At 39.4% G+C, this 288,358-nt stretch overlaps 12 protein-coding genes and 3 long non-coding RNA genes across 17 annotated transcripts; 9 read left to right on the top strand and 6 right to left on the bottom strand.

The window, feature by feature from the left end:
* Window positions 1–38,314: 38,314 nt before the first annotated feature.
* LOC129767484 (conserved oligomeric Golgi complex subunit 5) lies at window positions 38,315–40,901 on the bottom strand. The gene is made up of 3 exons (XM_055768451.1): window positions 40,766–40,901; window positions 40,045–40,698; window positions 38,315–39,982 (listed from the first exon to the last, which is right to left on the bottom strand). Exons 1-3 carry the CDS (start codon window positions 40,806–40,808, stop codon window positions 38,385–38,387), a joined length of 2,295 nt encoding a protein of 764 aa, XP_055624426.1. The 5' UTR covers window positions 40,809–40,901; the 3' UTR covers window positions 38,315–38,384.
* Window positions 40,902–48,694: 7,793 nt separating this feature from the next.
* On the top strand, window positions 48,695–53,116 carry LOC129768656 (uncharacterized). The gene is made up of 3 exons (XR_008741708.1): window positions 48,695–48,947; window positions 49,022–49,114; window positions 52,246–53,116. It is a non-coding gene; the product is annotated as an uncharacterized LOC129768656 (long non-coding RNA).
* Window positions 53,117–57,109: 3,993 nt separating this feature from the next.
* Window positions 57,110–58,625, bottom strand: LOC129768655 (cyclin-dependent kinase 10). Its single transcript, XM_055770433.1, has 4 exons — window positions 58,545–58,625; window positions 58,336–58,487; window positions 58,201–58,273; window positions 57,110–58,131 (listed from the first exon to the last, which is right to left on the bottom strand). Exons 1-4 carry the CDS (start codon window positions 58,552–58,554, stop codon window positions 57,125–57,127), a joined length of 1,242 nt encoding a protein of 413 aa, XP_055626408.1. The 5' UTR covers window positions 58,555–58,625; the 3' UTR covers window positions 57,110–57,124.
* An 8,681-nt stretch (window positions 58,626–67,306) lies between these two features.
* On the top strand, window positions 67,307–69,147 carry LOC129768654 (unconventional prefoldin RPB5 interactor-like protein). Its single transcript, XM_055770432.1, has 3 exons — window positions 67,307–67,469; window positions 67,532–68,911; window positions 68,967–69,147. The coding sequence occupies exons 1-3, from the start codon at window positions 67,431–67,433 to the stop codon at window positions 69,084–69,086; spliced, it is 1,539 nt and encodes a 512-aa protein (XP_055626407.1). The 5' UTR covers window positions 67,307–67,430; the 3' UTR covers window positions 69,087–69,147.
* A 9,275-nt stretch (window positions 69,148–78,422) lies between these two features.
* On the bottom strand, window positions 78,423–115,603 carry LOC129764901 (phosphatidate phosphatase LPIN2). Of its 3 annotated transcripts, XR_008741285.1 has the most exons (7): window positions 115,418–115,603; window positions 87,460–89,904; window positions 87,257–87,395; window positions 86,981–87,193; window positions 86,814–86,917; window positions 79,505–79,996; window positions 79,077–79,217 (listed from the first exon to the last, which is right to left on the bottom strand). XR_008741285.1 is itself a non-coding variant. In XM_055764534.1 (6 exons), the coding sequence occupies exons 2-6, from the start codon at window positions 89,820–89,822 to the stop codon at window positions 78,932–78,934; spliced, it is 3,105 nt and encodes a 1,034-aa protein (XP_055620509.1). In that variant the 5' UTR covers window positions 89,823–89,904; window positions 115,418–115,603; the 3' UTR covers window positions 78,423–78,931. The 3 variants fall into 3 exon arrangements, 2 of the variants coding, with proteins under 2 accessions (XP_055620509.1, XP_055620510.1); XM_055764534.1 differs by lacking the exon at window positions 79,505–79,996 and having other exon boundaries at window positions 78,423–79,217; XM_055764535.1 differs by lacking the exons at window positions 79,505–79,996; window positions 115,418–115,603 and adding an exon at window positions 95,822–95,991 and having other exon boundaries at window positions 78,423–79,217.
* LOC129764902 (uncharacterized) lies at window positions 114,672–115,909 on the top strand. Its single transcript, XR_008741286.1, has 3 exons — window positions 114,672–115,226; window positions 115,283–115,489; window positions 115,547–115,909. It is a non-coding gene; the product is annotated as an uncharacterized LOC129764902 (long non-coding RNA).
* A 17,902-nt stretch (window positions 115,910–133,811) lies between these two features.
* On the top strand, window positions 133,812–134,580 carry LOC129770572 (uncharacterized). Its single transcript, XR_008742142.1, has 2 exons — window positions 133,812–133,947; window positions 134,370–134,580. It is a non-coding gene; the product is annotated as an uncharacterized LOC129770572 (long non-coding RNA).
* Window positions 134,581–139,049: 4,469 nt separating this feature from the next.
* Window positions 139,050–153,899, top strand: LOC129768876 (vacuolar protein sorting-associated protein 8 homolog). The gene is made up of 4 exons (XM_055770814.1): window positions 139,050–139,130; window positions 139,195–139,362; window positions 139,430–140,964; window positions 151,291–153,899. Exons 2-4 carry the CDS (start codon window positions 139,261–139,263, stop codon window positions 153,449–153,451), a joined length of 3,798 nt encoding a protein of 1,265 aa, XP_055626789.1. The 5' UTR covers window positions 139,050–139,130; window positions 139,195–139,260; the 3' UTR covers window positions 153,452–153,899.
* A 31-nt stretch (window positions 153,900–153,930) lies between these two features.
* On the bottom strand, window positions 153,931–154,927 carry LOC129768878 (adenosine 5'-monophosphoramidase HINT3-like). The gene is made up of 3 exons (XM_055770815.1): window positions 154,408–154,927; window positions 154,145–154,341; window positions 153,931–154,087 (listed from the first exon to the last, which is right to left on the bottom strand). The coding sequence occupies exons 1-3, from the start codon at window positions 154,607–154,609 to the stop codon at window positions 154,028–154,030; spliced, it is 459 nt and encodes a 152-aa protein (XP_055626790.1). The 5' UTR covers window positions 154,610–154,927; the 3' UTR covers window positions 153,931–154,027.
* Window positions 154,928–163,646: 8,719 nt separating this feature from the next.
* Window positions 163,647–165,583, top strand: LOC129768481 (transcription factor grauzone-like). The gene is made up of 2 exons (XM_055770166.1): window positions 163,647–163,886; window positions 163,953–165,583. The coding sequence occupies exons 1-2, from the start codon at window positions 163,758–163,760 to the stop codon at window positions 165,417–165,419; spliced, it is 1,596 nt and encodes a 531-aa protein (XP_055626141.1). The 5' UTR covers window positions 163,647–163,757; the 3' UTR covers window positions 165,420–165,583.
* Window positions 165,584–167,406: 1,823 nt separating this feature from the next.
* Window positions 167,407–169,307, bottom strand: LOC129768485 (transcription factor grauzone-like). Its single transcript, XM_055770173.1, has 3 exons — window positions 169,051–169,307; window positions 167,797–168,987; window positions 167,407–167,736 (listed from the first exon to the last, which is right to left on the bottom strand). Exons 1-3 carry the CDS (start codon window positions 169,165–169,167, stop codon window positions 167,566–167,568), a joined length of 1,479 nt encoding a protein of 492 aa, XP_055626148.1. The 5' UTR covers window positions 169,168–169,307; the 3' UTR covers window positions 167,407–167,565.
* An 11,419-nt stretch (window positions 169,308–180,726) lies between these two features.
* Window positions 180,727–190,559, top strand: LOC129767881 (protein disulfide-isomerase A3). Its single transcript, XM_055769130.1, has 3 exons — window positions 180,727–181,093; window positions 188,704–189,549; window positions 189,768–190,559. The coding sequence occupies exons 1-3, from the start codon at window positions 180,936–180,938 to the stop codon at window positions 190,240–190,242; spliced, it is 1,479 nt and encodes a 492-aa protein (XP_055625105.1). The 5' UTR covers window positions 180,727–180,935; the 3' UTR covers window positions 190,243–190,559.
* Window positions 190,560–208,846: 18,287 nt separating this feature from the next.
* Window positions 208,847–218,155, bottom strand: LOC129767638 (DIS3-like exonuclease 2). Its single transcript, XM_055768716.1, has 4 exons — window positions 217,974–218,155; window positions 216,873–217,910; window positions 209,374–211,479; window positions 208,847–209,308 (listed from the first exon to the last, which is right to left on the bottom strand). Exons 2-4 carry the CDS (start codon window positions 217,905–217,907, stop codon window positions 209,126–209,128), a joined length of 3,324 nt encoding a protein of 1,107 aa, XP_055624691.1. The 5' UTR covers window positions 217,908–217,910; window positions 217,974–218,155; the 3' UTR covers window positions 208,847–209,125.
* Window positions 218,156–230,975: 12,820 nt separating this feature from the next.
* LOC129771048 (cyclin-dependent kinase 4) lies at window positions 230,976–253,575 on the top strand. The gene is made up of 5 exons (XM_055774324.1): window positions 230,976–231,226; window positions 231,404–231,572; window positions 231,710–231,851; window positions 252,734–253,062; window positions 253,122–253,575. Exons 1-5 carry the CDS (start codon window positions 231,133–231,135, stop codon window positions 253,339–253,341), a joined length of 954 nt encoding a protein of 317 aa, XP_055630299.1. The 5' UTR covers window positions 230,976–231,132; the 3' UTR covers window positions 253,342–253,575.
* A 19,857-nt stretch (window positions 253,576–273,432) lies between these two features.
* LOC129768091 (AP-3 complex subunit sigma-2) lies at window positions 273,433–274,864 on the top strand. Its single transcript, XM_055769509.1, has 4 exons — window positions 273,433–273,622; window positions 273,708–273,799; window positions 273,863–274,262; window positions 274,325–274,864. Exons 1-4 carry the CDS (start codon window positions 273,554–273,556, stop codon window positions 274,337–274,339), a joined length of 576 nt encoding a protein of 191 aa, XP_055625484.1. The 5' UTR covers window positions 273,433–273,553; the 3' UTR covers window positions 274,340–274,864.
* The last annotated feature ends 13,494 nt before the right edge of the window (window positions 274,865–288,358 follow it).

The following is a 288,358-nucleotide window of genomic DNA, read 5'->3' as shown; positions in this document are numbered from 1 at the left end:
CGGTTACATATTACTAACATAGATAATAAGAAAAACTGTCAAAATATTGAACTCCGGCCCCGTCAGGCTAACGCCATATGAGCCTTGTTAAAAATATATATTTTGGAAAAAAAAAGATATAGATATACAGCGCGGACTCGATTATATACAGTCTCTGGTTTCTTTTCACTGTATATAATCAAATCCTGTATATAATGAAGTGAAAAGAAAAATATTTTTTATTCGTTTTTTATGCATATATTTTTCATTTTTTGAATATAAAAGAATTTAATTTTTGATTCATTTCCTTAAAGCTAGAAAACACCTTTCTCACATGAAAAAAAAATATCCAGATTCTCTCAAGAGGTTATAGACGATCATTTTTGATGAAAAAAACCCTTCTACGCATATCTTCGAGCCGCTCAATTTTCACCTTAACCTTGAAAGGTTACTTTTTTTCTTGAAATAAGTCATATTTGGAACATGAAATTTTTTTTTCAAACTGTATATAATCGAGTCCAAAATTGTACATTGTATATTGTCCGACCTCAAACAAATCTGATCTTCCTTCATCTTGCGCTCGCACATATCTAGAACTTTGGTGATTATAGGCCAAAGAGGAGTGCTCTCGTTGAGGTTGACGAAGTAGGTGGGTGAATTTAAGTTTCTCTTCGCCGCACAGAAGATATGGACATCTCTGCCTGTGGGTAGGGTTTCATAACATTTTCTGTTAACCCGGAGGCATCACAGGGACTGTTTGCACAATATGGATGTACATCTGTGCTCGCGATTGTGCAACATTTTGTACAACCTCCAATATCAGTTCCATACAATACAATCTTTTGAACGAACCAAAATAGTGTACAATAACATTGACCTTCTATAAGCCGTCATCAAAATATTGTACAATCCACATTGCTCAATGATATTCAACGTCTATGGGCCGCTTAAATTAAACACGTTTTACGACTTTTTAATTGTGAAGAAACGATCTCGAAAGTAATAATTATTACCGGGTTTTAATTGAAAAGTTTCGCGTCTTTTCGGCCTTCGTGATTGGATTTCGATAAAAATACGATAAAGAGTAAAATATATAGCCGGTCTGATCAATTTTAAAAATTTTCTTCTCAGGATACCTGAAGGTAAACTGCGCCGCGTGCTGTGACACATGAGATTTTCTGATTTTTGTTTCGTCGAGTGGTCGGTAGTTCGCGTTTACATTGTCGCATCACTTACCTCAGTTAATCCTGATTCTTACCTCTCCCTACTAACAACTACTTCTTCCTTGATAATCGCTAGGGAACCACAATGTAGAGGCGATCCTTCTGGCCTTCGGGCGGTGAATATCATACCAATATTTCTTCTCTTCCCCTGATGACTGTAAGGACGTTACCGTCGTTATTGACTATTAAAAGCTCGAATCACCGAAACTAGCACAGTGATAATAGTTTGCTACTCCCAAGCGTTATTTAGTATGTTGTTTGTGCAATTTCGCTGGTTCAGGTCAATCACGGAGAGCAACAACGCATTGTGCGGTCTACCTTAGCTCAAGCTCAATCTTTTGCTGATGATTGAACTTTTAATAGTAGCTAGAGAATTTATGGCTTTTTGTGCTTTTTGGATTACTGGTTGAATATGTATTGTTGATCTGAATATAAGGATTAAACAAGTAAATTTAACCAAACTACACGCATATCTCTCCGACTAAATTTGGTCGTTCCACTCTCTATATAAGCTGAGCAACGCTACAATTCTTAGTATTTCTAACAAAAAAAATCATTATGATATCAAATTATTTTCAGACATAATTCTCGTTCAAGATTTTTCAATCACTTGCAAATAACATGTTTCTCCGTTACATGGAATAACTGTTTTATACAGGAAATATGATAGAATAAAGACAGCCCTAAATCGGACAATTCCTTCCTCGAATTCCGCTCTTATCAATACATCCGGTGATCCTTTTTTTGGTATAGATAGAAGAAGATATAGGAGTGCGTTTCATAACATTAAATTCCATTTCCAGTTTCGATCAAAGATCAATTTCGCAAACATCAGCGCAAACATCAAATGGACTAACAGCACTTGTCACTATGTAATTGTAGAACATATGGGAATTTAAGTTTCTGAATTTTCCCTTTTTCCTTCAAAGTTTTCCGAAAATTTTCAATTGTCGTGTTTGGTTGGAATATTTTTGGTTGAAATATGTGTAATATTTTTATGGGACCCCCTCTCCATTCCAGAGGAGGGAGGGGTGTCATACCATTATCGAAACATTTCTCATACCCAAATAAACCCTAAAACCTCCTCATGCCTAATTTGGTTTCGTTTGCTTGATTAATTCTCGAGTAATGCAGAACTTTGTGTTTCATTTGTATGACAGCCCCCCCTTCAAGAGGGTGTGGAGAGTCTAACCACCATAGAAACATTTATTGCGCTCTAAAACCTCAATATGCCCAATTTAGTTTCATTTGCTTGATTAATTATCGAGTAATGCAGAAATTTGTGTTTCATTTGCAGCCTCCCATTAAAGAATGTATCTACAGCAGGGCTATCCGTTTGTTAAAAAAGTAAATGATTAGCATGATGAACTTCTGAAAACAACAACAGTTACCTCAACTATTTCAAGATAGCGAGAATATATCAGTTTAACTTAACCCTTTCACGCCCAAGGGAAATATTATTCTAAAAAAATCGTTATCGATTGTTCAATTATTATTGAATCGATATTTTTTTACTGAATGTCAAAATAAAATGATGTCCATTGCAGCAAATGTGTTTCTGAACGAAATAAAAAAAGAACTGTCGAACATGGTCCGGTCTGACTTAACACCGACCATATAATGAATGTGTTATGTGCAATGTACAGTTGTGCTTCACAACTAAACGAAATTGTTTCGTAGAATACCATAATTTTACTTTTCTGATAATTTTTATTATGTTTTTTGTATTACAAAGCAATAAATAAAACACCGATATAATGAACCTAACTCGTTTATTTACTTTTATGGTCCATAGGAAAAACAAAATTTCCCATGAAATTATAGGAACCTATACTGCCGTTCTACGCATAGTTGTCCCATGCTCCAAAATCAGCAACCGAGAAAAAATTAAATAAGTAAAAAAAAACTTTTTAAGTTAAACGGTTTTTTTTGTGATTAAACATAATAATAACACAGAAAATAGACTAAAAGCTAGAAAATAATTAGGCAAATAGCAGTTATCATACCCCTTCCTCCATCAATCAAGGACATTGATGAGAATAAAAAAAAATCGCGGAGCATATGATGAAACCATTAGATTCGGATAATGGAGATCGTTGTAGGGAAAGTGGGGGCATTGTGGTCACCCTAAGGAATATACCCATTTCCAGCGCCCACATACATTCAATTCCCGTTTCTCGAAGAATATTATAGTTCAAATCATTGATCTTCAAGATAGCAAACGGCTTTTATTATAAAAATTCAAAATAGTACACTTTTCATCGTTAGAAAAGAAGGTGAAAAATCGAACTTTTTTTTTGCTTGGAGGTAAAGTGGTCTCCTAGTTGGGGGCAAAGTGGTCACCCGTACATATCAAGCTAAATGGGATAGATTTATGCGTTTTTTTCGAACAAATTTGTTCAATTCATATATTCAACATGTATGAAATTAGCTTGGCCTATTCACCTAGAGTCTCAATTTAAATTTTCACTCTCATACAAAAACGTAGTAAGAAACACATATCTTTCTGCATAATGAGGCTTTGTTTAGTTGGAGTAGCATATTTATTCAGGGTCAAAACCTCTTCTTCAAAAGCAGAATGTGATGAGGTATATTAGCTTTAGTAAACAGAACATTGTAAGTTGTTATTCACCTATGACCACTTTGACACCAAACATCAAAATAATTTCTATGCTTATTAATCGCTGAGATTAAACAAAATATCTATTCACCTCTCCTAGAATATGTGAACAGTCGTCCAGTATATCAGATTCTTCAGACATAAGGTGACTATCAATACGGCATCTATAGTCTATAGTTATACTACCAAACAAGCAGGTGACCACTTTGCCTCCCATGACCAATTTGCCCCCATTACCCCTATGATAACTGCTAACTGCTATTTTCCTAATTATTTCCTAGCTTTTAGTATATTATCTGTTTTATTATTTTGTTTATTCACAAAGAAATCGTTTAACTTAAAAAGTTTTTTTTTACTTATTTTATTTTCTAGTTTTTAGTACATTATTTGTATCATTTTTCTAAATTTTGTTTCTTTCTTACCTAATTTCCTCGGAATATTTTTATGATGTACTGTATTCTATTAGTCAGATCATTTAATACCGACATTGAGGCAAAAATACATGGTAGCTACCTCACAGACATTCAAATATACACAAAACAGGTCAAGCAGAATTAAACCATTTGAAAAAGTAATTGGTGTGTTCCAAATTTCAGATCAATCGGTGAACAGGGAGGGGGTTAAATTTCTATTAATGTGGGACAGCGCTACAGACATGTTACAAACATACAAACAAGGCAAGCTAAATAAAACCGTTTAAAAACGCAATCAAAGTTTTCTAGCATATTTGTCTACCAGAAGCTTTAAGCATTTCAATTTAGCAATACACCGGCTTTTTTATGAGCAGTAAACTGTTGTCTAATGAAATGTGAAAAGTTCCCCTCACTTGAATCAATCAAGCTTGATTATAAGTTTAAAAATTCATGGTGCGACAGCTATGGCTAGAATATCAACATGGGACAATTGAGCTTGATGTTGTTTTTTGAAATACTGGTAACCAACAATAAGTTTTTTAGTGTTTTCCGAAAGTTTATGCATAAAAAATCGTTTTATGAAGAAGCAATGTACTGGAAAAAAGGTAATGAAGATGGTAGAGTTTCGAACGGCATAGCATGCGCTGCCATAACTATTTCTCAAATAGTGACGTCAGTCGTTGTGTTTATCATTGATTGCCCTGCGCATCCATGTGAAAATGCTATTTCCAGGAAGTAATTTATCAATTAAAAACGTACATTTTTTCAGATTTCCCGCTGAATATAAGGCTAATGTGATAGCATGCAATGGATATTTGTAAAATCACGTCGGAAAAGCCGGATAAAAGTGATATTTCCATGTGCCTTTTTCACTCCCCCACGTTCATAGAAACAAATGAAGTTTCATTATTTTAACGTTATGAAATGGATGTTTCGAAGGCTCTCAGTGTCGGTGTGTATGATGTGAGTAATCGCAAATTATTCAAAAATTCACCGAAAATGTTACTGCTTCCAAGAACTAAGCATACGACTGCTCTCTTTTTACCACATAAATAATCGAAGTAAGTCACGATACAATTGTCATCTGTTAAAAAAACAAACAGTTGAATAATTTCATGAGAATTCTGGCTCAAGCAGCCACGTGAGCAATCGTGAGCACCTTCAACATTGTTTTGTTTCTTCCATATAAATTCCATATTGAATGCAAATAATTACGAGACGATATATAATGCAAATAATGCAAAAAATTACTACTTATCTTATCTTCTTTGTTTTTAAGAGGCTTTAAACTTTGCAGTTCATTCGCCTCTAGCCCAGTGAAGAGCCACAATAAGACCAGCCCAGAGGGGACTGGCGAAAGGGAAACCAAAAACAAAATAACATCCATCGGATCTGTCCGCTCGATTTTCGAATCAAGAAGAAGGTAGGAAGGGATCCTATGCTTCATAAGATATTTAATATAAGCTGTAAAGGGAAGTAAATATTTAATGATCCGAGGACCAAAGCGGTAACGAAGCACAAGTGACCCAGCGAAAGGCGTGTTCCAAAAACAAAAAAACAAAAAGGCCCTTCTCAGGAGGATAGGAAGGAAAGGAGTGGAAAGGATTTGGGTGGGATTAGTGGAGTGGAAGGGGGTGGGAGTGGTATGAGAAGGAAAGAGGGTAGGAGAGGGGACGAAATTACTACAGATATACTTCGCCTACTGCTCTAACTCGGTATGTATCTCATTGATGAAGAAGGGAGTGATCTGCAACACCTTTGCAGAATATAAATCTCATTTGTTATTAGGCATTCACTAATTAACGCGTGTTCTGTAAAACTTTTTTTTTATTTTTTTGAGAATTAGTTCGTTCTTCCAAACCAGAAATAAGAGCTTTAGCCCTGCTGAAAGCGTGGCATTAAATTCTTGTACTTGAGCCTATGAAATTATTATGGATCTCCAAAAAATGCATGGCGGGACAGAATATCCACATGGGACAACTAAGCTTGCTGTTGTTTTTTTCAAAAGCTGGGAACAAAAATTAACCTTTTCTGTGCTTTTCCAATAGATTAGACATAAAAACATCGTTTAATGAAGAAAAGTGAAAATTGTCAAAAAGTAACATGGGACAACTATGCGTAGAACGGCAGTATACACCCTGCTGTGTTTTTCTGGTGATATTATCTTACTTTACACCCACAATAGCTTAAATATTGTGTTGTATTGGCATATTTAGTCTTGGATATCTTGTCGTCCGGAAAGGTTTAATAAGTTTCAACTCACACATAAAAGATGAATTGAACATCCCTAACTGATTTCCTAGAAAGGAAACCCGACTGGATTCATGATTAAACACTCCAATCGCTTTCCAGAACAGGGGAGATAAAATGAATTGCTCTCAGCAATTTCGCAATGCATCCAGATGGAAATGTTACCTTGCCCTGCATTTGAGCTTCACCAACAGCAGAGCAGCTTGCCGCGATAACATAGGTTACAATTTATTACCACCCTTTTCGATCAAAGCGAAGACACGATTCAGATATAAACGGTTGTCATGACTCATGGCTGGTGCGCTTCTCTGGGATTGACCATTGCTTATCCTCAGTTTTCAGTAGTGATTTAATTTAGAGTGGTTCTAATGAAAATAAATATCTGCAAACGAACGGATGATCCTAAAAACGACATAGTTTTGATAAAATTCTGTTGAATAATTGCAGAGGCGAATGGATTTAACCCCATACAATTGGAGAACCAAAAAGGACGCCAAAAATGCCTCAATTGCACCGGAAATGGGGCTCACGGCAGAGGATTATGGGTATTGAATTGGTTTCAATTTAATCTTGTTCCGTGCGCATGAATGGTGTGTCGGAAGTATCTCCCTTCAGCACGACAGAGCATGTAATGTGTCTTACTACAACATAAACGATATATAAGGTATATTTTAAATGACCTGCTGAATATTCTATTCTGATTTACCGATCGGCACGGTTCGTCGTCGTTGGCAATGAAATCGAGGAGCGGGCAATCTCCTGACAGGTATTAATGAGCCTCTTGCTTCCTGACAGGGGAACCTCCGGAATGTACGCATGAAAATGGTAATTGGAGCGCTGGTGGTTACCATATGGCTTGTGATGAGCCTCATTATGTCGAGCGTTGAAATTAGATGCTTATTTTTCCTCTTATTAGGTACGCTTTAACAGGTTTTATGCTGAAATTTTTCTAAGCGGGTGATTTTTCCTCTGGAGAATGCCACATTTTTTTCGACATACGACTCAGAAAATTGCGAATAAAAGGAATCATCAAACATTAACGGCGGTATGCCAGCAGCACTCGAATGAAAATTATGTTGTTGTTCTTAGCTGGTATCAAAACACATAAAAAAGGATCCTGTTTGAGACAGACCAGGCATCAACCTCAAGGCGGTTAGGCGAGAAGGAAGTGACATGAGTTTTGCCATATTTCATTCTCATGAACGTAATACGAGAGATGCTCAAAGTTTCATGAAAAATGAAATAATGTTTGTATTCTTTCCTCATCTCTGTAATAATCATTGTTCGAATGTTCGAAATGATACCATCTATTCCGAGTTCTGCAAAAAAAAAATTCGAACAGCACTAACATTCATTAACACATTCAATCAGCTAGCACTGCTATCACCTTTCACCTCACTTGAAACTCCGGAAGACAGCAAGCTTCCCCTACACGGGACTTGGGCACGGTTACGAACCAGCATCTTCCACTCAATTTCCTTGAATGTGAAATACTCTGTACGGAACGATACGGGAAATAAAATTAGTTTACAACAGACGGAGCAGTTTCCGCCCCACGCGTTCTTTTCTTAAGGGATTTTTTTCTCTGCCGTCTGGCACTCTCTCTCCCTTTTCCTTTTCTGTGTAGATGCTTATAAAAGTAATCAAATTATGCTTCTGGATTTTATGGAAGATACAATTTGTTAGTTTAACTACGGCGTGTACCAAATTGGATCACATATTTTGAGCGCATTACACTGGATTTGATAAGGAACTTTCAAGCGGAAATTGGCTGTGTAATATCGGGTGAGGAAAATTCGCACAATGAAAAGTGAATTGATCCATCTAAGCCTGGTCCATTTTAGGATGAGCGTACGGACGAAACTGCGGTTATCAGGTACAAAAACAGTTCTGATTTGGTTCCCCAGCATATTTGTTGGAATAATTGGACTTAAATCAAATTGGTCAATCGCGAACCATGAAAACTTTCGTGGAATTTATCTGTAAGCGACGGTAGTAAATAGAGCTCAGAGACCCTTATTTCGAATCACTCAAAATCTGGACGCTCTATAGTACTATAGTGCGGTGGAATCTGGAATTGTTTTGGCCGCAGTTTATTTGGAAAGTCATCCTCAGTGGTAACATTTTTTGTTGCGCCTCATCTGAACAGTAATTGAAAGCCTACTTCGGAAATTTGACATGATCAAGGTTCACAAATTATTATCGTTAAATTTGTCTAAAACTATCGTCTGCATGATCTCCAAACGTTTCTGTGAAGGTTATATGTGAACGACCGGATAAATTACAGTAGGGGAAAGGGGGGCACTTTTTGACGGGTACAGTTTAGGACAACGCTTGTGTAAATTAGATGGTACAATTTTCAACCAAATTAAAAATATAAGTTAGTTCCACCAATAGCTGTCATATGGTTTGACAGCCCTTCCACCAATAGCTGTCATATGGTTTGACATCTCCTGGTCGTTTATTACTTACGAAAACAACACAGTGCCCTTTTTCATACACGTTTCGAAACTTTTAAGCTTGAAGTTGTAAGTATTTCCCTAATTCCTTTGTGAACGATTTAGAAATATAGGTACACCACATCAGTTAGTCACTAATATTAAATGAATAAAACGTTCATACAACGGGGAAATAAAGGTCTATTTATTAGATAAAATTATGATTTGTCTTCGGATGGTGGTGGGGCAAATTCGGACATCGTTAACGGGGCACATTCGGACAGTGTTAAATACCTCATAAAATTTGCGTCTGATTGTTGTTTTCTAACAAGCATCAATTTAGTCTGATTCTCAGACCTAATGATGGTTCGAAGCTACAAAAAGAAAACCGATAGAACCAGCATCAACGAAGATAAGATGGAAAGAGCTATCAAACTAGATTCGAATAGAACGTTTTCATGATTCTAGCTCACAGGTGGTCCAAATGGGTCCATTGTCTTTGCTAATTTCCCAACTAACGGTTGCATAACGGGAAAACTGTTTCTCAATTTTCTGGAACATTTAATAAAGGTAGCAAAAAGCAACGTAAATAAATCAATTTAAAAAAATCAAAAATCAATCAAAAGCAAAGTTTGGAAACAATTAAATAATGCCGAGAAAATTGTACAATTCATGTATCTTTTCCACCTTATGTCACAAATCGCTTACAACCGCTGGATGTTTCAGTTATGAGCCTTTTCAAGCAAAAGCTCTCAATTTCCCAGAACGATCCTCCAACAACCATCCTGGAAAAAACTATTTCTATACACGACTTTTCAGGTATAGTCGCATTGGCTTATAATGCTTCTTTCAATCTGAGTAATATCCTAGCTGGATTCAAAATGACAGGTTGCCATCCGTTCTCAAGAAAGGTTTTTTCGGACAAGGATTTTGAATGCTCAAATAATTTCACCTACTGGAGCAACTGACTCATCGGGTAATACAACAATGCTGCGAAACATCGCGTCTACAGCACAGATAGATTTTACTTTGGCAACTTTGTCCCCGGAAAAGATTGGACCTTTTCCAAAAACTTCACCGCGGAAAACCACCACTCGGAAACGGAAGAAAGCAAAATCATGAATTTTTACTGACTCTCATAGCAAGCCAGATCCTTTGAGACAAATACTGAGAAACAGAAAAATGCAGAATATTCTGAAAATGAGAGGAAACGGAAGTAATTGTTGATAAAAATTAAATTATTATTTTTGTTGTTGTCCGAAAGTGCCCCAGGACTGTTCGAAACTGCCCCATACATGAGGCACGTTCGGACAAAAAGGAAATTTTCAAAAATTCGTAATCGCATAAACGCACACCTCTAACACACTCATATGGTACATTGATGTCCAAATGACAACCAGGATGAATTCAGGTTTTTTTTTAAGTTTACAAAAAATATTAAAAACCAAGGAAAAAAAGTGTCCGAAGGTGCTCCTCTCTCCCCTACTCATCGCAGTCGCACTCGTCAAATTGACGATCGAATTATCGTATTGTTAACAGTTGAGAGGAGAATTGAATAAACTAATTTTATTTCTAAGTTTATAAACGTAGCCTAGCAAGATCTCCCGGGTTTTTAAGTGCCGAAGAGGGACTTTGCTCTAGGGGACTTGGCGTGCTTTGTTACCCACGTCTCCAGAAAACAGTTCACACTTCTCAAGAACTTATCTCTCAGCTCTGCCTTGAAGTCGGAAGGGCGAATCCCAGCGAGCTACCGGAATCCAAAATATGTATAGGATTCACACCGAACAATGTCGCATAAAAATACACCATTGTAAATCATTTAGGAGAAATGGTGGGAATTTGGACCCCCTAAGCAAATCGCCTAATATTTCCAAACCAATACGGCCTAGATAAAAAATGTCACATTGTACACTGAGCAACACTTGTTTTCTCTCAATCAACAATGGTTAATCATTATATTAAGCTTCAAATTACTAAATATATCATAAAATAAAAGAGATGATTTTTGGATATTAAACTTGATGCGGGTGATTTGGACCGTCTGTGGGATGATTTGGTCCAGTGTGTGTTTCATCGAAAAAAAAACATACTTATGTTTATGTAAAGTAATACAATTTGATACAGCGAAACTGTAAGTTTGATAACTATAAATGGAATAAATCAGGTGTTCAATGTGAATAGAAAAAATTGTTTTCTTCATGTGGTATTATAATCTCATACAAAAATTTTATCTGAAAATAATTTGATATTATAATGTAGTGGGAAACTAATTTCATATCTAATTTCATATATATATATATATATATATATATATATATATATATATATATATATATATATATATATATATATATATATATATATATATATATATATATATATATATATATATATATATATATATATATATATATATATATATATATATATATATATATATATATATATATATATATATATATATATATATATATATATAGTTATAGTATAAACATCGTATAGTATGATTATCGCACCGGAATCCAGCCTGTAACATAAACACATCGAATCCAGCCAGCAACGAGCGCGATCAGCATATTTACAATCGGCATAAACAACCGTTGAACGTGAACGTTCATGATCACGCCACAAGGACGATATCAGCCGAGTAAGCAGTTCTACATATTAAATAGGCCCCGGACACCATTCTGGAGGAGAGTTGTGTTCTAATCTTGTAAGGAAAAGTCGGGTTTTTGTATTCGTTAGAGTTAAGTTGGCCAGAATAAAGTGTTTTTTTAAGAACTATTAGTGAATGATCCTTTAATTATATATATATATATATATATATATATATATATATATATATATATATATATATATATATATATATACATCTCTTTTTTTTTCAACATCGTTTATAGAATCGGCTCTTGCAAGCATTAACTGGCCCATCGAGTATTCGATACTGATCGACGACTGACCACCGGTGAAGGTGATGACGTTGTATTTGACTGTGCCGTTTAACGCTTTTACGGGTCGTGGCAACTATATTTCCACCAATTGTTTCAACTGTTTCAATAGTTTAAAAATTTTCAAAGATAAATATGTGTTATTTCTCATGTAAGAATGATGTTCCTTGAAGTTGGAGTCGACTCGCTGCCTAGTTTCAACGCCCCGTTAGAGGGTTAAGCGACACCACGTTATTAGCCGAGCAATATCAGTTTGAAGCGCACAACAATCTAACCTCGAGTTAATCGTGCAATATAACTTAAGGTCATCAGCGTATAGCAACTTACAGGAGTCACAAACGTCGTTGATGAATAAAACGAAGATCAGAGGTCCCAAGAGGACTACCTTGCGGTACACCTGATGCTACTTTGAAGATCTCAGATTTGGCATCATGAACATTAGCGAAGGCTTTCCTACATAACAAGTAAGAGTTCAGCCAGCGAACAATCCACGTATGCAGACCAAGGCGGTTCGGTTTTGAAACGGCAAGATTGTGAGGTACTTTATCGAAATCCTTCGAGAAGAGTATGTATATGGCGTCTACTTGCTGCCGCTTCTCGATACTGCGAATAACTGTGCTGGTAAAGGTCATCAAGATAGAGGTTGTCGAGGGCTTTTTCATGATTTCTTGTTGAGAATCCGAGATAATTGGCCGAACAGCTGAATATAACTTGTCATACAAAAGTCTTCCGAGCACAGCTCAAGATCGAAATGGGTCGATAATTTTCAACATTGTGCATATTATCTTGAAGATCGGAGTGATTGATGCAAGCTTCCAAACATCCGGAAAACTGCCATTTATAACGGAGCAGTTAAATATAAGCATGTCGGGAGCGGCTAACGATGCTGCACAGTTCTTGACGAAGGATGGTGGAATACAATCCGGATCTGGACCTTTCGATGCGTCAACCGAACGAAGACCTTCAAAAATATCGGCGCGTCTGAAGCGAGGCTGCTCTGCCCATGATTGCATAGGAGACGTAATCGACAACACCATTCGTGTTGGGAAAACGCATTTTTGTTGTTTTTTGGCCTACAAGCATAACCATGAAAATTTCCGATGAAATGATCTGTCCAGTTGGAGCATATTATCGGCAAAAAGAGGGCCTAGGTGACTTTGCGGATTATAACTTTTTTTTTCCAATTGGAAAACATTTGCGTCTATTTATGCGGACAATCAATCGTCAATGAACAACGTCCCCATCGGTAGTTTCAGTTGTTATCGGATAAAATCAAAAAGGTTTGGAAAAAAATTAGTGAAATGTCTGGAAAAGGTGCTCTTGATTTGTTGCGAGTCTATGATAGTACTTTTTTCCTGAAGAATACTCTGGTATATGATAAGTGCAGCAGGTTCGTGTTTTTTTTCAATTAATCGAATTTGTAAAGGCAATCTGTAATATCACGATCAATCGCATAAAGATGGTGGAGTGACTTACTCCAACAATTCGAATAAATGCTGAGTATGTGGAATAATTCAATGTTGAATCCGAGGAGTTATAATGCCAAGAACTAATATTATTTTAATTTTCTATTGATCTAATTGTTTCATTATCTACTTGAAGATTCAAATGCGAAAATTTAGGTAATTGTAACATTGAAAAACACAATTGCTTCTCTTTGTTCATCGTGTACAGAATATAGTAATTATATGAGCAGCGTTTCAATGGTTTCTTATATTCATCTATTAGGAAACACTAAGTAATAAGACACTATCGTGACCGACATGTTTGGACTCTACAAAGAATGTGACTCAAATGTAGATTTAGCTTATAGCACATAATACTGACAATGGTTCATTTTCGAACGATGTATGAAAGCTGTATGGAACTACGTCTGTTATGCGGACAAACAGTGATTTTTCGGAAACGTTTTTTCAAAATTGCTGAAATGTTTTGGAACAAAAAATGTTTGTTTGCATGTTGAGCAAGCGTATTACATTATGTAGAATGCGAAAAAGCCGATTTTGTTCATTTTGTCGTTTACGTCTTCTATACAAACATGGGCAGTGCTGCATGTGAATATTATAGCTTGGTAGTTGATCAACATACAGCTACGATGGAGGAATCTCAGCATGCTCGATAACGCTATGGAAAAAATCAGCTAAGAAATTCGCAGAATTGTCACTAGAGATGGAGTTTTAGCTACTATAAGTTACGTCTAATGAAATACCAGGTAATTTTTTGCGAGTATTCACAAACGACATGAATTTTCTACAAGGCCAGTCTGAAACCGATCAATTAACTCCCTAAAGCGAAATTCATGCAGACTGCTGTACTCGGCTTCTGCGAGCTGTACATCATATTAGGCTGTCAAAAAAGTCCTGCGGTATTTTTTTTTTTTTAATTTTCATTTGTTCATAAAATTAGTTACAATCATCTGTTTTAAGTCAAATATGCGCCGTTTTGTTCGATGACTTGTTCCCAACGAGATGCCAACTTCATAATAAAGGGTGTGTCACATCAAATTGCATCACGGAAAAAACGCTGTAGAAATTTAATTTTTAGGAATTATATCTTCAGCTTTCGCTTATAATCAGATAAGAGTTTATAAGCGAAAGATCACGTTGGCCATGCTTCACTGTCAATTTTTCGTAAATTTGGAAAAATGTCGTCGAACGAAAAAGAGCGTCGTGAATTAATCCTGCGCACTCATTTCGAGAATCCGGAGTTGTCACATCGGGACATCGGTAAGATGCTGGGAATCGTCCAATCCACGGTCAGCAGAGTACTAAAACGATACTTCGAGAACCTAACCATCGACCGGAAGGTGAAGAACGGCAAAAATGGATGCTCCGTAAGTGAAAAAGATCACAAGCGCGTAGTTAAGCAGTTTAGACGTGATCCGAGAAGTTCGGTCCGGGATGTCGCCAATAAGCTGAATTTGTCAAGTTCATTCGTCCAGCGGACCAAGCAGCGGGAGGGCCTGCGTACATACAAGGTTCAGAAGGCTCCTAACCGCGACGAAAGGCAAAACATGGTGGGGAAGACGCGAGCCCGGAAGCTGTACACCGAAATGCTGACGAAGCCGCATTGCCTGGTAATGGACGACGAAACCTACGTCAAAGCGGACTTTCGTCAGCTGCCAGGCCTGTTGTTCTTCTCCGCAGAGGACAAATTCAGCGTTCCGGAGGAGATTCGCAAGCAGAAACTATCCAAGTTTGCCAAAAAGTACATGGTGTGGCAAGCGATCTGCTCTTGCGGAAAGCGGAGCGCCCCATTCGTGATGACCGGCACGGTAAACGGGCAGGTTTACCTTAAGGAGTGCCTACAGAAGCGCTTACTACCACTATTGAAGCAGCACGAGGGCCCGACCATCTTCTGGCCGGATCTCGCTTCGTGCCACTATTCAAAGGACGTGTTGGAGTGGTACGAAGCCAACGGGGTCACCTTCGTGCCAAAGGAAATGAACCCGCCCAACGCACCGGAGCTTCGCCCAATAGAGAAATATTGGGCGATTATGAAGCAAGCCCTCCGGAAGAACCCAAAAGTTCGGAGACGTACTTCAAGAGAAAATTGATTTCTGTTCAAAAAAAACCTACAACCTGACGTTGTACAGAACCTTATGGACGGGGTAAAGAGGAAGGTGCGAGCATACGGGCTTGGGCTCGAAGTATGAATAAAAAGAAAATGCCAAAAGTTGTTTAATAGTTTTTATTTTACTGACTAAAATTTTCAAAAGGATCGATCTACTGGGCGAATTTCTACAGCGTTTTTTCCGTGATGCAATTTGATGTGACACACCCTTTATCCCTGTTATAGAAGCTCGCTTCCTTATTGGCAAAAAAACTCGGATAGCCAATTTTCACAGGCCTCTTTTGTGGCTAACTTCTGGCTACCTAGCTCGTTCGCCATGGACAAAAACAGGTGGTAGTCACTTGATGCAAGGTCCGGACTATACGGCGGATGCAAAAGAACCTCCCATCCGAGCTCCCGGAGCTTCTGGCGCGTCACCAAAGAAGTGTGTGGCCTGGCGTTGTCCTGATGGAAGACAATGCGGCCTCTGTTTATCAAAGATGGCCTCTTCTTCATGAGTGCTACCTTCAAGCGGTCCAGTTGTTGGCAGTACAGGTCCGAATTGAGCGTTTGGCCATAGGGAAGCACCTCATAATAGATTATTCCTTGACAATCCCACCAAACACACAGCAGAACCTTCCTGGCCGTTAATGAGGGCTTGGCCACCGTCTGAGCCACTTCAGCGGGCTTCGACCACGACCGTTTGCACTTCACGTTGTCGTAAGTGACCCACTTTTCATCGCCAGTCACCATCCGCTTCAGAAACGGGTCGATGATGTTGCGATTCAGCAGCGATTCACATGCGTCGATACGGTCAAAGATGTTTTTTTGCGTCAACGTGTGTGGCACCCATACATCGAGCTTCTTTGTGAATCCAAGCTTCTTCAAATGGTTAATAACGGTTTGATGACTTATCCCCAGCTCTTGGCCGATGCTACGGCTGCTACTATGCCGGTCTTTCTCGGCTAATTCAGCGATTTTGTCGCAATTTTCGACGACAGGCCTTCCGGAGCGTGGCGCATCTTCGACGACCTCTACACCAGAACGAAAACGTTGAAACCATCGTTGTGCGGTGAAAATGGAAACTGTAACGGGTCCATAAACTGCACAAATTTTATTGGCAGCTTGAGATGCATTTTTGCCTTTGTGATAGTAGTACTGTAAAATATGTCGGATTTTCTCTTTATTTTTCTCCATATTTGCGACACTATAACTCACGAACGACTTAACCAAACAAACACTGTCAAGAACTATATTATAGCGCGCAAAAATACCTTTCCAACAAGCTATATATATATATATAGAAATTATTCAGAATTGGCGAAAGTCCACGATTATGAAGTTTCTCTGAGAGAATTTCCATGGAAACTGAATCAAATGCCCCTTTGATATCGAGAAAAACGGAAGCCATTTGTTCTTTACGAGCAAATGCGATTTGGATTTCAGAAGATAGCAGCGCGAGACAATCGTTCGTCCCTTTACCTCGGCGGAAGCCAAACTGCGTATTTGACAGCAAATTGTTCGCTTCAACCCACTTGTCCAAACGAAGTAGAATCATTTTCTCTAACAATTTACGAATACAGGATAACATTGCAATCGGCCTATACGAGTTGTGATCGCAAGCCGGCTTGTTGGGTTTTCGTATGGCTATCACTCTCACTTGTCTCCAGTCATGCGGGACAATATTCAGCTCCAGAAACTTGTTGAACAAGTTCAGCAAACGCTGTTTCGCCAAGTCGGGAAGATTCTTCAACAAGTTGAATTTAATCTTGTCCGACCCAGGAGCTGAATTGTTACATGAGAGGAGGGCAATTGAGAATTCTACCATCGAAAAATTCTCATAATCGCATTGGAGCGGAATGTCGCGTACGACGTTTTGTGCAGGAACGGAATCGGGACAAACCTTTCTTGCAAATTCGAAAATCCAACGGTCAGAGTATTCCTCACTTTCATTTGTATGGTTCCAGCCACGCATTCTCCTAGCCGTATTCCAAAGAGTGCTCATAGCTGTCTCCCTTGACAAACCATTGACGAATTTCCGCCAATATCCACGTTTTTTTGCTTTAATCAGACCTTTCTGTTTGGCTTCTAGAGCTTGGTACTTTCGAAACCATTCCACTAATCCAGTTTTCCTGAATTTTTTGAAAGCGGATGATTTTTCAAGGTAGACCTTTGAACACTCCTTGTCCCACCAAAGTGATGGAGGACGACGTCGGAAATTGGTAGCAGGAACACGTTTCTTTTGAGCTTGAAGTGCGCTATCGTAAATCAAACTCGATATAAAGTTATACTCTTCGAGTGGAGGAAGTTCATGCATTGAAACAAGTGCTTCAGATATTGTTTCTGCAAATTTTCTCCAGTCAATATTTTTCGTGAGGTCATACGCAATATCGACTGACTCACGAGAACCTGATTCATTGGCGATCGATAAAATTATTGGCAGGTGATCACTACCGTGGGGATCTTGGATTACCTTCCACGTGCAATCCAGGGATAACGAAGAAGAGCAAAGTGATATGTCTAGCATACTTGCCCGTGCAGGAGGGTTGGCTATCCTAGTTGCTTCCCCTGTATTTAAAACTGTCATGTTGAAGTTGTCGCACAGATCATAAATCAACGTGGCACGGCTGTCATCGTAGTGTGACCCCCATGCTGTTCCATGGGAGTTGAGGTCACCTAAGATTAACCGCGGCTCCGGCAATGCCTCGATGATATCAAAAAACTGATGGCGGCCGACCATGGTTCTTGGAGGAATATATATCGAGGCAATGCAGAAGTCTTTGCCTTTGATTTGTGTCTGGCAAGCGACAACTTCAATGCCTGTCATCGATGGGAGAGTGACTCTATAGAAGGAGTGACATTTTTTGATCCCCAATAGTACGCCACCAAACGAGTCATTTCGATCGAGGCGAATAATGTTGAAATCGTGGAAATTCAGCTCGTCGGCTGAAGAAAGCCATGTTTCACAGAGGGAAAATACATCACAGTTAGAACTATGAACTAAAAATTTAAATTGATCTAGTTTAGGGATGATGCTTCTGCAATTCCACTGTATTACAGTGGTCAAATCCTTGACCTCTTGCACTGAATCAGGCATCGAGGGAAATGAACGCTGCCAAAAAACCACATTTTTCTTTCAAAAATGTTCTCACAATCGGAAGCAAACATAATACTATGCTTTTAAGAGGGTCATTTATATTTAAAGCATTTAAAATGTTGTCCACCAGGTCAGAAAGCGCAAGCAAACCAGATTGTGGCTGTTGCCTCGAACGCGAAAATGGAACAGACGGGGTGGGTGCTGTTCCGGGAAGTGCTGAGGACCCCTGGTGCGTAGAAGAACCGCTTAAACCAGGAGGTACTTGCTTCGGTCTATTCTCAGCACGTTCAATTCGAGTTTTCATTCCAACTTGGGAAGTTTCGGTCGTCTTTCTGGGGAGTGATGGAAAAGAAGTAATTTTTCTTTTCCTGACGGCACCCTGCGATGTACCGGAACTTCCTGCATTGGGAGCGTCAGCAACAGGCTCGTCGTTCTGCAGAATGGAGTAGGGATTGTCCTGTGTCGTTGGCACGGAACTCTTAAGCATTTCTGCATAAGTCCGCTTGGAACGTTCCTTTAAGGAACGCTTGATTTTCTCCCCTCGTTGTTTGTACACCGGGCATTGGATAAGATCATGAGGGGTCCCGCCGCAATGAAGACACTTGTGCTCTTTCGCGCAAGGATTCTCATCATGGCTGTCTCCACAATCTGCGCAACGTTTTTTATTGCAACAATAGGCGGCCGTGTGACCGAGTTGCATACATTTGTTGCATTTCATTACCCGGGGTACAAACAACCGAACAGGTAAACGAAGTGAACCTATTGCAACGTAGTTTGGAAGGGCGGAACCCTCAAAAGTCACACGAAAAGAGTTTGTCCGATTGAGAACCCTTTTGTCATTTTTGTCATTTTGTGACACAGATTTCAGTCGATCGCATGCAAGAATCTTCACAGTTTTTAGTGAAGAGTTCTTGAAGCGACCGACACCATCGATAATCTCTTTTCGAGTCAAACCCTTTTCGGTTATTACGCCGTCTATTTCGACGTTGCAACAGGGCACGTATACGCGATACTCAATCGCAAAGAGGTCGCAGCGATTCAAGAAGTTGTCTTCCAACAATTGGAGCGAGCAGCACTTACGAGTGTGTCGATGTGCGTGCTTATGTCTTCGACAACCCGGCATAGCAGCTGTCGTTAATCAGCATAGATCATGAAATCATTCACGTAAAAGGCGCCTTCGCCATACCTTATCTCATAGCCATGACAGTTTCGTTTGAGCGTTCCTTTAAAAGAGTTCAGCGCCATGTTTATCAAGACTGCAGCAAATTTTCCTCATCACCAAGGTACAGAGGCGTGCAGGGTGCAGGGTCTGTACTTTGATGGGTTCAATGTGTAGCTGTCGTCCGAGAATAGAAGGTAACGTGATGGGTGGAAAACTCAGAAAGATTGTGCGAGTCACACAGCATCTTGTTGTAGCACTCAGCTATCTTCGGATGTATGACAGACAGCTTCATGTATCAGAAGTTTTGTACACTTACTGTTTTAAAAGAATGCAAAGATCGAAACAGATAGTCATCTGATGGAGCAAGGTAAGGGTTTGCATTGGCAGAAAAGACTGACAGTCTGATGATTAGTTTAAATAAAAGAGTTTTAATAAAACTACGAGATCAACGAGATCGAGATCTGCAAAGAAGCACTCGACTGGAATCCCCAAGGACAACGGAGAAGAGGCAGACCCAGAGGCTCATGGCGGAGAGGCTTAACGTTGGACATCCAGACTGTCGATGAGAGCCTCACCTGGCGTCAAGTCAAGTGCAAAGCAGACAATCGTCAGCAGTGGAGATCTTTTTGCTCGGCCCTATGCGCCGACCAACCGGCGCAGGATTCATAAGTAAGTAAGTAAGTAATAAAACTAATGGTCTCAGTGGTTCGAGGCTCCTACAGAAGAAGATCTGGGGATATTCTTATGGATGATGAATATCGAGCTCATTTATAAAACTATTCCGTAACCGGAGCTTTATGCCTCTTCAAGGAGAAGGATGTTTCTGAATCGGAGGAACGATCAAAACTTGACGTCTTGCTTTCGAGTATACATTTGAAAAATGTGAAAACCTAAGAAATGTTCATTAATTTCACACAGAATCTGCACATAAGAATGAAGAAAGAACTTTTATTGTGAACAATGCTGCATGTATTCAATGTTCACGGTTCTTCAAATCCGATCAACTAGCTATCAATAAAATCAGAAGGCTGCGAACAATCCTACCAAACGAGAAAAAAAGGGACAACCAGCCCAATAGATTTGCTGAAAAACCTGGAGGATTTTGTTTCAACAAAATAGGATGTGTACGAACTTTTTCCAATTCCAACTCAACAAATCGGGGTTAGCACTGATCTAATGCCACGCCGAAATACAAGACTAACGATATTTTCACTCCTATTGGAAGAGGAAAAGGCAGAGTTTGGTGAATATGTTTTGTTAGCAATCCCAAAAACATGAATCTAAGCTGTGTAGCACAAGGAGGAAAGTTAGATATCGCTCGCGTACAATCGTAAAGGGTCCGTAAAAAAAAGAAATCATTCCAGAGTTTAGAATTGGTACACAGGCAACGAACGTGTAATTATAGCATCCGAAAAGTTATTCAATTCCAGCAACAATAGAACTGATAGAGATTTTACATCGGAAACAGATAACAGATCCGGCTTTGGAGTGAATAAATACTTTCTGAACTTCCAATAGATTTCGACACACGCGTACTCGGAAATGAAAAATCCAACCATTTCCGATGGAACGTGATGATGGCAATTACTGTGCCGATTCAAATTGTTTTCCCGTATAAACAGTCAATGGAGTACATGCGAAAAGAATTTTTTGTCCTTTATTCAGACTTAAGAGGTAATAATCAAAATTGAAAACGTACATCGTACGTGATAGCACGACAGTTACGTGCTCCAAATTGGCGATGGTTCATTCGATATCAATTCCTAATTAAACACATCGTAACTACTAACATCACAAAAGTGTGTCATATATTCTCATTCAGAGACCAACGATAAATTGTAATTTATTAAACATTCATTGCCTGCTCTCAGCTTCGAGCCAAAGCTATTGAAAGAGTACTTCATTAGAGCGAAATAGGTTTTATCGTTCCGTTTTAGGAGAAATGATTATCAGCTGAAATAATTACATGTCGTGCTTATAACAATATCTACGCCAGGCAATTTCCCACTGCAATCTAAATGGATATTCTTTGGGTGCCAGTTTAGTTTCAACCGACGGAACGGACTGTAATGTTGGCCATGAACATTGTGTGGCCACAAAATCTAATGTTTCTTCTAGCTGCGACGAAATAAAGTTTAAACCAATCACAAATCACTCGTTTCAACTCACTAGGCCAACAAATGGGGCGCTTGATAATAGAGTGCCAAAAACTTTCCGTGAATGGCTTTGCACCATAATTACCGCAGAATTTTAAACGAAACGTACTTTGCTAGATACTTTGAAGGTTATTATTAAGGTTCATCTTGGGTAGACTTTCTTCTATAGTTACTATGTACCAAATCCAAAAACACTCGAAATTAATTTTGCGAACTTTCAAGAATTGTTAGGCCAAGTTCATTATAGTAAAAAAAATAATCATGCTGAAAATCAATACTTATATGTCGCAGCAATAAGCCATGTACGGGAGGCGATCTGACGTAGTGGTAACATCCATGCCTCTCACGCTAAAGGTCACGAGTTCAATTCTCACTCCCGACATTCTTCCAAAAATGGAAGTAAAAGTGACGAACCAGCCTAATGAGTTGAAAATCACTATAATACAGATAAAAAAAAAAAAAAAAAAATAAGCCATGTACATAATTTTTCCTGAGCAATCCATAATTCAGAAATTCATGAAATAGCCTCTACATATATCGATCCCAGACTGAAACTCGTTGGCTTGGATGCGGAAGGAAAGTAATCAATTGCAACAATCTATTCATTTATTTGTGCTCGGAACGAATTACGCTATTTTCAATTACCGAATACACACAGGTGTATTCAAGCAGAATCTGAATAGATAACGAGATAACAGTGCAGAATGGTTGGGTTGTAACAAGTCAGAATAGAACTTATTTAATCACACTGATGGTGAAAATAATAAATACCCTATTTGTATGTCGTTTTTGACTTATTTCTGTGTTATTTTCATATGCTGGATGTTGGGGTAAAGCTTGAGTCGTATAATATCTGCGCGCAAAAAAAAAGGATCTATCTCAGGACCATGATAATGAAATAAAAATGTTGAATATTCAAAAAGAATATTGTACTTTATACTTTGCACTTTAAAACAAAAATAACGTTGTCTCGATACTATTGTAGTAGCTCTTCGCTGTTGTGGCTGCTTGCCAAACAAACCAAAACTTTACAGGTCCATTGTGAGCTTTAATATACGGAAGAATACGTTTTTTCAGTCACATCCAGTGGCTGGACGATGCTGTGGGTGAGGACGACACCCGGGTACACTATTTTTGGGATGCAGAAAGGTTGAAAGGTCACCAATCGACGTCTCTGATTGGAAGCAACCATAGTTTTAAGCATCGGGTCTCAGTTAAATCCCGTAGCACAAAATAAGAGCGCGATCTTTCAAAAATACTAAAAATGTTCTCGATAGAAGGTCCAATAGAAAGGAATCGTGTGTTACCCTGCTCAAGTAATTTAGCATCATGTTCACCGACGAAATCACAAAACTCTTCAATTTTTCTACACGAATTTTGTAAATATGAAGATATTTATAAGTCTTCAATATCGATTGCATGTTGAAGAGAGTTGTGAAATCTCTGCGAATACAACAATGTAAATTCTAATTCATTCATCAGATGTTCATTCAAATAAAATTATTGATATAATTATAGTGAAATATGAGGGAATATAAGAATGTTCTGTATTCTCAAAATACGGTACAAATTGATAAAAAGGCGGGATAATCAAAATCGGTCGAAAAAACGGTACTCTCCCGTTAACCCTTCCATACTCGCGCATAGGTCTGTGAGACCGAGAATTCAATATTTGGTTCATTTCTCAGAAAACATCAACACTAATACTTTGCGAGAGATAGCTTCGTCATTCGTCGTTCATCATCGTTTAGCGTATCGCATGTGCTAGTACGTGCACCCATGGCCGAGTGGTTAGCGTCTCACATTATCATGCCGGGTTTTCGGGTTCGATTCCCGTTCAGGCAGGGGGATTTTTCGTCAAAGAATTTTCCTTCGACTTGCACTGTGGTCACGCCTATTCTAGAGATTGGCCCTCGGGAGACATTCAAGGCGTGTTATTTGGCTTAAGAAATCTCAACTAAGTATTGATAAAATGACGCTAGTTAATGCATACGTTGAGACGGCAAAAGTTCCACAGGGAACGTTAACGCCATTCAAGAAGATGTGTAGGTACGAATGGGACGTGTGTCACTTTTTTACAACTTTCGGTCTGAGACACCTACGCGAGTATAGGAGTAACTTTTTTGGACAAGTGATTTTTTTCCTAATTTAGAATATAGTACAATGAAATGTATAGATTGAGGGGCTCAAAATGAGAGGGGTATAAGTAACATCATCGATTTATCTACATCGACCCTCTCTTTTGGTCAAAACGTAGCTGCAAACTCATTCCCAGCTGTATTTGACAATGTGGAAGATAAATCAGAACCTCATCTATCGGATTCTATAGCAAACTCAAATTGGAACGTTTTTGCTGTTGAGTTATTAACTATAGAAAAAGACGGGTGGGTAATGTCGGGGACATAACCGGAGTGACGTAGGACTATACAAAGGGGACAGCTTTTGTTAAATATATATTTTAAATATATTGTTTTATTTTCTTCTCCTACGTGAATACCTACCTATCTACCTGAAAAATGGATTAGTTTACTGTTTACTCTTTATGAATATGTTGATGGTTCTGAAAAGATCCTTTGGTGTTGTGTTTTTGTTATCACTCGATATTCCCATCTTGTTCTGTTAAACCTTCCTGTTTAGCTATTGCGTTTGCCACTCGCCACAGCTTTCACAGTTGGAAAATTTCTTCCCATCCAGCTTGTGACATATTGTTCAGTAAATTACATTTGATGCGACGTGCCGGAGAAACACTTTGCCACTCACTGAAACTAATTGTTGCCTTGATGAGCGCCGAACCGAAGCTGCTCTGTTCTTGATGCGGATTTTCTGATTGTCGTGAGCAGCTTTGCAAGCCAACTCGAGCACTCCGACGGCCGAAACTCTATAATCGCTGTTAGGTATACTGGTGCTCCGGCACCAATCCGTTCGGCCTAGTTACCCTTGCGGAGCAATCAGTGAATGCGACCAACAGGGAACTGGAGACCTGCACGGTTCGAGTGAGACTTTGCCTTTCCCTTAACTTGTCCTCCTTTGTTACGTCCACGATGCCGATGCCGTACAACCACACGGGTTTACGGTTTGAAAGAAAATAAGATATTTTTTTGGGGTCCGCGTGTTTTATACTCTAGCGGTACACACTCACAGGATAGAGACAAATCGGCAGACTCAGCCAGAGGGGCGAGTCCAACGAGACGAACGAATGAGCGTTAAAAGGGAGCGATGGCAAAAAAATACATTCATTACGATTTGTTTGCTCGTTGGATTCACATGCAGGCTAAAAAGGGTCCTTTTCAGGATCACAAATTATCTTCATTATCTTCAATCTAAAGATTTTATTGTTTTGTTATCACTCAATATCCCCATCTTGTTCGGCTAAACCTTTCTGTTTAGCGATTGCATTTGCCACTCGCCACAGCTTTCACAGTTGGAAAATTTCTTCCCATCCAGCTTGTGACATGTTTTACAGTAAATTACATTCAATGGCACGTCGCATTACCACCACTCAGTATCGGATTGGAGGTAATTTTAACCTGTAATTGAACATTTGCGATGACAGTGGTACAGTGTCGACTTTCAATGTGGGGTCATAATTTGGACCCCGAACTCTATGTTTACAAAAATGTCCAACTAAATATGTCGCATTACAGGTCCGTCCAATTGGCTAAATGTCGAGATAAGTGTAAATTACTGTACTTTCAATCTAGAAGCAATTTAAGAATTGGTGAAAATCAATAAGCTCAGAACAACTGCCAAATTCACATACTCATCATATCCTGGAAAACAAATTATGAAAAAATCAATTTGGGTTTTATTATTATTTTGGATATTGTTTTAGAAAGCATTGAACTGTATTTCCTAAACTCTTTTTTGGAAGGTTTAATGGCCCTGAAAAGCGCCTTGTTTTATGGAATGGTTCCAATTTAGAAAACTTAGTAATCTTGGTTTTGAAAAAAACCATTTCGAACGCCCTCGATGCCGCCTTGTTCTGGATTTGTCACCAAAGCAGTTTGTATAAAGAACAAACTTTTTTCTTCTGCTACCTGATGCCGTTTTGCCACTCGCTGCAACTGCCTGTTGTTGTCTTGATGTGTTCTGTTCTGAATGCGGTTTTTCTTATCGTCGCGAGCTGCTTTACCAGTCAACTCGATCACTTCGGCGGCCGAAACTATATAACGCCGGCTAGGTGGACTGTTGCACTGGTACTAACGCGCTCGGCCTAGCTACCCTTGCGGGGAACTCCAGATCAACACGATTCGAGCGGGATTTTGCCTTTCCCTTCACTTTTCCTCCTTTACCATGTCCAGACATGGCTGCTTGGGTTGGTTTGTTGATGTGTTGTGATGCGAACCGATGTGGTGTACGGTTTGAATGAGAATGATCGTTACGGCAGCGGAGCGGGGATTTTTAAGCTGACTGGCTGGCTCGAGAATTACGCATGTGTGAGACTGCGACCAATGTTTCGTTCATTTTTTTCTTTTTCCTTTCCAATCGTGCTTCATTCTATTTCGCTGCTGCTCTGGTTGCCCGTTTTGGTCGGTACGATTTGAGGAGCACAAAAAGGACCAATCAAAAATGGGCACATAGTGCATTTTGACAATGCTTGATATTTCACAATTATTTAATTATTTATCTCAAGAAAAATTAAATGTTATTCGTTATGATAGATGCGTAGATATATTTCCTATCAATTGATGCAAAAACCTTTGCGATCTATTGAGAAATGCTCGAGTTATAAGCGTTCCAAATCTTGCATTTTTCCTACTTGTTCAGTGCCTAGATTTCCATTTCACCCCCTATATCTTCCGGTTAGACGTAGTCCTACGTCAAAAGGTAATCAAGAGAAAGCGATCAAGTCACCCCTTTCCTTTCCTGAATGATCCATTCCATTCAATTGCACAATATTTGGACAATGAATGGAATGGACCGGCTGAAAACTTTTTGAAGAAGTTTACATAGCCGGCTCCCGGAAACTCTTTAAGTTAACCTAAAAATGAAACAAAATGAAAGATTTAGTTTCGTTTCATTCGAGGGAATCATAAGTACGTTCAAAATTTACCTAGTTTAAGTCATATGCCAATGGTTTCTCCATCGATGGGCGTAGGAATGTATTTTTTTTGAGTTTGAGGTTCAGTTGAATAAGTGCCAGTACAAACTACGGTACACATCTACTCCGTTTTGAACCACCGCTGCTCGGCGACATAACTCGCGTTGACGGCGGAATGGTGTCGACATCTGGATACGACATTAGTTTGTATGAGGCCAACTATTCTCTATCAGATTAGTCGGCCCTGAGGCTGTTTTAAATTGCTAAAATTTGTATGAATTTTTTTTCTTGGCGTTATTTACCTACTAGAAGAACCTTGTTCTGACCGTAATTTGAACTATTTTCTGTGAATTTTCAGATATTCTCTCCAAAACTTACCATTATAATATAAAATTATCTTTAGACACAATTTTTGTATGATATTTTTTCACTACTTGCAAGCAAAATGGAGTGCTAATTTGGTTTGGAAAAAATAATTTTCATTCATAATTTTAATTTTAAAAGTGTGTTCATTTCTTCTGCAAACCCATATTGTCATGCCTACTCCCCCATTTCGTAATACGAAGCTCAATGCCGTCAACGCGGATAGTGTTCTTTTTGAGTAAAGTAGGGGAAATTCAGTTAAAATGAACAGGGTTGGTAAGATAAACCAGTGCCCAAACTTCGATAATTCAACTATAAACCAATTGATACTCATCCATTTTTCTATTCTTAGAACATTTGAAGCTATTTGAGACACCCTGTTATGCATGAAACTGTCAAATATAAAAAACAATAAATTAAACGGAAATTTTCAGAAAACCAATTGATACTCATCCATTTTTCTATTCTTAGAACATTTGAAGCTATTTGAGACACCCTGTTATGCATGAAACTGTCAAATGTAAAAAACAATAAATTAAACGGAAATTTTCAGAAATTTCAGGAATCAAGGACATTGATTGGATTAAAATAAAATCTTGGGGCATGTGATGAAACCTTTAAATGCGGATAATGTCGGATAAAAACGTGCCCCACGATTTCATTTTAGTCTCATCAATGTCCTTGATTAATGAAGGAAGGGGTATGATAACTGCTAACTGTTACATGCCTAATTATTTTCTAGCTTGTAGTACATTATCTGTATTATTATTATGTTTAATCACACAAAAACCGTTTAACTTAAAAAGTTTTTTTTACTTATTTTATTTTCTAGTTTTTAGTACATTATTTGTATCATTAGCACATTTTTCATGATCTACTACGTTCTGATAGCACTTTCATTTGATACACATATTGCAGGGGTATTGAAAAAAAATTCACCGTTTTGTAGCGGCCGCTATTTTGGATTAGCATTTTCCACAAATAACTGTATTCTACTAGTCAAGCCCTTCCATTTGATACCCATATTGATATGATTTAAAAAAATGTTTGGCGCCATTTTGTGGTGGTAGCCCTTTTGGATTTGTATTTTTCATAAATAGCTGTGTTCTACTATCAATGCCCTTTCAGTTGAAACTCATATTAATGAGTTTTGAAAAAAAATTATATTGCGCCATTTTGTGGTGGCAGCCATTGTGGATTTGCATTTTTCATAAATAACTATGCTCTACTAATCAAACCCTTTTATTTGATACCCATATTGATGGGATTTTGAAAAAAAAAATTATATATATATGGCGCCATTTTGTGGTGGCGGCCATTTTGGATTTGCATTATCCATGAATAAATGTGTTCTACTAATCAAGCCCTTTTATTTGATACCCATATTGATGGAGTTCTGAGAAAATTTGTGATCCACCATTTGGAGGCGGGTGCCATCTTGGATTTTCAAGATTACAAAATACGCAGTGACTGTATAGATAAAGGTTTGTTCCAAATTTCAGATCAACCGGTCAATAGGAAGGGGGTCAAATTTCTATTAATGTGGGACAGCGCTACAGACATGTTACAAACATACAAACATACAAACAGGGCAAGCTAAATAAAACCGTTTAAAAATCCTCGATTTTATTTTTTTTTCTTTTAATGAAAAATGTACTATTTTTTTTTATAATAAAAACCGTTTGATATCTTGAACAACAATTTGTTAGGATATGATATTCTTCGAAGAACGAAAATTGTAGTGGTATGTGGACGCAGTAAATGCGCATATTCCTTAAGGTGTTAATTTTAACCGTTTTTCCGTATTCGGTGTGGCCCTGAATTCTTTCCAGCAAAAATAGCTTCGCGACCGAAAAGAAATACACAAGTATAATTATGATTAAAATTTAAAAAAAACTTCCTATCTCCGAATTGCATCACTTTCACAAGAGAAATGGCGACTACGAGCTGTTCACTTCACAGTTAGTCAGATAAGACAACACTCTAACTAACGTTATCAAGTAAAATGTACCGATCTCTCGTGAAAATATATACTTAATATGACATTTGCTTTACCAGATTTTGGAAAATGTACTAAAAATGTGTGCATTCTACTAATGTTTCGACCACTAAAGATTTGGTAGCTCCAGTTACGAATGATTTCTTCTAGTGTAGTCATGAAACGCAGTGTATAGGGTGACCCGGAAAGTATGTAACAGTTGGCACACCTGTTATCGTCATGTAATGTTCTGAGATTATTTATTTACTTATATATAATTTGTGTGCATATTTATTTAGATGTGTTTATTTATTTATTTATTTATTTATTTATTTATTTATTTATTTATTTATATATTTATACATTTATTTATTGGGTAGTATAATTAGCTGCGACGAAATAAAGTTTAAACCAATCACAAATCACTCGTTTCAACTCACTAGGCCAACAAATGGGGCGCTTGATAGTAGAGTGCCGAAAACTTTCCGTGAATGACTTTGCACCATAATTACCGCAGAATTTTAAACGAAACATACTTTGCTAGATACTTTGAAGGTTATTATTAAGGTTCATCTTGGGTAGACTTTCTTCTATAGTTAGTATGTACCAAATCCAAAAACACTCGAAATTAATTTTGCGAACTTTCAAGAATTGTTAGGCCATTATAGTAAAAAAAAAAAATCATGCTGAAAATCAATACTTATATGTCGCAGCAATAAGCCATGTACGGGAGGCGATCTGGCGTAGTGGTAACATCCATGCCTCTCACGCTAAAGGTCACGAGTTCAATTCTCACTCCCGACATTCTTCCAAAAATGGAAGTAAAAGTGACGAACCAGCCTAATGAGTTCAAAATCACTATAATACAGATAAAAAAAAAAAAAAAAATAAGCCATGTACATAACTTTTCCTGAGCAATCCATAATTCAGAAATTCATGAAATAGCCTCTACATATATCGATCCCAGACTGAAACTCGTTGGCTTGGATGCGGAAGGAAAGTAATCAATTGCAACAATCTATTCATTTATTTGTGCTCGGAACGAATTACGCTATTTTCAATTACCGAATACACACAGGTGTATTCAAGCAGAATCTGAATAGATAACGAGATAACAGTGCAGAATGGTTGGGTTGTAACAAGTCAGAATAGAACTTATTTAATCACACTGATGGTGAAAATAATAAATACCCTACTTGTATGTCGTTTTTGACTTATTTCTGTGTTATTTTCATATGCTGGATGTTGGGGTAAAGCTTGAGTCGTATAATATCTGCGCGCAAAAAAAAGGATCTATCTTAGGACCATGATAATGAAATAAAAATGTTGAATATTCAAAAAGAATATTGTACTTTATACTTTGCACTTTAAAACAAAAATAACGGAAAAATTATTTCGAGCTGTTCACTTCACAGTTAGTCAGATATGACAACACTCTAACTAACGTTATCAAGTAAAATGTACCGATCTCTCGTGAAAATATATACTTAATATGACATTTGCTTTACCAGATTTTGGAAAATGTACTAAAAATGTGTGCATTCTACTAATGTTTCGACCACTAAAGATTTGGTAGCTCCAGTTACGAATGATTTCTTCTAGTGTAGTTATGAAACCCGGTGACCCGGAAAGTATGTAACAGTTGGCACACCTGTTATCGTCATGTAATGTTCTGAGATTATTTATTTACTTATATATAATTTGTGTGCATATTTATTTAGATGTGTTTATTTATTTATTTATTTATATATTTATACATTTATTTATTGTGTAGTATAATTAGTAGTCATCCTTAATATCACATTTAAATATTCAAGTTCAAATATTCACACGAAAACATTTACAGTAACTACTAAGTAACTACTCAATGTTATCTAAAAGATACTCCTAAGAGCATAGATTTCCCACCTTCCTGGAGCAGGGCGTAAGCTCAATCGCCAGAGTTGTTCGGCCAATGAGTGTCTGTTCGCGCAGCGCTTACTTTCGTGGCCTTGAGTTTGGGAGGGAAATGAGAAGGCTGTATTTGAGGATAGTTAATCGAAACAAGATGCACACAAGGGGATGCTATTGGGGAAATTGTCTTCGGCTGAGCTTGAGCTCTGAATCGCGAGATACCATGCGGTTTATCTGAGGACTACAAGCTTATTCGACCATTTTGCCAAGAACTGTCCGACATCGCGGAACCATTGTGTTTTTTGTTCGCGCGTTTGGATTTGTAAGTTCATTTATATAACGTGGAGTTTTTGTGATCGTAACTTGAATTGTTTTTCAGTGTGAGCATTGTTCCGACTTCTCAAACAAACGCTCAATAGTTATAAACGAGCAATAAAGCGTCTACAGGTAAATACAATGCATAATTTAGGGACTTAAATGCTAAATAATATTGAATTATTAGGGTATTACTTGTTATCAAAATTCGGCGAGTCAATCACGCCAGGGAAAGGCAGTGCCGTCAACATCGCGCCTTCAACAGACTCGCTGTATGCTACCACCCGGCGGAGAATCCGTCGCAAAGAAGCAGAAGGAGTGGGTGAGGACATTTGTGTCCTCACCGCACTCCCTAAGTACCCTGTTTTGTCCATGTGCATATGTGATATTCCCTTAGTTTAAGCAAAATCGATGTACAAATAAATGTAAAATATGTAAACCGTAGTTAGCACCAAAAGCAGAAAGTTTGTCGTCTTTTTTATGTACGTTAGGAATAAAAGTCAATACATGTGATCCTGTAAACGTTCAATTATTTTTTTATTAAGGTTTCACGTTATCCGGTTTTCGAGTAAATGTTCATAGTTTTTTTTGGAGTGCGTTTTTGTTTCCCAGATTCCCAGATGCCAGTCTGGTGGGTTGTTGTTGATAATTGCCTGTGGTGAGAAAACCCTGTAGAGGTCTTCCGCCATTTGATTGTCATCAGAATCGAATCACTCTCGTTATACGACATATATATAGATTTACTATAGATATGAAAAACCACCATCCCTGAGCATTTGGTGAAGCTAAGTCAAATAAATCGCTAATCTTCTCTGAGCGCAAACAAATAACGTTTTTGTTGCGATCCATGAAGAGTGATGAAAGCCAAATAATTTACAACAATTGGAAAGGTATTCTGTGTTATGAACTTCTATCAAGCAACCAGTCTATAAATTCCAACAAATACAGCTCGCAACTGGACGAATTAGGGACAGAGTCCCGTTCAGATTTAGGTAATATGATGGAAGTCGTGTTACACCAGAGTAACATGAGACCTCATGTCTCTTTGACAATCCTGCAAACAATTTTGAAGTTCGGCTAGGTTGTGCTATTCCACACACCATGCTCACCAGATATAGCACCTTCAGATTATCACTTATTCAGACCCCAGTCTAATCTTCTTAAGCGCAAGAACTGCGAATCTTTGGATAGTATTAAAAATATGACAGTTATGACGAAAGATTCTGGAATAAACCGGTATAAATTATGCTTATAAATTTTTCCTTAAAATCGGCTCGAGCTTCCCGGCTAGCTCAATGTTTTCCAAGTAATTGTATAGAAAGATCAACGGTTGATGAACCTATTACAATCACTAGACTACTACCAGGTTCATATTTTGACAAGGTTCCTTGTAGCCACCAGATACTAAAGGGTGTGTCACATCAAATTGCATCACGGAAAAAACGCTGTAGAAATTTAATTTTTAGGAATTATATCTTCAACTTTCGCTTATAATCAGATAAGAGTGTATAGATCACGTTGGCCATGCTTCACTGTCAATTTTTCGTAAATTTGGAAAAATGTCGTCGAACGAAAAAGAGCGTCGTGAATTAATCCTGCGCACTCATTTCGAGAATCCGGAGTTGTCACATCGGGACATCGGTAAGATGCTGGGAATCGTCCAATCCACGGTCAGCAGAGTACTAAAACGATACTTCGAGAACATAACCATCGACCGGAAGGTGAAGAACGGCAAGAATGGATGCTCCGTCAGTGAAAAAGATCACAAGCGCGTAGTTAAGCAGTTTAGACGTGATCCGAGAAGTTCGGTCCGGGATGTCGCCAATAAGCTGAATTTGTCAAGTTCATTCGTCCAGCGGACCAAGCAGCGGGAGGGCCTGCGTACATACAAGGTTCAGAAGGCTCCTAACCGCGACGAAAGGCAAAACATGTTGGGGAAGACGCGAGCCCGGAAGTTTTACACCGAAATGCTGACGAAGCCGCATTGCCTGGTAATGGACGACGAAACCTACGTCAAAGCGGACTTTCGTCAGCTGCCGGGCCTGTTGTTCTTCTCCGCTGAGGACAAATTCAGCGTTCCGGAGGAGATTCGCAAGCAGAAACTATCCAAGTTTGCCAAAAAGTACATGGTGTGGCAAGCGATCTGCTCTTGCGGAAAGCGGAGCGCCCCCTTCGTGATGACCGGCACGGTAAACGGGCAGGTTTACCTTAAGGAGTGCCTACAGAAGCGCTTACTACCACTATTGAAACAGCACGAGGGCGCGACCATCTTCTGGCCGGATCTCGTTTCGTGCCGCTATTCAAATGACGTGTTGGAGTGGTACGAAGCCAACGGGGTCACCTTCGTGCCAAAGAAAATGAACCCGCCCAACGCGCCGGAGCTTCGCCCAATAGAGAAATATTGGGCGATTATGAAGCAGGCCCTCCGGAAGAACCCAAAAGTTGTCAAATCGGAGGCGGACTTCAAGAGAAAATGGATTTCTGTTCAAAAAAAACTACAACCTGACGTTGTACAGAACCTTATGGACGGGGTAAAGAGGAAGGTGCGAGCATACGGGCTTGGGCACGAAGTATGAATAAAAAGAAAATGCCAAAAGTTGTTTAATAGTTTTTATTTTACTGTCTAATATTTTCACAAGGATCGGTCTACTGGGTGAATTTCTACAGCGTTTTTTCCGTGATGCAATTTGATGTGACACACCCTTTAGTTTTGTGTTTTGTAAAAGCAGGGGTGTATCATTGTTTCTTAGACGATCTGTGTCCGAGTCGAGTCATTCGGAAAAAATTTCACAATACTAAACTAATTTTGATGGGATGATGAATCTGCGGATCAGTTCAGTAAATGACATCCAATATTGGCCACTGAGTTTGAGTGGCAATTTGAACAGCGTAATGAAAATATTACTATTTCAACCATATAATCGTGACTTTTCGATCCAGCAATGTTATTTGGAAATTGAGTTCCTTACAAAGATTGTAAGGATGTAGTTTGTTTGAGAGTTACAACTTTTCTGATCTTGGGATAACGGGGACTCCGCCCAAACGAGTGTAGAGCAATCAATTCGTGAATTCATAACAAAATGACTGAACAATTTTGAGATGCTGTATGTGTACACATTGTCAGAAACAGTTCTAGTTCTAGCAGAAGCTAGCCGAAGACAGCGTAAACGGAATTCGAAAGAAAGTGAAAAGCGACAAATATCGTAACGTAATCCTACGTCAACTATGCAGTCATGGTTCGTATACAACTCTTGTTACCTTTCTTGTTTAAACAAAACATAAAACAGAAAATAGAAACTTGCTTCAATTGAAAACTAAATTTTTCCCAAAAAAATTAAAAATGTCCTCGTGGACAAAAGGGGAGGAGTCATTAGCAGCAACATTAGGTGCGGCAGACGATAGAGTTTGCGTCAAGACGGGTCTATGGTACTAGGTGAGGCCGTTTCGTCACTAAGTTGGTTAGGGGAGCGGTATATGAAAACAGTACGGAACAAAGCAGTAAGGGGATTATTTGCTTGAAGCGTGAAAGAGACAGACTGATCTGGAACGAGCTCCGGCACTAGCGTATTGTGTTTTGTTTACAAACAAAACACAGTAGACTTCCAAGATGGCTGAAGAGTGGTTTTAGCAAGTTGGCCCACCTTAGGATATACTTCTACGCGCCTTGGTTTTAGCAAGTTGGCCCACCAAGGCGCCTCTATATAGACCAGGCGAAACAATCATATGAAATGCACTTTCAGCCATATTGTAATTGCTGTCGGTATTGTTTACAAACAGCATCAGAACGCTCCCGGCGACTCTCTTCAAACTGCTGCGACGCTTATTCGAACGATGCCTACTTTTTCGGCTTTCGCGAATTTATGTGAAAAAGACGGGATGATTTTGTAGAATTTCATTCTCATACAGTTCATCCACTACTCTCGCATGTGAAAATGCAAAAATGGCGTATCCTAGCAATAACCAAGGCGCCTAGAAGTATATCCTAAGGTGGGCCAACTTGCTAAAACCACTCTTCAGCCATCTTAGAAGTCTACTGTGTTTTGTTTGTAAACAAAACACAATACGCTAGTACCGAAGCTCGCTCGTGATCAGTCTGTCTCTTTCGCGCTACAAGCAAATAATTCCCCTTCTGCTTTCTTCCGTACTGTTTTCATATACCGCTCCCCTAACCAACTTAGTGACGAAACGGCCTCACCTAGTACCATAGACCCGTCTTGGCAATAACAAAACAAACAACCCCTGCTCCACAAACCGTAATCCCCTTCTCATTGAAGTGATGATGTTGCTTCACCTGTTATACATATATACAAGCGCCTTGGCCATAACTACTTTTTACATCGTGACGTCAATATTTGTGTTTACATTCGATTGCCTTCCACATCCACGTGAGTACGTAATTTTCAGCAAGTTTTTTATCAATTAAAAACAGATCATTTTTGGAGTTCTCACTGAATGTGAGTATAATGTGACAGTGTGCAGTAGATATTTGTGAAATTATGTCGGAAAAGATGAATAAAAGTGATATTTTTGTGTGCCATTTTCACTCTCTCACCTTCATAGGGGCAAACAAATTTTCGTTATTTTCGCGGTTATAATGTATTTTCAAGGTTCACAGTATCGGTGTATGTGATTTGAGAAAAATAGTTCACAATTAAGCTACATTTCATTGAGAATGCTGCTATTCCCGAAGACTAAGAACACGACTGGTCTCTGGACCTTTTTGCTTCTTGAATGATGTAAGTAAATCACAATACAATTGTCATCTAATAAAAATCAATCAGTTACAAGATTTCATGAGCAATTTGGCTCATAAAATCACGAAACCGTGAGTTGTTTTAACATTGTTTTGTTTCTTCCATATATATTCAATGCAAATAATGACGACAACATATTTTGTTTACCAATCCAAATATACTCTGCCTACTGCTCCACCTCATATGTATCTTATTAAGCTGTTCAAGAAAGTGTTTCCTGATTCAGAGATTGCCGGCAAATTTGCATGTGCAAGAACTAAGACTGAGGCTATAATCAATGACGTTCTGGGACCACAATCAATCAAACTACGTTTGGAGGAGATGCGAAGGCTGGCCGTTCCTTTCATCGGAGTAAGTACGGATGGAAGCAATCATGGGGCGATCAAAATGTTCCCCGTTCTGGTTCAGTATTTTCATCGTGAAAAGGGGATCCAACATGTGCTGTTGTCGTTTGAGTCATTGGAAAACGAAACCTCGATCCGTATCTCCGAGCTATTAATAGAAAATCTGGTGAAACATGAAATGCTTCGAAAGTGTGTTGCATTTGGTGGTGATAGCTGTAATACTAATTTCGGTGGGGTTGGTCGCCGAGGAGAACATAATGTGTTTCACCATATGAAACAAGCCACTCAACGTGAACTTGTGGGGGTAGGTTGCCCTGCACATTTGCTGCATAACACCGCTCGTCATGGATTCGATCGTTTGGATGTGGATATTGAGGCTCTGGTTTTGAAAATTTATGGATATTTTTCCGTATATACAATTTATACGGAAGAGCTGAAGAAGTCCTGTTCATTTGTGGGCACCGAGTATAAAAAGGTGTTGAAGCATTCGAAAACACGATGGCTTTGCCCACCGTTGAGCGTATAATTCATTTGTACGCAGCTCTAAAAAGTTATTTCAAATCAATTGACAGTCCTCCGAAGCTCCTGGAGATTTTTTTTGAAGATGACATAAATGAAGCGTATCTATGGTTTGTCCATTCATTAATGTCAATGTTTTATAATAACATAAAGAATATTGAAGCGGCAGACAACAGCTTAATCGAAACGGTTTGTACAGTCGACAGCGTGCGCAAACAACTTTCGGATAGGTACACTCAGCAGTTCATTCCTCTTCAAGTAAAGAAAATTTTTCGAGACAGTCTTGATTCGAAGCATTCAGATAGAATCAAAAAGTCGTTTATTGAGGTGTATAAAAACTGTCTAGATTATTTAGACAAATGGACTTGTCATTTCGATGAAGTAAAAGTCTTTCGCTGGATGCTGTTAGATAAAGTACCTAAATGGGACATTGTTGAAGAAAGCTTGGAATACCTATATGAAAAAGGGATCGAAATTGATGAAAGTGCCTTGTTCGATCAGGTGTCGAATCTTTCTTCATTTTCTGAATCCAATGCTGAGGATGAGAAATTCAAAGATTTACATGTCGTTCATAAATAAAGGACCACTTATTTTCAAACCATCGTTCCAAGTTCGAGCACAGTACTGTTAAAAATCGCTCAGTTCTTGTTTGCCATTCCCAGTCATAATGCCACAGTCGAGCGCTTATTCAGTTTTATGAATAGCTTCTGGTCTGATGATAGAAATCGTTTGCTCCCCAAATGTGTCGAAGCATTATTAATGGTGAAATTCAATTACCAAATTGACTGTGTCCATTTCTATGAAATGATTGAAACTGACTCCTTGTTAGGTTGTGTGAGGAGTTCAAATAAGTATAAGCAGTAATGCTTTGTTTTTTTTCTTTAAGAAAAGAAAAAGGTGTTTAACTTGACAGAATAAAGATATATGTTGTATCCAAAAACACGTGTTTTTTTGTTGAGAAAAAAATGTACTCTTTTGTACTCTATTTCAGAAATATAAGTATGTACTCTTTTGTGGTATGTAGCATATGGTAACCCTAGGGGAGGGGTATGAGAAATGTCAACGCTTGTCTACGGAGGGGGAGGGGGGTGTCTAAAATCTGGCATCACTGGTGAACACGTTCATACGAAAACGAGGATAGGACAATTCGTTCGAACGAGCGATGTTCAAAGGTTCGAATGGATAGGTTTGCTTCGTACGAAACCAAGAATACGAATGAGGCATACTTTCGAACGTTTAGTATTCGTACGAAAACAAGAATAAGGGTGATTGCTTACATATACAAATTTTATTGGGAGTCTACAAACATTTTAAACAGAAATATAACATATACAAATATTCAATCGCTTTTCTCAATGAGAGTTCCTTCCACATTTTCCTGTAGATAGTTCACTATCAACGGATAAACCACATCATACTGTGAAATATTTTTCTGCCGTACGACTGTCCGATACTTCTGCAGGGCACCAGTCACCAGCTCCAGCCGATCCCGCTCCGCCGTGTGCGACTCCAGCCATTGGATCAGCTTCTCGTTAGACCATCCAGCCGTTGTGTGCGGACTGGCCAAATCCGGTCCAGCGAAACCGAACAACATAAACAGCACTATATACGGTGGCACGGCACCACCTTTCTCCGAAGTTTGCCGAACCAGTTCCTCGGCGGACAACACAAGCAGCGAGGAGACAGCTCGAAGCAGCCGAAAACTTTTCCCCAGGACCGCCAAATCCACGACAATGGGTTTGAGTGCCAGCTCGAGGTGGTGACAGTCGGATTTGATCCGCAAGCGACCGGTGTTGGAAATTGGACGAATTATGGCCACATTTTGTACGAACAGTTCGATACAGTGAGCGGCCAAATTTTGGCCGCTCTCTTCGATGATCGTTTTGTCCGCGAATGGTACGATGTGTGCGTTCCATGCACGCAGGAGGAAGTCTTGCAATTCCTTCATATAGAAAGAAGGACCGGCCGTTGATATATTGGCCGTATTCAAACCCGGTTCACGATGCATACTTAGTAAGATGATATTGACTGCGGAATGGATTGAAACGATTAGCTGCTGCATCACCGTTAGAGTGATAGTGCGACCCTCTTGTAGACTTTGTCTTAGCTGACTCGCTGATTTGGAACCGGAGAATTTGGCCCCCAAATTGTGAATCAATCGATTGATAGCTTCATGATGGTAAAACACTATATTTGCCAGTGTTATGTTCTGGGATTGAGAAGGGTTCGGGTTGTCCAGAACCTGCTGCGTATCAGCGCCAAGTTTTACGTTGCGTTCAATCCTGTTCCATAAATCCTTATTTGTAGCGCATATCACACCCGTAACCTGGCGCGTAAGCCTCTCATCCACGATAGCGGCATTCAGCTCTGCGGATGCCACGCGTACAATCACGTCAATAGTATCCTGATTCGGGAAATCCACATCCGTTATGACTGCCTTCAAACTATTTGCGCATTTTTCCAAATAACCAGCCTCTAGCGATACAAAGGCATTTTCGCTAAAGGCAAATCTGTTCTCCATTTTGCTTTCCAAAGCTCGGGCAATCGAGAGTAATTTGGGAAGGCCCTGCTTCAGCGCTTGTTGAATATGAGGCTGAGCATTGGCGAAAAAATCAACCAATTGCTTCTCCAATGAGCTCCAAAACCGTTTATCGATTGTTTTTGCCAAATCCAGGCAATCCTCAGTCAGAGGTAAACTCAACAAGCATCGCTGAAGGAATGATAACTGCAGGCAAAAACCGTGGAACTCATCCAAAAATAACCATTCAACTGCTTGCCACAACTTAGTTCGAAAGTTTGTCGAATTTGTCAGGGTAGGAGCTTTTCCGGGTCCTTTGAGTTGTCCTCTCTCTTGTTTCTCTCTGCCGGAACTGCCCGGATGTTCTTGTTTCCGCAATTTGCTAACGTCCGATGCGGAGAAACAATGCCTTATAGAATCTATGAGAAAAACAAACATTATAAAATATATTCCTAAGTGTATTTAACATCACTGCTGCTACCTTTTGAATACTGCTGATAAGTTTCAAGAATATTATCCAAACATTTCGCCAACGATCCCAAATTCAGCGATATATTCAAACACGTTCTAGTCTCATCAAACTTCTCGTTTTGGATGTCATCGAACAAATCACGACTGGCGAAATGTGTCAACCGCACCTTCAAGGCCCCCACTGCCGCGATCTCATTTCGTAAAAAGTTCAGCCCACTCAAATCTACATCCTGCATCAGACACTCCAACTCGTACACGATACTCGCTTGCCCTGGAAGATCGTTCGTCTGCTCAAGACATTTGTAAATCTGCAAAAACCGTCCGCTCTGACGCAACAAATGCGACGCCTCATGCAGCCGCCCGAGAATCTTCGTCTGCGTTTCCATCTGCTCGTACGGTACATTTATTTGTTTCTTCAGCCGTTCGGCTCCCACCTGCAGGGAATCGATGTGGCCGGAAATGGAACCGATAGCGGCATTAAGCCGGCCAGCATGATTTGCTTGCGAGAGCAGAGCGCCATACTGGCTGCGAACTTGGTTCTGCAGCTGGGACGAGACCTGCTCCAGACCCTCGGAAAGTTTCGAAATCTGATCCGTGGCGGTCATCACCGATGACAGATGTGCCTTAGCTTCCTGTTCATCATTGAGGAAAATGCGGAAAAAATCTAGGGACGAGAAAAAAAAAATTTACAACACGTACTTTCATGAAATGTGTATATTCAAATATTATACCGTCATTTTCTATGGTATCGCAAATATTTGCAGTTTCTTCCATTCTTCAATTCACAATCAATTTGAAACAAAATACGATGTGTAAATTACGTGCGCAAAACGGAACGATGTTGACGTTTGCTTTTATTATGGTGCAGTGCCACATATAAGGGTAGAGTGGTAAACAAAGTATATTTGGTTTGGTAAACAAAAAATGGTGTCGTCATCATGTACATTGAACATGAAGTGTACATATTAGGCTGTCAAAAAAGTCCTGCGGTATTTCCGCGAGGTGTCGTTGTAAGCGCGTAGTTCTAGTTGTATTCATTGCATCGAGTCATACTATAGCTTGTTGGAAAGGTATTTTTGCGCTATAATATAGTGCTTGACAGTGTTTTGTTTGGTGAGGTCGTTCGTGAGTTATAGTGTCGCAAATATGGAGCAAAATAAAGAGAAAATCCGACATATTTTACAGTACTACTATGACAAAGGCAAAAATGCATCTCAAGCTGCCAATAAAATTTGTGCAGTTTATGAACCCGATACAGTTTCCATTTCCACCGCACAACAATGGTTTCAACGTTTTCGTTCTGGTGTAGAGGTCGTCGAAGATGCGCCACGCTCCGGAAGGCCTGTCGTCGAAAATTGCGACAAAATCGCTGAATTTGCCGAGAAAGACCGGCATAGTAGCAGCCAAGGCGCGTAGAAGTATATCCTAAGGTGGGCCAACTTGCTAAAACCACTCTTCAGCCATCTTGGAAGTCTACTGTGTTTTGTTTGTAAACAAAACACAATACGCTTGTGCCCAAGCTCGCTCGTGATCAGTCTGTCTCTTTCACACTTCAAGGAAAAAATTCCCCTTCTGCTTTCTTCCGTACTGTTTTCATATACCGCTCCCCTAACCAACTTAGTGACGAAACGGCCTCACCTAGTACCATAGACCCGTCTTGGTAGCAGCCGTAGCATCGGCCAAGAGCTGGGGATAAGTCTTCAAACCGTTATTAACCATTTGAAGAAGCTTGGATTCACAAAGAAGCTCGATGTATGGGTGCCACACACGTTGACGCAAAAAAACATCTTTGACCGTATCGACGCATGTGAATCGCTGCTGAATCGCAACAAAATCGACCCGTTTCTGAAGCGGATGGTGACTGGCGATGAAAAGTGGGTCACTTACGACAACGTGAAACGCAAACGGTCGTGGTCGAAGCCCGCTGAAGTGGCTCAGACGGTGGCCAAGCCCTCATTAACGGCCAGGAAGGTTCTGCTGTGTGTTTGGTGGGATTGTCAAGGAATAATCTATTATGAGCTGCTTCCCCATGGCCAAACGCTCGATTCGGACCTGTACTGCCAACAACTGGACCGCTTGAAGGTAGCACTCATGAAGAAGAGGCCATCTTTGATAAACAGAGGCCGCATTGTCTTCCATCAGGACAACGCCAGGCCACACACTTCTTTGGTGACGCGCCAGAAGCTCCGGGAGCTCGGATGGGAGGTTCTTTTGCATCCGCCGTATAGTCCGGACCTTGCACCAAGTGACTACCACCTGTTTTTGTCCATGGCGAACGAGCTAGGTAGTCAGAAGTTAGCCACAAAAGAGGCCTGTGAAAATTGGCTATCCGAGTTTTTTGCCAATAAGGAAGCGAGCTTCTATAACAGGGGTATTATGAAGTTGGCATCTCGTTGGGAACAAGTCATCGAACAAAACGGCGCATATTTGACTTAAAACAGATGACTGTAAATAATTTTATGAACAAATGAAAATTCAAAAAAAATACGGCAGGACTTTTTTGACAGCCTAATATTTGGTTGTCAAAAAGAATCCAATAAAAATGACAAAAGAGATCCAATAGTCAGGAGGGGAAAAGTGTGGCTTTTCTTATAATAATCCACTACCTAGAGAAAGTATTGTTATAAAACTCACAGAAGTTTTGTGTCCCAGACACGACCGCATAGTTGACGTAGGATTCCGTTAGACTATCTGTTGCATGTTGATTTTGAATATGTTTGAAGAATTACGTTGTTAAACTCTTTGATAGTGATTTGGTGGCCCTGAAAAGGGCCGTTTTGTTTGGTTGTTAGCAGTTGTTTTCTCACCCCACCAGTGTTTACAACCGAGTGATGATGACAGAAGGATGCATCGCACCCAAACTCAATCCTCTGTTCTTTTCCTTCTAACTCGAATTTTGACATTTCTCTAGTGTTTCTTTTGACCATCTTCGTTGCTATCTTTTTCGCACTCATGTGGAATAAAAAAAACTCCACCTTCGAATGACGGATCTCTATTGTAGCATGTCCGAAAAAGAACATGAAATTATTGAGAACCAGGTCCAAAGCCCCTAAGGGGAATGGTTGTAATAGCTGTTGCCCAAGGCTATTACGTAAAGAAAGATAACTATCCGCCGTCGCGTTAAATTTCTATGAAGCGTGCGCGCGATGGATAATGGACCATATCACCGAAGCGATTGTTTTCTCGGCTTCTTAGGTTTCCTAAAAATAACTCTCGAGATTGAAGTTCGTTATAAATGAATAACGGAATATATCGCCGGTCCGATAGGGTTTAGAGTTCTCCTAGTTATCTTTTCAGGTTTCCCAACGGCGCTTATTTTATAGCAATGTCCTATCTGTCTGCGACATGAGTCATGCGTATAGATTAAAATTGGTTGTCAAGCAGAATCCAATAGAAATGTCAAAAGAGGTTAAATAGGGCGCTTGCAGCGTGCATATATATTAGTAATCTATTGGGCAGGCAAAAGTGATCAATGCATAGGATTTATATGGATCTACAAGATTGAGCTTTGTTAAAATAATTATTCTAGTGAAATAGTTACACAAATTACGCGCAACTCTATATTAATAACATGCAGACATATGTTATTTTACATAAAAATATTTACTTTTCGCTCCATAATAGAAATTTCTATTATGACTATGATCCATATCAATGGAAGCAGGTTATTTATTCAAAAAAAATCCACAGGAACAGTGTAAACTGCAACTTGCGATTGTTTAACAGGATAAGGTGAATATGTTCCCTCATATGCTCTGTGCTTTTTACCCTGGAATGCTGGTCTCGTGAAAAAGTTATAGTCTGCTTTCGGTAGTTACAACATTCGTGTGCAGTTCGGTAGTTAGTTCCGCTAAAAAACAGTGGATTATGTTGAAATTAAGGCTATATTCAGCCAGTAAGATCAACCAACCCTCAATTATGATTTCCTGTATGCTCTGCGGAGAAATTAAATATGTTCATGAGCAAATCGATCGGAGACGGATAAAATCCATCAGTCGGCCAATTCAAGAAAAACTATAAGGAAGCATTCGAGCGTGAGTTCGACCCATCTAAGAAGAAGAAGAAGAAGAGCTAATCCATTTCTGCCATTTTTTCGATCCAAATCTAGTGGGAAAGTCGCTCAATGAACATTGCGAAATGAGTGCTAGTAAAATAAGTAGTATGCCCCCACAAAAACTCTTGTTTAGGAAATAACTTGCCTAACTATTTCACAAAGTTAATGTTAGTTCTATTAAAAATATCGCGTTAGTGAAAATAACGCATCTATACTTGAAACAAGAACATTAACACCGATTAATAACAACTCCGCTCCTTAGTTCTATTAAAAATAGTTGTTAGTTCTATTAAAAATATCGCGTTAGTGAAAATAACGCATCTATACTTGAAACAAGAACATTAACACCGATTAATAACAACTCCGCTCCTGCTGCAAAAAAAACAACGAATGTAAACAAGCGATGTTTGCCGAACAGATGCTCTGCATTTATGTGTAACAAGAGCCCTATAATCAGGAGACGAAAACAGTGTTACGTTTCTTATAACAACCCACTACGTAAATAAAGTATTGTTATTGAAGGCAAAAATAATAGAATTAATAAAAATGAACGAACTACATTTTTCCATCAATTAATGCTAACGTTCAAAATCATAAGGCCCAACTGACATTTTGGCACTAAAATTTTTCGACATTAGTGAGGAGGATCGCGAATATCGCGAGCTATAAAACGCTGAGTTGTAAAATAGCCACTATCTTCACTGAAACAACAATGAAGCAAAAAGAAAAAGAAAATTTCATAGCCATTATCTTATTTGAAAATAAACTATTGTGCTTTTTCAATGAAACGTTCAGTGGCTTATAAACAATAGCAGCCCTCACCAATGTTAAATCATCGAATTAGTGTATCCTATCATCAGTTGTTGAAGAAGTTAGTGGTACACATGTGGTGCTCATATGAAAATTAGTGATTATGTACCTTGAGTGCTGTGAGGTTACGATGCTAAACAATGGTTAATCTCCCGTCAATGTCGGGCCATTTCTCATTGAATTGTTTGTGTGCTTCGTGTTTGCTTCAGTCTGGGAAGAGAAGTCTAAAGTCGACGAACAAAGTTGAACAATTCGTGTGTTGTGAACATAATCGCCGACCTGCGAAACATTGAATATGTTCATACGTTGACAAAAAATCGTATCTTCAAGAGAACCAGTTTTTCCGATACAGCAATTATGTTGCCACTGAAATAAATAAATTGTCAATGTAATTTCTGTCCCGTAGAAATAGGAGACTCGTTCAACAAGCTTCGATGTTAATGATGTACAACAATGACTTTCTGCGATGAGACAATGCAATGTGGTTGGATTATTCCACTAGGATCAAATTTCCTGCGTAGTTGTATTCCCGTCAATTATGAGGAAGTTTGGTTCTCTTGGTACATCAATCTCAACACGAGATTATGCTCCGCCAGTTTTGTTTTTACAAAAGAATCGTAAAATTGTTTTGAGAGTGACTCGACCATCTTATTTGCATTTCTCATTCGCGGGTAGCAATAGAAGCGAGGCATATAATAGCACAAAAGCGTTAGGTAAGATTTCGAATTTCGTATCTGAGATTAATATTTCGATCCGGAATTCAATGAAGTTCTTTTGGTTTGAGGTGTTTATCTGATTGAACGGGTAAGATTGTATACTGATAATTTCAACCCATACAAGCACCCTTATTCTCCTATTTTGTTAATACATATATATAATGATCTCATTCCGACAGACCGTTCAAGAAAAATTGGTGTAAATTTAGTGAAATGGCTCCAATCGATTTTTTCGGCCCATTTGGATCGTCTAAACATTTTGAATCTCGAATAGGCATGGTGAGTCTTCGACAAATATCTAATCCGTTCATGCTTACCCTTAGAAAAATCCTCGGTCGAAAACTACTAAATACATTTGGTAATGCAAAATTAGTAGAATGTACAAATTTTTTGTACATATTGTCAACAAACCCGCATCCCTACCAGAGATTAGTATATTTTACTCGATAACATTAGTAAGCTTGGATATTGTCATATCTGAAAATTGGTGAGAAAGGCGCGTATTAACCATTTTCATTGTTCCCATAAGGCAATACGGAGGTATAATAAGGATATAATTCTGATACGTGCATTTTCGGCGAGAAAATGTAGCCGATATTGGGCTTCCGAATCATGGTTCTGCTTGACATATGTGTTTATTAGTACGGTCGAAAATGACTATAGATTGGTAGTATTTACCAAAAAATTCGTTATATTTACTAATTATTTCTCTCAGTGTATACACTGTTTGACCGAAGCGAAATATTCGACCCTTTTTAACAGATAAAATTTGATCAACGTGTACTGGTGTCACTGATCAAATATATTCGATCCAAAATACGACAAGCAAATATTTAAGGCTGATTTAGACGATGCCAGTCAGCGCTCTAGTTGAAGTATCCAGTGAACAGAGAACAGACACTCTGTTCAAGTTACTTGTACCAGTATCGAACAAGTAATTGGCCTCTAACTTGAACAGAGTGTCTGTTCTCTATTCACTGGATACTTCAACTAGCGCGCTGACTGGCATCGTCTAAATCAGCCTTTAGTTCAGCTGTATGTCTGTCCCTGGTATAACAATGATCGTGTAATACCAGGGACAGACATACAGCTGTACTAGCGTTGTACGTGTACAGCGTTGTACAGGTACCATGGTAGCATGGCACATACTTTGGTTGTACCAAGGCGGTATAATAAGGTGGAACGTTATGTCAGAACTGCTGTTCAGCCATTACTTGAGTTCAAATTGACAGCGGCCAAACGAACGGCTAGAGTTTTCCGAGAAAGAGAATAACAAATGGCATGCAATGAGGAGTGCATCCCGCTATGTGTTTGCTGTAGAGATGGGCAAACCGTTCATGAACTGATCAAAAGAACGAGTTCACCCAAAAGAGTGAATGAACTGCCGTTCTTTTTTGCTGGGCAACAGTTCATATGAACTGTATACCCAGTTCAGAACGAACTGTGTACGGTGAATGATGAACTGATAATACAGTTCAGAACGAACTGACCGCCGACTGAACTGTGTATACAGTTCAGAACGAACTGACCGCTGGCAGAACTGTGCATGCAGTTCAGAACGAACTGTGTACGGTAAGCGGTGCATAAGAGGAAAGAAAACGAACGAGTGATAGATGAATGGTGCTGCAAGGTAAAAAGTTCTTAAATTAACGAATGGAAACAAACGATAGCCCCATGAAACAACAAAAATAATATGTCGGTATTGTCGCATCATAAAATCGCTTGTTGCGTTTTTTTATGTTGGGTTCAGGATACGATGGTTTTAAATTGGATTGTTAAATTATTTATCAAATTTCATATTTTGAAGTTCAGGGTAAATATTTCAGTAAGTTGTTATGCCAATCTACCTCACTTATAAAATATAGTTGAAAGCTGAAAGTTGATTTAAACAGTCTTGTTAAACAGTAAAATTCGCGTCGCTAATATGAAATATGTTTTATATTATATCATATTGTGCTCGATAATTTTGAGATGGACGTTCGCGGTTTGGGTACAGTTTTGCTATAGCATTTATTGCAATACATCGTAAGCAGCACAATGCTAGTTTATGCTGAAAATAATGAAAAACGACTCAAACAAAATTAAAATTTCAAAATCAAAGTTTGATTTCCTATAGTGCTAAGTTATTTCTAACAAACATCGGACATATACCGCCACTGTACAAAAGAGTGAGTGAACTGCTCAAAAGAACTAGTTCACTTAAGTGAACGGTTGGTCACTGAACGGTTCATTAAAGTGAACTGTTTTGCCCACCTCTAGTTTGCTGCGCATAAATGTTGGTTTTGTTTACGCTGTTGGCATCATTGTAGTGTTTCGGTGACTGCTGCAAGTTACTGTCTGCATTGCTGTTCTACGGGACGTGATGGTTGTTGCCGTTGCTGCTGGGATTGGAAACTCAGCGATTGTGGGAGCTTTGCTAGTGGGTATATAAAAGAGGTGGCTCTTAATAACCGGTGGGCTTGTGCCGTACTGCTTTAGCTGAAGACTCGCCTGATCGTTCGGGTTGTGAGACACAACAGCTAGTTCGATTGAAACCAGCCCAGCGTAGGTATATGTTGGTGGGGACCGCTATGTAGCATAAAGATTTGATCTACTTTGTTTATAAACAAAAAAAGCCGCTGTCATTTTTCATCCCCTCTCGCATCATCCATGCCTTATGGCGGGTTTACATTAGGGAGATCTATAGCTATAGATGGATTTATTCACGTGAAAATAGGTGTAAACGGAAGAGAATAAATATGATACACTTATTCGAGGTATATATAACTTGAATAAATTCAGCATATATAAACGCTTGTGAATTTCTCTCTGGTGAGAAATCACTAAAGTTGGATGCAGTTCTACTTCAGGTGAATAAATTCACCGAAAATATGAAGATATTCATTATAGAAGTTCACAATATATATCACTAGTCTAAACCCACCCTTTCATCATACTGTCAAAAACGAACCACCTGTCAATTTCAGCTCCTTGGGTTGTACATTGTACTGCATGTCAAACTGACAATCAGAAATTCGAAATTCACCACATGTTTCAATAAAAAAGTTTTTTATTCAGTGTCTGAACTATCAAACACAACAAACAAGTTTCCAATCTGAGCTATTAACTCAAGAGAAAGTCAATTAAAAGAACGTTTACCAAGTGTTTTGATTGGGTTTGTTCATGCTACTCACCACCAACCGTTTATGGCGCTGCGCACAGTACAACTGTAGCTATGTACAGCGGTAAAAGAAGTCGATACAGGTACAGCGATTGTACCGAGTTGCTTGCATGGTTCTAGCGCTGTACATGGTGACAGACATACAATTTTCGAAGTACAACGGTAGTACAGCTGTATGTCTGTCATAAGTATAAGGTTAACAAAATTGATATGATTTTCTGATCTCACTCCATCATTTCTGTAATAGGGCAGAGCACTATCAGTATCATTCGTGGTGTCTAGGATACTGTGCGACATCTTGTGTTAAAATCCATGTTTGTGAGGAAATTTACTCTATCAGGTTAGTGGGCCCAAGAGAATTTTAAATCCATAAAAATTAAATGAAAGTTATTACTTGTTACTTGAATGCATGAAACCATAGCACTGTGCCTTACCTAATCAATTTTCTATATTTTTTTTCTGAAATTCCTACTAAAATTCATTATTATAAAATAAAATGATATCCAGATATTATTTTAGTTTAAGGTTTTTTCACCATTTGCGGAAAACTTGTTCCTCTAATACATAGAGCAACATATTTGGTGCGAAGAAAATGATTTTCATTTATATTATTTGATATTGAAAGTTTGCCCATTCCACCTGAAAATCCGTCATCATTTTCGCTTCACAACGATGAACCACGAAGCATAAAATGTTAATTCGCGATGGTTACTATAGAGTGTCGACATTTATTGCCAAATGAATGAAGCAGACGGGTAAGATACGGTGTCGACATCTACGAAGGTATTAAATGGTAATGAATCAAGCATAAACTATTAAGATTATTATAATAAAAATCGGATGTGAATTGTTAATAGATCAATGAAAAGCATTTCAAAACGTTTTATTGAATTCTCATAACATATTATTCTGAAGCTTCTTCATCCATTATTGAAAAACATTATAAGAACAGATTAAATTGTTGAAATTATAATCAGAAATCATTATTAGAAACATTTTTCGTTTAGGGTTTTTTTCATTGTTTGCAGAAAACCTTTCAAATCATTGATGGGGATTTTTATTTGACACAATAAATTTAATTTTCATTTCAAAAATGTGTTGCTTTCTCTTACGACTATGAAGGCTAGAGTTGCTGCATTCCAGCAAGCGATAAGAATGATCGTGTAAGGTTGGAGAATAGGGCTAAGGTGACATTGGCTCGGAGTACGCATGGAAATCTGATTGTACGATAACTGACGAAGAAAAACAAACAATTTTGTTCGATAGAAGCCGACGAATTCGAACGTAGCAAGGAGAAGCAATGTAACCACACCAATACAACTAAATTGTGTGGTTTACCTTACTATCGCATACAATTCGTACGACCATATTTCTGCATCCAGTGTCACCGCCGCCTAAGGATAATGCGGAATGGAGTGATTCTTGTCATTATTCTATTGTCATTACGTGTAAAGCGGCCCTTACACGATCAGTAGCATTGACATTATCAGTAATGACAATAGTGGCAAGAATCACTCCATTCCGCAATAAGCTTATTCTTCAACCTTACACGATCATTCTTATCGCTTGCAGGAATTCAGAAACTCTGGCCTTCACAGTCGTAAGAGAAATCAACACATTTTCGAAATGAAAATTATCAATGAAAATCAATTTATTGTGTCAAATAAACATCCCCGTTAATTTTTTTTTATCCCATTTATTTATTGGGCTCATTAGCATTTAGCTGTAACAGAGCCGGGTTTAATCGTGTACATGTACATATGTTTATGTTTCTATGAATTGTGAATTACACAGTAGTTAGTAGTAGCCATTTAGGTGTTAAGTTTTTCTGTTCCATTACATTATGGTAAATTACACAGTAGTAGCCATTTAGGCGTAAGGGTATTCTTTCTGTTCATCCATTTGTTCAGCAGACCGGACAGCGGAGACAGTTGATATTGATCATTGTTGAGTTATTTATAGATCCCCGTTAATAATTTGAAAGGTTTTCTGCAAACAATGAAAAAATCTTAAACGAAACAGGTTTCTAATAATGACTTCTAATTATAATTTCAACAATTTGATCTGTTCTTATAATGTTTTTCAGTAATGGATGAAGAATGTTCAGAATAATATGTTATGAACATTCAATAAAACATTTTGAAATGCTTTTCATTGATCTATTAACAATTCAAAACTGTATTTCATCATAGTAATCTTAAAGGGTCCCTTACACGATAAATAATAATGACATTACTTCGTCAGAATGACAATAAAAATAATCGTGTAAGGTTGTCAAAATTGAAATGACGGGCATTGATTATGCATATCCGGATTTTCTGATCTCGCTCCATCATTTCTGTAATAGGGCAGGGACAATTTCATTCGTGGTGTCTAGGATACTGTGCGACATCTTATGTTAAAATCTATGTTTGTGAGAAAATTTACTCTATTGGCTCACAAACATAGATTTTGACACAAGATGTCGCACAGAATCCTAGACACCTCGAATGATAGTTGTGTGGCTCCTAAAACCGAGGAATCACCCACCGCGCTCTGTGACACTATTTCGCTGCGAGCCCGGAGATGGTAACGCACCAAGTATGTGCCTGCAAGGTGGGATGCTTCAATAAAGCATAACGGGTGTTATCGACAAGGTTATCGATATAATCGAGAAGCGCCACACATTCTCCTGCTTCCCAAAAAATAGACGTAAGACGTCATACGTGAAACACGGTTACAATAACGTTTGACGATCATTCACCGATTTCACATAAGATATTCCCAGACAATATGCACTATTTTTCCATTTGATTGCAAGAGTACTTAAGTTATCAACTAACAAAATTACGAGTCATGTTCTGTTCTCCATAGGTCTTCCCAAGCCCGTACTTGTTCTGCGCACCGCACTCTTTTCATTATATTTTTGTCATACGGTCGTCCCGATCCGCAAATAATTTTACCTCTATTTTTACACAGCACGGTCGTCCCGAATCGCACTCTTTTCATTATAATTTTATTCAAACGGTCGTCCCGATCCGCAAATATTTTGACTTCTATCTTTACACAGCACGGTCGTTCCGATCCGCACTCTTATCATTATTTTTTTGTCATACGGTCGTCCCGATCCGCAAATGATTTTACTTCTATTTTTACACAGCACGGTCGTTCCGATCCGTACTCTCATCATTATAATTTTTTTTATACTGTCGTCCTGAGCCGCTACCGGGACAATCCTACGCGGGCATCATAGTGCCAATTCTGAACAACAAAAATGTTATATTCTAGTTGACCCGGCGAACTTCGTCCCGTCCAAAATTGTTTTTTGATATGAATCAAAAGTATTCATATCAAATATTCTCGTTTTGTTACTAAGTGAACGTTCGTGGGTCTAATCGCAGAACTCTCAATTGATTAATTACCCTTTTACCCTTTTCAGTTTTTTTTGCTATAGATTTCCTAGTACCTAGTGAATTAATGAATAATTTCTAGACTAAATTCCTCTGACCACCAAACGATGACAATCGAGGGAACCATCACTTGGTAATGTGGAGAAGCATCCAACTCACTTTCTTCTTCGAGGAAGACATTCGAAGAAAAACAAATCATTTGCAATATGGAACCACAATGGCTCGAGATAAGGCGAACAAAGCAGAAACAAACCGGAAAACGAAAACTGTCCGAAAAAAAACATGACAAATTCGATGCAGCACACCGCTCACACATCGCTCCGAAGGCACTTAAAACTCATACCTCTCACAGAGGCCGCCTCTACCGCTGCAGAGAACTGTCAACTTCCCCGGCCTGATTGCAAACAAATGCATTACGGTTGGTTTAGACCAGCAATTCATTCATGTGAAGAAACATGATGAGATCCACAGAAATCGCATCATCCGTCCACACCAGCGCGAATCTATACAATGAATTAGAGATGGGCAAACCGTTCACGAACGGTACGAAAGAACTAGTTCGCTGAAAAGAGTGAACGAGCGGTCGTTCTTTTTCAAAGAACGGTAGGTCTCCCCACGAACTGATTGCGAGAGAACGGTTTGTGAACGAACGGAACGAACTGATTCCGTAAGAATGGTTTGCGAGTGAACTGATTCCGTAAGATCGGTTTGCGAGTGAACTGTTGGAGAATGAACTGTTTGTGAACGAACTGTTTGCGAGTGAACTGTATGGCAAAGAACTGATTGAGAGTGAACTGTTTGGGAACGAACTGTTTGAGAACGAAGTGTTTGCGGCCGAACTGTTTGCGAACAAACTAGTGCAGCTGAACTGATTTGCGCTGGACGGAATGGATAAATATAACGAGAACGCTTGTAAGGAAAATAAAACGATTTGTCATTTATGAGCAAAATGCATGTAACTCATGGTTTATTTTGTTAATGTATACTCAATTTTGGGTTAAATTAAATTAGATTTTCGTAGTTTTAAAAGCAAAACTATATATTTTCAATTTCATGTATTTTTTCAATTCCGCGTAACAATCATATACTTTATGATTATCAGAAAAAATCTGGGGGAAGCTGGGGCGATTCATGGATTAGGTAAACATAAAATATTATAGTGAGGGCATGTTGAGGAAAAAGTTTTTTCGTTGCTTTCAATTCATTGTTTGGCCTATTGCGTGTACGTGTTATCGTGTTTGTTTGTATGATTGATTGTTAGTGAAAATCGCTGCTGATTTTTTTGCCTGAATGAACATTATGAAATATGATCTTACATGGAACCTGTTTGTTGTCCAAAAAGAGAATATGAAAAATTGCACATATGTTGTGCGCATCAAATTATTACATAAACTTTTGTCGATCGATAAACATATTTTCACATACAGTTTGCGACTTTCAAAGAAGAAGCTTATCTTTCCCCACTAAATTTCAAAAATATAAATCCCATACGTACACTATCCAATCCAACGATATCAATTAATAGCTGTCTATTGATGTTGGGTTCCTGCTAACATTCTATGTTGTTCTTAATAACGCTGAACGAAAGAGCGCAAGAACGGTTTCAAAAGAACTGATTCACTTAGATGAACGGTTAGTGAGTGAACCGTTCATCAAAGTGAACTGTTTTGCCCATCTCTACAATGAATACATTCATGACCCCCTCACGCAACCTAAAGCCATGCAGCCTTATTCTGTATTCCGACGGATTTCCATTTCGTTCGAAACCGTTATTTCGTTCGAGTTATAAGTTCGCATTCCTTATTCCGAACATTTTGCCCATTTAATGTTCGAAGAGAAACAGATCGAACGAAATGCAAAAACAACTCGAACGGAATACAGAATGGAATTTTATGAAGCCGTTCGAAATATTTCGAATCGATCGAAATACAGAATAGGGGTGATGATAAATGTATGACCCGTGTACATATGCGCACATCCATCTCGAATCGCGCATCACTCTGCTACTCGAACAAAACAGCAGTGAAAGGCCACTATAAATCAGTTAATTGATTTCTGGACAGTGAGAAATTCACCGGCGTTATTCTAGTTATATATTCCTCGAATAAGTGTATCATATTTATTCTCACCCGTTCACATCACCGTTCACGTGAATAAATCCATCTATAGCTATATATCTCCCTAATGTAAACGCACCATTAGGATTGGTCGGCAGCCAAATTTTTCGTTTCGAATATTGTTTATAAATCCGATCTAACACTTCACATTTATAACACACTCCTAATCACTTGCGCTGTGGGTGATTTCTTAGTGAAAAAAAAAAGAAAATCCAAATTTCCTGCTATTGAATCAGCAGTCTGGCAGGATCGGCAAAATGTGTAGCTCCTAAAACCGAGGAATCACCCACCGCGCTTTTAAAGGGCGCTTTTTCTGTCTGCGTGATATCAATGAAGTACATATGAGGTGGAGCAGTAGACATAGTATATTTGAATTGGTAAACAAAATATGGTGTTGTCATTATTTGCATTCAATATGGAATTAATATGGAAGAGACGAAACAATACTTAATTAACTCACAATTTGATGATGTCATGAGCCAAAATACTCATGAAATCTTCTAACCGATTGTTTTTAATAGATGACAATTGCATTGTGATTTGCTTCCATCATTTAAAGAGCAAAAAGGTCCAGAGAACAGTCTTATTCTTAGTTCTCGGAAATAGCAGAACTTTCCATGAAATGTTGCTTAATTGTAAACATTTTTTCTCAAATCACATACGCCTGTACTGGGAGCCTTCAAAATATCATCATATCGCCGCGAAAATAACGGAAATTTGTTTGTTTCTATGAAGGTGAGAGAGTGAAAATGATACACAAAAATACCACTTTTGTACATCTTTTCCGACATAATCATTTTTCAAATATCCACTGCACACTGTCACATTATATGCATATTCAGTGGAAACTCCAAGACAAGATCTGTTTTTAATTAATAAAAAACTTACCAAAAAAAGCGTTTCCACATGGATGTGGAAGGCAATTGAATATAAACACAAATATCGACGTCACAATGGAAAAGTAGCTATGGCAGCGCATGCTATCACGCACACTGCGCTCTCAAATTCTGCCATCTGCTCCACCTAATAATCCTTCTCATGTATGTAGACGGCCTTTACCTGACTGTAGGTAAACTCCTACCTCTTATCAATGGCCATTGCGCTATCTTCAAATCCCCTAACCCAAGATGCTGAACTATAGGGGTTTCGTTCTTGACACTTTCAGGACATAACGTGAGACGAGTAGCGAGACGTAACTTTCAGAATTATTTACTTTTTGTTTGGGTGTGTGGTTATGATTTCAATGTCAACTCGCTAAGGAAAATAATTGAAGGAAAAAATAAGCAAATATATATTCGTGGAATGTAGTGCACAACCTCCTTTTGCTCTAGCCAATTACCATTACAAGCCCTTTCCGGATCTCCTTCCCGGTATATGCACAGCATTCTCCTCCTCCCTGAGCGAAATCAGTGGAGCCACAATCAGCGTTATTGTTTGTCACCATCGCCGTAAGCTGATAGTACTCTTTTCCCCGCCGATGGGAGCCAAACAGAAGTACATTTTGCTTGGAAAGAAAGGCGAAAAGATATACTAAAACATCCTTCTGCACTGTTATGATTCGGCAATAAAGCGCGAACAGCAATTTTGACATTGCGGTCCACCTATAATACAACGCCTTGCCCTAACCGTTGTTTATTTACAGCGGCTCGTTTCATGTGTTCTGTCCAAGCCCCGGGCAAGGGGATATGATCCGCGAGTCAAGATGTGCTACAAATTTAGCTGTCATTGCCAAACCTATCAAATTACTCGGCGAACTCAAGGCAAATCTATGGAACAAGGTGCGCCCATTCGCTAACTAAAAATTTTTCGAGGAAACGTATCACTCTATTACATAGAATACATATTGAATACAGAAAAGTAAATTTTCATTCATTATTTTTTGTTCTAGAAGTGTGTTAATTTCGTCCTTAATTTCGTTTTCCAAATGGCGCAAATCATTATGGTGCCTTCAACGCAAAGACAATAAATGAAACGCTTGCAGCGTAAAACGTAATGAATATAATGAATATAGTAATGAGTATTTCATAAAGTATCAGTATATTCCACAAATTGTGCTCAATCGTCTTAATTTACTTTTGTGTATTTTTTAAATGGCTGCAGAAAACCACTTCACGTTTTGACCCACCTGGTAGTATGTTAAGTGCCTTGTTTTACACCAGCTTGAGAGTTTGGCAGTTCTCGCGAGTGACAGTGGTCGCAAATTGCATTTGCGACCCGGACATGTTTGACGCTGTCAAATCCTATGTGCTAGTATACGGATGCCCTCAGGCTGGTTCTGTCAAATTTGCCCGAGATCATGTTTATTTTCATTGCATAATGGCTCTGTGTACCCGCATCTTCCGACGCTGGAATCATTTTAGAACCTTAAAGCAGTTCGAAAACATCCAAGCCGCCCGTGGAAACACTCAAGATCTCGTGCAAGGCATCACTCCCGCCTTAGGAGGAAAATGTTTCATAGCGTGGCACCCGAAACCATATTTCCCGTACGAGCATTCCAAACCCATTGAACTCACCGCAACAAAATCGGGACAGTCACTCGTGCGAGATGAACTTGTTGCGGCAGGCGCCGGCAGTCTTAAATCAAGGCATCCTGAATTTGTACGCCAGGAACTGTCCAGAGTAACGTTCACTACCAAACATCGCTGGTTTCCTCGTGCTCGCGACAAAAAGGCTAAGACAACACCAATGGATCGGGAATATATTTAGATGGATAGTGTATATATGTTATGTCACAACCTGAATAAATAAGATTATTGAATTATATTTGCTTTTTTGTTTCAAAGCCAGACATCCAGGATCGTGATACATCTTACTCTACTAACATTCAACTGGTTTTACAATAATTTATTCAATTCGCCTTTTCTTGACTAGTGACCCAAGCAAATCGGATATGGTTGGCAATGCATTTTGCTCGAACGTTGTTTTTGAGCTGGATGATGGCTGCGTATCGGAAGTTTCCTTCACAGAATTTTTCAAATCCCGATGATGCGGAAAAGTTGGCATCAGTTTAGGAGCAGCGGGTAGCGGGGCTTCCTTAAAGTAACTGCTCTGTAGACACTCTTCCGCAGTGGCTCGCTTGTTCGGATCGTACATAAACAGAAAGTTGAGCAATCGCAAGCCGGCCGAAGAAAGCCAAGGGAATTTTGGCTTCAAGTTATTATACGGCTGTGCCTTCAGGGTGAAATTTTGGATAGCTGGCAAGGACGGAAAATCGGGCCATATCAATTCCGACGGAGTTCCCAACAAATCTATGATGAGTTCGATTTGAGAAATTTCGCTCACCCCAGGCATCAAAGGTTTGTGGGCCAACAGTTCGCCAAGGATACAACCGGTGGCCCACATGTCGACAGCGGTTGTTTGCACTTTGGACCCGAACAATAATTCCGGAGAGCGATACCACAGAGTAACCAATCCGGGAGTCATTGGTTTGTCAGAATCTGTTATGTAGCGCGCCAACCCGAAATCTGCTATTTTCAGACATCCTTTGTCTGTTAGAAGCAAATTTGATACTTTGAGGTCGCGATGAATGATGAAATTGGCGTGAAGATACTTCAATCCTTTGAGCAGTTGAATTACAATGCATTTCACTTGCGACTCCGAAAATGGTTTTTCCATGTTGTCCAACAGAGAAGCAAGATCTTGTTCACAAAACTCCATGACTAGGAAAATGCTTTCCATACTGTTTCCGACGACTACCTCCTTTAGCTTCACGATATTGTCGTGATCGCAGTTTTTCAAAATTTGTATCTCCCTCAAGCCGCTGATAGGAAATCCATCCTTGAAGATTTCCTGGTCAATCCTGACCTTCTTAAGGGCAACTATTTCATTGGTTTGTGTATCTTTAGCGCGAACTATGCAGATTGAGGAAGGCAATTTCAATTCATATCCTAAAATATTTGATCAGATTCCTTGTTACTTACACACTATCCCGTATGTTCCTTCACCAACTCGGTTGCATTTTTGGAACACTGAAACATATCGACAACGACCAAACTGTGAACAAATGTGACATGTTAACGATGTGACCACCAAATGATGCTAACTCCGATACTCACTGCATCCTTGTTGGGAATTTCGATAAACTTCCTATTGATAAACGACATCAATGTTCCTTTACGGATGATTGGTCCGCTCGGATCGTTGCTTCCAGCAGCAAATTTCCTTCCCATTGCTTGTCTGCCCACTTCATCGTCGATTTTACGCTTCTCTACATTTGTAAAATGTTGTGTATTTAAGTAGAAATCAGAACTTGATAAAAATTTACCTTTAGTCATTATTGAGATGGATTGCAATTAAAAACAAACCTAAGTAAACAATCAATTCTAGAGCAACATGTCAAAAGGGCCTATCTTCTTTGATCGATTCTCTTCATCTACATTCCCACATTCCGTTTTGCCTGCCAAGATCGGGTCGATGAAATGTCAACAATCGACCTCAAATGCTGCCACCTTGCAATCGAGTTATCGACCTTTCATATGCATTCATCGAACAACTTGACGCCACTTTTTCGCCAACATGTGCAAGGCGTCGACCTGCTTGCAGTGCTGCTTCCAGCACTGCTTGCTGCTTGTTTGTATTGGTTTGTTATTGAAAATGAAAAGGAAATACATTGATCGATTTTAATCGTTTTATTGAAAAAAAATAATAAAAAATCATGTATAATAAAAATAAGGTATATAATGGAATCGGTGCATCCGGGTTGTCTGGATTGACGATTCAAATCCGACTGAGTAAATTGATGAATACCTCCTTGCCCTTGATGACACAGATATGTGGCTGAGGAGGATTCTTCAATGTGCGTGAAGCACGGAATCTCCGATGGGGAAAATTGCTCGAAATACTATCGATGGCCAGGTCCTGCTGCTGTTGATGCTGTTCCCCGGAATAGCACCCTGGACTTAAAGGATACTGCTGCGGGAAAGCTGATGCTGTTGGCTGGTGTTACAGAAGAGGAAATAAGCAATGTGGTGATGAGGGAGATCATCTTTCTCACTCGCCGATTGATTGAGTCGGATGTATTCATAGCTGAAACAAAATAAAATGATTAGTAAGTGAAAAGCAGAAATGAATTCCCTACTCACCAGCTGTATGATCCGGATAAAAATGCGAACATTAAAATTTCATGCGATTACGTTCGCTTACCTCGCCTATTTTCATTCTACTATACTACGGAATCAGTGCATTCGGGTTCCTCCGGGGTGGTAATTCAGCTGAGCAAGTTGATAAATACCTCCTTGTCGTTGGGTTTTCGTGTCTGAAGAGGATTTTTGAATGTGCGCGAAGCACGGAACCTCTAATGGGGAGTTCTTCGCAATACCATGGTCAAATTCTGCTGCTGCTGCTGTTGATGCTGTCCCCCGGCATTGCCAACAGGGGTTGGAGGTTACTGCTGCAGGAAAACGGATGTTGTTGGCTGCTGTGATAGAAGTGGAAATCCGCACTGTGGTGATGGGAGAAATCATCTTTCTCACTTACCGATTGATGGAAGCAAACGAGTCGAATGTATTCATAGCTGATAAGACAAGATAAAATAATTGATAATTAAAAAGCCGAAATATATTTCATACTCACCAGTTGTATGATCCATTTGTTTTTGTTTGAGATGACAGTTTAGCGGAGTGGAAAAAACAGGGGTACGACTAAAACGTCAAATCCCTCATATTGCCAGTGTACCCAAAATTGCTGCGGTTCACTGACATTTTGGTTCTTTCAATTACTGTTGTTTACAACTCGGTCCGGTTATATAGTCGAATAGTGGCTAACTTTAAACTCCATGTTAAATGTGAACACCTCCATGTGAAACCGAAATATGAAAATCGCTCATGCAGTTTGAATAAAGCAGCGCATTTTTCGATTTCAATCCTCGTAAATGATACGTTGATAAACAAATGACGCCATATTGATTTTGATTTTGGGTAGCCTATATTCAATTGATGTCTAGCCCCTGGGAAAAAAGAACCACCAGTGATGCCATTTGGTTTGTTTAATTATTCAGTATTTTTGACTAACGAACTATCCGCGTTGACGATATTGGGGAATAGGCATGACAGTATGGATTTGCAGAAGGAATGAATACACTTTTAAAATGAAAATTATGAATGAACATGATTTTTCCTTAATCAAATTAGTACTCTATGTAAGTGAAAATCATCATTGCCTGCAAGTGGTGAAAAAACGTCATAAAAAATATGTTTTGAGATAATTTTATATTATAATGACAAGTTTTTTTGAGAATATCTGAACGTCTATAGAAAATAATTCAAATTAGGGTCATGACAACGTACTTTAAGTAGAAAAAATTATGCCAAGAAAAAAATTTCATACAAATTTTAGCAAATATAAACTGATTCGGGCCGACTAATATGATAGAGAATAGTTTGCCTCATACAAACTAATGCCGTATCTAGATCAAACTATATCAAACTATATGGTAAAACTAGAGCAAAATCAGTCTGAAAGGCCGTGGATATCGAAAGAGAAAGTCGATGAAGAGAAACGATCAAAGAAGATAGAGCCTTTTGACATGTTGCTCTAGAATTCTAGAGCAACATGTCAAAAGGGCCTATCTTCTTTGATCGATTCTCTTCATCTACATTCTCTTTCATTAATAACTCAGCGGTAAAAGCATTTCCTGATGTGTTCCAAGGCGCGTAGAAGTATATCCTAAGGTGGGCCAACTTGCTAAAACCACTCTTCAGCCATCTTGGAAATCTACTGTGTTTTGTTTGTAAACAAAACACAATACGCTTGTGCCCATGCTCGCTCGTAATCAGTCTGTCTCTTTCACGCTTCAAGTAAATAATTCCCCTTCTGCCTTCTTCTGTACTGTTTTCATATACCGCTCCCCTAACCAACTTAGTGACGAAACGGCCTCACGTAGTACCATAGACCCGTCTTGATGTGTTTTACGATAAGGAGTGTGAAAGGGAACCTCGTTTATCAAACTATATGGTAAAACTAGAGCAAAATCAGTCTGAAAGGCCGTGGATATCGAAAGAGAAAATCGATGAAGAGAAACGATCAAAGAAGATAGACCCTTTTGACATGTTGCTCTAGAATTCTTTTCGGCAGTACGGAGTAGTAGCGCGGACCTGGTAGGTAGGCCGAGTTTGCTTGACAACAGCCTTACCAAGATTTCCATAGCAGATGGGAATTACACTGAAACTTAATAAATACTTATGTCAGACATACAGCTGTACTATCGTTGTACTTCGAAAATTGTATGTCTGTCACCATGTACAGCGCTAGAACCATGTAAGCAACTTGGTACAATCGGTGTACCTGTACCGACCTATTTTACCGCTGTACATGGTTACAGTTGTGCTGTGCGCAGCGCCATAGACGGTTAGTGGCGGGTAGCACGAACAAATCGAATCAAAACACTTGACAAACATTCTTTTCACTGACTTTCTCTTGAGTTAATAACTCAGAGTGGAAATTTGCTTGTTGTGTTTGATAGTTTAGACGCTAAATAAAAACCTTTTTCTTTGAAATATGTGGTGAAAATTGGAATAATTCTGATTGTCAGTTTGACATACGGTACAATGTACAACCAAAGTATGTCTGTCATGGTACGATAGTACTTGTACAACGCTGTACTCTTACAACGCAAGTACAGCTGTATGTCTGTCTCTGGTAAAACGTCCAGATGCAAGATGAAACATTTCTGTTCTATACTAACACTGACGTTTCATATACAGAAAACAAGGTTTAAATAGCTGTTGGTTAATGTGGGATGGCTGGTAGAGTATTGTAATAGAAAACTTGTATTTTCAGCAAAGGAGACTAAGGCCGAGGACATAGTGAATGCGATGCGATGCGGACGCAGGCGCGGGCTCGTTTTTGGGGGAGCTCCTTCGTTCACGAATGCGAAATACGAAAGCAAACCGCCCGGACCTAACATAGTAAACGCAAAACGATGCGGCGAAACTGTTCGTGGAGTGTTTTGCCGCGAGTGAATACAAGTGGTTGCCAAGAGATTTTCTTAAATCTTCGCAATATCTTCACAACTCATCGAACGAAAATAAAAATTGAGTTGTTAAATTATTATTTTCGTTTTGTTCGATGAATCATATAACTTTAATGTAATTTACATAATGCATATAATGAAAACCACTTTTGATGTTTTTAACTATTGCAATGAGTTCGAAAAAAATACGATATTTCGCTAAAAGCTTTCATTTACCATACTTACAGAAAAAAAGATCTTCAATACCGTTGAACGTGGCTTATCAAGCATTCAGGAAAATACATGCACATGAGAATGAAAATGGCCGTTGATTAAGTGAATAAAAAATTAATACAAAAAACTTGAGAAAAAGTAACCAAACGCCACTGAGAAAAATGTTTCATTTGCTGTACTTTCAATTCATATGTTCGGCTGAAGCTTTTTTGAGAAAATTACATACAATTTATTACTAAATTAAATATCTCACAACAATTGAACTGTTTACAAAATGAAAACATGTTCTCAAACCTGCATCCTTGTGCTGGGTTGTTTACATGTAGATTGGAGTGGAATAAAACATCAAAAAACGCCCGATCTAAAGCAATCAGTATGACATAGCACTCGATGAGCTCCAATTGATCGCGGCCTTAGTCCGAGTACATAGTAAACGCACCTTACGATGCGAAAAGATCAGTTGGAACTCATCGCGTGCTATGACGCTTTAGATCACGCGTTTTTAGATTAGGAACACACTAGACGGCTCTCCCGCGTGGATTTTGGAAAGAGCCGCAGCGAGAATTTCATGTAAAACACATTTAGCGGCTTTCGACGGCTTCACTATCTGTTATTATTATATTATTATAGACGGATGCAAGACGACTATGGTACAAGAAGGTGCAACTGTTTGAACAGTAAGTGGATAAGAGGGGCGATATATAAAAACAGAATGATGGGAAACGGGAGAGGGAATGTTTGCCTGAGTGACAGAGAGAGCGAAGTTGATCACAAACGTCTGAAATTCTACATTCTCTCAAAAAAAAATTCTCAGATGTTTGACAAAGTTAAGAACTATGATTCGAACATGCGTTAAAATGAAATAAGTAAAGTAAAATTTTTATCATACGGATTCAAATAAATACTAGGAAAGTTTATTTTACTTGGAAACGGGCAGAATAAGTAAATACTTTTATTTATTCATACGACCTATTGTTTTTTGACATTTTGCGGGAGTAAACAAAAAGGGATCACTAGGATGTTGAGGAAAGATCACATAAAATATTACCTGCAATGAAAACCCGATGCACTATCTTATATATCGTTAGATCAGCTTCAGGTGTGTCACTTTTCCTTAATTTTCAAACAAGTTATAAAGCACAATATTTGAGAAACTTTACGACGTCGAACAGTTTTTTTTAAATTAACTTTTTTTTCTTTGACACAGCTGGTGTAACATACCTGGTATTCTATTTACTTTGTGAACCATGTGAACATTTCTAGAGCAACATGTCAAAAGGGCCTATCTTCTTTGATCGATTCTCTTCATCTACATTCTCTTTCATTAATAACTCAGCGGTAAAAGCATTTCCTGATGTGTTCCAAGGCGCGTAGAAGTATATCCTAAGGTGGGCCAACTTGCTAAAACCACTCTTCAGCCATCTTGGAAATCTACTGTGTTTTGTTTGTAAACAAAACACAATACGCTTGTGCCCATGCTCGCTCGTAATCAGTCTGTCTCTTTCACGCTTCAAGTAAATAATTCCCCTTCTGCCTTCTTCTGTACTGTTTTCATATACCGCTCCCCTAACCAACTTAGTGACGAAACGGCCTCACGTAGTACCATAGACCCGTCTTGATGTGTTTTACGATAAGGAGTGTGAAAGGGAACCTCGTTTATCAAACTATATGGTAAAACTAGAGCAAAATCAGTCTGAAAGGCCGTGGATATCGAAAGAGAAAATCGATGAAGAGAAACGATCAAAGAAGATAGACCCTTTTGACATGTTGCTCTAGAATTCTTTTCGGCAGTACGGAGTAGTAGCGCGGACCTGGTAGGTAGGCCGAGTTTGCTTGACAACAGCCTTACCAAGATTTCCATAGCAGATGGGAATTACACTGAAACTTAATAAATACTTATGTCAGACATACAGCTGTACTATCGTTGTACTTCGAAAATTGTATGTCTGTCACCATGTACAGCGCTAGAACCATGTAAGCAACTTGGTACAATCGGTGTACCTGTACCGACCTATTTTACCGCTGTACATGGTTACAGTTGTGCTGTGCGCAGCGCCATAGACGGTTAGTGGCGGGTAGCACGAACAAATCGAATCAAAACACTTGACAAACATTCTTTTCACTGACTTTCTCTTGAGTTAATAACTCAGAGTGGAAATTTGCTTGTTGTGTTTGATAGTTTAGACGCTAAATAAAAACCTTTTTCTTTGAAATATGTGGTGAAAATTGGAATAATTCTGATTGTCAGTTTGACATACGGTACAATGTACAACCAAAGTATGTCTGTCATGGTACGATAGTACTTGTACAACGCTGTACTCTTACAACGCAAGTACAGCTGTATGTCTGTCTCTGGTAAAACGTCCAGATGCAAGATGAAACATTTCTGTTCTATACTAACACTGACGTTTCATATACAGAAAACAAGGTTTAAATAGCTGTTGGTTAATGTGGGATGGCTGGTAGAGTATTGTAATAGAAAACTTGTATTTTCAGCAAAGGAGACTAAGGCCGAGGACATAGTGAATGCGATGCGATGCGGACGCAGGCGCGGGCTCGTTTTTGGGGGAGCTCCTTCGTTCACGAATGCGAAATACGAAAGCAAACCGCCCGGACCTAACATAGTAAACGCAAAACGATGCGGCGAAACTGTTCGTGGAGTGTTTTGCCGCGAGTGAATACAAGTGGTTGCCAAGAGATTTTCTTAAATCTTCGCAATATCTTCACAACTCATCGAACGAAAATAAAAATTGAGTTGTTAAATTATTATTTTCGTTTTGTTCGATGAATCATATAACTTTAATGTAATTTACATAATGCATATAATGAAAACCACTTTTGATGTTTTTAACTATTGCAATGAGTTCGAAAAAAATACGATATTTCGCTAAAAGCTTTCATTTACCATACTTACAGAAAAAAAGATCTTCAATACCGTTGAACGTGGCTTATCAAGCATTCAGGAAAATACATGCACATGAGAATGAAAATGGCCGTTGATTAAGTGAATAAAAAATTAATACAAAAAACTTGAGAAAAAGTAACCAAACGCCACTGAGAAAAATGTTTCATTTGCTGTACTTTCAATTCATATGTTCGGCTGAAGCTTTTTTGAGAAAATTACATACAATTTATTACTAAATTAAATATCTCACAACAATTGAACTGTTTACAAAATGAAAACATGTTCTCAAACCTGCATCCTTGTGCTGGGTTGTTTACATGTAGATTGGAGTGGAATAAAACATCAAAAAACGCCCGATCTAAAGCAATCAGTATGACATAGCACTCGATGAGCTCCAATTGATCGCGGCCTTAGTCCGAGTACATAGTAAACGCACCTTACGATGCGAAAAGATCAGTTGGAACTCATCGCGTGCTATGACGCTTTAGATCACGCGTTTTTAGATTAGGAACACACTAGACGGCTCTCCCGCGTGGATTTTGGAAAGAGCCGCAGCGAGAATTTCATGTAAAACACATTTAGCGGCTTTCGACGGCTTCACTATCTGTTATTATTATATTATTATAGACGGATGCAAGACGACTATGGTACAAGAAGGTGCAACTGTTTGAACAGTAAGTGGATAAGAGGGGCGATATATAAAAACAGAATGATGGGAAACGGGAGAGGGAATGTTTGCCTGAGTGACAGAGAGAGCGAAGTTGATCACAAACGTCTGAAATTCTACATTCTCTCAAAAAAAAATTCTCAGATGTTTGACAAAGTTAAGAACTATGATTCGAACATGCGTTAAAATGAAATAAGTAAAGTAAAATTTTTATCATACGGATTCAAATAAATACTAGGAAAGTTTATTTTACTTGGAAACGGGCAGAATAAGTAAATACTTTTATTTATTCATACGACCTATTGTTTTTTGACATTTTGCGGGAGTAAACAAAAAGGGATCACTAGGATGTTGAGGAAAGATCACATAAAATATTACCTGCAATGAAAACCCGATGCACTATCTTATATATCGTTAGATCAGCTTCAGGTGTGTCACTTTTCCTTAATTTTCAAACAAGTTATAAAGCACAATATTTGAGAAACTTTACGACGTCGAACAGTTTTTTTTAAATTAACTTTTTTTTCTTTGACACAGCTGGTGTAACATACCTGGTATTCTATTTACTTTGTGAACCATGTGAACATTTCTAGAGCAACATGTCAAAAGGGTCTATCTTCTTTGATCGTTTCTCTTCATCGACATTCTCTTTCGATATCCACGGCCTTTCAGACTGATTTTGCTCTAGTTTTGCCATGTAGTTTGATAAACGAGGTTCCCTTTCACACTTATCGTAGAACACATAAGGAAATGCTTTTACCGCTGAGTTACACTGAGAGAAATAATTAGTAAATATAACGAATTTTTTGGTAAATACTACCAATCTATAGTCATTTTCGACCGTACTAATAAACACATATGTCAAGCAGAACCATGATTCGGAAGCCCAATATCGGCTACATTTTCTCGCCGAAAATGCACGTATCAGAATTATATCCTTATTATACCTCCGTATTGCCTTATGGGAACAATGAAAATGGTTAATACGCGCTTTTCTCACCAATTTTCAGATATGACAATATCCAAGCTTACTAATGTTATCGAGTAAAATATACTAATCTCTGGTAGGGATGCGGGTTTGTTGACAATATGTACAAAAAATTTGTACATTCTACTAAATTTGCATTACCAAATGTATTTAGTAGTTTTCGACCGAGGATTTTTCTAAGGGTTATTAATGAAAGAGAATGTAGATGAAGAGAATCGATCAAAGAAGATAGGCCCTTTTGACATGTTGCTCTAGATTTCAAAGATTCACCTGACATCCCTGCTGTCATCTTGCCGGAAAATATTTACATTAAAAAAGTCAAGTGTACAAAATGTTTCGAATCTCTCAACCAAGTCGTTAGGTTATTTACGAATTCGTGATTTGTAGTGAAATATAAGTTCGGGAGCCATGGAGGCAATGAATCTTTATCAAAAGGCTTATTGCGATGTAATTAAACACATTCTAGGTACCGCCAATGATTGTCATATCGGATATATACTCATTCACAGGCTTTAACCGTAAACAGTCAAGAAACCGAACGGTGGAATGCTTACCGCAAGGAACATCAGAACGTTAAAGAACACCTTAGTATGTACCAAAAACAGTTGAAAGTCCAAATCCTCATTCCGATTGGGTCAAAAGCATTCCTCCCTGGTCATCTATATCACACGGGGGAAGTGATGGCATCTCATGGTTGTGGCTATTTTTCCGATTGTTCCACAGAGGAAGCCAACCTGTTGATTGACCATCGTATTGCCGTGGCGGAAAAAATGTTACAGAGATACGATAACGAACGGGAACTGTTCACTAGTAAGATGGAGGTTCCATATGCAGAGGAAGCATTTGGCGGACAAGAAATTATAGAGAAATATGACGAAGAACGGGAAAAGTTGTGGCGAGAAGAGCATCGAATACGAACTCGAAAGCACAAGCAACAGGAGGCAGAAAAGCGGTTAGAAAATCAAAATGAGAATGCGTCTGATGCGGATATTTTTGACCGTCTCGAGGAATTGGAACTGATGGAGGAACTCGAACAAGAAATTCGCTCCTTAGAAGTTCCAATAGACAATGACGATCAGTTGCGTAGACTGATGGATGGCGAGATTAAAGTGAATGAAAGGAAAATATTAGCTCATGATGCAACGGCGAAGGCTGATAGCACATATCGTACGGTTAGCGAAATTAAAACTGAGACTGAAGAAGATAAACCGGAACATTATGATATAGAAGTATCAACAACAGATGACGGGACAAGTTCTTCCGAAGAATCAGATGATGATATTTCTTCGAGTTTTTCGAAGCTCCTACAGGAAACAAAAGCTATGAATAAAAAAGACAAAGCCCAAGCGTTCAGAAAAAAGTTGCACGAAATCAAAACCCGCTTGCAAGAAGATGATACTATTGTAGCCGAAAAGGTGGATCTATGCGATCTACGTTACGAAATAGAAGAAGCCTTAGATTTCATGGAACCTTCTTGGGAAACCCTCGATGATTCGTCAAGCATTGAGAACGAAACCAGCAAAAAGAAGACTATCACATTTGCGAAGACCAAAAGTGTGAAAATAATCGACAAATGGGAGGCCGCTTCAAAAGCTAGTGACCACCTAGAAGACAGTGGCCGAAGAAATACATTAGAGTTAAGGGTGGTCCATTCATTGGCAGCACAAACCCAGCTGGATGCCAACAAAACCGGGGAAATTCGGAGTCCGGCCGATATCTATCGCGTATTCCAGCATTGCCTACGGAAGGATGACACGGAAACGCCGCTGATGGAAACAAAATCCATTCTTAAGAATCGTGATATGGTACTGGCAGAAACTCACCACACAGTTGCCGAACCGATTGCTCATAAAAATAAACGGCCACAGAAAGCAGCACCAGTTTGTTATGTATGTAAAATATTATTCTGTATTATTCTACAATTCAATTCTATTCTTTTTTCAGACAATTGGCGATGTTATCGAGCATAAATTCGACGATTTCGCCAAGCCGGTATGCAATACCCAAGCGATACCATCCGTTGGACAGAAGAAAGTTAGCAAATTCAAACAACAAAGACATTGATTGTAAGTGGTTTGAAAGTTGGAAATAAATTGTTCAAAATGTTCAATGTTTGCTAATCTAAGTCTGGTGTCGATATCAATTTTTTTTTTTTTTTTTTTTTTTTTTTATATAAATACGTTTATTTGTCTTTTTTGTTTGGTAAAAATTTATTTACATGGTTGATTCATTCTCGACTTCAAAACTAAATTTCAACTCATCTATATCAATCCTACCATTACTACTATCAATGAAGGTGATATATGTCAATAACAGTTTCATTATCAAAATTCGTTCATTTGTTTCAAACCCCTCCAACGACGGTCGAAGGAGATCCTCTAAATGGAGTGCGCGTTGTCTACCAGATACCACTAGCAGCTTTTGTTGTAGCACATTGAAAGCATCTCGTACTCTCCGGCAGCCAAAAAATTTGTGCTGTATTGTTTCCACACTCGAAGAACAGTGTAAGCAAGTTTCATCGTCCGTTCTCCTCATAACGAACATCAGACGCCGGTGCGAGAATTTTTCGTTTACCCACATGTAAAGAAGACTACGTTGTGAAGGCAATAACTTCCGAACAGCAATATTCTTCCACACACGGGGCCAGTTATTTGCAGGATTTGCTATTTCCACTTTCGGTTTTGCTGTACGTTCTATGAAGAAACGATGGATGAGATTGGCGGAAGGCTGCTCTCGGATTTGGAAGGGGAAATTTGGATGATGATTTAGGATAAGCTTTAGGCAAGGAAGGTCTGAGGGGGGGACGGTTGTTTGGGAGAGGAAGGAATTGTAATAGGGAAGGGAGCTCATTTCGTGTAGGTGCCGATTGATTAACAGCGCCTTACACTTCATCGCTGGCAATTGAAGGTTGAGACCGCCATCCTCCTGTCTTCGCGCTAGCTGCTCCATTGGGATGGTTGCACACGCACCACGGAAAAGAAAGCGTCGCATAATGGTTGTCAGTTTTGCCACGTGTGCTGCCATTGGAGACAGATTTGCTGCCATGTACCATGTCCGTGATGAGATAAAAACGTTCAACAGTGTTACCTTCTGGTGTAGTGATAAGCTTCTTGAAGAGTGCAACCATACTAGACGCGAAAAATTGGTCACGAGTATGTCCCAATTTGTTTTCACCATACCTCGGACCGAGTTGGTGAAGATTATCCCAAGAATTTTGATGGAACCTCCCGTGCGAAGCCACGGTGCAGTGATTGGATCATTCACACATCCGACGTCAATTGCGGTGGTTTTATCTTCATTCAAGCGTGCCCCTGCTATTCTCTCAAAACGCTGGAACAAGCCTCGCATCGCATCAAGCTTTTCGGCACTCGATACAATGGCACTGATGTCATCTGCGTAAGCGATAATTAAATCTGCCCCACACACTTGCTCTAATCGCAGAAGAAGTGGGTGAAGATAGAGCACGAAGAGATGCATCGAGAGAGGGTCCCCTTGTCGGACAGAACGTTGGATTTGGATTGGAGCGGAGAGGTGCCCGTTGATGAGCAAGCGAGAGGAAGAGGCTGCTGCTACACGGGAAAGCAAATTCACCAGTTCTGGGTTGAAACCCAAATCTCGCATCGTAGTAAATAAAAAGCGATGATCCACACGATCGAAAGCATGATCGAGATCAAACGAGATCAGCTTGCCTTTTTGTCTGCCCGCCTTCAGCTGTGCAATTCTGTCCTTCAATGCTAACGTTGCTTGGAAAATGTTGTGCTCGCCGTTCGAGCATTTTTGTGAGCGAGTCAAAACACTATGAGCTCGAAGCACATTTTCAAGTCGCTGCTTCAAAACACGCGACAAAATTTTGTAGTCATAGTTGACTAGACTAATTGGGCGGTAGGAACGTGCGCTGTCCCCCGAATCTCGTTTCTTCACCAGCACGATCACCCCATCGACGAAATGGGATGGAAAATTTGACCTGATAGCGTCATTCATAACCAGGTTAAGCTCACGATGTATCACATCGAAAGTTCGCAGAAAAAACTCTTGGCAGTCCGTCGGGTCCTGGAGACTTTTTCGATGCGCTTGTGCGGATAGCAAAAAGTATTTCTGCCGTAGTGATTTCATACATACAAGCTTCGTTTGCATCATCCTGCTCGGGAATGATTCTCTCACACTGGAAAGGTCCCCATTCTCCCTCTTCTACATTGCCGGGCGCGTATAGATTACTGAAATACTCGACCATATGGTTCTGTATAGCAGCAGAATCATCGATGATTTCATCTCTCTCATTTCGCAGACGCTCGATGGTTGTTTTTCGTCGCACTCGCTCGCCCAGCTGATAAGTCGATAGCGGCTCACCAGCAACGAAGGTTTCGTTGATTCGCACGAACATTTCGGAGAACGCTCGCTGGTGTGTCAGCATCTTTGCTTTTATTCGATTGATGGTGGTGAGCATGGCAGGGTTGTTTTGGTAGCCATCGTACGCATTCCGTAGTAACTGAAAGAGACGATGTTGTTCACGATGGAAGTTATCGAATGCTGTTTTGGACTTCCATCGGAAAAAAGACTTTATTTTAGGCTTTGCGCACGATAGCCACCATTCCATCCACGACCGATAGTTTCGTCGTTGACGAGTCCAAAACTGCCACCGTATTTGGAACTCGTTAATATTTTCAGCGGTCAGTAGATGCGGACGGAGAGACCAAAATCCACGACCATGTGCTCTGTCGGGGAGAGGAAGGCAAATTCTCATGGTGACGGCCTTATGATCCGAAAAACAGCACACATGTACAGCTGTTGATCTCAGCTGTTCTCGGAGACCGTTGCTCACGTAGAAACGATCGAGCCTAGACGAAGAGTTGTGTGTGATGTAAGTATACTCGATCTCTCGTGAACGAAGTCGTTGCCACACATCATGCAGATGTAACTGCTGAACGGTGGCTAGAAGAGCGGGACTCGAGTTTTGCCCCGTCGCATCGCATTGACGAATCACGCAGTTGAAATCGCCACCTAAGACGACGTGGTCGGTCCGATGACGAAGGTAATAGGCAATGCTGTTGTTGAAGAACCGCTCTCTTTCAGCACGGAGAACGGAACCTGATGGGGCATACACATTACAGAGCGTTGTGTTGTGGACACGGAGGGCGAGTAATCTTCCGTCTAGACTCTTCTCTACATGTGAGAATTTGATGTGTTGTTTTAAAGCGATTGCCGTTCCTCTCCTTGAGTGGTCGACATTACAGACAACGTTGTACCCAGGCAAGACTAACTGCTCGTTCTCTACCTCCTGCAAAAACACAATATCCAACTCCATTGTGCGAACAAACGTGCGAAGGGCGTTTAGCTTGGTTTGGTTGGTGATGGTATTTATATTGATCGTCCCGATGTTACTACTGACGTACTCCATTTTATTGGATTTCTTCGTCGGAGATTCTAACTTGTACGTGTTCGGTGAAGATGACGTCTTCTCCGTAGTGACGCATTTTCTTGCCTGGTGATTGTCTACGCGAGCGTCGGCTGCCATTCGAGCCTTGGGAAGCTTGTGAATTGTCTGTTTCGTTGCCATCGGGTCTACGATGCGACGTGGTGGCGTTCGGGAATGAGCAAATTTACCTCTACCGCACCGTCCTCCATCGTAACTCGTAGTTTGTATGATTTCCCTTCAAACACGAACTCGTGCTTGTTGTCGTGCTGCTCCACTATTTGTTCAGCAAGTTGGAGGTTGTTGACCTTGACGAAGGTACATGCAAGCCGTCTGCTTGGCTGAAGTTGCAGAACATTCTCACGTGTAAGTCCGAGTTCTTTTCCAACGAACTTATGGATCTCGTCATGAGAAAGCAATTTCGGAAATTGCGAGTAGTCGACGCGAAACGTATTTTCGCGACGCGGCATCACGGAAAGTGCCGTCGCGGATAGCGTAGATGAAAGAAACCAACAACGTATCAAATAGTCTGTGAACGACTTCCAAAATCTTCTCGTCTGATAAAATCGACTTATCGACTCGGAAGTTGAGCGCTAACTGCCCGGCCGATATCTATCGCGTATTCCAGCATTGCCTACGGAAGGATGACACGGAAACGCCGCTGATGGAAACAAAATCCATTCTTAAGAATCGTGATATGGTACTGGCAGAAACTCACCACACAGTTGCCGAACCGATTGCTCATAAAAATAAACGGCCACAGAAAGCAGCACCAGTTTGTTATGTATGTAAAATATTATTCTGTATTATTCTACAATTCAATTCTATTCTTTTTTCAGACAATTGGCGATGTTATCGAGCATAAATTCGACGATTTCGCCAAGCCGGTATGCAATACCCAAGCGATACCATCCGTTGGACAGAAGAAAGTTAGCAAATTCAAACAACAAAGACATTGATTGTAAGTGGTTTGAAAGTTGGAAATAAATTGTTCAAAATGTTCAATGTTTGCTAATCTAAGTCTGGTGTCGATATCAATCGGATGATAGATCCACACGTCACAATTTCACGCTCTAATATGAAATAGTTCAAATCTTCTATTTAAAAAAAACAATTGGAGGCTGCAATGATTGAGATTTCGTAAGTCAGTCGAGACATATCCTGTGAAACAAGTCTTAGAAAACCCTGATCAACAGCAAAGGAAGAATCGTGCAAGTTGGTTGAAAGAAATAATTGTTGTTCAAGTTGGTAAAGAGAGTTGCACAAAGAACTCGGTCTTCAGTGAAAGAGGAACTTTTGTGAAGATCACGAAGCTCGCCTTCTTCACTCAGCTACGACGAAAGAAGCAAGCTGTAAGTTTTAATGCAATCAAACTCGTCAGTCGATGATAATAAAAAAGAATTTTATCAAAATTAGGAAATCTTAGCTTCACTAACCTTAACAAATAGTAGTATTTTGATGGTTATCATTTACACAATCCGTTATCATCTTTCTGGTCTTTAACTTCTCTGTACCTATAATGAAAGCAAACATATTAGGGGTATGTGGCATGATGATCACTTCATTCGAAAGATAAATTGTTTACGAGTGAAGTTTGTAACTTGTTGGCCACAAAAGATTGTTTCAATATCTCACAAAACTTCTTTGAAATCAGACAAATCTATAAATGTGGATATCCGCTTTAACCCATATTAGGCCAATCGTTCGAAAAATCGAACAGCAACTTTGATAATTTTTGATGGCTTTGGAAAGCGACCATATGGTAAGGTTTTGGCATCAAATGATAGCTAAGTTTATTAACTATCATTTACCATCAATTTCATTTAATTTTGTATAACTTTTTTGGGCAATAAATTCGATTTCAAGCAACTATGTGCGGAAAGTACATAACCTCATATAACCTAACAAAAAAACAAAACTATATGAAATGCAGAAATATATATGTTTTTTACAGTATTACTTTGATAAGAGAAAAAGATTAATGGCTAGATTTCCAGGTTCGATACCATAAAAATCATGAGAGAACACCCATTCTGTCCAGACTGAGGACCGGTCACTGCTCGATCTCACATGGATTCAACAGAGGACCTTTCCATCTACTCTGCGACCACTGCCAAATTCACAACTCCGTCGAACACTTCCTGTGTGGTTGCCCCAAATATGATGATCTGCGAAATCTCCATGGAATTAACGGGAGTATACGAGATGTCTTGAGCAACGATTCAGCTAGAGTAGCAGCGCTTTTCTGCTACTTAACCCATTAGTGCCCAGTGTATGAAATTTAATACGCAAAAATGCCCGTTTTTGAAAAACTGTTTTTGATGAAACTAAAGTGTTAAGCGCATTTTAAATGATACACATGACAATTTAAGAGTGTTTTTTGTGTCAGTGTAATTTTATCTGTTATTTTTGTTGTTTTGTTGTGTATTGAAGCTTGCAAAATTCGAATTTCCTGCAAAAGTCACAAAGTAAACATAACCTACACCTGGGCAGTAATGGGTTAAAAGATGTCGAACTATTTTTCAAGATTTAGTGTCTGAACAATGGATCAGTCAAGAAGATCCTTGTACCTTCCCCTCCACGATGAAGGGGAATAAGAACATTTCGGCATCTTCAACGGCACGGCTTCCTCTCCACTGGCATGGAGCCATTTTATATACAGCCTATCGTAAAAATTAGTGTACAAATGCTACCTGACTTATTTGGTACTCACACATTTAACTAGCTACACGTGCAATAAAATTCCGAGAAAAGTTTTCTGCTAATTGTTTATTCCTAAAAATTGAAAACAATCTCGATTCTAGGCATCGCAAAATGGAGTGTACACCTTAAATTTCTCCGAACAAATTAGTCTTGTAAGTAAGTTTCTTTGCGAATTAGCGTACTTTTTTCATCAGTGATTGGTGTCAACACTTAACCATTCCTTGGGCAGTGTTGGTTTTTGTTTTTTATTGATGTTTGAATTTTTTTTATCAAAATGGCAAGTTAGAGGAAATATATTGTAACACGTACAATGATAATAAGTATGAATTGTCGTGGAAAGACTTTGCCGGAAATAGCAGCTGCTGTCGGAAGAACCCTCTCTACAGTAAAGAAAATCATAAACAAGTGGAAATACGAAAGAACCATGGAGAATCTCCCGGTAGAGAACGCAAATGGATCCTATAATTGTTCGAACATTGCTAAAGAACCCTGAAACAAACATTCCTAAATTGACTACCGAAGTAGCCGGCATCATTGGAAGACCTGTCTGCGCAGACACTGTCCGAAGAACGGCATACAGGAACAATCTGAGAGGTCGTGTTGGCCGTGAAAAGTATTACATCTCAAAGGTGAATATGAAAAAAACGGCTACAGTTTGCTACAGACCTAAGGAGTTCTGGAACAAGGTATTTTATATGGATGAGCCGGAAACCAATATCTTTGAATCGAATGGAAGACAGATGGCATGGAGGAAACCAGGATAGGTGCTTCAGATTCAGCATTTGGTTATCACGGTAAAACACAGCGGCGGTAGTCAGATGATGCATGATACATTGGCGGCTTCTGGAACTGGAACCATGGTGTTTATCGATTCGGCGATGGACAAGATGGCTTAATTGATCTTCCTGAAACGTAACCTGCAGTTTACCTCGTGATTATTACTTTCAACAGAATAACGACCCGAAGCAAACTGACTCCGTGGTACTGGAATGCCTGCTCTATTATGTCCCGATCAACTCAAAACACCTCCGAAATCACCGAACTTGAACACTATTGAGTATCTATGGTGGAAAATCAAGAACCATCCATCCATCAAAATCCAGGGAACGGAGCGGAACTCAAAAAGACGATTACAGAGATCTGGGAGGTACTTCCATGACCAGAAATCTCGCCTCGATGCTTGCAGGAAGTGCTGGACGCCAAGGGGGGCCATACCAAATACTATGGGATTGATTTTTGTTATCTGAACTGATTTCAATTTTAGTTTTAAGAAAAACTTGAACTGTACACTCAATTTTGCAACGTCTTAATTGGAGATTTTTTTAAGACATTTGGTATCATTTTTTTTTAAAAAAAACCCGATTTCCGGTGATTTTTCGGTTTTCAAAAAACTCAAATTTTAACGTCTGCGACAACAGTAAATGGAGTCCGAATGAGCTAATATTTTGCATAGGGTATATTATCGTGCAAATCAACATTTCGTAGCAAGTTCCGAATAAAAATCGAGATAACTATTTTTATTGGCATCCAGCACCATACTTTTCGTTTCGTACTCCTAAAAAAAACCCAGAATGCCGATTTTTGACAAAAAAAATATTTCGAAATGATCCTAGATCTCGACGTTTCATGCAATTTAAAGACATTTGGCATCAACAATTTTTTTCGAAAACCCCGATTTCCTTTACTTAGGTGAATTTTCGATTTTCAAAAAACTCAAACTTTGACCACTTTGCGCCACTCTCCCTTAGGTCCGATTAGGCATAGGGTGTTTTTCGAGGTGATGAACATTTTGTATAGGGTAACTTTCTGAAATTTTAGGGTCGATTTTTCCCATACATTCATTGGCACTCTAATGTCCATATTACCCGCATCGAAAAAAAAAGTTGTACTTTTCGGTCTGTTTTAATTTCAGTAAAAAACATTGGAAAACGCTGTTTTGTAAAATATTTGGCCAACTCGGTAGAAAAACAGTATATTGAATTGCAAGAAACTACATCAAAGTTTTAGGAAACATGAGTTTCTGAAGATATAATTGAAGTTCTTCTTAACATGTCCGTTTTACCCCCACCTCCCCTTCTTTCAACTTTCAATCATCTTAGGCAATAGTCCTCAATAGAATCGTCAAATTCGCTACAGTCTAAACCGCACTCTGAAATAGTACATTTTGTGATCACTCACACTGAAGACCACCATTTTTCACTTATGCGTTCAGCCAGAGTTGGTCCCCTTAGTCTTCACACCCAAGTCGCCGTAAATCCATCTTGAGGAATGTTTAGTCGTTCATGAACAAGCATCCTTTGTACTTCCTCAGACCCTGTTCGTGCGATTGCCTGTCCTGTTTGGTAAGCCTGGTTTCCGTATTCTGAATAAATCAGACTTTCATATCAGATCAAATCAAATCAGATCAGTTAACGTGATCTGATTTGACTGAATAACTGTAGACTCTGTGTAAATAATTGTAGAATAACTGTGCTGTATTCCTTCCGTTGAGGTGCATTTCGAACATCTTGAACTTTGTTTTTTTATGTACATCAATCGAATCCTCATTGTATTTTTTTTTTATTTCTGTATTATAGTGACTTTCAACACATTTGGCTGGTTCGTCACTTTTACCTTCCATTTCGGAAGAATGTCGGGAGTGAGAATTGAACTCGTGACCTTTAGCGTGAGAGGTATGGATGTAATCCTCATTGTAAGCTACAACAGTTATTTAGTTTGTTACATTTGTGAGCAAAGCTTTCCGTATGAAAATCGTCTGGACGTCAGTGTCGTCAATGGGATTCACATAATGTCTTAGGCAACCATCGTAGATTCTATGAAATGCTTGTAAAGTCCTTCCTTCACATCTGCAAGCTTGTCGTTATGGCCGGTGTTCTGATGCTATTCAGATCGATCTTCATTGGTCACAAATAATCGGTGAAGTAACGGCCTTTCACAGCATTAGGTGCTTTTACAGGAATTTCGGATCATGCTCAGCTTCCACGGATTATAAAGCAGAATAATTTAGCGTTTATTCAACGATATCTCAGAGAGAAGACAAATCAACTTACAGTGCTCGGCATTGTCGCATACAATAATCTGTACGATATTTTTATGATCAGCTATATCTATGCTGTAACACATAGATCTTTGGATTAAACTAAACATGCTAAAGTTAGGTATTTTCACAGATGAATTAAAATATGTTTGCATTAATTTAATTTTTTTTTTTTCAAATTTGGCTTATTTCTTTTTTTGTTTAAATAGTAAATCATTACTAAAAAAGAAAACAAGAACAGCATAAATAATTATTATCACACGTCTTCAGCCCAATGTTTGAATTGATAGACCTATATATTTGTTGCTGTTTGTTTGTTTTACGTTTTCAGGCTAATTAATCTCAAATCCGTAAATAAATTCCGAAAATCAACTTGTCCGCCTTCATCCCGTGTCGGGATGCTATGGTAACGAACGGTTAGTACGCTCTTAGGCTGGTGTACGATAGGATGGCGAACCGAAAGCAATAATTGATAATATTTTTTCATATGCTCTATATCGTGTACGAAGCGGTTCAAGCAATCATTCCCAAATACGATAGTATTTCGTTTAATTTAATGTGTGTAATGTTTGACGAGACAATATATGTATGTTTACGATACGGTTATTTTGCATTGAAGTACGGTATACGCGCTATGGTTGCGATAATCGCGGTTCATCCCCCCACGCAAAGCTGATATCTAATCTATGTGTGATATATTGATGATGCACAGAGAGTAGGAAAGCATTCTAAACAGATACAGATCGGATTGGGTGGTCTCTAGTTCTCCGGAATCGTAGGCAGTGCCTGTTGTATCAGAGTGCTGGTTGGAGTTACCTTTCCTGACCCGAGCGCACCACCGATGCTGCTCGAGGTGGCGACCACTGGGCTCGCGTTTCCACTTCCACTTCCACCTTGGTTGGAACAGCTGGGCAGATCAAGATTCAAATCTAGATCGGGTACTGGATCCCGCCAGAAATTGAAACTAGTGAACTCGCTATCTTCCGCTTCTATATGCCTTATGGGAGGAAATAGTTGGTCCACTATGTATGCCATGTTTGCGTAACTGGAAAGAGTGACGATGGAAGAAAATTGTTAATCGAATGTTTGGTATGATATTTTGTGTTACGATATGACATGTAGATGAAAGCATTCGCTGTTGAATGATGACTAGAATCGGTTTGACGACGAGAATTGTATTGATGCCAATTGTTCATCCGTTTGAATGCGAAATCCTTTCCACATAGTTTGTATTATGTGCGAAAAACTGGGTTACATGTGTTTGAAAATATTATAGATTTGATTAGCAAGCGATAGAAGCGGTGATATGTTCGATAACCTAGGATTGCTTACCCGCGACAAATTGAAGAAAGAATGAAAAATAAAAAAGGCTATCACGAAGCTAAGATTATAGGTTTTTTGCAAAGCAAAGGAGAAGTGTTTCGTCACTACACAACATATTTGGGGGACCGACTCAATCCCGAAAACAAAAGAACACTTCACCGATAACCATACGAAGCCTTCATCGATTCAGTCTCTTTGCCATTTTCTTCAATGCCTTTTTAAATGGCTATGGTTCAATATTCGATATCACACCGAAACTGTAGCTCCGCATCATCACATCCCTCGAGGCGATCGCCGAGAAGCGAATGGGATTTTTTCTTCGCACTATCGTACCGTTGTCTGGGACGTGGACAATCAAGATCGCCTTCCTCGAAACAGCTGTCCGCATCATCATCATTATCGTCATCAGCATCGTCACGGTCTAGCACAGCAGACCTTGACGACAATTGTCGGATCATTGGCGGAAATATATCATTGACCACCAACGATTGCCCGGCGTAGCTGCGGCGTGCAGATTCATTTTTCAATGGTGATTTTTGTTCGCGGGGTGACATTTATAAATATAGATGCGAAATAAATAGTGAAAGAGAGAAACAAAGAATAGATCAAATTAAAGCATCCTTCGAAAAAAAAAATAATACAATCACGGTGAAGTGAGTCAAACATCATTTGAATGATAATATACAAAATACAAAAGATACCAAAAATCACACCCCATATACCACAAAGTGCAGAAAATTTAGAGCACATGACATAAAACACAAATATACGTTTCACTGTTCGTCGGACATTTTATGTATGAATATTGTACACGGAAGCATGAATGGTCGGTGTGCGAACAGCACCACTCAATGTACAGACATAACACTTAGATCATTTAAAAACGGGACAGATTCAATTACTTGGATTGGATACACTGTTTGTTTCAAAGAAACATATTGAAAACGTTGTTCATCGTTTTGTGTTTTTGGCATTTTGAACTTTTGAGAAAAGGATTCCGATGTGATTTTGATTATATTGCAATTCCCGTCTAAATAGAGTGGTTAATTTTCCACCATCCCTTCCCTAATGGCTGTAGAGGCACTTTAACAAATTTTACAGGGTCCTCTTGTGCTTTGATGTATGGAAGAATGTTTTTTTTACAAAACCGTAGTCGTATTTGCAACGAAATTCTCGTTTTTTACCACCGCTCCAAATCCTTTGGAGGACTAGGGGTTTTCTAGCAAGTTTATTACTGAAACTTAATAAATTCTCAAGGCAAGACGACAGAAAGATTTCGCCCGAGAAGCTGTCCCAACGTTTAACGTATGTTTCATTGTCTATACGTGTGTAACCTTCATACCTCGCTAGAGCTTCGTTATACAAAGACGCTAATCTCCGATCTCGTATCACTCGGCATATCCCTCCAGCTGAGCAGGACAAGAATGCAAGAATGCCGGACAACTATCCTACAAAAACTGCGTTATCGCGAATTCGACGGGTACGAGACGACGAGGAGAACCATCTGCGAGAAGGTTATCGTTCTTTTTTTGCCAGTAATTCATGGGACGGACTCTGTAGAACGAAGTTCTAGCTAGGTATGAAGGTTGCAAACGTACACCCAAAGTTAATTTTCAGCACATGTTCTGGCATCCCGATTTATTACATTAAATGAGCTGAAAGATAACATAAAATGTTCTACTCCCCAATACATGTATATCATTTGTATAATATATATGCTAGAGCCAATATGAGGGAGCGAAACAGGAGACACATTTAACTGAAAGCATATGAAAGCTTTTCGTATAGTTTGCCAAATGCACGGCCCAGACAGAGAAAGATATCTTCTCGTTCATGTTCTTCTTTATCGGTGTAATATTATCACGCTCCTTTTTAATAGCGCTGGCAGCTATATGGATAGCGTGGTCGTGTGAAGTAACTTTGCATTCCAGCCGGCCTTGATTCGATCCCCATTGACGTCGTATGGACTTTTTTTGGCACAACCCCAAATGAAAAGAGAAAAGAAAACAGAAAGAGATGTCTGCTCGCATACATACAAACAATTTATAAGCTTTTAAAATAGCTCATTATTTGCGCATTTGACTCTCATGCACAGGAAATGGCACCTTTTCTGCCAAAGATGACATGTTTTCTGCCAACGCTAGTTTGGGTGTATAGACAATGAAACGTACGTTAGACGTTTGGACAGCTTCTCTGGCGAAACTTTTCTGACGTCTTACCTTGAGAAGTCGTTTAAGCTTCCGTAACAATTTTGCTAGAAAACTCGAAAACATGTCCTGCTCAGCGTAATCTTCCATATCAGGCCATTTTATGAATACCGGGTTCACCGATGAGTTGCGTGAGCTCATGGTTCATTCTTCGCCTCCATATGCCTTCCTCCTGCACACTGCCGATGATGATTCTTAGCGTACGTCGTTGAAAGAATCCGAGTGTTCGCAGGTCCTCTCCGAGCATTGTCCTCGTTTCGTGCCCGTAGAGGACAACCGGTTTTATGAGCGATTTGTACGGGGAACATTTCGCACGATTACTGTTTGGCCTCGAGTGTTCGTGGAGACCATAGTATGCACGAATCCCATTGATAGTACCTCTTCGGATCATTGTCTATACTAATGAGCCAAATTGGTCCACTACCTCGAACTCATCGCCGTCAATCACTACACTACTGCCCGATCAGGTCATGTTGTGCTCGGATTCGGAAACCAGCATGTATTCAGTTTTAGACGCATTAACTCTTAGCCCAACTACCATACCCTTGACGAAGCCCCCCACGGGACTCATATGAATCAGATAATCCATCCGACATTTGCACAGAACACTGTAATCTATCCATTGTAGGCTCAATCAGTCTTGTCAGCTTCCCGGGGAAGCCGTTTTCGTCTATAATTCTCCATAGCTATTTCCGTGTTATTGAATCATATGCGGTTTTAAAGTCGATGAATAGATGGTGCGTTGGGACTCTGTACTCAAGGCATCTCTGGAGGAACTGCCGCAAGGTGAAGATTTTGTCAGTAGTAGTAGCCACTCTTCGATGGACCCGGCCTAATAACCTCCCACGAATCTGTTCGTAAGTGGCGATAGACGACGATAGATGATTTGGGAAAGCACTTTGTAGGCGGTATTCAGGACGGTGATTGTACGAAAGTTTTCACAGTCTAGTTTGTCGCCTTCCTTGAAGATAACCCCATCTTTACACCCCTCCGGTAGCTGTTCTGTTTACCAAATTTTGAGAATCATACGATGCAGAAAATCAATTAACTTTTCCGGGCCCGTCTTGATAAGTTCCGCTTTGATGCCATCTTTCCCAGTTGACTTATTAGTTCCATACTTTGTCTTTCGTCTAACAATCTCATGCGGGTTCTCTTGACTCCTTGCTCCATGTTTTTTTTTTGCTTATCCGGATGAACCTCGACAGCCGATTTAATCTTGTTCTCCGGTAGAAGCGAATAAATTGCAAAGTTTAGAGCTTCTGAAAAATAAGGAAGCTTCTCCGGACAATTTTCATCTTGTGCACAGTGATCTTCCGAATGCGCACACCATGTCCTGTTTGTGCACTGTTTGGATTCCTCTTCCGATTTGTGTTGACCGACACACAACCTTCATCTACGAGTTCATTGACATTGTTCCTCACGGTGCTGTTAGGATCAATAAGAAACACCGGGAAACACAAATTTTTCCCAAGTATTACTCCACCTGGTCCACCTCGTACGCTGGGCTCCTCTTCTTCTTGTCCCCACCGAATTCTATGCGACACAATCTTTGTGGGACTGCTGTCCGGTTTTCTAATCGCTGTTATTGTTTTTAGTCACAACACAGGGATTCTGTGATTATCAACCCCTCTTGCTAGCATGTTTTTAGTCTTAGACGCATTGATCCTAAGCCTAATCAAGCCTGCTTTTATTATTTCAGTGCTCTTCCAATTATGTCCACGGCATCGGCGGAGCACTGGCACTGGCTGGATTTGTTGAAAATCATGCCCTGCATGTCGGAGCCCGCTTCCAGCGCCACGTTGAAGAGCAAACAGGACAGTCCATCGTCTAGTCGAAGTCTTCTGTGGGTCTCAAACGATTTCGACAGATTGCTTGATATCCGCACACTATTCATCGTCGCCTGAATCAGTCTTGCTATCTTCCTGGAAAAGCTGTGCTCGTCCATGATTCTTCATAGCTGTCGATTGTATTAAACGCGTATTTGAAGTTGATGAAGATGTGGTGCATGTGGTGATTGCACGGTAGTTCTCACAATCTTATCACCTTTTTTATAGATGAGACAGATGACCCCTTCTTTCCATTCCTCTGGAAGAATTTTCCTGTCCCAGATCCTGAACATCAGCCGGTGCATACACTATATACATTTTTTCCATCTTCCCTTGAAAAGCTCCTCTGCGAGGCTGCTTTGTAGTTCTTTAGCTAATTAATTCCCTTCTTAACTTCGCCCACCGTCGAAGGGGGTACGGTGTCATTGTCAACTACGCCGGTATAATCCTCTTTAACGTCGTTTTGCTCGCCTGTCTAACGCTGATAAGTAGTTCATCGTAGTGCTGTCTCCACCTTTCGATCACCTCGCGTTCGTTCATCAAGATGTCTTTTTCCTTGTTCCTGCACATTTCGGCCCTCGGCACGAAGCGTTTAGTTCCCTGAAGAACATTCGCGATACTCGAGAACGATGAAACAGCTCTATCTCTTCACACTCTTTCTCTTTCATTCGACCATTCGTTCCGTTATCCACTCTGTTCAGACTCGATAATGGTCTCTGCTGTGCTGCTAAACACTAAAATGGTAGCTACAACCAAATTCAACGGGCAATTCACAACCTAGTAAAACTCATAACCTTCTTGGAGACGAATTCGCCGCAAAGTACAATAATCAGCATCCAATTATCAATCTGAAATGTTGAAATTGACCTTCCGGATAACGTTCAACTGCAGACCACGATTCCACTTCAAAACATGATTTGTACTTTGCGATCCGTCGTAATGAGATTCCTGAATTTTCAACTGCCGATCTTACGGTGCTTTTAGGCCATTACAGCAACTCTGTTTTCTCTTGCTGAAAATCTCGATACCGCGTTTGTTACGGACCCAGCTCAGACAGCAGGGCCGAAATAGGAAGCGCAATTTGCATGAATAGCAATACGGACTAATGTAAACAAATCTATGCCAGCGGAAAAATACACGTGTCTTTTCCTTCTTCTTCTATTTCATGACTTAACATAAACAAGACCCAAGGGAGAATTGAGTAAATGAAGTAGGATACTAAATGCATGTGTTCAAACGAAAAGTGCAAGGGCATAGTTTATGACGCAAACAAAATTAGGATCGGGGCAATAAGCCATAGTGCAGAGCAAGAGCACATGGTAGAAATAGCGCGTTATCCGCAGGAAAGGAAAAGGGCACATGATGCAAAAGTTAATTGAGGAGCGTAGAATGCAAGGGGTGTAAGTGACTTCATCGATTTCTCTTCATCAACTTTTTCTTTAGTTAATAACTCAATTGCAAAAACGTTCCAATTTAAGTTTGCTATAGAATCTGATAGGTGAGGTTCTGACCTATCTTCCACATTGTCAAATACAGCTGGGAATGTATTTGAGGCTAAACTATGACCAAAAGAGAGAGTCGATGTAGAGAAATCGATCAAATCACTTACACCCCTTTCATTCTAAGCCCCTCAATTAAGGACCCTACGCGGATGGCGTAGGGGAAGGATAATAATGAAGAAAGAACATGGATGAAAAATATTCGTGCTGGCAAATAGGCAAATAATTGGGTTTGTAAATGTTTGTAAATAAGACCCAAGGTGAGAACGCTTAATACGAGCCATCTGGGAAGAGGTGATTTATACGCATACATTCGTTTAGATTTGGTCCTTTACAGCGCGCATGTTATGAGCGCGAAGGACGGAAGAGGCGTAGAACCACACAAAGAGATGGGGAAGATTTTCATGCACCAAATAGGCAAGCAGATAACCGATGTGGTTTGCTAATCTGAGTAGGTTTAGTTTAAAGCCTCTTAACGACAAAGAACGGAATGGAAGAATTATCCGAATAGGAAATAGAGCTCTTTTCTCTCACTTTCAATTCAAGGCTACAGTAAGAATTCGTGTATATATAGTCCAGATTCCTACTCAATAAGTTTTTGATTGATTTTTAATTAATGATTTCTCAATGTTAATCATTTTTTCAATGTTGTTTCAGTCTTCGTTCAATATCCCTATGCGACTAGAATCCATTTTTTTCGCAAGTGTAGTATTTTTTCATAGAATACTAGCCCATTAACTTCAATTCAATATGTGGATTATTAGTTTATAGTTTAAACGTTGATTTTTTGAAAATAGTTATTTTTGGGAAAAAAATATTCCGGACCATCGGTTAACTTTGAAAAATCATATCGCCATTCCATCTTTATAACAACATCTAGAAAGCAATTTCATTATACACTATAAGTTAAAAAATTAAAATATGTAAAATTAAGGTTCATTTGAGATAAACATATCGGATAACGGAGATAGCGCATCGAATTGTCGGTAGTCCTATATATTTTTCATATATTATTGGTGTTTGCATATTTACACAAAATTTTGTCTACAATACGATTGCGTCAAATTGACGTATATCCGTAGAGATAGGTATACCCCATAGAGAATTTCGATATTTCAAACTCTTTGAAGAAAATAGACCCCAATATAGATTTACCTCGATCAAAGAATAAAAGCCATTACAAGATATAAAATGAAAATTCAACCATTTTTTTGTAATTTTCCTTATTAAATTCGAAATGCGCCAACATGACGCGTCCCGTAAACCTAGTGTTAAGCTAGTTACGACAAAAAGATCAATTTATTTAACAATCAGAATAAAAAAAAAATCGAGTTCGAGAACACTTGAAAATAGAACATAAAAAATCCATCCACGAAAGTAGTCCACTTGTTTCGCTAGGCCGGACCATGCTGGAGCTAACGGATTCCGAAGAGTTAGTGGCTCCATTAGCGGGATTTGTTTGCAACGCGAAGTGACATGTCCCATCAACCGAACCTTTCAAGGCAATGTTTTGAGGTGGCTCCATTATTTGGAGAAAAACACCAAATTCAATAAATCCAGGAAAATAAGCTTCCTGGTAACAGCGTTAGTTAAAAAATATAAAGAAAAATGCAGTGGAAGTTGTTGAGAAGGCACAAGAACATACTAAAAAGTACCCAAATTCGATATCTCGCAATCGCCAAAAATGGGGTGTACCATTTCTAAACGATCTAAAATTTATGTGTGTACATCACGCAAAAATTGCACTCAACATCTCCCCAACACAAATCAAGCCGAGTATACTTACGTTGATTGGAATGTTTGTGTCAGTTCGTGCTTCAATTCGCCCTTCGTATTAATAGTAAAAATACGGGAAATTGGTATTCCAACGGCACGGTATGCCCAGACATCCTAAGAATAAAGAAAAATATACCATTTAAATGGAAAGTAACACAACAGAGTTCCACTACTCACGTTTATCCGATTGCCATAGCCCGCGTAGAAAGGGTTCTTATCGGGGAATAGTGCTTGGATATCGCTAAGACATGCTATCTTGAACTGTTCGGGCTTCTTCTCGATCACCTCACGGTGTAAAGCGGACATCAGGGAGGTAGGATTGAGCAGCAGGGGTCCATCGGGCAACTTGATATCTCCCTGTCGTATCGACTGTAGATAGTCTCTCGTTGTCTACAACAAGAAGATCAAGATCAATGATTCAAATACTTTTTTCTTACAAAGAGGTGATATTACCTTGGATTGTCCGATTGCGCGTGCTGAAAGATAGAGCAGCTTGTATCCATTTTCCTCGATTTTAGAAAATAGCTGCGCCACGCCAATTTGCTCCCAAGTTTTGCCCACCATTGGCAGAATGTGACCGAGAACATCGGATCTAAAGAAAACGATGAAGCCCAAACTGTAAAATACCCCGAGCTATAATCCACCAGAATACATACTTTGTGATGGTTCCATCAATATCCGATATGACCACCTTGTCGTTATACTTCCACTTGAACAGGTAGCACTTGCAACGGGTGGTTCCCTGGTAGGCAGTTGTTACGCTGAAGACTATTACATTAATGCCATTGTTTAGGTTGAGCCCTTCTATCTGGTTCGACGAGAGCCGCAGTGTCTTTCGGTACTTCTCCGCGAAACCGATCACCTTGCTGTGATCTTCGTCGTTATGAGAGTTTGGTTCAGCTCGTGACTCCATATCTTCCGAACTCAGAGACCCACTGTAACCATCTTCCTTCACCTTCTCGATGTTTTTCACTACCGGAATATTAACCGATTCATCCGGAGTAGCCGATCGGGAAGTTTGAGTCGCCACAGTAAGTGTTTTGGACTCCTCGATGGGTCGCGGTTCTGATTCCCCGTCACCCTTCATAGTAGATTTGTCGCTGGATCGACTCCAGTACCACCATCGTCCCCTTCTGCCACCCTCGGGAGCGGATTGTTGCGTCGGTTGCTTATCGGATTGCGCTTCCTCAGCTGCAGCAGCCAACGGTTGGTCTTTGCCCAGCGATGATGCACCACCGCCGTTTTCGTTTGGTAGCGATTTTTGGAATGCTAACATAGTCATAACTTGTGGGCAAGCCTCTGCCCACGGGAAATATTTTTCATTAATGCGTACGACTAGATCGGGCGACGAAAATACTGTGGGATTGCTGCAGACGTCCGAATATCGGAGCAAATGTCTCTCGAACTCCTCCCCGGTAGGACCACCATTTTCCAATCCGCCACAGAGCGAAAGAGAGATAAAATCCAGCGACAGTTTGTCTATTTTGTTCTCGTCGAAATCCGAGTCCATGCCTTTGACTCCTTCGAGCGATGTTGGACTATGGGGAATCGATGTTCCATTCCCACTTTCCCTGTCCTCTTCATTTTGAGCTTGCTGTGCTTTGGAAGAAGACGGTGGAAAGTAGAGAGCGGCGACCTCCGGATCTAGCGATTCATCGAATTCCGACAGATAGAGACCTTCGGGAACATTTTTGCGTAGTTTTTTGTTGTTGTACTTCATGAAGCTCATCAAACCACTCAGCATCGAATTGCGCTGGGCTTGTTTGCCCTGGCTGGTGCTGAGGTCCTCACATTCTTCAGGCTTCGTTGGAAGTTCGCCCCATTTCCACGAGGCAGAAATGGTATCGCCCTGTGCAGATTCACGCTGTGATATCTCAAACTCAGTATCACTCTGAATGGGCGTTGAGGGACGAGATTGGCGAGGACTTGTTCCGGACGCAACTTCAGTGTCACTGAAAAAATGGATGTCCAGTTCGTGAACACGGTTGCTGGCTTCTGGAGCTTCCTTTGGTTCATTCTCAGCTATTGGAAGAATACTCTGTTCAGTGTCTTTTGGAGATCCGCTGGTTGATGAAGAGGTCACCTGGGAAGCAGTCATACTATCGGTTTCAGCTCCGTCATTCTGATCGGATTGATTGGATCCCCCAGAACTACTGGATGAGTTTTTACGTTGCGAGTTTTTCTTTTTCATGATTGATTTCTTCCTTCGTTTTTTCTTCGACTTTGAATCGAGGTTGGCTTTATCATCCGAGACAGATGGTGGTATCGGTTGCTCTTCCTGTGCAGTCGATTCCAAATTCGCTTGTTTCGCATCCGTCAGCGACGGCGCGGCTTCAATCGGCTTGAAATGTTTCTCAGGCTCACTTTTTGGTGGAGTATCCTTCTTCCAATTGACACTTACATTGTTTTCTATCTCTTCCATTTGGAATATCTGCTCTTGTTCAGCCTCAGCCCATTCCTGGCGTAGCTTTAGGGTTGTATATTCCTGCTTGGTGAGCGTCAAATCCGGCCTTCCTGTCGTGTTATCCGTGTGCCTCCGGTGACTATATTCCGATTTTTGGTTCTCAAACTTCTCCTTCACTGTTTCCGAATTTTCCTCCGAAAAATCAATCGAATTGCGCCTCGGCCTCGGTAAAGCCATATCCTTCTGCTCTTGACTAACGACGGTCAGCGAATTTTCGTAGCTCACCTCGAACGAGCTGCTTGGGATCGGCGAGGTTGCCATATGCGCTGGCACTTCGGCGTCATCTTCGAGGCACTCTTCGACGAAGAACGCTTCGCCCGATTCTCCCAGCTTCATGTGAATATCGACGGGCTCTCCGTTGACTTCGATGTCGACGATCTTCTCCCGACTGCGCAGCACTCCCAGTTTGCCGAAGCGAACGTGGAACGGTGAACACATATAGGATCCATCCTGTTGCTCTACTATGATCACGTCAATCGCCCCCGTAAGGGTGGCGCCATTGATTTCACTGTAAAATTCCTTGAAATTGCTGAACACTCGTGCAATGCTATTCATTTTCGACGCTGCCGACGATGCTTCCTCCCACGCTCTCTCCGCTAGATCACAATTTGATATTAACGTGTTTAATAGCACTGTTCTGAAATATAGAGGAAAAGAAAACCATCAGCAACTGCATTAGATTCTCAGAGCAGTCATTTTATTTGTTTGAATGAATCAAAATAAGAGCTTTCGGTTTGGTGCGTCCGCATTGTTAACTTAGGAAAATTAACCAGGAAATTATACGACGAAAAACAAACATTAGATAAATTCAAGAATTAAACTTTTTATAACAAACATTTGGTAGCACTCCGAGGGCTGAGAATGAAGCAATAAAACGCCAATGTGAACAAATTTTCAAATTAACTCTCAGACAGTTAAACACGTATCGAAGTATCGAAGTAATTTTTCAGTATATCTTACCAAAATTACATTTTCAAAGCACTCTCAGCCAGTGGCGTCGGCTGGGGGTGCGGACCGCTCCCGGGTTCACGACTTTAGGGGTGCAGAAATGCCCCTACATTAACAAATACCTCACCATTCGGCATACACCATTTAGGGATAGCAAAACGAGAGGAGGTGCAACTAGACACATCCGCACTGGGTGCGAAAGCTCCACTCGACGCAACTGCTATCAGCACTGCAACAGAAAAGCCCGACCCGAATAAGGTGTATGGTTGGATGGCGGCCGCAACCGCAACGGTAAAAATATTAACCTTCAGTTTTCCCACAAAGAACGCAGCTCTCACTGTTGAGGAGTACCTTCTTCACATCCGGCTTGAAATGCGATACACTTTGACAACACCTTCAACCCGGAAACAATGCTCGAATCCACGAAAAATAATTGATCGATTGGAAAAAATCATCAGAAAATTATTTTCAGACACAATCCTCGATCAAGATCCTTCAATTAAAGTCAAAGCTCTCTATAATGGCAATCATTATAACGACAAATCTCTCTATAACGACATGTTTGAAGCTCCCTTCAAAATCGTATAGAAATTCTTTCCTTTATTGCGACATTTCTCTATAACGGCCTTCCCTATAACGACACATTATCGCTTCTATTTACTAAAACATAACATCCTCTATTGCGACAATTTTGAATTTCACTCCACTCATAGTGTATGTGTCAATGTTAGTGCCTAGGAACGTAAATAGTTGTGTATTATAAAATTTAATCAACTGTGAACATTTGTTCACGCCCAACTGATTTAAATTTTCGGATATACACAAAAACAGGAATTCATAAAACATAAAAGTCAGGGAAAGCTTATTGAAACAAATTAATCGAAGCATTGTTGTACAAGAATCCCGTCCTAGAGCAAAAGAATAAATTTCATTTTCAATACATTTAAAAATGAAAGTATTGTTTACGCAATTGTTTTATGGATAAAGCTTTTAATATCGAAATCAGGCAATAACTTGAAATATCGTTTGTTTCACTTCGAAAACATTCACTACCCAAAATGAGTTGAAATACACGAAAATCTTTAACGCTAAAAATAAATTGGACATAATTCAAAGGTTCGAAAAGGGTACTAAAAAGATAACATTGTCTAATGAATTTAATGTGCCGCACATTGCGAATTCATTCATCATCAAAAATATGGACTAGAGTCGTGAAAAGGGTAAGAATAATGGCTTCAATGATGTTCAATTGGTATATTTTGTCTGGCGATGAGATAAAAAAAATCAATTATTTATCAAATCAGGGACTGGTGGAGCATTCAACAATGAAACTATGAGCCCACCGCCTCAAATCTAGCAAGCAGGTGCTTTCCAGATTATCTATGCTGGTTTATTAACAAAAAAAAATCAATTATAAATTACCGGACGAATGAGCTGAATTTCATAGCTTTTATAGCGACAATTCTCTATAACGACAGTCCCTTGCGATGTCGCTATAGAGAGCTTTCATTGTACTCGCAAATAACATGTTTCTCCGTTACATGACATACATGTTTGATACAGAAAATATAATGAAATGAAGATAGTTCGAATCGGACTATTCCTTTCTCTCTACCAACACATTAGGCGATTCATTTTTATTTATATAATTTTTTTTTTTTTATATCTGTATTATAGTGATTTTCAACTCATTTGGCTGGTTCGTCACTTTTACTTCCATTTTTGGAAGAATGTCGGGAGTGAGAATTGAATTCGTGACCTTCAGCGTGAGAGGCATGGATGTTACCACTACGCCAGATCGCCTCCTCTATTTATATAATTAAAAGATATAGGAATGTATTTTTTCACCTGAAAATCCATTTCCTCTTTCGAACAAAGATCAATTTCGTTAGCACAAACATAAACGCTTATTAAGATGTAATTGTAGAATGTTTGGGAATTCAATTTTCCGAATTTCCCTATTTTCCTTCAGAGTTTTCCGAAAATTTTCAATTGACATGTTTAGTTTAGTTGTTTAGTTGTGTGTTGGTTGGTTGAAATATGTGTAATATTTTTATAGGACCTCCTTCTTTATCCAGAGGATTCATATTACCTTTATTGTACTCTTGAAACTTCACATTTCAATGTTGGTTCCATTTGCTCTATTAATGCTCGAGTTATGCAGAAATTTGTGTTTTGTTTGTATGGGAGCCCCCTCGTTTTCAGAGGAGAGTGTTATGTCAAACCATCATAGAAACATTTCTCGTACCCAAAAACCCTCACATGCCAAGTTTGGCTCCATTTGCTTGATTAGTTATCGAGTTATGCAGAAATTTGTGTTTCATTTGTATGGCAGCCACTCCCTTGGAGAGGGGTGAGGAGTGTCGAACCATCATAGAAACATTTACTGTCCCCTAAAACCATCACATGCCAAATTTCGTTCCATTTGCTTGATTATTTCTCTCAACCTTTTTTTCTAAAACTTCTACTTGTCTATAAGAATCAAAAACACGGAAAGAAATCCGTTTTTATACACACAGAGACCTAGATGCGTTTAGTTTTCCAAATGAACTGAGAATATCTGAGGGACACATTTCTAAATTCACAGAAGCTTTCCTCCAGCAAAAGAATAATAAAATCAATTCGCTTTTGATACACAACCAATATCCAACTAACGATATGAAAACAAACGTGGTACTTTCTATTTAAAATTTTTCAAATTTTTATAGATTTTTGTGATTTCAATAGTTTGCTTTCAAAGCAGTTTTTGAGGTATGGAAATGTTGGGTCGATAAGTGACAAATATCACTCATACACCTTTTATCTTTCGAAAGTGATAGACATAACACTTCTCTCAGCTGGCAAATAGTTATTAACGCTCAAATGCTTGCACCTCAAATATAACACTCTCGTTTTCGAAATTTTAAACTTAGACTCCAGTACAGATGCAGAAATTCAGTGGTGCAAAAATACAAAGCACTCTCCACCAGACGGCATGAAAATCGACGCGGTGTCTCCATTCCATTGTTCCTTTGGATCGTGCAAAACAGCTGTGTCTGACATCAGCATTGCGAAAGGCTGCTGTCTGCTAGCTGAAGGGAGGCTGTGATTTGAATAATGATAATCATGAATTGAATTCTGGAGGCTTTCAATTTCTCAGTTCATTCGCCTCTAGCCCTAAAAAAGGCAAAAGTCGTGCTGCGATTTTTCTCATGCCCGAAATATGACGAACGCTCTCGTGAGCGATATTGGATTCACGGGATAGCTCTCTCAAACTTGAATGACGATTTCCAAGCACCATTTGTCGATGTTTTCATCAGTTAAAGAGGTGGAAGATCGTCCTTGACGTGAGAAATCGTTCATCTCTTTTCGGCCGTCTTTGAATGCTTTATATCATTCATGCGCCCGTGTTTTCGACATAGTAGAGTCACCAAATATATTCTGCAACATTTTCAACGTTTCGGGGCAAAACAATTTGTTTGCAATATAAAAATCCACACAATATATTTCACCAATAAAATTATCCATATAAAAATCGCCGGGCAAAAAAAAAGTTAACATGTTCTTAATGACGCTGTAAACAAACTAAATGACAGATCGCGCTCAAAACTGACATTAAGACCATAGTACCAATTAAAAAAAATAAAAAATGTTCAGCGAGGAAATTACAAATTACAAATTCTTGGTATATATTTGACAGAATGTATGTCATTTTAAATTTAAGTTTGTATAGCATTTCACAAAGAAACAACGACAATCATTCAAAGTCCCAATAAATATTTTATTTTCAGAGATGTTTTTACTTCATCTTCTTCTAATATTACGTTTTTCCATATCTGTTGCCGAACCCACTTTGTCGTTCTCTCCGGTTACCAAGTGAGTCCCGGTTACGCCCTTCACAAATGAAAGAGTAATATTTATGTGAGAAATGTCAGATGAAAATGAAGTTTGAAGAGGATGAAAACAAACAATAGATTGATAGAGTGAATTGAAGTAATAGAAAATTGAAAATAAAAAGAAAGTCATAGTTTTGAATAAAGTACAAAGTGTGTGAAAGTTTATTAATTGAAGAATTGAAGCAGATAAGGAAGGAATAAGTAGAGACCGGAAAAATTAGGGAATTAGATAGAAGAAAACCAAATGTAAGTCATGATATCAACTACTATGAATTATAAGTTTATCGAAATTTAATAAATTCTAGCTTAAAGCAGTGTTACGAATAACGTAGCTAAAAAGAGGTTTTAGCCTCGACATCCTCCCGAAATTCGACCGACAACAATATCAATATGGTATCAACATGAGTGAAATGGTACTTTAGACTCGCGAATAACGACATTACTTAGTCCAGATTTTTATCAATGTTTATGCCGATAAATAACTGATACAGACCTATGTTTCAATTGACCCTGGTGGGAAATAGACGATAAGATTAAATTCCGATAACTGATAGCGCTACTTCACAAAAATATGTTATTCCCTGTGCTTTTGTAGATGTCCTCGTCATTGAACTCGAATGATGAGAAATTTTGGGTTCACATTCTACAAAAAATATTTTGGCTGCTACAAAAATATGTTTGTAAAAGTGCCAAAATAACAAAATAAAAAACAGTGGAAGAGAAGAAACATGCTACTAGAATGCGATATCACCGGAGTGATTTACTTTCACGAACATCCATGAAACTGAGTGTTCAACATGTGTACAACAACTTCTAAGTTAATGCTTCAATAGATAGACCCATTTATTTCAAACTTCTCATGAAGATGACTGGATGAGATAAACTTTGTGTTAGAAACTCCGCTGAATGCTCGCGTGATCTTCCCACAGGTGTGAATACCGATGAGTTACTTTATTTATATCTTCGGATAATATTATCCAACCTAATCACAAACCTGTAGTGCTACACATGCTAGTGATGAAATATATGGTGTATTCATTAGCAACGGAAACCATTGCCACCAGAAGAGTAAACAACCTATAATCACGCACTGACTCATCGCGTAGAAATTGAAAAATGTGCCTTACGTATTGAAAGAAAAATAAATAGAAAGCACACGTTCTCTCATGATTCAGATAATTTTTTTTGAATAAATTTCGGCAGTATCGGAAATGCTTAATCTCGGAACCAGAAAGCCAACGCTTCAACCACGCAAACTGTAAGTACTAAATATTACCGGTTGTAGAAATAACAGGTCCTGCATCAAATGGCACACAGAAGTGCGGATATTATTCCACGGTTACCAAATGATTACACGAGCAAATGAATCCTTTGAAGCAGCGTTGTATAAAACGTAAACTGTTCTGTCTCACTTTATTCTACACAACACGCCGAAGCTTAGTTCCGCCGCTATTGAACAGCTTAATCCTGTGTGTACAAAGTGTAGCACTTTTCCCGACATTAAATGAAAATGTGACCTTTGGCAATGTTAGAATATTTTTCACCCCCTTTGTGCAGTTCCTACCGGACACCACAGCGGTCCGCTGCTCGCTCCTATCGGGAATATAATTGTTCTGTCAGCTACAAATCTTCTTGGCACAGTACTTCGAAGTTCGTTTTATTTTTAGATTATTTCCAAGAGCAAAACGTTGGCAATTCTCCCAACACCTGCTAGACGAAACGACGACTCACCACATAATTTTCATTCAGGAATGAAACATACGCAGAAATTGATTGGCGTTATCACTTTACTTTCTTTCACTTGATCTAAAATGCAGCTTCAGTAGCTATTATAAATACCACGCGCTGTTTCCTAATCAGTTGCTTCTCATTAGACGCTTGCCGTTCGACTGACTTGCGCCTCGTGTGGCTGTCTACAGACAACCGTTTTGAATGGCCGAGTGCTATGATGTAGTGTGAGTACATCTAGGTCCACAACACATGTGCAGTCCAATAAAAACAAATAATAGCGGTCGATTCCGAGCAAATGTTTTGATTCGTGCGCCAACCAAACCGCGCGTCAACAAAACGGTAGTCCGCCAACCAACTCATCGTTTCATTCGATATGATTGTTTTGAATTCGGATGGCGTTCACACGTTGATGCGACGCATCATGAGGAAGTAAACTGCGTACCAAATTGCAACAAAAAAAAACTTATCAAAAAGTCAACAAACGATACCCGAACGATGTCCGTAGACCTTGACAGGTGCGTTTTTGAATTTGATTTGAAATGTGGAATCAAAACTTGAAACTAGAAACATTGATAAGAAAGATTAGCACTATTCAATCCAGCCAATTTTTGTTTGTGTCAGATTATAAATACAACAATATACTTCACATTTCACGTCAAATACATAAAATAAAAAAGAGCTTCGATCTCAATAATTCTACGAACTACTTTATGACCATAACTAATATACACCCCAGTAACGGACCCATGTCTCGATTGAAAGCAATGTTTGTCGCTAAATAAAGAAAAATATGATGAAATAAAGAAAAAAAAAATCACCAATGTAATATAAGATAATTATTAATACCGAACACAATTATCAATTTTTCTTATCAGTAAAAACATGTTACTTTAATATAGCGAAAATATATTTGAAATGGGAAAGCTAATTTTCTTTTATAATTTTTACTTTCTGATTGTTTATTCAACCCAATGCGAATTTTAATTAGACTAACAATACCTAATACTATATGTACACCTAATACTATATGTACTATATGTAGTGAGACTCTATGTTGTACGGGAAAGGGTTAACACAACGGCTATCGTATGCAATTTTACACCTACCCTTGTGCTAAATTTTTCACAATACACGATCGGACATTGATATGGAGTTGCACGAAGCAACCAACATTAAAGTTCCAAATTTAAATTCTATGTGCTAGAATTATTCGTATCACTCTTCTTACTTGCAATATAAAAATGCCCCCGACTTTCATGTATTTGCAATGCCGATTTCCATCAGGCAGCTTGGTTTTGATGTCTCTGTTTGGGAACACATCTCGGCGGGAGCAAAAGCTCCCCCTACTTTCATGTATTTGCAATGCTGATTTCCCCTAGGCAGCTTGGTTTTGATGTCTCTGTTAGGGAACCGCCGCATGTGTCGTCAATTTCGACCAATCAGAAGTGAGTATTTCCGTTAGGATAGGGGTTGACATTTTTCAATTGTTTGATAGTTAGTTTAATGATATATATTATTTTATTCAATATAAAAAATTGTTATGGAGTGCCGAAATCGATTGACGCAAAAATTTCATCAACCCATCATGAAATGACTGAGCAATAAGCGTTTGAAATTGGACAATTTTCACGATGTGCTCGATTCTCGATTTTCAATTTGTACCCCAATATGTTCCCGAAAGACGTAATCCTACGTCAAAACTTTTAACCCTTTCGCTACGAGCATCGTCTATAGACGACATCGGGGTGATACTTCACGTCGATTACACTAGCACGATATGCATACTTTTGGGCGCAGTGCTACGTTCAGTGGTAGCACTTCGCCGGAGCACACAGCCGCAGTGAAAGGGTTAATATTGGAATACTTTGATTTCAAATGAGGGTGTATTTTTTTGTGCCTTTCGTAATTTTTCGGGTACTTTCATGATTCCATATGTATAGAACTTTTGTGGTTTATCGCCGAAAAACTTTCTCAAGTGATTTTCGGCAGTTGGCCAATATTTTTCCATCAAGAGAGTTTCACTGAGATCGAAGCAGATGGAAGTTAGACGGTGCGAAAATTGGGTTATACGGTGGACGCATCACAACTTAAGGTGGAAACAGAATGCCGCGTTGTGCGTTGCTTCTCATCAGCTGTCATTGCTTGCGCTTTGTACTAAAACATTCACCCGACGCAGTCTGTTGATTTGCAGTCACAATCTAACATTCGCGTTTTGCTTTTGTCATGTAAACAAAAGCAAAAAAAAATTCGGATGAATTTTTTCTTTGTTCTTGTTGTGTCCATGAATGTTTTTTAAAAACAACACATTGACATATAGTATTCTGTTTAAATGAAAAACTTTCTTGTTCGCAGGTGGTGAAAAAATCTCATACGAAAATTGTTTATGAAGACAATTCTATATTATGATGAAAAAATTCAGCAACAATGTTGTAATTGTTTAGCCATATGGTTGAATGAAAGTCAGAAACACGTGTATCAAGTAATCAAATAACATGATGTAAACATTTTAATACAAATTTTAGAATTTGAAAACCGGCTTCGTGTGTTCTAATCTGATAGAGAATACACTAACGAGTTTGGGACCCAAATTATGGCCCTAATTTGAAGTTGCCACCAGACGTCGACACCATGCCACTGTCATCGCGAATTCGGCGCAAGCAGTTTAGAACAAATCTTATCGTTTAGTACAACGATGCTAATGACGCAACGCATTATTGTGTTCGTGTAAATGGAAATACACATATTTAAAATGAAGTGTCAAAGCACAATTGTCGCAACGCGACGCATAGCGCGGCATTCTGGTTCCACCTTTAGCAACCAAGCTCCATAATTTTTTATCTCCTCATCAATGATAGTCTCGCGTAGAAAACACCTTTTCTGTTGATCAATTCTGGTTGTTTTTTCTTAATCGCTTCGTTTAATATGTCCAGTTGTGAGGCCTCTGCTTTTTTAAAAATTCGACACCAATCTGATCAGTTGAAAATTGAACATCAATGCTATAACTAATCAAGAATCTGAATACCCCGACCAACAAATGACATCCACCGGCTTTTGAAAATTGAAGCGTTATCGTTATCACGATGATTTTGGAGCAGAAACGGTTGCAAATTATTTTCAAATACCTTGATGCACTTCTTCCTGTTTAACTTCATCCTCTAAAATTCAGAGCCCTGAAATGATGTGGCCGAAAAATTCTGAGAAAATAAACTACAGTCAACTCTCCCTAACTCGATGTTCTGTATCTCGATATTTTCCCTAACTCGATGGATTGCATGGCACCTTCGATTTTACAAGCATTCTTCTCTCCATAACACGATACCTCCCTAACTCGATGCCTCTCTTACTCGATGTGTTTTGATTCTTTTTTCCATGGATTTTCACCTCCCTAACTCGATTGATTTTCGCGTACATGTTTTTGTGCGTTATTACCTCAGATTTCAATTGCCCTTGAAAGTGAAGACGGAGTGTTCGTGTCATCAAACAATTTCTTTTCAAGTATGGAAAACCACGAGAAACCTTTCAAGCGAACAATCAAAACGCTAACCATTGCGCAAGGTTTGAGCATCATCGAGCAGGTCGAAAAATATGGACGGAAGGGGCTGAAGCTGCAAATAATTTCAGTATTGCACAAAGTGTGGTATCAACACTACTCAAACTAAAGTAAAAATGGAATCGGAATGGAAAATTGTATCTAGACCAAAAGCATATAAGGTTGGTCAGAATCGAGAAGCTGGAGCGGTCAATGAATTTTTGTCTTGTCAAGCTAGACAAAATAATTTACCCCTCTTCTATTCTTCGGGATATGGCTTGAGAATTTGTCCAGAAACTGGGAAATCCTAACTTTAAAGCACAACCAACATGGACGGGAGTGATATTCCGCTGGCATAATTAATGTGTCGTGAGCGATGTCGACGGTACAATACCGTTCGATTGCTCAATGTCTTTTAATAATTAGTGCAAAAAGGACCAAAACGTGATTTGCTGTGATCTGATGCCAGATACCGATATACTGGAAAGTGTTGAAAAACCTGAGAAAAACGCTGAAGATAGTAGTTCTATTGAGATGTTAATTCGAACGTTTAATCAAACCTGAAGAATATGTCCGGAATATTGAAATCAACTGAAAATGTTCCTGTGAAACTATTCGAACATTTCTTTGTGATTGAACAGTTCCTGCGTGATCGTTACAATTCAGTTTGAGTAACATACTTAATCAATATTTTCTTTGTTAACCTAGTGCCTCATGCAAGTTGGACTCGATTATATACAAACTCGATTATATATGATTCGATTATGTAAAATTTAGGACTCGATTGTATACAGTTTGAAAAAAAAAGTTTTTTTTTAATAATTCAAATATGAATAATTTCAAGAAAAAAAAATAACCTTTCAGCATTAAGGTGAAATTGAATGAAAGCAACAAAATCGGAATACGTAGCATACTTTTCAATGTAGAGTCAGTTTGAGCCAACAGAATCCGAAACAAAGAAAAAGTTCTATAAGTCTGTCATCGTTGAAATTCTAACATATGCGTAGAAGGATTTTTTTCGTGAAATATAACCGTCTATCACCTCCTGAAAGATTCTGGAAAAAATATTTTTTTTATATGAGAAAGGTGTTTTTTCACTTTAAGGGAATGAATCAAAAATTCAAATTCATACCATAATTGGGACACTTACCCTAATATATGACAATTTGAGACATAAAAAAAATTAGGAAAAAATGTTCTGTATCTCGATGGTCCCTTTGGATATCGAGTTAGGGAGAGTTGACTGTATATGTTTAAAAGGTCAAGTAGGCAGTAGGAACTGATATCTAGAGATCTAGTTCTTCTGTCCATGTTTTCCTTGCCAACTGCGGAATTAGATCGATCAATGGAAATGGTACATCTTTACTCTCGATTTTTCATTCACCTTCCGTAACTACTGCGCGTATGCGTTCCACTCTATAATTCAGCTAGAATTTTCCTGCCACGTTATTCGGAACCTCGGGGAACGACTCGGAACCTTGGAGGTTGAAGTATGACAGGAAGAAGTGCATCAAACTACACCCAGGTTTTTTAACGCGTTTTTTTACGCGGATTTTCCAACTAACTCGTTTTTTTATGCGGATTTGTGTATACGGATGATATTTGTTTGACAAAAAATCTCTATGCCAGAACGTTCATCGAACCCGAAGTCCCCGGCATGATATATGTGCAAATAATACTAGAGAAACTAATAGGAGTACTGGTAAGTTTCTTCATTTATTTTCAAAAATTTCTTCATTTATTTTCAAATTTCTGCAAAAATGGTTACAAATTTAATATTCAATTGCCCATCGCTAGTCACAACTTTTGCCCATCTTTCTGGCAATTCTTTTCCTTCCTTTCGCGGAAATAATCGGCAAATTTGTCGGCTAACCACGAATCGATTCAATTTCTGACTTCACCAAAATTGGAGAGGTGCTGGTCAACCAGGCCATGTTGCATCGATCGAAAAAGTTAGTAATCGTACGGAGTAATGTCTGGAGAATACGACGGATGGGATAGGACCTCCCGTTTCAGCGTTTCCAAGTATGTTTTGACCGGTTTCGCGACATGCGGCCGAGCATTGTCGTGCTGCAAAATAACTTTATCGTGTCTTTGATCGTATTGTGGCCGTTTTTCCTTCAGTGCACGGCTCAAACGCATCAATTGTCGTCGGTAGAGGTCCTCCGTAATGGTTTCATTCGGTTTTAGCAGCTCATAGTACACCACACCCAGCTGGTCCCACCAAATATACAGCATAACTATCTGACCGTGAATATTCTGCGCGACCGTCGATGTTGATGCATGGCCGGGGTATCCATACGTTGCCCAACGTTTAAGATTGTCGTAATGGACCCACTTTTCATCGCCAGTAACGATTCGATGTGAAAAACCCTTTCTTTCATGCCGTTGGAGCAGTCGTTCGCACGTGAAAATACTGCGTTCGGCGTCTCGTGCCTCCAATTCATACGACACCCAATGTCCTATCTTTCGGATAGTTCCCATTGTTTTTGAACGATCGGATATGGTTTGCCTAGCTACTCCAAGTGTATCTGCTAATTCTTGTTGCGATTGTGACGGATCTTGATCGAGTAAAGCCTCCAATTTTTCATCTTCAAACTTTTTTGGCGGTCCGGAACGTTATTCGTCTTCCAAGTCAAAATTACCAGTTTTAAACCGTGCAAACCACGTTTGACACGCTCGCTCAGTTGAAGCATGGTCACCATAAACTTCCACCAAAATGCTATGACTTTCCGCAGCTTTTTTCTTCATATTGAAGCAATGAAGTAACATTCTCCGCAAAAACACTCTACACCTAATTATAATAATAACATTGTTGTAACAAAATAACATTCAAGAATCCTGACTTAATAAAATCAAGCATCGATGTTTGAGTATGATTTGTTTTTAATTTAATAATACATAATAGGAAATGCTCACAACAGTTGGGCATTATAACTCTGGTTTCGAAATTGTGTTAAGCGGTCGGTTTATTTGGCGTGGAATGTTTTAGTACCAATAGAAATAACTCGATCGCTCAAAGTTTGAGTAAATTTAGTGGGGAGATTCAATGTCATGATAAAAAAATATAAGCATTTTATATATTTTATTGATTTTTTTTGATTGATAATACGGAGTACTTAGTATGCACAGATAGTTTATGCAAATTCTTCATAATGCAGAATATATTCTATTTATTTTTTTAATATAGAGGTGAATGCATTTTTTTTAACTAGCAATATTTATTTAATGTGTCTACGTGGACATTGTCTATACCCCCTAAACTCTCACCGTGGACTATTCATAACACTTTGAGCCATTTTGTGGAAACGGAACGAATTAAATTACACATTGAATGCTTTGGTCGGTTTACACAAAGGGGGAGAGTATTTGTGTATGATTGAATTACGCATGAGCATTTATGATTTTTTGCATTGTCAATGATAGTGACGGTATAAATATAGAAACGCCTGTGGTTGCAGTTTGTATGTCCAGAAGGAGAGTTGCATTGACAATAAAGACACAAATTGATCAAAAATTGAATTTAACATTGAAAATTTTAAAATTCGAAATTTATTAGAATACTGTTGTGATACTCTTCAAAATATAGATATAAACTTTTAAAAAATGATGATATTTCGATACTTTGTGAAATCGTAACCTTATTTCTCGTCTCTACCGACGTAAAGTTGATTTTTCAATATCGTAAACTTGGATAAGATGCTCGATTCTTTCGAGGCTACTTCCAGTATTCTGCAACAAATGTGGAAGTCTGGGATTACAAAAATCACCGAAAGCGTCTTACCAACTCAATCCCACGAAAACACGGAATTGGTGCGACGGAAATATCGAATACCACGATTGAATTTGTTTGAGATGCGAGAAACCAGCTGAAGATGAAGACGTCCAGAAGAACACAAGGAGGGCGGCGTAAAAAGTCAATCTAGCACTAGTGAGTGCCAATAAATCGAAATCTAGAAAACCTAGGAAAACAGTGAAGAATTGGAGTTACAAGATTCATCATCAGAGCAAGGAAGTAGATGATCGGAAGAAATTACAACATTGTGTGGATGGGGCGAAAATCGAGAAGGTGAATTAATTAACGAAGTCTAAATATGTGGTATCAGATTCATTGGATAAATCATTGGAAACGATACGCGAAGGAGACGGTGCCGGTGGTTTTGATGCGCACTCTGGAGATGAGCGGGATCAGATGAGAGTTGTTTCCGAAGAGGAAAAACATGCAGAAAGTGACAATGATGACGATCAGGACGAACGCTTCGTTCTAATGCGACGGTCCATGCCGAACTCGAATCCATGTTCATATTTTAGTGGACGCAGGGGACAGCAAGGCGACGGTAGTATTTCCGCAATTCTAATAAGGTTTGCGTTAGTCGGAGCGAAGCCTTGGGCAGCTTTTCTAAGGTCGCGTTCAGAACTTGCGAACTCCAGGCAGCGGTTATCGGAACGAGACTAGCTAACACTACAAATAAATCGCTTTTCCTTCTAGTACGACTCCCGAGATTTTTTGTGCTATCTGCGATTCGACCACCGCCGTTGCAGCCAGTACGTTGCCGCAAGAGGGTCTAAGACTTAGACCTCTCTTAGACTCTGAGTGGTCCAAGTGGAACATTGCCAGGACACGGTATTTCTGAAAAGTCCGGAGCAAAGCTGGTCAGAAATGATACGCTCTCACTTTCGGTGCGCTACTGTGTTTCACCGAGAATCAAATAATAACACAACAATTGATTCAAAACAAAAACAAATAGTCAGGTGTGAAAGAAAGTCCTTTACAAAAGCTATTATAAAAAAGTGTTAAGCCTAATTATCCTTAATTTTATGTGAGTAAGCTAATACATCGATTGTGCTGTGTCTAAGGCTAAATCTAAATTTACAGCTAGGAATTATAAAGAGAACGAATATTACTCAATACTATCCCCACCACCTAACGAACTAACCAACGATACACTAAACGTAAGTTCTTTCTTGAATGGCGTTAACGTTCCCTGTGGAACTTTTTCCGTCTCAACGTATTCATTAACTAGCGTCGTTCATTAATACTTGGTTAACACGCCTTGAATGTAATCTAAAGTGGCAAGCTCTAGAATACGCGTGACCACAGTGCAAGCCGGAAGAATTTTCTTTGACGAAAAATCCCCCAACCAGAACGGGAATCGAACCCGAACACCCGGCATGATAGTGTGGGACGCTAACCACTCGGCCACGGGTGCACAAGTAAGCACGTAAGTTCTTTACTAAATCTAAATCTAACTGTGTTACAGAAAACTTAATGATAATCACCCCTATTCCGTATTTCGATCGATTCGAAATATTTCGAACGACTTGATAATATTCCATTCTGTATTCCGTTCGAGCTGTTTTTGCATTTCGTTCAATCTGTTTCTCTTCGAACATTAAATGGGCAAAACGTTCGAAACAGAGGATGCGAAATTATAACTCGAACGAAATGGAAATCCGTCGGAATACAGAATAGGGCTGAATGTATAGAAATCTTAAAACTACTATGTACAATAGAACTATTTTAATGTGCTGATTTATGTCTCTGGTAAGGATTTTCTAACGTCGTCGTCATTGCTATCACTATTGTATTGTGTGTTGAATAAACGTTTAAAAAATCGGAAAATTGTTTCTCTTTCGTTGCGGTTGCAACACGTGCTGTTCCACGGTAAGAACGAACGAACGTGATGAATTATAGAGGTTTTAAACTTTTCAGTTCATTCGCCTCTAAATGCCACGGCAAGAATGCTGAATAGTTTGTTATGGCGAGTAACTATTCGCGAAGAAGGCATCTAGTGGGGGTTACAGCATATGTGCAGCGCTTCGTGGAGAACTTTTCAGTCAAAGCGGGTTGACTACACGTAGCGGACCATAAACGAATAAGAAACTTCGTCGGGCTCAGAAATATCAGCGCAGCGGGACGATGTTTATGAAAAAAAGCAATAATTGTTGGAAAGCGTAAACAACGAAGGCGAATGGACGATACAGGTTTCAAAAGGGCAGTAAAATTCGCAAGCTGAACCCTTTATTGAACCGGGTAAACCTTTTGCAAATGAACAGCTGGGCCGCAAAATGAATGTTTATAACATTTCCAGATGATAGTGCTTTCCGATTTCCATTAAAGGTAACATCACCGGAAATATGCAATGGTCGCTAATGAAATACGTCGAAGATTTTATATTCCATTCTAAAACGAACGCTTTTTGAGATATCAAATTAATCAAATGGTGTCGGAAATGCAAAATCCGGTGACACAAGAAATGGCTGAGCTCCCTCAAGCCAGGTTGGCTGCAATCAGCAGATCATTCTCTCACGTCGGCGTAACTTTTTTCGGTGCAATTGAAGTCATTATGCGCCGTGAAGTAGTTAAGAAAACGTTGGAGTCTTGCTGGCGTGTCTAACGATCTGAGCTCTTCACATTGAGGTCGTCGACTCACTCAGTACGAATTCGTGTATTGTGACGTAGAATAATTTCATTGCTCGTCGAGGAACTCCAATCTGCTTCTTTAGCGATAAAGCGACAAATTCTGTTTGCGCATTCGATGAATTCCATCAGGCTGTATGGGCTTCGGACAAGCACCAGAAGCCCAAACAGTACACTATAGGTAAAACGACCTGGTTTTTCAAACCACCAGCAGCTCCATTTACAGCTGCCTGGCTTGCGTTTTCGTCTTTATCGAAGTGAACATGATATATGGCGTATTCTCAACTGAATCGAGCAATCACGAAACTGTAAGAGAACTGTGTTTAGTACAAAATATTATCATTCTAACGCCGCTTAGCATAATCCGATCGCATTTATACAACGCCAGATATCTATTACAACAATCATCTACAGTGGAAATGAAGTATTTATTTTTATACATCAAAGTTTGATATTTTGTAGGTATAGGTATATACAATTCTAGACTCGAGTATATACAGTTATTTTTTTTATTTTGCAAATATGACTAATCTAAAGCGAAAATGAAATATTTGAACGTTAAAGTGAAAAATAATTGGCTATTATGAGTACAGTGAATTGTTCAGAATGATATTGCAGCGAAATTAAAATACCCAGTCCGAAGGCATCCAATTTCCTGGTTTTTACATGACTCACAATAATTGTTGACGCTTAGAAATTGCGGCTTGAATCGCGTCCCATAGTTTTGCGAGCTCTTTTTGCTATTCAATTTTTTTCTGCCAAGTATTCGAGGTCTGTAATGTTGAACGAACGAGAGTTATGTCCACGAGTGAAAATAAACTAACACCGGAAAAACGTTTCAACAATGATTTTATTTGAACGATCTATATATGTCGGTAGTTTGAATTCAAGTGAAAAAGTCTAGTCAAATATGGCTGTTGCAGTAGCGCGTGTAGACCTTTGTAGACTTATATAGATAGGCACGAAGTATGCTGCGGTTGCAGCTGTCAATAGCAGCAAGTAAAACGAGGGGCTCGCACTGCTGTTCTCAACACTCCTCCTCAGGGTGAGTCCCATGAATAGGCCCAACCTCCATTCCGATCATGCTGGCAAACCTTTGCTGCTTCTGCACTCCTAGGGGCTTGGTAAGAATATCGGCAACCATAGTTTCGGTGGGACAATACTCCAAACGTATTTTCCCTAGACTGCAAAGATTCTTAACAAACTGCTCCCGCGTCTCGATGTGTTTGGATCTCCGTGTTGCTCGTTCAGCCTTGACGAAAGCAATGCAACTTTGGTTGTCTTCGTGTATAACAGTTGCACTAGCCTGACGTTGTCCGAAGTCCTGAAGTAACGATCGAAGCCAAATTGCCTCCTGACAACCCTCGCTCAAGGAAACGTATTCAGCCTCCATCGACGATAATGTCACGGATGACTGCTTCCTGCTCACCCACGAAATTGCTGCTCCGGCGTACAAGAAAGTGAATCCGGATGTCGACTTCCGGCTTTCGGCATCGCCCGCCCAGTCTGCGTCCGTGAATCCAATCAAATCACCAGCTCGTCCGTCGTAGCTCAACTTCCAGTGTTTTGTACCAAGCAAATATCGCACAACTCGTTTCGCTGCAGTCCAATCGATTTGCGTTGGACAACATACTCGACGTCCCAGAATAGAGGCGCTAATGGCTATGTCCGGTCGCGCGTGCACTGCTATATATAACAGAGCTCCAACCCAACTCCTGTACAACGACTCGACTTCTAGTTTTTCTCCGCTCTGCAGTTTCAGGAATCCTTCATCCATGGGCGTTTTAGCTGGCTTCGCTTCAGACATTCCAAAACGTGCGGCAAGTTTCTCGATGTAACCTCTTAGGCTGATGCTGTACTTGCCATCGATTCGTTCAATCTCCATGCCCAGAAAATATTTCAATTCTCCTAGACTGCTGATATCCAATTTACGTTTTAGCTCCTCAAAGATTGCGGCTGCCACTGATTTGTCCATACATCCAAGCACTATAGCATCGACGTACACAAGCAGATAAGCCAGAGTGTCGCCAACTGATTTTGTGTACAAGCAAGGATCAGCGAAGCTTTGCTTGAACCCTATACTCACAAGCACTTCATGCAGACGACGGTTCCTTGCCCGGGATCTCGAAACCTGGTGGCTGAAGCATGAACAGCTCCTCCTCAAGCTCACCATGCAAATACGCCGTCTTTACGTCCAGGTGTATAAGTGGCATATTCAGCTGACTCGCAATCGCTAACAGAGCACGGAAAGTTGTTTGGCTTGTAACTAGCGCAAAAACCTCCTCAAAGTCCACTCCATACGTCTGCGAAAATCCTTACGCCACTAGTCTAGCTTTGAACTTCACCTTGTTCCCATCAGCATCACGTTTGATTTTGTATACCCACTTACTGCCTATAGCTTTCCGGCCAGTAGGTAACTCCGTTAGATCCCACGTGTCATTTTTCGAATGACTAACTAGTTCCTCTCGCATAGCTTCAGCCCATTCGATTGATCTTGATGACTTCCTAGCTTCCCGTAGAGTCCGAGGCTCCTGGTCGATCTCAGCTAAACACGTCGCACTCATCTCATCCAACAATTGCTTCGGTGGTTGCCCTTTATTGGCTCGTTTCGACTGCCGAATTACAGGACTGAATCCTCCACAAACAGGCTTCTCCATTGAATATCCAAAAAACTCGCTCTCCGATGCACTGTCGTAGTTTGAAGTTTTCAACATTTCCGGCTCGACAGACTCCTCTTGGATGTCTTCCCGCTGCACGCTTCCAGCATCTGATGCTTCTTGCTGCACGCTTCCGTCAACTTCCAGAGTATCTTCCTGCTGCACGTTCCGATCGATTTCCAGAGTGATTTCCGATGTAATCGGCTGCTGAATTTCTCGCACCGATTCCTTCGTATCCATCTCCATCTCCAAAAACTTCGCATCTCGACTAATCTGCACCTTGTTAGTCGTTCGATCGAGGAAACGATAGGCCTTCTTGTTTTCAGCATATCCAACAAATGTCAGCTTGACCGCCTTGCTATCGAGCTTTCGTCTCTTCTCATCGGGGACACGAACCCATGCGCTAGAACCGAACACCCGCATGTGACTATAACTTGGCTTCTCCCCAAACCACAGCTCGAAGGGGGTGCACTCAACCGTTGAAGATGGCAATCGGTTGTATATGTAACAAGCAGTCATCACTGCCTCGTCCCAGTACTTCTTCTCTCCAAATTCGCATCCAGAAGCAAACAACGGGTCATTTTAATCAAGGTACGATTTGCTCTCTCGGATTTCCCATTTTTTTGCGGGCTGTATGGTGCAGTCTGCTGCAAAATAATCCCGTTCTCGTCCAAGAACGTCTTCAGCTTCGTACTTGAATATTCCCCGCCTCGATCAGCTCGCAGAATCTTTGACATTTTCCCGAACTGATTTTGCACAAGGCTCACGTAGTGGGGTATCTTCTCATATGCTTCCGATTTATTTTTCAACAAGTAGATGACTGTATTTGCTGAAATCGTCGATCAGGGTCAACACGTATCCGTTCCCGCTGGGAGTACGCACATCCATAGCTCCACACAGGTCGGAATGCACTAGATCTAATACAGCAGTTGATTTCGTCTTGGAAGCAGGAAACGGAGCCCTCCCAGCAGACACCGCACACAGATCGCACTCCACAGTCTCTCAGCTTCAAATCAGTTCCCATTTCCTCTCGTATGATCCGCTTCACAGTATCCGGATGACGATGTCCCAAGCGTCGATGCCATAAGTGCTGACACATATTAGAATGTCCAGCTGTGGAAAAAAGAGCATGCTGAACCGGCTGTTTCAAGCGATAAAGTTTCCCTTTCCGCTCGCCCACAGCGACTACTTTTTCGTTCCGTAGTATTTGGCATCCTCCGGGCTCAAAATACATATGATATCCTTCATCAACGATCCGGCTCACGGAAAGCAAGTTACCGGCCAGTCCAGGTACAAACAGTACATCTTTAATTGTAATCACTTTTGATTCACCATTTCCGCCAATCGCCGCTAGCTTACCGGTACCAATACCTTCCGCTGAAATTCGTTTTCCGTCCGCTAAGCACACGCTCTCGTTGGAGTCAGCCATTTCAGTTAGGTTGTTAGCGTCACCCGTCATATGCTTCGTGCAGCCGGAATCTAGGTACCAGCTCCGATCGGTTGATTCCCTCGTTGCACTCACGAAACACTTTTCTGCGATCGCCGAAAAACACACGTCCAAATATTCGTTCTTCGAATCTTCTGTCACTGACACTTTAGCCTTTTGATGCTAGTATTGTTTCACTGGCATTTCCTTTTCTTTCGTTTGCTTTTCTGCTTTGAGCTTAGGGCAGTCTCTTCGAAAATGTCCTTCCAGTTTACAAAAATGGCACAGCTTCTTCTTCTTACTATTGCTGTTGCCACCACCAGCAAACACTTTCAGCACTTTGTCCATCGGCTTGTTTTTTCTCCAATCATCGAGCAACTTCCCTTTCACATAATCCAGTTTCAGTTCTGCTGCGGTCTTGTTCTCCAGCGTTGTAATCAAAACGTCGTAGCTTGACGGAAGACTGGACAAAACGATGGCCACCAACCAGTGCTCCGGCATGTCTTCGCCCATCGCAATCAGCCGATGTGTCAGCTCAGCCATTTCCATCAAGTGATCAGCCATGTTTCCACTCTCCGCCAAATACAACGAAAAGATTTTCCGCAAAACATAGATTTTGTTGCACATTGAGTCACGCTCGTGATAGTTTCTCAACGCCTTCCACATATCGTTTGCCGTCGCGGCAGCCATCACATGACACAATTGGTCGTTCTCGAGCGCCAGACCAATGGAGGCTCGCGCAAGTCCATCCAGCTTTTTCCAAGCTTCTGTCACCGGCTCCGGCTTTGGCTGATTCACCACATCACTCAAACCTTCCTTCAACAACAGCAATTTCATCCGGAACTTCCAGCTGCTCCAGTTGAAGTTGTTCAGCTTCTCCATGGTAATTTTTGCATCCGCCATTTTGTTTTCAACCGGAACACTCGACACTGTGCAAACGAAACGTAAAAGTCTTGTTCTTTCTCACAACCGCGATTTAATTATTTCCACTCGCGCTGCGCTCACTGGGCCCATAACCTGTTGAACGAACGAGAGTTATATCCACGAGTGAAAATAAACTAACACCGGAAAAACGTTTCAACAATGATTTTATTTGAACGATCTATATATGTCGGTAGTTTGAATTCAAGTGAAAAAGTCTAGTCAAAAATGGCTGTTGCAGTAGCGCGTGTAAACCTTTGTAGACTTATATAGATAAGCACGAAGTATGCTGCGGTTGTAGCTGTCAATAGCAGCAAGTAAAACGAGGGGCTCGCACTGCTGTTCTCAACATGTAATTGCCATATAAGAAACAACACGAAATCAAACACGCTATACACGGCAGTACAAATCAATATTCCTCATTCTCCCGTAAAATACGAATCGATTTTATGCGTTTCCATCAAAATAACCTTTGTAATCTAACTTTCGATTTAGATTTTCTATCTAAATCTTTTAATTTGATCTAACTTTTATTTGATTTAATACTTTGTAATGTAACTAGATTCATTACTTGGTAATTATCTTATAATTAGCGTGTTTAAAGATACACAGATAAGAATTTCTTATTGAAAAATTCCGAGGCCTGAGGGGATTTAACCGATTTAGCCAGTATCCCATCACGTTTTGTATTATAACTGATTTCTTCAATTACTTGACCTCAAAAGATTGAAGATTGAGGGAAACGAGGATGATATTATTCAAACCACATCAATTCAAGGACGAATTTAATTCTAAATATAACTTAAAATTTTCGTCAGAATGTTACAAAATCTCGCAAGACAAGATTCAGAGGCACGGCTCTGCCTCGAAACGACTAGAACAGTCGTTATTCTGTTTCTATTGCGTCTTATAGTTTTAAAAAAGCCAATTTGCATAACATACACATAAAGTTTTGTTGCACTATATCTGCTTGACATTTGTATGGAGAAAAAAAGTTCGAACTGGAGTCTGTATACAAACACAAAAAACGACGTCTGAGGAGCAAAAAAGAAGCAGCATTCAACTTTGTTGTGCAATTATTATTGACTACGCATTTAGGAAGCGTATGCATGGAAATTCTCTTAGATTTGTTTGATATGCTATACATTACAATTCGCTAATCTCTAAACGGTTTCAATTCAGAAAAACTGGAAGAACCTTTTTCTCATACATTTATTCTGCGGATTGGTGTGCTATAATCCTACCCATATTTCGAACGCTTATAACTCTAACATTTCTTAACCGATCGGAAAGATGTTTGCATCAATTGATAGAAAATACGCGTCTATCGCAATTAATAAAATATTATTTTCCATGAGATGAACAATTGAATAACTGTAAAATGTCAAGCGTTATTTTAACGCCTTAACTGTCAAGTTTTGATTGGCCCGATTTACGGTTTCCCCAACACAGACTTCAAAATCGATGTACCTGAGGAAATGCGCTCTGCGAATATACATGCAAGTCGGGGGTATTTTTGTTTCCACCAAGCTGTGTTTCCCTAACACAGACTTCTAAATCAATGTGCCTGGGGGAATCCGCTTTGTAAAAAGATGTAAGTCGGGGGTATTTTTTGCCCACTGAGTTGTGTTTCACTAACACGAACTTCAAAATTAATGTACCTGCAAAAATACATGCAAGTCGGGGGTATTTTTTGGTGTTAAGTAGAGATGTCTAAATTTTTCGTTTATTCGATTATCGATTAATCGTGGGGCCAAATAATCGATTCATTCGAATAATTGTCTTTCAGAATTCGATTAATCGAGCGAATATTTATTTCTTGTAATCGAGATGAACAGACATTTATAATAAAAAAAATTATGCAGAATAGTAGTTTTTGAATGGTAATTCAGTAGATTGATAAATTTACCATTTCGTGATTTTTTTGCGGGCGATTGAAAAAAGAGCACATCATGTAAATGATGCAAAATATTTTAATTGCACCAACATACAATTTTTTGTGTTCAAAACTACCTGTTCTTCGAATGTTGTTGAAATAGCAGATTTATTTGAAAATTTCTACTTGGTCCCTATAACTACTAGTTCAAAAGAAGTATTTTTGTAGAATCATTGACCACTATTATTTTCCTTGGCACTCTGAATTTGAATACTACCACTTTCGTACGGGAGATTAGATCACATCCTTCTATTCCGCTATTTACTCCTGCAGACGCTGATCCTTCTCCCCAGTCTTCTCCACCATCAGGGAATTATTTTTATGCTTCTTACGGTTGAAGGTTTGGTGGTTTAGCATAATCGATGAATTTCGACAAACAAAGTTTAAATTTTGCACTGTATTTTTTGAAAAAAATTGTTTCCTTTTTCATTAATCGCGATTACTGTGATAATTATTCGATGTATTCATATTTTGATTTTTCATTATTCGATACAAAATTACTCGGATAAAATTGCAGATATTCGATTATTTGAATTAATCGAACGATTAACCGACGTCTCTAGTGTTGAGTACTTTTGCACTCGCTTGTCGTTGTGCAGACCGGAATATAGTTCCCTAAAACGTACTTTCAAACTGAGAAACCAGGGAAAATCGTCATTTCAGATACTAGAGGTGAATGAACTTTCGCGGTTTGAGAACCGTTTGATCGTTTGACAATTATTCCGTTCACATATTTTGGTGTCCCGGGCATCATGTCAAACGTAAAAGGAGTTCATCAAATTTATTTGTAACGAAGAACATAATCTATTACAAAAATTTCCATGCATTCTAAAATAATATTCGAAGTGGTAAACAAGTGGATTGCATAATATAATTGCGTAGTTCTTATAATTAGCGTGTTTAAAGATACACAGATAAGAATTTCTTATTGAAAAATTCCGAGGCCTGAGGGGATTTAACCGATTTAGCCAGTATCCCATCACGTTTTGTATTATAACTGATTTCGTTAATTACTTGACCTCAAAAGATTGAAGATTGAGGGAAACGAGGATGATATTATTCAAATCACATCAATTCAAGGACGAATTTAATTCTAAATATAACTTAAAATTTTCGTCAGAATGTTACAAAATCTCGCAAGACAAGATTCAGAGGCACGGCTCTGCCTCGAAACGACTAGAACAGTCGTTATTCTGTTTCTATTGCGTCTTATAGTTTAAAAAAGGCCAATTTGCATAACATACACATAAAGTTTTGTTGCACTATATCTGCTTGACATTTGTATGGAGAAAAAAAATTCGAACTGGAGTCTGTATACAAACACAAAAAACGACGTCTGAGGAGCAAAAAAGAAGCAGCATTCAACTTTGTTGTGCAATTATTATTGACTACGCATTTAGGAAGCGTATGCATGTCCTTGGAAATAATGCCTGGCGTTGCAGTAAACAAGTGTTATTTATTTATCTAAGTCGGCATTTTCAAAATAGCACACTGAATACGCAAGCTCGCCGTAAACATTCTCTAAACGATCTCACGTCGCTGATCTCGCTCCTGATCTAATGCGAGACGCGCCTTCACAAGGCGAACCAATCAGAAGCGAGGTCTAGGAGTGGCGCCATCGTCACAGCCGCATGGTGCGTCGCAGTGGCGACCTGTTACGGCTAGAAAAAATTTCTCACCGCCCCCCGTTCATCTCTACTCTATGTTGACTGCATCGTCGTCATCGTGTGACGTCGTTTAGAGGTGTAAACAAGTTGCTTATCAGGTATTCCGTCGAGCGGACGATTGTAACGGCAACATAGTCGCTATATACAACCAGACGCAAACCGCTGCACAGATAGTAAAGTATATAAAACACATTCATGCATCGGACAAACCGATTGATAGTTTGAACTATTCAAACACTTCTAACTTAGCATTTGAGACAGTGAAATAGTACTCATAACACTCAATACTAAATTCTCACAGCTGAAATAGAAAAGCCGCCAGGGTGGTAGATTTTGTGATCATTTCGTAACATGTGCAACAATGTTCTCCTACTAGCAAGTGTCTTGCTTCAGCTTCAGTAGACTAAGATCATGTGTTTACAATTTTGTACTTGTACACTTTTTGTTCAAAAACTAGATACAAATGAATTAATGAAAAAATGGGCAGACTATCATACGAGCCTGGTGTTTTGCTTAGCACGCGCGTCGGACATTGTACGATTGTATATAAGAATCACCTGTTTCAACTACTCTACCAATACTTTCTCGCTATGTATACACAACACCGATACACTCAGACCAACAGTAGTAAAATAGATGCTATTCAACTGAATTGCCAGAAAAAAGCAGACTGAAAAAACGAAATATTTTTTTTTACCAAACTAATCATTCTGGCTATTTTAGCTCATATATTCAAAATCTAATAAGTTGAATTAAGCCATAGCTGAACGTTGGAGAGGCCTACAGTTATAATAATCCAAAAGATTAGCTGCAAAATTACCATATTCCGGATAGTAGCTTCTCACATTGTAATATAGAAAAAATACAAACATCTTGATTGCTCTACAGTATTATTTCTTATTAGAATTAGCGTAAGACTGAATCCACAAACATTAAACTTCAAGTTGGAAAGCTTGATATTGGGAGGTCCCCCAGACGGGATCAATTTATCGATTTTTCATCGTGACCATCAAATCCGAGCACATTTCAGAATACATACCTATGAAATTGGAAGAACACGTTTCACTGAGCTCGATATCAAATGTAAAACACACTAGATTGCAGCAAATAGGTAGTTTGGATCGTCAGTCTCACTGTATAATTCACTAATTTTTCACTTTTCTTCCAGTTCCATTCAAACTGCAGCAAGAGCAGGACTTTGAACTGAACAAAAGATGACAGCTGACTAATCATCTCCCCGTCTGTAGGCCTGGAGTATTATGAGAGGTGGGCACTCAATTGAACGTATAGTGGTGTGTGTTGGGGACAATGTTAGGTATGTTTTGTCATAGGTTTTGAGCTGAAGAAAATTTATGCGACAAAATAAGAAACTAGGAATTGAGTCTGAAGAATACAGAAGAAGCGGTAGCAGATTCTATTTCAGTGTTTGGATGGCGTCCAAAACACTCACGTAACGAAGCGTTGTCGTGCTGTAATTTTACTCATGTCCCATATATAAAGTGACCATATGACCAGAGGTCTAACGCGGGACACCAACAAAAAAAAAACAACGTTGTGTATATAAGTTATGTAAACATGAGCTGTAAAAATATACAAAAATAATTTAACCAGTCTCGTTTATTCGTGAAGTTTTTGGCATGACAAATAATGTGATAAGCTCCAAAAAACCTTCAGTATAAATATATTTTTCTCCAAGATCCATCAGTTCATTTTGTACATTTAATGGTACAAACTGATTACTTACGCTTTCACGGTGCTTAAACCAGAGATCGTCAATATCAGATGCAACTTACAACTGATTGTAATATTGCCACTCTCAACATCCATCAGTATGGAAAACTGCAGCCTAACAACCACATTTCAGATCACTTATCTTCAAAAAAAGTCTCAAAGAACTCTGGGTCTGTTATCAATAGACAAAACACTGGATTTCAATGGTTAAAACGTTTTGAAAACTCGATTACCCAGAATTTTCATATACTCCACCTCTATTTCCTCATGAAAATCTTTCAGCGTCGACAGTTTAAATATTCAAATGACTGTGAATCTTGATAATTATACGGGAAGTTGATCCGCAGCCGCCTGAATTGTGTTGCTGAAGATATAAGCAACGCGTCCTACAACTATTTTCGGTATTTAAGTTGATCCTTAAGCTTGTCATAGACGTCTTGGCCTTCCCTAAGAAGGCCACCAAAGTTCGTGTTCGTATTATCTGCCGAATATGCAGAGCAATGTGCATATGATATTTGATAAAAAAATTCAAAAATTGATGTCGCGATGATTTCGGACGTATGTTTTTTTTAATGGTTGTAGTCAAAAACAGAGGAAGAAGTTTTGACGTAGAACTACGTTTTTCAGGAAGGGTGCCAAATCAGAATACAGGTCACGTTTTTATGAAATAAAGTTAACGTTAATAACTACTTTCACTGTGAACGAATTCTCATGATTTGCATACCAATCGAATCGGAAATTCTCTTAGATTTGTTTGATATGCTATACATTACAATTCGCTAATCTCTAAACGGTTTCAATTCAGAAAAACTGGAAGAACCTTTTTCCCATACATTTATTCTGCGGATTGGTGTGCTAATCCTACCCATATTTCGAATGCTTATAACTCTAACATTTCTTAACCGATTGGAAAGATGTTTGCATCAATTGATAGGAAATACGCGTCTATCGCAATTAATAAAATATTATTTTCCATAAGATGAACAATTGAATAACTGTAAAATGTCAAGCGTTATTTCAACGCCTTAACTGTCAAGTTCTGATTGGCCCGATTTACGGTTTCCCCAACACAGACTTCAAAATCGATGTACCTGAGGAAATACGCTCTGCGAATATACATGCAAGTCGGGGGTATTTTTGTTTCCACCAAGCTGTGTTTCCCTAACACAGACTTCTAAATCAATGTGCCTGGGGGAATCCGCTTTGTAAAAAGATGTAAGTCGGGGGTATTTTTTGCCCACTGAGTTGTGTTTCCTTAACACGAACTTCAAAATTAATGTGCAACATGCAAGTCGGGGGTATTTTTTGGTGTTAAGTAGAGATGTCTAAATTTTTCGTTTATTCGATTATCGATTAATCGTGGGGCCAAATAATCGATTCATTCGAATAATTGTCTTTCAGAATTCGACTAATCGAGCGAATATTTATTTCTTGTAATCGAGATGAAAAAAGAGCACATCATGCAAATGATGCAAAATATTTTAATTGCACCAACATACAATTTTTTGTGTTCAAAACTACCTGTTCTTCGAATGTTGTTGAAATAGCAGATTTATTTGAAAATTTCTACTTGGTCCCTATAACTACTAGTTCAAAAGAAGTATTTTTGTAGAATCATTGACCACTATTATTTTCCTTGGCACTCTGAATTTGAATACTACCACTTTAGTACGGGAGATTAGATCACATCCTTCTATTCCGCTATTTACTCCTGCAGACGCTGAATTCTTCTCCCCAGTCTTCTCCACCATCAGGGAATTATTTTTATGCTTCTTACGGTTGAAGGTTTGGTGGTTTAGCATAATCGATGAATTTCGACAAACAAAGTTTAAATTTTGCACTGTATTTTTTGAAAAAAAATTGTTTCCTTTTTCATTGATCGCGATTACTGTGATAATTATTCGATGTATTCATATTTTGATTTTTCATTATTCGATACAAAATTACTCGGATAAAATTGCAGATATTCGATTATTTGAATTAATCGAACGATTAACCGACGTCTCTAGTGTTGAGTACTTTTGCACTCGCTTGTCGTTGTGCAGACCGGAATATATTTCCCTAAAACGTACTTTCAAACTGAGAAACCAGGGAAAATCGTCATTTCAGATACTAGTGGTGAATGAACTTTCGCGGTTTGAGAACCGTTTGATCGTTTGACAATTCTTCCGTTCATATATTTTGGTGTCCCGGGCATCATGTCAAACGTAAAAGGAGTTCATCAAATTTATTTGTAACGAAGAACATAATATATTACAAAAATTTCCATGCATTCTAAAATAATATTCGAAGTGGTAAACAAGTGGATTGCACAATATAATTGCGTAGTTGTACGTTGAAAATATGCGGTCGTGTCCTAGATACAACTCCTTACAATTTTTTGTCTTGATGAGTCAAAGCATCGGAAAAAAATACGAGATAGCCCAACAGAACACTGAATCAGAACATTCGTTTCAATCGGTTACGATTCCCACACAGATCACGAAAGAATTTTGGAAAAAAAAACAACGTTGTGTATATAAGTTATGTAAACATGAGCTGTAAAAATATACAGAAATAATTTAACCAGTCTCGTTTATTCGTGAAGTTTTTGGCATGACAAATAATGTGATAAGCTCCAAAAAACCTTCAGTATAAATATATTTTTCTCCAAGATCCATCAGTTCATTTTGTACATTTAATGGTACAAACTGATTACTTACGCTTTCACGGTGCTTAAACCAGAGATCGTCAATATCAGATGCAACTTACAACTGATTGTAATATTGCCACTCTCAACATCCATCAGTATGGAAAACTGCAGCCTAACAACCACATTTCAGATCACTTATCTTCAAAAAAAGTCTCAAAGAACTCTGGGTCTGTTATCAATAGACAAAACACTGGATTTCAATGGTTAAAATGTTTTGAAAACTCGATTACCCAGAATTTTCATATACTCCACCTCTATTTCCTCATGAAAATCTTTCAGCGTCGACAGTTTAAATATTCAAATGACTGTGAATCTTGATAATTATACGGGAAGTTGATCCGCAGCCGCCTGAATTGTGTTGCTGAAGATATAAGCAACGCGTCCTACAACTATTTTCGGTATTTAAGTTGATCCTTAAGCTTGTCATAGACGTCTTGGCCTTCCCTAAGAAAGCCACCAAAGTTCGTGTTCGTATTATCTGCCGAATATGCAGAGCAATGTGCATATGATATTTGATAAAAAAATTCAAAAATTGATGTCGCGATGATTTCGGACGTATGTTTTTTTTAATGGTTGTAGTCAAAAACAGAGGAAGAAGTTTTGACGTAGAACTACGTTTTTCAGGAAGGGTGCCAAATCAGAATACAGGTCACGTTTTTATGAAATAAAGTTAACGTTAATAACTACTTTCACTGTGAACGAATTCTCATGATTTGCATACCAATCGAATCGGAAATTCTCTTAGATTTGTTTGATATGCTATACATTACAATTCGCTAATCTCTAAACGGTTTCAATTCAGAAAAACTGGAAGAACCTTTTTCCCATACATTTATTCTGCGGATTGGTGTGCTAATCCTACCCATATTTCGAATGCTTATAACTCTAACATCTCTTAACCGATTGGAAAGATGTTTGCATCAATTGATAGGAAATACGCGTCTATCGCAATTAATAAAATATTATTTTCCATAAGATGAACAATTGAATAACTGTAAAATGTCAAGCGTTATTTCAACGCCTTAACTGTCAAGTTCTGATTGGCCCGATTTACGGTTTCCCCAACACAGACTTCAAAATCGATGTACCTGAGGAAATACGCTCTGCGAATATACATGCAAGTCGGGGGTATTTTTGTTTCCACCAAGCTGTGTTTCCCTAACACAGACTTCTAAATCAATGTGCCTGGGGGAATCCGCTTTGTAAAAAGATGTAAGTCGGGGGTATTTTTTGCCCACTGAGTTGTGTTTCCTTAACACGAACTTCAAAATTAATGTGCAACATGCAAGTCGGGGGTATTTTTTGGTGTTAAGTAGAGATGTCTAAATTTTTCGTTTATTCGATTATCGATTAATCGTGGGGCCAAATAATCGATTCATTCGAATAATTGTCTTTCAGAATTCGATTAATCGAGCGAATATTTATTTCTTGTAATCGAGATGAACAGACATTTATAATAAAAAAAAAATTATGCAGAATATGCAGAATAGTAGTTTTTGAATGGTAATTCAGTAGATTGATAAATTTACCATTTCGTGATTTTTTTTGCGGGCGATTGAAAAAAGAGCACATCATGCAAATGATGCAAAATATTTTAATTGCACCAACATACAATTTTTTGTGTTCAAAACTACCTGTTCTTCGAATGTTGTTGAAATAGCAGATTTATTTGAAAATTTCTACTTGGTCCCTATAACTACTAGTTCAAAAGAAGTATTTTTGTAGAATCATTGACCACTATTATTTTCCTTGGCACTCTGAATTTGAATACTACCACTTTAGTACGGGAGATTAGATCACATCCTTCTATTCCGCTATTTACTCCTGCAGACGCTGAATTCTTCTCCCCAGTCTTCTCCACCATCAGGGAATTATTTTTATGCTTCTTACGGTTGAAGGTTTGGTGGTTTAGCATAATCGATGAATTTCGACAAAGTTTAAATTTTGCACTGTATTTTTTGAAAAAAAATGTTTCCTTTTTCATTGATCGCGATTACTGTGATAATTATTCGATGTATTCATATTTTGATTTTTCATTATTCGATACAAAATTACTCGGATAAAATTGCAGATATTCGATTATTTGAATTAATCGAACGATTAACCGACGTCTCTAGTGTTGAGTACTTTTGCACTCGCTTGTCATTGTGCAGACCGGAATATATTTCCCTAAAACGTACTTTCAAACTGAGAAACCAGGGAAAATCGTCATTTCAGATACTAGTGGTGAATGAACTTTCGCGGTTTGAGAACCGTTTGATCGTTTGACAATTCTTCCGTTCATATATTTTGGTGTCCCGGGCATCATGTCAAACGTAAAATGAGTTCATCAAATTTATTTGTAACGAAGAACATAATATATTACAAAAATTTCCATGCATTCTAAAATAATATTCGAAGTGGTAAACAAGTGGATTGCACAATATAATTGCGTAGTTGTACGTTGAAAATATGCGGTCGTGTCCTAGATACAACTCCTTACAATTTTTTGTCTTGATGAGTCAAAGCATCGGACAAAAATACGAGATAGCCCAACAGAACACTGAATCAGAACATTCGTTTCAATCGGTTACGATTCCCACACAGATCACGAAAGAATTTTGGCTCATAGAGAAAACGATCTAGAACTAGCGACTAACTAAGTTTTGACAAACGCGGGACGTTTCGCGGGACGTAATCTGACGCGGGACACTTTGCTGAAACGCGGGACTGTCCCACGAAAAGTGGGACGTCTGGTCAGTTTACCCATATATGCCTCTTTCTCTATTTTGACTGTTTTTCAGACAATAGGCCGTATGAATAAAAAACAAGTATTTACTTATTCTGCCCGTTTCCAAGTAAAGTAAACTTTCCTAGTATTTACTTGAATCCGTATGAATAAAAGCTAACTTTACTAATTTCATTTTAAGGCATGTTCGAATTCGAACATAGTTTTCACTTTGTCAGACATCTGTCAACTGATTGTTTAGGTTTTGTTTCAAAACGTTTTTTTTTTTGGTCAAAGCGTGTATTCGCGATGACAAAGGAATAGTGCCGACGTCTGGTGGCGGCCTTCAAATAGGGACTATAATTTGGGTCCCAATCTCGTTAGTGTGATACCTATCAGAAGCCAGTTTTCAAATGTTAAAAATGCTATTTAATTACTTAACACTTATTTCCGACTTTTATTTAACCCTTTGACTATACATTTCCAACATTGTTACTGAAACTTTTCATTATAATATGAAGTTGTCCTTCAAAAAAAATGTTCGTATAAGATTTTTTCACCATCTGCAAAAAATTGTTTTTCATTTAAACAGAATGGTAATTTGGTACGGAAAGGTTAATATTTATTCATAATTTTAATTTTAAAAACGTGTTCATTTCACCTGAAAATCAATCAATTTTTTTACGCTCCCCTAAACTAATAAACGAACTTGTTTAACTTTAAGCGCAAGATAGCAGCATTAAACATAAATTGGATATATCATCAAAACGAATAAAAATGTTTTCAGATCCAAAGTATGGTAATGAGCACACTTGATAATTACGAAGTAAATACTTCATAAATGCTGTTTTATTCATACGAAATCAGCTAAACATACATTTTGGAAAAGTGAATACTTAGTTGTTACTTTTATTCATGCCAAAAAGAAAAAACTCAATCTCACTGCTCGACTGCTCGATTGAAGTAAAGTAAAGCTGAACTTTGTTTTTATTCGTATGGCCTAACGTATGGTTTAGAATAATTAAATGTAATCAGTATATACGTCCTGAGACGAGACTAGTCAATAGAGGGGTCGATTCCGGACCAGTTTTCGAAAACAAGAATGTTTTCATTTTTTATTCTTCTATGAGAGAAAATTACGGCAGAATCTGTTGTGATAGCGGCTATGGAATCGGAGTCGGATTCGGAAGGAATTTCATTATACTAGAAGTCGGAAGCGGAGTCTGTTCCACTGGAATGATTGAGCTTTGACTCTCATTTCATAGCCATAAACCCATGATTCGTCACCAGTTATGGCCCTCTGGAGTGAATTTAGTAATGTTGATGTGATGATGTTTTTGTTCGAAATTGAGTAATTTTGTTACGAAATTAGCGGCGATCCGTCTCATGCCCAAATCCCTGGTGAACATCAATTGGCGATCTAACGTACAAATCTACACCTAGGCGGCGCTGCGGTGAAAGTGATGATGGTTTTAAATTTTGCCATGTGAGCTTATGGAAGGTTTGTAGTTCTTTCCATAAATTACAATGTTATAATCATAAAAGATAATTTGATTGCGATGAGTTTGTAAGAAATTTATATATAACATGTTATTTATTTACCTCTTTCAGTAGTGAAAACTATAAAAATGTTGACAATGGTTGAATTAAAGAAGGAAATTCGAGAGCACAAGTAGAAAAATGCACGATTCCTGCATGTGAGAACTACCTTGGAAAGCCCGGAAGTAAAATATACGTGATTTGTTTTTGAGTTTTAGGTTACATTAGCATCATTTTCTTAGTTCAAAAACAAAATCCAGATGTCTCACCGATCGTTTACATTTTGCGTTAGATCGCCATTAGCATGAGCCAATCGATATGGTTACGTCATCAGCATCTTCTCGTACGGTTATTCTGTTGTTGACACTTATTTTTATTTTTCCCCTAAAATTTGATACAGATTCCAGGACCCATTTTTGGAATATGCAAAAATTGGAGACGAGCCAGAACGCGTGCAAGCAAAGCAGCTGTTAAAAATGAATTGAACTTTCAACCAACATGACGTCAGAAAAAAATCGAAAATCGCATATACGTAATCCGTGGAAACTCAAAAGTCGCGATACTTTTTTAATAAATCTCGTATGCATTACCAGAATTCCTGAACCTCACTGACAATTCAGATGTTAACACTTTTTGAACATAGGTAGCCAGATAAACAGTGCCACAGGAACACTCAAGATGGACAAACATTCAAAATATCGTGAAAATTTATTACAGATTTTATTTATTCATGAATAAATATAAATGTATAAAAAAAATATCGTTAACACCCCCCTCACCGAGGACAGGCATGGACAATTTTGTAACCCGTTTCCCCCATAAAGTTGTCCACGTGGTATGTGGACAGCCCCTAATTATATATGTACCATTTTGTTCCACAATCTTTCACGTAGCTTAAACATTCAATCCTCCCAGAATTTGTTTGGTTTCGGGCCGAGTGTTTTTTTTAATATTATTCAAAGTGTCTATGTTCTTGCTATTAAGAGATTTTTGCACAACTGGGATAGCACATTACAGCCAAACTGTAAAATTTGCTGTCGGGCTGTCAAAGGAACATGAAGTCCGGCATTGCCCTGACTGAACACGACGCTTTTCCTATTGGCTAATTCTAGACGTTGTCGTTACCTTTGATTCGCGAGCAGTACTTGTTCGAATTTATCGGAGGTAACGACCGGTGGTTCATTTCGCTTATTTAAAATCGCTCAACAATGTTGTAAATAATCCTTTCTTCATCACCCGTCACGATTTGTGTTTGCGTTTCTGAAGTGCGTTTATACGTAGTCCATTCAATGTTTTTCGGTTATAACATGTCAGATGCCAATGAACGGTCGTTTTAGAACTTTCCCAACAACTCTATAATTTGTGAATTATCTGAAAAATCTCATTTGTCTAATTTTGTCGAGTACGGCCGTTTTTGATGATGAATTTATGATTTTTGAACAATTTAACAAGTTTTTTGGGTGATCTTTCTAAGATTTTTTTTGAACGGCATTTCTATTTTAAGGCTATATATACAGCCATTCCATGTGAAACCGATATAGTGGTTCTCAGATTCTCGTCAAATGTGGTAATTTTGTTCTTTATCGCAAAACATTAGACCCGCATTTTTTTAATTTTTTTTTTCTATTAGGGTGCCCATTTCCATTTTAGGGTGGTCCGAAAACTCCATTTTGACGTAGGACTACGTCTAACCGGAAGATATAGGGGGTGAAATGGAAATCTAGGCACTGAACAAGTAGGAAAAAATGCAAGATTTGGAACGCTTATAACTCGAGCATTTCTCAATAGATCGCAAAGGTTTTTGCATCAATTGATAGGAAATATATCCACGCATCTATCATAACGAATAATATTTCATTTTTCTTGAGATAAATAATTGAATAATTGTGAAATATCAAGCATTGTCAAAATGCACTATGTGCCCATTTTTGATTGGTCCATTTTGTGCTTCTCAAATCGTACCGACCAGAACGGGCAACCAGAGCAGCAGCGAAATACAATGAAGCACGATTGGAAAGGAAAAAGAAAAAAATAAACGAAACATTGGTCGCAGTCTCACATGCGTAATTCTCGAGCCAGCCAGTCAGCTTAAAAATCCCCGCTCCGCTGCCGTAACGATCATTCTTTGTGTGGACACCGACTGGACAACATCATTGCTGGACGGGCTGGACGGCGAGGGATCGAGTGCCTTTCTCAAGGCAAGAGGGTGGAGGTGGTAGCGCTGGAGTAGAATAGAGTAGAGTTTTCAAAGGACCTTTCTCAAGGTTAGAGACGAATGAACTGCAAAAGTTTAAAGTCTCTATAATACAAGACCTTCCTTCCGTAACGATCATTCTCATTCAAACCGTACACCACATCGGTTCGCATCACAACAAATCAACAAACCAACCCAAGCAGCCATGTCTGGACATGGTAAAAGTGAAGGAAAAGTGAAGGGAAAGGCAAAATCCCGCTCGAACCGTGTTGATCTGGAGTTCCCCGCAAGGGTAGCTAGGCCGAGCGCGTTAGTATCAGTGCACCAGTCCACCTAGCCGGCGTTATATAGTTTCGGCCGCCGAAGTGATCGAGTTAGCTGGCAAAGCTGCTCGCGACGATAAGAAAACCCGCATTCGGAACAGAACACATTCGGGTCGGTGGACATCAAGACAACAGGCAGTTGCAGCGAGTGGCGAGTGGCAAACGCAATCGCAGAACGGCATCAGGTAGCAGAAGAAAAAAGTTTGTTCTTTATACAAACTGCTTTGGTGGCAAATCCAGAACAAGGCGGCATCGAGGGCGTTCGAAATGGTTTTTTTCAAAACCACGAGTACTAAGTTTTCTAAATTGGAACCATTCCATAAAACAAGGCGCTTTTCAGGGCCATTAAACCTTCCAAAAAAGAGTTTGGGAAATACAGTTCAATGCTTTCTAAAACATTATCCAAAATAATAATAAAACACAAATTGATTTTTTCATAAGTTGTTCTGAGCTTATTGATTTTCATCAATTCTTAAATTGCTTCTAGATTGAAAGTACAGTAATTTACTCTTATCTCGACATTTAGCTAATTGGACGGACCTGTAATGTGACATATTTAGTTGGACATTTTTGTAAACATAGAGTTCGGGGTCCAAATTATGACCCCACATTGAAAGTCGACACTGTACCGCTGTCATCGCAAATGTTCAATTACAGGTTAAAATTACCTCCAATCCGATACTGAGTGGTGGTAATGCGACGTGCCATTGAATGTAATTTACTGTAAAATATGTCACAAGCTGGATGGGAAGAAATTTTCCAACTGTGAAAGCTGTGGCGAGTGGCAAATGCAATCGCTAAACAGAAAGGTTTAGGCGAACTTGATGGGGATATCGAGTGATAACAAAACAATAAACTCTTTAGATTGAAGATAATTTTGTGATCCTGAAAAGGACGCTTTTTAGCCTGCATGTGAATCCAACGAGCGAACAAATCGTAATGAATGTATTTTTTTGCCATCGTTCCCTTTTAACGCTCATTCGTTCGTCTCGTTGGACTCGCCCCTCTGGCTGAGTCTGCCGATTTGTCTCTATCCTGTGAGTGTGTACCGCTAGAGTATAAAACACGCGGACCCCAAAAAAATATCTTATTTTCTTTCAAACCGTAAACCCGTGTGGTTGTACGGCATCGGCATCGTGGACGTAACAAAGGAGGACAAGTTAAGGGAAAGGCAAAGTCTCACTCGAACCGTGCAGGTCTCCAGTTCCCTGTTGGTCACATTCACTGATTGCTCCGCAAGGGTAGCTAGGCCGAACGGATTGGTGCCGGAGCACCAGTATACCTAACAGCGATTATAGAGTTTCGGCCGTCGGAGTGCTCGAGTTGGCTTGCAAAGCTGCTCACGACAATCAGAAAACCCGCATCAAGAACAGAGCAGCTTGAGGTTCGGCGCTCATCAAAGCAACAATTAGTTTCAGTGAGTGGCAAAGTGTTTCTCCGGCACGTCGCATTAAATGTAATTTACTGAACAACATGTCACAAGCTGGATGGGAAGAAATTTTCCAACTGTGAAAGCTGTGGCGAGTGGCAAACGCAATAGCTAAACAGAAAGGTTTAACCGAACAAGATGGGAATATCGAGTGATAACAAAAACACAACACCAAAGGTTCTTCTCAGAACCATCAACATATTCATAAAGAGTAAACAGTAAACTAATCCATTTTTCAGGTAGATAGGTAGGTATTCACGTAGGAGAAGAAAATAAAACAATATATTTAAAATATATATTTAACAAAAGCTGTCCCCTTTGTATAGTCCTACGTCACTCCGGTTATGTCCTCGACATTACCCACCCGTCTTTTTTTCACTTTTTCACAAAAATGACTTATTTTTTGAATTCATAACTTTTGAATCACTTAACCGATTCAAATGATCGACATATCAAATTGAAGCCAATGAGCTAGCCTTAATCGGTCATGTAGCTTAAAAGTTATGAATTTTTGTAGTGGCAAAATTGTTTCTATAGGTTAACTTTGAAAATTCATATCTCAAAAAAAATAGCATCGATGAAATCGGGATATGTTATCTGAAAAATCCTCAGCTTTCCAGAAAAAAATATTTAAAAAAACAGCAACTTCCAGTTTAATGACTCAATAAAATCAAAATATTTAGCTCATTAAACAAAATGTTATTTCATGATCTTATTAATTTCCTTTTCACATCCGATCCGTTTGCTTGTGTGTAGGTCAATAAGATAACGGTTAGCATGACTACTGAAATGTTCAAGAAGAGCATTGTGAATATGGTCGTGCAAAACAGCATCCGGCTGATATTTTTGTCACAACCAGCTTTCAAGGCTTCCAACGGGGAAATGGCAAGACTAATAATTGTGGGGAGTTAGAGTCGGCTACCGGTTGTCATGGCCGATCTTTTTTAAAATCACAATCTAGCAAATACGCCGCCACTTTTTTGACGTAGGATTACGTCTTTCGGGAACATATTGGGGTACAAATGGAAAAACGAAAATCGATCACGTCGTGAGAAAATGTCCAATTTCAAACGCTTATTACTCATTCATTTCATGATGGATTGGTGAGATTTTTGCATCAAACGATTCCGGCACTCCATAACAATTTTTCACATTGAATAAAATAGTATTTATCATGTAACTAACTATCGAACAATTGAAAAATCTCAACCCCAATCCAAACAGAGATACCCAGTCCTGTTTGGTCGAAATTGACGTCATTTATTTTCGCGTCCGATTCGTTCGTTCACCGGCAAGCTGCATGGAAATCGAGTAGGAGGCGCCTACTTCACACATACCAAATGATATAAAAGGAAGGAGTATACGTGGATCTCATCCATTCTTACAACGGACGTGGAACGGACAACAACAAGTGGATAGCAGCAGCAGTGGAAGCGGCTTTTCTTAAGGCGAGCATCGAAGTTGAGCGGTCAAAATGTGAGCTGCGCCTCACATAGAGCTTCTATGGCAGCATAAAAAGCGGCAAACAGTAGCAACGATTGCTGAAACCGGTTTAGTACTTGTGGCAACAGCAAGCATCACGAGCGAAGCGTTTCAGGCACGTTCTCTTCGTCAGAAGTACGAGAACGTGTTCTTGGCATCATGAAGGGTATCAAACACGCTACCCGTCGTTCAGCTCGCCGTGGTGGTGTCAACGAAACCCCACGCAAACCGACGCACAGAAGCCGAAGATGCCAAAGCCAAAGAAAGCAGCAACGGCTTTGGAGAAAACTACCGCTGCTAAAAAGTAAACAACTGCCTACATCCGACTAACATGAACATGAACAGAGAAATCAACCAGTCCTTTTCAGGACTATCGATATTGCTTTGAACGAAAGAGTTTAATTTATTGTTTTCCACTAATCATAAAAATGATGTAAAACTATGATCAAAAATATTGTTAAGTTTTGCTTTTTCTTTGACCAGGTGCAATTAACAGGGAACCGTCGTATAACGGCTAGAAATGTCTAAAATTTTCGTTCAATTCATCATGGAACATTCGTTGTTTTTAAGTATTCGATCAATTGAGCGACTATTTGTTGAAAAAGCATCGATGATGAAAAGGGTTATGATATCATACTTTTAAAAGCTATATTAAAACTTCGCTTCGCTTTTTCGCGCCCGATAAGCCAAATATTTGTATCAAGCAAGAGGAATAGGCGCGTAGTTCACACATACCAAATGATATAAAACGAGGAAGCACTCGTAGATATCATTCATTCTCACAATGGATGTGGAACGGACAACAAGTAGCAGCAGCAATAGTGGAAGCAGCTTATATCAAGGCGAGCAACGAAGCTGACTGGTCAATAGGCGAGCTGTGCCTCACATTGAGTTTCTATGGCAGTAGAAGCAGCGGCAAACTACTACTACTACTTACTACTAGTGGCAGCAGCAAGTATCACGAGCGGAGCGTTTCGGGTACGCTCCCTCCGTCAGAAGTGCGAGAACGTGCTTCTTGACATGGTGAAGGTGCAGCAGTGAAATTCAAGACGAGCATCGAATCTGAGCGGTCAACAATTTAGTTGTGTCTCACATCCCGTAAACGGGCATCGGAGCTGAAACAACTTTCTATCACTGATACCGGAAGCTCGATAATAACACTGGTTAAGTGAACAAAAACTATCCAACAACCAAACCAAACGGCCCTTTTCAGGGCCAGCAGATCATTATCAAAGAGTTTAACAATATATTTTTTCAAACATTTCCAAAATCAGCATGCGACAGACAGCCTAACGTAATCCTACGTCAACTATGCGGTCGTGTCGGACACAACCTCCTGTGACTTTTGTGTAAATTAGAACGAAGCAAATCGTCATTCAGCGATTAAAGCAATAATTCATGTGATGCCCTTGATTCATTTTAATCTTAAAAACAAAGTTCAGCTGTCATATATTTACCTTGTGATTTCAACAACCTGTGTATTCTAATTACCTTGACTGTAAACTTCAAAGCATCGTAAATACTTATTGTCATTCGTATCAATATTGTCAGAGAAGAAACACGCGGATTAAATTAAAGGTTATAGAAAAGTATTCAGAGTGGTTTTTGTTTTCCCGAAATAATAAGTTCCCTCGGTCATAACATTTAATCTGGCGACGAGGATGTTAGAAAATAAAAATAGTGCACCAGCGGGAAACGGTGCGAAACAAAATTGTCGGAATCCTGCTGCTTCTGCTGCTGCTTTGGCTGCGCCGCTGGCGATGCAATCAAACTTCACCATCGAACCATTCGATCGCTACCGCATGAAGTGGTCTCGATGGGTGGAGCGTTTGGAAGGTGTTTTTCTGCTGTTTCGTGTTCCGGATGATATGAAACGTCTGATGCTGCTCCACTATATGGGTGGAGAGAGCTACGACATCATTTCCGACAAGCTGGCTCCCATTAAACCACAGACCAGAACGTACGACGAGATCGTGCAGCTGTTGGAAACGCATTTTAACCCGCGCCCACTCGAAATCTTGGAAAATTTCCGCTTCAAATGCTGGAACCAATGCGACGAACGAGCGGACGAGTCGATTGATGATTACCTAATTGCGCTACGTAAATTGGCAATTACTTGCAATTTCGGCGAATACTTAAATACTGCTTTGAGAAATCAATTCGTTTTCGGCCTGAAAGATCGAGGAATTCAGGCGCGGCTGTTGGAAGTGCATGATCTTACACTAGATAAAGCTCGTGAAATGGCTATGGAAATGTCGGCGCGGGGAGGACAGGAGATCCAGTCCCTTATTAAGGCAGAGATGAATTTGGTAGAACACCCAGGAAACAAGAATGCTAAATGAAAGGGTACATCTGCTGCGGCCGCTGCGAACCACTCCAACCAAAATGGAGATTCGAAACATGATTCGAAAAAGACTGCATGCTACCGGTGCGGAAGCACAAATCATTTCGCAAATGAGTGCGCTCATGTGAAGACAGTCTGCAATTTTTGCCGCCTGACAGGTCACATAGAGAAAGTGTGAAGAAGAACAAGAGTAACTCTCACCAAGTAGAAGAAGGTGTGGAAGAATGTGAACAAATGGAAGAGCAAGTTTACGCTGACGAAGTTTGTGGCTTGTACGACACGAAGAGCCGAGTAGATAAATTCTGGGTTGTGCTTTCGATGAATGATTCGAGTGTAAAGTTTGAGGTTGACAGCGGTTCACCTGTTACAATAATGTGTGTTGCGTGTGTAAACCCGAACCTAGTTGTGGATGAACATCCTCTGCCCACAATTGAAGAACTGTTCGCGAATGTGGCAGGAGCCGAGAAATTTACAAAGATAGATTTGTCTCAGGCTTATCTGCAGCTAGAAGTGGATCCGAAGCAACAAGAAATCCTGACGCTGAATACACATTTGGGCCTGTATAAGCCGACACGCCTGATGTACGGCGTCAGCTCGGCGCCTGCCATTTGGCAACGTTTGATGGAAGAAGTATTGAATGGGATAGAAGGTGTGACAGTGTTCTTGGACGATATACGCGTAACGGGTCCGAATGACAAAATATATTTGCAACGACTCGAAGAAGTGCTAAAACGTTTGAGCAAATACGGTATGCGAATGAACTTGAACAAGTGCCAGTTCTTTGCGGACCAAATTGAGTACTGTGGTTACATAATTGATCGTCACGGTATACATAAAGTACAAAAGAAGATCGAAGCGGTGCAAAATATGCCCACACCCGAGAACAAAGAGCAAGTGCGATCATTCGTGGGCTTAGTGAATTACTACGAACGTTTTCTCCCGCATCTCAGCACGCTAATTTACCCACTGAATCGGTTGTTGCGCAATGATGTGGCGTTCCAATGGTCAAGGTCTTGCGAAGATGCGTTTCGGAAAGTGAAAGAAGAAATGCAAGCTGACAGTTTACTGGTGCATTACAATCCTGAGTTGCCATTGGTGTTGGCGACTGATGCATCACAGTATGGAGTCGGAGCTGTCCTCAGTCACATTTTCCCGGATGGGTCAGAGCGACCTATCCAATATGCGTCACAGACTTTGAACGAGACCCAACGTAAGTACAAGCAAATAGATCGTAAGGCGTACGCCATAATATTTGGGATACGAAGATTCCATCAGTATCTGTACGGTCGCAAGTTCGTTCTTTACACGGACAACGAACCTGTCAAGCAGATCTTCTCGGAAACGAAAGGTTTACCAACCATGGCAGCTTTGAGGATGCAGCACTATGCTACATTCTTGCAATCTTTCGATTACAAAATTAAGTTTCGGCCCACTAAACAGCATTACAATGCTGATGCGTTCTCTCGATTGCCGATCAGCGTGAAGACTCCAGAGAACGTTATTGAAGAGGTTGATGTTTTGGAGATCAGCAATATCGAGACTTTGCCTTGCTAAGGACTTGGCCAAAGTAACTGCAGCTGATACATCGGTCAAGGTATTGGTTGAAGGACTGAAAAATGGAAAAATCGTTGATGCAAAGGATAGGTTTGGTATCGATAAAAGTGAATTTGCGTTGCAGCAAGGATGCATAATGCGAGGAATTCGAATGTACGTTCCTCCCGAATTACGGTTAAAGGTACTCAACGAATTGCATTCCACACACTTTGGAAGTACTCGTCTTAAGTCGCTTGCTAGAGGTTATGTGTGGTGGGAGCGAATTGACAGAGATATCGAGGAGTTGGTCAAGAATTGTGCGTCTTGCCAAGTCACGCGTCCGAATCCAGTAAAGGCACCCTTGCATTGCTCTGAACCTCCAACTCACCCTTTCGAAAGAGTACATGTTGACTTTGCGGGGCCGTTCATGGGAAAATATTTTATCAAAAAAAAAATATTTTTAACTCATATAGAGAGTTTTTCGCTGCCTATGGGATACCTTGCGTGTTGGTTAGCGATCATGGCGTGCAGTTCACCTCAGGTGAATTTCAGAAATTTCTTAAGCTGAACGGTATCTTCCATAAAATGGGTGCGCCGTACCATCCTGCGACGAATGGTCAAGTAGAGAGATTCGTCCACACGTTCAAGAACAAAGTGAAAGCTCTACGCTGCGAAAAATCAGGAATGCACTGTGAACTATGCAATATTTTATTGAGTTACCGGAAGACTATCCACCCAACAACAGGCAAGTACCCCTCAATGATGATTTTTAATCGCCAAATTCGTTCTCGTCTCGATCTAATGTTGCCTGATTCTTCGAACGCTGAGAAAGTAGATCACAACGTCAGATCTATTCCCGAGGGAGGAAGAGTCGCTGCCCGTGACTTCTTGGATCAGGAGAAATGGAAATATGGCCGCGTACTGGAGAAGCTGGGAAAGTTACACTATCGTGTACAGTTGGACGATAATCGTATCTGTTAGCGTCACATCGACCAACTGCGTGAAGTGGGACCAAACTTACAAACCGAAGCAGTATATCTGAGGTGCCGATTCTACGAAACGAAACTCCATCGGCTGAAGCTGGTACGAACGCTCCGAGTGGCATTGCTGTACAGAACGCACCGGACATACCCAAATCTATCAGCAGGCCTGCTGCTGTTCCTTCGAGTTCCATAGTTGGACCGGATGCTGTGTCGGCTCCAGAGCCGCAGCAATCTACAATTGATCGAACGAACCCAGTTGGACCAGAATGTGGACCAAGTATGACTTCGAACCAGCAAACGCCGAGAAGATCAACCCGAATGATAAAACCACCGAAGAAATTGAATCTGTAACATTTTGAATAAATAAGGGGGGAAGAAATGTCATATATTTACCTTGTGATTTCAACAACCTGTGTATTCTAATTACCTCGACTGTAAACTTCAAAGCATCGTAAATACTTATTGTCATTCGTATCAATATTGTCAGAGAAGAAACACGCGGATTAAATTAAAGGTTATAGAAAAGTATTCAGAGTGGTTTTTGTTTTCCCGAAATAATAAGTTCCCTCGGTCATAACATCAGCATTTATTGGAACGACGCAACGCATCAATGTGAGTGTCTATATGAAAACGCACATTTTCGAAGTGGACCGTCAACGTGACTTAACGCTCTACGCGGCGTTCCAAGCTCAGCTATACCTAACACCAATAAAATATAAAGTGTGTCACACATACAACGTAACGTCAACCTGAAGAAACATAATTAGAGACTATTTTCGAAGTTATTTTCATAGAAGGCGCGAACATTGAAACCCATTATACTGAATCGGTGCAAACACAGCAATTCACCCTCTCGATTGTTTGAGCAATACAGGAAAAAAATATATTCGTACAAAGCACGTTGCACGTCATAACCAAACGGATCATCTTTCAACGAAAACTAAGAACGTTTCTTTTTTCTCACATTTTACCCCTTATTAAATGACATGTCAATCAATTTTAAGTGTCTAACCGTCCTTTCTCGATTATTTCAGAACAAAAGCCAATATAATAAATTTAATAAAACCTCTCTCAATAACAGAGTTGTGTTAAAATCGCATATCTCCGGGTATCAGCGAACCAACACGAGGATCCGATGGTCCTGGGACAGAAAGTGGAGCTTGCGTACTATTGGCATTCAATGTTCCGAATACCAGAACACCTTGTTGTCTATAAATATAGAAATAAAGTGTGAACAATTAAAAACTACTTTCAATCTGTTGCATACCCAAATAAAAATGAAAAAGCGTTGAATAGGACTAGTATTATTAGCAATCGCGAGACATTTTCACACCACGTCATGATTGCTTCCTAAATATGACTGAACTGCCTATTTCAAATTCCGCATCATTGCTTTTATACATTGTGAGTCGGTTGTTCAGGTCGTGTTCATTGCGCGTTACACCGTGTAATTGCCTGTCAAGAATGTGTTCATATCATGGCTACAAAAACTATAAATGGATCATGCATTGTGTTACTCAATAGTACACTTTTTCGCGTTTTTCAATTATTAGGTTGGGGGAGAAGAACTTTATTATTTTTACGTAAACTTCAAAACTACATTCAACATAGCTAGGATGATTTGATTTAGGTCAATTATAAACCGTCACATTCCGGCGATTTCATCCGCCTGGCTTGCATTTTAGCCATTATCAAGGAAAACTATAAAATGTATTGAATTTTCGAGATTTTTTTGGGATTTCTTTTTTCTCAACCTAATATCCCCATATGAATGAAGATCATGGAGTGACTTAAATTAACAAATAGTTCATCTCTAATAAACGGAGCGCACAGTCCAATGCTGGATTCGTAATTCGTAAAAAATGGTAAAAATATATTTCGCACTAATGGAATGGTAGCAATAAAAACGATGCATATGGATGTTTTGCGATATTTTTTTACATAAAAAAAATTAGAAATTTGTAACATTTTGGCTCTTCTCGTTGTCCCTACCGGTTCCGATGCGAACATCATTTTTATGGGGTTGCTGTCCGGCATTCTAATAACATGTCTTGTCCAACGCAATCGTACGGCTTTGGCGACTTTCTGAATACTGGGTTCACCGTAGAGTTTTGTACCAATTCGTGGTTCATCCTCCTTCTCCATACTCCGTTTTCCTGTACGTGATAATCCATAACTACTTGTACTTATTTCATGTAAATCTCCGAATGTTCCAAACACGTCTATCTCTATTGACAGATTAAAATCCACTCACTTGTTTATCTTTCACCACCAGAGCTACACAAATGTTATAACAAAGCTTTTTTCTAGTTACCAACTTCAACAGTGACAACAGTGAGACGATTATCGTCTGTGATTTTGTTTCATTTGTTCAAGGTACAATTAAACAAAATGCATTCTGAAACAAAGAGTAGTCTCTATCATGAAAATCCTTCATTGTTATTTTAAAATCATGAGTCACAATCTTTTTTCGGAGTTCTCGTTCTGACTTCATTATCCGTTTCATTGCTTCTAGAATCAGCGAAGAATTATCCATCATTTGCGACTATGAGACAGAGTATGTATGAACCCATGATGTTTCCGCTTCAAATGTAGTTGCATGTTCAAATATCCATAGGATTCCAGATATTTAGCAATACATTCCGCCACTTTTCATAGTTTGTTATCCTTGAGTGCAGGGCAGTTCTCATTCCCGCGGCACCAACTAATCAATCCTAGACTAAAAACAAGACTAGACAATACTCCATTCTCTGGTTATTTTTCTTATTATTATTTGTGAAATTATCACCCCTCAATATATACAATTTTCAAATTTCTGTAGCATGATGCAGCATGAGCTCCAACAAGTTCCAACTGAAGTTGTTCTAATATGTTCTCTTGTCATCACATAGAGTTGTTTCCGCAGTCATAACGTACAGGATCAATTTTCAGCCATATAACTGTTCTCAATGCTTTCAAAATTTTCTATTATCCGCTTCGAACTTATCAATATACCGCCACCGATCATTTCTTCCTAATCTCCAGCTGCATTCAATACAAAAAAAAAATGATGGGTCTGGGCCTAGGGGCACGGACGGGATCTTGACTTAGGACTGTGATTGTGTGTAGTAATTGTATCTGAATTCATTGCTCAAAATCTATATTTTTTGATACACTAAATGAAAGCCCTGAAAAATATGCGTGAATATAACTATTCGAACATCTAAATCAGCAGCCAGTTAAATTCTTAATTTGCATTTTTTACATGGCAAACAACATGCTCAATATAATGACGAATTGGTTGGACAACAACCTGAACTTCAGTCTAATAAAATCTCTATCGACATTTAACCTTTTAGGCCAGGATCTCGTCAAATCTTTGGCGAGAATAGAGTGAAACCATCCAATATCATCTTCAAGACCATTCCTAGATCATCCCTCCATTGATTCTGCCAACTGAATAATGCCTACTATCGACAAAACGAGAATAATTCATAATACGCATCTAATCACATTGTGAGCTAACGCCGAATTGTAGGCAAAAAGATTGCTCGTTGCGTTGTGGGGGAAAACGAGTGGCAAGTAAAATCAAAATAACATACCCATGTTAATGGTCAAATTGTTAACTTTTTTACTATATTCACTTTTCATGTCTGAAGCAAAAAATTTACTGTCTAATGGTATACACAACATATGTAGCAATAACGATTTTTAGTAATATGCGTTTGAAAACTCTTAATAAATCGTTACATTTTTCATAGAGTTACCCCCTATATAGAAAACAAAGACTATATCAAAATGCATAATTATTTTTACAAAAACAAACGTGTTGGAAAATCGTGTATTAGGGCTTGTTAGCGTTTATTTCATTCACCACGAACTCTCCCTAGCCAAACAACCTGTTTGCAATCGTCTTTGCTCACTCCGTGTTAGCATTGTGAACACGCCTTCAATCGCACACCATGATATAAGCCTTGGGTATAACTTGATTCGAATAATACAAATGCAATGAATGTGGCTGAACTTACCCGACCCGACTTTACCCGACGCAATACGGTAAGTTAAAAACTACATGTACACAGAAAAACTGGTCTTGGGCTTAGCCCGACTCAACTGCCTCAAATGCTATGATAGAGCCTTGAGCTGAACTCGGTAATCAACTATTCGGTGTTCTTGTCAGTGTGTTCAGCTAATGGGCACGTATACTCTGTCAAAATAACAATAGCCACGAAAGCTGAAAATATGAGAGAGAGAGAGAAAAACGTTTACTTATGTCAGTTAAAATTATCTACCAGCAGAATAAAGACGTGTTCTCACCATCGCTAGTGTATTGCTTTTTCATGTTTCCCACGCGGTTTGTTCCTCGGCGGTTGTTTGTTGTCTGCTTTGGCCGTTATCTTTCCACTCTTCAGTAACATCGAACGGTTGCTTTTCAGGACCTGGGCCCTGTTGCATAATCGAAATTTCATTAATAATATTAGTCTTGTTACTTGTAACTCGTAGATTCCTGTTGCATAATGAATCTAGAAATACAAGTCTACAAGTCTAACATTACAAGTTATTTACACTAATATTATTAGTGTTACATTTTACATATCAAAAGTTAATGTTGCATAAACAAAATACAACAGCAAATTATAAGTTTCGACTTGTACTTTTTTCTGCAACTTCAAATGGACCCGTAATTTAATTTACAAGTTCGTTTTTTTAAATGATGTTTTTTTGTTTGAATTTTTCGAGTACGGGAATATACTGTTTCAACGTTTTAGATGATTCGAGTAACGAAAAAAGTTTTCATAAACAAAACAAAACTCTACAGTGAAATAATATGCACCGAAAATAAATATAACTTTTTATCATAAAGCTATTTTTTTACAGCGTTTCGGATGACTCCCTGCGAAATTTTGCGAGTAATTGGCCATTATACTTATGACAGACATACAACTGTACTAGAGCTGTACTTCGAAAATGTATGTCTGTCACCATGTACAGCGCTAGAACCATGCAAGCAACTCGGTACAATCGCTCATACAATACGGTACAATGTACAACCAAAGTATGTCTGTCATGGTACGATGGTACCTGTACAACGCTGTACACGTACAACGCTAGTACAGCTGTATGTCTGTCCATGATATTACATCGAGCTTTCAAGTCACGGCAACAATTGAGTAAAACCCTACATTGGCTCGGCCAAGGAATTCAATGCAATAATACTGGGCTATTTCAGGGAACTCACATATCAACAGTGGAAAAAACTATAATATCCATAAACAAACTTTGACTTTGACAGATAATTGATGCGCTACTACTACTACTACTACTACTCTGATCTTAAATACTTTCCTGAGACCCGCTCGCGCAACGTACCTGTATTGTTCAGTTTTTATTATATTCTAACGATTTTCAATCGTTTACACTTGGTATTTTGATAACAACTATGAACAATGCTGTTAGCCATTTTGCTAAGTAAAACAATAAATATGGCGAATGACAGGGCGATGAACGATATTCGCTGAAATTCATATAGGTAAGCGTAACTAATAGTACTTGTTTGCCAATTTTTTAAATATTTATAGTTTTGCAAGCATACACAACTATAATTTATCAGAAGAAATAATGTAGCTAGTATGAAATATGTACAGTATTTTATGTCAAGTGGGCGGAATTATGCACTGGATGGTATAAGGGAGCTTCACGGCACTACTAAATTGAAAGTGAACATTTCCATCAGTGTACAAACGGCAGGGCGTTTATGTCAAAACAACGCAAAAGTTAAAAAGAGGACGATAAAATGAAAAATTATCAAAATATGAGTAAGTGACAGAACCATTGCTGTGCTTTTCAGTGCATTTTGGAACTAAATTTAATAAAATAAAGGATGACGATAGCAATTTGGGTGCGCTGAAGTCAGACTTCCGTAGTGGACAATCTCTGTGGAACGCGATGAACAACTTGAAAGCACCGTCCCTTCACTCATTACTCGATTCGGACCACGGTTCGAACGATAGCCTTCTGGCGGAATCGTTACAACTGGATATAGAGGAGGTACTTTGGTGACGAGTGTAATCATCGTTTGGGTTTAAATTTGTTTTCCAACGTGTTATTTTCTCAGCTCGACGATGAAGAGTACTCGATTCCGGCAATTGATCATCTACCTACGCTGGAAAGTGTGCTGAGCGAAATCGATAGTGACCTGGATAGTGCATCGGCTCTTGGGAGATGTGCGGTGGAAAATGGATCTACCGCGTCCGGTATGACGAACGGTCGCGGCACAGAAATGGGTTCAACCCCTACCCCTTCGGTAGCTGGTAGCGATTTCATGCGGCTGGAATCGATTTTACGCCATGTGGTGCTCCAGGGTGTGACAGCACAGGTAACCTCGGCGGTTGATAGGGTGGACGCGGGATTGGCGACTTCGTGTACGGTTTCACAGATGATTGCCGTGGGCACATCGCATGGTCACATCTTGGCGTTCGATTGTACGCAAACTTTGAAATGGTGCTGCCAGGATGGTGTGGCTCAGGGTGCGGTTTCAGCGCTAGCTTTCAACGATGATAACACAAGGCTGCTGGCGGGATTCGCCAGGGGAGGAATATTGATGCTTGATACGTTTACCGGTGATGTGATCCGAACGCTGAACGAAGTTATTACTCCGAACACTGGCGTACTGCACTTGAAGTGGAGCAATCGACCAGCACTGGCCCTATGTTCGGATTCCGGGGGATCGGTGTGGAGTTTGAGTTTTACCAGACGACTGGGAATTCGCGGATGCGATTCCCGTTGTCTTTTCAGTGGAGCACGGGGAGAGGTTTGCACGATAGAACCACTTTTGCTGGGAGACGAAGAACATCCACTGAAGAATTATACACTCGTTGCACTGGCCACATTGAGTAAGTTTTTTGTGGTTATGATTCGTCCTAGACTGAGAGTTATTAAATTCCATCCAATGGCGGGCTACCCAAACTGTTTGCCATTGCTGAGTTGGCAGATGGTGCTGATACAAGCATCTGACTCTTCGCGTAGTATTGATCCGGTTCTCGCTGCGGCTCGTGGCGCCGATTTATTCTTCCATCAGATAAGCTACAGCAGTGGACGGATTTCGTTGATCTTTCTAAGGCACATTCAACTTGAGTATAATTTACTGGCATTGCACTGGTTGGGTCCGAAAACGATTGCCTGTTTGGACACGCTGGAAGTGTTGCATCTGTCAGATGTGCGAACCAACAAAGAGCTGGAGTCAATCGATTTGTCCAACGTTGGATTGATGTACAATTCGGCTCAGTTTAAGGCGCTGGCTACGGGCGGGAATGTATCCCCGGCACTGGCTCTGGCAGGGAGTTCCGCCTGTTATAACACTGTAGTTTCCCACGGTAATCAGCTTTACTTGTTGGCCGGTAAAGGTTTACACGGCGTTAGTGCGAGAGCTTGGAGCGATCGCATATCGTATCTATGTTCGATGCAGCGATGGGATGAAGCGATTGAGCTGGCGGTGGAAGGTTACAGGGCGGCGTCCGGAAGACATCGGAGACTGGCGGTGGCCAAGGAACGGATTTTGAGAATGTTCGATGAGTATTTGAACGCTACCAGGAAGACTCCCGAGGTGTGTCTGGAGCCGATGATAGCGTGTTTGGTTGAGATCAATGAAAAGTAAGTATAATTCGGGGAATTGACGAATTTCATGCCAACAAAACTGGTCATTGGCAGATTACAGTGAAACGCTTTGAGTTTAAGGACATTGGATTTAAGTAATTAAGTAACTTTGCATACTTGAAATTTTCGAGAAAGAACTACTTTTTGAAAAGAGCTATTTTTTTCTTATTTTTTACAAAAAAAGACGGGTGGGTAATGTCGGGGACATAACCGGAGTGACGTAGGAGTATACAAAGGGGACAGCTTTTGTTAAATATATATTTTAAATATATTGTTTTATTTTCTTCTCCTACGTGAATACCTACCTATCTACCTGAAAAATGGATAAGTTTACTTTTTACTCTTTATGAATATGTTGATGGTTCTGAAAAGAACCTTTGGTGTTGTGTTTTTGTTATCACTCGATATTCCCATCTTGTTCGGTTAAACCTTCCTGTTTAGCTATTGCGTTTGCCACTCGCCACAGCTTTCACAGTTGGAAAATTTCTTCCCATCCAGCTTGTGACATGTTGTTCAGTAAATTACATTTAATGCGACGTGCCGGAGAAACACTTTGCCACTCACTGAAACTAATTGTTGCCTTGATGAGCGCCGAACCGAAGCTGCTCTGTTCTTAATGCGGGTTTTCTGATTGTCGTGAGCAGCTTTGCAAGCTAACTCGAGCACTCCGACAGCCGAAACTCTATAATCGCTGTTAGGTATACTGGTGCTCCGGCACCAATCCGTTCGGCCTAGTTACCCTTGCGGAGCAATCAGTGAATGCGACCAACAGGGAACTGGAGACCTGCACGGTTCGAGTGAGACTTTGCCTTTTCCTTAACTTGTCCTCCTTTGTTACGTCCACGATGCCGATGCCGTACAACCACACGGGTATACGGTTTGAAAGAAAATAAGATATTTTGTTGGGGTCCGCGTGTTTTATTCTCTAGCGGTACACACTCACAGGATAGAGACAAATCGGCAGACTCAGCCAGAGGGGCGAGTCCAACGAGACGAACGAATGAGCGTTAAAAGGGAGCGATGGCAAAAAAATACATTCATTACGATTTGTTCGCTCGTTGGATTCACATGCAGGCTAAAAAGGGTCCTTTTCAGGATCACAAAATTATCTTCAATCTAAAGAGTTTATTGTTTTGTTATTACTTGATACCCCCGTCTTGTTCGGCTAAACCTTTCTGTTTAGCGATTGCATTTGCCACTCGCCACAGCTTTCACAGTTGGAAAATTTCTTCCCATCCAGCTTGTGACATATTTTACAGTAAATTACATTCAATGGCACGTCGCATTACCACCACTCAGTATCGGATTGGAGGTAATTTTAACCTGTAATTGATCATTTGCGATGACAGTGGTACAGTGTCGACTTTCAATGTGGGGTCATAATTTGGATCTCTATGTTTACAAAAATGTCCAACTAAATAAGTCGCATTACATGTCCGTCCAATTAGCTAAATGTCGAACTAATTGTAGATTACTGTACTTTAAATCTGGAAACAATTTAAGAATTGGTGAAAATTGAATAATCAGGAAAGTCCCTAACTATCAATAAGCTCAGAACAACTGCCAAATTCACATACTCATCAAATCCTGGCAAACAAATTATGAAAACATCAATTTGTGTTTTATTATTATTTTGGATAATGTTTTAGAAAGCATTGAACTTTATTTCCTAAACTCTTTTTTGGAAGGTTTAATGGCCCTGAAAAGCGCCTTGTTTTATGGAATGGTTCCAATTTAGAAAACTTAGTACTCGTGGTTTTGAAAAAAACCATTTCGAACGCCCTCGATGCCGCCTTGTTCTGGATTTGCCGCCAAAGCAGTTTGTATAAAGAACAAACTTTTTTGTTCTGCTACCTGATGCCGTTTTGCGATTGCGTTTGCCACTCGCCATTCGCTGCAACTGCCTGTTGTCTTGATGCCCGCCGAACCGAATGTGTTCTGTTCCGAATGCAGGTTTTCTTATCGTCGCGAGCACCTAAGCCAGCTAACTCGATCACTCCGGCGGCCGAAACTATATAACGCCGGCTAGGTGGACTGGTACACAGGTACTAACGCGCTCGACCTAGCAACCTTTTCCGGTGCAATTGGCGGATACACCTACGGGAAATTGCAGACCACCACGGTTCGAGCGGGATTTTGCCTTTCCCTTCTCTTTTCCTCCTTTGTTGAGTACACGATGCCGATGCCGTACAACCACACGGGTTTACGGTTTGAAAGAAAATAAGATATTTTTTTGGGGTCCGCGTGTTTTATACTCTAGCGGTACACACTCACAGGATAGAGACAAATCGGCAGACTCAGCCAAAGGGGCGGGTCCAACGAGACGAACGAATGAGCGTTAAAAGGGAGCGATGGCAAAAAAATACATTCATTACGATTTGTTCGCTCGTTGGATTCACATACAGACTAAAAAGGGTCCTTTTCAGGATCACAAAAAGTCTAAAGAGTTTATTGTTTTGTTATCACTCGATATCCCCATCTTGTTCGGCTAAACCTTCCTGTTTAGCGATTTGTTGTCACTCGCCACAGCTTTCACAGTTGGAAAATTTCTTCCCATCCAGCTTGTGACATATTTTACAGTAAATTACATTCAATGGCACGTCGCATTACCACCACTCAGTGCCGGATTGGAGGTAATTTTAACCTGTAATTGAACATTTGCGATGACAGTGGTACAGTGTCGACTTTCAATGTGGGGTCATAATTTGGATCTCTATGTTTACAAAAATGTCCAACTAAATAAGTCGCATTACATGTCCGTCCAATTAGCTAAATGTCGAACTAATTGTAGATTACTGTACTTTAAATCTGGAAACAATTTAAGAATTGGTGAAAATTGAATAATCAGGAAAGTCCCCAACTATCAATAAGCTCAGAACAACTGCCAAATTCACATACTCATCAGATCCTGGCAAACAAATTATGAAAACATCAATTTGTGTTTTATTATTATTTTGGATAATGTTTTAGAAAGCATTGAAGTTTATTTCCTAAACTATTTTTTGGAAGGTTTAATGGCCCTGAAAAGCGCCTTGTTTTATGGAATGGTTCCAATTTAGAAAACTTAGTACTCGTGGTTTTGAAAAACACCATTTCGAACGCCCTCGAAGCCGCCTTGTTCTGGATTTGCCACCAAAGCAGTTTGTATAAAGAACAAACTTTTTTGTTCTGCTACCTGATGCCGTTTTGCGATTGCGTTTGCCACTCGCCACTCGCTGCAACTGCCTGTTGTCTTGATGTCCACCGAACCGAATGTGTTCTGTTCCGAATGCATGTTTTCTTATCGTCGCGAGCAGCTTTGCCAGCTAACTCGATCACTTCGGCGGCCGAAGCTATATAACGCCGGCTAGGTGGACTGGTGCACCTAGCTACCTAGCTACCCTTGCGGGGAACTCCAGATCAACACGAGCGGGAACTCCAGATCAAGGTTCGAGCGGGATTTTGCCTTTCCCTTCACTTTTCCTCCTTTGCCATATCCAACCATGGCTGCTTGTGTTGGTTTGTTGATGTGAGGTGATGCGAAACGATGTGGTGTACGGTTCGGATGAGAATGATCGTTACGGCAGCGGAGAGGGGATTTTTAAGCTGACTGGCTGGCTCGAGAATTACGCATGTGTGAGACTGCGACCAATGTTTCCCTCATTTTTTTCTTTTTCCTTTCCAATCGTGCTTCATTCTATTTCGCTGCTGCTCTGGTTGCCCGTTTTGGTCGGTACGATTTGAGGAGCACAAAATGGACCAATCAAAAATGGGCACATAGTGTATTTGGACAATGCTTGATATTTCACAATTATTCAATTATTTATCTCAAGAAAAATGAAATGTTATTCGTTATGATAGATGCGTAGATATATTTCCTATCAATTGATGCAAAAACCTTTGCGATCTATTGAGAAATGCTCGAGTTATAAGCGTTCCAAATCTTGCATTTTTTCCTACTTGTTCAGTGCCTAGATTTCCATTTCACCCCCTATATCTTCCGGTTAGACGTAGTCCTACGTCAAAATATAACTTAAAAACTATAACACCTGCAAAATTTTGGTCAAAGGATGAAATGTAAGAAATTGTTTAAGTTTCCATAAAAAAATACATTTTTTTTAATTACACAGGAAAAAAATTAAATTAAAGTCATTTTTTCTCAAAAATGTATTTTTTTAAATTCTCAAAAAAAAATATATGAATAGCACTTCCAATTCCAAACAAATCATTCAAACATCGAAAGATGAACACTTTTACAGGGAAAAAGTTTTTCTAACGATTTTCTCATGTTTTCTTTGAAAATAATACAACTAATTCCAATTTTGTTCTTATTCAATACACTATTCGAACATTTTTTAGATATTATCAGAAAATGAACTGTTGTTGAAGACGCCAATTTTCTATCTTTTATAGCTTCTTGAATATATGACATTTTTGTATGGAGACTCCTAAAAACTCCTGGTAACATTTTTGTGTCAATCAAAAAACAAAAAAAGTTTTATGTACATATATTTCTTGTTTTTTTAAATATAAAAGAAGAATTTAGTTTTTGATTCATGCTCGTAAAATCAGAAAATACCTTTCTCATTCAAAAACATTATATATATATATTCGGATTCTTTCGGGAGGTGATAGAGCAGCGGTACTGAACGATTTTTTCGGAGGAGCCACCAACAAGTGTGAATCAAAAAGTTCTTTATTACTTCTGAAAAGTAGTAATGGTTAATGGTGTATGGTTTTGTAGAAGCAGTTGAAGATGGATGATTCGTAGTTCATTCTTGTTCTCGCGGGAACAATACGCTGATGCAAAAAAGTTTTTACACCATTTATTGCCGGCTCCATTGTTTACCCATCGCGAACTCAAACATTGATACACGCATACACGCATACATGATACATGAGAGAGAGAGAACGTAAATAGAATACCAGGTATATTACATCGCCTGTCGGATGGACTTATAAAACTTGCCCTGCATTTCCCCGCAAAACTTTTTTAATGAAAGTGTTCATCAAAGTGTCTTTTATCACTCAGCACATGAGTTTTTCACCCGAATTCCCCCCTTTTGGATTTTTTCTCAATATTAACCCGAAATCAGCCATTCCATGCCAAACCGATATAGTGGTTCTCAGATTTTGGTGAAAAGTGATAGTTTTGTTCTTTATCGCAAAACATTAGACCCATATTTTCTTATTTTGTCAGTAGGGTGAGCATAGGGTGGTAGGGTGGATGTCCGAATAATCAACTTTTTCCTCTTATTTTCAATAATGACTTTTTTCAAAAATTCATAACTTTTGAATAACTAAACCGATTCAGATGATTGACATATTAAATTAAAGCCTGGTCTTTTTTAAAAAACACTGCACCTGCAGAAAATGCGAAATCTGTTCTAGTTATTATTGATTGTATTCGTTTTTATTGTTTTCATAGTTTCGGGACCAAGGGCGCTGTATTTCTTCATATTTTTTCTGAAAAGCTGAGGAATATATGTTGAAACCAGGGAGGCTTTTTTTTTCGTTTTTGAGTTATGGTTCGAAAAATCAATTTTTTCCTCTTTTTTTGGGTAAGGTTAAACCGAGTTGAAAATGAACTCTGCGTATCCGAAAACATATATTTTGATACCAAACACGATAAATTTTAGATTTTCCAAAACAATCCTCAGAACGTGACAGTTCAGTATAGTTGTATTGGTAAACCCGAGTGCGAACCCGTGAAACACCTCAAGGCTGGTTTAGAGTTCCCGTGAACGTGAACAATTTCACAACGATTTCCACCGTGGAATCGAGATGTTGGTGAACTCACCATAGTTCACCGACTTCGATGAACGTGAACGTGAAAACAATGGTGAATATAGACATCAAAATATATATGAATATCAGGGTACGTTTAGGTAAAGGTAACTGGACTCGAAGTGTGTAACGACACGATTCACTTATACACTCTCAACTATGACATCTTAGCTTTGACGGAAAGCAGCGATCGCAAAGCAATTCATAACAAGTGTTATTTTAGTGCGAATATTACGTGCTCTGCTACTTTTTTTTTTCTGAAAATACGTCAATAATACGTGAGATAGAGGAGTTAGTGAACCATTAAAGTCGAAATAACGGAACTAGTACCCAGGATGTGTTGTTGTTTCTGTGCTGCTTTTTGAAACTGGTATTATTACGGCGGCTCGACTGCGAAGGAATGTATATAAAATATTTCCATTTTCAGACAACTCTATGGCTCGATGTGTGGCACCCGGATGCGTGAGCGTTCGACCATTGATACCTGGGCTCGAGTCCAACTCGAAGTTTGAAAACACATCCCACAAATTACCATTTCATCGATTCCCGAGGAATGTGACCATCCGGAAGAAATGGCTTCGATTCTTCGGACAGAACCTAAGCAGCAATACTAGAAAATATGTAAATTAGCTTGTTTTACTTCAGTCCAGATTGTTTTATGCATAACGATGGTTTGGAAGTACAACATCGTCGAAAACTGATACCAACAGATGAATTTGAACAAATCCAAATTATACATATAGTACACAAAACAGATTATTTTTAGCTGTTCCTAGTGTCAAAAAGGCAAACGACTATCATGCCTCGGGTAATCAAAACCGAATGGCTCGCCGAATGATCTTGATTGACATCAACCACGAGTTGAACCAAGAGCTTCAGGAAGCTAAAATCCGAATTGCCGTCCACAATTTCCTCTAGGTTTTGATTAGAAAGAAAATCTAAATAGAATATCTTTACGCTGCAATGAATAAATATATACATACACTCCTGACATTCTTCCAAAAATGGAAGTAAAGGTGACGAACCAGCCGAAATGTGTTGATGAAAGTCACTATAATATAGAAAAAAAAACATTCTATTCACCACAATTTTTTAGTTGTTTTTTTTGCAATGTGGTTCACCGTGAAATGCTCGTACTATTCCACCACCTGTTCCTGTTCACGTTCACGGGAACTCTAATTCGGCCTTCAATATGAACCCAACAGCTTTCGGGTTGAACCTAGTGCGAAACCAGGTTGAAACTGAGTGAATAAAAAACGTGTTCACAGCAGTTAGGCTGGAACTGGCGTTGAAACTGAACAAAAACGAATTCGCTATTAACAATATCATCGAACTCTCCTCGGCATCCAAGAAGCTCACGCATAAGCATTTGTAGTTGGACTTGACCATTCGAATAATATTTCGGTCCATGAGCTGTAACAAGGCGATGAAATTTTTTTTCGATTTTCAGTACATTACCCCTCCCCTCAGAAGGCGCCAGACAATTTCTGGCTAGGACACTGCAACATACAAATAAATCAGTGCAAATCATAGTTATTTTAAGTTTTTTTTTTAAGAAATATATTATTTTTTTTTTTTTTAAGAAATTTTCTTTTAATTTTTTTATGTTTCGATTATCCGGAATGTAAATAAAATCAACATTGCAGGTAATCGAGTCCGATCTGTATTTACAAACAACTCACCCATACATTGGAAGAAAATCACTGCTACAGGGAAAAAGTTTCCCTAACAATAAATTTGACTCGTAATGTTTGACTCGTTGCATTTTAGTGTGTGAATCATCGCAATCGCGGCATATTCTGCCATTTTTTTTTCTATTCAGCATCACGTCAAGAACATGTCAAAGAATTTACACACACAAATCGTGATGCTCCATTTACGTCCCGAGTACCATCAGGACCAGGGATGGTAAAAAATCACATTCAACGATCAATGAATAAGTATATCTCTCTAGTCGAATGTTTTTAAATCACCCCCAGCAGGCGATGCTCTTTTATCCTTCATATGTACACAGAGAGAATACTTGGAACGGTGAGCTACCAAGATCTCAAAAAAACAATATGAAAGCGGAATCCCCACTGCTAGCACTCTCGAAGCATTACTTCTACTACTCAAGTTTTATCGTGAGTGCAAGCCACAAACGATTAATCCCATCCCATAGAGCGGATGATGAGTTCTTGATCGGAAAGTGTAACAAGAGACGATCAACTGAAATCTTACGACACTCATCGAGGGATTTTTAATTCTCTATTGCACTGACCGCAGTGAGTGGCTGACTCAGTATCGTGTCGATTTTATTTTGCTGTCGTCTCCCGCCCGATAAACAGCAGACGGGTAAACGATGCAATTGATTAATTTCATTACCAGCAGATTTGGGCGAATAGCATCCCGCTCAAAATCGTTTTTTAGATTCCAATAATTCAGAACATTCACATTTCTCTCCAAATAATTTTTCCAATAGTAATTCAATTAGTGACTTCACGAAACACCTTTCGAATTCGATTGAATTTCAGACCCTTTTTTATTTTGTAGATAAAACGGATCACATATTTGATTAATTCAATTCTGTGTGGTTACGTTCTTCGCTGCGAATAAATGTAATGAATTAGTATGGACGTATGTTAGTCATATATCGTGGACTTCCGACATATGTGGCAGTAGATTTATCGAATGACTAATGTTTTTTTATATCCCTTCAAACTTGTTGCATCTCTCAAGTGTTGGAACAATAGGTATCGCAGCAAATGATTATCAACATCATACCTCATCATCAAACGGTATGCGAAGAATTTCAGTGAACTGACGGCATTGGAATATATGCTTTGTGAGGACCACACAATTATTATCAGAGCGAATAAACGTTCGTCTGGAAGTCATGAACATCAATTCAATGTGCCCAAGATAAATTTATCCTTTGAAGGTCATGAACCTTTCTAAAGATGATCAGATGGAATATATTCCAATGTCGTCTGGAATAACCTGTCCAACACCTTAAGATCGTAATATTGTTTTGGCTATTATTCTGATGTTTCATAACACGGCACTCTATTGATTATTCGCCGAAAATGAATAAAAAATATCCTTGAATTTAGCCTACGGTTTTAGTAGCAGTGCAATATGGTGAGCCAGTCTCAGCTTTTTTTTTGAATGAATCAATAGTAAAACAAAACGTCAAAAAATTTCTCACCTTTGTGATAGCAGATAATCATTATCCATTTGAGTTGTATGAGTATTCCCCCCCACAAATTGTGGATAGTCTATCTGCATACAAATTATGTAGAGTTCCACAATCCAAAAAAATTATGAGCAAATATTTACGTGCTTACACAAAAAAAACATGTTCACATATTTGCGCTAATTTATGTTTTTTTATTAATTCAAGGTAATCAAGGTCTTTTCTAGCCACCAGTTTACTCGGGCCCGAAAAAAGAGGTCTGTATTTGGGCTGGCGGAAAAATATATCTCGCAAGACCACGTGTTCGATGTCGTAATAGCCTTGGCTAATAACGCATTTACATTAACTCATAAAATTAGTGATTTGAGGGGGATTATAGTTTGTAGTCTCTTGTAGATTAATTTAAACACCATCTGAGAAATCCTCTGTGAAACATAAAACATTAAAGTCGTCCTATCTGCTGTAGCGCATTTTTTATTTTACCCAGTTTCATCGAAGTAAACGCGCTCGGAAAAGAAAATTGAACGCCCGGACGAGAGAGCGAGAATCGTAAAGCGTACGTCATAGAGACACTCATTCCCATGGAGCAAATTCTTGTTAGGAGTTGAAAACAAAACGAGGAAGGAGAGTAACTAGTTTCAGTCTAGCAATGCTTTGGTCAACTCAGAGTTACCAAGAGAAAATCATTTGGTTATGATGGGTGAGGATTAATAGTTAGTCGCAGTTTGCACAGATTGCGATCTGTGCAGTTTGCGATTAATCGTAAATCACATCATGCTCCCTTGTTTTCCATCCTTGATCAGGACCGAGCAAAGACGCTTATAGCGGCGTCAATTCGCTTAGAGGAGCTGTTTCCAGAGTTTTTGTGGCTTTTCTTGGAGACTGGCAATATCAATGCTCATCCCACCATACCCTAGACAGTTTCCCTTTACCAGTGCAAGCCAGAAAAACGATCTATGACGATAGAATTTCTGACCCGAACGGGAATCGAGCCCGAAGCCCCCATCTTGGCAAGCGCAACGCTTACCACTAGGCCATGGGGACCACAAGTTCATTGGTTAATAAGATCTAAAAAATCTGTCGAATATACTATATAGCTATCTTGACTATTAACAAAACTAGGATTAGTTGTAATTTTTTTAAAGGAAACATGAGTTTCCGTTAGAAAAACTTTTTTCCTGTAAAAGTGCCCATCGTCTGATGGATGAATTGATGGAAAGGAAATTGTAATATTTTTTTGAGAATTTAAAAAATTGTTTTCAAGAAAAATGAATTTCAATTTTGCAAAATAATTTTTTTTTCAGCGTAATTTAAAAATGAGTTGGCATGAAATTCGTCAATTGCAATTTTATCCGTTTATTGAGAGTTAAACTCTATTACAGAAATCTCCTCTGGCAAGAACTGTACGATCGTCTTCCCAACACGGACCACTATTTAACTATCATTGCAAGACATATCGAATGTGATGATCTGAATTCGATTGCCCCGTCGGTGGCTCAGATTCTGTGTGATTATCTCTGGCAGAAGGGACACATCGCACGGCTCGAAGATCTTATACTGAAGTTGGACTGGCAGTGTCTGGATTTGCACCAGGTGCTGACGATTTCCAGGAAGGAAAAGCTCTACCGAGCCCAGATGTATCTGAACACGAAGGCATTGGGCGATTACACGGTTTCATTGACGGATTTGATCCCCCTCATCTGTGGCGGCAGTGACAATAATACCCACCTAGGGAACTGTCTTCTAGTGTATATATCAAGTTGCCTCGCTGGTCGGGGCTATCCTTCGGGAGACATCGCTCTGGAAATGATTGCCACCGTTAAGCACGAAGTTTTGCGCTGTCTAACAGTTACCCACTCGAAGCAGGCACCCGAAGGCGAGCTTCCGTATCCGTATCTGCGAACGCTGCTCGAGTTCGACACGAGGGAAACATTGAACGTGGTGTCGCTTGCCTTCCAGGAGAAAGAATTCAACGGCGAACTGGGACTGTCGCAGAGACAACGAATAATCAACATACTGTTGGAGATCCTTACTCCGGAGAATGCCAGTTGGTCGCAGGTGGGATGCTTGTTGCATTTTATTGCCCAGCAGATTTCCTCCCGTCAGCTTCCGGAAAACGATTTGCTGATCGAAAGGATTATAAATTATCTGACGAGGCAAAGCGAAGAGCTGGCGACATCGGACGTATCGCTGAGAGAACATTCCGAGCGGGAACAGACCTGGCTAGAGCTGCTGCGTTCCAACTGCCTTAATCACATTCCGAGTGAGGAACTGCTGAAGGTTTCCCGCCAAAGCCGGTGCTATCGGGTAACGGAATTTATTCTAGAACAGCTTGGACGATACGAAGAATGTTTTGAATGTTACCTTCTAGATGATTTCCGACACGTAGAATTGTTTAGCTATATTACACAGTACTCGGATGACGAACGGAGACAGGTTTTCCCGCTGCTTCTGGAGAACTTTGAGCGCATTTTAGAGATCAACTGCGAGCAAACGACACGGATAGTGACGGATCATTTTATGCGCCACATGAACCAATTTCTCGCACAGTTAGAGAGCTCACCGGAAGTGCTGTTCATCTTCTTGCGGCAACTGTTGAAGCAGTCCGTCCAATTGGAAACACGCGATTGTGAGAAATATCTTGAGCTTCTTTGCCATTATCAACCGGAGGACGTTATCGAATTCCTCAAATCGAACGACTCGTATCGTTTGGATTTTGCTCTCGTCACCGTAAAAGAGCACGGGATGAGCGCTGCTCTGATCTATCTATACGAGAAGCAAGGAGACTTCCAATCAGCCTTTATCGTTGCGGTGGACGCATTGAATGATGCACAAGAAAGTGACGCAGAGGTGTGTGCTCTGCAGGTTTCCGGTCTCTGCGCACGTGCCTCCTCGGTACTGTCCGAAGCGGAACGCGAAGATCTTTGGTTTTCTCTGTTGAAAATCGTCCTGGCCCGATCGGATCTAACCCAAATCACGAAAAACATTCTCCACTCAGCAAGCGAATTTGTTGATCTGACAAAACTCGTCCAGCTGGTGCTAACGTCCGGCACGAAAACTGGCAATTTTGGAGACATCAAGCACGTGCTGATCGGTATGCTTTCGAATTCCGCATACGAAACCGTTCTCCTGGAAACTACATCCCGTGTTCTCGGCCATGATCTCCACTCGGTGCTCGCCAAGGAGCGACGGGTGGCGCGAAAAGGACTCTGCGTAAAATCCATCAAATGTACCATCTGCAGATCGAAGCTGTACAACGTCGCAAAAGATTCGATAATGATTTTCGGCAACTGTGGCCATGCACTGCACAAGACATGTGCCACCCGCTTCTGTACGATGGCAATGAGCTCACAGTCGTCGGCTGAACCGGCCACGAACATAACCAAATTAAGATGTCCCCGCTGCGATACGGTGATAAGTGAGCAGCGATCGGTTCAAACGTCCGATTGTCGAGTGGAACTCGGATTGACTAGAGCCCGCAGTGAGGAGGGAAGTGATCCTAGCTTGCTGAAGCTTAGTGCGCCTCCCCGCATCGGACTGTGAACCATTCATTGCCAGTATCCTTTTTGTTTGCTACGCAGTCAATCGTCACTACCAAGCGCACCTTCACGGCCCCCGAATGGTAAGTTCTTTTTCAGAAGTGCCCTATTTCGTATTAACTTCAATAACTTTCGCTCTAATCGGGTTGCATAATAGTTTAGATTGTTTTAAACTGTCTTTTTCAATGTAGCAAACCTCAATTACCATAGGGTATTCTGTAAAACGAACCGAAAAGTTGATTTGACTAAATATAATGTTTATGAAATACTACTTTACTGTACAAGTGTCTATTGAAAAAAACTGTATACATATACTGTTCCATATGTAAGTCATCAATACTTGTAGCAATTTTATTATAAAGACTAGCCAAATGTCAAAGAAAATTATGAGAACCGTGTAGCATTAGTTGAAAAAAAAACAAACTGGACAAATAGATACTGTCGTCCCCGGAGATGTTACGAGTAAAAGCTAGATGACAGCCATTAATATGCAGAGCACTATTTTATTTCGGCATATTTATTTTCCACCGATTCCCCATATAAAATCGTGCGTTCAAACATATATTTCTAATCATCATTGTCATTCATTCGCCCGAGTTCCGTCCTCAGTTGGGGGAAGCCTCTCCAGAACAGCTTGAACCTAGAACACAGTATTCGATAATAACTATAACGATAATTCCCAAAAAAAACCACTCACAGTATTGAACCACATTGTGTTCGGTTTGAATATCATTCTCGAAATAAATCCCATACTGCTGGCCGGAGCTATCCCGTGCATGTGTAAATGTTTGACCGTCGTAAATGGTGGAATATGGAAGCCGAAAATCACCGTTGCCAGATCGATCTGATGCTTGCTTGTCAGCACATTACCCAACTCGGTTCTCATTTCCTCTACTACAATCCGAAAAAAACACGAAACTTATTAGTGGCAGTAATAGGATAGTTTGAACAATCATTTACACAGGGGTCTATCGTCAACGGTTAGGGATCGCGTATCGTTTATGTGATACTTTGGTACGGCCAGCAGGTGGTAATTAGCTGCTGGCCGAATATCCTTGAAGATGCAGATTCGTTCATTGTCGAACAGCATCACAGCGTTGGGATCCTTCCCACTGACTATGTTACAAAACACGCAACGTTCCAGCAGTTGTTTGGAAGTCATTTTTATTGGAATCACAGATTGGATGAAGACGGAATTTTGAGGGGCGACGAACTTTGCACTACCTACTCGAACCAGCAAGTGGTTTAATTATAATTATAATAATTATTATAAGCAAAGCGTAAAAACTGATTTGTTTACGGCTGAGCAATGCATACAATTCCATAGAGATTGCACACAAGTAAAAATTGTTGGGAATCTCGGCTATTATGGCGAGTTTACATTAGGGAGATCTATAGCTATAGATGGATTTATTCACGCGAAAATACATGTAAACGGGTGAGAATATATATGATAGACTTCTTCGAGGTATACATAACCACTAAGATTAGAATAAATTCAGGCATATGTAAACACTGGTGAGAAATCATTAAGTTGAATGCAGTTCTACTTCAGGTTAATAAATTCACCGAAAAATATTCATTATATAAGTTCGCGCTAGTGTAAACGGTTGATGTGATTTCTAGAAATCTCATAATATTTCTTCACATGAATATATCTTTAGTCTAAACCCATCGTTACTGTTTTGGACGGATCCAAGATGCTGAAATATAGGTGTTTCGTTCTTGACACTTTCAGGACATGACGTGAGACGAGTAGCTAGACGTAACTTTCAGAATTATTTACTTTTTGTTTGGGTGTGTGGTTGTGATTTCAATGTCAACTCGCTAAGGAAAATAATTGAAGGAAAAAAGTCACAGAAGGTTGTGTCCGAGACACGACCGCATAGTTGACGTAGGATTACGTTAGGCTATCTGTTGCATGCTGATTTTGGATGTTTGAAAAAATATATTGTTAAACTCTTTGATAATGATCTGATGGCCCTGAAAAGGGCCGTTTGGTTTGGTTGTTGGTTATTTTTTGTTCATTTCACCAGTGTTACAATCGAGCTTTCGGTATCAGTGATAGAAAGTTGTTTCAGCTCCGAGGCACGTTTACGAGATTGGCGCTCATATTGCGTGAACATATATTCCGACATATTTACTCGCGTAAAACTTTATGGAGCAACAAAAACAACAATTCACTTCTGTTGTTTTTTTGGCAGCGGTAGCTTTTTCGGAGCCGCTGCTGCTTGCTTCTGTTTTTATTTTGGTGGTTTTCGTTGACACCATCACTTCGAGCTAAACGGCGAATAGCGAGTTTGATACACTGGATATTGTCATGTAGAACCTTGCGATACGCTTCGATCCTCCTTTGCCTTCCTTGCCGCATGAAGTCATGTTGGTTAATGTTGATCTGATATGACCACACTTAAAACACTAAAAACATATATGTTTACCGATCTGAGCGTCGAACAAAATGAGAAATCTGACTGAGCAGCAGCATCAGCTGAAAGAGAGATCATGCCTGAAACTTTCTGCTCATGGAGTTTGCGTGTGCTCGCACTTCTGATGGAGAGAGCGTGCCCGAAATGCTCCGCTCGCGATGCTTGCTGCTGCCACTAGTAGAGTAGTAGTAGTTTGCCGCTGCTTATACTGCCATAGAAGCTTGATGTGAGGCACAGCTAGCCTATTGACCACACAGCTTCGATGCTCGCCTATATATTAGCCGCTTTCACTGCTGCTGCTCTCCACTTGTTGTTGTCCGTTCCACGTCCGTTGTAAGAATGAATGAGATCCACGAATGCTCCTTCCTTTTATATCATTTGGTATGTGTGAAGTAGGCACCTCCTACTCGATTGCCATGCAGCTTGCCGGTGAGAGAACGAATCGGGCGCGAAAAAGAAATGACGTCAATTTCGACCAATCAGGACTGGGTATCTCTGTTTGGATAAGGGTTGAATTTTTTCAATTGTTCGATAGTTAGTTATATTATATATACTATTTTATTCAATGTGAGAAATTGTTATGGAGTGCCGTAATCGTTTGATGCAAAAATCTCATCAATCCATCATGAAATGAATGAGTAACAAGCGTTTGAAATTGGACATTTTTCACGATGCGATCGATTTTCATTTTTCAATTTGTACCCCAATATGTTCCCGAAAGACGTAATCCTACGTCAAAATAAGCAAATATATATATATATATATATATATATATATATATATATATATATATATATATATATATATATATATATATATATATATATATATATATATATATATATATATATATATATATATATATATATATATTCGTGGAATATAGTGCACAACCTCCTTTTGCTCTAGCCAATTACTTGTAACGGCCCATTCCGGATCTCCTTCCCGGTATATGCACAGTATCCTCCTCCCTGAGCGAAATTAGTGGAGCCACAATCAGCGTTATTTTTGTCACCATCGCCACAAGCTGATAGTACTCTTTTCCCCGCCGATGGGAGCCAAACAGAAGTACATTTTGCTTGGAAAGAAAGGCGAAAAGATATACTAAAACATCCTTCTGCACTGTTAAGATTCGACAATAAAGCGCGAGCAGCTATTTTGCCAACGAATGCATTTGTCACCAGAAGATACGACTTGTTTTGTAAACAAATTTGTTTTTTCACGAGCAATGGCCGAAGAGCAATTTTGACATTGCGGTCCACCTATAGTACAACGCCTTGGACGGATCTATATTGATACACTCATAAAAATCCTTGATAACCAAAGGTACCAAATCTCAAGTAATGCAAATATTAGTAGAATGTACATATTTTCTGTATGTATTACCAACGTATGTAAAATGAATTCAGCCTGCGAATGACGGATCTCTATAGTAGCATGTCCGAAAAAAAACCAGAAACATTTAAGAACCAGAGCAGAGGGTCAAAAACTCTGAAGAAGGATGGTTGTAATAGCTGTTATCCATGGTTATTATGCAAAGAATGAAATGAATGAACTCCTAATTACATAATTCGCCACAGGGGACCCCGAGTCTCACTTCTTTCCACTAACGACTATCCTTTCCTTGATAATCGCTAGAGAATCACGCTATTGAGGTCATCTTTCTGGCCTTCGGGCGACGAATATCATATTAACATTCCTTTCCTTCCCCTGGTGACTTTAAGGACGTGGCCAGCGTTGTTATTGACCATTTAAAGCTCGATTCTCCGAAACTTGCACAATGAGAATAATTTGCTACTCTCAAGCGTCATCCGGTGTGTTCTTTGTACAATTTCGCTGGTTCAGGTCAATCACGGAAGCAACTGCAAAGCAAATTTTAACAACAAATTATCTTTTTCTGTTATGTTTTATCATGAAAACTATTGTGAGAGTGCATACCATGAGTAAATTATGTCGAAGTGTACATATTTTCAAATATTATTGGCAACCCTTTGAAATTGAGCAATCAACAGCTGGTTGGAAAACTGGTCCGAAATCAACCCCCTATTGTCCGGTCTTGTCATTCACACCCGTTTACATCTATTTTCACGTGAATAAATCCATCTATAGCAATGGATCTCCCTAATGTAAACCCGCGATTAGGATCTACCCAATCTCAATATTACCAACCGTATGTTAAAAGAAGACCGGATTCAGCAAGGAAGCAAACATATATTCCATCTGAAAGCGTTCGTGACGCAGTTTATGGCACTGTATAAGAAGTTTCTCAGCCAAGCCTCCTCAATGCAAATGGATGATTTTTGAGCGATTCTTTGAGATCGTGATTTGCTTCCGTTTTATGAAAAAAAAAAATTGTGTTCATCTCACGTTTATTCACTACACATCAATAATTAAGGTAATGTTTAACTCTAAACAAAGCACGCCTTGTCGGTTTCCAATCACTAAAAAACCACTACCGGTTTCGAGAATTGCAGCTGCGTTACGTTTCCAAGATTTGCCTTCATTATCGAGAAATTCCTCTGCAGGTGTATCAACCGGACCGCATTTGACACGCCTGGGGATGCCAACAACTCGGATCTAGCGTTGAAGGCAATTGATCAAATTGATGTCGTGAGGTTGGGAATGGTTTTCTCGGGTGAGGGATGTTTTTCCTTCAGAACCTTAACCACCCTGTAGATTTTAACCACACCCTGTCGGTTTCCTGTAGCCAGAAGAGGATTGTTCGGACATACAACCAAAAATAATCCATTAACGCAACCTTCATCGGTCATTCACAAACCGACACTTTTTCAACTGGTAAACAGTCTGAAATGTATACGAATGCGCAACAAATACGTTTTCTGCAGAAACTATAACTTCTATAACCATTTGCCGTTATGTTTTGGTTTCACAGTTGTCTGACTGCTGCGATGAAAATTCGAAATTCACCGCCTGTTTGGATTTGAGGCGAACGGGTAGAATGCAAAATATTCTAGCTTGATTGGATTGTGAAATCCAATCGCCGATTATGGTACTTGGATAGGGGTGATTGGCTCCACATCGATCCAACATTGGCCTTGGACTTACTAGATTCGCAAGAGGAGAGAGATAATTTTCGGATAGTTCATTTTTCACCCTTGAAGAATTTTACGGTACTTACGTATTCACGCCACCGGAGTGCAATTTTCATTACGAATTTATTTTTTCGTAATAAAACTTATTGTGAGTTCAATGTAATGGGAGGCGGAGTCCTCATAGAACGAGGATAAGTAACTGGGGCAGCTCGTGAAGTCAACCGCCGACTCGCCATCGGAAGTGGGGGCCTCTCGCAAGCAAACTTGTGTTCCATCGATTGTTCGGTTAATTTGAAACAGGAGCACCAGGTAAACGTATGCCTCCGAAGGATCGTCTCCTATGGTTCAAACTAACCAGGCAATCGGTGAAACGCAAGTTTGCTTGTCGCCGCTTCCGACGGCGGGTTGGCAGCCGACTCGAATTGCGTCACCTTGGTGGCTTAGGCCGCCACGGTTCATTATCCTCCTTAAATGGGGACTTCACCCCCATTACATTGACCTCAGAATAAATTTTATTACGGAAAAATCAATCTATATAAATAAAAATGAATCGCCAAATGTGTTGTTGAGCGAAAAATTCGTCCGATTTGAGAAGTGTTTATTTTGTTGTATTCGTTTTTACTAACAGATAATAGTTACCAGGGTGTCGGCCTCATATGAAAACCTTGAAAATCAAGGAATATCAGGGAATTTCCTCACCAATCAGGGAGAAATTATGATTTGAGGTTTTATAATGCACAGGATCACATGTTTCTCAAGTAGTTAACCGTTTCCTTCTACCACTTGTCATCTTTTGAATTTTGAATGTCGTTTGAAAGAATAATTGATTACTCACATTGTTCTATCGATGTCATGTTCGGAATAGAAAAATGGAATAGAAAACATTGAATGAATTTTCGTCATTCGAAATTTTCATTCGATTTTATTCGCAACTTAACAGTAACATCTTCAGCCGTATGTATATGTATTATAACTCTTTAGGGACTGTTCACACACGACGTGGGCAAAAAAAACACGATTTCAGACTCCCCCTCCCCCTCCGTGGACAATCATGGACATTTTTATATCCCTCCCCTTGTTGTCCACGTGGACATTTTTCCTTTTCTACTAAAATAATACATCCATTTTATTCCTTTTAAGTTTATTTTTTTTAATTTTACTAGCTGTACTTTGTCATGCTTTGGCACATTGCCATATGTTTCATATAAGTTTAATTTTGAAATACTTTTGAGCATACAATATTCTATCTGGCTATCTAGTTTGTCAACACGGGAAAGCGTAATATACAGTTGACCAGGTGAGAAACAATCCACATCTGAATATAAACGACATAATTCCAAGGATTGATTCTGAGCGTTACTGATTGTGATTACAAACGCCAATCAAACTATGTTTATTTGATATGTTTATTTGATTAGATGAAAATCTTCATCAGAATTTTAGTTCACGATTTTTTAAACACTCGAAAAAAATGTGTTACTATCGCATAGAATACATAATTAATACAAGAAAGTTCATTTACGCTTACTACTTTATCTCAGAATTGTGCCTCTTCCATCTGGAATTGCCTCACTGCGCATACGTTATAAACAAATGAGAAATAGATTTTTCCTAATTCCCCCATTTTCTTCAAAATTTTTGAAAAAAAATCATGTCATAACAACAATCCTTGAAGTGGATTGTGTATTGTGTCAAAGTATGGGCTCCATCGGTGCCGAACCTTTCGAGTTCTTGAAGCGCGTACAAACGAACAGAATAATTTTATATGAATATTTTTATATATAATAGAAGTGCCGGTAAGAATCTATGTTTTTTTCAAAAATTAATGCTTTATTCTGCAAAAATGGTTACAAATTTAATATTCGAAGTATTACCCATCGCTAGTCACAACTTTTTCCCATCTTTCTGGAAATTCACGGATCCCTTTGCGGAAATAATCGGCCTGTTTATCGGCTAACCACAAATCGATCCAATTTTTGACTTCATCAAAACAACAAAGTGCTGGTCAACCAGGCCATGTTGCATTGATCGAAAAAGGTAGTAATCGGACGGAGCAATGTCTTGAGAATACGGCGAGGGGATAGGACCTCCCATTTCAGCGTTTCCAATTATGTTTTGACCGGTTTCGCGACATGTGGCCGGGCATTTTCGTGCTGCAAAATAACTTTATCGTGTCTTTGCTCGTATTGTGGCCGTTATTCCTTTAGTGTACTGCTCAAACGCATCAATTGTTGTCGTTAGAGGTCCTCCGTAATGGTTTCATTCGGTTTTAGCAGCTCATAGTACACTACACCCAGTTGGTCCCTCCAAATAACAGCATAACCTTCTGACGGTGAATATTCCGCGTGGCCGTCGATGTTGATGCATGGTATCCATACGTTTTCCGTCGTTTAGGATTGTCGTAATGGACCCACTTTTCATCGCCAGTAACGAATCGATGCAAAAACACCCTGAAAATGAAGTAACATTCGATAGGAAATTTTGAAAATTTAAAAGTGTTCTATCTAGTTATAGCTTTGACGAATACATTATTTTATAACGGAGTTACAGCGTTTGAAAAGTCACTTGAAATTTTCGATTACGCTCCTCCAACTATTTTGGCCACTCCGGAATATGATCGATCGTAGGAAATGCGGGATCATCTTCACTCTCGATTTCCGATTCACCGTAAATCGTCAGCACAATACGAAATCTTTTTCGCTATAGTTCGGAGAATTTTCTGAGTGCAGTAATAGCATTTTAAAAATATTGAAAAATAAAAGTTTTAAGTTATTAGTATTATTTTGTTAGGATTTTTTTTTCGCTTAAATCAGTATTAAACGTTATGCTGGAATTAGAACAGTTTACCAGAGAGCAAATCAACGCCGAATGAATCAGTCGACCCTCCCCATTTTTTTTCGAAAAGTCATAGCTAGGAAACTCGCTGTCCGTTGAATGAATTCTGGGGAAATCAATGAACTTTCTGTGAAAATTTAGAGAGAAATTTAAAATTCTAAATTCTTGAATACGGAACACATTCAATTTCGTGTCCACGTGAACACAGTATATACCCCTTCCTCCCTCTACGTGGACAAGCGTGGATATTTTCCTACCCCCACCTACCCTAAAGTTGTCCACGTGGTATGTGGACAACCCCTTATCATACTAACGATAAAATAATAATAATTTTGTTAGCATTGTATATAAAATAGCAAAAAGCTGAGGTTTTGTGCCCAGGTCTGGTACGATCAACGTCTTAAATAAACAAAAAAAAAACAAAAATAAAGTAAATCAAAAATTTCAAGCTTAAAGGGTGTGTCACATCAAATTGCATCACGGAAAAAACGCTGTAGAAATTCACCCAGTAGACCGATCCTTTCGAAAATTTTAGACAGTAAAATAAAAACTATTAAACAACTTTTGGCATTTTCTTTTTATTCATACTTCGAGCCCAAGCCCGTATGCTCGCACCTTCCTCTTTACCCCGTCCATAAGGTTCTGTACAACGTCAGGTTGTAGTTTTTTTTTAACAGAAATCCATTTTCTCTTGAAGTCCGCCTCCGATTTGACAACTTTTGGGTTCTTCCGGAGGGCCTGCTTCATAATCGCCCAATATTTCTCTATTGGGCGAAGCTCCGGCGCGTTGGGCGGGTTCATTTCTTTTGGCACGAAGGTGACCCCGTTGGCTTCGTACCACTCCAACACGTCCTTTGAATAGTGGCATGAAGCGAGATCCGGCCAGAAGATGATCGGGCCCTCGTGCTGCTTCAATAGTGGTAGTAAGCGCTTCTGTAGGCACTCCTTAAGGTAAACCTGCCCGTTTACCGTGCCGGTCATCACGTTTACCGTGCTCCGCTTTCTGCAAGAGCAGATCGCCTGCCACACCATGTACTTTTTGGCAAACTTGGATAGTTTCTGCTTGCGAATCTCCTCCGGAACGCTGAATTTGTCCTCTGCGGAGAAGAACAACAGGCCCGGCAGCTGACGAAAGTCCGCTTTGACGTAGGTTTCGTCGTCCATTACCAGGCAATGCGGCTTCGTCAGCATTTCGGTGTACAGCTTCCGGGCTCGCATCTTCCCCACCATGTTTTGCCTTTCGTCGCGGTTAGGAGCCTTCTGAACCTTGTATGTACGCAGGCCCTCCCGCTGCTTGGTCCGCTGGACGAATGAACTTGACAAATTCAGCTTATTGGCGACATCCCGGACCGAACTTCTCGGATCACGTCTAAACTGCTTAACTACGCGCTTGTGATTTTCTTCACTGACGGAGCATCCATTTTTGCCGTTCTTCACCTTCCGGTCGATGGTTAGGTTCTCGAAGTATCGTTTTAGTACTCTGCTACCGTGGATTGGACGATTCCCAGCATCTTACCGATGTCCCGATGTGACAACTCCGGATTCTCGAAATTAGTGCGCAGGATTAATTCACGACGCTCTTTTTCGTTCGACGACATTTTTCCAAATTTACGAAAAATTGACAGTGAAGCATGGCCAACGTGATCTATACACTCTTATCTGATTATAAGCGAGAGCTGAAGATATAATTCCTAAAAATTAAATTTCTACAGCGTTTTTTCCGTGATGCAATTTGATGTGACACACCTTTTATTTCAGGTTTTTGTGAATTTTGTCTCTCATTAAACGTGAAAATCAATAAAACTGAATAAATGTGTACAGGTGGCCATAGTTTTTGCGTTAGGATCGATCTGGGTCGATGTGTCAGTAAAATGATCATAAACAAATATTAGAATCAAAACAAATACCGTGCAACTTTTATATTTATTTATGGTAGAATATCTGTTATCAAAAGTATTTGTGGGAATCTCGAAGATTAGTGTTTGTTTTGTACACAATGGAGACAGTTCAAAACAGCTGTCGTTTATGTTTAATTCCAATTGTGAACGATTCGTCAGAATCAGCACCTTTTACGATAGAAATAAGTCCACTAAGCGAAACGCTCAACAGTGTCTTCAATTTCAATGTAAGCTTATGAACTCATTTTGAATCAAAGGAGAGCTTCCTATTCGGATCGACTTTTTGTTTCCAGTTTGACCGCATAGACCAGCTGCCAAAGCATGTATGTCAGCAGTGCTGTGCGATTGTGGACGATTTCCAGATGTTCTCGGAAAAAGTCGAGCAGAATCAAATTTATCTGCGATCATTGGCTACGAAATATGAGACCCTGGATGACGACTCAAAGCTAGAGGCTAAGAGTGAGGATATAATTCCTCCGGAGTTGGTAAAAATTGAGCCAGAGGTGCAGTCCAACATTGATGAGAATTCCGAATGGAACCAAGGAGGGGACAATTTGGATGGGAACAGCGATGAAGAGGACGGTGGAAACGATGATGAGGATGATGATGATTATGACGGTGAATGTGAAGTAGGAGAAGATGACAGCGATGAGGATGAAGATTGGAAGCCACAACCGATGGAGGTGAAGGAAGAGGTTGATAATACGATAAAAACTAAACGAAAATACACGAAAAAAGGGTTCGCTAAACAGAAGAAAATTAAGAAAGAACCTAGACATGACCCGTCGAAGGAATATAGGAGTAAGCCGAAAGAAGAAATCGAGGAAGAGGATAGGCAGATTTTGGAATATTTTAAATTTGCATGTGAATTATGTCATGAAACTGCGGAGACCTTCATAGAGCTGCGAAGGCATTTTCGCGAACAGCATGGGCAGAGAGGCTATCATCGATGTTGCAACAAAAAGCTATTCAAGAGGTGTCATCTACTTGAACACATACAGGTTCATTTGAATCCCAATTTGTATGGTTGCGATTTATGTTCAAAAAGCTTCAGTTCTAAGGAATATCTACAATTGCATAAAATGCAGGCTCACGCCTCGGAAGTAGACCGACCGTATAAATGTGATAAATGTCCGAAGAGCTTCATACAGAAAGGTCAACTCTCCTCCCATATGGGTCGCCACCAAATGTATCAGTGTACAAAATGTGATAAGGTGCTGGCCGGAAAAGGTTCTCTAAGCGCTCATATGGTAAACATGCATAGCGACGAAGGACGTATGATTTGTGATACGTGCGGTCGGGAGTTCAAAACAAAGCCCTGCTTCGACAAACACGTTCGGAAACATATGGGATTGATTGAGGATACCAGTATTCAGTGCCACGTGTGCCATGTGGTGCTCCAGAACAAGGCAACCCTTAAGAAACATGTCATCGCCAAACATACGCAAACGGATGAGTTGTTTATCTGTAACCAATGTGGGAAACAGGCTCCCAACAAGTTCGCCCTGGAATCTCACAAACGGAAGGTGCACTGCGAAGAAAAATACCAGTGCGAGTTTTGCGAGAAGCGATTCAAGAATCCGGTCACCCTGAAAGAGCACCGAGCATCGCATACCGGGGAGATTCTCTACTCCTGCCCATTCTGTGCCACCACGTTCAACTCGAAAGCAAATATGTACGCACACAAGAAAAAATCGCATCCACAGGAGTGGGCCCAGGAAAAGCTAAGTAAAGCTCAGTCGCAGCCGCAGACGCAGTGATGCAGCTCAACTAACAGTGGACAAATTAGATGTATCATCTCGAAACAGTACTACACTTGTGAAATAAGTTTCTAGTTTTTAATATATTTACTGATAAGTACTATCTTGTGATTTCATTGTGTTCACAAAGCGCGAAATCCAGACACCTAGTTTTTTTTCGCAATACATGTGTCCCAGCTACAACAGCAGTGACATCTGTACGTGGAACAAACAAACCTGAATGACTGGGATGGAAACACCGCCATAAATAAGTATTGCGATATTCAAACTATCTTATTTTAGTGAACTTATTTTAGTTTTATGATCCACAAAATGTTCCTATTGGCGAATTTACGCAAAGCAGTTGATTCTGCTTATTGATTAGAGCTCAGAATCCCAACAGTAATGATGTTTGTCTATTCTACGCACTCAAAAGCAAGATTCGTTCGTGATTATTCATTGTATCTCTATTTAAACTCATTTCATTTCAAGTATATGGTAAGAAAATTTGAGTTTTGTATATTTACGATGGTTTCAACACGCGATTTGTCCAAAGTCATAGATAATCTTCGAAAATTTTAAGTTTGATAATTCATTCAAGTTCTGAATACTGTGAATAATGGCGATGAAATCGATATAATATAAAGTTATCATATATTATCATATCATTGATTATTTAGGGGCCAATACAAAAAGGATTTGCAGTATTTTTAGCGCAACACATGCTACTCATCGTATACCTAGTTGAAAAAAATTAAAGCAGGGTGGCCACCCTTTCGGGAGAAGCGAGAAATGCGGGAAAAAGTCGGAAATCAAAATCCATCGAGAAAAAGTCAGGAATTGCTTGACGAAGTCGGGATTTTTTTGCTCAGTGTTTTTTGTGGAGTTCTAAAATGTTACCGTAAGTGTTTTAGCGCGTTACGACCTTCTAAGCAGCGTGAATCTGTATTTTTCAAAAAATCCTACTCTGTTGAAGAAAGTAATTCAATGTTCCATGGATAGCCCAGCAGTAAACGGGAAAATGTTTTAGGATTTTGCAAGCAAGGCTAAAGAACTTACATCAAACGCGTCGTACGAAATTCTCAACATTGGTAGCAGCGGATTCCGTACGGTGCAGAATTTCCGCTTCCAAGGAGGGCTGAGAAAAACCTAATGGAATTCGGATGACTTTTTGAGAGCATTGTGCTGTCTGTTTAAAAACATTCCTCTGAGAAGAGCAGATTATACAGCCGTAACGGGTTCAACTGTATTTTCGTTGACGTTTTGTGATGTTCGCTAGGTGGACGAATTTTTAAAGAATTTGTTCATAAGATCACCTTTGACATATCCCATCAATGTATATTGTATATTGATTACTTAATGTATATTAACCCGGATGTGATTTCGAACTTTCCGGATATAGCGAAGAAACAGATGGAGTTATGCTTGAAGGTATTCGTCGATAAACAACATGAGTATGAACAACTAAAGAGTTATTCGTGAAATTTCGACGTATTCGCAAATAATACCCGAAATGATAAACCAACAAATTAAAAAAAAAGGATTACGTAGTCCTAGGTCCTAAGCGGTAGTGTCTCGGATACAACCACTCGAATTTTTTTTCTTTGTTTCATTCATAACAAAGAATGGCTTGATATAAGTGTTGTAATTTACATTTTTTTTCTTACTTTTTACTCAATATGAATTCGATTGATTCGCCATTATCCACAGCATGAGCTTCTGAAATTTTTTTGGAAATTAGTACTCATTACCTGCAAGCATTATCAGATGAGCTGATGCAGCTTTGCGTAGAATCGTCATTTGCAGTAATCTCTGATTCGTGTTAGGCTTGAAGTTAGTCAGCCAGTTCATCAAAATCCTCCCATACAGATCACTGTGTATCGTTTGCAGTGATTTGTAGTAGTTCCGCAGACGAGTATTTAGCATCCTTATCAACGATTTGTATGCATTGCTGTATTCCATTGACCCCAACCAAGTTCCCTTCTTGTGAGCGGTGTTCAGTACGAAATCTTATCTTTTGAACAGCTTCTAGCCTAAAATACTAAATTTCTCTTTCCAACAGCTTAGATATTAAAAGTTCATCATCATTTATAATTGAAAACAATCTTGTATTCCCCTTTTCTGAACAAGTTTTTATATTTTGTATCATTCGTATCTCGTGCTGTCCTCACGCTTGCGTTGTTGGGATGTTTGCTTCGGTTGCTTTTAGCTTTTTCTCCTTCCATTCCTCGGGATGGTTCTTTTTCGTGTGCGTGTACAGGTTTGCCTTCGAATTCATCGTTACCCCGCAAAACTCACAAGCATACAACACTTCGCCCGTGTGGATGGTACGATGTTCCTAAATTGTGAAACGCTCGTTAATGTATTTACATGAAACTTGCGAATTCTTCCAACAAACCTTTAAATTAATTGCACGCTTGAACTTTTTCCCGCAAAACTCGCACTCGAACTTCTCCACTATATGAACAACGCGCTTATGGCTCCAGAGCGCACGCGAGTTCGGGTACTGCTGCTGGCAGACGTCACACGTGTGGACACCACCCATCTCATTGTGCGTGAACCGCAGATGCTTCTGCAATCCACGCTCACCCGTTAGCCACTTCTGGCAAACGGGACATTGGAACTTTTTCGTAACCTCGATACCCATGTGTTTCATCACGTGATTCTCGAAGCAAACTTTATTGAGAAACCCTTGCCCGCATGTATCGCAAATCATCTTCCGGTCTATTTCGCTGTGCATTTTTATCAAATGCACACTCAGTGCTCCCTTGTTCGATAGCATTCGGTCACACTGCGGACACTGTACTTTTTCGTGGCTTGCCATATGGGCTTCGAGCATACATTTTTTGGCGTAAGACTGTTTGCAGCGAGTACACTTGAATGGCCGTTCCTCTTCGCTGCTGTGTGCTTTCATTTGATGCTGTGACAAATAAGCCTTGTTCTTGTAGTTCTTATTACACAACTCACATCGGAATGCACTTGGATTTGTGTGAAAAGTTATGTGATGAAGCAAGAAGCTACGCCTGAAAAGTTTCTTTTTACAACATACAACGTAACCTGATCGATTATGGATCTCCCGAAAGTGGCTCATCAAAGTCACAAAGCTTGGCGCTGGGTCCCCGCATAGATCGCACACCATCTGATAGAAGTCATGTATTAGCTTGTCATCCCGCTCGAGTTCCTCCTTCGATTTAGTGTTTGTTGTTTTCTTCGGTTTCTGGTCGACATCATGCCGGCGACGTCTGTTTATTCCTGTGGGACGCTTCCTTAATTGCCTACCTGGAGGAACGTATGTTTCTGAGGAATTTTCGCTGTCACTAGATGTTCCTTCTCCCCTATCCGATTCGCTCTCGAGTTTAACCGTATCAACACTCGTCCGACCGCCATCGAAGCTATCCTGCTCTACCCCTTCAACTAGTTCAACTTTAACATTTTCGAACGATACTTCCACCTCAAAGGTATCGGCTACGCTCACTCCGCCAATTCGTTGCTGATTGAGGCGTACTTTTTCCGAGTACTTATAAAACTCCGAGATAGTATAAATGCAGCTTTGGCAAACTTTCGATGAGTACCCATCCTTAGGTTCAATCTGAAAAATCGTAAAAATCGATCTATGAGCAAAATGCAACACAATGAATATAATGAGACATACCGAGAAATTGAACACCTGCTGTATCTGTTGTTTAAACTCAGGATCATCGATTGACCGGACATTTTCGGCGAAAGGATCCAGACAAAGCCGACAATCACTGCTGGTTAGCTGTTCCATCTTTGGATGTCGTTAGTTCCGAGGCTAAGTTAAAGCTGGTTTCAACGCTCAACGTTGTTATAATGAATTCATTGATATTCTCACATCCAATTTTTGGGAAAACATATACTGGTGATGTTGGTAAACAAACCGAATACTGTCATTCAGCTGCCCCTTGGTATACCCAAGGCGCGTAGAAGTATATCCTAAGGTGGGCCAACTTGCTAGAACCACTCTTCAGCCATCTTGGAAGTCTACTGTGTTTTGTTTGTAAACAAAACCCAATACGCTAGTGCCGAAGCTCGCTCCTGATCAGTCTGTCTCTTTCACGCTTCAAGGAAATAGTTCCCCTTCTGCTTTCTTCCGTACTGTTTTCATATACCGCTCCCCTAACCAACTTAGTGACGAAACGGCCTCACCTAGTACCATAGACCCGTCTTGGGTGTACCCAAAGCGCTTGTATAAATATATGACAGGTGAAGCAATATTCATTCAGCTGCCCCTTGGTGTACCCAAAGCGCTTGTATAAATATATGACAGGTGAAGCAACATCATAACTTCAATAAGAAGGGGATTACGGTTTGTGGAGCGGGGTTGTTTGTTTTGTTATTGCTAGGATAGGTTTGTAAACAATACCGACAGCAATTCCAATATGGCTGAAAGTGCATTTCATATGATTGTTTCACCTGGTATGTATAGAGGCGCCTTGGGTGTACCAATGTCGTACGACATTTACTACAGGTGCGATAGATTTTTGTATCATACACGAAACTGTTGACACTGATAAGTTCCGTCCACATACCACGTGAACAGGGAAAGCACGATTATCAAAAAGAACCCTTGATTGAGGTGTGTCCTAAAATTTTCTATCCTGCGTGTAATACAGTGGAACCTCGATTATCCGCGAGCGGATGATCCGCGATGCGGTTTATCCGCGAAAGCGAGTTCCATAGTAATGCTATGGATTTTCCCGGATACTATCAGTGAGGTGTAGGATTTTGCATTTTTATTTTGGTCATGACCTTCACATTATTTGACTTCTGGTGTACACAACCTTATAGATGGATAGTTTAATGATTCCTTTATTGATAAAACATAGTTATCATGCTGAAATATTGTGTTTGCATCTCTTTTTTAGTCATTTATTGCATTATCCGCGATTTTCGTGATCCGCGGTGCCCTAGCCAGACTATTCCATGGATAATCGGGGTTCTACTGTACTTCTTAACCCTCCTGTACTCGCGTGCAAAACCATAACACGTATACTCGCGCACGGTGTCACAGACCGAAAATTGAACTTCTCTGTAATGTTGCCATTGTGTATTTTTCAGGCTTCATTGGCATTTATTTGAAGAAGAGGGTATTATTAAGTGAAAAAACTCCAAAAAGTATGGTTTCTTCGGCTTATTATGTTTTAATAGTCATCTAATTCAGCCTTCTTATTTTTGATACTCCAACACAAATCACGAAATTCGAATTTTTCTCTGTCATTAATTAAACTTAAGCAACTGAATATAATTCATGGAAGTATAAAGAGCTATAAAATAACATAAAAACGTATTAATCGATTGTGGTTTCATTGGAGAATCAGAACATAGCATAACTGCATGCTCGAAACAAGCATAATTTTTACATTTCATGCAGTTGTTGCGTGTTTTTCGGGTCTTTTATCGAAGAGAAGAATGTATAACGACCTTCTAGATAATCACCAGATGATAAAGGTTCTGGAATATTATTAGCATCCCTAGTTGTTTTTGCTGTAGTAGGCATGAACTAGGATGGTTACTATTAGCAACGTGATTTTTCACTACAGTTAGTTTGAGCTGAGCACGAAATAAAGATAGACGCTTTTACTTAACACGTGTTCTTTCCAATTGCAACAAATTTGGCGACGAGGACAAAGTGAAAATCGGAGTCAATAGAAGCTTACATCATCTAAAATGGCAAGCGGATGTGGAGAACCAACCGGAGAAGCGATCCAGGACATGCAAACGGCGATTTTGCAAATCACCCAGCTCTTGCAGCGGTTTGCAGTTCCCAGGCAGCCAAATCCGGAACACACGTTGGAAGCCCTTTCTTCCAACATCAGCCAGTTTTCTTTCAACCCAGAAAATTGCGTCACATTCAAGAAGTGGTTCGCACGCTATACCGACCTTTTCGAGAGCGACGCGCAGCATTTGGATGATTTTCGGCTGTTGCTGCGAAAATTGGACACAGCTTCCCACAGTCGGTATTTGAATTACATCCTTCCAAGGCTCCCTAAGGATGTTACGTTCAAGGAGACCGTGGAAACGTTAACCAAAATTTTCGGAGAACAAACCTCACTTTTCCGACGCCGGTTCCAGTGTCTCCAACTGGCGAAAAGCGAAGGAGACGGAAAGGTAAACCGAGCGTGTGAAGATTTCGATTTTGCGAACCTAACAATCGACCAGTTCAAATGTCTGGTTTTCGTGACCGGACTAAAGGCATCCAAGCACGCTGATATTCGGACGAGATTGCTCACCCGGATGGAAAACGAGAGACCGGACGCACCAGTGACTCTTCAAACTCTCATCGACGAGTTCCAGCAGCTCGTTAATCTGAACTTCCTTTTCTTTTTCTTGTTTTCTTGTCGATATTGTTCATTATAAAAAAAATATCCCCGAAACTGTAACTGTTAGAAATTACCGTAAGCCACCGATTAGTTTTTAGTTTACTTTTTACAATTCTTCCAAAAGTGAAATTATTTCACAAGTGTGTATATGTAGGACCATTATATTTAGCGAATAACTATACGAAAGTCAAACATTTGTATTTTGCTTTTGAACGTATGAATCTAACGACGAATAGTTAATATATGGATCCGTGCAATCCAGTTACAAAAGGGATTGAAATCAAATAAGAATAGTCCGGTAATGATCTTATGCATTATCTATATATATAAAAATGGAGTGATGTCTGTCTGTGTGTCTGATTATTATAGACTCGGAAACTACTGAACCGATCGACATGAAAATTGGTATGTAGGGGTTTTTGGGGCCGGGGAAGGTTTTCGTGATATTTTGAGACCCCTCTCTAAGGGGGGGCTGCCATACAAATGAAACACAAATTTCTGCATTACTCGGAAATTAATCAAGCAAATGAAACCAAATTTGGCATGTGGAGGTTTTAGGATGCAATAAATGTTTCTATGGTGATAAGATACTCCTTCCTCCTCTCTTAGAGGGGGCTGCCATACAAATGAAACACAAATTTCTGCATTACTCGGAAATTAACCAAGCAAACGAAACCAAAGTTGGCATGTGAAAGTTTTAGGGTGCAATAAATGTTTCTATGATGGTTAGACAGTCCTTCCCACACTCAAAGGGGGGCCTGCCATACAAATGAAACACAAATTTCTGCATTACTCGAGAATTAATCAAGCAAATGAAACCAAATTTGGCATGTGGAGGTTTTAGGATGCAATAAATGTTTCTATGGTGTTAAGATACTGGTATGTAGGGGTTTTTGGGGCCGGGGAAGGTTTTCGTGATATTTTGAGACCCCTCTCTTAGAGGGGGCTGCCGTACAAATGAAACACAAATTTTTGCATTACCCGAGAATTAATCAAGCAAATTAAACCAAATTAGGCATATGGAAACTTTAGGGTGCAATGAATGTTTCTATGGTGGTTAGATACCCCTCCCCCCTCTCTTAGGGGTGGCTGCCATACAAATAAAACAAAAAATTCTGCATTACTCGAGAATTAATCAAGTAAATGGGCGGGACGAAGTTTGCCGGGTTAGCTAGTATTCAATAAAAATTCCACACCACTAACATTTCATTCAACAATATTCTAGTATATGAAAAAAGGCACTTGTCCAAAAAAGTTACTCCTATACTCGCGTCGGTGTGTCAGACCGAAAGTGTTAAAAAAGTTGCATAGTCCCGTTTGTACCAACACATGGGATACGCTAAACGATAACGAATGACGAATAACGAAGCTAGAGAGAATCGCATAGTCGTAGCGTTGATATTTTCTGAGAAATGAACGAATTATTGATTTCTCGGTCTGACAGACCAATGCGCGAGTATAGGAGTGTTAAGGAAGGTGGCAACTTCCGGCAGACACTTCGTACTGTACAGCGTCAGCATCAGTCAGCCACAGATGGACCGTCATCGGGATCTTGATGTTGGGATATATATTCGGCATCATCAGTTACCTCCACTTCCTCCTCACCTCCAGGGGGACGTAAAGCAACCGGTCCCCTGCTAGTCGTTTCTGCCCAGCATCAAGTAGATCTCGTCAATTATTATGGACACAACGTCACGCTTCGCTGAAAAGATGTTTTTCGACAGCACCTTCACCACTGTTTCTGGGTGATTCCTTTCTGCTCGGACACTGTCGACCTCGATTGACGCTTCCGCATAAAAATATGTATTTTGGCCAGGTACTTTAGTTTGGCTGGTTGCTCCAACTTCCCGGCCCAAGTGCGGAAGAATAAGGCCACGTTGCTCTCGTTCTTCCTCATCAGCTTGGGCTTCCTTTTCCGGTCGCGAGGCATCATCGGACGGCCGGAACTAGGCTTCCGTTCGACGCTCTCGCCTTTCTTCAGAATGTAGAAGACGTTGTAAATGTGGACACAATGTTCCTCACGATGTTCAAATTCTTCGTTCCGGGATGGAGCTGGTAGTACGAACAAAGTATTGAGCGTAGTTTCTTGACAATTTTCGCCATGGATGCTTCACTTTAACTGATAAAGCCGTCGAAACATTTCGAGAAAGCTTCGCGCCGTTAGAAATGCCAACTGTTCTTGTTCCCCTTATCGTGAAGGGGAAGGAACAAGGATCTTAGATTTAATAACAAGTTTTCTGTTTAGATTTTAGAATACAGATTGGCATCTTTTAAAAAACAATACAGTGCAGCAGTTCGTGAAGGGCCACCACCAAGCACATCACGAATGCTCCCACTGATCCCGTATAAGTTCCGGAGGTTCTCGTACTTTGAGCAAATACAGTCGACGTGTTCGACTGAATTGTGAATCTCGCACATGTCCCAAAGAGCATGAAAGGGCCCCTGTTGATGTTGTGAGACATCTTGCAGTGGCCGGTTTTTAGCCTGGATAGGATTCGTTGTGCTCCCTTGGCCGAGTGGTTAGCGTCATAACTAACATGCCGGGTGTTCGGGTTCGATTCCCGTTCTGGTCGGGGGAATTTTTCGTCAAAGAAATTTCCTCCGACTTGCACTGTGATCACGCGTATTCTAGAGCTTGCCACTCAGAATGCATTCAAGGAATGCAGGTTGTGGATCCTTCGATTCTCCGGAGAAACAGTGTCGCTTGAACGGACCATGTTTCCATTCAAAAAGTTTTAAAAGTGTTGGCGAGGAGAATTTATATAATGTATACGTTTTTGCGAATAATTCAGCCTTATAATTATTTTGCAGAAACGTTGAAATAACATAGTATCAGCCTGAATTCACGAATGAAGAAAAAGCAAGCGGTTTTATTACACACCCACGCTTCGCGTTTCAAATTACGAAATTTACACTAAATCGAAGAACAATAGTAACATAGGGTTCTTCGAACTGGATAGAGGCTTCCAGTGAAATATTTGCACGTTTTATTTGTAAATTTCGTAGATACCCAGCAAACATTAAATCGTATAATTTTGCACGTGCTAAGTCTTACAAGAAATCAGAATAAATCATAATCGCATATAATATCAATCAAAGTATGTATCGTGTATATTTGAAATCGCACAAAATGTAAAAACTCGATTTTATATATCATTATCAAAATAAGTCGCATTTCGGTATAATAAACATCAGTTTTATGATGTACATTGTCGTAAAATAGATTTAATCCGCATCATATGCGTATATCACGCTGATGCAGTTTGTGTGTCGTATAAGCGTATAGTTTAAATCGATTCAGTACTGCAGTAAATCGTGTTGCATGCTGAAGAAAATCATGAAACAGTAAATCATATTAGATCCTAATAAAAACATATTACATCTCATTGAAATGTCAATGAAATGCTTTAATATTGACAAGTTTCATTTCATAACAGCAATGTCTGATCACATGCGGAAGAACAAAATAATTAAATTTAAAAAAAGTGGCTCTTATAGTCGATTACTCACAAAACATCGCAATCGCTGGAGAGAAGCTAAACGGATCGAAACAAATATGAGCGAAACTCATAATCAATTAACAGATGAAAATGGAATGTTGAATGAATCCCCAAAACAAAACAACTTTGATTTTAATTTGATTCCAGGAATGGAGCAATTCAATGACCTAATTGATGATGGTAATTTATTTTTAATTTTTAATGATTTCATAAAACGTGTTCAATTTCAATCTATTACAGGAAACTATAGATTTTTTATGGATTTACAAAAATGGACTTCTGAATATCGGATATCTCAAACTGCACTGAAATCACTGATTACTATTTTGAAAACGAACCTGGAATTGAATATGCCACGTGATCCAAGGACTCTGATGCAGACACCAAAAAGTGTAACCATACTCAATATGAAAGGGAATGGACAATATTGGCATCAAGGATTGGAATTATGCCTTAAACGTTCTTTCAATAATCTTACTATGCCTATGACAATATCGCTTAATATCAACATATATGGTTTACCACTGTTCAGAAATTCAATGCATAACTTCTGGCCTATTTTATGCAACATATATGAACAGCCAGATATTCCTCCTGTGGTAATTGGTATTTTTCATGGAATTGGTAAACCGAAATGTGTGTTCGAATATCTTTCACCCTTCGTGGATGAAATATTGCCAATATTGAAATCAGGATTAGTAGTAAATGGTCACATTTTAACAGTTAAGATCCGTTGTTTTATATGTGATACCCCAGCAAGATCATTCATCAAAGGGGTTGTGAATTTTAACGGTAAATTTGGTTGTATTAAATGTACTACAGAGGGACAATACTGTCATACATCCCGCACAATGATTTATCCAGATCTCAATGCTCCTAAACGAATGGACGAGATGTTTCGCGAAAAAAAATATCAATGTCATCAAGTTCTTGATACTCCTCTTGCAAAACTACCAATTGATATAATAGAAGATGTGATTGTAGCCGATTCTTTACATCTGTTAGAATTGGGGGTGATGCGTAGGCTTCTCAATGGATGGCGCACGGGATCTCTAACTAGTAAACTAAAATGGAGTACATTTGAAAAAAATGATATCTCGAAGTTCTTGTGTAGCATAACGTTCCCATCAGAATTGCATCGTCGTATGCGTTCTTTAGAATTTATTTCTCTTTGGAAAGGTCTTGACTATAGATATTTTTTAAACTACGTTGGCATAGTTCTATTAAGAAAGTATTTACCAAGAGTTTTCTATAATCACTTTTCGACATTATTTTGTGCAACCCGTATATGTTCTGCCACAAGATACAAGCATTTTCTACCTGTCGCCCGTGAATTATTCATCGACTTCATAAATAATTTCAAATTGCTGTACGGTATTCAATATATAACAAGTAATATGCATAACTTATGCCATATCGTTGATGAAGTGGAAAAATTTGGAAAGTTATCAACATTATCAGCTTATCCTTTCGAAAATTCTTTACACTTTTTGAAAAACTTAGTAAATCCTCTTATCCAAGTGGCAAATCGACTATCAGAATCAATGAAACATGACGTATCTATTACTTTGAATTCGAATAAAACTAAAAAAAATCAAGTCATTTCAGTAGAACACTGTAAAAGCAAATGTAAAATAATATTTTCTACATTCATTCTCAGTACTGATTTCAAAGATAACTGGTTTATGACTAACGATTCAAACATTATTAGCGTAGTAGGAGCTGAAAAGAACAAATCATCTTGGTTAATCAAAGGCAAATGTTTGAAACTAAAACGTGATTTTTTGCAAAACCCAATGAAATCTTCTTTTCTAGATATATATGTCGCTAAGATACACACAGAGAATATGTCAGACGTTAGATACTATGATGTAGGCTTGATCATGTGTAAATTACTCACAATAGCTGATGAAGATGACACTGTATTTATTACTCTTTTACATACATTAGAATAAATATTATAATTATTAGAGATCATTAAACAATAAATTATAATTTATCCATAACAAAACGATTTTTGCTAATATGGCCTTTTTTATACTATTCCAACGAGTATGCCGTACCGAACCGAACGTTGAGGTCAGTAGCATAAGTCATAGTTTTCATCCAAATATTCTTCTTCGTTCGAATTTTCTCCATTGTTTGTTGGCACAAATATTTCATTGTTCACAGCTTCATACATATCTTCATTCAGTAATGATATGGTTTCGTAATGTTCATCTATGAATTCATCATTCTCTGTTTGTTCATCTTCGATAGCAGAGTTTCCGTGGATTCGTTCATCTGAAGTGTTATAACTTTTACAGTTGACCTTCTCTGTTGTGTTTTTTCTACGACGACAAGCTGACCTTCGAAGTTGTTTATTTGAAGATCGTGCTTTCGAGTAGCGGAACAATCGCGTTTTACAGAAAACTTTTAATTTTTGAAACGTGTACAGAGGATCTCCAATTTGAACAATATCCAATAATAGTTTTAGGGGGTCTCCGTAGCCACATTGGTTGCGCGTTCGCTTAGTAAGCGATCGATCGTGAGTTCAAAACTCAGGACCCTCATTGACCATCTTTGTGTTGTTACAGAATAGCTACGTCCACGCAATAATCATCAGCGATGGAGATCGATCCACGGTCGAAATAAGATCGATTTATCCATACAACTGCTCTGCTGTGCAAGACACATCGGGCTGCTGTTCTATAAATAACTCAACAATGATCAATCAACTGTCTCCGCTGTCCGGTGGTCCCACTGGATAATGGAAGAACAGAAAGAATACTCTTACGCCTAAATGGCTACTGTGTAAATGTACCATATGTAATGGTATAGAAGGAATACTGGCGAATGGCAACTGTGTAATGTGCTAATTATAGATATATGATAACCATGTGACATGTACACGATTGAAATTCGGCTCTGTTACAGCTGAAATGCTAATAAGCCCTAAATAAATAAATGGGATAAAAAAAAAATAATAGTTTTGTAACATTTCCAAATTGACGGAATCCTCGACTGGATTTCTTTTGCCCGCGAATTATTCCAGTCCACGTAAAACAATTCCAAAATTCACGTGAAAAAAGGCAATCAACGATGATATAGCATGCGTCGTCTCCTTTACCTGCATAGGAGTTTGGCAAAACATCTTTTGAGAAATATTCAAGCTGAAAATATTAGAAAATGTCTTATAATAGAAAGGGAATTATTTATATTAAAAGGTACATACATAATTTGTACGGAGCTCATAATCATCTAGTTTATCGTTCAACTCTATAAGTTCTTCTTCGTTTGTTACCAAGTTCCATTTTTCCAAGCCTATTTTTATATTAAAGGGTGTGTCACATCAAATTGCATCACGGAAAAAACGCTGTAGAAGTTTAATTTTTAGGAATTATATCTTCAGCTTTCGCTAATAATCAGATAAGAGTGTATAGATCACGTTGGCCATGCTTCACTGTCAATTTTTCGTAAATTTGGAAAAATGTCGTCGAACGAAGAAGAGCGTCGAGAATTAATCCTGCGCACTTATTTCGAGAATCCGGAGTTGACACATCGGGACATCGGTAAGATGCTGGGAATCGTCCAATCCACGGTCAGCAGAGTACTAAAACGATACTTCGAGAACCTAACCATCGACCGGAAGGTGAAGAACGGCAAAAATAGATGTTCCGTCAGTGAAAAAGATCACAAGCGCGTAGTTAAGCAGTTTAGACGTGATCCGAGAAGTTCGGTCCGGGATGTCGCCAATAAGCTGAATTTGTCAAGTTCATTCGTCCAGCGGACCAAGCAGCGGGAGGGCCTGCGTACATACAAGGTTCAGAAGGCTCCTAACCGCGACGAAAGGCAAAACATGGTGGGGAAGACGCGAGCCCGGAAGCTGTACACCGAAATGCTGACGAAGCCGCATTGCCTGGTAATGGACGATGAAACCTACGTCAAAGCGGACTTTCGTCAGCTGCCGGGCCTGTTGTTTTTCTCCGCAGAGGACAAATTCAGCGTTCCGGAGGAGATTCGCATGCAGAAACTATCCACGTTTGCCAAAAAGTACATGGTGTGGCAAGCGATCTGCTCTTGCGGAAAGCGGAGCGCCCCCTTCGTGATTTTTTTTTTCCAAAATATATATTTTTATCAAGGCTCATATGGCGTTAGCCTCACGGGGCCGGGAGTTCAATACTTTGATAATTTTTCTTATTATCTATGTTAGTAATATGTAACCGATTACTCGCGGTTGGCTCGAGGTTAGTATTACAAGTGTTTTCGTAATTCGGATGTTGCTGTCTCCAATGCTATGTACGTGTGCCCGACACGGGATACTTCCTATTGGGATGCAGCTGACCCTTAATCAGCAACGCCCCCCTAGTCTGTACCTCATATCTAGCGTGGTGCGTCTTTCTCGACTCGAGGAATCCAGGATAGAATGGTCACTAGCCGGCGCAAACATCAGCTCGTGTAGAGTTGTCATGAGCGGTACAACCTTTGGCTCTTGTTGAATGATCAGTGGACTGCACAACCTTTGGCCCGTGTATCTGTAAAGAGTGTATGTATGTATTGCCGCGACCCCTTCGTGATGACCGGCACGGTAAACGGGCAGGTTTACCTTAAGGAGTGCCTACAGAAGCGCTTACTACCACTATTGAAGCAGCACGAGGTCCCGACCATCTTCTGGCCGGATCTCGCTTCGTGTTACTATTCAAAGGACGTGTTAGAGTGGTACGAAGCCAACGGGGTCACCATCGTGCCAAAGGAAATGAACCCGCCCAACGCGCTGGAGCTTCGCCCAATAGAGAAATATTGGGCGATTATGAAGCAGGCCCTCCGGAAGAACCCAAAAGTTGTCAAATCGGAGGCGGACTTCAAGAAAAAATGGATTTCTGTTCAAAAAAAAACTACAACCTGGCGTTGTACAGAACCTTATGGACGGGGTAAAGAGGAAGGTGCGAGTATACGGGCTTGGGCTCGAAGTATGAATAAAAAGAAAATGCCAAAAGTTGTTTAATAGATTTTATTTTACTGTCTAAAAATTTCAAAAGGATCGGTCTACTAGGCGAATTTCTACAGCGTTTTTTCCGTGATGCAATTTGATGTGACACACCCTTTATGTGGGGACGACCCTTAAGTGGCAAGCTCGAGAATACTCGTGTACTATAGTGCAAGTCGGATTCACACATATCGATAGAATAAAACACGTTTACGGCTCTGTTACAGCTGAAAATTCTGAGAACTGTATATAAAGCAAAATAAATTCTAAAAACAGTGTTCATGCACCATTTTTCGAAAATTAAAAAAATAACGTTGTAGACACGAAAATACACACCTTTGCTGTAATTTATCTGTCAATTCAAATTACCCTCTGGCGTCAGCAGTGTCAGATAAAAAATGCAAGAGAAAAAATTTCAAGCAACAATCCCATCAACTAACCAATCGCCGATCGCCAACGAAACATCGCAGCAGAAGAGTTTATTAGCGTAACAGAGACAGTTTCGTTTGACCCATTCTCCTGCTCGCTCCAACCAAGGTCGCTGGCACCGGTAAATCCAGACAGCTTCTGTCGTCGTCCACCATTTAAATCCGTCGTTTTGGCCACGTCTGCTCGGCTTTGCTTCGTCGTCAGTAATTTGCGGCTGGCGCTGGGTGTGGAGAAGATATACCGTAGGTTTCCCGGTGGAGTAGTGCTCGTTTGTTAAGTGAATAGAAAAAAAAGGAAAATAATGTTTCGCTGTAAAATAGTGACCTACGTGGTTGCTCTGCTGCTGACCATTCACACGGCGTTTGCTGCCGAAGCCGATGTGCTGGATCTGACCGACAGTGACTTTTCGACCCGGGTCGGCGAGACTGAAACGACACTGGTTATGTTCTACGCTCCCTGGTACGTATGGCCGTCGAATGGATGATTATTCCGTTGTACATACAGCGAATCCGATGATTCAGTGTTTTGTCTGAAGTATTCATTGATTAAATTTCTTTGTTCAGGGTACTCATGTTATAAAATATGTCGATTATTATGTAGTTTTAATATCTGCTCTCTACTTTCAAATTACCAAAAAAAACATGACTCAACTATGTTCATGCCTTTAATTATTGAACTTTTAATTCCTTATCTCTCATTAACTTGCGTTCATGTTATTGTTCAATACTTCGTGTTATCTGTTGAAAATTTTTGAGATGCTGCGTTTGGATATGGTCACAAGTGCAACTAATTACTTCACGTATACATTCGTAGTATCCAGGTTCCTCTGGAAACTTCGTACATGGCCAACAAATGATCAGATCAAGCGGGAAGTCTGAAAGGATGTTCCGTATGCGGTAGAATGATTGCAGTATTTGAAAATGCGGATATTCAAAACCATCTCAAGATTAAGCTTCAAACTAAGTTAATCATCTATCGGTTCGACGTTGATAACTAGAATGGTCTCAACACACATCTAACAGGTTCTGCTGATATGTTCCAAATCAATTTCCCTGCAGGCTTTTCTTTTCAGTCTTTTCTTTTCATTAAATCCGCAAATCAGATATACGCTCGCCGGTTGATTGATTTTAATAGAGACTCTAAACTACAAGGTTAATTTTCCTCTAGCCTTAAGATAGTTCTGTATTAATACCAATCATTGGAGTTGTGGAGAACGAAACTATAACTTTGATATACTTTGAACTGTTACCGGTTTGAATCTATAAATCACGAGCCTATCGAATAATGTTTCCACGTTTCCACGGCTTTAATATTATTATTAATATTTTAAATTGACCTTCAACCTATTGGGAGGATCGAAGCTGTTGCTTGTCATGTGAACATCGGAGCTCTGTATTGTCAGCTTATATTGGTCTCGGAATGTTACAGTTAGCCGGAAGCAGCTGGTTGACCTGTGCTCAGTCCTTCCTGAGCCACGATTGATCTCGGGAGACTTCAACTCTCACGGAACCGTCTGGGGGAACAGAATGACGACAACCGTTCATTGTTGATATGACCTTTGTAACGACTACAGCTTTGAAACCACTAACCCAACCGCTCTTGACATCTCGTTTTGCTCGAATTCACTATCGTTAGATTGCATGTGGAATGTAATCCAGGATCTCGACGGTGGTGATCACTTGCCAATCAAAATTTTCATCACCAATGGGAGGAGGCGATCTGGCGTAGTGGTAACATCCATACCTCTCACGCTAAAGGTCAAGAGTTCAATTCTCACTCCCGACATTCTTCCAAAAAATGGAAGTAAAAGTGACGAACCAGCCAGAATGTGCTGAAAGTCACTATAATAGAGAAAAAAAAATCAATGGGGCGAATTCTTCTGAATCTATAAATATGGCATATGACCTTACATGACACATTGACTGGAAAGAGAATATTCGGACGCGATTGCTCTAGCCATCAATTCCAGAGATGAGAGAGCCTCGTTTGATGTATGGCAGGGCAATTCCCGCTCAAACGAAACCCATTCCATGTTCCACCATTCATTAGGGGTCTTCCTATCCATGGTGGGATAGACAGTGTTTCAAGTTTTATGTGGAAAATTTGAATGTATTTAAAGCGGAATCCTAAAACCATTGACACTTTTCAAACGTATTTTTTAGCCCTTGGGAATTAATTTAAAAACATGATCAAATGGAAAAAACGCGTATATTGGCGGAATTTCGGAGGTTTCTCACGCGAAACGTCAATGAAAAAAAAATATGGAAAGTGGCTCGAAAAAATAAGAAACTGCTCTTCAACGAATGAAAGCGAGGAATATTCACATCCAAGGATTTCAATTTTTGCACGGAGAAAATTATCTCATTTCTTGATAGATAAGTTCAAACAAATAGCCTACTCTCAGATACACAATATGGGTTCCGTAGGCTGTTTTGCGTTGCTTTCTTCAGAAGTGGATTACGCCGAAAAAAAAACAAATGATTTCAGTATTTTTGGATGTAAAGGGAGCTTTTGATTCAGTTTCAATAGAGGTCATGTTAGAGAAATTACACCCTCGAGGTTTACCACCTACATTGAATTACATTTTGTATCATTTGTTTTGAGAGAAACATTTGAATTTTCCCCACCGAAATTCGGTAGTAAACCGGGTCTTCTACATGGGCCTCCCCCAGGGCTCTTCTTTGAACTCCTTTTTGCATAACTTCTACGTAAGCGACATGCCTTACACCGAATTGCAACCTAAGACAACTTGCAGATGTGGAGTGGTGTCTGTCGTAGCATCAAAGGTATCCGATCTGCAAGGACCCTTACAAGATACTTTGAATATTTTTTCAAGCTGGGTTATTGGTCTAGGGATTATGTTCTCCACGGAGAAAACAGAGGTGATCGTCTTTTCCAGGGAGCAGAATCTAGCAAAACCAAAGCATCAACTTTTGGATAAACCGATCAATCATGCTATGTCATTCAAGTATTTTGGGGTCTGGTTCGATTCCAAATGTACTTGGAGGGTCCATATTGAGTATCTGAGTAAACAAAGCCAACAAAGAATAAACTTTCTCCGTACAATTACCGGCACCTGGTGGAGAGCCCATCCAGAAGATCTTATAATACTGTATCGAATAATTATTCTCTCAGTGATCGAGTATGGCAGGTTATGTTTTCAGTCGGCTGCCAAAACACACCACATTACACTCGAGTGAATTCAATATCTATGTATCCGTATGACGTTGGGATGTATGCCCTCAACGCATACTATTAGTTTCGTGGTCGCTTCAATTTATTATCTCTTAGGTTTCTCATTCGGTGTAAGGTTATGAACCCATTAATGATTGGAAATTGTGGGCAGCTGATCCAGCTAAATTTTCACTCTGGATCATATCATGAATTCATCTCCATGCTGATTGATTCTTCTTCGTTTATTTCTAACCGTATTTGTTTACCTGACTACATCAATTCCTCTGTGCATTTTGATATGTCCATGAAGCAGGAAATTCATGGTATTTCGGATTATCATCGATCGGAAATCGTTCCAACGCGAAGTATGGTTGTATATATTGTGATAAAATGTACTTTATTGATGGGTCCTCTATGAACGAGTCCAAGGGACTTGGAATGTTCAACGATTTTTTTCAACATCTCCCACAGTATCCAGTTTCTTAGCTCAGTGTATACTGCTGAATTGTCAGCGATATACTGGGCATTAGACAGCGTCGCCTCACGACCTGTTCAGCACTACTGCATTGTAACGACCTAAGCTCTGTGGAAGCTATCCGTTCAAGGCCGGACAAGCACTCGTCGTACTTCCTTGAGAAGATACGACAAATTTTGAGTGCTTTGTCCATACGCTGTTATGTCATCACCTTTTTTCTGGGTCCTTACGAAAATGTCCACGCTTGTCCACGGTGAGAGGGTAGGGGGTTTTGATAATGTCAACGTGGACACGTTGAGTTCAGTTTTGTATTTACACGCTACAGATGTCGAAAATCACCGTTCATGAGCAACGAAACGTCTCGAAAAACACTACAATGTATGGACTACATATTAACCCATATTCCGGAACCCGACCGGATTTTACTCCATCAGATTAAAGAATGCAACATTGTGCTGATTTAAAATTCGACCAGATTCCACGCAACGCAACGCAACGAAAACACATATTTGTAGCGAATTGTAAAGGGCAAATTATTCACAAGAATGTTGAGTTGAAAAAAATCTTGGCAAGTGAATAGAACCTCGAAGCAGGTTTTCGCCTGAAGGAAGTCATGGCTGGGTCTGGTGGGACTTGACGCAAATCTGTATCATGAGCATCTACCGAGCAGCTAGTCTCGATGAATTCCAACAAGTACTGCTAGCAGCTGAACGTATTAAAATCAACGATCCGGAATGCTTCTAGAGCACTTCTAAAACTCCAGATATTGCATCTTCAACTTACTGCATAGCAGAAATTTTTAGCGGACGGAATTCTCAAGTTGCGTGAAGGATGCTGAGATATTCAGGAAAAAACGGGGCATCTATTATCGAAAAAATGTATGTCTATAAAAATATGCTTTTGGTTTCTTCCTTATGGCGGGTTTACATTAGGGAGATCTATAGCTATAGATGGTTTTATTCACGTGAAAATAGATGTAAACGGGTGAGAATAAATATGATACACTTATTCGAGGTATATATAACTTGAATAAATTTAGCATATGTAAATGCTTGTGAATTTCTCATTGGTGAGAAATCACTAAAGTTGGATGCAGTTCTACTTTAGGTGAATAAATTCACCGAAAATATGAATATATTCATTATAGAAGTTCACGCTAGTGTAAACGGTTGATGCGATTTCTATAAATCTCATCATATTTCTTCACATGAATATATCACTAGTCTAAACCCACCCTTAGAATCGGCACGAATTAATCCGAACAATATTTGGCATAATTTAACAATTAAGTGTTGTAGGTCAACGAAATCATCGATCACGATGATACTGCAGATGTTTTTTTTAGCCATCAGGCACTACCGAATCTGTCAAAGCAAAAGTCATTGATGTTTAGACGAGAAAATTCTGTTTTCAAACAAAGTGCTTGATTTCATTGTCTGATTTTTTCAAAAATTCAGCAGGTTCACAAACGATATTTTGATATGGATATCGAGATGACGTAAATGGAATTCGGAAGAAAGTAATGAGCTCCCGGACAATGTCGAAAAAAAAGATTTCAATGCAAATCGTTATATCATTTTTATTAATAAAAACATTGAATAGAAAATAGAAGCAAACTTGAAATGAAATTTAAGCGAAAAAAATAGAATTTTCTTAATTTTTTTTCTTCCAAAACTGGAGGAATGTCCACGGAGGGTGAGGGTGTGTCTAAAATCATGCTTTTTCTGTCCACGTGGTATGTGAACAACCCCATAGTACTACTAATAGAAATGATTTTTAGTACTAAAATTTTTGATGAATTTTGTTTTGATAATTTTTCTTGATACACCGTGGTAAGATGCACATTCAGTATTTTTTTCAAATTTTTATCTCGGATCTATTGAGGATGGCGTGAAATAAACGAAAAAGTACGTTTTTCACTATAGATCCTACGTCAAACCACATAGGGATTCAAATAAACCGCCAAAATTTCTTATTTAATATCCTTCACAATATTTGCCATACAGCTAGTGATTTGGTTTGGGGGCACTTTTTACTCCCTTACCTAACCACTCTTTGGAAATATAAAAAAAAATTTTTTTGATACCGCGAGTTAACTTTTCCGACCGGGTTTTGGGTTTTTAAAAATAAATGTAACTACACTCGTCGACACCTGACTTCAGACTAACTTTATTGATTACATTAATGTTACAGTTCCCCCCAATAATTCTGCATGCACAGCAGCTCGTGGCGACGCTCAGCAAGTTCATCGATCGCCATCGATATCGTTGAGAATGTGATATAAAAAATATGATGATCGCGGCTGTTGCCGTGTTGACGAATTCTGCTGACTCTGATGGCACCGTCGTTGGACTTTGACCAAGTCTGGCTAACAGCGTCGTTAACTCGCGCAACACTGAAAAAAATCACACATATCTAGAAAAGTCGTAGAAACACATTTAAATATGAATTAGAGTAGTACTGTATCTCTAAATCCCAAAAAATTTTTTTTCAAAATTTGAATATTTTTTTTAGTACTAAAACTTTTGATGAAATTTTTTTTTGATAATTTTTTTTTTGATACACCGTAGTAAGATGCACATTCAGTTTTTTTTTCAAATTTTTATCTCGGATCTTTTGAGGATGGCGTGAAATAAACGAAAAAGTACGTTTTTCACTATAGATCCTACGTCAAACCACATAGGGGTTCAAATAAATCGTCAAAATTTCTTATTTAATATCCTTTACAATATTTGCCATACAGCTAGTGATTTGGTTTGGGGGCACTTTTTACTCCCTCACCCGGCCAGGCCCTTTATAGTTCTATTGATTAGAGCAACTTTCGTAATATGGTTGGTGTTCAATAAGACCAGACTAAGGAACACATTTATGATTTCGAGTAAATCGAACTGAAAGTTTGAAGCTGTGTAGTTTTAGTAACTTTCAGTCATCCCCCCGAACTTTTTTTTCTACAGTTCTTAGTTAATCTTGTTGGTCGTGTAATTATATTTTTACAAAAAAATGAATGGGTTATATCTATGATACAACCGCAAGATTGACGTGGGACTTCCGTTGGCTTAGTAATCATTTGTTTGTATTGATCAAATTATTGATTGAATGAAATAATTTTCGAATTCAATTGAATTTGACATATTTGATGCGCAAATAAAATTTTTTACAAACGCCATGTAATGTAAGGTATCTTGGTTTTGATGGCTGTTTTAGGGAACACATTTGGGTGGGAACAAAGGTTTCCCTACATGCATGTATTTGCAATGCCGATTTGTTTAAGCGCCCTGCTTTTGAAATCTGTTAGGGAACACGTTTCGAGGGGAACAAAAGCTCCCCCTACTTTCATGTATTTGTAATGCCGATTTCCCCAAGTACTTTGGTTTTGAAGTCTGTGCTGTTATTCAATTGCTTGTTTCAGGAAAAATAACATTTGACTAATTGTGATTGATGCTAGAAATATTTCCTGTCAATTGATGCAAACATCTTTCCGATCCATTAAGAAATGTTCGAGTTATAAGCATTCGAAATCTTTCATTTTTTCCTGCATGTTCTGTGTTTAGATTTTCATTTAACCCCCCATATATTCCGATTAGACATAGTCTCACGTCAAAACACTTCAAGATAAATCAAGAGGATTTACGACTGGCTATGTTATATACTTGATTCAACCTTACTGAATCAAACAATTTTTTTCAGAAACTTGGTCATTTATTCGGTACGCAGTCGACGTGCATTTTAAAGTGTAAGATTTTTTTCACTAAACCTATACAATAAAACAAACCGGTTTTATAGCTTGAAACTGTATTTTACATATCAAAAAGTTTGAAAAAGAGTACTTGCAGCCAATGAAACACCACGGTTAGATTTGAAATCGATTGTTAGATTTGAAATCGATCATGAAAAGTTTACTAATTACAAGTTTTGTACACTTTGTCTGAACAAGATAGAATAAAATATTCGATCAATTTTTCAATAACTATTGTCTGAAAAGCATATACATTGTGTTTTATAATGAGCTACTTTTTCGTGTTCATTGAAGGTCAAAGCGATTTTCTGATGCGGAGAAATCCAACATTTCAATCCATTTTCTTCCATTTTCTGGTTGGCAGAAAACATGGCTTCTCTCTAGTCGCTATGGTGGTATGCACTTGGTCCATTCTGACTGCATACTTTTGTTGGTCAGTCAAAATAAATTTATGCCATAAACCTGCATGTTTATAACATGAGTGTGATTTAATAAAAGTAGAATGTTGGTTGAGAAATTCTTGATTGCTTGCTACTACTCAACTCATTTCTTCATATTTTGTTATTTAGTGCGGTCTGTTTGGACACCGACCATATTCAATAGGGAATACAAATAGGATCACCATGTTCACTTCAGTCTACTTAGTGAACATATGTTAATCACAATCTTTTGCTATCCAACCAGGTGTGGCCACTGCAAGAAATTGAAACCCGAATACGCCAAGGCAGCCGAGCTTTTGCGCGGTGAGGATCCCGCGATAGCCCTCGCCAAGATCGACTGTACCGAGGATGGCAAGGAGACCTGCAACAAGTTCTCCGTCTCGGGCTATCCCACGCTGAAGGTGTTCAAGAACGGCGAAGTGTCACAGGAGTACAACGGGCCACGGGATGCCACCGGCATCGCCAAATACATGAAGTCGATCGTTGGACCGGCCTCCAAGGATCTGTTGACGCTGGATGCGTTCGAAGCTTTCCTCAAGGTGCAGGAAACCAGCGTGGTGGGATACTTCGAGAAGGAATCCGATCTGAAGGGAGTCTTCCTCAAGTATGCCGACAGTCAACGTGAGCGGCTGCGTTTTGGACATAGCAGCGCTAAGGATGTGTTGGAGAAACAGGGCGAAAACAACGCGATATATTTGATCCGTGCCAAGCAGCTGGCTAACAAGTTCGAACCGGACTTTGTCAAGTTTGAAGGCAAGACCAAGGATGAGCTGAGCACCTTCGTCAAGGAAAACTTCCATGGTCTGTGTGGAGTTCGTAGCCGTGAAACCATCAACGATTTCAAGAATCCGCTCGTCGTGGTTTATTACGCCGTGGATTACGTCAAGAACCCCAAGGGAACCAACTACTGGCGCAATCGGGTGCTGAAGGTTGCAAAGGAATTCGTTGGACGCGTAAACTTTGCAGTTAGCGCCAAGGATGACTTCCAGCATGAGTTGAATGAGTACGGTTACGATTACGTTGGCGATAAGCCTCTGGTGTTGGCTCGTGATGCCAAAAACCAAAAGTTCATCATGAAGGAAGAATTTTCGTAAGTATCATTTGTTTGACTTTACTGATAAACCTTGTGCAATCATAAGCATGCGTTATCACCTGGAATTATACACAGTGCAACAACGCTGTAATTACTTCATTTAACAACAACATATGCGATAAAAAATGAGTGACACGCAGATGGTGCACCATGTGCTCGTTTCCATGTTCGCAGCAAATCTAGCTCAATTTTTCAATCTTCCATTTCTCTTCCAGAGTTGACAATCTGCAGGCATTCGCCACCGATCTGGAGGAGGGAGCCCTAGAGCCGTACGTAAAATCGGAACCCATCCCGGAGAGCAACGACGCTCCGGTTAAGATTGCCGTCGGAAAAAACTTCGAGGATGTGGTCACCAACAACGGCGTGGACACGCTGATCGAATTCTACGCTCCATGGTGCGGACACTGTAAGAAGCTGACGCCCGTGTACGAGGAACTGGCCACCAAGCTGAAGGATGAAGAGGTCGCCATTGTGAAGATGGATGCCACTGCCAACGATGTGCCACCGACATACGATGTGCGCGGATTCCCAACGCTATTCTGGCTTCCAAAGAACGGCAAGAACAGTCCGAAGCGTTACGAAGGTGGCCGCGAAGTGGACGACTTTATCAAATATATCGCGCAGCACGCCACCGATGAGCTGAAGGGATGGGACCGCAAAGGAAACGAAAAGAAGAAGGATGAATTGTAATCTATCTCCGCAATGTGTCTGCTGCGAGGCCGGTACGCATTGGAGTAACGGCAGTTCTGCGAAAGTTTCCTTATCAGTTGACGATACGGGATGCCCATGGTCATGAAAATTTCGTTCTTATGTTGTAAATCATATCTCATCTGCTTGATAGGTTACTTCCGTTGAATTCGCATATCCATTTAAATTAAATGTTTGAGTATAATGAAAGATTGTTGACAAAGTGTGAATTGAGAATGTTTGGTATAAAAAATCGGTCTCCAGACACAGTAAAGAAATAAAATTGATTGAGAGTCGGATAATCAATAATGCCCATTATAGTCAGCGTAATTAAAATTCTAGAAGTGGTCATAATGCCGTGAAATTAATTCTTTCTGCGGATTGAAACCAACAAGACAGCAGCTCGGATATTCGTTTCTCGCTGATCGTTAGCCGCAGGAAGATCTTCTTCGGGACTTTGGTATGAGAATACTCGGGCTCTTGCCAGTTATTGCAGTCCAGCGTCAAGTAGGTCTCGTTATCCATTATGATCACGACGTCGCGCTTCGCCGGAAAGATATAATTCAACAGCGTCATAAGTCGTTTCCAGAGAAACTTTTTCCGTCTCATCATAGGTAGGGGAAGACGGGTTAAGACGGTCACCCTAAGCATAGAGTACAATTAAACACAATGCATACAAAATTGAGGCATTTCATTGTGTCAGCATCGATCTTTAGGATGTTTTAGGCAATCAGGTTGACTTCCAAAAGTTTTTCTTTTTATTTCATAACGTTATATGATAAATTAAAAAAGGTGCTACTGAAATCATGACGGGTGAAGTTGGTCATCAATTAGGGTGAGATGGCCACATGAAATGACTCGTGAATCTAGGCGTATAGAGGATGATTGTATCCGGCAAAATTGTGCTACATATCAAGGTCGTTGTATTTTAGATCAAGCGTAACAAGAGTGGGAGGTGTTATTTTTCATGAATTACCTATAACGTGGCTAATATACAACCTTTGCGAAATTATTATATTTGGTATCTGAAAAAAAACATCAAATTGATCATGAATGCGCCTTAAGTTATTCAACCAACATTTCAAGTGGTGTGATGTTCTCATTCAATTCGTCAAATGGCTTATGATAAATCACATCACTCACAATAGTGGCCACCTTGCCCCCGCTATGAGTCAAGCAAAAGTGTCTCAATACTTCTATGAAATGCTTTTAAAATATACCGTTTTCTATACAAACACACTTAACAGACCTGTGCGTTAACTATTGTAACATTGGTTTCACAGGACATGTCCATGTTCACCACAAAAACAATGGCCGTCTTCCCCCGTCCTCCCCTCCCATGAATTCGACGATGTTGATGGTTCACGTAGGGTTAGAAATGTAGGGCTCGAAATCTTCGAAGGTGAAAACAAGAAGTGGGTTATATCTGTGATATAACCGCAAGATAGACGTAGAAGTACCGTTGGCTCGGTAATCATTTATTTGAAATTGCATCTGAATCAATTCTAAATGAATGAATGAATGAATATTTGGAAAGATTGCTGAAAGTTTTTCTTGTTAGTGTGTGGTTGGATGAGTATAAGTATGGAATTGTTATTAACATAAAATTCAACGCTTTCGAACTTGTTGGAGGTCCCAAAAAAAACGATGGAATTTGAGTGGCCTTGTAAAAGCAATTGAAGATGTTTGATACATGATTCATTTTTGTTTTCGTGAGAATAACACAAAAAAAATGGATGTTCCGTCAGTGAAAAAGATCACAAGCGCGTAGTTAAGCAGTTTAGACGTGATCCGAGAAGTTCGGTCCGGGATGTCGCCAATAAGCTGAATTTGTCAAGTTCATTCGTCCAGCGGACCAAGCAGCGGGAGGGCCTGCGTACATACAAGGTTCAGAAGGCTCCTAACCGCGACGAAAGGCAAAACATCGTGGGGAAGAGCCCGGAAGCTGTATACCGAAATACTGACGAAGCCGCATTGCCTGGTAATGGACGACGAAACCTACTTCCGGAGGAGATTCGCAAGCAGAAACTATCCAAGTTTGCCAAAAAGTACATGGTGTGGTAAGCGATCTGCTCTTGCGGAAAGCGGAGCGCCCCCTTCGTGATTTTTTTTTCCCAAAATATATTTTTTATTAAGGCACATCTGGCGTTAGCCTGACGGGGCCGGGAGTCCAATATTTTGACAATTTTTGTCTTACAACTATGTTAGTAATATATAACCGATTACTCGCGGTTGGCTCGAGGTTAGTATTACAAGTGTTCTCATAATTGGTATGTTGCAGTCTTCGATGCTCTGTACGTGTGCCCGACACGGGATACTTCCTATTGGGATGCAGCTGACCATTAATCAGCAACGCCCCCCTAGTCTGTACCCCATATCTAGCGTGGTGCATTTTTCTCGACTCGAGGAATCCAGGATAGAATGGTCACTAGCCGGCGCAATCATCAGCTCGTGTAGAGTTGTCATGAGCGGTACAACCTTTGGCTCTTGTTGAATCATCAGTGGACTGCACAACCTTTGGCCCGTGTATCTGTAAAGAGTGTGTGTATGTATTGCCGCGACTAAGTAAAAGTTTATCGATCGGATAGCAGGGATATGAAACGGGGACACAACGAAGGAAACATCATTAAACGTTGACATCGGCCCTTCGTGATGACCGGCACGGTAAACGGGCAGGTTTAAATTAAGGAGTGCCTACAGAAGCGCTTACTACCACTATTGAAGCAGCACGAGGGCCCGACCATCTTCTGGCCGGATCTCGCTTCGTGCCACTATTCAAAGGACGTGTTGGAGTGGTACGAAGCCAACGAGGTCACCTTCGTGCCAAAGGAAATGAACCCGCCCAACGCGCCGGAGCTTCGCCCAATAGAGAAATATTGGGCGATTATGAAGCAGGCCCTCCGGAAGAACCCAAAAGTTGTCAAATCGGAGGCGGACTTCAAGAGAAAATGGATTTCTGTTAAAAAAAACTACAACCTGACGTTGTACAGAACCTTATGGACGGGGTAAAGAGGAAGGTGCGAGCATACGGGCTTGGGCTCGAAGTATGAATAAAAAGAAAATGCCAAAAGTTGTTTAATAGTTGTTATTTTACTGTCTAAAATTTTCAAAAGGATCGGTCTACTGGGCGAATTTCTACAGCGTTTTTTCCGTGATGCAATTTGATGTGACACACCCTTTATTCCTTCGCTAAGACGCATTCAACAACAAACAACAACAACAACAACAACAACAAGCAAACAATTTTTCATGACTGTTCCATGCGAAAGCACAACAGAAACTGATGCGAGTTAAAGTACTCACGCCTTGCATGTGTCCGCTATGGTTTCTCAAACACTAATGCAAGCGAGCAAAAGAAGTCGCAGCTTGCATGTATTCGTTATGACGGTTTTGCCAGGTGCCTAGATTTTGCGTCCGTGTTCGGGAACACATTGCGATCACCAATCATCATCAATGAGCAATGATGATTTCAATAGCTTACTTTCATAGCATTTTTAAGCTATTGAAACGATTTTTTGGACCAATAAGTGACAATCATATAACTCGTTGACATTTTATCTTTCGGATGAAGTGATTATTATACCGCTCCATTCAGCCTTTAAAGAGGTATTAACGTGCAAAACCTTGCACTCCAGCGTCACTCTCCCGTTTTCGAAAAATCGAACTTACACCCCGGTACAGTAATGAAAGACGTAGTCCTACGTTAAAAACGGAGATCGACTCGACTACTCTTAGTAGTTTCACTTCGACTAGGACTACTTCGACATTCGCCGTCAACAGAAATTGAATTGACTAGAAAATGAATTGACTAGCGTTGAGGGCGAGGACGACTGATGGATTATTCTAGTCAATACTTATTCTAACTGACGTGATTAATGAATACAAACCTGCTTCTTCATTCAACTGACTTCAATCCACCTTTCTATTTCCCCCTGACACTAATCTCTTACCCGCGTACACAATCTTATTTTCACGTCCGTATAAAGTGAAACGAAAACTTGATTTCTGATGCAAAAAAGTAGTTACACCATCAATGGACGGTTTATTGTCTACCCACCGTGAACTCAAACCAACGAACTTAGACAGTTATTAGATATTCTATAAAAGTCCTCGCGTTAATATTAGTAAATAGCGTGCAGTTTTCGAGGAGTTTTAAACAAAATTTTAATTCACTTTGTCTCCGAGTTCAATTTTGTGAAAAAAAACATACAGAAAAACGGGTTTATATGAACAAAATTCACAAATTTGTCAGTGGTTCTGAACACAACATTGCACGCTATTTTATACGTGTGAGTAATTTTCGTGGATGGTACAAAACAATCTGGCTCACCTGTAGTGTAGGTCAAACCACGTTGAACTCAATATCGATACATGCACTTAGAAAATGGGTTACAAAAAAAGCTACCAAATCTTTGGTAATGTAAACATTGATACATATTGGACAGCCAAACAATGATCCGTGCCCGTCTGCTGCGGGAGAAAGCGAAGACATTACTTCAATAATGAAGAATTTGGGTACTTCGAACCACAAAAATGAGCCCTACTAAGTCCCAATTCCACCGCTATGCTGTCGGATTAGGGGGACTATTCCGACAGTCGCATCGGGATAGGTGAGATTCATCGTGTCGGTGTCATATGAGAACTGACGCGCTATTCTGAGGGTCGACCGACTGTGATGAGACGAGTTCATTCGATGGTGACGAACAGATGAATGACAACCGAAAACGGGTTCATTATTAAAACGTCAAATCAGGCACCTCTTTCAAAAGGGCCAATGTATGAAGTAGTAATTCACAACAATATCGAAAAAGCAAATTCTAAATTCCTTGGTTTTGATTATTTAGAAATGTTTTTAGCTGAGCCTAATAATACAGAAAATAGGCTAAAACTTTGACATCATATAATGCTCGATTACATTACTAAAACCTCTCCAGTACAGACATTTTGAATAATAAACATTTCGGATAATAAAAGAATTCTGCATAAGCCCTTCAGTTTGATGCTAATCGTTTGTTTATCTTTTCAAAATAAAGAGTGGTCATAATTTCTGGTATGTTTTGAGTGTTTAAAATTATTTGTCGTTTGTCTACTGATTGAATGTTGCTGGATGCTATACGGTGGGGCAAATCGTTCAAAATTGACATGATCGAAGGTATGTATTTCGGTAAACGATTCGTACCAAAATTCTACATAGACATCAATTGTTTTCAGGTCTGGAATTCGATCAGTCGCGAATTATCAGAAATACCTGATGATTTGTCTGAGGTGTCTGAGATGATGAGGGATAATAACAAATGAATGGATAAACCGCGGACGCTCTGGACACTTCCATGCAAAGAGGAGCAAACTGAAGTCGATGTAGCTTAGGGAACAGGAGCCACTGTTGTGTCCGGATAACTTTCGGAAGTACAACATAAGTTAACCAGTGCTTCGACGGCGGTAGACAAAACCATAAATCGGACTAGTATTGCGATTAAGCAACTAGGACTAAATCAGTACCTGATCGATGGCAGACTAAAGTGATGGGCTACGAAGCATTTGAATCGGATTACAACCAATGACGATGGAATTATAGTAGCTGAGAAACAAGAGTTGGTTTTTTAAAATATTGTTTTTTTTAGATTGGTAGGTTTCGAGATTTTCATTCTATGGAAGGCTTCAGGGCACTGCCATAAAGTGTAATTAAATGTTATGTTATATGTATAAGCCTTGTAGATTGATGCTATCCACTTATGTATGTTATGAGTTCCAAATTTCAACTCTATCAGATTAAAAACTAAATTTTCATACGGATAATATTTCCAAACACTATCCAAACGGTAGCTCACCCCATTTCAAGAAAAAGTAGTCGGGAAACTAGTTCATAAGGCTGAACAATTTTACACTAGATACAAAAATTGAGAACTGTCTTAGGCATTGGCAGAATCTACAGATTCTTAGCGACAGCCTAGAATCTGTAAAACCTGCTTCAAAAATGAGCATAGAATTCTCGGTTCTCGGATAGTGATGAAGACTGTCTGGGATACCCTTCGGTATATGAGTGATCGCTTCAATTCAATACGTATAACACAATCCGAACGACTTCCATAGCGAATCATAATTTTGAACTAATTTTTGTTCGTTATTCTTGAATGCAGTGGAAGCATGAAAGCATGAAAACTATCAGATTCAGAACAAATATGAACTCATTACTTTTTCATCTCACTTGTTTTCTGTCATTATACTCGCGGAAATCGTTGAAAATTCTTATTCCACTTTTTTTTAATACAAACAGAACAGCGTCACGAGGAAAAGCAATACCGACTCAAATCGTCGCGCATTCGCAACGATTGCAACCAAAAAGCGACTCCGAGAATCCCACGACAAATGAACAGAGTTCATCGCGTGAAACATTTTCCGCATACATTGACTGTCGGAATGCGAAAACATGCATTACTTGATTGTCACGTCGTAAACAGACTGTCGGAATAACCCCTTAGGTCAAAGGCAACTTCATAAACGATTTGCCGACGATTGTAATGGGGGGTTCGATCAATTGGATGTTTCATGAACATTGAACATTGAACATTGAACATTTAACATGAACATTGTTTCGCGAATTATTTTAAAAGGAATCGATCTTTATCACTATTTTCGCCACTAATAATTCTGATAATAATTTTGAAAAATCAATCGTAACTGTTGTTCCGTAATTTAAGTTTAAAGTTGATGCCTCAGAGTAAAAAAAATGTTACATTGGCCGTTTGAAAATGTTACACCCCGTTTGTACATTGAACAAATTAAATTGCATGATAAGGATATGAAAATAACTACTGAACAGCAATCCAAATACCTGCATTTCATGCTAACACTTCATGTTAACACTCGTTGAGTTGAGCTAAAAGCAATAAGAACACCCGAAAGAAACAAAAATTCTAAATGACCGAAGTACAATTTTGTGTCGTTTTGATTGCTTTGTTACTTCGGACATTTCGAGTGTCTGAGGAAAGCGGCGTCCGAAGTAACAGTCAAATGCTTAAAATACGAATCTGTACATTGGACATTTTTTGTATCTGTGATTAAAAGGTGAAAAGGATAGATACTGAAACGATGGTTTTTCTAATACATTCAATGATTGAAAACCAACAGTCGGCCTGATTCTATACGGCGTGTGAGGTGAGATGACAATTGTCACATCACCATCACGCAACTCTCGTCACACTATTCCTACAGTCGTATCGGATGCCGTGAGAGGTTCATTTTGTGTGCAAGTGACAAGGTGTTCATTCTGCTGGTTGCCAAATCAGATCAGAGATGCCACATTCGCACATATGTCTACGAATTCGCAAACATTAAACTTTTGTCACAACCTTTTATTCCTGCTGCAAGCTATTTAAAGTAGTGACAAAACATTATTGGTTCCAAATGATAAACGAAACTGACCAGTTTTGCAGACATTAGCCCCCCTTATAAAAACCCCCTTCCTTATTTGCAAAAAACTCAGACAGCCACTTTTCGCAAGCCACTTTTGAGGCCAACTTAGTATCACCAAGAGCGTTTTGCATGGACCGGAAGAGATGATAATCACTTGGAGCCAGGTCCGGACTATGCGGTGGGTGCAATAGAACATCCCATCCGAGCTCCCGCAGCTTCTGGCGGGTCATCAAAGATGTGTGAGGCCGAGCGTTGTCCTGGTGGAAAACAACACCATTCCTATTGATCATTTCTAGCCGCTCCTGGTCAATCGCCTGCTTCAAACGGTCAAGCTGCTCACAGTAGAGAACCGAGTTGATGGTCTGGCCATAGTTGAGCAGCTCATAGTGGATGATTCCCTTCCAATCCCGCCAACCACACAGCAAAACCTTCCTGGCCGTCAATCCGGGCTTGGCGATGGTTTGAGCCGGCTCACCGCGCTTCGATAACTACTTTTTTGCTTTAGGTTGTCGAACGTGATCCACATTTCATCACCAGTCACCATCTTCTTCAAAAATGGGTCGAGTTCGTTCCGTTTTAGCAGTGCATCGCAGGCGTTGATTCGGTCTAAAAGATTTTTTCGCGTCAACTCGTGTGGCACCCATACATCCAGCTTTTTTTGGAATCCAATCTTCTGCAAATGGTTCCAAACGGTTTTATGGTCTATACCCAGTTCCTGGCCAATCGAGCGAGTGCTTACATGCCGGTCTACTCGGATGATTTCAACGATTTTATCGATTTCCACGACGATTGGCCTACCAGTACGGGGTGTATCTTCGACAGCCACTACACCAGAACGAAATCGATCAAACCAACGCTGTGCTGTGCGAATCGTTACAGTATCGGGTCCATAAACTACACGAATTTTTTCGGCCGCCTTCGTTGCAGTTTTACCTCGCAGGTAGTAAAAACGTAAAATATGGCGAATTTCTTGCTTGGTAGACTCCATTTTTGACGCGCTATAACTTGAGACTGAAAAGGACAATCACAACACTGTCAAAATGACACTTGTAGCACAGATTGTCGTCTTTAAATAGCCGTATAGTGTGACCCGATGCGATAAGTACAACACAAGATATGTTTAAGTGTTGCCATATATTGACAATATACGACATTTCTTTTTCCCCAACCCAATAACTATCGTTTCAGAGCAAAACCGACACTTACTATTTCTCTTCCATTTTTCATTTGTTTTTGGGTGCTGTCAACACCTCAAGACATATCGACGATTGCCACCTAGAATTCCCAGTTCATGTGACAATCGTCACGTATATTTGAGAGCGGGAATACGGCGAGAGTTCATTCGAGTGAGATTTCTCACGGCATACGCCTGGCGGAATCGCGTGACATACATGACAATTGCCATCTCACCTCACACGCCACGCAGAATCAGGTCGAGTGTACATTAGGGTGGCAATGGATGTATGGAAAAAAAATCATCATCGAATTTCAAAAACTTATCATGTACATTTTGTTTATTGGCCCAAAAAAATGATCTGGGCAAAGTTTCAGCTCAATCGGATATGATTTGGGGGTGCCTTAAAGCACTCGAGGATAAAAAAATTAAAACTTTGAGCGCTTTGAGGCACCCCTAAATCATGTCCGATTGAGCTGAAACTTTGCACAGGTCATTTTTTTGAGCTTCTATTCCGCCTTTATCTCCAAAAATTGTTTCACGGCTAAACTAGTATTCCATAAGCAATGTATGTTTTCAACTGCAATCTTCAAATTCAGTTCGGTAATTGCAAAATTTTACAGATTTTCAAATGGGCATTTTCCAAACAACACAATCAAATGCAAACATTGAACTTCGTTTTCAGGGATGCCAGGTGACTGTTCTGAATATATTTCACGTAACGAAGAGTGTCTTCAGAATCATATTGAACGAAAATGAACAATTAAAAAAAAATTTGAGCAATTTTCAGATACCAATGTTTTTTTTCGCTGATTTATATTTCACGATAATACGTTTTATAAGCTTAGGAAAAACTAGAGTACTTCATTGTGCACCTGATAAGAGAAATTTTAATGGAAATACATTAAGGGGAATCGTTGATTAGGTGAATAAACACTGGCCTCAATTACTCCATAATAACGAAACATCTGAGTGACGAAACCATATGCTGGTAAAAAAAATTATAAAAAAGAATCTCATTCCTCATTGTTATGATTTTAGGATTTTGGCACTAAGAAAGAGTCTCGATTGATCAATTTTAGAAATATTTGTTCTATGTTTGTTTCTCGAAATAAAAAGATGTCTTCACATCTGACATCACTGATTATACCGAGAAAAAGTGACACAAGTCGTTCCAGTCTACCAAATAAAACATTTCAATGAAACTCGTGTAATGGAATAGGATATTTTGCTCGTCCCGACACTGAAGCTGAAGCTGAGACGAGACGAGACGAATCGCTCGACTCGTTTTCTGGAATATGGCCAATATATAGAAGGTGTATTTGCATATGAAGTAAAATTCTTATCATACGTGAGCGTAGCAATAACTTTATAACACATGCGAATTGGGGATGTTTTGGTATTAACAAGTTCTTCTGCACAGTAACTCGATGGTAATAACTCTTTAATATTTTCCTTCGTTTATCGTATTTTTTTCACATATTCACGTTGGAGCGCTATAACTCTTCTCTTCGTTGGCCGAGGCATTTTGATTGAATGTAACACTTTTCCGTTCACTATTTTTGTCAGCAGAGGCAACCGTGGCAGTGTTCCGAGCTCTGCAATACGATTTTCTTCACCAATGTTTAAGTTGCTAGAACTTACATTATAGACCCATTAAAAATAATTAAAAAATTAATAAATTATTTGTATTGATATCAAAACAATTTTATTTTATTGATTTTCATGACATGAACATGAACTATGACTCAGAAATAACATTTTATTGAGTGGTTTTTATAGCTGTTTCGATGATGTTGTCTGAAATCAGTGTCGAAAAAATAACGATGCTTTCACCAATACAAACAAAACCATTGCGGAAAGTTGAAAAATTAAAATTTAACTTTCAGAGCACTAGTTCGAGTTTCCCGACGTTTTTCATTATACATTGCGACGGCAGATGAAAATTTAATATCTTGTAAGTAATCGATTAGAGTTTGGTTGATATTACTCGATGCGAAAATGATAATTTTCTACACACTGTTTTGCAAAATTATTGAATATCGGGCGAGGGATGAGGCGGGACATGAAACAAATGAGAGCCGTTATGGCAGCCATTTGTGGCTCCCTTCCACCTTCACCTCAATAACATAACAATGGAGGCCTCAAATCAACTGTCCCGCTGTGTACGGCTCAACCTTGAACTTCCGAACAATAGGAATACTATTACGCCGAAAAATGACGACATTGTGTAATTTACAACATGTTATCGATAAGATAAAAAATGTAAGCGAATAAATTCGGCTCTGTTACAGCTGAAGTAAACGAGATAAATGGATAAAAACCCTGTCATGTTACGTCAACAATGCGGTCTTGTCCTGGACACCAGTCCTCATTTTTTTTTCTCTGTTGAAAACGAATCCTTTATCTTGTTTTTTTAACACTTCTATACTCGCGCATTGGTCTGTCAGACCGAGAAATCAATTATTCGTTCATTCCTCAGAAAATATCAACACTACGAATTTGCGATTCTCTCTAGCCTCGTTATTCGTCGTTCGTCATCGTTTAGCGTATCGCATGTGTTGGTACAAAAGGGACGTGTCCCACTTTTTTAACACTTTCGATCTGACGATTGTGTCACATTTACCCGAAACCCACTCACCCGAATGACAGTTACCCGAAAGACATTCACCCGAATTCCACTCACCCGAATGTAATAAATACCCGAAAGCGACAGCTACCCGAATATAACATCTACCCGAATTGACACTTACCCAAATGCGACATTTACCCGAATGCAACAATTACCCGAATGTAACATTCACCCGAATGTAACATTTACCCGAATGCGACAGTTACCCTAATGTAACAATTACCCGAATGTAACATCTACCCGAAAGCGACACTTACCCAAAAGGAGGATATATTCAAATAATACACAAATTTTACTAAATTTGTATTTGTATTTGTATATTTAATTCTGATCAGTGTTATATAAAGATCATATTTGTCTCATACTTTCATTTCCATTCAAAAAGTATTTTTCGTGGGAAGTACAATTCGAGAAATACTGGCATTGAATAAAATCCTTTTCAAAATAATGAAAAGTGAAAGAATGCAGTTTTATAACGTATTATTAAGTCCATCCATTCTTATGGATGACGCAGCCCGTTTACGAGCGTCGTTTGCCACCAGGCAATCAAAATGCATGACATGCATAATTAACCGGGCAAACGTAATGCACCAGATAAACGTATGCAGTCCTGACCTGACTAAAGGATCGTCTCCTATGTTTCAAACAAACCGGGCAATCGGTGGAACACAGATTTGCTTGCGAGAGGCCGCCGCTTTCGACGGCGGGTCGGCGGCCTACTCGGATTGCGTCACCTCGGCGGCTTGGTGCCGCCTCGATTCCTTATCCTCGTTAAATAAGGACTTCGCCCCCATTACATTGATCTCAAAATAAATTTCATCACGAAATAATAAACTCATGATAAAAATTGCGCTGCGGCGGCAAATACGTAAGTACCATTTTTTCTTATCTATTCTTTTCACATTTTCATTAAAAAAACAGAAAGTGGGTTATATTTATGGTATAACCGCAATGGTGACGTAGGACTATCGTTGATTCAGTGATCCTTTGTTTGAAGTTGAATCTGAATCCATTCTGAATGAATGAATAAATGAATATTTGGGGGACTTCGAAAACGAGAGCGTTACGTTGGAGGTACAAGATTTTATGCATCCAATATTGGATACGAAAATATCCTACTGATGGGGAAGAATAATCTTCAGAAGCTATCCTGTTAATTGCGATTGATTGAAAAATACAAAACCAAATGTATTTGATCACAGTGTTACATGGATAGAAAACATTCAAATGAACTCTTTCACATGAATGTATTTTTAAATTCCCAGAGGAACTGGCAGATTATTTTCAGTAACGATTAGATATTTCCACATTTTACTCGATACTGGAAGCCCACCAGTGGTTAATGCTAACTCGATAAACATCTGTTAATAGCACGTGATTGAAACATATTTGTTCACAGTGTTACATGGATAGAAAACATCAAAATAAACTCTTTCACATGAATGTAATTTTAAATTCCCAGAGGAACTGGCAGATTATTTTTCGGATCTTTCTCGATGCTGAATGGCATCCAAACGGAAAGAATTCCGTGCGTGTATGTGTGTGTGTAGCGGCTGCTTCGATGGTCACCTTCTCTTCTTCTGAAGGATCGGCTTCTCTGTGCTCCCTCACAGTTTAAAACAAACTGCTTGCGTTTCAGGGCAGATCTCGATCCTTCGCCGTCCAGCATCCTCAGCAACGATGTTGTCTTGTCGATGTCCTCACGAAAAATGAATGCGTCTCAGGTAAGGTAAGGTATTGTATTATAGAGACTTTAAACTTTTGCAGTTCATTCGTCTCTAGCCTTGAGAAAGGCCCTTTGAAAACTCTAATCTACTCCAGCGCAACCACCTCCACCCTCTTGCCTTGAGAAAGGCACTCGATCCCTCGCCGTCCAGCTCGTCCAGCAACGATGTTGTCCAGTCGGTGTCCACACAAAGAAATGAATGCGTCTCACCACCAGAATATTGCTTAAGTATGCTTTTTGTGCGTGATTGAATCGAGAGAAGGCGTGGTTTACGATGGCAATTTGGAAGGCAAACTAGAGGGGAATGAATATTTCCACATTTTCCTCGATACTGGAATTCCACCAGTGGTTAATGCCAACTCGATAACCACCTGTTAATGGCACTTGATTGAAAAATATTTGGTCACAGTGTTACATGGATAGAAAACATTCAAATAAACTCTTTCACATGAATGTATTTTTAAATTCCCAGAGGAACTGGCATATTATTTTCCGGATCTTTCTCGATGCTGAATGGCATCCAAACGGAAAGAATTCCGCGCGTGTATGTGTGTGTGTGTAGCGGCTGCTTCGGGATCTTCCCGGGGAACCGTTTGTGGCATCACTCTCCTCTTGATGGATTCATGTCTGGCCTAAGGTGCACAAACAGGCTCTTGGTGACACCGTTCATCCGCGCTTTCATGATAAACGAAGAGCTTCACCACAACAGCGACAACATGCTCCAATCGCTGTTCAATTAGAACTGAGTGGATTTCCGAGCGGCGCTCGCTTATATACCGATTGGTGATTTCAATAGCCTGTTTTGAAAGCAATTTTAAGACTATTGAAACAAGTTTTTGGATCAAAAAGTAACTTTCGAATGAAGTGTTTATCATACCATTTCGTTCAGTTGTTTAGGAGCTATTAACGCTCAAAATCTCGGTCTCCGGCGTAACGCTTTCGTTTTCGAAACTTTGATTTTACACCCCGGTATAGAAATGAAAGACGTAGTCCTACGTCAAAAATTATGTTAAAGTTACCTGTTTGATTTTCGGAATATTTCATAACCCATGCTCATTTCTGTATGATCTCTTGGTCTTAAAGAGCAATACGGAAAGGAAAGAAGACAGCATGTCAATTGTGCGTACACTAATTTCTAAAAACAACACAGCGAAGTCTTCAACATCTTTTTCGAATTTCCTCATTACAATTTCTCAGTTTACTTCGTAACTTCCTAACAGCAGATTCGACAAAACTCATAAACTGATTTGTCGGAATTTTTCCTTCTTCATTCGGGTAAACATCCCATTCGGGTGAATGTCGCATTCGGGTAAACGTTGCATTCGGGTGAATGTTCATTCGGGTAAATGTCCATTCGGGTATTTGTTACATTCGGGTGAATGTCATTCGGGTATGCGTTACATTCGGGTAAATGTGCTTCTGGTAAACGTGTTTCGGGTGAATGGGACACAACCCGGTCTGACACACCGACGCGAGTATAGGAGTAACTTTTTTGGACAAGTGCCTTTTTTCATATTCTAGAATATTGTTGAATGAAATGAATAAAATAATGTTAGTGGTGTGGAATATTTATTGAATATAATGCATAAGATCATTACAGGACTATTCTTATTTCATTTCAGTCCCTTTTGTAACTGGATTGAACGGTTCCATATATTAACTATTCGTCGTTAGATTCATACGTTCAAAAGCAAAATATAAATGTTTGACTTTCGTATAGTTATTCGCTAAATATAATGGTCATACATATACACACTTTTGAAAGAATTTCACTTGTGGAAGAATTGTAAACAGAAACTCCAAAATGATCGGTAGCTTATGGTAATTTTTAACAGTGACATTTTCGGGGATATTTTTTCAATAATTGTCCATTATCGACAAGAAAACAAGAAAAATAAAGCAAGTTCCTAGAAATCCTTTCATGTCATCTTTTTACGCCTCATCTAAAAAAGGCAATAATTCTTAGTTTACCAAGAAAACAGAGACAAAGAATATTAGAAATATGCAAACTTTATAATCCAGAATCTTTATCATCTGGTAATTAAAATGTGAAAAAATATGTTTGTTTCGAGCATTCAGTTATGCTGTGTTCTGATTCTTACTCCAATGAAATCACAATCGATGCATACGTTTTTTTTATTATTTTATAGCTCTTTATACTTCCATGAATTATATTCAGTTGCTTACTTTTAATTAATATCTAACAGTGAAAAATTCGAAATTCGTTATTTGTGTTGGAGTATCATAAATTACTCTATTTTGAGGAGGCTGAATTAGATGAGAAAACATAATAAAGACGAAGAAAACATTTTTTTTTTGAGTTTTCTCATTCAATCATACCCTCTTCTTCAAATAAATACCAATAAAGCCTGAAAAATATACAATGGCAACATTACAGAGAAGTTTAATTTTCGGTCTGTGACACCGTGCGCGAGTATACGTGTTATGATTTTGCATGCGAGTACAGGAAGGTTAATCCAATTGTAAGTTGTTCGATTTCCGAGAAAGTCCTTTTGAGCTTTCCCATTAGCGCCCGCTATTATGGTCAGGGTCGTACTCACTTTGTTTCTCATCGTTTTGACCTTCTATCGCTCCATCTTTATTCTTCGTTCGCGCATAAAAATAGTGCCACCTAGTGGCGGGATGTTCGGTTAACGCATAGGATAGTATGGCATCGTCTTGTCGTTGTGAGTGTTGCATGAAGCGTTAAAACCTGTGAGTACTTACGTATCAAAAGACTACAGAGAAGTTTTCTAATGGCGGGTTTACATTAGGGAGATCTATAGCTATAGATGGATTTATTCACGTGAAAATAGGTGTAAACGGGTGAGAATAAATATGATACACTTATTCGAGGTATATATAACTTGAATAAACTCAGCATATGTAAACGCTTGTGAATTTCTCACTGGTGAGAAATCACTAAAGTTGGATGCAGTTCTACTTTAGGTGAATAAATTCACCGAAAATATGAATATATTCATTATAGAAGTTCACGCTAGTGTAAACGGTTGATGCGATTTCTATAAATCTCATCATATTTCTTCACATGAATATATCCCTAGTCTAAACCCACCCTAACACACGCATTGATACAGCGTTGCCATGGCGTGATCCGTAAAACTTTCCTGAGTACACAGCGAACGCGATTTATCTGCCAAAGTGGAAATTGATCAATTCAGAAATGCTCTCCTAAAAGCGAATCAGCTTAACACGTTTGTTCTTCCATGATCTATTGGAAAATATAATAGATCAACGCTTTCAAATATTATAGACTTTTAATTTACGAGGGTCGTTCAAAGAATAAGTTTCAGTGCCTCAGAAATCGCGGAAAAATAAAGTAAGGACAAAAACAAGGTGATTTTCGTAATCTACGTTTTATTTTCTATTTTTCTACATAATCACCGTAACGTTCGAGGTATTTTTCATAGCGTGGCACGAGTTTTCTTATTCCGAGCGCGAAGTGCGTAGCGTCCAACTTTTTGAAGTACGATGTAATACCAGGGACAGACATACAGCTGTACTTGCGTTGTACGTGTACAGCGTTGTACAGGTACCATCGTACCATGACAGACATACTTTGGTTGTACATTGTACCGTATGTCAAACTGACAATCAGATATTTTTCCAATTTCCACCACATATTTCAATGAAAAAGGTTTTTATTTAGTGTCTAAACTATCAAACACAACAAACAAGTTTCCAATCTGAGTTATTAACTTAAGAGAAAGTCAATGAAAAGAACGTTTATCTATGGCGCTGCGCACAGTACAACTGTAGCCATGTACAGCGGTAACACAGGTCGGTACAGGTACAGCGATTGTACCGAGTTGCTTGCATGGTTCTAGCGCTGTACATGGTGACAGACATACAATTTTCGAAGTACAACGCTATTACAGCTGTATGTCTGTCATAAGTATAACTGTGTTATCGAATCGTTGACCACCGAACGCCTCGTCGAGTATGTAGAAAAACGTTACCTCGAACGTTACGACGGTAATGTAGAAAAATAGAAAAAAAAACAGGAAGTGGGTTATATCTATGGTATAACCGCAAGGGTGACGTAGGACTATCGTTGATTTAGAGATCATTTGTATGAAGTTGAATCTGAATTCATTCTGAATGAATGAATATTTGGAGAACTTCGAAAACGAGAGCGTTACGTTGGAGGCACAAGGTTTTATGCATCCAATATTGGATACGGAAATATCCTACTGATGGGGAAGAATAATCTTCAGAAGCTATCCTGTTGATTGCGATTGATTGAAAAATCACAAAACCTAATGTATTTGGTCACAGTGTTACATGGATAGAAAACATTAAAATAAACTCTTTCATATGAATGTAATTTTAAATTCCCAGAGGAACTGGCAGATTATTTTCAGTAACGATTAGATATTTCCACATTTTACTCGATACTGGAAGCCCACCAGTGGTTAATGCTAACTCGATAACCATCTGTTAATAGCACTTGATTGAAACATATTTGGTCACAGTGTTACATGGATAGAAAACATTCAAATAAACTCTTTCACATGAATGTATTTTTAAATTCCTAGAGGAACTGGCATTTTCCGGATCTTTCTCGATCCAAACGGAAAGAATTCCGTGCGTGTATGTGTGTGTGTGTAGCGGCTGCTTCGAGATCTTCCCGGGGAACCGTTTGTAGCATCACTCTCCTCCTGATGGATTCCCTTCTGGCCTAAGGTGCGCAAACAGGCTCTTGGTGACACCGTTCATCCGCGCTTTCATGATAAATGAAGAGCTTCACCACAACAGCGACAACATGCTTCAATCGCTGTTCAATTAGAACTGAGTGGATTTCCGAGCGGCGCTCGCTTATATACCGATTGGTGATTTCAATAGCCTATTTTGAAAACAAATTTAAGACTATTGAAACAAGTTTTTGGATCAGAAAGTAACAAGCATAGAACGCGTAGACATTTTATCTTTCGAATGAAGTGTTTATCATACCATTTCGTTCAGTTGTTTAGGAGCTATTAACACTCAAAATCTCGGTCTCCGGCGTAACGCTTTCGTTTTCGAAACTTTGATTTTACACCCCGGTATAGAAATGAAAGTCGTAGTCCTACGTCAAAACGTAGATTACGAAAATCACCTTTTTTTTGTCCTAACTTTATTTTTCCGCGATTTCCAAGGCACTGAAATTTTATTTTTGAACGACCCTCGTAGAATAAAAAAAGATAAAATACAGTAGAACCCCGCGGAATAGTCTGGCTAGCTCCCCGCGGATTACGAGAATCGCGGATAAATAAAAGGCTAAAAATAAGGTGCAAACACAAAAAAAAAACGATATTTATGCATGAAAACTATGTTTCATCAATACAGAAATCTTTAAACTATCCATCTGTAAGGTCGTTTACAACAGTAATCAGATAATGTGAAAGACATGACCAAAACAAAAGAACAAGACCCTACCGCTCACTGGCAAATTCCGGGAAGTTCTATAGAATTACAAATGAACTCGCTTTCGCGTATAATCCGCACCGCGGATCATCCGCTCGCGAATAATCGAGGTTCTACTGTACACATGAATGAATAGTTAGTAGTTATGTAGTCCATTCAAGATGAAATAAATATCAAGTTCAACTTGCTAGATTGGAATTTATTCTAAAGTAACATAAGTCCATTATTCATAAGGTTTGTTTCAAACATTTAATAATGCATCAATATTAAAGAAAAAAAATCCCGTGAAAAATCGCACTTTTGTTCAATATTGTGTAATGCACGACATTCCCTCCTTGTGATATTTATGCCCGATGAAAAAAAATTCGGAAACAATCTACCCAACTATTGAAAAAAGGTACACAAACAACAAATACCAACGAAATGACTCCATCGTTGTGAATCATAGTAAAATCAAATCAGATTCGATAGACCACGATTCAATCGGATATCAGAGTTCAGGTAGAATTTGAACTTAATTCACCGGACCCATGCTTGTGACATTGAGCGTATCATTTTTCAGTTGTACTGTCACGCGCACTTTGGAAAACACTCTGATGTGGGCAGCCCTGGAAGTGTCGTCTTTGGAGGTCATTGTAAAGAAACGAATGGGCGTTCTGGTTCTGTCAATTTGGATATCGACCGTCTTGGCTAGTTGCTGTGGGCGAAACGAATTGGAATGAAATTCAGAGAAGATAGCTTCGAGAATAATATTGGGCTTACCTTGAAGGTGGCCTTGATGACATGTCCGGTAGCTATCAACACAACCTCAACCTGATGCGGCATGATATCCAGAATCGCTGCCTCTGTGTCGATTTTCTCAACGGTTTTCAGGTAAAATTTGAAGTAAAGCAGGGAACTGGCCTCCCCCGCCAGTTTGGCGTTGTACTTCTTCTCGTTGCATATATCGGCCAGCTTGGTCAGCTCATCGGGTGTTCGCGCAGGCCGATCGGACAATCCTAGCGCAGCGGTGAGAACCCGATGTACCATACAGTCGGCATACCTCCGGATGGGACTGGTGAAATGGGTATACATTGGGATGGCAAGTGCGAAATGATGGAAATCGCTGCTCCGGGAAGCGGTAGCAGAGCAGAAATAATTCGCTCGTGTCATTGGCTTCGCAAGCAGCACATTCATCGCTGCTAGGGCCGCATCGGGATGTCGGCTAGATGAGACAATCGCTTCCAGCGATTCGGTTATTGCCTTGGAAGTATGTACTTGGAATTGGTGTCCATGTTTGGCCAAAAACGAAACCAATCCTTTCATCGGGTTAGGAGCGGGTGGCAGATGACTGCGTAGGATTGAAATGTCAGCGAATTTAGAGTAGGTAAATTCGGCGACGGATGAATTCGCAAGCAGCATAAAATCTTCGATCATTTGATTCGCTGGTTTTAGTTCGTATACAGCGAATGCGGTTGGCTTTCCACTGTTAGGATCCAGAGTGAACGTCAGTTTCGGTTGATTGATTTTCAAACAGCCATTTTGCATTCGACGCGCTCTTAGCTGAACAGCAATCGATTGCATGAGGTTCACCATGCGACTGATATAGTTCGGGCTATAGCCATGATGTATCTCGGGGAAATCCGCCGCATCAAGATTCCCATTGGGCTTATCCAGCATAATCTGAGCGTGTTCGTACGCAAGTTGTGTGCACGAGTTTATCACAGTTTTCGCGAATCGAGTCTGAAGTATCTCGGCGTCCGGAGTAATTTCCCAGAAAACAGAAAAAGTGAGCTTATCTTCGCCGGGTAGCAGCGAACAAAGAAAGCACAAAGGCTTCGGCAGCATATGATACACGTTGTCCACCATATAGATTGACGTGGCTCTCAATTTCACCAATTCATCCAGCTTCGAGCCCTCCTTTAGGAAATAGCTGACGTCTGAGATGTGCACACCTATCTCGTAATTGCCATTCTTCAGTAGCTTGATGCTTAAAGCGTCATCTAAGTCTCTGGCAGTGAGAGGATCAATCGTAAATACACATTCATCGCGAAGGTCAATTCTCTCGCTTAGCTCCTTTTGTGGTATTTGGAACGAAGACGGAGGTAAACCGTTGATGATTTTCTCCGAATATGGTGAAATGTCCAGGTCATATTCTAAAAGTATGGATTCATTTTCCACTTCCAATTCTCCACACTGTCCAACCGATTTCAGAATAATTCCAACGGGAGCGTCATTTATCCACTTGATTATCTCCGCGTGGTAGATAACCGACTGTATATCCTTAAAATCATTCTGGAATAGTGCTACGGGCCAGTGTTGCCTGTATATTCTCACAAAAGGAATCCTATCGTCTCGCGGCCTCATCTTAATATATTGCGAATCACCTTGCATATGTGGCATGAAAGATCCCATAAACCTACGACTGTGTCGTTTTTCAAGGATTTCCACCACAAATCCCCTATTGTTGCTTAATTTCTCCCCGTTGTCTGACTCTTCATCCTGCTCGGGTCCGTTCTGCGCCGCCCCATGCTTAACAAATACCTTCACGAGGTCACCCTCCATCGCGCATTTGCGTATCAAAATCGTATTCAGGAACACATCCGAATCCCGAGTGGGATCGTTCACGAAAGCCTGCGTTACATTTCTACCGTTAATCCGAGTGACACCCTCGATCAGATAACCGACTCCCCGGGTCACAAGTCGGGCAACGAAATTGGCCAGCGCTGCTTCGTTCGGTTGGGTAAGATAGCCGTTCACATCCGCCTCAGAAACGTTCCTCAACGTTAGCTCCTCCTGGAAGGCTTTCTTATCGGGACTCGTTGCTTGCTGGCTGTTAGAATTCAACAACAAAGATACTTCTTCCTCGAATGTATGCGTCTCGCGTACCTACAATAGTGGAAGATTGATATTTGTTCGATGATATCCTCTTAGGCGGGGAACACAAATTACGTAACGCTAAAAATGCGGTTTTTGGATATGTTACAGTGAAAATGGAAGGTCAAATGTGTTGGTAAGCGAAAAACCCGAAAGGGATGGCCCGACATGAGCCGCATTTATTTTGCGGTATTCTGCTCTTCCCGTAGATCAATATAGCGGAGAAAATTCGGAAAACTCTGAAGGAAGGTCGGAAAATAAAATTCCCATATATTCTACAATCACATCATGATAAGCGTCCACCAATTCGTTACTCCACGATGGATGTTAAATTCAATATGAAGGAATTGCTATTCGCCCTGGAAAAAGACAGAGGATAGTCCGCCGGCCCGGATGAAATCACATATCAAATGCTGCGTCTTTTACTATTCATAACCAAAGAAGCTCTTCTCCACATGAACCACATAGCGAATTCGTTTTTATTCAGTTTCAACACCAGTGCCGCACTAACTGCTGTCAAAAGGTTTTTTTATTCACTCAGTTTCAACCAAGATGGTGGAGTTAACAGGTGGCTCGTAATTTACACTATTTAGAAAAGACGTATGAGGAATGGCAAGACGAAAAGTTTGGATTTGTTTATGTTATTACTTACGTTGATATGGTTACATTTGATTTCGTCGAAGGTATTTGAAGCAGTATAATAAATAAACAGTTGTCGTTGAAAATTGTAACCTAGTAAGCGAAAATTGTAACCTAGTAAATTGTAACGTTACTAGGTTACAATTTTCAACGACAACTGTTAATGTTGTATAATGTATAATGATTTTTTATATTATTGTCTGACCACACAGCGGAGGAGTGGGACAATGTAACCGGGAATCTTTTTCTGTCAACTTCAGTGTAAAATACATACACTCGCGTATGCAACTTCGATACTTAAATTTTCTTTTTATTTCTAATTCGTTCTACATTATTTTTTCTGTGTTTAATTTTATCAACTACTAATACAAACTCGCGTGGTACTCCGTTGAAGTGTCGATGCAGAAGAGAGCGATTCTATTGCACGACGGGTCAATTTTACAGAAGACCGAATATGAGCGATGTTATTTTCGATGAAACGGTGTGGTGATGTTTCCCTCTGAAGGTTGTCTCATATTTAGATGGATTTAGATGGTTTCGGCAGATAGGTGTCGCGAGGATAGGATTCGTGTATACGAACAATTATACAGTAATTATTTGTGGAACAAACAGGAAATGCATCGACAAATGGTTAAGTGAGTGTCAGAACTACATGTGTTAGGTAATCAAACAATATCAAGTAAAATTTATCATTCAAATTTTTATATTTTTACACTGCACTTGGCCCTTATGATCTGATAGAGAATAATTTACCTCCCAAGCACTAATATCGCCATCAGACGCCACCACCATTTGTCATCGCAAATATAAACAAATCAGACTATATAACGCACACCAACAAACCACCGCATTCGTGAAACTGAAAATGTTTTTTTTATTACAGAGTCAGTTTGACACTGACTCAGTTTTAAAAACGAATTCGCTAACAGAATGATTTACCATTTAGAGAGTACAGGTTGACTCGCCAACAAACAACATGCCTTTCGACCAGGCAGAGGAGCTACAACTTATTTCAACGAGCTTAAGGAATCTATCGAAGAGACAATTGAGAAAAACGAATATATGGAAATCGCTCTCCTTGATTTCGAAAAAGCTTACGACCGAGCATGGAAGGCGCATATCTTACACCAGGTCTGTAAAGCCGGCTTAAGTCACAAAGTTTTTTGGTTTAGTCGACAATATCTCGATACTAGGACATTTAGGGTATCTGTAGGTGGTAATACCTCTCGACCAATGATTAAAAAAAAATGGAGCGCCACAAGGCGAGATCTTTTCACCCACTATCTTCCTGTTGGCTGTTAATCCCGCTTTCGATGTTCCGTTATCCCGCTGTGTCCTCCGTGGCTACGCAGATAATTTTAAAATTTCGTTTTCAAGTAAGTATACGGCAATTGCCCGTAAGCACCTGCAACGTAATATCGAGACGTTAGACAAGTGGGCGACATCGGTTGGTTTCGCAATCAAAAGCACGATGATTCATATCTGCAGCAAAAACGTCATCATTTCAGCTGAATACCGAAAACGAAACTCCGTGATCCTGAAGGTTAGCTCGACAAGAGTTCTGGGTACTTGGATAAATCGTCGAGAAAAGCATGTCGCAAAGACACGACATGACATGCGACAACGGCTCAACTTTATCAAAGCGATCCGATGGTGGGGACAACGACACTACTCCGGGAGATTCATTGGGATGTTTTAATACATCCACCATATAGTCCGGACCTGGCACCAAACGATTACCACCTTTTTCTCGCATTGCTAAATTTCCTGAGCGATAAGAAGTTGGGATCAAGAGAAGATTGTAAAAATCTATTGCTAGAGTTTTTCGCCAATAAGAACCAAGACTTCTATGATAGAGACATTATGAAGCTACCTTTACCTCGAACCCGAACACCAGGCATGATAATGTGAGACGCTAATCACTCGGTCGCGGGTGCACTTATCAAGTGCATTACGGAATTCGAAACTCCATCTTCACGGTCGCACCGTTCGATGCGAACCCTTTCAGATGATCCTTGTAATAAATTCCGTTCTAATTAAACTGATCAATTATTGCATTGTAAATATCTTTATGATCAGCCGTATCGTGCAGAATCTGTACCAAAAATAGCGAAAAAATCTGTACGTGTGGCTACACTGCTCTAAACATTAGGGTTTCCACACCAGAGACAGACAACAATTTTACAATGGTTCCGTAAACTTATCTTTTCCAAAATGATCCAATCGTTCATTTTCCGGGTTATAGTGAGCAAACTTGTGACTTTTGTTGCTATCAATATTGTTTCAGTGCAGAGGCCAAATTCTGTGAAATTCAGAAACGATTCAAAGACTTCTCGAATCGTTTCCAGTCAATTTTCGCCATATGAAAAACAATAAAAGAAAAAAAATGAAAGGGGTGTAAGTGACATAATTGATTTCTCTACATCGACTCTCTTTTTTGGTCATAACTTAGCTGCAAACACATTCCCAGCTGTATTAGTATTGTGGAGGATAAGTCAGAACCTCTTTTATCGGATTCTATAGCAAACTCAAATTGGAACGTTTTTACAGTTGAGTTATTAACTGAAGAAAAAGTTGATGAAGAGAAATCGATAACCCAATAATACCCTAAAACACTGCGGAATCAAAACAATAAATTAACTAAAGAAAAAGTTGATGCAGAGAAATCGATCAAGTCACTTACACCTCTTTCCTTCTGAGCCCCTCATATAAGGTTTATTAAGTGTTATTACAAATACAGTTCAACTTTCAACACGTTACTTCGCTTCAAATGTCGAATCAAATTTGCATGAAAACAAAACTTCCTTCATCTTAGTACACTAAAGAGAGTATATTATTGCGTCTCGTGCGACGTTTTAATGCGCTGGAACACTTACAGTAACTTTCTAAAAGTTATCGCCGAAAAAACATTGAGCGAGAAATTCCCAATTGCCCGAAACATTTTTCGACTTTTTTCCGCTTTTTTCCCGATGGATTTCGATTCCCGACTTTTTTCCGCATTTCCCACAATTCCCGAATGGGTGACCACCCTGCTAACCAAATCAATTGGACCAACCGTTTCTGAGTTCAATTTTTTTTTAATATTTTCAAGCAACCTTTGCTTAGGCCCTTCACCAAATTAAGACCAGAGTCCAAATGCAAAACCGATTCTGCAAGTTGTCCTTTTTGGTCATAAAGAATGCGTCTGCAAAATTTAAGCCAAATAAAAAAATCGTAAGGGGTTGTATCTAATGGCGAGTTTACACTAGGGAGATCTATAGCTATAGATGGATTTATTCACCTGGTGTAAACGGATGAGAATAAATATGATACACTTATTCGAGGTACATATAACTTGAATAAATTCAGCATATGTAAACGCTTGTGAATTTCTCACTGGTGAGAAATCACTAAAGTTGGATGCAGTTCTACTTCAGGTGAATAAATTCACCGAAAATATGAATATATTCATTATAGAAGTTCACGCTAGTGTAAACGGTCGATGCGATTTCTATAAATCTCATCATATTTCTTCACATGAATATATCACTAGTCTAAACCCACCCTAAGACACGACCGCATATTTTCGACGTAAAACTACGCAATTATATTATGCAATCCAATTGTTTACCACTTCGAATATTATTTTAGAATGCATTGAAATTTCTATAACAGATTATAATCTTCGTTACAAGTAAATTTAATGAACGTCCGTTTACGTTTGATATGAAACCTAGGACTACCAAAATATGATCATTGTATTTTACACTTCCCTCTGAAATTATTGCATATCTCATGTTTACTGTTTACTCATGTTACTGCGAAAGGTCATTCTCCTCCAGTATCTGAAATGACGATTTTCCCAGGCTTCTCAGTTTGAAAGTACGTTTTAGGGAAACATTTTCCGGTCTGCACAACGACAAGCGAGTACAAAAGTACTCAACACCAAAAAATAAACCCGACTTGTATGTACATCTGCAAAGCGGATTTCCACAGGTACATCGATTTTGAAGTCTGTGTTGGGGAAACCGTGAATCGGGCCAATCAAAGCATGGCAGTTAGGGCATTTAGATAATACTTTACATTTTACAGTTATTCAATTATTCATCTCATGAAAATAACATTTTATGAATTGTGATAAACGCGTAGGAATATTTCCTATCAATTGATGCGAACATCTTTCCGATCAGTTAAGCAATGTTGCAGTTATAAGCATTCGAAATACGGGTAGGGTTAGCACACAAATTGGCAGAACAAATGTATGAGAAAAAGGAAATTCTTCCAGTTCTCATGAATTTAAACCGTTTAGAGATTAGCGAATTGTAATGTATAGCATATCAAACAAATCTTAGAGAATTTCCGATTCGATTATGCAAATGCAAATCACGAGAAATCGTTCACAGTGAAAATAGTTATTAACGTTAACTTTATTTCATAAAAACGTGACCTATTTCCTGACGTGGCACCCTTCCTGAAAGACGTAGTTCTACGCCAAAAAATACAAATAAGATCGACCTTCGAATTCAAATGGAATCGCTCTGCTGTTAAGCCAACAACACCATGTACTTTATCATCTTGACTCAGGAAATACGCCATATTCGGTCCCAGAATCGAAGCTTGTTACTCAAGCATATAGGAACGCGTGAATTCATGTTGAAATGAAAATGGAATTTTGTTACATAACGATTACGGCTACCCCCCTCCCCCCTATGTCACATTAAGTAGCGCAACCTCGACCCCCCCACCTTCTTGCGTTACGTAATTTGTGCATGACGCCTTACACTTACTTTTTTCGTCAGCTGATTATTACCGATTTCTTGAACGGCTACGGATGGCCTTGGAACTGGTTCTTGTGGCTCCTGCTTTGCATTCTTTCCGTAGCAATATTTCAGAGCACGAGATTTTAGGCCACTCGCCATTGATTTGAATACAGGATTGATCTCGAAACCTTTCCCATTCGTAGCAGGAACCAACAGCAAGCGTTCTCTGCCAACATTGGTCAGATAGACTTCCCGCTGTGAAACTGAAAGACTCAATAGTGTCAGTAGCAACTCATTGTCTGACGAAGAGGCTTCAAGCAATAGGCCGCTCCCAGATGGACCAGGTGTGCGAGTTTTCATATGTTTATCAGTGGATTTTGTGTCATTTTGCTTATTTTGAGAATGATGAAATTTGATTGTTCCCTTTTTAAATCTAGCGTTCTTGCCACTTTTAACGCTGGAGGTGCCAGACTGAACGCTAGATACACTATCGCTCCTGACAAGAGTACTGTTCTTGTTTTTGTCGACATTGGTTGCATTGATAGAAATCTTCATTTCCTTTACCTTTTTCTGTACATGTTTTATACTGCCGGCAATTTTCTGCTTACGTTCTTCAAACTCGCGCTGAGCCTGTGGATCAACTTTACCAGACGATTCCGAATCCGCACTTCGCAAATCATCATCAGAATCACTAGAATCATCGGAATCGCCTTCCAGAGCCTTGGCAATGTTGAAACCCGGTGTGGCCACATCGTAGCATGGTCCGTCCAATTTCGCACAGATTGCCTTCTTCTCCCTCAGCATCGCGTTTACCCTCGCTAGTTCCCGCTTTATCTCGTCCATTAGTTGAGCCGGCGTTTTCATATCTGGCGGGTTGTACACTACCGGCTCCACATCGTCACGGTTATGTGGCTTTTCAGGCGCACTCGCGGAAACTAGCTCCACAAACTCACAAGGGTCTTCGGATATATCCACTTGCGAGGGTTTTGCGTTCTGCAACATTTCAGCCGTGGAAGACTTCATTTCCTCGCAAAGTTCGCGAAAAAGCTCTTCAGCAGACATATTCTAAAAACATACACAATGCATAGGCAAATAACTTTCATCAGGTATAAAACATAATTCACTTACTGTTTGTAAAAAATTATTCTTTCGATTGATATTACAACAATGATCGTTCCAGGTTAACGTTAAAAGTAATAAAACAACACCTAATAGTGAAACGGTGGATATAGAGAGTAAAAAATTACAAGTTGGCCGAATTTAATCTGCTGCTTATCGCAAAATTTGAGACCGCAGAACCAAGGCGCCTAGAAGTATATCCTAAGGTGGGCCAACTTGCTAAAACCACTCTTCAGCCATCTTGGAAGTCTACTGTGTTTTGTTTGTAAACAAAACACAATACGCTAGTGCCGAAGCTCGCTCGTGATCAGTCTGTCTCTTCCACGCTACAAGCAAATAATTCCCCTTCTGCTTTCTTCCGTACTGTTTTCATATACCGCTCCCCTTACCAACTTAGTGACGAAACGGCCTCACCTAGTACCATAGACCCGTCTTGCGCAGAACAAGGTTCGCATGTCATTTGTCAAACCATACAGCGTTTCAGCTAGAAGGTCGAGTAGAAATTTATACCGACACAATTTGGCCAACATCAGTTGGAAACCAAGGCGCGTAGAAGTATATCCTAAGGTGGGCCAACTTGCTAAAACCACTCTTCAGCCATCTTGGAAGTCTACTGTGTTTTGTTTGTAAACAAAACACAATACGCTTGCGCCCAAGCTCACTCGTGATCAGTCTGTCTCTTTCACGCTTCAAGGAAATAATTCCCCTTCTGCTTTCTTCCGTACTGTTTTCATATACCGCTCCCCTAACCAACTTAGTGACGAAACGGCCTCACCTAGTACCATAGACCCGTCTTGTTGGAAACATTGTTTCCCTCTCTATTCTGGATTAGGGTTGTCTGTACAACGGAAACTAGAAATGTACCGTTCACGAACGGTACGAAAGAGCTAGTTCGCTAAAAAGAATGAACGAACGGTCGCTTTTTTTAAAGAACGGTAGTTCGCTCGTTGTGCTCCCGTGGCAAGTGGTTAGTGTCACACATTATCATGCCGGGGGTTCGGGTTCGATTCCCATTCTGGCAGGGGGTTTCTCGTCAAAAAAATTTCTTCCGGCTTGCACTAAGGTCATGCGTATTCTAGAGCTTGCCACTCCATAATACATTCAAGACGTATATTATTTGGCATAGAAATCTCAACTAGGTACTACTAATAAAAATGACGCAAATACTACCTACGTTGAGAAGGCAAAAGTACCACGTACCAAAAGGAACGTTAGTGCCATTCAAGAAGAAGTTCGCTCTACGAACTAATTGCGAGCGAACGGTTTGTGAACGAACTGATTCCGAAAGATCTTTTTGCGAGTGAAATGTTTGGCAATCTACACACTAGGCAACCTGGGTTGGAAACCAACTTAACGAATATCGCAAAAAAAGTTGAGAGCATGAGTAATCAAATGGGAGCATACACACTAGGCAACTGGCAACTTAGGTCGGTCCATCTTTTTCGATTCAACGTAGCATGTCGAGTCGCACGCGATATGTGTCGGCAACCTTTTCATTCAATTGCTGTTGACAATTAAATTAATTAAATTTCTGCGTTTGTTGAGTTTCAATCATGGATGCCAGCAGATTTTTTCATATGTTTTCACATGGTACGAAACAATGTCTTCTCAATCATATTGAAGGAAACTAATATTCATAACTTAACTTTGAACAATGCTTGATAGATTATTCAAGGTTTATAATAAATGTTGTATATAGAGCATTCTTTAAGCTTATCTTTAGGTTTTGAAGTTTATTTCAATAAATGTGAACAAGTATATATATATATATATATATATATATATATATATATATATTATATATATATATATTATATAACTTATGTTTTACATGAGTTTGAAAGGGTTTTTAAAAAACTAACTAATACTAAAGATGGAAGGAGAACGGATTAAATCAACTGCACTGATTGGAGGTCTAAACTGTAATGTTAATCTTTATTATTTCCGAAGCCTAACTGCCCTGCCAAAACTGATTACTTAGCACCAGACAACGATGGCACGTTGGCGGTGTCAAATACCGCGGCTGCATTCTTGCTGGTTCCAGTAAATCTCGCTGGCAGTACACGCGTGTCCGATATCGCTGACCACGCTGTTCCGCTGTTAGACTCCCTGGGTGATGTTGGAGTGGTTTCGATAGCGGTTGGGTCCGCTAGGGTGGTTCCGTGTTTAACTTATATATATATATATATATATATATATATATATATATATATATATATATATATATATATATATATATATATATATATATATATATATATATTCCGCGAGGTGTCGTTGTAAGCGCGTAGTTCTAGTTGTATTCATTGTATCGAGTCATACTATAGCTTGTTGGAAAGGTATTTTTGCGCGCTATAATATAGTCCTTGACAGTGTTTTGTTTGGTTAAATCGTTCGTGAGTTATAGTGTCGCAAATATGGAGCAAAATAAAGAGAAAATCCGACATATTTTACAGTACTACTATGACTAAGGCAAAAATGCATCTCAGGCTGCCAATAAAATTTGTGCAGTTTATGGACCCGATACAGTTTCCATTTCCACCGCACAACGATGGTTTCAACGTTTTCGTTCTGGTGTTCTGGTTCTGGAGGTCGTCGAAGATGCGCCACGCTCCGGAAGGCCTGTCGTCGAAAATTGCGACAAAATCGCTGAATTAGCCGAGAAAGACCGGCTTAGTAGCAGCCATAGCATCGGCCAAGGGCTGGGGATAAGTCATCAAACCGTTATTAACCGTTTGAAGAAGCTTGGATTCACAAAGAAGCTCGATGTATGGGTGCCACACACGTTGACGCAAAAAAAACATCTTTGACCGTATCGACGCATGTGAATCGCTGCTGAATCGCAACAAAATCGACCCGTTTCTGAAGCGGATGGTGACTGGTGATGAAAAGTGGGTCACTTACGACAACGTGAAGCGCAAACGGTCGTGGTCGAAGCCCGCTGAAGCGGCTCAGACGGTGGCCAAGCCCTCATTAACGGCCAGGAAGGTTCTGCTGTGTGTTTGGTGGGATTGTCAAAGAATAATCTATTATGAGCTGCTTCCCTATGGCCAAACGCTCAATTCGGACCTGTACTGCCAACAACTGGACCGCTTGAAGGTAGCACTCATGAAGAAGAGGCCATCTTTGATAAACAGAGGCCGCATTGTCTTCCATCAGGACAACGCCAGGCCACACACTTCTTTGGTGACGCGCCAGAAGCTCCGGGAGCTCGGATGGAAGGTTCTTTTGCATCCGCCGTATAGTCCGGACCTTGCACCAAATGACTACCGCCTGTTTTTGTCCATGGCGACCGAGCTAGGTAGTCAGAAGTTAGCCACAAAAGAGGCCTGTGAAAATTAGCTATCCGAGTTTTTTGCCAATAAGGAAGCGAGCTTCTATAACAGGGGTATCATGAAGTTGGCATCTCGTTGGGAACAAGTTGACTTAAAACAGATGATTGTAACTAATTTTATGAACAAATGAAAATTCAAAAAAAAATACCGCAGGACTTTTTTGACAGCCTAATATATATACAGCCATTCCATGCCAAACCGATATAGTGGTTCTCAGATTTTCGTGGGAAGTGGAAATTTTGTTCTTTGTCGCAAACCATTAGAGTCTTTTTTTTTATTTTTCTGTTAGGGTGACCATTTCCATTTTAGGCTGGTCCAAAAAATCTGATTTTTCCACTTTTTTCAAAACATGACTTTTTTTCAAAAATTCATAACTTTTGAACTACTGAGCCGATTTAAATGATCGTGTTGGATACCTGGCCCAGTTCGATAACTCAAAATTTTCCAGGCACCCAACACTGCTTGGGGAAATTCCTTTCCCCACCAGAACAATTTCCTTGCCGCCAGCGAAACAACATAAGGCCAATTACACTATCGACGGCAAACACTATTGAATAAAACGACCAGCACAAACAATGGCACAGTTTCCTTCCGAATTTAAACACAGTGGTGGGACTAACTACACTATATTCTACTTAACTTCATCAACGTGTATTAACAATTCACATCTAACATTTAATGTTGACAATATTACAAATATACATATTATAACGAACGACACCGATATAAATTTCTACATATATTGTGTTTCCCGCATTGGACTATTTCAGACTGATCTCGCTCAGTCAATCTTCAAGATTATCTGCGCACTATCTTCGCTGAGCGTATTCTCCCGATCACCTTCGGCTAACCGTTGATCGCTCTCTATCTCTCCTGCCTGTGTTATAGTCGAACCGAGAACCCAGCTGATCAGACTGTCTGGGTTGTTGTTTACTATTACCGTTGTTCGCGAACAGCTGACCAGGTAAATTATCCCCCCTTGCTTCGCAAGTGGGGATGTTCAGTTAGTCGCGAACAGATCGACATATCAAATTAAAGCCAATCAGCTGATCTTTTCTGAAAAAATATCAGAGCAGCACAAAATTTTAATTTTGGTTTCGTTATTATTGATTGTATTTGTTTTTTATAGTTTTCATGGTCTCGGGACCAAAGGCGCTATACCTTTTTATATTTTTTTTCTGGAAAGCTAAGTATTTTTCACATAACATATCTCGAAACCAGGGAGGCGTTTTTTTTGTTTTTGAATTATGATTTTAAATTAGCGCCTCTGGTCCCGAGACTATAAAAACAACAAAAAACGAATACAATCAATAATAACGAGAACAGGATTCAAACTTTCTGCAGGTGTAGTATTTTTTCATAAAAGACCAAGTGATTGGCTCTAATTTGATATGTCGATCATCTAAATCGGTCCAGTAGTTCAAAAGTTATGAATTTTTGAAAAAAGTCATCAACGTGTACTGAAACACGACACAAAACACGACGAGCAAATATTGAGTACTTGTTTGCTTAAACTTTTTTTCACCAATTTGTCAAATTATGTGCTGACGTACGTTAAAATTTCAGTTTTTTTTGTATTTTTGATGTTTGGCATTGTTTGCCACTGTTGATAATTGAAGAGTGGCAAGTGCCAGAAGGAAAAAAAACTGCCAACAGGAATGCCATATCTTTTGACGTAGAACTACGTCTTTCATTAAGAGTGTCAAATCAGAAAACAGGTCACATTTTAAAGAAATAAAGTTAACGTTAATAACTATTTTTGCCGCGAACGGATTTTGGCGATTTACATACTAAACGAATCGGAAATTCCGTAAGATTTGTTTAATATGCCATACATTAGAATCCCCTGGTTAGTAAATGGTTAAAATTCATGAAAACTTTAAGTGTTTCTATTTTCCCATACATTTGTTCTGTCCATTTGAGTGCTTTCCCGAACAGAGCTATCAATAACGAGCAACTTATCGACGACCAACGGAGGGGAAATCGTAGGATTTAAAGTCTCCGTGAACAAAGGAAAAGAAGAAGAATGAAGGGGAATACTTGCCTAGAGTATAAACAGTGGATCTCGCTGAGGCAAACTTTCATTCGGCATCGAACTGTTGAGTAATCCAGTTCACTTTGCTTTCGCTGCGCTTCAATCTAAGATTGGACCCCACCAGTGGTAATCCAACTTGGAAATCGTCGTTTGGTTTTTCTGTTTGTTTTTCGCGTTATTCGTATCGTGTGTTCTTCTTTCCACATCATAAATTGGACGCTTCGCGTAGTGTGCGATGAGCAAGAAGAAGAGGAAGGCAGGCTCGAGCCCTGCAAAAAACGAACGCATTGCCAGGGGCAGTAAAATTTCGAGGTAAGCGTCATCTAATGATGCACGCGGTGTTGGTGCAGTGAAAAGCGCTCGCACTGAACCGAACCTTCGCGAATGTGACACCGCACCGAACAACAGCGAAGTAGGCGATTTCGGCGCGTCGGTCGAAAATGTAAACGCCCAGGCAGCAACCAAAATCAAGCTTCCCCCGCTGGTGGTGAAGGCGGTCGCTCTTGACAAACTCATCAGCGAATTTGCATCGATGGGTGTTACAGCAGAGTACAAGCTGTGTGGCATAATTCGGTCTTTTTCCAAGCAGTTAACATTGTTTATTTTCCGTCTTCATAAGGGCTTCGTTGGTGCCTTTGAGAATGCATCAATGCATTAAACTGACGTTATGGCGAAGTAGACGATAAGGTTGTGCACCAAAGAATTATTTGGGAATACCAAGCATCTTGAATGTCTTACTGGAATGTTATAAGTTATTTGGGTTCGCGTGCCAGTCGCAAAACTGCCTTCAACTAGGATTGCATTTGCGCTAATATTGATCATAATGAAGCATTGCTACTGTTTTAGAGGTTGTTATTATTCTCTTGTTTAGTCATCAAGAAAGTAAATGTTCTGGAATTTTGTATGTGATTAGGTTTTGCTTGCCAGTAGTAAAACTTCCTCCACTAAGGGTGACAGCTGCGCTTCTCTCGAGCATGAGAAAGTAATGCAACTCTTTTCGAGGCCAGTAATATTAACAGAAGCGTTTCTTTTGAGAATAGCGCAAAATGATGAGAAATTTTTATATTGCTAGTAGTTTCAAGCCACCAATGTATGGCTCTGTATGCATGCTATGGTGAACGCTTGTTTGGCGCTTGGTTTACGCTTAGTTTGTACGAACGATATCTAGAGGTGCGATTCCTTTGAGGCAATACTAATTAATATGTAGCATGATATTTGATACTTGCAAATGTTGTCATTGTTGTTGTTTACATGCGATGCCAAAGATATATTGATGTAGTTATGAGATATGGAATAATGGTGCTGCTGCAACATGTATATAATCGACTGTAGCGGAGTCTATGTCAATTTCGAAAAAGGCCACCGGAATAGCCTTCGAGGTAAATTTTGAATGCATTGACATGAAATAAATTGCGACATACGATTGTTTTGCGAGGGCAAGAATGAATCATCAATCAATTATCGTCAACTGATTCTACAATGAAAAAATCATTTCAGAGTGCTTAGTAGAATCAGTTGTTTCTAAAATTTCACAGCATTATAGAATAATATCCGAAGGAATAAACAAGCGACTTATATAAAATAACAGCGTAGTTCTACGTCAACAATGCGGTCGTATCTTGGACACAACCTCCTATAATTTTTTTTATTGTAATTTTTACTCATTCGTTTTCAAATCATCTGTGTAAGGGGCCGTCCACATATCACGTGGACAACTTTAGAGAGGGGTAGGGTTTACAAAGATGTCAACGCTTATCCACGAGGAGGAGAGAGGGGGGAGGTATAGTTGATGTCCATGTGGACACTTAAAATTAATATTTTTTTGAAAAATACATTCACATCAGTATTCAAAAATATACACCGTGTTGGGACATGAACAGCACTTACCTCGCATAATGAAATGATCTTGATTGACAAACAAAAGCACAACTGAAGGTGGCCATACACTGTTTGCCCGGAGGTCAAATATTTGATATTTTTTGACAGATAAGGTTTGATTTGATATTTGTACAAACACTATTTTGTTTGCCACTCTTCAATTTTCAACAGTAGTAAACAATATCAAACACCGAACATGGAAAAAATCAACTGAAATATTCAAGGTAACCTAACCATATACCGATAGGTTCGAAGAACAGACTGAAAATATATTTTAGGCATCCAATAATTGAATATTTGCTTGTCGTGTTTTGTGTAGAATATATTTGATCAGTACACGTTGGACAAAATTTATCTGTCAAAAAGAGTCAAATATTTGGCTTCGGTCAAACAGTGTATGAGCACCCTGAGCCATATCAAAATATATTAACAGCAGCTTCTGTATATACTTGTTCAGTTTCCGTTCAGTTTTAACTCAGTTTGTATACTCGCGCATGGTGTAGGGGTGTAGTGGCGCACCACTCGTGCGGTTGAAGAGAGTTTGGTAAACAGGCAATGTGAGAGAGAGAGAGTGTCCGCTGAGTGGCTTTGAACAATGAGAGAGAATTAGAAAGAATAATTACAAATGTGTGAAAATTGAAGTATATTAAAACCAGAATATAGTGTATTAGTGAATCCATCGATATTCGATATTACAGAGAATTAAGATAATTACAGTTGGATTGGCGAAAAAAAAACTATGTGGATTTTGGTGCCGACGATGAATCGATTGAATATATCGCTCCCCACAAACCGGAAGAAAATGATGCTAACTTTTCTATCAATGTAGCAACATAGAATAGAGGAATTTAAAATGTAATTTAGGCGCAATTCAATGATTCTCCCGAACAATGTCCATGTGGATAGTAGGGGGAAGGGTATACGAAATGTCCACGCTTGTCCATGGAGTGGGAGGGAGTGTCGTACTTCTTGTTTTCGATGCCGATATTTTTCACGTGATAACGTCTTACTACACCAAAGATCGTACACTGAATGATGCGAAAAATTAACCTTATTCACGAAACACATTAGCCCCTTCCCGTATTATTGATTACGTCACACATCAAGCCTGCTGAGCGTTCTAGTGCCCTATGTTATTAAAGTACCCACGAGTGACCCTCGATGTTGTACGGGAAAGGGTTAAAGTTCGCTTTTTCTTTTTTTCCCAATCCCTGTCGGATTCGTTCTCTTTTCTGCACCTACTTGATTTAATTACAATATATTTTTGTGCCATTTAATTATCCGAACAGAGATCCGGAAGAAATTTGAAATCATGTTGAACATAATTCTCTACAATTAGTAGAAATTAAACCGATTCATTTTGTTTCCCACAGGGAGGTTTCTAAATTTGTGCTTTTTATATCCACGTGGTGTATGGACAGCCCCATAGGAGAGGGATTGGGAGAGAGAACCAATAATAAAAAAACATCGTTAAACGCTAATATCGGCGTTTTCGAAGAATAGTATAGAAATACACTGAATTCTTTTTTTAAGCAACTGATACGTGCGCAAAAAATAAAATCGCTTTAAAAAACGCGTAGTTTCGAACAAATCGCTTGAATAAAAATCGCATAATTGTGAGAGAACCGGCACATACTCTACACAACCACACTCGCAAACGATCTCGCGCAAAATAAAATCACGCAAAAAAATAAATCGCGTAAAAAAAAAGAATCCAGAGGTGCGCTTACGCATGAGGGATATGAAATTTAACAAAATAAAATAAACAATTGAAAACATTTTGCAAATCACTCCGGTAAAAAAATTCAAGTACTGTGAATCACTAGTGCTATTTGGTCTCGGCCACGAGTGGTTAGCGTCACACCTAACATGCCGGGGTTCAAATCCGATTCCCGTTCTGGTCGGGGGAATTTTTCGTCAAAGAAATTTTCTCCGACTTGCACTGTGGTCACGCGTATTCTAGATGTTGTACTCAGAATGCATTCAAGACGTGTTATTTGGCACGTGATTATCACCATGGACCTTATCTTATTTTCGAGTTGGTCCTTTCCATCCTTCGCCTAAGCGATAGGTTGTGTAAACTCAAACAAACTTGCATTATGTTTTATACATGTTTAGGCGCGCAGCGAAGGATGTATTTATTGTAGCTCGATGTTTATTTACTTCACGATTACTGGCGAACTTTTAATATGAATGTCAACGTGAACAAGAACATTCTGTTCACCACGATTCTCTGAGTTGCTTGTTCGTAATGTGGTTCACCGTGAAATGATCGCCCGCTCTATATTGTTGTGTCAGATCGGTCCCAACAGATGGTGTCGATAACGGTGTCGATATAGTGCCATTTTGCAATGATTTTGACAACACTGTGCCAATCTGGCACTGCGTCGACCGATAGCAGCACTGCTTGCCCAGTTTCATATTTTTTCGAGCGGTTATAAGCACCATGTGGACCGAGCAACGGAAAGTGCTACAAAAGTGCTGGAATTTTACCCCGCCTATCCCCCGTAGGCAACACTGCCTATAGTTCCAGCTATAATTGTACACCATTACTTGTACAGAGCGAAACGGCATCACTGCAACGAATCTTCTGTCTTTTTCTCAAAAAGACTTTTTGTTCAAAAGAATAAAACGGAGAATGGAAGGGATCGAGAAACAAGTTTCGTAGGTACGACAAGATTTGTTGTTTTTTTTTTATTATCATTCATGATGAATTTTGTTTTCTTTTCAGCTTTTCTGAACAACATTAACAAATTGGGAGACCTACATAATGCAGCGAGCAAAACACAGCAGCACCAAGCAGTTGTTCGACTTATTCCATGGATGGGCCCCCACGAATCGGATATTTTATTTTGAAGAAAAATAAATGAAAATACAACAGTTGCAGACGAAAACGGCAGTATTTATTTGTCGATGCTCGGAAAATTGATATGCATTCTGAGCATATCCGTAAAGTTATTCGTGGTCTTAGTGATATGAAGAGAACCGTGCGGAGAGTGTTGCAGTGATGAAATTGTATGCAAAAGTTCCGGTGCTGCATCATATCGTCTCGTGATGTGCGGTTAGAAGTAAGACCGATGCCATTCCAACGTATGCTGATAGCCTGTTGGAACCAGAACAATTGAAGGTTATCAGAATTGATTCAAGGTAAATTCCTGCGAACATGAGTGAATTCCAGCTTTTGACTGAAGTGGCGTGTTTCAACACAAAAAGTAACCACCACCAGCATTGCTCTGTGGATTTACAAACGGATCCTATATACTATGGCTTTCATCATGACATAGTCACCGGATATTGTTCATGGGAGGTCTAAATTTTTACCTCTTACCAAGGATCGTTAGATATGGGCATTGGTTTCTATCGTTGTCACATATTTAATCGATTTATGTTTTGTTTCAGTATTAAAATAGGAATGATTGCGATAGCATTTTGTCAGCCCATTCGCGCTAAATAATTGCTATTTGTGTAATAATATGCTAAGATGTTTATATTATTGTGAAACTCGCAAAAATATTCTGAAAAAAGACCAGAGGTTTTCGTAAGTTAGGTGATTTTGTTATAGATAACGATTTATAATTGTCATATTTTTCACATTGCCCAGAAATCATTGATTTCTTCATTTGTCGCGACAGTACGCAGAATACCAGAGGATGTCACGGATTAATATAATGGAACTGATGAATTGTAATACTGAACGCTATGAATCAATTCCATCCACTGTCTGTTTTTTTACTTTCTATTTGACCATACTTGAAAATAAACAAAGTCATAAAACGGGTCGAGCAGTTTCGCACTCGGTCGACGTGGCGCCAGATTGGCACAGTGTTGGCGCGTATTTGGTTGTTAAACACGAAGGATAGGTTGACAGAATCATTGCAAAATGGCACGATGTCGGTACCGATGTCGACATTATTTTCTGGGACCAATTTGACATAACAAAGTATAACAACATTATTAATGCATATAAACATTAATGAAAGCCCTATATGCGCATTTGGTGCTACCATATAATGCTTACAAACATTAGGATAAAACATATGAAAATAGGCATTAATGGAAGCCCTATATGCGTATTTAATGCTACCATTTTTTCCAGACCCACACAAACATGATTTTTTTGAGCAGGTATCTGAGCGCGGTTATTGAAATAGGACTATTTTCCATTCATTTATATGTAGTCCAGTTAACAGTGGTCCAGATAGCAAAGACACAACAGAGAAACATACATGTTGCAGAAGTACCTCGGTTCGAATCTCGTAAGGTAACTGTCATATAACAATTATTTCTCATTCCAAACAGTGCGTTAATCTAAATAAATGATATATCAATATCATCCATAAAATGGCTGTAATAAATCTGTGTGGGCCCATTAAATAAATAATTTTTTTATTTTCTGTCGAGTCCCGATAGATTCGATTACTTTTTCCTAGAAAAAAAAACGAATAAAAAAACAACTGCTTAGTAAAGGCAGCCATCACAAGTGAAGTTTTCAGATAGCTCTAAGTAAGCTTTAGTAATGCTTATTTGAGGCTGTAACTGAAGCATTTAAAGAACCCTATATTTCGCCTTTTTAGCATGATATTGTTACGTCTTGTATAGTGAATAGACGACAATTATATTTACGTAACAATAATAACTTTATTAACTATTCTAATGTTTAAAAGGAATAACTTGGTCAGCGCTTGAGCGTGTTTACTGAGGAATAGAGAGCGAACATGGGGTCGCTCGTGACAGCTGTGTCATAGCCGGCGGCAAGGCCAATGAATGGAAGGTGCAACATCTGTTGTATGATGGAAGTGTCCGTACTAACGTAAGGGCACCGTCGTTGGGTGGTACCCCAACATATATCCACCCTATATTGGTTTGTAGAGTGTAATAAGCATTTATTCAGTAATCTATATGTGGATACAGTGCTGATTTAAGACCATTTTCAGTGCTTACTGGTTACCTGGGGTGTGTAATCATGAACAATTAGAGCCTCCGCAGACTGCAGACTGATTTACGCCGATTCAGTTGGGTCGGTTTTTGCACCAGAAGGCCGACCCGACCAAACTGTTGGTTGACATAAAGTCTGTAGTATGCGGGGGCTCTTATAGCTGAAACTATAGGCAGCGCTACCTGTGGAGGGCATGGCAGGGTTAGTTTCAAGTACTTTTGTAGCATTTTTCACTGTTTCGGTCGACATGGTGTCGATAACTGCTCGAAAATAATTTAGAGCGGGCGTTCTATTTCACCATCTGTTCACGTCCCCGTTCACGGGAGCTTTAAACTAGCCTTAAAAGTGGTTGAGAGTTTTGTAGAGGCGTGAGTTAGATTGCTCAATTATAAAGGGGTGTGTCTATTTGTGGAAAAGCTCATCACTAGGGCAAATGAATCCAACTTTAAGCTTTGTATATCAACCACTTGATAGCTCATTTGAACAGATTATATATTTGTGAATTGGATTAAAACAGCAAGTTACATTTGTTCAAAGAAAAAAATCATTGACAAATTTTCGGATTGTCCATTTCATATGATCTGAAACCACATTTTGCAGCAATGAAAATATAATTCATAAGGTATGCTCACTTGATAATTCATTAGAGTTAACACGATTTGGTATGGTATAGAAGCGCTACTTGTGGCAGATGATTGAACAACGTTACTAAATTCACAGCCTGCATCAGAATGATGTGTCTTGGATTAACCGAGACACCTCCTTCGGGTGTCTGTAAACGCATAGGTAAAACTGGATAAATGTGCTGTTCGAGCAGCGTGTCCGGCACCGTTAGTTCATCATTCTGACAGCAAATACAGTCCGGACAACAACAAAGTGCGCAAGCGTTCGTGGTTTTGTTTACGTTTTTTCTTCGCGTATACTGTTTTATTTGTCACAAATATCCGTTTAGTTTCGCGCATTGTGGCTTGATGCGTACCGGACATGACATCCACCAAACAGCATCAGCAGCACCAGGCCATGAGCACCATGTTCCAGCTGAGCACTAACTACGAAGAGCTGAATGTGATTGGAACAGGTATGCGCATGTATGAGTGTACTTTGCGTGGATCGGATGAATGGCGTCGGCTTCGCATACAAACGCTGGAAGGATTCCATTACAGCAATCAGCGCGGCAATTAGCAGCGAATATTATTTTGCGAGTCGTATCCCTTTGATCTAATTTCCATTCGTTGTTTTATCTTGTAACTTTTAGGCGCATACGGCACTGTCTACAAAGCACGTGATCTGGGAAACGAAGGTAATATTGTGGCCCTGAAGAAGGTTCGTGTGGCCCTCACGGAAGATGGAGTACCAATGTCGACGTTGAGAGAAATCGCTCTCCTCAAGCAGCTGGACGCATTTCAGCACCCGAATGTTGTCAAGTAAGTGCACAACGCCAATTGAACTGTGTTCTGTCACGAACAATACAATCGAACTCAGTGCACACCTGTTGATTTTTTGCCCGCTATCAACTGTTGTTTCTTTATAAGTTCATGTTGTGTTTATGTTTACCCACTAGATTACTGGATGTTTGTCACGGGCCACGTCTGGAACGAGAGGGACAACTTGTCCTTTTTCTCGTGTTCGAGCATCTCGAACAGGATCTGGACGATTACATCAAGCGTCTTCCATCGGTTGGGATGTCCCGGATGACAATTCAGGTAAGTTCGGTTTAACAGGTAACAGCTTGGTTAACACTTTTTCGGTAACATTGTTGTAAGGCTCCCATCAATTTAATTGATTATAAATCACTGTGAACTGCATCAGCAGTTCAACCTTGCAGTGATTTCAATGTCATTACCCAGAGTGCAGTGACGAACCTTGCATGTGATTGGTTCTGGATAAGAACGTTAGGGCGCAGATGCGGGACGGGTTTTGGAAACATAATTTTCATAGTGGAACTAATTGTTGGACAGCAATTCCAAATGAAATCGTCCTTAGAATGCAGATTTAAAAAACTTGTGTTTTTGATTCCAATGAAAGTGTGTATTCCGTTTGGGTTGGGGGAAATATGAGTTTTTCACAGCAATTGGAAATTTTTTGACTCAAATGTAACTTTTGAAAAGGGCGTATCGATTTTAGTAAGAGACTTCTTTGATAATTTATATCTCAAAAACTATGAGTCGTACCGAAATAGTGTGTTAGAAAGAGTAATAGAGTATTGTTGGCTTATTTGTTATAGTTATAGAGTATTGATGGTTGAATATGAAAAAACATGTACACTGAGAAAAAAATAGTACTCTTTTTTTATTTACAAAATAAAAATTCAATTTGCAATATCCAAAATACATATTTTTCAATTTTTTTTTTTATTTTTTCATACAAAATAGAAGTCATGTAGAAAATTCAAAAAATGGGCCCAAGATGGTAAATCTATTTTTGACGAACTTTGTGGAACATCGAATTTTAAGGAATTTTCGAAACTACGAGTTTTTGTATGTTAGCAGTCATTTTTAATCACAAATTATGAATCCTGATGTTATTTAAAACAAAAAAGGTTATTATCAATCTCCTTCTAAATGCAACCATTCTCGAGATATCTAAAAAAATATTTCTAATTTTTAACCTTTTTTCTAGTAAATAATCCCTTTTAATATGTTTGTCGTGTTATACCGTCATGTTCATGAAATTTTATGAATTTGCTTATAATTTCCAAGAACTTACATCATCATGGTTCATTTTTTGACTCAAGTGTAACTTTTAAAAAGGGCGTATCGATTTGAGTAAGAGAAATCTTTGATAATTTATATCTCAAAAAATATGAGTCGTACCGAAATAGTGTGTTAGAAAGAGTTATAGAGTATTGTTGGCTTAATTTGAAAAAAATATACACTGAGAAGAAAAATTAGTAGTCTTTTTATCATTTACAAAATAAAATTTTAATTTGCGATATCAAAAAATATGTATTTTTTTTATATATTTTTCAATTTTTTCATATAAAATAGAAGTCGTGTAGAAAATTTAAAAAATGAGCCCAAGATGGTAAAACTATTTTTGACGAAATTTGTGGAACATCGAATTTTTAGGAATTTTCGAAACTTCGAATTTTTGTATGTTAGCAATCATTTTTAGCCACAAATTATGAATCCTGATGTGATTTAAAACAAAAAAGGTTATTATCAATCTCCTTCTAAATGTAGCCATTCTCGAGATATTTAAAAAAATATTTCTAATTTATTGTCTTTTTAATAGTAAATAGGCCCTTTAAATATGTTTGTCGTGTTATACCATCATGTTCATGAGATTTTATGAATTCATATGAATTCATAAAACATATGTTTAGGAGTTACGTTACGAAACATTCGAAGATGGGTTAATACAAAACGTAGTGAAACTAAAAATTTTTTTTATCTTAATACAAACTTCAATCAATCAAAAAAAATTGTTGGAAATTATAAGAAAATTCATAAAATTTCATGAACATGACGGTATAACACGACAAACATATTAAAAGAGATTATTTACTATAAAAAAGATGATAAATTAGAAATATTTTTTTTAAATATCTCGAGATTGGTTGCATTTAGAAGGCGATTGATAATAACCTTTTTTTTTGTTTTAAATCACATAGAATTCATAATTTGTGGCTAAGAATGATTGCTAACATACAAAAACTTTCAAAAAGTTTCAAAAATTCCTAAAAATTCGATGAAAATAGTTTTACCATCTTGGGCCCATTTTTTAAATTTTTTGCATGACTTCTATTTTATATGAAAAAATTGAAAAAAATAGGAAAAAATACATATTTTTTGATATCGCAAATTAAAATTTTATTTTGTAAATAAATAAAAGAGTACTAGTTTTTCTTCTCCGTGAATACTTTTTTAAAATTAAGCCAATACTCAATACTCTATAACTCTTTCTAACACACTATTTCGGTACGACTCATATTTTTTGAGATATAAATTATCAAAGATTTCTCTTACTCAAATCGATACGCCCTTTTCAAAAGTTACACTTGAGTCAAAAAATTCCCAATTACTGTGGAAAACTCATATTTCCTCTAACCCAAATGGAATACACACTTTCATTCGAATCAAAAATACTAATGTTTTGTCATTTGTCGATTTCATTTGGAATTGCTCTGAAAGTAAATGCTTATAAGGGGCTGTCCACATACCCCGTAGACAATTTGAGGGGGAGTAGGGGTTACAAAAATGTCCACTCTTTTCCGCGGTAAGGGGGGCGGGTGGAGGGGGGGCGGCGCAGAATATAGACGATGTCCACGTGGACACTTTAAATAAGTATTTTTCAAAAAGTACATCTACATTCGAAAATAAGTTAATTATGCTCTGTATTTAATGAAAATAAAATTTTCTGCCCACCATGATTATTTCCTATTTGTAAATGAAAAGATAGACTTAGAGGCGAATGAACTGCAAAGTTTAAAGCCTCTTAAAAACAAAGAAGAAGAAGAAGATAGAGTATTCTGAGAGGCTTGCCCGGCATATTTTCCTCATATCGTTGAAGTCCGTCAATAGTATCTGTATTCTGTGAAAAAACTCATAAAATGTGTTCATTGGATCTATTTCCATTGGAAGTACAGTGATAGACATAAAAAAGCCCACCTTGGATGATTAGAAACTTTTCTCAATTTCTAGACTATTTTATCAAAAAATACTACCGTAATTTTTTATAATTATTTGTTAACTATTACTCTTTCAAGTAATTAACAAGTTTTGTCATTTTTGTTAGATTTTTTTACTTCCTTACATGACTTCTTTAATGTGTGCAAATTAGATATGGGCAAAACGGTTCATTTTAATGAACTGTTCACTGACAAACCGTTCACTTCAGTAAACTAGTTCTTTGAGCAGTTCACTCACTCTTTCGCATGGTAGAGAGATATGTCAAAGCAAGTATAAAAAAGTGTGGGATGTTATTTAAGACTATTCTGTTCATTCATAAAATGCTGTTTGTTAGCAAATAATTATTCGACCGAAGTTTGTTGAAAATATCATAGAACAATAAAAAGTCAAACTTTGATTTTGAAATTTTGATTTAGTTTGAGCCGTGATTTATTTTTTTTAACTAGCTTTGCGCTGCTTTTTTATGTTTGGCAATTTCTGCTGTAGTAAAACTGTAACAAAACGCGAACGTCTATCTCAAAATTATCGAGCGCAATATGATGTAATATAAAAAATATTTCATATCAGCGAATATTTATTAACTGCTCAACAAGACTGTTTGAAACATTTCTCTTATACACCGATTACTCTATACATATCGTTCTGAACTGTATGCACAGTTCAGCCAGCGAACTGTTCGTTCTGAACTGTATATAGTATACACTATATACAGTTCCGCCAGCGGTCATCGTACACAGTTCGTTCTGAACTGGTTCTGAACTGCATACACAGTTCATCGTTCACCCCACACGGTTCGTTCTGAACTGAACTGTATACACAGTTCACTCAGCGATCTTCTTACACAGTTCTTTCTGAACTGTGTAAATAGTTCATATGAACTGTTGCCCTGTAAAAAAGAACGACCGTTGGTTCACTCTTTTTGGTGAATTAGTTCTAGTGCAAATATACTTTGACAAAAATAAAAGGCCACCCCCAAAAAATAATCACTCAAAACCTTTGAGTAATCCCTCGTTTCATGTTATGACAGTTGAAGCTTTGCGGTATATTCCAAAATACATATTTTTCAATTTGGTGAGCGTCTCACATTATCATGCCGGGTGTTCGGGTTCGATTCCCGTTCTGGCCGGGGGATTTTTCGTCAAAGAAATTCCCTTCGAATTGCACTGTGGTCACGCGTATTCTAGAGCTTGCCCCTCGGAATATATTCAAGGCGTGTTATTTGGCTTAAGAAATCTGAACTAAGAACTACTAACAGCGGCGTAGTGTACGGCTGGCAAACCCGCCATTTGCCAAGGGCGCTGAGTCCTTGGGGCGCCAAAATCCAAGAATTTTAGTTTTTAGCAATTTTTATGCCCGAATTATATTTCATTTTTCAATTGAGCAAAAAGACATCCAACATGAGTAGTTGCTTCTTTCCGTACATGAAACCAATAACCTCTCTTTCATTTTCGAAAAATTGAATCACCCTACATCATATTACACCCAAGGCGCGTAGAAGTATATCCTAAGGTGGACCAACTTGCTAAAACCACTCTTCAGCCATCTTGGAAGTTTACTGTGCTTTGTTTGTAAACAAAACACAATACACTAGTGCCGAAGCTCGCTCGTGATCAGTCTGTCTCTTTCACGCTACAAGCAAATAATTCCCCTTCTGCTTTCTTCCGTACTGTTTTCATATACCGCTCCCCTAACCAACTTAGTGACGAAACGGCCTCACCTAGTACCATAGACCCGTCTTGATTACACCAATACCTTTTTGAATTTTTCGCTACGCATGCCTGGACGCCCTTCCGTGCTATGCTATGTTTTACAGTTATTTAAGCAATAACACGTTCGTCGTCCCATCACCTAGATATGAGATACTTTCCTAGATACTTTCCTTGTTCAAATTGAATAGGATTTTTAAAAGGAATTTTACGCTCTTAAGTGTAATTATAGTGATAAATTTGAAAATAGTGGTATTTTAGGGGCGCAATTTTCATAGTTTTCCAGGGGCGCTGTCTATCCTTACTACACTGCTGACTACTAAGAAAAATGACGCAATTAATACCTACGTTGAGAAGGCCAAAGTTCCACTTGGGAAGCGAATTGTCTAATCAGAGACGGGAATAGAGCTAATGAATTTTTTTTTTTTTTTTTATTTACATTTAGTCGGCCGCCAGCACTTCGAGGGCTATATGGGCCGTCAGTTACATTATTACTTCTAACTATATACAATATTATTCCTAACTGTATACAATGCTAATAGTCTACAATATTAATATTGAAAGTATTAAAATAACGGGTGTTTCGCAAATTATAATATCGAGAAAATAATAAGAAATAAGTTCTAACATCCATAGTTAATTACAATAACATTATTTTTTCTGATTTAAATAAAATCATACAAATCAATTTCTTTTATAAATGTAATCACATTTTTGAGACAGTCCAAGTCATCCTTGAGAGTATCAACATCCAGAATAGATAATTTACTTCTTATTGCGGTATATTTGGTACAGTAATTGAATATATGTTTCACAGATATAATTTGTCCACATGAATCACAGGTTGGAGGGTTAGCTTTAGACATCAAATGAGAGTGCGTATAATGAGTATGACCTAATCGTAACCTTGTCAGAACTACTGCATCTCTTCGTCCAAGAAAACTTATACAAGGCCAATGGGATGTTGAATGACGAATTTGTCGATATATGTTGTCAGTACTGTTAGTCCATTTATCTTCCCATAATTTAGACATATTTACCTTTACAAGGTTCTTAAAATCTCTCGACAATAATTCGCCTTGTGGAGTTAATTGAAGTAATGCTTCTTTTGCCGCTTTATCTGCAATTTCATTGCCACGGATACCAATATGACTTGGTACGAAATAAAATTGAACAATCTTAAGCTTCTCTTTGCATATGAATATATTGTCAAAAATCATTCGTATTATGGGGTGTGTTGAAAAACTGTCTGAGAGTGCTGATAGAGCACTCAATGAATCAGTTATTAAAATATATTTGTCAAATATACTAGATGTAATGTGTTCTGTAGCGTGAAAAATTGCCGTAAGTTCTGCATTATAGACTGAAGAGTTGTCAGGAAGCCTGAATTTGTATATTTTATTTTCATATTCATCATAAATGGCACAAGAGGTGACAGAGTTAGACTTGGAGCCGTCGGTAAAGATTAATCGATAACCACAGTTTTCATGGAGCATTCGATTGAATAAAGATTTATACACAGCAGAATTAGTAGAGTTTTTCGGAAAAGCACTTTGTTCGATATTTATCTCAAGTTTGGGAACCAACCACGGTGGTAGTTTGGTGTAGGGTTCTATTTTTATTTTTGGTAATTCTAGGTTTAGATTGTTCAGGATTCGAGTACACTTCGATGGAAAAGTTTGACTTCTGATAGTGTCATTTAGTGGCAGTTGCTGAATTGATTTTAACATAGGATGGGTTTCGTTTCTAAGAATTCTGCACATTTGGAACATAGTGTGCTGATCTCTTCTGGCACTCAAAGGTTGAAAGTCCGTGTCAACTAATATACTGATAACTGGAGAGGACCGAAAAGCGCCACTAGCTAAACGTAAACCTTGATGGTGAACAGGTTCAAGTGTTTTTAAAAGATTTAATGATGCAGACGAGTACACACAGTCCCCGTACTCCATGCGTGATAGGACAAGAGAATTGTGTAATTTTATTAATGTTTTCCGATCAGAGCCCCATTTGATATTCGATAATGTTTTGATGATGTTCATTGCTTTTTGAGATCGTCTTTTTGTGTATTCTATATGAGAACGCCATGACAATCTTTTATCAAAAATCATACCTAGGAACCTGGCTTCATTGACTTTTTGAATATTTTCATCGTTGACGCGAAATGTCAAATTTTTTGTGTGTTTCCTCCTTCTACAAAAATGGATACAAGAAGTTTTTTCGACTGATATTCTAAATCCATGGTTGGATAACCATTTCTGTATTTGGTCAATTGATATTTGCATTCGTTTCTGTATTGAGTTCAGAAGGTTTGAAGACATATACAACACTATGTCATCGGCATAAAGAAGAATTGTGCACTTAGGGTCAATTTGTTTACTGATATCATCAATTGCCAGTAGGAATAGGGTGACGCTTAAAACAGCACCTTGAGGAATTCCATTTTCCTGCTCGTATGACGATGATAATGTGTTTCCTTGTAATACACGAAATTTGCGACTTGTAAGAAAATTATTTATAAAACTAAGCATGTTTCCATCTATTCCTATGGATTTTAATTTGGTTAAAATTTGTCGACGCCAAGTTAGATCGTACGCCTTCTCCAGGTCAAAAAAAATTGCGTAAGTATGTTGTTTTCTGAGGAAAGCCGCCTGAATGTCAGACTCTAGGATAGTTAAACTATCAATCGTGGATCGACCACGGCGGAAGCCGAATTGGTAGTTGGATAGAACTTTGTTAGTTTCAAAGTACCAGGTTAGTCTTTTATTCACAATCCTTTCAAGTAGTTTACACAGACAACTCGTTAGGGATATAGGGCGATAGCTGGATGTTTTAGAAGGATCTTTGCTATGTTTTATAATTGGAATCAATAGAGAAAGGCGCCATTCATTAGGAAACATATTTTGGGACCATATGCGATTGTAAAATCTCAGTAGATATGAGCTAGCAGATTGAGGTAAATGCTTCAACATTTCATAATGAATCATGTCAATTCCTGGAGAGGATCCTTTACACAAGTTTAAAGCAGATCTAAATTCAAGCGAGGTAAATGATTTGTTGTAAGATTCATTGTTATCTGTCACTGTTAACTGTGATTTTTCAGTTTTTGATTTGTGTCTTTGAAAAGATAGTGAGTAATTTTCAGATGAAGATACTCGTGAAAAGTGTTTTCCTAAAAGTTCAACAATGTCAGCAGAGTTTGATACAATAGAATTATTGTGTTTCAAGGATGCAATACGACTGGATTGATGTTTTCCACTAATACTTCTTATTTGTTTCCAAACATGAGATTGTGGAACATTTGAGTTGATTGAATTGACCATTTTTCTCCAAGATTGTTTGCTATGATATCGTATAAGAGCTCTTGTTTTTGATTTAGCTATTTTATACTGCTGTTCATTTTCGGACGTTGGGTGTTTTTTGAAGAAGTTCAACTTGTGTTTTCGATCTTTGATTGATTGTGCTATTGTATCATTCCACCAAGGTACGGATCTACGTCCGACTTTGGATGAAGACTTTCGAATAGATTTATTTGCAGCATTTAAAATAGAGTCAACAATATGTGAATTTTGATCATCAATAGATTTGTTGAAAAACACTTCGTCGAATTCTACAAGATGTGAAAACTTTTCCCAATCAGCAGTCTTCAAAATCCAATGAGGCCGCTTTTCATCTACTACACGAGTATGGAGTGGTGATATGAAAATTGGGTAGTGGTCACTGTTACAAGTATCATCATGGACACTCCAAGTGAAAAAGGTGCTTAAAGAAGCTGAACAAATCGCTAGATCGATACATGTTTCGTTGCCATTAGTTGGATTTAATCGTGTTCCTCTTCCATCATTGAAAATATTTAGATCGAATTGAGTTATAAGTTTGGCGATCATTTTACCACGGGGGGACGAAAATTTTGATCCCCAAACCATATTATGAGCATTAAAATCACCGAGGACAACGAATGGCTTCGGTAATTGTTCAATCAGCTTAACAAGATCATCATATAGGATGTGTTCATTTGGAGGAAGATAAATGTTACATAATGTGAATTTGAATGGATATAGTATTTCGACAACGACCGCTTGTAATTGAGTGTCTATATTCACACTTTGCGAGACAAAATTAGATCTAACTAATGTCAATACTCCACCACGTGCTCTATCGTTATCAGATGCAAAGTCACATCTGTGAAGATCGAAATTTCTAAAAGATGCTATATTGCTGTGTTTTAGATGGGATTCTTGTAGACAAATTATCATCGGACGATATTGAGCATCCAAGAGTTTGATTTCCTGCAAGCTATTAAAAAAACCATTGCAGTTCCACTGCAAAATTGAATTTTTACAATCCATCACTAGAGAAAGAGCAATTATGATCGGATGTTCTACTACAACTACTCAAGGATGACTGAGTACCTCTCATTTTTTTTGTGTTTATCTCATATTCGTTTCGTTCATTCGAAGATTGAGAGAGAGGACGAGAATTTTTTTCAACTTGATATTCCATACGATTTCTTATATTCTTATCATCGGGTACTAAATCAGTGCACATAGTGCTAGTTGATGCGCGTTGAGAATATTCATGAGATTTTAGTTGTTGTTGTGGTGGAATGGTGTTCTCAGACGTAACTTTCAATTCGTTTTCTGGGCATTTAGTGTTCTCTATCTTCTTAGTTTTCACAACATCACTGTATTTAGTGATGTTGTTGGGAAATCTTATCTTATATAATTTACGAGCCTCCCTAATACTAATATTTTCGGTAACCTTGATTCGCATTATTTCTTGTTCTGTCTCAAATACCTGACATTTGTTAGACCACGATGCGTGCTCTGTAGAACCACAGTTTCTACAGAGAGTTTTTCCCGAACATTGCTCAGATTTGTGACCTGCCTGACAACAGTTGCTACATACCTCTTTCTCCATACAGAACTTGGATGAGTGACCGAATAATTGACATTGGTAGCACCTCATCGGTCTGGGTATGAACAGACGTACACGTAGAACATGGTATCCAACTTTAACAGTCTCCGGGATTCCAGTGGATTTGAACGTAAGAATGAAACTGTTGGTAGGATTCAAGTTACCGTCCCTCTTGCTCATCATGACTTCAATTTTACAAACTCCTTGTTTCTCCAGATCTTCCTCTATTTCCTCTTCAGTAGCGTATCTAAGATCAGCGCATGTAACAATCCCCTTAGATTGATTTAGCTTTGCGTTTTCTTCCACCGCAATTTCCATGTCAAACATTTTTTTGCAGCGGAGAAGCTGATTGGCCTGGTTGATACTAGTAGTTTTTACTAGTAGCGTTCCATCCCTCAGCTTGACGACGTTCAAAGGTTCCCCGCAGATGCTTTTTATACCTTTATGGATGAAAACTGGGCTAACCTTTTCGAAAGACCCATTATTGCGTTTAATGACGACGAATTTCGGACCCTCACGATGGCCTTCGAGCTTAGGAGTCAGTTCGTTTGGTTTTTTCTTCTTTCCTCCTCCTTTTGGAGGGGCCATTGTGCTGAAGAAGTCCCTCTTTGATACGGCTGATGTATCACCGGCTTTCACAGAAACAATAGAAAGTCACTGAACAATGCGTGATATTTATATAATATGAAAAGACTCGTATGACAATTGTATATTCTGAGGAGCGCACTAGAAAAACGTCTTACTCGAACGAGAGTTGAACTGAATATGAGCTAATGAATTGGCTAGGGCGGTGCCTTGATGAGCGCCGAACCGAAGCTGCTCTGTTCTTGATGCGGGTTTTCTGATTGTCGTGAGCAGCTTTGCAAGCCAACTCGAGCACTCCGACGGCCGAAATTCTATAATCGCTGTTAGGTATACTGGTGCTCCGGCACCAATCCGTTCGGCCTAGTTACCCTTGCGGAGCAATCAGTGAATGCGACCAACAGGGAACTGGAGACCTGCACGGTTCGAGTGAGACTTTGCCTTTCCCTTAACTTGTCCTCCTTTGTTACGTCCACGATGCCGATGCCGTACAACCACACGGGTTTACGGTTTGAAATAAAATAAGATATTTTTTTGGGGTCCGCGTGTTTTATACTCTAGCGGTACACACTCACAGGATAGAGACAAATCGGCAGACTCAGCCAGAGGGGCGAGTCCAACGAGACGAACGAATGAGCGTTAAAAGGCAGCGATGGCAAAAAAATACATTCATTACGATTTGTTCGCTCGTTGGATTCACATGCAGGCTAAAAAGGGTCCTTTTCAGGATCACAAAATTATCTTCAATCTAAAGAGTTTATTGTTTTGTTATCACTCGATATCCCCATCTTTTTCGGCTAAACCTTCCTGTTTAGCGATTGCATTTGCCACTCGCTACAGCTTTCACAGTTGGAAAATTTCTTCTCATCCAGCTTGTGACATATTTTACAGTAAATTACATTCAATGGCACGTCGCATTACCACCACTCAGTATCGGATTGGAGGTAATTTTAACCTGTAATTGAACATTTGCAATGACAGTGGTACAGTGTCGACTTTCAATGTGGGGTCATAATTTGGACCCCGAACTCAATGTTTACAAAAATGTCCCACTAAATATGTCGCATTACAGGTCCGTCCAATTAGCTAAATGTCGAGATAAGTGTAAATTACTGTACTTTCAATCTAGAAGCAATTTAAGAATTGGTGAAAATCAATAAGCTCAGAACAACTGCCAAATTCACATACTCATCATATCCTGGCAAACAAATTAAGAAAAAATCAATTTGTGTTTTATTATTATTTTGGATATTGTTTTAGAAAGCATTGAACTGTATTTCCTAAACTCTTTTTTGGAAGGTTTAATGGCCCTGATAAGCGCCTTGTTTTATGTAATGGTTCCAATTTAGAAAACTTAGTACTCGTGGTTTTGAAAAAAACCATTTCGAACGCCCTCGATGCCGCCTTGTTCTGGATTTGCCACCAAAGCAGTTTGTATAAAGAACAAACTTTTTTCTTCTGCTACCTGATGCCGTTTTGCGATTGCGTTTGCCACTCGCCACTCGCTGCAACTGCCTGTTGTCTTGAAGTCCACCGAACCGAATGTGTCCTGTTCCGAATGCGGGTTTTCTTATCGTCGCGAGCAGCTTTGCCAGCTTACTCGATCACTTCGGCGGCCGAAACTATATAACGCCGGCTAGGTGGACTGGTGCACTGGTACTAACGCGCTCGGCCTAGCTACCCTTGCGGGGAACTCCAGATCAACACGGTTCGAGCGGGATTTTGCCTTTCCCTTCACTTTTCCTCCTTTACCATGTCCAGACATGGCTGCTTGGGTTGGTTTGTTGATGTGTTGTGAAGGAAGGAAGGAAGGTCTTGTATTATAGAGACTTTAAACTTTTGCAGTTCATTCGTCTCTAGCCTTGAGAAAGGCCCTTCGAAAACTCTACTCTACTCTATTACTCTACTCCAGCGCTACCACCTCCGCCCTCTTGCCTTGAGAAAGGCACTCGATCCCTCGCCGTCCAGCCCGTCCAGCAACGATGTTGTCCAGTCGGTGTCCACACAAAGAATGATCGTTACAGCAGCGGAGCGGGGATTTTTAAGCTGACTGGCTGGCTCGAGAATTACGCATGTGTGAGACTGCGACCAATGTTTCGTTCATTTTTTTCTTTTTCCTTTCCAATCGTGCTTCATTCTATTTCGCTGCTGCTCTGGTTGCCCGTTTTGGTCGGTACGATTTGAGGAGCACAAAATGGACCAATCAAAAATGGGCACATAGTGCATTTGGACAATGCTTGATATTTCACAATTATTCAATTATTTATCTCAAGAAAATTGAAATGTTATTCATTATGATAGATGCGTAGATATATTTCCTATCAATTGATGCAAAAACCTTTGCGATCTATTGAGAAATGCTCGAGTTATAAGCGTTCCAAATCTTGCATTTTTTCCTACTTGTTCAGTGCCTAGATTTCCATTTCACCCCCTATATCTTCCGGTTAGACGTAGTCCTACGTCAAAATCGCTTTCGTTCGTTCAAATATGATCTTTCAGGAAACATTTCCCCCAGCAGTATTCTTTTGTTGTTATGTGTTGCAAATCACGACACAAAAGAGAACGAGACAACTCTGCATCGGCTCGCACTTTATTGCACACCAGCATGCAAGCAAAGCTATCATATACGCTTTTGGTCAGAAAGCTTATTTTCTTCTTTGCCTCTAACATATGCATATCAACCTCTCCATGCATCATAAAACAGCAGGATCATACGGACCACGCAAAGCGAAAGATTCATATTCAGCTAATGTAACAGATCCTGATTTTTAAGTCTCTGAGAATGCAAACTATATGATTATTTTGCTCGATAGAAGCTCAAAGAAGGATAGTCAGATTATATTTTTCATTTTTAACGCCGCTATCCTTTGAAATATGTATATTCATATAGAACGCATAGTTTTACTAGCAACACCCCTCCAGTGAGAAGCAAAAATTCTCGCGTTTTATCTCTTTTCCCTTACGCTGCTCTCCGCAAATGGTGACTGAATGATGACGTAATTTTTCTTGTACCATTTATTGCTTTGCACTTTTCTGTGCAGTGGGTATCGCTATAGTAAAATGGGACGATATATGCGGTTCAAACTTGTATGCAGGCTTCGAAAATGGTATGCGATGTTTGATACAGATCGGATATGCTATCAACAGTCTTCGTTCCTCTCTTAGTTTAATCACTAAATGTTACACAAGTGATTACTGACATTCATACAAGTATCTGAATGATCCTCTCATATTTGGTTATATGTTTGTGAGAGTTTACTTGCATGACACATTGTGTATCATTCTATTTTGATCGAAATCCAAACACTGCTAACAACGAAACCAACTAGAGGTTGCCCTCAAGGAGGAGTTCTGTCTCCTCTGTTGTGGTCCCTAGTTGTCGACGATCTTCTTAATAACCTAGCTAATTTAGGATACGAAGTCATTGGTTTTGCTGATGACATAATCATCTTAGTGAGGGGTAAATGTGAGTATACTATTTTCAATAGAATGCAAACAGCCCTTAACTACACACTCAAATGGTGCAACTTGGAAGGACTTAGTGTTAATCCTTCAAAAACAGTCATAATTCCATTTACCAGAAAAAGAAAGTATGAGATTCCACCTCTTAGATTGGGAGGTGTACAATTGGAGCTTTCAAAACGAACCAAATATTTAGGTGTCATGCTTGATCAAAAACTAAATTGGAACGACCAACTGGAGTATGCAATATCTAAAGCTCAGACTGCGCTCTGGAGTTGTAGTAGTATATTCGGGAAAAAGTGGGGACTAAAACCGAGAATGATTCACTGGATTTACTCGGCAATTGTGAGACCCAGACTAACATATGCTTCGCTAGTGTGGTGGCCCAAAACTACACAAATATCAGCTCAGAATAAGCTTGATAAACTACAATGTCTGGCATGCTTATCAATAACTGGAGCAATGCCTAGCGCACCTTCCAAAGCCCTAGATGCTCTTTTATGCCTTCTACCCTTGCACCAATATGTGCAACTTGATGCGGAAAAAGGTGCTCTTAGGCTGAAACGTATAAAACATTTTCTAGAAGGAGATCTCACAGGGCATTTACAAATCCTGAAAGATTTTCAACTGAACACTATAGTTAGCATGAATGAAGACTGGATGGAAACAAAAACTAACTTCTGTGTTCCCTTCAAATTGATTGAAATTGAAATTTTGAAATCGCAACGAATGGGAGGAAGGTAGTCCCGAAACTCGTCCAGGATCACTCGTGTTTTATACCGATAGATCTAAAATCGGTAAATCTATGGGAGTTGGGATTACTGGACCAGGAATCGACATGTCAATTCCAATGGGACAGTGGCCTACAGTTTTTCAAGCAGAAATACAAGCTATTCTAACATGTACAAATATTTGTTTGACTAGAAAATACAGGTATGCCAACATCTGTATCTTCTCAGATAGCCAAGCAGCTCTTAATGCAGTAAAAGCATACACATGTTAATCAAAACTAGTATGGGAGTGTATTTTATCCTTAAAACAACTAGCTTCTACTAACGAAGTTAACCTTTACTGGGTGCCTGGTCACTGCGGTATAGAAGGTAATAAAAGAGCCGATCTCTTAGCAAGATTAGGATCTTCAACTAAATTCGTCGGGCCGGAGCCATTTTGTGGATTATTTACATCATGCATGAAAGCTGAGCTCAAAAACTGGGAAATATCAATGATTGAAGCCAACTGGAGGGCTCTATCAACACCAAGACAATCCAAATTATTCATTATACCTTGTAACAGAATAACAACTAACCTACTCAGCTTGAATAAGGCAGATTTGAGTACATTAACCGGTCTATTCACCGGACACTGTCCGAGCAGGTATCACCTTAAAAAATCGGAAAACTGGCAGATGATAACTGTCGTTTCTGCAATTTCGAAGTTGAGACTTCGGAACATTTGCTGTGTTAATGCATTACACTAATTCAGCGAAAACTGCGAATTCTTGGAAAGGGCATTCTTATGCCTAACGAGATTTGGTCTGCTGAACCAAAACAGGTAAGGAACTTCATAAAGGAAGTCATACCTTCGTGGGGGGATATGCAAAGTCCTAGTGCGACTATCACTTATTCCCCGAGTGATAGAACGAACTGACACTGCATACATAGCAAATTGGAGTGCACTACAATAGATCAAATTAATGGTCGCAGTGGTACAATGCTCCTACAGAAGAAGAAGAAGGCACCGAATTTTTGAAGCGTATCCAGAATAAAGGTTGTTATCAAAAACGTATAGTTGGGGGTCTCCGTAGCCACATCGGTTGAGCGTTCGCTCAGTAAGTGATCGATCGTGAGTTCAAAACTCAGGACCCTCATTGACCATCTACATCAGAATAGCTACGTCCACGCAACAATCATCAGCGATGGAGATCGATTTATCCATACAACTGCTCTGCTCTGCAAGACACATCGGGCTGCTGTTCTATAAATAACTCAACAATGATCAATCAACTGTCTCCGCTGTCCGGTGGTCCCACTGGATAATGGAAGAACAGAAAGAATACTCTTACGCCTAAATGGCTACTGTGTGAATGTACCATATGTAATGGTATAGAAGGAATACTGGCGAATGGCAACTGTGTAATGTGCTAATTATAGATATATGATAACCATGTGACATGTACACGATTAAAACAATTGGGTTTTTTAACAGCTAAAATGCTAATGAGCCTTAAAATAAATAAATGGGATAAAAAAAAATAAAAAAAAAGTATTGGTTCTCAAATGGGGATCAACATAGGGTAGGAGCCTGCCTGTTGGTCTCAAATGTTCCTATCTCACGCCTCCACGAAGATCATATGACGACATTTTTAGATCGGGCGTGAACTGGAAACACACACCTGGTCTTGGCTCCGAGAACGGGTGTCGAAAGTGGCTAAGTGAGGGGGTGCGAGCGAGTCAGAGCGCTATATCTCTCCCGGGGAAGGCCTCCCGGGTCATGGAGGCCTTGCCAACCCGCTGTCTCCCGGGCAAAGGAGATACACCCAATAAAATGGAGCTACGATCACGAAGAATAATTAGAATGCGATCACCCGAGGAGGGTCCCCGAACTGGAGCTGGTCCTGGAACGGGCGTAAGAGCGAGCGGCCAGCGGCTGGAGGGCGATGTGCAAGAGCGGGCCACCAGCCGGGTTCAACCCGAAGAGCTACCGCCACACGGAAACAGCAGCCATCGACATCACCCAAGAAACGCTGCGCCTACGAGGCGTGTTGTGACTGCCAGACGGCAGTCGTCCACACTCGTGGGTACCACTAGGCGCCGGATCATGTGGACACACGAAATGAATGAATTCGTGATCCGCGCCTATTACATCTGCACTGCTTTGGAGACGGACATGAGTGGTCGCCCTCGAATACTAACAATGTTCGAGGAAGCGTATCCAGAGTTCGTTGGGAGGCTTGATCAGAACGCGATGAACGCGAGGCGTAGAGCGATAGTACGCAACAACATGCTCTCCCAAACGCGACGAGATCAAGCAGCAGGTGCAGAGAGAAATAAGCTCCAGGAACAACAGAGCAAGCGATGTGTCGAGACGAAGTTCAGTACGGCTGAGCAATTCATTCGCGAGTGGGGCACGCGAATCAGCACCAGTGGAGGCCACAGTACAACAACCCCCTGAGCCGGAAGACCCACAGCCAGATCAACAACTACTACGCGATCTGGTCTTCCACTACGACGAGGCGATCTCACAGTTCCGCGACACAGACCCATTGTCGCGCCCCAGGATCCCGAAGTTGCAGCATTCCCGCAGGCTGACAAGTGCAGTAAAGCTCATGAACGAGCACGTTCTTCCGCTGCACTTGGTTGATGCTGAGAACATGGAGGAGCTGCAACTGAAAGTTTACTGCGCTGCTGTGGCGACCGCCAAAAGTTTAGGATACCGTATTAGGCCAAGAGGCGGACTGCTCCAACATCTCCGTGAAAGGCGTGAGCCTCCATGGCGAAGGAGATTGGAGCAACGGATCCTAAACAAGCGCGCCGCAATTGGAAGACTGATGGCGTACAAAAGAGGCAGCAGATCGGTGAAATTATGTCGCCAAGTTGCTGTGATCGTGCGGCCTACTGAACTTCGCCAGCTGGGAGCTCACCAGCTGACGGAAAAACTCGACACACTGGTACAGCAATTGAGCGTCCTTACAAAACGGCTGAAACGTTACTCTGACTCTGCAAAGCGCCAGGAACAAAATCGGATGTTCAGAGATAACGAGAAAGCGTTCTACGACCACATTAGCGACGAGAAGCCCGACTACCGCGAAGGTTTGCCAGATATTAGCGATGTGACGAACTTCTGGGCTGGTATTTGGGAGACCCCAGTAGAACATCGCGACGGGCAAATGTGGTTAAGACGGGAGGAGGAGAGTTGTGGTGAAATTGGAGAGATGCCAGCTATCATCGTCGGAGAGAACGATGTCCGCGAAGCCTCGCGGTACCTGAGGAACTGGGCAGCACCGGGCCCCGATGGTGTTCAGAACTTCTGGCACAAGAAGCTGACCGTCGCACATCCAAAGATAGCTGAGTGCTTCAACAAGGTGCTACGTGACCCACACAACCTTCCTGAATTCGCCACCCGTGGCGTCACCTTCCTCCTCCCGAAAGACAGCAACACATTGAACCCATCAAAGTACAGACCGATAACGTGCCTATCGAGTCTGTACAAAATACTGAGCAGCATAATTACCGCCAAAGTTTCTGCTCACTGCGAACAGCATCACATCATCGCAGAAGAGCAGAAAGGATGCATGAAAAATACGCATGGCTGCAAAGACCAGGCCATCATCGACGCAGCCATAGTCGGCCAGGCGGTTTATAACCAGCGGAACCTAAGCATGGCCTATATCGATTACAGGAAGGCTTATGACTCCATACCTCACTCGTTTCTCGTCCGGGTATTGGAGCTCTACAAAATTGATCCCTTCGTCGTTAGGTTCCTGCAGCATGCGATGAGGCAGTGGAGTACGTCTCTGCACCTCAGTGATGGGGAAAATGTGTTGCAGTCTAGAACGCTGCAGATAAAGAGGGGGATATTCCAAGGCGACTCTTTCAGCCCGCTTTGGTTTTGTCTGGCATTGAACCCCCTCAGTAGGACGCTCAATAGAAACGGTCATGGCTATAAAATAAGGTATGGCGACGGCGCCCACGAAGAAGTGACCCATACCTTCTACATGGATGATCTCAAGGTCTACGCTGATTCACGTCAGCGTCTAGGTGTAGCTATCCGGGTTGTCGAAGACATAAGCAGGGACATTTGCATGGAGTTCGGCCTCGACAAGTGCCGCTGTGTCCATCTGCTGAAAGGGCAGCTTACCGAATCCGGAGGTTACGAGGTCTATGACGGCGAGTTCATAAGAGACATGGTTCGTGGCGAATCCTATAAATATCTTGGATTCCGACAGCTCACCGGGATTCGCCACTCCGACATCAAGACGGAGCTGCGAGACAAGTTCTTGAGTCGAGTGATCTGTGTCCTGAGGACTTTCCTCAACGCGGGGAACAAGGTACGCGCGATCAACACATTCGCGGTTCCCCTGCTGACCTTCAGTTTTGGTGTAGTCAAATGGAGCAAAACTGACCTAGAGGACCTTGAGAGGAGGATGAGGAAAGCATTTAAAGAGGCCGGAATGCACCATCCTCAATCGGCACTGGAGAGAGTTTCACTGCCACGCAAAGAAGGGGGACTTGGAATAGTCGACATATCTGCACTGTGTGTTGCCCAGGTACGACAACTGCGCGAGTACTTCGCAGAACGCGCCAACCAAAACGCGCTATACCGGGCTGTCTGCGCCGCCGACAGAGGATACAGCGCTCTGCACTTGGCGCAAGCGGAGTACCAACTCAACTGCAATCTGCAGACAGTGGAGGAGAAGATTGCAGCTTGGAAGCAGAAGGCAGTGCATGGTGCCCACCCCCATCAACTGGACCGGCCACACGTCGACAAGGCCGCATCTAATCTGTGGCTAACGCGTGGTGAACTCTCTTCAGTAGTAGAAGCCGACATGATAGCCATCCAGGACAGGATAATGCCGACGAGAAACTGCAGGCGGTACGTCTGGCATCAAGACGTTGATGACATTTGCCGGATGTGTCATCAACCAGGTGAAAACATAGAGCACATTATGGGAGGCTGTCCCGTTTTGGCCAACGCAGCCTACACCGAGCGCCACAACAACGTGGCCCGTATTGTTCATCGACAACTGGCGCTCCAATGTGCTCTACTGGAAGACAACGTACCAAACTACCGGTACCTGCCTGCACCTGTCCTGGAAAATGACCGTTTCAAGCTGTACTGGGATCGCACTGTTCTGACCGACCTCTCGATCCACCACAACCGGCCAGATATAATGGTTTACGACAAGAGCGACCGCAAAGTCACCATCATCGATGTCGCTATTCCACTGAACCAGAATCTGGAGGAGACCCACGGTCGCAAAATCTGCAAGTACCGACCATTGGCCGTGGAGCTCAAGGAACTGTGGGGGCTAAGGGAGGTCCCAAGAATTGTTCCAGTCGTTCTCTCTGGAACTGGAATTGTCCCGAAGACACTTCTGGAAGCGCTAAAGGTGTTGAATATGGAGAAGGAATTGGCCGGCATCCAAAAGTCGGTCATCCTTAGCACCTGCGCGATTGTCCGACAATTTCTCGGTCAGGACTGAAACAGCACGAGCATGCAGATACGTGCATTCCGCAGAGCCTAGTCCCCCTTTGGCATTCAGAAGCCCGGGGGCAGGTGAAAATTCTGGCTAGGTTCGCCTAGTTAAGAAGTGAGATAAGTCTGCCAAAAAAGTATAGTTTTTTCATTCGCGCCGTCCGAACCCAAATGATTGCATTTTCGACAACGGCCTTAACTTTCAATTAATTGCATAACGGTACAAGATGAATTCCCTGGAAAATACAATTTTTGTGGATTTTAAATTTGTTCAGTGACCTTCATGTTGAGAATCAAAATAAAATACCTTCAATGTTTGAATAGAAATGTAAGACACTTATATAGAACAAGTTATTTATTATAAAAAAAAAAATAGATTTTTCGAAGATCGATTCAGCAAAGATCGAATCTTTAGTACCGATTTAATCAGTGAATCAATCCCTAAGCCATTTAGATAATCGATCTGTAAAGATCGATATTTTTCTAAAGGTTCCCGGATCCTATTTTGGTGTCTTCCAGGCACGGAAATTACGACGACAGTCTCGCAAACGGACTCTCCGGATGGTACTTTGTTAAGAGTTGTGTTTTTAGGCGATGTCTTAGTTCGAGAGTCCCTGGTATGTCTAATTGTTCTCACTATCTTCAACCTCAACTTCCGATCGTAAGTTCCGCTACGACGCGTCCTCTGATCCATCCGAACAACAGTTGTACGTTCACGGAAACATTTCAGCGCACCATACACGATCGATTCGGACACTTTCAGCGATTTCGCGATTTTTGTATCTGACCACGCCGGATTTTAAATGTTTTTTTCCACAATCAACTTTGTCCTCTTGGTCTCCATATTGCACAACTTTTTCAAAATAAATTGGATCAACGTGATATTTTTACCGTCAAAAGATACAGGTTTACTCTAGATACTCTATTTTTTTCCAAAATATATATTTTATTATGGCACACATGGCGTTAGCCTGACGGGGCCGGGAGAGATACTCTAGTTTTATACGAAACTATATATAAATATACCTTTTCTCATTCGAACATTAATGGAGCTTTAGAATATACAGAATACATTCCTATCGTTTACTGTTATAGCGCCTTTCCCGGGAATTGCTGACTGGTGTGGACTTCCTGCACTCCCACAGAATCATACATCGCGATCTGAAGCCACAGAATCTACTAATTTCCTCCCAGGGTCGGCTCAAACTGGCCGATTTCGGCCTTGCCAAAACGTATGATTTCGAGATGAAGCTTACGACGGTAGTCGTCACGCTCTGGTACCGCTCCCCGGAGGTTCTCCTCGGGGAACCCTACCACAGCTCGGTGGACATTTGGAGCTCCGGGTGCATCATGGCGGAGATGTTCCAAAGAACGGCGCTCTTTCCGGGAACGTCCGAAGGCAATCAGCTAGAGAAAATTTTTGAGTGAGCGCCTTTTTTTATTCATACATGGAGGGGTTTTTCAAGATGTTTTTTCATTCTAGATTAACTGGACGACCGTCGGAGAGCCAGTGGCCTCGGGGTATCTCGGTGGCACGAGAGAATTTCCTGCCAACTGTGGCTAGAGAACCACGCGAATTTTGCCCTAGATTATGCGATTTTTCAAATGATTTACTCAAACAAATGCTAGCGTTCAATCCACGCGAACGACCGTCGGCCCTGCAGTGTCTCCAGCATCCGTACTTCACTCAGGAACCCATGTAAATGAGATAAGCACTGGACGAGTGGATGAGACGATGACGCGGTACAAAAATCATCAGCACACGATAGGAATGCACGGACATACACACACCCTCGATATCAGTAACTGCCATACGGTTAGGTAGGTTGAAATCTGGCCAAAGAGATCGCAGATTTCAGGACGAAAAAAAATGTTCAAAACTTTATTTTTCTATGTTGTTTTGATTAACTAGGTTAATACCTTCATATAGAAGTTAATTGCTGTGATTTCCAGATTTATCATAGAAGATTTGAGAAATCCCGGACTCTCCCAAATAACCTCTACTCTGATTTATATAAGACTTTTTTTCTGTGTTTTTGAATCGTGGAAATAGAAATTAGACATCAGCTATCGATAAAAAGTTATCGCAAAAATATTCAGCGTCTTCTGAAGTTTTAATATAAAAAACTCAACGTTGAAATTTGCTGAAAACGAAATGAGGGCTCCATAATTCGTGACTCGAAATAATGGTCATAATCTGGATATGGTCATTAGAATGCCAGTGGATGTATGGGAAAAAAGTGACCTTCGAATTTTCAAAGGGAACTTGATTGAAAATGTTGATTCCCACGAAAAACTACCCTATGCAAAATATCAGTTCCATCGGACTACTAGTCTCGCACAACCGTCAAAGTTCGAGTTTTTTGAAAACCGAAAAATCACCCAAGAGAGGAGTAAAGGAAATCTGGGTTTTCGAAAAAAAAAGTTGATGCCAAATGTCTTCAAATTACTTGAAACGTCGAGATCTAGTGTAGAGTAAAGGAAATCGGGGTTCTCAAAACAAAATTTTTGATGCCAAATGTATTAGAATTGCATGAAACGTCGAATTTACTTTATCTTGTAAAGGGGTCAAATACGAGGGCAGTCCAATAAGTACTTAGCCTACAAAAAAAAAACAAAAAAAATTGGAAAAGTGGCGATTTATTTCTCAACATAGTCTCTTTTTGGCTCGATACACTTGACCCAGCGATGCTCCAACTTCTTCAATCCATCTGAAAAATACGTTTTCTCGAGGTCTGCAAAGTAGGCCTCCGTGGCGGCGATGGCGGCGTGGCGACTTCCTCATTAGATTAAAATTTATGCCCGGCGAGTGACTTTTTCAAGTTCGGAAACAAAAGAAAGTCGCACGGGGCCAAATCTGGAGAATACGGTGGATGGGGCAGCAGTTCGCAGTGCAATTCGACCAATTTGGCCGTGACGACGGCGGAGGTGTGAGCCGGTGTGTTGTCATGGTGGAATTTCTTTCTTCGCCAAATGGGGCCGTTTTTCGGCGTCGAATAGGCCAAATAATTCGGCATAGTAGAGCCCTGTGACCGTTTTGCCCTTCTCCAGGTAGTCGATGTAGATCACACCTTGTGAATCCCAGAAAACGATGGCCATCACCTTTACGGTCGATAGGACAGTCTTCGTCTTCTTCGGAACACGTTCGCCGGGTGAAGTCCACTATTTCGACTGTCCCTTGGTCTCTGGTGTGTACCAATGGATCCATGTTTTGTCGATGGTCACGAAACGACGCAGAAACTCCTCCGGATTGCGGTTAAACAGCGTCAAACACTGCTCTGAAGTGGTCTCACGGTTGTGCTTGTTGTCCGGAGTGAGCAAACGCGGCACCCGTCGCGCCGACAGCTTTCTCATGCCCAAAATTTCATGCAGGATATGTCCCACGCGGTCTTTTAGGATGCCTACTGTTTCAGCCGTTTTCGGGGCACCTGGGCGTGGCTCATCAAAAACCGACGTGCGACCACGTTGAAACTCGTTCAACCAATTTTTGACGGTCGCCATCGAAGGAAAAGTGTCACCATAAACAGCATCCAAGCGCTCTATGATTTCGCTGCGCGATTTCCCTTCCAAAAACAAGAATCGAATCACCGACCGATATTGCTCTTTTTCCATTTTTCTAAAATCCGCGGGCGTCAAACACACGGTAAAAAAAAACTACGAGTCCGATTCGGCTGACATTTTGACAGTAGCCGTTTAGGAGAATGAACTACACGATAGTAATCTCTCTTGCGATACTGACACCATCGTGCGATTTGGCTAAGTACTTATCGGACCGCCCTCGAATATCAAACAAACTTTTAATTTTAAACCGACGTTTTATTTTGCAACTGAAACTTTTAATTTTTAGACCGACGTTTTCCCGTCCACGCGGTAGGCTTGTCTGAACTAGAGATGTGCCATCCGCTCATGAGCTGTTCATTCGAATCGCTTCATCATAGTGAGCGGATTCGGATCGGCTCGCAATCAAAACAACGCAGCTCATCAGCTCATTACGTAGCTGCTGAGCTGTTGAGCTGATGAGCTGCTGAGCTGTTGAGCTGCTGTGCTGTTGAGCTGATGAGCTGCTGAGTTCTTGAGCTGCTGAGCTGATGAGCTGTTGAGCTGTTGAGCAGATGAGCTACTGTGCTGTTGAGCTGATGAGCTGCTGAGTTCTTGAGCTGCTGAGCTGTTGAGCTGATGAGCAACTGAGCTGTTGAGCTGCCGAGCTGTTGAGTTGAAGAGCTGCATAGCTGTGGAGTGCAAAAGTTGCAAAAAGTGTGCATTGTGAGACGCGAAAGAATTTTTCGTCTCCCGCGCTTTATTATATGACGTCAGTTTTTTTTTCGTGCGTCCCTCTTCGTTCTTTAGTTTTAGCAAGGAAGTCAGAGGTTTTGATTTTTGGTTTTTGTTTTGAAGATATTCAATCATTCGTTACTTCATTAAATTTTTCTTACATCTCCAAACAAAATAATAAACATTATTATATGCTTGTAAATTAAATTACTAGATTATATTGTTATTTAAACATGACTGTGGAAAAACATAAATTTATTTCCGCGTGCTGAATCAAAACAATTCAGAAAACCACCCGGCATGAATGCTGATGATTGATAATGGTCCTTTTGTTACCTTTGTCATCGCGAAGAATTATTTCTCGTTGCGCCTATTAGTGGATTTATTTTTATATCCTTTTTTTTATCCCATCCGTTTATTAGGCTCATTTAGCAATTCAGCTGTCACAGAGCCGAATTTATTCGTATACATTTTTATGTTAAGATAACTATTGTTGTATATTATTTAGGCTTAAGATTCCTATCCATCGATAAACATTTGTTTTTTTTTTATGTATACCACAGTAGCTGTTTAGGCCTAAGAATATTCCAATTCTATCGATACACAACACATGCCGCCTTTTTCGGCGTTAGAATATTCCTATTGTTCGAATGTTCACAGTTGGACTGTTCACAACGGGACTGCTGATATGAGGCTTCCATTGCTGTGTTAGAATTAGTACCAATTACCGATGCAGCAGATCGTAATGTGAGCGGTAAGGGACTGGGATTACCGACACATGATGATTGTTGCGTGGACGTAGTAGCTAGAATAACACACAAAGATGGTCAGTTGAGGGGCCCTGAGTTATTAGCTCATGATCGTTCGCTTAGCAGCGGACACGCAACCAATTAGGCTACGAAGATCCCCAGATTTTTATATCCTTGGACGCAAAAAAATATATCTCGGTAGTTTTATCAAAAAATGTTGTCTCGGCCAATATTTCTAAAGGCATTTCATTTGGCTACTGCTGGTTCTTCTGTTGTTTAAGTTCAGCATATCCTAAGCATCTTCTATGTTGGATTTCAGCATTCAATATTTGTTGTATATTATATTATAAGAATTCATATTAGTTTTAATTTGTGTAAAATTACAAATTAAATTCGTTTATTTTTTTGCTTTCCGTATATTAAGAAAATGCACACTATAAAATGTCCCATGGTAGTTACCTTTCATATGCAATTGTATGGACAACCGCAAAATTCAACTGAGCTGAAAAGCTGTTCCAAATGAGCAGCTCACTTGAATGAGCTGAACGGCTCTGAGCCGCTCACCATGATGAGCTGATTTGCACATCTCTAGTCTGAACACGAATGATGCTATCTGGGTTTTTTCTCCGATGACGTTTCGAAAGAGCGGCAACCACACTGAACGAAAACAACACGAAAACACACTCATCGGAAAGGTCGGAATGCACGCGGAACACACATTGGCAATCTGGTCATAAAATCATATCACAACCTTGAAAAATTCTTTTTGATCAAAAATTGACTTTTTGGCGAAATTTTTTTTTTTCGAGATAACAGTAGATCTCGACGTTTCATGCAATTATAAGACATTTGTCATGAATATTTTTTTTGAAAACCCCGATTTCCTTTACTTTTCCCTTGGTTGATCTTTCGATCTTTCGAACTTAAATTTTGAGATCTGCGACAATAGTATATGAAGCGTTAATATTTTATAATAAATATTATAATAAATAATATAAATTAATAAATAATATAAATTATAATAATTAATATAAATAATATAAATATTAACGATGAGTTAATATTTTGCATCGATATCGATATGACGATTTTCATCGGCACCCTAAACCATACATTTTGCCTCGTAGTCCCAGAGTGTTTTTTCGACAAAAAAAATTATAGGAGGTTGTGTTCAAGATACGACCGCATTGTTGACGTAGAACTACGCTGTTATATTATAAAAGTCGTTTGTTTAAACCTTCGGATATTATTCTATAATGCTGTTAAATTTTAGAAACAACTGCTTAGTAGAACAATCTCTGAAATGCTTTTTTTCATTGTAGAATCAGTTGACGATAATTGACTGATGATTCATTCTTGCCTTCGCAGAACAATACACTAACTGATCGTATGTCGCAATTTATTTCATGTCAATGCATTGAAAAATTACCTCGAACGCTATTCCGGTGGTCTTTTTCGGAATAGACATTACTCGGTTACAGTTGATTATACCAATATATCTTTGGCACCGCGAGGAAACAACAACAATAACAACACTTGCAAGCATCAAATATCATGCTACATGTTATTTAGTATAGCCTCAGTGGGATTGCACCTCCAGGCATCGTTCGTACAACGTAAACCAAGCGCCAAACAAGCGTTCGCCATAGCATGCATACAGAGCCATACATTGGTGGCTTGAAATTACTAGGAATATAAACACTTCTCATCATTTTGCGCTATTCTCAAAAGAAACACTTCTGTTTATATTACTAGCCTCGAAAAAAAGTTGCATTTCTTTCTCATACTCGAGCTAAGCGCAGGAAGTTTTGCTACTGGCAAGCGAAACCTAATCACATACAAAATTCCTGAGCGACATTCACTTTCTTGGTGATTAAACAAGCGAAATAAACTCTTTTTTAATATCAACAACCTCGAAAACAGTAGCATTGCTTCATTATGATCAAGACTAGTGCAAATGCAATCCTAGTTGAAGGCAGTTTTGCGACTGGCACGCGAACCCAAATAACTTATAACATTCCAGTACGACATTAAAGAGGTTGGTATTCCCCAAATGATTTTTTGGCGCACAAACTTAACGCCTGCTTCGCCATGACGTCAGTTTAATACATTCATGCAATGTCAAAAGCATCATCGAAGCCCTTATGACGGAAAACAAACAATGTTCACTGCTTGGAAAAAGACTGAATTATGCCACACAGCTTGTACTCTGCTGTAACACCCATCGATGCAAATTCGCTGATGAGTTTGTCAAGAACAACCGCGTTCACCACCAGCGGGGGGAGCTAGTTGCTGCCTGGGTAACGGCGTTTACATTTTCGACCGACGCGCCGAAGTCGCCTACTTCGCTGTTGTTCGATGCGAAGGCTCGGTTCAGTGCGAGCGCTTTTCACTGCACTAACGCGTGCATCATTAGATGACGCTTGCCTCGAAATTTTATTGCCCCCGGCAATGCGTTCGTTTTTTGCAGGGCTCGAGCCAGTCTTCCCCTTATTCTTGCTCATCACACACTATGCGAAGCGTCCAATTTATGACGCGGAAAGAAAAACACACGATACGAATAACGCGAAAAACGAACTGGAAAAACCACACGACGATATCCAAGTTGAATTACCACTGGTGGGGTCCAATCTTAGATCGAAGCGAAGCGAAAGCAAAGTGAACTGGATTGCTCAACAGTCCGATGCCGAATGAAAGTTTGCCTCAGCGAGATCCAACGTTTATACTCTAGGCAAGTATTCCCCTTCATTCTTCTTCTTTTCCTTTGTTCACGGTGACTTCATATCCTACGATTTCCCCTTCGTTACTCGTCGATAAGTTGCTCGTTATTTACAGCTCTGTTCGGGAAAGCACACAAATGGACTGAACAAATGTATGGGAAAATAGAAACGCTTAAAGTTTTCATGAATTTTAACCATTTACAAACCAAGGGATTCTAATGTATAGCATATTAAACAAATTTTAGGGAATTTCCGATTCGTTTAGTATGTAAATCGCCAAAATCCGTTCGCGGCAAAAATAGTTATTAACGTTAACTTTATTTCATTAAAACGTGACCTGTTTTCTGATTTGGCACCCTTAATGAAAGACGTAGTTCTACGTCAAAAATCGAGATGATACTAGATTTCGACGTTTCATGCACAGGTTTGTCCACTTCCTCCAGCGTTCGAATGCTGCATCGTTGATCTTCTCGTCCTATTGGGCTGATAAGGTCTGCCGCATAAGTCCATCGATGGATCGCTAACCGAAGGCGTAGAACTAAGGGAGAAGCGGTGTTCGTAGGACATTTGAGATCGGAAGAGCTGCTAGAGGGACAACGAATGCTGATCCGTTTGGCTCAGTGGCAGGTCTTCACGGATGAAATGGTGCTGTTGACACGCAACCACCAGAGCCCAGCAGCACAACAAATAAAACTTGAAAAATCGAGCATTGTACAAGTTAACTCCCATGCTGGATGAATTCAGGATCCTGAGAATGGACGGGCGTATCATAGCAGCTCCGAACGTGAATGAAAGTGTAAAGTAAAGATATCCTTCCTAGGAACTACAGACTTACTTACCTGCTGTAGGACGATTACCATCGAAGATTTCACCATTGTAATATGGAAACAGTGGTAAATGAGGTGCGCTAGCAATTCCACATTCCACAGCTAAGTGTGGTCGTGAAGCAAGTAGCGAAATCTTGTCAGTGGTGCAGAACATATAAGACGGAGCCGTGTATTCCTCGGATGGCTCCATTACCTGTGGCGCGAGTGACGTCGTTTCAGAGACCGTTTACGAACACAGGCCTGGATCTCTTTGGACCACTACTGGTTAAGATTGGCAGGAGCAATACGAAGCGGTGGATTGCAGTTTTCACCTGCCTCACAATCCGTGCTGTCCACGTCGAGGTGGTGCATAGCCTAAGCACCAGATCATGCGTCGAGGCTATTCGGAGGTTCGTTGTCCGCCGTGGATCACCAGCAACGATATACTCGGATAAGGGGACCAATTTTCGAGGAGCGAGCCGACTTCTGCAGGAACAGATCGAACAGCTAGCAACCACCTTCACTAGAAGTTCAACGAAATGGATTTTCATTCCCCTCGGCACTCCTCACATGGGGGGTGCGTGGGAGAGCATGGTGCGCTCAATTAAAACGGCCATGGATGTATCTTACAGCAGTCATGGGAAGCTGAACGACGAGACATTAGTTACATTGGTAGTAGAAGCGGAAGGAATCGTAAACAGCCGTCCACTAACATATTTGCCGATTTCGTTTGAGGAGAGTGAAGCATTGACTCCGAATCATTTTTTACTGGGAAGTTCAAGTGGAGTTCGCCAGCAAGCAGAAGTGGATGACTCTGCAGCAGTCTTGCAAGTCTTGCAAGTACGTTCTGGAGAAGATGGCTGCGAGAATATCTGCCGACCCTTAACAAACGTACGAAATGGTTTGGGGACGTAAAACCGGTAGCCGCAGGTGACTTGGTAGTGATCGTCGATGAGTCGACCAAGAACAGATGGGAGCGAGGTCGGATTCTTGAGGTCATTAGAGGAAGCGATGGAAGGATACGTCAGGTTATAGTTCAAACTGCGAGGGGTTGATTCGTAGATCTGTGGGTAAACTGGCAGTCTTGGAGGTAGATGAAGGTATGGTTGAAATTAAAACTGGATCAGATGACCAGTGTTACGCGGGGGAGGATGTTGGTACTGGCAACACGGCTTCAGACGCTACAGTCGGGGCACATTGATTCGTTATAAGACGTCAGAGTTACAAAGTCGAGAGAGAAGGAAAATCGCAAAGAGCTGGAAGATTGATCGTTCGCTTTTCCGTCATGTCACAATTATTCTCGATAAAATCTGATCAGAGTGAACGTGCTTTTTTAGAGGTGAATTCAACTTAAAATCTAGAATTGTCGATTGCTTAAAAGTATACTTAAATACTAAAATATACTTGCAAATCATACAGTTTATACTTAAAACTAGTTGTGGAGTGAAAATTAAAATATTAAAATCAATGCTAAATAGTGAGTAGACTAAAATAACTTAACCTATTGAGAACTTAACCTAGCTTTCCTTAATTCTATGTAGCGCTTAAAGTGCACGGAAACTAAAATTGAAATTGTGGGTTATTTAAAACTTATCGCATACCGAATTTTGTAAGTAAAAATATGTACAACTTATAAACTCTGTTAAAATGAAATTTAAATAAATTACAGCTAAAGCAACGTAAAAATAAAACGATCGTACACGTGACTGGCTAGAAGAAATCGGTGCAATTTCTATAACATAACCCAACAATTGTGCGACACTATTAAATGAAGTCCGATTGAGCTGATATTTTGCATAGGTTAGTTTTTCGTGGGAATCAACATTTTTAATCAAGTTCCCTTTGAAAATTCGAGATGGCCATTTTCATTGGTACTCTAATGGTCATTCTATCATTCAATAGGCGCTTCTATTATAACATTTAAGGGGGGACCCCTGCCAGGAAAGTCGAAAAATAATGAATTTTCGTGGATTTATTTCGGATGTTACGAATAAAGCGAAGTGTTCGTTATTTTGGTTATTGTTTGGGGTATATTTGAAGATGTATTTTCCATTTTTTGAGTGCACGAATAATCATTATGACGCTGTTGACAGCTGGATGCGTAGAAGCTGTCTGAAAATCGGTACCTTGCTGGTGGTATCGGTTCTGATGAAACGAGGTGTCGTAGAACAAATTCCAATGAATATTTTGAAACTTTAGGACAATACCTAAAGCGTTACATAGGGGTTTTTGAAAATTCGAAAAATTGCGGAAACGGCGGCCATTTTTGTTAAAAATGAGATATTTTTCATGAAAAATCTCTAAATAGCGATTTTTAAAAAATCGAAAGAATTAGATATCAAAAAACGGCTATGTAACGCCTTAGATAATTAATTACATGCTGATAAAAAATTTCAGCCAAATCGGTCGAGTAGATCCTGAGATATCGACACCACCAGTTGAAATAACATGGTTTCGAGAAAAAACGTGTTTAAAAATTCGTACAGCAATACGATATCCCTTGAGGTGACTTCATACTTTTGGCTGTAACTTTCCAACGAAATCAAATATCGGAAAAACCTTTTAGGACAACATTTCCGAGGGCGTAAGCTTCCCAAAAATGCGAAAAACAAAAATTATTTTGTTCCAATTTCCCAGACCGGGGCGCGAGTATATATGTTATGATTTTGCACGTGAGTACAGGAGGGTTAAACAAATTTTGCACTGCATTTATTGAAAAAATGGTTCCCTTTTTCATTATTCGCGTTTACTTTGATAATTATTCGATGTATTCATATTTTGATTTTTCATTATTCGATACAAAATTACTCGATTAAAATTGCAGATATCCGATTATTTGAATCAACCGAACGATTAACCGACGTCTCTAACTGCAAAACGCGGAAAAAATATTTCCATCACCAACCGACACCGAGAGTCGATTTAAAGTATCAAGCAAGGAAGGAAGGCAAACTTTCAGTATCGTTCTGTATTCAATGCAATGAATATCGTTTGTTCTTTCTTATTTTGTGTCATCACATGTCTTCGTTTCGGATTGAGCTGTGGACGCGACCAAATTACTCACTTGCTGATGTCTCTGGCATTGCAATCATTGCATCAAACTGACGCCATTGCATTAAAGTTCTGAGCTACACCATTGTGTGGGTAATCATCAAGCTAGGCTATCGTCAGCTCACCAAGAAAATAAATGTTCTGGAATTTTGTCAGTGATTTGGTTTTGCATGACTGTAGGAAAACACTCTCCACAAAGGATGACAGCTAAGCTAATCTAGACTGGCAATATTAACAGAAAGGGCTTCTGTTGAAAAGAGCGCAAAATGGAGAAAAGTGTGTGTATATTTAGTTGCTTCGTAAAAATAGTGCATCTTCGCCACGCTGAAACCCCATTTGTATCTGCTCCCGTGTGCATTGAGCTTGAGCTTGGGTAGACTGTACAATTCGTAGTTGCTCTCCGTGATTGACCTGAACCAACCAAATTGCACAAAGAACACACAAAATGACGCTTGGGACTAGCAAATCATTCTCGTTGTGCAATTTTCGGTGATTCGAGCTTTAAATGGTCAATAACGACGCCGGCCACGTCCTTACAGTCACCAGGAGAAGGGAAGGAATGTTAGTATGATATTCGCCGCCCGAAGGCCAGAAGGGTCGCCTCTATAGCGTGGTTCCCTAGCGTTTATCATGGAAGGGATATTTGTTAGTGGGAATGGTTAAGAAAAATCAGGATTCACTGTGGTAAGTGATGTGGTTCTAAAAACGTGAAATCTCAACTATTCGGCGAAATGAGATTAGAAGAAAATATACATTGTTATCGGACCGGTCATGCATTTCGTTATTCATTGTTCGTAGTACATAGATATGTTTCTTGACCTGAGAAGGTCATAACACATAAAAACTCTAAAGTACAGGAGAGTTAAAGTATTGAATAATTGAAGAATGAATAATTAAACAATTAAAGAACTAGAGAAGGAAGAATTACAAAATTACAACGTACATTACAATGATGTCACATGTCTACACACAAACTACGTGTCATGTTCAATTTTCTCCAAATGATTATTTAGACATTTAGATATTTAGAAGTGCGTACACAATGCTGCAAAGTTGCATTTGAACAATTTTTTTTTTGTTATTTATTTTTGGATTTTTAGATTTCAAATTTTCAGATTTGTGGATTATTAGATTTATTTTTAGATTTTTAGAGTTTAAAATTCTTACATTTTCAGATTAATAAATCTTTAGATTTTTTAGATATTTATATTTTTATATTTTTATATTTTTTTAGATTTTCAGATTTCTTGATTTATAGCTTTGTAAATATTTAAATTTTTGGCTTTTCAGATTTTTATTCTTTTACATTTTTTGGGTTTTTAAATTTTAAGATTTTTGTATCTTTAGGATTGTAAATTTTTAGATTTTTGTATTTTTTCCTGAGAAGGAAAGTTTATTGCTCTGGCTCCGTTTGCATCTATTATTTTGTATCTGCTCCCGTGTGCATTGGCCCTATAACGAAGCAACAATCGCCTAATTTTTTGAATATGAATATGATGAATTTAAATAAGGAGGGGAGATAGCGGGAGCGAAATATTTATTCTAGGATAATTGGTAATGAATCTCTGCTGAGACAAATATTCAGCCTTTTTCCAAGCAGTTAACATTGTTTGTTTTCTGTCATCAATGCATTGAACTGACACTATGATGAAGCAGGTGTTAAGGTTGTGCACCAAAAAATTATTTGTGGGATACAAAGTTATTCAATAAATTATATTAAGTTATTATTTTATTTGGGTTCGCGTGCCAGTCGCAAAACTGGTTTCAACTAGGATTGCATTTGCGCTAATCTTGATCACAATGAAGCAGTGCTACTCTTTTCGAGGTTGTTTAGATTAACAGATAGAGTTTATTTCGTTTATTTAGTCACCAAGAAAGTAAATGTCGTTCTAAAATGTTGTATGTGATTTGGTTTCGCTTGCCAGTAGCAAAACTTTCTCCACTAAGGATGACAGCTGCGCTTATCTCGAGCATGTATTGTTCTGCGAGCACAAGAATGAATCATCAAACAATTATCGTCAAATGATTCTACAATAAAAAAAAATGGGTGGGTTATATCTATGATATAACCGCAAGGTTGACGAGGGACTACCTTAGCTTAGTAATCATTTGTTTGTATTGATTAAATTGAATTGAATGAAATTGAATGAAACATTACGAATTGAACTCAATATATTTGCGTTGTGAGTACAAAGTTTGAACAAATGCCATGTCTCTAGTGTCTACACGATTTTACCAGGTACAGGTCGGACTCGATTATATACAGACTCGATTATATGTGATTCGATTATATACAATTTTGGACTCGTTTATATGCAGTATGGAATTTTTTTTTATATTTCAAATATGACTTATTTCAAGAAGAACTCTAACCTTTCAACGTTCAGGTGTAATTTAAGTGGCTATTACATGTACAGTGCGGTAAAAATCGTGTTTTTTGAAGATTTCGCTTGAATTTTCACCAGGAATTGTATATATCGATATTGCAGCCAAATTAAGAAAAAAAGAAATTAGGTGTCAATAAATAGACTGCAGAGCGGTTAAAAAGCTTCAATTTAATTGATAGAAACAATTTAGTTAAATATAAATTTTAAGGATGAAATTAATAATAACACATTAAAAAATTTTAACTTTTATGTTTTTCACTTCCAAAATGTTCCACTATATATCCTGTACTAAATTTTCTCATCTTTCAAATGAAAGCAACAGAATCGTCTTCTGTAGCGTACTTTGTAATATAGCGTCAGTTTGAGGCAACAGAGTCCGAAACAAAAAAAATAATTCTATAACTCTGTCATTGTTGAAATTCGAACATATGCGTAGAAAGATTTTGACGTAGGACTACGTCTTTCATTTCTATACCGGGGTGTAAAATCAAAGTTTCGAAAACGAAAGCGTTACGCCGGAGACCGAGATTTTGAGTGTTAATAGCTCCTAAACAACTGAACGAAATGGTATGATAAACACTTCTTTCGAAAGATAAAATGTCTACGCGTTCTATACTTGTTTCTTTCTGATCCAAAAACTTGTTTCAATAGCCTTAAAATTGCTTTCAAAACAGGCTATTGAAATCACCAATCGGTATATAAGCGAGCGCCGCTCGGAAATCCACTCAGTTCTAATTGAACAGCGATTGGAGCATGTTGTCGCTGTTGTGGTGAAGCTCTTCGTTTATCATGAAAGCGCGGATGAACGGTATCACCAAGAGCCTGTTTGTGCACCATAGGCCAGAAGGGAATCCATCAGGAGGAGAGTGATCCCACAAATGTTCCCCGGGAAGATCTCGAAGCAGCCGCTACACACACACATACACGCGCGGAATTCTTTCCGTTTGGATGCCTGGATTTCTTTCCTGGCGTTTGGATGTTCAGCATCGAGAAAGATTCGGAAAATAATCTGCCAGTTCCTCTGGGAATTTAAAAATACATTCATGTGAAAAAGTTTATTTGAATGTTTTCTATCCATGTAACACTGTGATCAAATACATTTGGTTTTGTGATTTTTCAATCAATCGCAATTAACAGAATAGCTTCTGAAGATTATTCTTCCCCATCAGTAGGATATTTCCGTATCCAATATTGTATGCGCCCGCAATCGATTATTGCACAGTCGCCGAAAGTTCCGAGCTCAGAGAGTTCATTCCCCTCTAGTTTGCCTTCCAAATTGCCATCGTAAACCACGCCTTCTCTCGATTCAATCACGCACAAAAAGCATACTTAAGCGATATTCTGGTGGTGAGATGCATTCATTTTTCGTGAGGACATCGACAAGACAACATCGTTGCTGAGGGTGCTGAACGGCGAAGGATCGAGATCTGCCCTGAAACGCAAGCAGTTTGTTTGAAACTGTGAGGGAGCACAGAGAAGCCGATCCTTCAGGAGGAGAGAAGGTGACCATCGAAGCAGCCGCTACACACACACATACACGCACGGAATTCTTTCCATTTGGATGCCATTCAGCATCGAGAAAGATCCGGAAAATTATCTGCCAGTTCCTCTGGGAATTTACAAATACATTCATGTGAAATTTGAATGTTTTCTATCCATGTAACACTGTGACCAAATATGTTTCAATCAAGTGCTATTAACAGATGGTTATCGAGTTAGCATAAACCACTGGTGGGCTTCCAGTATCGAGGAAAATGTGGAAATATCTAATCGTTACTGAAAATAATCTACCAGTTCCTCTGGGAATTTAAAAATGCATTCATGTGAAAGAGTTTATTTGAATGTTTTCTATCCATGTAACACTGTGACCAAATACATTTGGTTTTATGATTTAACCCACTTCCTTATTTTTTTTCATAAAATATAATCGTCTATCACCTCCTGAGAGAATCTGGATAAATTTATTTTTTTCATGTGAGAAAGGTGTTTTCTGACTTTAAAGGATGAATCGAAAATCACATTCCTCTTTTATATTCAAAAAACAAAAAAAATACATGCAAAAAACGAATAAAATTTTTTTTTCGACTCGATTATATAAAGGATTCGATTATAATACTATATAGAAATCAGAAACTGTATATAATCGAGTTCGCGCGGTACCTAAGTTTAGAAGACCGTATTAGGGAAACACACTCTAGTCTGCACAAAGGCAAGCGAGTACAAAAGTACTCGCAGTTTGCATGTATTTGCTGTCCCAATTTCCCTAGACACCTTGGTTCTGAAGCCTGTGTTGAGGAAACATATTTAGTCGGAACAAAAATGCCCCCGATTTGCATGTATTTGAAATTCTAATTTCCCCTCGCTCCATGGATTTGAAGTCCGTGTTAGGGAAACACATTTCAGTCGGAACAAAAATGCCTCCAACTTGCATGTATTTGCAATGCCAACTTCCCCACGCTCCTTGGATTAGAAGTCTGTGTTAGGGAAACACATTTCGGTGGGAACAAAAGTTCCCCCTAATTTCATGTATTTGCAATGTCGATTTCTCCAACGCTGCTTGGTTTTGAAGTCTGTGTTAGGGAACACATTTCGGAGAGAACAAAAGTCCCCCAACTTTCAAGTATTTGCAATTCCGATTTCTCCAAGGCTGCTTGGTTTTGAAGTCTGTGTTGGGGAAACCCTAAAGCGGGCCAATCAAAACGAGGCAGTTAGGGTGTATAGATAACGCTTAACATTTTACAGTTATTCAATTATTTATCTAATGCAAAATAACATTTTATTAACTGCGATAGATGCGTAGAAATATTCCCTATCAATTGATGCAAACATCTTTCCGATCCAGTAAGAAATGTTCGAGTTATAAGCATTCGAAATCTTGCATTTTTTTCCTGCATGTTCAGTGTTCATGTTTTCATTTTACCCCCATATATTCCGGTTAGACGTAGTCCCACGTCAAAAAAACATTTCAAAGCGACCAAACTGGTAGAATGGTTATTTCAAAAATTTCGCATTATAAAATAATATCCGCAAGCTATTTTACACGCCCACGCTATCCACATGGCTAATGATGCTTCAGCAGTGGTTCAGCAAATACGTGATAATATTGCACCTGATTATAAAATGAAGTTGGGAAGTGTTTTCTAAGAGCAAAAAAGGAGCGCATGAAGGAGAACAATATCTATCTCGGTCTGGGCCGTGTATGTGGCAAAGTTGACGGAAAGCTTATTTGTCTTTTGTTTCGCTCGCTCGTATTAATCTTATATCGCTGTACCATGTATATTATACAAATGCTTACCAGTATTTGTGAGTCATGACATTTTCTGTTATGTTATGTCTCATTGAATGTCATAAATCGGGATGACATAACATGAGTTAAAAATCAATTTTGGGTGTAGAGCATCAACAAAAACTTTCTCATTGTCCATCAAATAACAATGGAATATTTTTGCTGGTGTCCTGATGGAAAGGTTTCCGGTGATAAACGCATTGACGCCACACAAGTTCGAAAACAGTCTCAAATCAAAAAAAAGACGGGTGGGTAATGTCGGGGACATAACCGGAGTGACGTAGGACTATACAAAGTGGACAGTTTTTTTTAAATATATATTTTAAATATATTGTTTTATTTTCATCTCGTACGTGAATACCTACCTATCTACCTGAAAAATGGATTAGTTTACTGTTTACTCTATATGAATATGTTGATGGTTCTGAAAAGAACCTTTGGTGTTGTGTTTTTGTTATCACTCGATATTCCCATCTTGTTCGGTTAAACCTTCCTGTTTAGCTATTGCGTTTGCCACTCGCCACAGCTTTCACAGTTGGAAAATTTCTTCCCAACCAGCTTGTGACATGTTGTTCAGTAAATTACATTTAATGCTACGTGCCGGAGAAACACTTTGCCACTCACTGAAACTAATTGTTGCCTTGATGAGCGCCGAACCAAAGCTGCTCTGTTCTTGATGCGGGTTTTCTGATTGTCGTGAGCAGCTTTGCAAGCCAACTCGAGCACTCCGACGACCGAAAATCTATAATCGCTGTTAGGTATACTGGTGCTCCGGCACCAATCCATTCGGCCTAGTTAGCCTTGCGGAGCAATCAGTGAATGCGACCAACAGGGAACTGGAGACCTGCACGGTTCGAGTGAGACTTTGCCTTTCCCTTAACTTGTCCTCCTTTGTTACGTCCACGATGCCGATGCCGTACAACCACACGGGTTTACGGTTTGAAAGAAAATAAGATATTTTTTGGGGTCCGCGTGTATTATACTCTAGCAATACACACTCACAGGATAGAGACAAATCGGCAGATTCAGCCAAAGGGGCGAGTCCAACGAGACGAATGAATGAGCGTTAAAAGGGAGCGATGGCAAAAAAATACATTCATTACGATTTGTTCGCTCGTTGGATTCACATGCAGGCTAAAAAGGATCCTTTTCAGCATCACAAAATTATCTTCAATCTAAAGAGTTTATTGTTTTGTTATCACTCGATATCCCCATCTTGTTCGGCTAAACCTTTCTGTTTAGCGATTGCATTTGCCACTCGCCACAGCTTTCACAGTTGGAAAATTTCTTCCCATCCAGCTTGTGACATATTTTACAGTAAATTACATTCAACGGCACGTCGCATTACCACCACTCAGTATCGGATTGGAGGTAATTTTAACCTGTAATTGAACATTTGCGATGACAGTGGTACAGTGTCGACTTTCAATGTGGGGTCATAATTTGGACCCCAAACTCTATGTTTACAAAAAGGCCCAACTAAATATGTCGCATTGCAGGTCCGTCCAATTAGCTAAATGTCGAGATAAGTGTAAATTACTGTACTTTCAATCTAGAAGCAATTTAAGAATTGGTGAAAATCAATAAGCTCAGAACAACTGCCAAATTCACATACTCATCATATCCTGGCAAACAAATTATGAAAAAATCAATTTGTGTTTTATTATTATTTTGGATATTGTTTTAGAAAGCATTGAACTGTATTTCCTAAACTCTTTTTTGGAAGGTTTAATGGCCCTGAAAAGCGCCTTGTTTTATGGAATGGTTTCAATTTAGAAAACTTTGTACTCGTTGTTTTGAAAAAAACCATTTCGAACACCCTCGATGCCGCCTTGTTCTGGATTTGCCACCAAAGCAGTTTGTATAAAGAACAAACTTTTTTCTTCTGCTACCTGATGCCGTTTGGCGATTGCGTTTGCCACTCGCCACTCGCTGCAACTGCCTGTTGTCTTGATGTCCACCGAACCGAATGTGTTCTGTTCCGAATGCGGGTTTTCTTATCGTCGCGAGCAGCTTTGCCAGCTAACTCGATCACTTCGGCGGCCGAAACTATATAACGCCGGCTAGGTGGACTGGTGCACTGGTACTAACGCGCTCGGCCCAGCTACCCTTGCGGGGAACTCCAGATCAACACGGTTCGAGCGGGATTTTGCCTTTCCCTTCACTTTTCCTTCTTTACCATGTCCAGATATGGCTGCTTGGGTTGGTTTGTTGATGTGTTGTGATGTGAACCGATGTGGTGTACGGTTTAGATGAGAATGATCGTTACGGCAGCGGAGCGGGAATTTTTAAGCTGACTGGCTGGCTCGAGAATTACGCATGTGTGAGACTGCGACCAATGTTTCGTTCATTTTTTTCTTTTTCCTTTTCAATCGTGCTTCATTCTATTTCGCTGCTGCTCTGGTTGCCCGTTTTGGTCGGAACGATTTGAGGAGCACAAAATGGACCAATCAAAAATGGACACATAGTGCATTTGGACAATGCTTGATATTTCACAATTATTCAATTATTTATCTCAAGAAAAATGAGATGTTATTCGTTATGATAGATGCGTAGATATATTTCCTATCAATTGATGCAAAAACCTTTACGATCTATTGAGAAATGCTCGAGTTATAAGCGTTCCAAATCTTGCATTTTTTTCCTACTTGTTCAGTGCCTAGATTTCCATTTCACCCCCTATATCTTCCGGTTAGACGTAGTCCTACGTCAAAAAAAAATCCTAGGGAAACGGTAGAAATGGTAGGTGGAACTACTGCAAGTCGGAAAGTTTGATTTGAACTCGGAAGCATTGAAACGAACCGCTCAGGATTTGGAGGATGTATACAACGATGAAAAAAAATATACCAAATCATTCAATCATAAGCTGAAAGAAACACTGATCTTACTAACTAAACATAAGTTTAGTGACAGAAATTTATATATACTACCTGAGGGCAACCATACTGAATCATTAAAACACACTGCAGAACCAGCTCGTGGCGAAACACTATCAGTATCGTTTCATGTAAACGCTTCTATATGGTTCCACAAATACAAACATTTGTCGACAGCACACCAGAAAGCAGTTGGAGCTAAAATATTAAAATATCGAGAATTTCGTGTGTATTGAAATCAATCGCTTCAAAGATTAACGTCTTCTTTATGCCAGATTCGTTCTAGAGTCTAGTTCGCAGGTTTAAATAGTTATAATGTATTATATTGTTGAATCTCGGGTCGGGACTAAGGGATTTAAGCATTTAAATGATATAATTTAATGATTTTCATTGATTTTTTCTAAGATTGGAACTGGTTCTAGGAATGCCGATTCGAAAGAGGGCATTGCAGCTCAAAATCGTTGTAGGAGGCGACATAATGAATAACATTAAATAAATCATCCATTTGACATTTGACGTGACGGTACTGGTGCAAGCATTGCTTGCGTGCGAGTTGGTGGAGACTTTGACGAAACGTAGACGTTCTTTTCCGTAACGTTCTATGGCAATTGCACATAACACGTTCCCGCCATTGCGCACTAGACTGCCTCATTGTTAATGTGTCATGGTGTCCTGATTCGTAGCATGTAACACCAAACTATGCCTTCTGCAAGATTATATTGCTCGGTGTGACGGTCTTGTCGTTTTTTGATGCAGAGCACGGTTGATTTGGCACGCCTTAAAAAAGAAATATTCATTAACAGTAATTTACATTTAATACAACATGCCGAGGCACCACTCAGTGTCGCAGGGGAGGTGATTTTGACCTGTAATCGGACTTTGGCGATGAGAATGGTACAGTGACGACTTTCAATGTGGGGCTATAATTTGAACTCACTCAATGTTTACAAAAATGTCCAAAACTGAAAAAAAAACCAAAAGGACAGATTTGGTCTCGCTGAATTCGAGGGAATAATAAGTACGTCCGAATTTTATTTAGTCTAAATGTACTTGCCAACAGTTTCACAATTGATGGGCCAAGTAATGCACTTCCTTTCTAGGTAGAAGTTAAGTTGTATAAGCGATAATAAAAATAATGCCGCCTGTGGAACACATTTACTTGGCTTGGAAACACCGCTGCTGCTCAGCGACATAAAAGCGTTGCTTCTGATGAGTGTATTCGGTGTGATCCTGCATTTCTTTCCGCTGAAAAGAGCTTCGTGACCAAAATGAAAATATAAATGTATAATTATAACAAACTGCCTACCTCCGAATTGCATCACTTTCATAAGGGAAATGGCGACTGCGAGCTGTGCACTACATAGTTGCTCAGATATGACAACACTCTAACTAATGTTATCAAGTAAAATGTACTGATCTCTCGTAAGAACGTATATTACATCTGACATTTGTTTTATGAAGTTCTGGTAAAATGTACTAAAAATGTGTACTTTCTACCAATGTATCAACTACTAAAGATTTGGTAGCTCCAATTACGAATGATTCCTTCCAGTGTAGTTTATTTTACAGACACTTTTAGCAATTCACAGACATTATAATTTCCATTACATGATTCGAACAAAACATCTGGCATCCCTGCTTAAAAAGGACAGTTCTCTGACGTGCATATCTGCGAGTGAAAAGCAGCAACGAATTGTTTTCTGTAGCCGAATTGGTTTTGTTTTACGAAACAGGTCCAGTATCGCTGAAGAACAATCGGCCACAAAGCATGATAAAAGCTATACTAGTATTCAACAATCATGGGAAGCCAAGACTGTCGAAATTTTACCAATATTTTGTAAGCAAGTCTGCACTTAATCATCCATAAATCAATATTTTGATTACGCCAACATATTTATGTAAAATCTGATATTTCCTTATAGAACGAAGACATGCAACAACAAATTATCAAGGAAACATTTCAACTAGTCTCAAAGCGAGATGATAATGTGTGCAATTTTCTCGAGGGTGGCAGGTATTCACAACTTAACTCCGATGTTGAAACCCCGATTTTGTATACATCTCATATCTTTTTCAGCCTTATTGGTGGTTCGGATTACAAACTTATATATCGACACTATGCCACACTGTATTTCGTGTTTTGCGTAGATTCGTCGGAGAGTGAACTCGGTATCCTAGATCTAATACAGGTGTTTGTGGAGACACTTGATAAATGCTTCGAAAATGTTTGCGAGCTGGATCTGATTTTCCACGCTGACGCCGTGCACCACATTCTGTCCGAGCTGGTGATGGGTGGAATGGTACTACAAACCAATATGTCGGACATCTTGGCGAGGATCGAAGAGCAGAACAAGCTGCAAAAACAGGAAGCCGGTCTATCGGCGGCACCGGCAAGGGCCGTTAGTGCCGTCAAAAGTATAAATCTACCCCAGCAGATAAAGGATATTAAATTACCTGATCTTCCGCAAGCTATCAAGGTTTTGACGCTTACAGTTACCACTATTTTCCGGGCGCTAAATTTAATTTATCTTCCCGGTAGGACTTGAAATTCTGACCAAACACTAACTTCGATACGTCGTTACTCACCAAGATCACCTCCGACTCCTCCTACATTCCGATCAGCAGCAGTGGCCTGGAGGGATTCAACTTCGACACATACCAGTTGGAGAACTCTTTGGCCGGGGAAACCATTACTAACCGAAGCGACCGAAAAAGTAAACGAAAGTCTAAGAAAGGTAGTTCCACCCGACGGGCAGATGAAGATGAGGAGTGTATGGTGTAATCTGTGGCTCGGAATGAACCACAGAGCCCTCTTTCCTGTGCTTGTTTTCCCCTCTAGTTTCACGCCTCGACAGACGGGAAAGGCATACAACACCCAATGCAATGTGGATTAAGTTTCAGGATACATTTGCCATTAGCTGCTTCAATCTGTGAACTGTGTAAACACAAAACTCAAACAAATTAACGCGGTAATTGTCGGAAGCTGTGTTAATTTAATTAAAGATAATCCAATTTTATTATAAAAAAATCTATATCAATGCGCAATTATGATTCCCTGATATAAAATGGTTTATATTCACATGACCTTTTATTTTAATGATTCCTTTGGTCCAGTCGAAACATTTTTCAGTATCACTAAGTCATATAAAGGTTTGTCCAGCTAATTTGATGCACTTCGGCTTTTACATGTTATGTATGGATGATTCTTCGAGAGCAAAGGGAACGGATTTGACGATGTTGTAATGGTTAGCGTGCCAACCACACTTAAAAAAATTCTCGGTCGAAAACTACCAAATACTTTTGGTAATGCAAACATTAGTAGAATGTACAAATGTTTTGTACATATTGTCAACAAACCCGCATCCCTACCAGAGGTTAGTATATTTTACTCGGTAACATTACTAAACATAGATGTTGTCATATCTGAAAACTGGAGAGAAAAGCGCGTATTAACCATTTTTATTGCAACCATGAAAATGTCCACGGTGAGGGGAGAGGGGGTTTAGATAATTTCCACGTGGACACGTTAAATGAATATACGTGATACGTGAATTCTACTCTGCATTTCCAAGAGAACCCATATTTAACAATAAAAGGGTTGAGCTGTATGATAGTCGAATATTAATATTTTTTCCTAAAGTTCCTTTCCTTCTTTCCTAAAAGAATAACGTACATGAACTAAGAGCGAGAGAATCATGAATAAAGATGAGAGATGAAAACGCCACCAAAATAAAACTGCTTCGCTTAAATTTTTTTAAACCCCCAAGTTTTGCGAAAATGGAACACGAACAAAAAATTCTTTCACAGGTGCACAGAGCGTATTTCTGGAGAAGTGTATCGTGCAAAGAAGACATTATCATAAGTGGTGGCACAGTTTCAACAGAAGAACATTTACGAGAACAACGGGAGGATTTGTGTTCATCTTTGGTGATAACCCTTTATAAACTGCTACACTGCTTTGTTTTCTAAAAGATGCCAACATATATTTAGCTGACAAAGTCTAAAAAAATGAAGAATAAAAAAAGGTAATATAACGTAATAACAGAGTGAATGGAATATACAAAAAACTTCACGGGAAATGTAGGGGAACAAATTAAAGAATTGAGAACAAACCGCTTTTATTTATAGAGCTAACATTTATATCAAAGTCAAACCATACAATAGAAAATAGAAATTTCAAAAGAAATCTAAGCGCAATTCAATAATTTTCCGATTTCTTTTTTTTTCATTGTACATATTCGAATTAATATCATGGTTGAGGTTATTTAATAGAATCCATCCTACACCGCAATACCCTCCTTTTCTTCCTTTGCGAGTAATTGGTCCCCTTGCTATAAACAGTAGAATAAGTTGAAATGTAAATACAATATAGATATACGAATAGATTTAAGAATTGAGTTTGATCATCAACATCTTCATAATTTCCTTATATCCCACCCCTTTCCTGAAAAGACATTTTTTTCAGAATAACCTTCTAAACTCGAGTCAACCGCGAGTAATAGGTTTTCTATCTTACTAACCATAGAATTAGTTTATATATAGTTATAAAAATATAGTTAATAATTCGACTCCTTAAAACTTATGTAACTGAGCCTGTAAAAATAAACGAATTTATAAAAAAATACACCGCAATGATTAATAGAATAAAACGTCCCGTGAAACGTTCCGCATTTGGCAAAAGAATCGAAAATGTCCCGCGATATCAATATATTTCAATATCACAATTTGATCATGTTGATTTTCTTAAATGGATGAACCTCAAAAAAACTTTTATTCGGCAGACTGTTCAAGAGCGCTTCTAATGCATCCGAAGATTAATACGTTGAGCTGGTTTCATCGCACCGACATTAGGCTTTTTGTTTAGAGAGTGTCAACTTGAAAATGATTTTTATAAAAGTCCCCTATTGATCCGCAGGGACCAACGTGAGTCAGACAAAAAATTATCTTTGGTCCCCTACCTCGGTCAGGGCTTAACGTTTTAAATAAGCCGGAAGAACTAGTGTATACTCGTCAGGAAGAGGCAGAGTTATTTGATGAAGTATCGTAAATGAGGCGCTGGGCGGTCTTACGGAAGTTGGCCGGAACCTGAACCATGGCCGATGAAAAGATGTGCATCGGCGTGTTATTTTACCTTTTCGTGGCTTTGGTGGTCGTCTGTCTTTCTATTTTGACCATTCGCCCAAAAGTTCTCTATCGGGCGCAGCTGGGGAATGTTGGGAAGGTTGGTAGTGTAAGAAGATTGTTATTATTTAAAACTGGCCACACTTGCCTTTCTAGAGTGGTGTTATTTGTGTGCACATTAGGGCAGTTGAAATTAGTTGCTTGCCCCGTGAGGACGTTTTTATATTAATAAAGTGCTTATCAACTGAACACTAATTGTAGGTTTATTCCTGATTATCCGATGCCTGTAACATGGTGTCAGAAGTGGGATACCTGCAGAAAAAGTGCAGTGAAATTTCAATCGTAAATTCGGGTTAATCGCTAAAAGTGCGGATTGTTTGAAGAACGATATCGAAATTTCTGGAAGCGTGAAAAGGGGATTCAGTAGTGTGGGATATCACTCACATTAGCGAATGGATGTATTAGTGAAACGTTTGACTAATACAATCACTTCGGAGTGCTAAAGAAAAACTGTAATATTTTCACCGCGTGTGTTCATGTGAATAAAACGAAATGGATTCGCGTTTGCCCCAACCACTAGACTGTTCGAACTTGGCGAAAGAGTGGCCAAAATGGAAGCAACAATTTTACATCTACATGATCGCTACGAACAAAAACGGGGAACAGAGAAGAATAAGATAGCAACGTTTTTGTGGCTCATTGGAGAGAGGGGTCTGGAAATTTACAACAACTTATTTCCCAACAATGGTGATGTTGACAGTTTGTTCGGTGCTGCTGCTGTTGGAGGTGCTGGTGTTGCTGGAGTCGCTGAAGGAGCGGAGGCTGCCGGAGGCAATGTCATTGACGGTTTGCAAGTACAGCGCACCCTAGCGCGAGTGATCGATGCATTTGATGGATATTGCCTCCCACGTAAAAATGTTGCGATGGAGGCATTTAAGTTCAATATGATCACCCAGAAAGAAAAGCAACCGTTTGCTGACTTTGAAACAGCACTTCGAACACAGCTTGCTTACTGTGAATATGAATGTTCAGCGTGTCATGCATCATATGCAGATCGGATGTTGCGGGACAAAATAATAATCGGTGTTCAAGATAAAAAACTACAGCTCAAATTATTAGATGGGAAGGATGATCCGTTATCGAAAATTGTGGAGACTTGCAAAATTTTTGAAGCGGCCGCAGAGAACAAGCAATTGCTCGACCAGAAAGTTGGGTACAGCGATGTGCATGCGGTTATAGAATCATCATCCAAGGAAATTAATGAAGTCGCGGTTATCAAAGCTGCTGCTTGTTATAACTGTGGTCAACCGTACAGCGTACGTCACCGTCGTTACTGCCCTGCCATTAATATTAATTGTGACTTATGTGGACGTCTCGGACACTTCAAGAAATTTTGCAGAGCGGCGAAAACGGGTAAGAGCCAAGATAACCGAGGAAAGCCTGGTACGTCAAAGCAAGTTTTAACCAGTAAAGCCGTCCACAGTGTGAACTGGAAGAATGCAGGTAATATCTTTTCGATTGATCTGAATATGGTTGAAACAGAAACTAATATAAGTGAGGTATCTTCTCATTATAGAATAAATTCAAACATGTTGTCAGGTGAGGTGGCACGCGTCAAATGGACCAAACGGTATGGTATCAGAGATCAGTTAGTTGTTTTTAAAATCGATACTGGTGCTGATGTTAACTGCATTCCGTTAAATATTGTTGTTGGGTTAAAATGCCCTATAGTTCGTGATTCGACGTTGATTGACGTTGTTGACTACAGTTCGAATAAAATTAAAATTCATGGTAAAGTTTCACTTCCCTGTTATGATTATGAAAAGCAAACCACTCAAGTTGCAGATTTCCTCGTTGTCGATGATTCTTTTGAACCATTATTAGGATTGGAAACTTGTGTTTCGTTTGGTCTAGTTAAGCGTGTGAACTCAGTGCAGGCTGAAAAACAGTTTCCATCTGAGAAATCACAGTTCATTGAACAGAACAATGAATTATTTATGGGGCTAGGAAAATTTCCTGGTAGTTGTACCATCGTTCTCAAAGACAGTTCAGTACCTGTGTTGCATTACAAAAAACGCATTCCCTCTAGTCTTCATGATCGTCTCAAGAAGGAATTGACATCAATGGAAAAACAGCATATTATCAGTCCCGTTGACTATCCTACTGATTGGGTCAATAATATGCAGATAGTCGAGAAACCCAATGGGTCTTTGCGCATATGTCTCGACCCGAAACCATTGAACGCTTGTATCAAAAGGGAGCGTTTTCTTATTCCGACAGCAGAAGAAATTCTAAGTCGTTTAAATGGTAAGCGGGTTTTTACGGTGTTGGATCTACGAAATGGATTCTGGCAGATGGTACTAGATCCCAAAAGTTCTGATTTAACTACTTTTATGACCCCATTTGGTCGATACAAATGGAATCGTGTACCGTTCGGAATAAACAGTGCACCCGAAATGTTTCAAAAACGAATGGTTCAGATTTTTGGCGATATTCCAGGTGTGGAAATATACTTTGATGACTTATTAATAGTAGGCACAGATTACGATGAACATGACAGAATTCTACCCATTGTACTTGACCGGGCTCGAAGAAATAATATCACGTTTGAAAAATTTCTCTATTGAAAGAAAAATTTTAACGCTTTCGCGTGAGTTCTGTTACAATACTAAAAAATTTATTCAAAAGTTTCACAATATATACATGGTTCCTTAAACTAAGATTGACGAGGAACATCTCCTCTCTCTCTCTTGAAAACCGATAACATATCGGTTTCGTTTAGATCATCTACCTTCCTTGTCCCTTCTTCTAGCGTATGGTAACGTGCAGTCTGAGACGGCTGCACTACCCTAAGAAAATACCTTAAGTTTATAGCACCTCGTCGGTGCGCCTATCTTATTCTTGGATTTCCCCTTTCCATCCTTCGCTCTAAATAACATCCTTTTATTTTATTACACCCTGCTGGTGTATCTGGCTGAGCGCAGCTAGGGATGGAAAAGGGTAATAAAAATGCATCCTAAATGATGCATGCATTAAATTGTTTACCGGACGCTCTTTAAATATCCGTCCATTCTGAATTTATGACCGGCAATAATTTCGAACTACAAGCGTTTTCTAGCCTAACAAAACACTTGAGCTCTTACATCTTTTAATTGCCTTACATTGGTCCTTTCTAAACGTTTCTATACCTCGCTTGGAGGTCTTTTCTAAATATAATCTCAAATATTGCTTATCTTATGGATCTGTAACTCGATCCGCGATAAGCCTCAGCTGTCCGTAACATTCCGGACTCCGTAAATCTACTACATAGATTTACCAAATTCTTCAGTATTATCATTCTTTTCTACATTTTAATTTAAATTTTTGATAGTCGTTCTACATGTTCTAAATCATATACATTTGCTTGAACATATTTCCATCTGTAGCTGTATCGCTTTATTCTGTGTTTTATTGTGTGATTTGATTTCACTCACATTATTATCTTTTCCTTACACTTACACTTACAAGTTTATACTAGAAAACATAACTTATTATTTGTTTTATTAATAATAGTATTTTTTGTTTCATTTTTATTCTGCATACAGTTATGCAAACTAATCGTAAACATTCGTAAATTTCGAATAATTGCTCTCACTAGTAATTTGATATAACCGTTAATTATATAAACTAACTTCAAGTTTCTTTTTGGAAAATTATTCATTGAGGTTCAGTGTTATATAATATTTTCCATTAAAGGAAATGCAAATTACATTTTCTTTTCTCTTATAAGATTTTCTTTCATCAAACACAACGTTCTATTTTAATGCTAAGTTATCTCGTTGCCAAGAAAGGAATCCTGAATCCAACATCCCTTTGCTAGTTGTCTTGTTACATTGCTGATATTGTTTTTCTCAAAACATCCTTTTGAAATAATTAGTCAATGTGCTAATCTTTTGGTAGTACAATTACCGTTCCTTCAGCAAGTATTAACATTAAAGTTTGTCTCTGAATACTAAATCCAATTTTAAAGCCTCAGTTCTCATGTAACTGTTCCGACTAATCATATAATACGACTGATCGTAGCTCACATAAACTTTTTCAAGTCGTTTTCTTTATGCATGCAACTCATGCTCTCATAGTGTGATATACTTTGAAATACATTTAAAAATTTCATTCAATTTTTTTTCCTGTTACTTGTATTCAAATAACTCATAATGTCATCTACATTGTATAGTTAACCATCTCCAATCTTTCCCTCAGTTAAGACTGGAAGCTATGCTTTTAATATTCATTTGAATAATGCATTGATCATATTCTCAGCAACTCACATGCTGAGCTTCGCAAACCACTTGTTTAAAAAATCTTTCTTCAGCATCTCACATGCTGTATTTCATCAACCGACTTACTGGTGATGTTGTTACTCTCAGCAATCCACTTGCTGAGTTTTAAGCAATTCACTTGCTTAAAAAGGAAACTTTTGGTTTTGACCCCTTCAGCAAATCACTTGCTGAAGGTTAAGCAATCCACTTGCTAACAAATCAGTCTTCCAAATTCTTCATAGCTGTATTTTTAATTTTTTCTACCATCAACTAATTTACAGTTGATATCGCTCCTTTCAGCAATTCACTTACTGAGCTTTGAGCCAATCATTCGTATAGAAACTGGCTTCAGCATATCACTTGCTGCGCCATAATTTTTTCTTTAGTGGTCAATGTATATTTTTCAGCAGAATACTTGCTATACTTTTAACCCATCAGAGTAATGTTTTGAGCATTCCAAATGCTTGACGCTTGACCAGACAGTCTCTTCTTTTTTGCTCTAATTGATATTTTGGACCTTACAAGTTATCATTTTATTGGGTCCATTTTATAACGAAACAATTGTATCTTAAATTGTATTAAAGTCTTTCAGCAGCTCACTTGCTGAACTTCAAGCAAATCATTTGCCTAAAAATATTTTCTAATTAATTCAGTTAACAGTTTTGTTAAATTTCCATTTTAAGATTTTCGTCTTTATATTTTATCAAGCTTAAGATTTTCTATACTTTATATAGATATAAAGAATATCAACATATTACAAACGTTGAAAAACAAACTTTCCAACCTCTATATTAGAGAGTTTATAGTTTTGATCTACGGTAATAATTTCCCTATCTGGGCCATAATTTTGCAAATTGCGGAAACATATAATGAAAGAATCCGAACTCATATCTTGCGCTAACTCAAGATGTATTGCTCTCGTTGTCATACAGGTAAATAGACGCCCCTAATACTTAGGAAACAGTCTTCTAAAGATTTGAAAGTTATTCAGAGCCATAATTTTTTTGGTTATAAGTAGTCCTATTTTATACGAATCTATGGCTTTTAACTATAACGATCGCATTATTTTATATGTGTTGCCCTATGACTAAATATTGTCAACATGTCACAAATTTTGCAAAATAGAATATTCATCATATTTCGTTAATGATGGTACAATAGTGTAACTCGCGGTTACAGAGTGGAAGTCGTTTTTGATACGACGTCGAGGATACTGGTAATCTGGGGTACAGTATTTATCGAGATTTCCAATACTATAATTATCGACTGAATATGATTTTCTATTGTGGGAATTATTTCTCCTTGGAAGAAATGAAGATTCATTTATAAACAATTCCTTTGGTGTTATTTCTGGCGCTACCTTCCTCGGAGGCTCAATAACACAAATCTCTATATTTGTTGAGTTTTCAAATTGTATGTTAGCATCTTGTGATGAATCATCCATCTTGATGATAACACTTTTGGTTTTACATTGGCTCCCAATTTTTGGGATGAACTTTGCACTTCTAAGGAATTTTTTAAAACCTTCACGCCAGGCTTTCGTCTTCAAATAAAATTTTGCTAATATTTTTGTTCTATTTCTGAGGACTACTTCCTCTACTGCTACAGGTGGTTCTATTTCTTCAAACCGTTTTTCTGTTGGGTATTTTATTTTCTGTTCAACAATCAGTGTTGCAACAGAATTCTTAATTAATCCAGTAGCTGGCCTTTCCCATTCTGGATCTTGAAGGTTGATAGATAGTTTTTCTATCTTAAAATTTTTAGCGTTTCCATTATTGGAATCCGCTATTTCTTTATTTGCAGATATCTCATCCGCCCTGACTTCATGCATCACGCATGGTTTTTTCTTTTCCGCCATAATTCCTCTTTCTGTGGAGGTTTTCGTATTTTCTTCTATCACAGCCCATACATCTGTGATGATACCCGTTTTGCCTATTGCGGGCAAACTATTCTCATAATCAGATTCGCGTTTTGCGACTGATATGGTTTTAAATGGCTCTTTCCTCACTGGGAATGAGCAGCCATCTTCACCGCTCTGAGGACTAACATCTCCTAGTTTTTCATTCATTTCAACTTGTATCACTTCAAGTTTGTCTTCATCATCTGAATCTTCTGACTCAGATGAATTGTCATTTTTCCTCCTCATATACCTAGCCAACTTAGGGTTCCACGGAGGAGGTGCAATTAATCTGGTTACTTTAGATGATTCAAATACTTTGTCATCTGAATCATTACCTTTCCTCCTGCAATCAACTAGATCAGGATTCCAAGGAGGAGGCATTTTTAATTGATGGCATTCCTCTGAGTTTCTAAACTCAGATTCAGAATTGCCATTTACTCGCCTATGCAATTCACTAATTACCCTAAATGGAGGCGGCTTGGTTGGCATATCCTCCTTATAATAATTTCCCCACCCACTAGGATATATGCTAGTAGCGAGTATTCCTATTAAGTCACTTATTCGCACTTTCTTCGAATAATTATATTCTAGATCTGTGCATTTGACACAGATCCACCGATCACCCGTTAGAGGGGCTTGCTTTAGATTAGTGCAACTCAAGTGGAACCATCGCTCACACTCGCAACAATAAATCATCTGTTCCTCATCAGACTCGTGACATAGGTGACAGTGACCCTTCACATTACGTGTGAAGTATTTAGTGGTAATCATCTTGTATGTGTTTTCCATATTCCTACTAATTTTATTGTTTATATTTTAATGTTGGCTCACTTGACCGTACGAATTTATTCCTTTATCATTTCTTTGCTCTCTTGGCCCCTATTTTAAAAACTCCCATGGTTGCTATCGCAACCCCTATAATTCTTAATATAGATTAATTCTATACCTGTTTTTCGATTAACTCATCTGGTGCTGGGATACTACTGCTGCTGCTGGTGCCGACTGGTTCTTGAGTGGTCCAAACCTTCTGGCTCGGATTGTTCTTGTCACTTCTGATAGTGCCAATGCTGGTGCTGCTGCATCTAATGCCACCGCTTGCTTCTGGTTCCGCTGGTTGACAGTTCCTGGTATCTCTAGCGATGGTCTCTCCGATTGTGCCGAGGATACTGCTGCTACCTCTTGCTTCTAACTCCACGACCACGTGCTGCTGCGGCAGTTGGTCATATTTATAATAACTGCCTTCTGGTACTTGAATTAACATATATTTATGTGTGTATATAGCATCCACTGCTTTAGTAAAGTTCGCGAAACGAATACACTCTTTAGGCATCCACTGCCTTAGGAAAGTTCGCGAAAAGAATACACTCTTTAGGCATCCACTGCCTTAGGAAAGTTCGCGAAAATAATACACTCTTTAGGCATCCACTGCCTTAGGAAAGTTCGCGAAAATAATACACTCTTTAGGCATCCACTGCCTTAGGAAAATTCGCGAAAATAATAAACTCTTTAGGCATCCACTGCCTTAGGAAAGTTCGCGAAAATAATACACTCTTTAGGCATCCACTGCCTTAGGAAAATTCGCGAAAATAATAAACTCTTTAGGCATCCACTGCCTTAGGAAAATTCGCGAAACGAATACACTTTTTAGGCATCCACTGCCTTTTGATAAAATTCACGAAAGAAATGCACTTTTTAGGCATCCACTGCCTTTGAGAATTCACAAATTCACACTTCTCGCATTCACTGCTGAGAAGATTTCACGAACATCACCTCTGGCATCCACTGCCGAGAAGAGTTCGCAAATTAACACATTTTGTACTTAAATAAAAGGAAAAACTTGCTCCTCTCTGGAGCCACCATGAAAAATTTCTCTATTGAAAGAAAAATTTTAACGCTTTCGCGTGAGTTCTGTTACAATACTAAAAAATTTATTCAAAAGTTTCACAATATATACATGGTTCCTTAAACTAAGATTGACGAGGAACATCTCCTCTCTCTCTCTTGAAAACCGATAACATATCGGTTTCGTTTAGATCATCTACCTTCCTTGTCCCTTCTTCTAGCGTATGGTAACGTGCAGTCTGAGACGGCTGCACTACCCTAAGAAAATACCTTAAGTTTATAGCACCTCGTCGGTGCGCCTATCTTATTCTTGGATTTCCCCTTTCCATCCTTCGCTCTAAATAACATCCTTTTATTTTATTACACCCTGCTGGTGTATCTGGCTGAGCGCAGCTAGGGATGGAAAAGGGTAATAAAAATGCATCCTAAATGATGCATGCATTAAATTGTTTACCGGACGCTCTTTAAATATCCGTCCATTCTGAATTTATGACCGGCAATAATTTCGAACTACAAGCGTTTTCTAGCCTAACAAAACACTTGAGCTCTTACATCTTTTAATTGCCTTACATTGGTCCTTTCTAAACGTTTCTATACCTCGCTTGGAGGTCTTTTCTAAATATAATCTCAAATATTGCTTATCTTATGGATCTGTAACTCGATCCGCGATAAGCCTCAGCTGTCCGTAACAACGTTCAATCCCGATAAAATACAGTATCGAACTGGTAAGATAAAATTCATGGGTCACATCATATCACAGGGCAAGGTTAAACCAGATCAGTCGTATACTCGAGCCATTGTTGAAATGCCCAAGCCACAGAACAAATCGGATGTACTTAGACTTTTGGGGTTGCTGAAATATCTTGGAAAATTCATTCCGAATCTGTCCCAACGCACTGCGGCTTTGCGTAGCTTGACTCACAATGACGTTGAGTGGAAATGGACTGAAGAACAAGACATTGAATTGGAGAGTTTACTTAACACTGTAAGCTCTACACCCATTTTGGCTATATTTGATCCCAATATCCCAATTGTGATTCAGACCGACAGTTCTAAGGACGGTCTAGGCAGTGTTATAATACAAAATGGTTTACCAGTTGCATATGCTTCTCGAACATTGTCCAAATCAGAACAAAAATGGGCACAAATAGAGAAAGAACTCTTGGCGATAGTGTTCGCTTGTGAACGCTTTCACTATTTCCTTTACGGACGTAATTTCCTTGTTCAATCAGACCATAAGCCACTCGAGTCGTTAGTCCGTCGTGATATAGACGATGTCACTCCTCGTTTACAACGCATGTTCATGTACTTGTTGAAGTACCCTGGTTTGTGCATAACTTATACACCAGGGAAAGACATGTTAATTGCTGATTGTTTATCCCGTGCTCCACTTACTGATGAAGATGATTTTAAAAAGGAATTATCTGGAATGATTCATGCGATCTCGGAAAGGGTTTGTCTATCGTTTGAAAATCGAAAGCTATATGTTGATACACTTAAAAACGACGAGCGCTATCAACGAGTAGTAGGGTATGTTGAAAAGGGTTGGCCTTCGTACCATCAGCTGGATGACTTGAGTCAATTATTCCACAAGTATCGTAACTGTTTGCATCATGAGAATGGTTTACTGTTTAAGGATCATCGTCTGGTAATCCCCACGGCGTTACAAAAACTTATTTCGAAGTGGTTACATGCTCCCCATTTTGGAATAGAAAAGACACTGGCACGGGCCCGGAGTCTGTATTTCTGGCCAGGTATGACAACCGATATAACAGAATTGATTAAAAACTGTGACATTTGTGAAAAGTTCACACGTAATCTTCAAAAAGAGCCGTTGATTCAAGAGACTCCTCCACAATATCCTTTCCACCGTGTAGGGACAGACCTCTTCGAATATGCTGGAATAGACTACCTAGTTGTGATGGATGCTTATTCTGGTTATGTTCTTGCTGAATCGTTGCGTGAAAAATCTGCTCGTCACGTTGTTGATATATTGGATCGAATGTTTCTTCGATACGGATATCCTACCCAAATAAGATGTGATAATGTTCCTTTCAATTCTTCTGCCTTTGCGGAATATGCTAATCGATGTAATGTCGAATTCGTTTTCTCAAGCCCACGATTCCCACAAAGCAATGGTTTAGCTGAAAAAGGTGTAGCTATAGCTAAGAATATTCTAAAACAATGCTATGAGATGAATGAACGTGAGAGTTTCCAGTATCGCTTGTTGGAATACAATACTAGTCCAGTTGCCTCGATGGGTCTCACACCAGCCCAGTTGTTTTTCGGTCGTCAATTGAAAACGCGCCTTCCGATTGCCAGTGAACTTTTAAGGAAAAATAGCGTGAGTGAAACAGACATTACAAATAGATTAGATCGGAAACGTATGAATCAGAAACGTTACTTTGATCGTTCAGCTAGGCAACATCCGGTTCTAAACGTAGGTGAAAAGATTCTCTTTAAGAAAAACGGAAAGGAATGGAAGTACGGGGAAATAGTTCGGCAGGTAAACAATCGTTCGTATATAGTAAGGGATTGTTTTGGAAACTATTTCCGCAGGAACAGGCGGTTTTTAACACGGTCTCCAAATTCGGGTTTCGATTCTAGTGAGCTAATGTACGAGGACCACGTTCAGAAACAGTTAAATCAAGCAGATAACACTTTAAATAACCCTATCCCTTTCGTTCCCACTCAGATTGCTCAGGACCAAGAATATCGTTCATTATCTGTGGATTTCCCAACGATAAATCGACCAGATGCTGAAATATCTGATTCGTCGCTATATTATGATGCTAACACTGACTCCGACAGCTCATCGGAGTTTTCACAAGGTCTTGATCCTTACAACAGCTCCGCTTCAATGACCATTAGTCCACCGGTACGTGAAGGCCTTAGAGTCCCATATACCACCAGAAGTGGTAGAGTATCAAAACCTCCTAACAAACTTAATATCTGATTTATAAACTCAATGTTGTTGAATAATCCTCTCCTCATTATCCCCATCCATCCTATCAAAAAAAAAAAAAAACATTGTGTCATATTAACCTCGAGTAAGCCGCGAGTAATCGGCCCCATTCCTACTAACCTAGATGTAACTTATTTTTGTTAAATGAAGAAAGCGTGTAAGAAGATTGTTATTATTTAAAACTGGCCACACTTGCCTTTCTAGAGTGGTGTTATTTGTGTGCACATTAGGGCAGTTGAAATTAGTTGCTTGCCTCGTGAGGACGTTTTTATATTAATAAAGTGCTTATCAACTGAACACTAATTGTAGGTTTATTCCTGATTATCCGATGCCTGTTACAGGTAGTCTTCGCGATAATGTTTATCTCCAGCCGATCCGACCTCCAGTGATCTTTTGGCATAATGGGCTGATCCCAGGTTCGGCATAAAGACCACATCACCTTCCCGA

The sequence above is a fragment of the Toxorhynchites rutilus genome, chromosome 2 (assembly GCF_029784135.1).
Source record: "Toxorhynchites rutilus septentrionalis strain SRP chromosome 2, ASM2978413v1, whole genome shotgun sequence".
Taxonomy (NCBI): domain Eukaryota; kingdom Metazoa; phylum Arthropoda; class Insecta; order Diptera; family Culicidae; genus Toxorhynchites; species Toxorhynchites rutilus.
The sequence above is the reverse complement of the archived record's forward strand: the minus strand, read 5'-3'. Positions and strand labels throughout refer to the sequence as shown.

What these genes read in the sequence shown, in the direction of transcription:
- LOC129767484 (XM_055768451.1), bottom strand. Translation starts at nt 40,808, where the DNA reads ATGGAAGAAACTGCAAATATTTGCGATACCATAGAAAATGACG. An exon ending in CGATACCATAGAAAATGACG is followed by an intron (nt 40,699 to 40,765) that starts GTATAATATTTG and finishes TCTCGTCCCTAG; the next exon opens with ATTTTTTCCGCATTTTCCTC. An exon ending in TTATCAGCAGTATTCAAAAG is followed by an intron (nt 39,983 to 40,044) that starts GTAGCAGCAGTG and finishes TTTTTCTCATAG; the next exon opens with ATTCTATAAGGCATTGTTTC.
- LOC129768655 (XM_055770433.1), bottom strand. An exon ending in AAATTCCCAACAAGGATGCA is followed by an intron (nt 58,274 to 58,335) that starts GTGAGTATCGGA and finishes ATTTGTTCACAG; the next exon opens with TTTGGTCGTTGTCGATATGT. An exon ending in AGGAACATACGGGATAGTGT is followed by an intron (nt 58,132 to 58,200) that starts GTAAGTAACAAG and finishes CAATCTGCATAG; the next exon opens with TTCGCGCTAAAGATACACAA.
- LOC129768654 (XM_055770432.1), top strand. Translation starts at nt 67,431, where the DNA reads ATGGAGGCAATGAATCTTTATCAAAAGGCTTATTGCGAT. An exon ending in ATCAAAAGGCTTATTGCGAT is followed by an intron (nt 67,470 to 67,531) that starts GTAATTAAACAC and finishes ACTCATTCACAG; the next exon opens with GCTTTAACCGTAAACAGTCA. An exon ending in AAGCAGCACCAGTTTGTTAT is followed by an intron (nt 68,912 to 68,966) that starts GTATGTAAAATA and finishes TTCTTTTTTCAG; the next exon opens with ACAATTGGCGATGTTATCGA.
- LOC129764901 (XM_055764534.1), bottom strand. Translation starts at nt 89,822, where the DNA reads ATGAATAGCATTGCACGAGTGTTCAGCAATTTCAAGGAATTTTACAGT. An exon ending in GCGCAATCGGACAATCCAAG is followed by an intron (nt 87,194 to 87,256) that starts GTAATATCACCT and finishes TTCTTGTTGTAG; the next exon opens with ACAACGAGAGACTATCTACA. An exon ending in GCTATGGCAATCGGATAAAC is followed by an intron (nt 86,918 to 86,980) that starts GTGAGTAGTGGA and finishes CTTTATTCTTAG; the next exon opens with GATGTCTGGGCATACCGTGC.
- LOC129768876 (XM_055770814.1), top strand. Translation starts at nt 139,261, where the DNA reads ATGAACAACTTGAAAGCACCGTCCCTTCACTCATTACTCGATTCGGAC. An exon ending in TACAACTGGATATAGAGGAG is followed by an intron (nt 139,363 to 139,429) that starts GTACTTTGGTGA and finishes TTATTTTCTCAG; the next exon opens with CTCGACGATGAAGAGTACTC. An exon ending in TTGGTTGAGATCAATGAAAA is followed by an intron (nt 140,965 to 151,290) that starts GTAAGTATAATT and finishes ACTCTATTACAG; the next exon opens with AAATCTCCTCTGGCAAGAAC.
- LOC129768878 (XM_055770815.1), bottom strand. Translation starts at nt 154,609, where the DNA reads ATGACTTCCAAACAACTGCTGGAACGTTGCGTGTTTTGTAACATAGTC. An exon ending in CGTTGACGATAGACCCCTGT is followed by an intron (nt 154,342 to 154,407) that starts GTAAATGATTGT and finishes TTCGGATTGTAG; the next exon opens with TAGAGGAAATGAGAACCGAG. An exon ending in ACACAATGTGGTTCAATACT is followed by an intron (nt 154,088 to 154,144) that starts GTGAGTGGTTTT and finishes ACTGTGTTCTAG; the next exon opens with GTTCAAGCTGTTCTGGAGAG.
- LOC129768481 (XM_055770166.1), top strand. Translation starts at nt 163,758, where the DNA reads ATGGAGACAGTTCAAAACAGCTGTCGTTTATGTTTAATTCCAATTGTG. An exon ending in ACAGTGTCTTCAATTTCAAT is followed by an intron (nt 163,887 to 163,952) that starts GTAAGCTTATGA and finishes TTTTGTTTCCAG; the next exon opens with TTTGACCGCATAGACCAGCT.
- LOC129768485 (XM_055770173.1), bottom strand. Translation starts at nt 169,167, where the DNA reads ATGGAACAGCTAACCAGCAGTGATTGTCGGCTTTGTCTGGATCCTTTC. An exon ending in AGCAGGTGTTCAATTTCTCG is followed by an intron (nt 168,988 to 169,050) that starts GTATGTCTCATT and finishes ACGATTTTTCAG; the next exon opens with ATTGAACCTAAGGATGGGTA. An exon ending in AGCGTGCAATTAATTTAAAG is followed by an intron (nt 167,737 to 167,796) that starts GTTTGTTGGAAG and finishes TTCACAATTTAG; the next exon opens with GAACATCGTACCATCCACAC.
- LOC129767881 (XM_055769130.1), top strand. Translation starts at nt 180,936, where the DNA reads ATGTTTCGCTGTAAAATAGTGACCTACGTGGTTGCTCTGCTGCTGACC. An exon ending in GTTATGTTCTACGCTCCCTG is followed by an intron (nt 181,094 to 188,703) that starts GTACGTATGGCC and finishes CTATCCAACCAG; the next exon opens with GTGTGGCCACTGCAAGAAAT. An exon ending in ATCATGAAGGAAGAATTTTC is followed by an intron (nt 189,550 to 189,767) that starts GTAAGTATCATT and finishes TTTCTCTTCCAG; the next exon opens with AGTTGACAATCTGCAGGCAT.
- LOC129767638 (XM_055768716.1), bottom strand. Translation starts at nt 217,907, where the DNA reads ATGTCTGCTGAAGAGCTTTTTCGCGAACTTTGCGAGGAAATGAAGTCT. An exon ending in ATAATCAGCTGACGAAAAAA is followed by an intron (nt 211,480 to 216,872) that starts GTAAGTGTAAGG and finishes CCACTATTGTAG; the next exon opens with GTACGCGAGACGCATACATT. An exon ending in TCATCAAGGCCACCTTCAAG is followed by an intron (nt 209,309 to 209,373) that starts GTAAGCCCAATA and finishes TTTCGCCCACAG; the next exon opens with CAACTAGCCAAGACGGTCGA.
- LOC129771048 (XM_055774324.1), top strand. Translation starts at nt 231,133, where the DNA reads ATGACATCCACCAAACAGCATCAGCAGCACCAGGCCATGAGCACCATG. An exon ending in TGTCCCGGATGACAATTCAG is followed by an intron (nt 231,852 to 252,733) that starts GTAAGTTCGGTT and finishes TTACTGTTATAG; the next exon opens with CGCCTTTCCCGGGAATTGCT. An exon ending in CAGCTAGAGAAAATTTTTGA is followed by an intron (nt 253,063 to 253,121) that starts GTGAGCGCCTTT and finishes TTTTCATTCTAG; the next exon opens with ATTAACTGGACGACCGTCGG.
- LOC129768091 (XM_055769509.1), top strand. Translation starts at nt 273,554, where the DNA reads ATGATAAAAGCTATACTAGTATTCAACAATCATGGGAAGCCAAGACTG. An exon ending in CGAAATTTTACCAATATTTT is followed by an intron (nt 273,623 to 273,707) that starts GTAAGCAAGTCT and finishes ATTTCCTTATAG; the next exon opens with AACGAAGACATGCAACAACA. An exon ending in AATTTTCTCGAGGGTGGCAG is followed by an intron (nt 273,800 to 273,862) that starts GTATTCACAACT and finishes TATCTTTTTCAG; the next exon opens with CCTTATTGGTGGTTCGGATT.